The sequence below is a fragment of the Anguilla anguilla genome, chromosome 6 (assembly GCF_013347855.1).
Source record: "Anguilla anguilla isolate fAngAng1 chromosome 6, fAngAng1.pri, whole genome shotgun sequence".
Classification (NCBI taxonomy): domain Eukaryota; kingdom Metazoa; phylum Chordata; class Actinopteri; order Anguilliformes; family Anguillidae; genus Anguilla; species Anguilla anguilla.
Window position 1 is genome coordinate 28,991,208 of NC_049206.1, and position 288,358 is coordinate 29,279,565.

General features: G+C 39.9%; 5 protein-coding genes across 7 annotated transcripts; 2 read left to right on the plus strand and 3 right to left on the minus strand.

Annotated features, from left to right (window-relative positions):
* The first annotated feature begins 3,558 nt into the window (after window positions 1–3,558).
* Window positions 3,559–15,773, plus strand: LOC118229402 (fibroleukin). The gene is made up of 6 exons (XM_035421339.1): window positions 3,559–4,062; window positions 8,697–8,931; window positions 12,311–12,448; window positions 12,732–12,948; window positions 14,445–14,640; window positions 15,122–15,773. The coding sequence occupies exons 1-6, from the start codon at window positions 3,697–3,699 to the stop codon at window positions 15,266–15,268; spliced, it is 1,299 nt and encodes a 432-aa protein (XP_035277230.1). The 5' UTR covers window positions 3,559–3,696; the 3' UTR covers window positions 15,269–15,773.
* Window positions 15,774–18,829: 3,056 nt separating this feature from the next.
* Window positions 18,830–67,671, minus strand: snx9a (sorting nexin 9a). 2 transcript variants are annotated; one of them, XM_035422215.1, is made up of 19 exons: window positions 67,316–67,671; window positions 58,823–58,909; window positions 57,045–57,119; window positions 53,483–53,581; window positions 47,847–47,921; window positions 45,658–45,823; window positions 39,071–39,212; window positions 38,888–38,972; window positions 38,622–38,747; window positions 38,172–38,289; window positions 36,646–36,776; window positions 32,595–32,698; window positions 32,235–32,338; window positions 31,648–31,725; window positions 30,665–30,741; window positions 25,229–25,318; window positions 23,985–24,099; window positions 21,395–21,486; window positions 18,830–19,987 (listed from the first exon to the last, which is right to left on the minus strand). In XM_035422215.1, the coding sequence occupies exons 1-19, from the start codon at window positions 67,325–67,327 to the stop codon at window positions 19,940–19,942; spliced, it is 1,824 nt and encodes a 607-aa protein (XP_035278106.1). In that variant the 5' UTR covers window positions 67,328–67,671; the 3' UTR covers window positions 18,830–19,939. The 2 variants fall into 2 exon arrangements, with proteins under 2 accessions (XP_035278106.1, XP_035278107.1); XM_035422216.1 differs by lacking the exon at window positions 47,847–47,921 and having other exon boundaries at window positions 67,316–67,670.
* A 4,634-nt stretch (window positions 67,672–72,305) lies between these two features.
* On the minus strand, window positions 72,306–82,182 carry zgc:110269 (probable flap endonuclease 1 homolog). The gene is made up of 11 exons (XM_035423979.1): window positions 81,990–82,182; window positions 81,080–81,170; window positions 80,712–80,814; window positions 80,351–80,405; window positions 79,708–79,769; window positions 78,663–78,799; window positions 77,577–77,637; window positions 76,479–76,610; window positions 75,380–75,525; window positions 74,889–75,030; window positions 72,306–74,357 (listed from the first exon to the last, which is right to left on the minus strand). Exons 1-11 carry the CDS (start codon window positions 82,069–82,071, stop codon window positions 74,307–74,309), a joined length of 1,062 nt encoding a protein of 353 aa, XP_035279870.1. The 5' UTR covers window positions 82,072–82,182; the 3' UTR covers window positions 72,306–74,306.
* Window positions 82,183–87,523: 5,341 nt separating this feature from the next.
* Window positions 87,524–190,010, plus strand: rps6kc1 (ribosomal protein S6 kinase polypeptide 1). 2 transcript variants are annotated; one of them, XM_035422547.1, is made up of 16 exons: window positions 87,524–87,719; window positions 92,175–92,210; window positions 106,808–106,928; window positions 108,800–108,915; window positions 112,890–112,983; window positions 118,353–118,412; window positions 124,077–124,406; window positions 131,788–131,912; window positions 132,903–132,995; window positions 142,840–142,887; window positions 143,568–143,700; window positions 149,076–150,602; window positions 150,905–150,994; window positions 176,968–177,050; window positions 184,205–184,300; window positions 186,550–190,010. In XM_035422547.1, the coding sequence occupies exons 1-16, from the start codon at window positions 87,618–87,620 to the stop codon at window positions 186,649–186,651; spliced, it is 3,156 nt and encodes a 1,051-aa protein (XP_035278438.1). In that variant the 5' UTR covers window positions 87,524–87,617; the 3' UTR covers window positions 186,652–190,010. The 2 variants fall into 2 exon arrangements, with proteins under 2 accessions (XP_035278438.1, XP_035278439.1); XM_035422548.1 differs by lacking the exon at window positions 124,077–124,406.
* A 13,064-nt stretch (window positions 190,011–203,074) lies between these two features.
* LOC118229679 (protein Ycf2-like) lies at window positions 203,075–216,686 on the minus strand. The gene is made up of 3 exons (XM_035421878.1): window positions 216,662–216,686; window positions 216,282–216,437; window positions 203,075–203,781 (listed from the first exon to the last, which is right to left on the minus strand). The coding sequence occupies exons 1-3, from the start codon at window positions 216,684–216,686 to the stop codon at window positions 203,075–203,077; spliced, it is 888 nt and encodes a 295-aa protein (XP_035277769.1).
* Between the last annotated feature and the right edge of the window lie 71,672 nt (window positions 216,687–288,358).

The window sequence follows — 288,358 nt, forward strand, 5'->3', positions numbered from 1 at the left end:
AGTCCCCCCATTTTTCATAACGTTGTGTTTCTGATTAGTCAGGTGTGTTTAAATTACTTAAGTGCAGGTGTGAGAGAGCTTTCAGTATCTAGTCTCGATTCTAGGCTTTTGATTGCCTTTGGAGTCTGTTATTAATGTTTGTAAACATAAGGAATAGAGTTGTGCCAGTGAAAATCAGAGAAGCCATTATGAGGTTTTATTTTCTCCCAAGAGAAAAAAAATTGCCTTGAAAGTCAGAAAATCTGCCTAAAAAAGTTTTGGCAACAGGTTTTATGGACAGATGATACAAAGGTAAACCCTAGATTACCAGAGTGACAGAAAGGTGAAATTGTGGAGAAAGGACTACCCTTGACCTTCGGCATATTTCATCTGTTAAGTATGGTGGAGGCAGTGAGATGGCTTGGACTTGTATGGCTGCATCTGGAAACAGTTCAAGGGGCTTTATTGATGATGTAACTTGTGATAGCAACAGGGGTACTATATATAAAATGTGCAGTGGCGCTCACTGTATATGTAATATTCAGACTGGGGTAAAATACATATTTAAAGTATTTTAATTACTTTAAAATACTTACTTAGAAATTATTTGAAATTCAGCACTTACAAATACTGAGTATTTAAATTAAAAAGTGTATTTGAAAATACATTACAGGAAAAAAGAAGAAATACAGTAAAAGGCCACTAATTTAAAAAATATTGCATGGGTACAAATAAACTGGCAAGTAGCTTATCAACAAGTCTGAATTTGCCATCCCCCCATGCAAAGACATGTACGGGCATTTAGGCTACTATGTTAGAGGCAGCACATGGGTTGTTTAAAATTGCCAGCGTAGGCTACCCTTGCCCGTACTATTTGAAGAAGTATTTGGTTTCCCAGGAAAGTATTTATTTAAAGGAATGTATTTTTTAAATACTATTTGAGAATGTATTTGGTTTTTCATGAAAATAATTTAAATAAATCAAATACAAAGTATGTCATGTGTAAATGTATCTGAAAATACTTCAAATATGTATTTCACTACATTTTCAAATACAAATACATATTTGTATTTGACCCAGGTCTGGTAGCATTTCAAGTAACATTTGAAACAGTAAAAGAAAAAAGGTGGTATGAATGTGATGCTTATTTTTATTAAAATAACTTTTGGAAACCCTAATGGAATAAGTCAAACAAATTGTCTTCTGGGGTTATTGAATAAGCTGTACCTTTTGGAATACAATTTCCTGTTTACATTTTTCTGATCAAATGACACTGTGCAAGCTCAGAGGCTAATGAAAAATTCAAATGCAAAGAAGTTGCATTAATAATGAAGATATAATGCATTGGAAATCACAATACATATCATTAATGATTAATTGTGTATGTAAGGCCACACAACAGAAAAGTAAAAAAGAAATAGTGGAATATATTGTGATGCAGCAAGACATCACACTGGCTTGCTTGTTCAGCACTTCGTCCAGTGCCTTACATGTCTTGTGTCATTCCCTGAACTTGGAATCCAATTATGCTGGATTATAGAGGTAAGTTGTCTTTTGTGCAAAGCTCAGTCGAGCCACGGTTACACTGCTTTACACTGTCTGCTTACTACCGGCGAAGAGGAATGGCCCTGCATTTCCGACATGTTCCACCTCTTCAGGAATGGATTTTTTGAGCAAGGTAATTTTCAATCAGTTAGTTTTTCAGCAATGTAGCAGAAGTTGATTTCATTTGCAGTTACCGTTAGTCTCATCAGAGCCACGGTGGCAGAATTACGTGGCATTGAGATTCTGCTTTTGGCACCTTGTAGCATTAGGTTTTAGATACTTAAGGTGTATGTGGTGGGTTCTACCAAACCGAATTGCATTTCTCTCTGATTGGCGGCCAATAATGCAGTTACTGAATGTAAGTATAGGTACTAGAAACACACATCATAAAGAATGGTGCAAAAAGCAGGTGTATTTAATTGTAGTCCATCACCTGGGGTGGGGGTAGGGGGTTATGAGCCTGCAAATTTTTTATCATTGAGGCTCATGGGAAGTGTCTGGAACTAGTTACAATTTGGATCTTTCTAGAACATTCTTCGTTGTACTCGCTGTGAAACTTCATAAGCTGCTTGAAGGGGGCTGAAAAGAAGAGCATCGGGTGATAGTATTTTTGGATTGTGCTCTGAGGGCCACTTGTCCTCACCCTCGTGCTGCACATTATTCTCATTATTCTCACCCACAACCACGAGTGACTTACATACTGTAGCTTACATTTTTAACTGTGTTCTTATTTGTTTGTACACAATTCATTTCACAATATTGGAATAATTCAGGTGAAGTTCTCTGCTTAATTGTATGATGGCGATGCCCCAGGTGGGGAGCCTTCACGTAGACATTATTTGGCTGATTTTCTTATCCAGATGAATCCTGAACTTTGAAGACCATCCCTTACATGTTGGACTTACCCATTACACTACCCTACTGCCCAGTGCTTGTAGGCAACCTTGAGCAATTGGCCACAGGCGAGCACAACCATTTTGCGCATGGATTAGGCCTGCTTGATCTGAGTTCATCTTAATGACCAATTACCATGATTCCATTAGAGTGGGCCAACTGAGGTGCATGAGCTGACAGCTACTACATTGTGTAGGTGGGGGTCATGGCCTTATGATCTTCATGGGCTCTATAATAAGAATCCCATTAGAGGACACAAAACTTGTCCAGACTGCATAGCAACCCACCTGCACAGCATAGGTATATGTATTTATAAGACTAGCCTTTATTGCCTGAATGGCCTATTCTTATCATCGTGTACTCTTATCTTCTTTCACTTTGCTCAGCCTCTTCAGAAACATTTCGAGAATGTTTTCTACATTCGGTAAAAACTATCCACCATTCTATCGAGAAAAGAATAAAATACGAGCAACGCTATACTAGCAGGTGAGCATCTAAAGAAAGCTTCAATATTGTACTCCACACATAAATGCTCAGGATAAATTTGTAGAGAGGAAAAATAACCAATGATGGAGAGTATTACGCACTCTGCCCTATACAGTTTGGAGTTTCAAGTTGTGTGTGTTTCAAGCGAAAAGGACAAATTTGGTAAGAGAATTGGGGCGCACACAACCCTGTAACCCACTCCAAGAGGACTCTTTCAAGTAATATAAAACAAGAGTTGTTGACGCATATTAAAATATGCATGATGTACATATCACGTGATAAGGAAAGTCGGCATGTGATTGGTGGGTTGTTGAGTCAGCATTCTAGGACATTCCAAGTGGGCTGTTGATGCAAACCATGCATGTGCACCCAACCTCCTGTCCCTGTTGTCCTCCATAGTGGTCTTATTTTCAAATGAATGTGATCCTCATTCTTGAATCGCTGTAAATTGTGAGCAAATTGCTGTAAATGTTGAGTTCTATATGTTGTTTCTTATTTTTATCTGTTGAGACACACCAGCACACAATACTGTTTTAAAGTTTATACTGTTTTTTAACAAATGAACTAAATGAACTCCACTCCAGTATTTCCTGTATGTGTACTGCTGTTCATTTCAGCTGCTGGGAGCCACAGATTTAGAAGAATAAGAGGCCCTTGAATCAAGGCGATTGCATGATTTGGCGGCTCTTATAAAGCTATTCTGGAGATTGCGGACAAGATCCGACCCCCTGTGAGGTCCTGGCTGGTTGACCGCACGGCGGCACAGGGGTGGGCGGAGCCAGGTGAGGCAGGATGACATCGCCACTTCTGCGCCCCGCCCTCCTGTTGCTGGCGATTTGGATTGCCTGCCTGGCGGCGGACGAGAATGACACCGATCACCACGGCAACACGCATCGCATCGGCACCGGTGGGTCCGCCAACTGTGGCGAGTATAGCAACCAGGCCACGGCCGATGGGCAGTGCCACCTGGAGGCCACGCTGCCACAGCTGGGCGAGCAGCGCTGTCCGGACATGTTCCGCTGCACAGACGAGGTGTCCTATTGGCTGCACGAAAACGAGGAGAGGAAGCAGCAGATCCTGGCGCTGAAGGAGACCATTTCTGAGCTGCAGGAGGAGCTCAGGAACCACCGTCACCGTGTCAAAGTCCTGGAGCTGCAGGTGAGACAAGGGAGCGCTTGGATATGTGTCTTAATCCCCATCATTTTCTATCTTATTTTGTATCTAGTATTTTAACAGTGATCTTCCCACTCAGGCTTTGTTAATCGTGACACCGTGTGGTGGTATGAATGGGAGGTGATGTATCAAGTACACATATTCAGCAAGAAACTTTAAGTGGCCTGAATGTGGAACTGAAAATGAGTTGGGACACGAAAGATGGGTATTTCACATCCTTAAGACTTGATTTTTTTCCACTCAGCCGAGCTGCGCAATATATTTTTAACCCTGGTCCTGGATGACCAAATGGTATACTCGCCTTACCTGGTTTTTTGGGTCTAAATTGGCCATTTATTTTAAATGGCAACTTTATCAATTTTTTGTATATGAAACCCTTTTAAGTTCTTTCCAACAACCTGCATGCACTTACCCTGGAAGTACTGAGCCCTTTACATCAAATAGATATTTCATTAGATTTTCCAGGAACGATCCATTATTTCATTTTCTCCTCTGCCTCGTATTCCCAAACTGCAGCTTGTGCTTTTTGCATTGCTGAAGAGGAAATGACGAATAAAAATTGTTTTAGTTTATATACTTCTACTACTGTCTTCAAGGGATATACATATACTGTTACATTCATACTACAGGCTTCAAGGACAAAATATAAGAAATTAATATGGGTCAACTCCTTTAAGGCAAACATAACAACCCACAGACCCTCTGGCTCTCCAGGGCCAGGGTTAGCTAGCCCAATCAGGAAGGAAGCCCAACATAAAGGGAGATTTTCTATAAGAAGTCTTCTTATTTATCATTTTACTCAAGGGGTTTATTGTTTGTTTATTTCACCATTTAAAAACCAAAAACCAAGGTAACCGTGACATTGAACAGTAGCAACAATAATGGTATCCAAGACGCAGCGGCAGAGAAGCAGCAGGTCTCTCCTAATGCCTCAGTGACCCTGGGCTATAACAAGATTACCCCTGTAACCTCAACTTCCTCCACGTGGTTTCTTTACCATGCTTGCAAGCAGTAAGGCGCTGTACCATGATTCGAACACCCATTTGCCCTCCCTGGTCACAAAACCTGCAGTTACATTATCCCTCACTTCTATTTTTCTGACTGGTCTCACACGGGTGGCTTGTTTTTTTAAACTAGTGGGAAAATATAGTGTCATTTTCATGTTTTCCCAGAAAGACTCTGCCTGGATATCCACTGTTTTTTATCAGGAGTACTTAAACATCAGTCTTCACTGAACCAATACCAGAGAAGAAGCCTGACAGTTAGCTAGTTGCACGTCAAACAAGCTACATTAATGTTTCTATTGCAGGCCTTCAAGTGTATACAGGATAATAAAATGATAGTAGTCAGTAATGCCTGCCCGGCAGTATTAATACTTCAAGTTATTTTAGATGTAAGCCATTTAGAAGCTATTTGGATTTGAAAAGGTGATGTACGGAAGCCTTGAAAGGCAAGGTGAAAAGATTTTTTGTGGTAAAGGTCGCCCAAAAAAGTTGTACGTACGAGTTATTAACTCATGCACATTTTTTGGCCGACATTTACTGTAAAAACAAATTTCACCTTCCCTTAGAGGGCTTCCATACTAATATATTTTGGCTGGATTAAAAAAAAATTCTCATTAGTTACAGCATAAGTCATGTATGCATTAACGTTTACCAACAGAACTCCATATGTGAAAGTGTATTGTGGTACTCTCTAGGTTTGAGGAACATCTGATGTGTTTTGTTTTATCTGGAATAGAAAATACGGATTAATTTGAATCTTTTCGTCTGGATTGTCCTGAGCTCAGTGTCTTTCTTTAAGACAAAATATTGCTTTGGCAGTCAAGTTTTGTTTGCGCACTTTAAATTTCCAACAACGTTTTGTGGAATGAACTTATATTGCATATATGCATTTTCAAACAGCGTTCTGTATTGAGTATGATTCAAAGCACATTTATAGCACATTTTTGTCCTCAAAACTGAACGTTACACCAGATGGCGTGCACTGCAATAGGCCTGTGTAGCAGCCAATAATGTAATAACTACCGTTAATGTAATAACTGCCAATAACGTAATAATTTTTCCGTTCTTAATGTAATAAAAGCCGATAATATAATAACTGACCAATAATGTAATACATTTTCTCAACCAATAACGTAATAACTTTTTGCATATAATGTAATAAGTTATTACATTATTGGCTGGTTATTACATTATTAGCTGGGTTTTTAAATAAATCATAAAAAATGTAATAACAGGAGCCGATAATGTAATAATATACTTATATCGCTTTAAGTTTTATTTATTGGCTATAAAGTGTCACACTTCTATGACACTTACCCTTGCTTCCTCTTTCAAATAGCTGCTCAAAAACCTGACCACACACACACGCGCACACGCACACACAAACACCTACTCTCTCTCTAGGAATTATGACTATTTATTTGTTTGTGGTGCTTGGTACTCCTTAACTCCTTAACCATTTGAGTACCAAATGAAGTGCGAGCACATATGTTTGCAAACACAGACAATTACTCTTATGTCATATAATATGAAATCTATACCTCTTTGAAGATGCTTTGTCCACGAATACAAAGACCACCATTTCTTTTCATGAAAAATGTCATCTTTAATTAAATGTATTTAAATAACTTTTTCAAGCAAACTGTTTCAACCACACTATTATAGCTATTCAGCACTCTCTCTCTCTATGTATATATACCAAACCTGACTCCTGAAAGGTTACATGAAAATGTATTACCAAATCAGAATCCTTGCCCTATTGACATCCCTGGCTATTTGAATACAGTCATGACAAGCTCAACAAAGAGTCTAAAACCGAAGCAAATGATATCTATAGTTCATTCTTTTTTATTTTTGCCATTTTCTCCAATTTTAGTTGTTATACCAATTCTCTGTGTGTATCACAGTCCTGGTCGATGCGCTATCCTCTGTTGGTCTGGGGAGGGTGTAGACTACCACATGCCTCTGATACATGTAGAGTTGCCAATTGCTTCTTTTCACCTGACAGTGAGGCAGAGGTGGGAGTAAGTCACACTTGTGCAAGTCACAAGCAAGTCTCAAGTCTTAACCTTCAATTCTCAAGCAAGTCCCATGTCACTGTGTTTAGACTCAAGCAAGTCAAGTCGAGTCACCATGAAAGAAGTGCTTAAAACAAGAGAGAAAGGGACACAATGGCAAGCCATTTCATAAGAAAACTGCACCTGTTCGTGAGTTAGTTAGTTTCTACAACTAGGGATGGGCATGGTTCGGATTTTATCAATACCAATACCACTATTGATACTGCTTATCAATACCAATACTTATCAATACTCTTATCGATACTTCCTAATTTGGTGTGCAAAATACATGTTTTTAAAATAATTATCAGTACTACTTTTATATTAGTTTGGGCAAAAAATATTTAATAACGTAGTTCTGTTGATAAAATGAAACATATTATTTTCTGAGACAAAACATGATGCTGGGACCAATGGTATAGATAATGTAAATGTAATGTGTATCAAGAGAATGTTTAGTTCTTTAAAAAAAGGGACGGTAAACCATCCTTTATTATTATGATAAAACTGAAAGATGTGTTACCAAAGTTATCTTTGTAGGTCATGTTATATACTATATTTTACAGTTTAGAATTTTGCATTAAGAGGTTGAAAGTTGAGCACAAGGGATAATAGTGCCAGTTTGGTTGAATAAGTTATTTAAATACACTTGATTAAAGATTATATTTTTCATGGAAAGAAGTGGTGGTCTTTTTTATTTGAGAACACAGCATCTTCAAAGAGGTATAGATTTCATATTATACAACATAAGAGTAATTGTATGTGTTTGCAAACATGCGTGCTCTCACTTAATTTGGTACTCAAATGGCAAAGGAGTATAAGGCAGGGCTGCAGATAAGTCTAACCATCAAGTTACACAAACAATTAATTCCTAGAGAGAGAGAGAGAGTAGGTGTGCGTGTGTGTGTTTTCTCAGAGTTAGGACTAAGATTCAGGGGTCAGGATTGGCCTGGTTTTTGAGCAGCTATTTGAAAGAAGCAACAGTAAGGGTAGGCCTAAGTGTTATGGAAGTCTGACATTTGATAATAAATAAAACTTATACATAGTGATACAAATATAGTATTACGTTATCGGCTCCTATTATTACATTTTTAATGATTTTTATTAACCCAGCTAATAATGTAATAACCAGTCAATAATTTAATAACTTATTACATTATGTGCAAAAAGTTATTACGTTATTGGTTCAGAAATTTTATTACATTATTGGTAAGTTATTACATTATCGGCTTTTATTACATTAAGAACTGAAAAATTATTACGTTATTGGCAGTTATTACATTAATGGTAGTTATTACATTATTGGCTGCTACAGCCTGCCTTTTAAAAAATAGCTTATTTTCAGTAAGTGAGCTATTTAACAGATGTTTCAGTCTTCTGTACCGGGAATTGGTATCCTCCTATCTATGTAAGAAAATACTAAATATACATTACTGACGGCATGAAACATCTACGTAACTCCCTCACTGAAAATAAAAATATGAAAAAATCTAGTTCAAATTTGTGATTCAAGCTCAAATTCATGAAACAAGTTCAAATGAGTTTTTATGCGGGGCAGAATGAAGAGAAGAATGGGCTGAACTCATCTCTGGAGCAGCGCTTCCGGGAGCTGGAGAGACAGCACGCAGAGGCCAGCACGCTGCTGCACTTGCATGCCTCTCTCATCTACGACATGCAGACGCGGATACACAACCTGTCCGTGCTGGTGGAGAAGGTGCGCAAGAACCCTGGCTGCATGATCAACATCATCCGCAGCAGCCCCTTGATGAGCACCCAAGAGGCCCTCCACCCAGGTCGGTTGCCCCGGGAATGCTTCTGGAACATTCCATAACAGAAATCGCCAAAGCAGGGATCTCAAACCCCAGTGGCTATTGCCAGTGATGGTTAGAATTTAAAATACATGTATTTAAAAGACACATTTGCATGTACAGTATGCTCCATAATGTTTGGGACAAAGGACATATTTGTCTTGATTTGGCTCTGTGCTCCACAATTTTAGATTTTCAATCCAACAATTCACATGTGGTTGAATTGCACATTCTCAGCTTTTATTTAAGGAAATTTTTATCCATTCACCATTGAGAAATTACAGCACATTTTATACATTGCCCCCATCCCCCCATTTCTAGGCACTGTAATGTTTTGGACATATTAGTAAATGAAAGTAGTCATGTTTAGCACTTTGTTGCATGTCCTTTGCATGCCATGTCTGCTTGAAATCAGTGACCCACGGACATCACCAAGTGCTGAGTATTTTCTCTGGTGATGCTCTGCCAGGCCTGTACTGCTGCCATCTTTACTTCCTGCTTGTTTTGAGGGCTACTTGCCTTAAGTTTTCTCTTCAGCATATGAAACATATGTTCAATTGGATTGGGTGAATGGCATGACCAATCAAGAATTTTCCAGTTTTTGGCTTTGACAAACTCCTTTGTTGCTTTAGCTGTAAGTTTGGGATCATTTTCTTGTTGTAGGATGAAGCACCATCCAATGAGTTTGGAGGCATTTTCTTGAGCTCAAGCAGATAAGATGCTTCTGTACACTTCAGAATTAATTCTGCTTCTGCTATCAGCAGTTGTATCCTCAATGAAGACAAGTGAGCCAGTACCTGTGGCAGCCATACATGTTCAGACCAAAACACCCCCACCACCACGTTTGACAGATGAGCAGGGCGTGCTTTGGATCACGGGCGGTTCCTTTTAGTCTCCACAGTTTGCTTGACACCACTCTGGTACAAGTCAGTCTTGGTCTCATTTGTCCACAATACCTTTTTTCAGAACTCTGCAGGCTCTTTTGGGTATTTCTTAGAGATCTGTGACCTCACCATTCTGTTTTGGTGGCTATTTACTGTTTTTTATCTTACAGTGCATCATCTGTAGTTCTGTGTGTGAAGTTGTCTCTGGTCAGTAGTCACTGACACATTCATGCCTGCCCCCTGAAGTATGCTTATGATGTGTTGGTCAGGTGTTTGTGGGTCTTTCCTCATTAATTCTTCTGTCATCAACTGTAGAGGTCTTCTTTAGCCTAACTAGTGCTCTTTCTTCTTAAAGATGTTAAAAACAGTTAATTTAGGTAAGCCTGAAATTAGGTCTATGTCTCTATTTTTATTTATTTATTTATTTATTTATTTATTTATTTATTTATTTATTTATTTATTTATTTATTTATTTATTTATTTATTTATTATTTCCCCTTGTCGTAATGGCTTACTTGACTGTTACTGTCACAGATCTTATGTTGCCAAATGCCAATACCAGACTCCAAAGGCAACCAAAAACCTAGAATCAAGACAAAATACTAGAAGGCACTCTTATACCTACACTAAGGAAGCAACTGAACACACTGACTAATCAGAAACACCCATGAAGCCATTTGTAGCAAACATTATGGTGCCCTGAAATGAAGGGATTATGTATAAAAAGTGCTGTAATTTTTACATGCTGAAACCAAAATGGATACAAATGGCCTTTTACAGCTTGGAATCTGCACTTTAACCATATGTGCATTGTTTGGTTACAAATCTACAATTGTGGAGTACAAAGCAGATTCAGGAAGAAAAAAAAAATCTGTCTTTGTCCCAAACATTATTGTGCTCACTGTAATGTATGCATTTCACATGCAAATTGTTTGTTGCGTGAGTCTTTTTCATATGGCGCACGCCTCTTGAGGGAATTATTTCTTTGCATTTGTTAACAAAATTGATTTTTTTGCCTACCCTTGGCCGCAGTATCTTTTGTTCTTGGTGCAGTTCAGTACTCAAGTGCTAATTAGTTTAATGCAAAAATTGGTTAAAGTATCGAAACTCGTTGTTTACAAGGCCTAATTTGGCTGTAATTGAAATGATTACACAGTAATATGGAGCCCTTCAGGATAGGAGTTGGCTGGAATGTAAGCCTGTTGTAAGTCTAGTCATTCCATGGACTTGATATGATTGTTAATTTTGACTATTAAATACATGAGAGATTAGATCCTATGGAGATGATAGTCTAAGCAGAATAGGTTATATCACAATCTACTTTTTACTAAGTAGGCCTACTAGTTTTTCTTCACAAACATGGCTTCAAAAAATTCAGTAATATCCAAATTAACTCACCAAACTGTGAGGATAAGTTACAGTAGCATGTATTAGCAAGTCAAAATTAAGGAATTAAGTGAATGCAGCCCTATGTGTTTTTTGACATCCTATCCCAATATAATGTTTTTCCAAGGAGGTGCGTCTACACACCTTAGTTTGAACAATGTGTTGCCTCTGCTGCCGCTTGATACACACACATTGTTGACACACAGTAACAGAGCATTGTGGGTAATTGTTGTAATGTGACTCTTTACTGATATGTTCTTATGGTATTAAGAAAGTAGGTCAAGGCATACAACATGTTTTAAATGAATCTTCAATAACAAGACTGGCAGCCATTACATCATAGTAGCAGGACGGGTGAGTGCTGAGAGAACGCAGTTAAACATGGAATGGAATGCCCATGCCAGATGCAATGGCGAAACATGACCTGGAATAATGTTCACAACATCACAATGTTTTTTGCAAAATTAAGCAAATTGTACCAAGGCATTCAGTATCTGAATTTAAGAGTGTTCGAATCGCCAGAAAATAATATGAATCACACCACAAGGGGGAGATGGTCCTTTTCAAAATATATATTGTGTGTGTTCGCAGTGTGCTTCTAATAGGCATCTGCCTTGTAGGTTCATACAGTACTTTGTCCTGCCACAAGCTATTCGTAATGTTTCATGCATTAAGCAGAAAGAATTAACAGGAAATGCTTTCAAAACAGTACCCACCATAGATCCTTGCCAATTTAAAATTGTTGTATACACAGTCTACCTGATTCCCAATGGAGACCAACAGAGAGCCAGAGTGCATTGATTCAAACTGGGGTGTGAAACAGTTTTTCCCTTTCATTGCAATGAATGGAACATCATAAAACATTATTTTACAGCAATGGGCGGAAATATCTTTTGGATTTCAGCTCAGAAATAGAAAATACATACACAAAGCAAAACACAGCACAATCACACAGGAATCATGCAAAATAATAGCTCTTCATCTGGTTTTGCTCAGTGCTTTCCTGAGTAGTGGACTAATTGCCTTATGGCTGGTCAGACGTCAGAGTCAGATTTCTGAACAAGCTCATCTCTGACCATACTTGTGCCCTCCAGAGGTCCAGCATGTGAGAAACTGTCCCATCGACTGTGCCTCCATCTATTACAATGGGGTCCGCCGGTCAGGGCTCTACACCGTGGTGCCATCGCTGGGAGCCATGCCTGTAGAAGTCTTCTGCGACATGGAGACTGAAAGTAAGGTTCTGTTACTGCAGGAATCCCAGACTCCAGCTCTGCAGGCCTGTAGCATTTGCTGGTTGTTGTGTGTTCCGGCTCTCAAGTGATCATTTTAAGCCATAGGCTGGTTAAAGAAGTCCAGTTACCTTAATCTCTCTGGTCTGGAGGTGCACTTTAAGGATGTCTCCCTGCCGGTGGTCTCCTAAGTGCTTATGTAACCGCACTGCAGTTTTTTATTACATCACACAATGCGGAGGAACAAAGAGATCTGGCCTTCACGCGTGGCTCTATTTCCTGCCAGACGGTGGTTGGACCGTGATCCAGCGACGGCAGGACGGCACGGTCAACTTCGACCGCAGCTGGAGAGAGTACAAGGACGGCTTTGGGGACCTGCACACCGAGTTCTGGCTGGGCAACGACAACATTCATGAGCTGTCTAGGCAGGGGGACTACAGCCTGCGCATCGACCTGGAGGACTGGACCGGCAAGCACAAGCACGCCCTCTACGAGAGCTTCAGGTTAGAATCCCCGCTGTGCCAGCTAAGACCCACTTATTCTAGTTATGACACTTAATCCTATTGTCTAGTCTGCTTGACTCTAAATCCTACCTGTAGGGCCACAGCCTATGAGTTCATAGTTAAGTGATCTTACATGAAAAGAAAGGAATGAGACCAGACACAAAATACTTCATTCACCCCTGTGGGTATATGTGTTTGTCAATCACTATATCACCTTTAATCTGATGTTTTCTGATCCAGTTCAGTGAGACACTGAATGTGCTCAAAAAATGATGGTAAAGGTTGATGTTCTGAAAACACATCAATAAGAACTTACACGAACACATGGAGGGCCGTTTGTTTAAAAAAACTGAATGAACAATATGGAATACAATCACAGCAACAAAAAAACAAACAAAAAAAATGCAGAATTTTGTTGAATTAACATTGCAGAAAAGTCTTCTTTATCAGGAAATATAGCACTATCTATTGTGTGCATAATTTCGTACTTCTTTTTTGTGCACAATTCTGACTTCTATACCACATGGCATGCCATAGGTGCTGTGGGATTATTTCTGCACTCAAAAAGAGATAATTTGAATTACCATAATGAATTTCTGTTCCTGCATATCTAATGTCCTGTAGATTTTAATTTCAACCCCAATTTGGCACAGCTGATTCCACTAATTAACCGCTCAATGATGAGCCGTTGAATGAGGTGTGCTTTGTTAAGGTTGAAGTAAAAACCAAAAAGACAGTTGATCTGGGCTATAGAATCAGTTTGAGTTTCTTTGGAACAGGCCACTGTAGGAGTGACTGAAAGAACAACCAGCAAGCCAGAAACACATTTTAAGGTCTCTACAGTAAAGAAACAACAGTATCAGCAGGGAGAGAGAGTGTGTTTCCTGTATTCGTCTTTTTTTGACATAGTCGTCAGAAAGTCAATGCTGGGTCAGAATTCAGTGTGAACTTCCTCCTCCCCACATGAAAGAAAGCACACATGGCGGAAATGAAAGAGAACATTCTGCTCCGTTTATCTTTCGCTCCCTTCCACTGTCTGAATTTGTTATATATTTCTTGGGTACTGATCATGCCAATTAATGGTTAATCAAAGGTTATTTTAGGGAAATAGTTGTCACAGTTTGGATTCCTCTGTCAGAATTATTAACCCAATCATTTGTGGGATTTCATATTTCTCATACAGTCACACACATTTCTCATACAGTCACACAGTAAGCTGCAGCTTACAGCTGCAGATTGCAAATGTATGTTTTGTCCTGTCCTGTGACAGTGGCAGTGTTAGTAATGATCCAGCATGGGTGTTCTCAGCTGTTTAAAGGAGAAAAACTGGTTGGAGCAAAAACCATTAGGAACATGCACCCACCTCTGGCCTAACATTTGCTTATGTTCTTGGTGGACACCCACCTGAAGGCATGTCCAGTTTGCTCTTGGCGTGTCTGCTGCACCTGTTTCTCTGATGGTAACCCAGTCTCCCTGTGGGCTCTCTGATTGGGCAGCATCGAGGAGGAGGCCAACCACTACCGTCTCCATGTGAGCGGGTTCAGCGGCACTGTGGAGGACTCCTTCTGCTGGTACCACGACAAGCAGGACTTCAGCACCTCTGACATGGGCAACATCTGTGCCCAGATCTCACATGGCGGATGGTGGTACAACCAGTGCTTCTTTGCCAACCTCAATGGGGTGTACTACAAGGTACATTCTGTGGTACTGAGGCACCTCTTCCAATGTAGCCATATGCTCACATAGTAAGTGGTTCACAAAACATTATGACACATATTCACACCCTTTAAAATTGGTTGTGATATAAGTGTTTCATCTACAAAATTATGTGATTTACTAGGTATCTCAGTCCTAGAGGGCTGTGGTGTCTGTTGCTCAACTCGATGCGGTTGTGCATCAGCACTTACTTACATAATTTGTTTCATTGATTGGCTATAGTGCCCACACACCTTGCTTCCATAGCCTAAACCAGTGGCTGATTGAAAAGAAAGCACAGATGTAAATTTTTTTTTTTGAAAAAGGGAAAAACATTTCTGCTGAATCCTTAGAGGAAAAGGCTGACAGGGTAACAGGGTGACATTTGCACTGTTTGCAAACACAGTGAGTGAAAGCAGATGGGGTATTAACATGTTTTGTGTTAGTAACCCGCCCACCCCCTTTCCCCCTCCAACAGGGTGGTCGTTACTCTCCCAGAGGGCAGAGCCCACTGGGGCCAGATGGCATTGTGTGGTACACCTGGAAGGACTCGGACTATTACTCCCTGAAGAAGGTCAGCATGATGATTCGCCCACGCACTTTCCGCCCTCGCCTATCTCCATGACGACCTATGGGCACAGAATCTTGCCATTTCACTCTTCAGGTAGAAGGGGGTCGATGATGTAAGAGCCGTGGGAGGGGCTTCAGTGTGGCAGGGAAAGGTTGTCATTGAGCAGGTCTGAACTGACACTCCCAATGGTCAGTCAGCCAATCAGCTCATTTTGTGCTCATTTTTACTCCAGAAAAGAAAGCATACATACACACCAGAACGTGTGGGCCAAATGTACTATATACGGCATTGTCAAGGTCTCTCTTTGGTCTCCCGCTCACCATTCAAGTCACTCAACTTTCTGTTATATCAATTTTATCTGTGCAATTTAAAAAGTGGTGGCAAGGAAAATTGTATATTTGTGGTAATGAAAGTGCTATGTGCAATATTTTCTTTTTTTACTGGTCTAAATAGTGATTATGAATGGCAAAGAGCAAGTGGGTTAAAATCAAGAAGTACATCATAAAATATGCATTATGATATTGTAAAATCAAAGCAAGGCCAATCTTTTAAAACAAAATTACATGCTGTAACTGATTTTACATGTGCGTAAAGTATCCACAGAAATTACAGTTGTGATAACATCCATTTGTCCTTTCAGACAAGTATTACACAGATACAATTTTACAGGGATGGAAGGCCACTATGTTTTGTTATTCTGATAGTTTGAGGATCAAGGGTGAGATGGAGAGTGTATTAACACACTTACCTTAGCTACCAGAAGTTAAGCTATGTTCCCAGCTTTCCTTATTCCTATGGTCCAACATCTAGTATAAAGCCTTTCCAGAAGAATGGAGTTTGTTATAGCAGCAAAGTGTGGTAACAATGATGCAACACTGAACATGTGGACTGCTTTTTGGAGTGTTCTGCCATTGTTACATGGAGTTCTCCACATTACCTGGCTATTGCAGTTAGGACTTACACAGCGGATAGTGCTATGCAAGCGGCTTCCCATTCCCATGCAGACAACATCATTTGCGACCAGCCTGGCATTAACACTGAAATTTGATCATTAACACTTAAAGTACTGTATGTGCAGGGATAAGGGCACAACAGCCACAGGTTCAATTATGTTAAAACTGTTGAGTTAAATACTAACATTACAACAAGAGTATGCAATTATGTTAAACTGAACTCTCAGCAAAATGCACTCTACTCCACTCTTGCCAGAAGGGAATAAAGGGAAGGTAATCTATCCTAAGAAAATGGAAAAGGGACAAATCTTATAATAACAACAATAAATTTAAATCTGTGATAGGCCTTTAGGAGATTTAGACTGAGGCCGTCGGCTCAGAGAAGCTTGCTATTGCCTGAGATGGGAGCCCTACGCACATCTGATACAACACAGCAACAGTCCTTCTCCCCCAAGATACCCCCAGGGGCACTGGCCTCCTCTCTGCCGTACCCGCTTATCAGTTTGTGACAGAGGAGGGTGGAGAGATTTTTTTTTGTTGTTCGCTTCAACCTTACTGATGAGCCAGAGAATGTCCTGAGTGGTCAAAAGTATGTGGACACCTGACATCCAACATCATCTAAAATTATGGCCATTAATATGGAGTTGGTCCACCCTTTGCTGCTATCACAACCTCCACTCTCCTAGGAAGGCTTTATACTACTAGATATTGAAGCATTTTTGCAGGGATTTGCTTCAATACAGCCAGAAGAGCATTAGTGAGTTTGGACACTGATTGGGCGATTAGGCCTGGCTCACAGTTGGCTTTCCAATTGATCTGCAAGGTGTTGGATGAGGTTGAGGTCAGGACTCTGTTAAGGCCAGTCAAGTTCTTCCACACCAATCTCGCCAAAATATGTCTATATGGACCTCGCTGTGTACCTGGGGGCATTGTCATGATGAAACAGGAAAGGGCCCTCCCCAAACTGTTGCCACAAAGTAAACTATATTAAAATGGTAGAGGTGTGTGTGTGTGGCTTCCTTACAGGTTCTACACAAGTATAAACCATACAAGAAATATGATATGTGCAACTTGCATTACATATGAAATTCATACATGCGCATACAGTAAGTGCGATAATGCTTGGGACAAGGCCATATTTTTTTTTCTTGATTTGTACCATAATTTTAGATTTGTAACCAAGCAATTCACACATGGTTAAGGTGCAGCTTGTATTATCAGCTTGTATTAAAGGGTATTTTTATACATTTTAGTTTCACCATGTAGAAATTACAGCAGTTTTTATAAATAGTCCCCCCATTTCAGGGCGCCATAACACTTGGGACAAATGGGTTGACAGCTGTTTCTGATTAGTCAGGTGTGTTCAATTGCTTCTTTAGTTCAGGTATAAGAGAGCTTTCAGTGCCTAGTCTTGATTCTAGGCTTTTGGTTGCCTTTGGTGACCGTTATTGGCATTTTTCAGCACAAGGACCAGAGTTGAGCCCCTGAACCGAGCCCCTTACTGAGTTCACAAGTGCTCCATTTCTTCTTAATGGTGTTCCAAAATGTTTTTTGTAAGCCTAAGGTTTGGCCAATGTCTCTGACTGTTTTTTTCCCCTTATTTCCCAGTCTCATAATGGCTTCCTTAACTTTCATTGACACAACTCAGGTCCTTATGCTGACAAACACCAATAACAGACTCCAAAGGCTGAAATATGGGGGCTATGTATAAAAAGTGCTATTATTTTTACACAGTGAAGACAAATTAAAATACCCTTTAATAAAAGCTGAGAATCCTCACATATGAACTGTTAGATTACAAATCTAAATTACAAGAGAAAATATGACTTTATCCCAAATGTTATGGAGCTCACTGTACATATAATTTGACTCCTCTTACAGCTAATAAAACCAGCCGCACACTGTCCTCCTCGTCCTTTGGGTCTATATTACATCTTTTAGGTTCTGTTTTGGTTTAAGTTCAACCATGTTGGCGGTTTTTCCCACAAACCCAGATGACTATATCCTCCATTTATGTACCAATACCATGGCACAGAGCCAACATGAGTGAGAGACATTTTAAGATAGCATATGATGTTAGGGCTGGAAACATGCAAGTGGTTTGAGCAGGAAACTCGTGAAGAGTGAAGAACAAAACCCAAGTGGCCTGCAGGTGGAGACAAAGTTTCCAAGTCATTTTTCTTATTCTTCAAAAACAGGAAATGAGTGAAATATCACAAGGAAGCACCAGGGAAGGTTGATTTCCTGTTAGTGCCAGGAAGAGTGGATCATGAGGATAAACAAAATACAAGCATTTAAAAACTTCAACATTTGACCGAATAAAGCAAAGCAGAGCTTATAGGAGTTTGTTCTTTTAGAGCGCCGTTGACTTGGGCTGTGTGAATGAACAAGCAAGCAGAGTTGCACCTGAGCTCAGAGAAGGATAAATCACTCCTTTCTTCATCTGTGCTCTTCCCTGCTGGTCCTGCTCCCTGGAACAGGCAGCCTTTGATTATCAGCCAGAGCCTGGCTCATTCTCATTCTCTTCCACGTTCCTCCATCTTTCAGACAGAGGAATAATGGCAGGCTTGTGCATTGAAAATGTAACAGCGACAGCGTATGATGAACAGTCCATTTATACCATTCTGTGACTGCAAGAAACTGCTTCCGTTCAGCATCAAGGTTAGAGAGGCAGTACAAATCAGGATTTATTTATTGAACAGAAACCTGTCAAATATGTGACAAACTTGCAAACATTTGTATACTGTACAAGAAGTGTCAACAACCAAAGCACATGCATCTCAAAGAATAGATATTTATATATATATATATATATTTATATTTATATTTTTTCTTCAGGTGTTAGGAAAAGAATCAAAGTTCTAAAAAAATCAAAGATCAGAGAGTGCTTCCATGACGCTGTAATTTGTATTATAGTGACAAAGCATAATGAGCAGGAGGAACTATCTTCATAAATATCATGTTTGGAAATAGCCTGGGAAACAGATCACAATGACTCATCTTACATTCAGCACTAGTGGAAAGAAGGTCCAGCCCCAAAGTCTTGTGTCTCCAGACAGAATAAACCTCCCGAGGCTCTCTCTCAGAAGTACGGTACGAGACACTGATTAAAACTGTGCAAGCCAGAGGAAGCCAGCTGCTCTTCCTCAGTGTGCAAGGCACAGCGCCACTGAGGAAAGGTCACTTCCTGCTAATATGAAAGTGAGCAGAGGTGGGGCTGCAGTATTTATGACCCGCAAGGCACAAAGCTTTCTCTCTCCCTCACTTACCCCCCCACAACCAAGAGGTGTGACACCGTCAGGCCGAGCATGCAAACAGTGATAGAAAAAAAACCATTCTTCAAGATTCAAGCCTCAGATAAAAAGGAAAAGAAAAAAAAAAATCATACATGTTGCCTCATGGCTGCCCCAACTGTAGCTTCGGAGGAGAGGTGTAAAGAAAGGCCAACGCGGCTATGACGTGAAGTGTTCGACGCGCTGATTCTGGGACGCGTCCTAATGCCGTCTTCGCTGCGAGGTGACCGTCCTCGCTTCTGGGCAGTCGTGCGTTCACCTCCACTGTCGGAGGCCCCCGCCGGGAACTCGCGAGCGGCGTCGTTAGCATTATTGTCAGGTTTGCGGAAATACGTTTGTGTGTCGCGGGGTTTGACAGCAACATTGATAGATGCAGTGCAATGCTAAAGTCATCACATGCATATGTCGTCTGAAGGAAGAGGAAGAGGAGAGAGGAAATGCTTTGGGTTGGGAAATCTGCTTCTGTAGGGACTGCATCTCTACATTGTGACAAACTGGCTGTGGGCCTGCTTCAACTTCTCTGCAATCTATGGAGAGGAAAGCAGTACTTTAATAAAATGCATGAATAAAAGTAATAACAAATGAAGGTATGGTTTCATATACATATTCTAAAACACATCCGCTCCACACACCTCTAAAGGCATATAAAAACTCTTCCTAGCAGTCATGCGGGGAGCATCCTCTATAAGCTGTATCTTAAGCTAAAACTAATACATACTGTATATAACTAAGCTATAACTAAGCATTCTCTATAAGTTGTAACTTAAGCTAAAACTAATATATGTATAACTAAGCTATAGCTAAGTATTCTCTATAAGCTGTAACTTAAGTTAAAACTAATACATATATTACTAAGTAATAACCAAGCATCCTCTATAAGCTACAACTTAAACTATAACTAATACATGTATGCCAAGTAATGTTGCTTTTACAGATTTTTCCAAGAGGTATTTCCAGACATGACAGAGCACTGCTACTCATCTTAGTCAGATGAACAGTAATTTAAATGTTTAAATATAATTTAAATGACTTTTATAAATGCATTTGCATTTATGCATGCCATATATAGTACAGGTTGCTAGCCTAGTGTATACCTATGTTGAACCTGAAAAAGCAACATAGGCCTGATAGTCATTTATAGATCCATTTTTGTGGGAAAAAGTATTTTAGTACATGATGCCAGTCCAATCCATACCTGCCAGTAATGGCTCTGTGAAAATAAGGGAAATGTTTATTTTTTTTATGCATGTTTGCATTTAACATGAGCATTTGTGGCGGGGGGAGGGTGGTGGTTATTCTTGTAACGTATTACTAGAACATGAATAAAAGGGAAAATACAAATGACAAAGATACCATAAAGCTGCAGTTTCAATGATTTTTTAAAACGGTTCCAAAATACGAAACAATATTCATCCGTTTACATATATGTAACATTTAGGGGGCCAGGCAGGAGCGCTGGCAGGTATGCGCCATCATTAGGCAGTCTACAGGCGGACTCTTAGCGAGGATGAAAGCCAGGGCTGCCTGGCGACATTTGGAACGGCGCGTTTGACGGAAGCAGCCGGGTCTCAGGTCCGGCTCAGGAGAGCTTACCGCCGGCCTGAGCGTGGGGGTCAGGTGTGATGGAGGGGACGGGGCTGGCTTCCAGATCTGCTTAAGATGACACGCCTAATCAGCGCCAGCCCCCGGAGGGGAAGAGCGGCCGCCGCCGGGCCGGGGGAACTTAAGCGGCTGAGGACGCCGCCTCCGATACAACCCCGCTAGTCTGTCCGCCTGCGCTAATGCACTGCTAAAAAAAGGGAGGTGGACCAGTACGCTAAGCTACCCTTTCACTTCCACAGGCTTATACCTCCACACAGTGACGAGGTCTGCTCTCTTCCGGTGGGGCCTTTAAGTTTAAGAGGGTTATTGCTCGGTCATTGAGCTATTCTTACCGTTTCATAAAACTTCACCTGCTCCTCCAGGTACAGCTGCATGACCCTGTTGTAGTCATAGATACGGTTGCTGTGGAAGTGGTTCATCTCCGCTGTGGGGCACAGAACAACAGACTCAGGTTACATGCCTCAAAAGGTGACCGCTGGGATCTAACAACAGAAAACAGGCACCAGGAATTAATACTCAGGTGATAAATACTAAGGCTGAAAAGGCAGATGATGTTTACTGAGGTTAAAGCAATGCATCACTACCCAGGACAGTACATGGGTTACCTGGGGACTTCAACATGTAAGAGCGTTCTTAACAACCATAGTTTTATTAACCCTGCTCATCACAGAAAAAAACTTTTTAAAATAATACTACGAGTTTGAGTTCTGACTATGAGTTCACTAATTCTGGCTCACAGTAAAGAAACACTGAAATAATAACAGAACTATTAATACGCAATAAAATAAGCTGAAAAACATAAAGAGAACATAAAATATTCTAAGAAAGCATTGATAAACACAACATGATATATACAAAACCCAGCATAAACACTGCATGTTAAAAGACACAAAACACAGCACAGATAAATATATATAAAAAAGATTTTATGTATACATGTCGGTCCTTCTTAATGTAGGTTTTTAAAAGCCTAATGACAGCGGGTACAGATGCTGCTTCAAGGCGGTCTGCCCTGGCCTGTAAACATGAGTTTGTTGTTCTCCTCTGTGGGAGCATGCTGTGCAGACAGTGCTGTGGGTGCGTCATATCCTTCAGCAGCTGTACTGCGGCTTTTTCCCTCCTGTTCTGTAGAGAAGGGACTTCTGACTAGAGTAAGCTGCCTCTGGAGATTCATTTTTTTGTTGTTGCAATTTGTCAATACAAAATTCCATTCCTTCTGTCTTTCACTAGCTGAGATCACTTGATCACCCCCTATGATCTGTCTGCTGCAAGAACAGTGTTGTGGAATTGATGTTAAACCAGCTAATCTAGAGTTTACTCTGTTATTATAATAAGCTCAGTTGAGCTTATGCCGGCATTAGTTCAATAGCAGCGCAAGTATTAGTAATAGACAGTAATAATACAGTAAAAATATGAAAAATATGCCACTGATATTGTTTGCTTCGCAAATCATATTAGGACTAAGGCCTATGTGCTCTTGCATTATAGCTAAATAAATAGGCTATAGCCAATAAATCTTTTGAGACAGTCCTGTGTAAAATGTAAAATCTAACACAATGGCGTGAAATGAGCACAATTAAAATTAAAACAGACAGCAGCCAATCATAAAATAAAATGTATATCTCCCCAATTAAAATAAATGATGGTCTACAGGCTGAATAAAACTAAATAGGCATAGGCTTATAATGACTCTCATGAGTTTGTTTTTCCTTTGGAAGTGGACTTTCAAGGAGCAGAGTGCATCGATGTACTTTGCATTCAAGCCATTTCTGATCTTTGTATCGAATTGTCCGCAGACAGAAAACACTCTCTCTGCCTCCACTGATGTATCCCTGACCTTGGCAAGCATATGAAACAGCTGTTGCAGACAAAATTAAACCATATTTATTTTGTAAAATAAGAGCACTGGTGTAAGTTAATGAAAAATAAATGTTTTCCTGTTATTATATTTTTCGGGAAATGGGAAATAGTTTGGGCAGGAATGCCCGGGAACCTGTTTCGCGATGTTAGACCCTAGAACACAGGAACTTCTTGTGCACCCAAAATGTGAGGGGGAGGTTGTGGAGGGTTCCTGGAAAAATAAAGTCCTAGCTCCTCTGACCTTTTCCCATTAAGCAGCATATTACTGGATGCAGCCCACTCATTCCGCTGCTTGGCCTCCATCTCCATGGGTGTTGTGGATTGAGTTTGTTAGTCAGCAGCATTGCCTGGGACAGCCCCATGTTGTTGGCGTACCCCATATCCAGGGAGCTCTCAAAGACTGTTTTATGAGTGGATATACAGTATGAAAGAGGAATAAGCGTGAGGAGACCACCCCTCCTTGCAGAACACCACTCTGACCAGGGCCTGTATTTGCCATTGGCCATCACCCTCTGCCATTTATATAGGTGCATATCCAGGCAAGAAGCTCGATGCTGACCAGGCGTTGCAACAGCCTGCAATGATCCACTCGGTCACAACGCACTCAGAATACCAGTGTGCGTTGGTTGAGACTTTACGGAGATATACAGACAGACTTGGTTGAGACTTTACGGAGAGCTGGCGTACTTCGGTAGAAAGCACTTTTCGATGAAACCATGCATGAGACCTGTGGATGTTCATGAATAACTGTGTTCTATTTGGAAAGAGTTGTCAAATGTTTTGATGCTTTGAGCACCACAAACGTTGCCACCGTTGAGGTCCATTGCATCAGGTTGAGCTGCAGTAGATATCTAGAAAACTCGTCAAAACTCAGCGAAACCATCTGGATGGATAGCTAGCACGCCATTTTATACATTTTATAAAAAGGGACAATGGATAGTGAATGCTTATTATTTCTAGTTAATTGCATACCTGCAAAACTGCCTGGTTTTTAGGGAAAAAAATAAGAAATTTGAGCCAAAATAAGTAGAGCCAAGATCCCTGTGGTAATTTTTGGCCTACCTTGCAGTGCGTAGGACATGGTGCTAACCCGCTTGGCCATGGTCACCTTGTCCTGAGGGCTGATTTTGCTTGTGGCCACCAGCTTGTCTGCTTCCTTCACCTTCTCAATGCCTGCCTGGTGAACATGCGAGGCACACTCAGTTTGCTTTCATTGACTTTACATAAACAGTCTACACAGCAGAAGAAGCGTGTTTCCCAGTAACAGCACTGCAACCATGCAGACACGTCATTGTGGTTCTGCAAACATTAAACAATAGGAATGGGGGTGTAAACACTTTTAACCATGAACAGGTTTTAAAATGGTAAGTACTGAAGTACTTAATCTATACAGTTAGCTAGCATAAGTCATATCCATGGTGATTTGACTATCAAATGCACAGCAGGGCCAAAAGTATGTGGATACCTGACATCCAACATATCATCCAAAAGTTATGGCCATTGATATGGAGTTGGTCCACCCGTTGCTGCTTTAACAACATCCACTCTTCAGGGAAGGCTTTCCGCTAGATTTAGGAACATTGTTGCAAGGATTTGTTTCCATTCAGCCAGAAGAGCATTAGTGAGGTCGGGCACTGATTTGGCGATTAGGCCTGTTTGGCAGTTGGCTTTCCAATTGACTCCAAAGGTGTTGGACAGGGTTGAGGTCAGGGCCCTGTACAGGCCAGGGAAGTTATTCACACTGTTTGACAAAAAACATTTCTATATGAACCTCGCCTGGGGGCACTGTCATGCTGAAACAGGAAAGGGCCTACCCCAAACTGTCGGCAAAGCACAGAGTCATCTCAAATGTGACTGACTGCATGTTGCCTTCACTCGAACTAAGGGGTCTAGCCCAAACCTTGGAAAACAGCCACAGACCAAGGGTATCCAGATACTTTTAGTCATATAGTGTATGTTTAAATGAGGACTTGGATGTTTATTTGAGTGCCCCTTTACTAAGCACCCTATCTGGGACTCAAGCCCACAACCCTCTGAATCTGGCGAGCCACATGCTGCCTACAGTACATGAGCAGATCTGCAGGGTTGTTACTTTTACCAGGGGAAATCCAAGTACAGCTGTCCATGGTTAACACTGCTTACTGCAGCCTGGTTGGTGTACTCAACCTTGCCTCACACCAGGCTGCTGATCAATGAGAGACTGTGGACATCTATTCCACACTCAACCCGTTCGACGGGCCGCTGACTTGATGAGACAGGATGTTGTTCTCTGATTGGCTGGTGGAAGATGGATGGGTCGGTGGTACCTTATGGACTCCGATTGTGTCCGGGAAACAGCCCAGCAGGCCTTTGTACTCGTTGTTGGTCTCCATCAGGAAGTGCAGGTCTTTTCTTGGCTGCAGGAAGAGAGATAGGGTCACTGAGGGTGGCCTTACTGGGGGGGGGGGGGGGGGGGATTTGGAGAACTGAGTGCCAAATGGATTCTCGAATCATGGAAAATGTTTGATTTCTTTAAGTGGACTCTCACACCTGCATATTGTGACTGTGCTGTGTAGTATACTATACAGAATATCCGACAGCACTTCCCACAGCAAACACTTTTTTTAAATGAGAAAATGGGTACCACTCAGAGACTGTAAAAAATAGGTACCACTACTGAGGACCAGTTTCAGGGTATTTATCCCATTCATGATAAACAGCAAACTTCATGAGTATTGTTTGATACATCAATGTATTTGGAGCTCTTAATTAATAATTTCTGCGAAAGGTGTGCAATATACATTAAAACGAACCACGGGGGAAGGGTTTAGCCAGACAACAAACATGCACAGTCAATGCCCTTTATGAGGTGTATTTTAGTGTATTAATGCCCAGCATGTCCAAGCGATACTTTCCCCTGGACCCATGTCACAAATTAGCTTGGGTGCATTTGGAAAAAAATGAAAGCATCCACTCCTGGGAAAACCATCACAATAGGAAAAGGAAAACAATGGCACAAAGTCAGACAATTACAAAACTACACATGGAAAAATGGCAAAGATGAAATGAGAAGAATAAACAAAAGAATTATTTCTGAAAACAGACAATCCCTCCTCCCATGTAATGCACTGTGAAATTCAAACCCTGTGTAGAATGTTCATTAGTATTTGCTAAGTGCTCATTTAACCATCATAACTAAATATTCTTAAAGTTAATTAAGAAACACTGACTATATTGAAAATGGGTGATATTCTTTGAGAATTGAAAAAAAAACTATCCCATGGATTAAATGGAAAACTATGCTGAGAACAGATCTTTCTCCGTTCCCAAACTAATCAATATATTTCTTCTTCACCCATTACCACTACAGGATACATCATTGCCATACAGAAGGGATTCCCTAATTTGTTACCATGTGCTCCCAAATTCCTGTTTGGCAGATGTTTTTTTATTGAAACAGTCTGCGCCCACTCATTTTCAGCCTGCTAACAATAGAAAAACTCAAATGTCATATTCTTTATACGGTTACACACTGAGAATGCAAGACCAGTCCAGCTCTTTAACCTCAAAAACAAAACAGTAAAAATACAGCCTTTCCCTACTGCAGAACAGCCAGTCAGCCAGTACTGACCAAGCTGCCAAAGCCGGGCTGTGATTTTGAAGCTCACTTCCTTGTGAGAGACGTTTCTCGCAAGTGCCAGTGTGGTTGGCTCCAGTACAGGTGTTTCAGCCACTCGTTTCAATGTAAGTCAATGATAACAATACCGTCAAAATAAAAAGTCTGTCATTTTTTCCCTACAAGAAAATGGAACTTCAATAAGTTTTTTTTCATTGTCTAATGTTTCCCCATGTGCCAATCTGTTAAGTTATTGTGTTATTTGGACATGATTGTAATATTTTGTGGACCAAACAGGGACAGTTTGCATCACTGCATGTCAAGCGTTTAGTGGACGACTGGACTTCACGTCCATATTAGGGTCCCTGTTTTCCCTACTGATCAGTCTCTGGCTCCAATTCATACAACGTGGCGGCGCCCAGAAACTGCACTTCCCGGGCTTCAAAACACCTTTCACCAAGCCCATGGGGAGTCAATGGGTGATGTCATAGAGAATTGATCCACAGTGACTTGCTTTCTGCAGTCTATGGAACTGACCAACTGCAGTTAGTTCTGACTGGCTGATACTGGAGGACAAATAACATATAGCCAAGGCCACAGAAACAGTCTGTGAAGACAGCAATACAGCTCATTTTCCAACTCTCTTTAAACAACTAACACTCTGAACTGGGACAGAAGCTTACGCAATTCAGTCAAGACAATTAGGAGGTAAGTGTTTATGACTTTATATCCCGCATACTGTATGCCAGGGGCGCTCACTCTTTTTTTGGCTTGTGATCTACTTTTCCAATGGCCAGCACAACATGATCTACCACGGGGTGGCAGGGGGTCAGTTGGGTCCTCTCCGGAATCTACATCGGGGCAGGGAGTAAATTTCTCCCGTCAATTATTGGGACTGGACATTACAAGCCCATAGCTTGCTAACTACACTAGCATAAATAAATACCAAACTGAATGTACTATGCCCACACGCAAAAAATGAATTCTTGGACAGTGGTTGCATGCAATATTACTTAGTAGGTTAGGCCAAACTGATTAATTTGAAGATGCCACATATAGGTTAGGCTATGTAATTGCCTGCAACTACTGTCAATAATTTTACTTAGTAAATACAACTTTTTAGTAAATTTTATTATTTATATTTTTGAATCTACATAATAATAATATTGCTTGCAACCATTACCCAACATTTTCTATAGCCTATATCTAGTGGTGGGCAGACATACAAGCTTAACTAAATTTTCCAGTACTGTGTGTAGTGGTAACTATTTCCAAAATCAAGCAGAATTGTAGGCTACCTGTAGTGGCATAAAAGTAAAATCGTTAGACCAATATCCTATCTGGACAAAGAAAAATTTAAAACACCATTATTCATTGGATATTGAAAACGCAATTCCCTAACTAAAATAGACCTTAAAAATAAAATAGATTTATCATGTCACCACCACGATAGCCTGCGCCATTATATATATATAAAATGCATTGGCAAAGTTTGTAACAATCGCATAAAAATATAAGCCAAATTGCATACAAATCCGTGTTGACATAAAATCAAATTCGACCAGTATCATATCTGGACAAAATCCCAGCGTTAGATTTACATCATTATCTGTCGCATATTGAAAGCGAAATTCCATTCCTAAAATGGACCAGATTTATGATGTCACCAGGACTGCTCTGCCTCATATAAAATACATTGGCAAAGTTATCATGTTACTATCACATATATTGGAAATTTACGTGACCATACCACAAAAATTTTGAGTGCCCAATCTTGTCTATATCATAAATGGGCATGCAAAATGTAAAGTTCTCAAACAGCAGCAGATTGGTCACATTTTAATGTCAATCAAGTGTCTGTCAGGCAGAAGCCGCAGGGAAGAGGGATGAAAACAGTAACAATGCAAATTTTAACAGATGCATTTTTTAAAATGACGCGCGACTCACCAGCACAGCCTCGATTGACTGGTCAATCGCGATCGACATATTGGGCACCCCTGCTGTATGCAAACTGTACCTCTGGCTGTGAGCTCCGTGGCTCTAGCTGCTCTTATACAAGGCCATTGTGCACAAAATAAGTTCAGCTTTGAAAGCTTTCCTCAGACATAATTTGGAAACTTGGGAAAGATGGTCATGACAAGAAAAGAACTACTGGGAAGCAGGCCGTGAAGTCACAGCTTGTGCTGGCAGCAATCCTGTCATTAGATTAATGTGCTTTGTCTTTGCTAACTTTTAAGCCCAGGGATAGAACTCATAGTCATGAAACCGATGGGATAAAAAAAAACACATCACGTTACAATCTGAGCAGTCCGTGCTTACCTAGAAAATTCCTCCAAGCGAACGCTGCTTAGACATCAAAAAAATTCAAGTTTTAATTTTGAGGCTCTGTTCGCTCAGCTGCAAAACTGGTTCAGATATTCGACAGAACGGGATGAACAAAGCAAGGATTCCAGTTGCGTTACAAAGTCATAAACCAGCCACAGTTATCTGCACAGATTTTAAATGGTTTCCTCTTCCTTTAGGTTAACATTCAGACCTGAGCGTGGGGGTTTGAAGAATGCCTGGACTAAATTTAAACACTGAGGGATGGGAAGGATGGAGGGAAGGAAACACATGACAGAAGTGATAAGGTCACATCCAGCAAATGACTAAAAGTCACGAATAAAGACATCGGTTGTGAATTCAGGTCAAGCTGAAAAGGTGGATTCTAAACTTCCAAGCTTGGCAGATGGGACAGGAATCAAACTTGGGGTAGAAACATTTCTTCATAAGCTGTCTGCCTTTTTCCTCGTATAAAATCCTTTTGCAATTCCGATCTTTAACATACTGAATATGTTTTGTATACTGTTCAATATATCAATCTAGTTTCTCTGTAATGATTTCCAACATTCTTTCATAATCTCATGTTTTTCCTGCAGTGTTGTACCTTTTTCTATATTGTATGTAACAGGGAGAACAAATCACATATAAAACACAGCACTCTGTGTGTGTGTGTGTGCGTGTGTGTATGTGTTTTTTATTAAACAAATGTATTATATATTAAAAGAGAAACCTTTACCGGTAGCATAATTTTCCCAAATTCACAAACTTACTCTACTTTTTATTTTATGAACATTGCAGTGGCTCAGTGTAAATGGTTTTGAAATGTAAGCCAGGCAAACTAGATAGATTAATCTTAAAAATAAGGGGTTGGCTTGCAAGCCAAGTCTAACATTTCATTCAGATTCTAAAAAAACTAAGATTAAAATCAATCTAAATTAACCTAGGTTAAAATTATATGGCAGAGCAACTGTACGACCAGCTAGCTTGCTAACTGGCATGATTTTTCCAGTGTAGCTCTGAAACTGAATATGGTGAGGAATGTCTTAGGTTGCTTCTCTCACTTTACCCATTGTGGCTACTGTTATGGGCTACAAAGGGTAACAGGACAGGCTATACCGCAAGAACAGCTGGATTTCTTGTGCAGATAAAGAAAGGAACTGCATAAATTAAATGACTGCTCTCCCCGTCATTGCACTGTGAGGAACTGTCACCTATCAATCTAAAGTCAACATGAAGAGCAGTTGAAGTGGACTCTATAGAAATGATTTGTTAATCCAGATAATCCAGTTTTCTTGCGAACTACTTGACATCCACACAACAAAGCCCCCCCCCCCTTCCCCCCCAAAAAAAAAACAGCCTGGGCTTTGGAGTGACATCACTGTTCCTGTAGTATGGGGCAAAAAATAGTAGTCCTCAGAATTTATTTTTCCACCAATGAAAAGTATTCTGTTGGGTTAACTTGTGTACAATGCATTGTATGATTGTCATGAATGGTTTTAATTTTACACAGCCCCTGAAAAATAATTAAATAAATCGAATAACCTGAATGTAGCACAAAGAAAATCTGTAAACAGTACACCTGCAATCTACTAATTCCCTCACATGAGTCCCAGATCGCATTGAATGGTACCTTGTCGTTATCCTTTACAACTAAGTCCCCATTTTCATTTTCTTTCATAACACAAACTGCTGAGAACAAAGCTCAAGGCTCAGAGTACGCTAAACCATCAAATATGAACACTGGAGTGTTGGAGAGTGGATATCTGTTGTCCCATGATGCAAAGGGACTGAGGTGGCAGAAAGCAAGGGCGGTGATGAAGGGTACCTGCTCTGCAACCATCTGGGCGATTTCCTCGTATGTCTTTCCTGCCGCAGTGAGTGCATCAGTGAGCGTGGCCTCTCCTAGAGACATATGACACTCTGTAGAAATGCCTCACTCTTCTATGGTATGCAGTGGTGGCTATTTATGACTGCTTAACAAATGCAGTGGCAATGATCATTATGGGGATTCTCACTAGGACAACTGGAATCTAGGTCACCATCAATACCACTACAGTACGTTTCATACTTTTGTAATTCCAAAAATAAAATAAAGAAAATGAAAATGTGTGTATACACTACCCTCCAAACTATTCACACCCTTGATGAAGATGAACAAAAAAGGGAGCAAAAAATAAACAATACAGATGTGTTACATTGTATGTTAAAAAATGGAAAATTATGTAAATTTGTACTAATTGCTCTGAGAAAAAAGATTTAGCTTAAAATAAGTAATTTATTTCACAAAATGATTTGAGTCACAATGAAAAACCTCTGCATTAACAGGCTATTTGTTAAAGTTATTCTTAGACAGTGTTGCACTGGGGACTATACTGTGACCTCTCATGGCTTCCTGGCTCACTGGGGCATAAACAAAAAGTAGCACCCTTGTAAAAAAAAGTGTCATCCATCACCATGCAGAAGGGCAATGACCTCTCCGAAGAAGCAAAATAAAGGGTTGTTGACTGTCACACCTAACTAGATACCACTTTCATTTTGCCCTACCACACTATTATTGAGGGTAATAAAAATGAGCATAAATTACATGAAAATGTTATTTATTTTATATGTATTTTAAAATATTTTTTATCAAGAGCGTGAAGAATTTTGGAGAGCAATGCATATATGAAGATATGACTATATATTAATATACGTATAAATGACATCTTGACATATTTTAGTCAAGTTTTAATGACAAAAGCAACTAAAAAATAGGTTACCTATTTGTACATATTTCTACTGGAGTGTAAATGGAGGTGTCTACTGTACCTTGGTATCCACTGCTGTTGAATACTGAAGAAAGATTCTGAAATGCTTTTCCAATTCTCTGGTACTCCTTTGGCAATGCTACAAATAAAAGGACATAGTCTAAGGTACAGCGATTAACATGTTGTCATATCAACTCTACATGCCTACTTTTCAGGATGTCAACATCACATTTTATCCCCAAGGTTGCAATATGACATCTCTGCTTATGAAAGATGTTTATGGAAATGCTTGAGTTATCAGATGGAATAAAATGGTGGGTACTGTCATAGTGGAATGTTCCTCAGGAAAGTTTACTCTCCAGAGCATAAACAGAATATCTGACAAGAAGAACCCATGCAAGAACAAACTTAAATATAGCAGTTGACTCTGTGTCGCATTACAAAATTTGGCCATTTCCCCCAGTTTTCTCTGCCTGTTTACTGAGCAAAGCAGCATTAGCAGATGCCATAAACAAAATGCTCAGCTCTGCTGTTTTATTGACCAGACTTACCAGTTGTTAAGCAGCAGAGAGGAGGACCAGAATTCCCTGGTGAGTCTAAAGAATCTGTCGTATCATGCTAGGCAAAGGTGGGAGGTCAGATACTTACCACCAGTGCATCTCTTCCAGTGCTCCTGTCCCACATTCAGTAGGTCTTTCACTCCATCATCCATGGACTTGGTGAATCGGCTGAACATCTCACACTTCTGCTCCCTTCACAAGACAAAATCAATCCAGAGTTTCAAAACCAGACAAGGATTTTCAAACAATCATTCACTTCAGTATGCAAATTTCCACACTGCATTAAGTAATGTTGGCCAGGACTAAATAAACATGTGACAATGTCAGATGCCAGATGTGGTTTTAAAACATGCTAAAACTAACAGTGCCACTACATGCTATGACTTCATATTCCACAATTGTGTTTGGACTCCTTATCCATACTGATGTCAGCACTAGTGGAACTCACACTTCAACAAGGTCCAAATCAGGAGCCTCTGGCTCTATTGTGGTGAAGATCATCACTCGCACTGTCTCATCCGTCTCTGCTTTTCTCTTCCCCATCTTCCAGTCCTGCAAAAAGTGCCATAAAAAATGATACATCTGCCTTAACCCTCGCAATGGATATTTACGGAGGAGAGTTCTCTGATCTCCATTGATCTACTGGACTGAAGCCTGCTGTTTGATACCGTCTCCAACTTTTGAGGCTCAAAAGCACTCATCCCGTTGTGAACCATTGACAATTTCCAAGGCATTAGTTGTTTAAAGAGTAACTGTTGCATTCATGCACTACATTATTAAAAATAAGCCATAAAGATGCTTGATAAACCAATAAAATACCCAACAAGCAAGCTGATATGTATTAAGTCTCATTTCTCACCATATGTTCTCACAAGAACCATACAGTACATCCACCATAGTACTGAACAAGTGAAGATCACTGAAACTATAGCCTCAGGATTATACAGTGAGCTCCATAATGTTTGGAACAAAGACATATTTTCTCTTGATTTGGCTCTCTACTCCACAATTTTAGATTAGTAATCTAATTACGGTGCCCTGAAATGGGGGGCTATGTACAAAAAGTGCTGTCATTTCTACAAGGTGAAACCAAAGTGAATAAATACCCTTAAAGGAGTAACATGGTACTTAAATGTGACACTTGCCAGTTGTCTTTAGGCAACAACAAAACAAATGTACATAATTGTTTTATTATTCAGTCATTTAAATGCATTTTAAAACGTATTTTTCTAAGCCTAAATTTCTCACTATAAAAGTTCACCCAAACTGTCTGGGAGTGGTAATGAGAACTGTCAGTTAGCTATGATCGACAGACCATGCCCCGTTACCATAGCTACCCCCATGATATGCGCTCATCTTGGGAGACTGAATTTTCACAAGCTAGCTAACTTAGTATATCAAGTATCGATAGCTAAGGATGTTCACTTATATACAATAACAATTTTTGCTAGCTAGCTAGCCAAGTTAAGATAAAAGCACAACTATAACGTCCTTATGACAGCAAACTAGCTAGCTAACGTTATCGATAACATTACACTATGAAAGCAAACTACATAGCTAGCTAACGTTAGCTAGCTAGCTATAAATGAATATAACCAACCAGAGATAGTCTAATAGTCCTTAAAAGGCACTCTAATGAGTGAACCCAACTTTAGTCAAATATTTGCATTGTCTTGCCTGTAAGCCAGCGGCACAAACTATGGGTCACGAGTTATCCATGGGTCCCCAAATATGATTTAGAATTAGCTATCACAGCAATCTGACTGACAGTAGGGTAAAACGGAGCTTTGGAATGTCGCCAGCAGTGTATGCGCATGAGCTCGACAATACATTTCTCACAGAAAAGGTAGTTTGTTGCCTTTTTTTAAGTTCATTACAGTGGTTATAGAAGTGACAATAATTAAGTGGTGCTGTGCTGTTAACCTTTACTGATCACTGTACAAGGTTAATGTGAAGTAGCTAGCACAATCAGACAGCACTAACCCATAAAAATGTACTTTGAATGATACTCAATCGAATGGTAAATATGAAAAATATTCGATTATAGTCAGCGGCACCGAAATTTTCCTTCACACCCTCAATAAATGGCAAAAGTCCCAGCAGAAGATTGAATTAAACCTTTTAAAGTTATATATTTTCTGAAACGCTATCGATTCCACTTGGCCACAGTGAGTGAAAATAGGCGATCTGAGCGCATAGTTTCTATGTAAATTATGTCAGAAGGATTCAGCCTTGTTCTTTGCTACCTAAACTTCACAGCACACTTGTAGCAGGATGGTGTGTCCGATCAGATTTCTTTACGGGGCATGGAAATGGGAGTGGTTATCCTCGTGTGACACACTACGAGGAGAACATTCTCAACCGGCTGAAAATCGGACGATAAATTTAAAACGCATATTTCTCCAAAAATAAAGAACGGACATATTTAATACTTTACTCATCGTGTTTCTTCAATGCCTCTTAAAACCGAGAAAGTGTGAAAACCACCATGTTACTCCTTTAAATAAAAGTTGAGAATGTGCACTTCGACCACATGTGAATAGTTTGCTTACAAATCTAAAATTCCGGAGTACAAAGCCAAATCAAGAGGAAAAATAGTCTTTGTCTCAAACATTATGGAGGTCACTGCTCAGCGATAAGTCACAGTGGGTTTGTCACTGCATTGATTAAAGCACATCATGCAGCATTTGTCCTTCATTTATGAAGATGACCATCAGCATCATTATCCCATGGTTTGGGCAGTGTGGGTCCTCAGGTGGCTAAAGAAGCCTATCCTCACTAGGAAGAATTGGGCGCAGTGGGGGCAGGACAGAAGGGTTGTTGATTGAGAGAGGAGGCAGCAGTTGCACAGGCTTTTCTATGAGCACACTTGCCCTGTGCTGCTTTGTGTGCCCGCTTTTGTAGCTGTTGGCTCCCTTTAAAAATACTCTTTTCCAGGTTAGTGACCTTGGCTAAGTGACTCCCATGTAGCTGGGCCTATTTGCAAGTCTTGAAGAGAAGCCTTCAGAGTGTCTTTAAAGTGCTTATTCTGAACACCTTGGTGTCGTGCTCCGGTCTGTAGCTCACAATAGAAAATGGGCTTGGGAAGGCGCTCATCAGCCATTCTACAGACATGGCCTGCCCATCCGAGCTGAATTTTCCTTAGCATTGTGCAGATGCTTGGCATGTTTGAGGACTCAAGGACCTCAGTGTCAGGGACTCTGTCTTGCCAGCAGATTCTAAGGAGCTTGCGAAGACAACTGAGATGAAACCAATTAAGTTTCTTTTCAGGCCTCTGGTATGAAATCTCACTGGCATACAAGAGGATGATAGAGAGGACAATGGCTTAGTAGACTTTTATTTTGGCTTCTGTACTCACTACCCTCTAGTTCCAAACTGTTTGACAAAGTTTTCCAAAACTTTCCTTTGCGAGCATCAGTGCTGCCCAGTTAAGTGAATCTGCCACCGCCTCCAGCTTCTGCCTGTCGATGGCAATTACCAGGTCTTGGTGGGGCTTTACAGGAGCAGGGTGGAACATGACCTCAATCTTCTTTGTATTGATAGTAAGTCCAAAGTTGTTGCAGTATGCAGAGAACAGGTGCATGCTGGACTGCATGTCTGCCCCAGTAATCAATGCAATGCAGTTGTTCGCAAACAGGAAATCACGCAATCTCTCAAAACACGGACGTTGGTCTTGGCTTAGAACAGTCGCAGGTTGAGAAACTTGCCATCTGTTCTGTAGCGGATGTCTATGCCAGGGTCACTGTCCATCAGACAGCATGGCAGTGAATATGGTGCTGAAGACAGTAGGTGCCAGACCACAACCCTGCTTTTCACCATTTGTTACAGTGCAAGGGCTAGATGGCTCACCATTATCAAGAACATATGCTTGCATGCCATTTGCTCAAGATCTTCCAGCGCCCTTCCCGACAGACAGTGTCGAACGCTTTGGTCAGGTCAACAAAGGTGGGGAGCTGCCTAATTGCAAGCAGTGGCCCGTGTTTCCATAAAGCCACACTGACTTTCTGTGAGCAGCTGCCCCTGGCTCTATGTGGTGAGCCAGTTTAGGATGATTCAGCCAAAGGTTTTGCCAACAATTGAGAGAAGAGATATTCCTCTGTGATTGTCACACATGAAAGCAGTTCAGTGACAAACCCATCCACTTTCAGGATGTAACCAATAGTTTCAGGCTGACTGCACCAACTCACTGAAAACGGGCCTAAACGCTATAGGCACAGTTCGAGCTGGCGATTCAGACAAACTCTGAGACCCAGGGAAGCGGATGAATTGTGAGAGGTGTGTGTTTCACGAACTGCCCTCAGACAATCTGACCAACATCGAAGCTGGCATGTCCCTAATGTGCCCATCACTTCCACAGTATGCGTTGCCCTGATGGTTTGGTGTCAAGTGTCCTGAGATCTGACTGTCTAGGTTCTAGAATGAGTGGAACCATCTCTGTCAGGGGCAACCAAGTTGATGAATTGTTTGGGGGTGCAGTACATGACGTAGACAAGCGCTACCTTCTCGTCCTTGTAGGTGAGGAAGAGCTGGAAGACTTCGCTGTTGGAGACGATGGGGTGCCGGCACATCCGGGTCATCCAGCCCTGGAGACGCTCCATCCGCATTTTTATGAACTCCTCCTCAAAGCGTCCTGAAAGGCAGAGTCCCCATGAAAGACGGAATATATAGTACAGCCACATTACGAGTGCACTCAAGCATATTTCAGTTAACCACCTTATTTTTATATTACCATATGTGAAGCAGAATGGATTGATTATCTGCAGGGTATAACTGTAGGCATTGGATTTTTAGTATGCTTTTTGAAAGATAAGAAGAATAGCTTCAGACACTTAATTCAGAAGGATTTGTAAAAGATACTGCCTTTTCTGGAATGGAAGACAACTGAAGTAACTGTATGGCTAGAAGTATATTGAGAAACAGACCCAGCGTCTCAATGTGATTTCTCAGTATAAATAAAGATTTAAACTAAGTGGAAACAGTGAGACCTGGATCATTCTGAAGTTCCCTCTGGGAAAGACTATTCTATTCTATTCTCAGCAGGGAACCCAACTAGGATTGTCAGATTTACAATCTATCACTATGCACTAACATTCAATTCCAATCAGTTATTCAGGCCGGACATTTATATGGTCCAGTCAGAACCACAAACCGGACCTGTACAAATAATTTGAAAACTGGTCCAAACCAGGGGCATCTAGGAACCCTAACTGCAACTGTGGACCTGCACTACAGGAATTTGTGTTTTATTTTAAACCTCAGAATCAGCAACCAATTCAGACATGTGAGGAGTCAACCATGTAATCAATTGCTTTAATTGGTCAATTAACTTCTGAGCAACATGGGGGATAAGGTGATTCTGCAGCTGATCAGGACCAGGATAGAGAATCACTTGCTGAGTAACTTGAGAAAACCAGCAGACCCTATGGCTCTCCAGGACCAGGTCTGAGAGCCCCAGGCTTAGAGGCTCAGGCTGAGCCAGAGACTGGAAAAGATAGTACTCCAGACTGCCAGCAGAAACCATGAACAGTACAGGATTTTGATCAGTTGTTCATTGCCCTCTATATTTCTCACAGGGCATTTACATTTTTACCACTTTCTTCACCAAACTACTTACCCTCCAGAATTAGGGTAATGCTCTGGGGATCTAATTCTGATTATGCCTGTGCCAACTATGGCTGGGTGTTTCGAAATCGGTCATATCGTAACCCAAAGAAGGTTATGGTCAGGTGTGTATTCTCTTCCTCTTTGCGCAATAGCAGCTCCTCTTACCAATCAGGCATGCAAGCAAGCATGTGCTAATCTGCACACTCCTGAATTAGCAAAAGATTTTGCGTTGAAAACTCATCTTTAAAATTGTGACTGGGCATTCAAATAATAGATGGCAAAGAAATCAGTTATGATAAAATCTCTAATTACATGACAGAGAACGTAAAGGCAGATAAATAGAATAATACTAAGGTACAGAAAATACTTTATTGCAGGAAAGCTGTACTTAAGGTGAACAAGGATGTATTTATTATTTTACCTGTGACCTGTTTGTCTGGTAAAGAGGGGATGGGAATAGCCGATCCAAATTTGTCCAGAAGCCTTTCATAGAGCCAATCAAAGTGTTTGTATCTGTGATTGACAGGTCTGTTTGTGGTCTGGAAAACAATAACCTCAAGTTACCAAGAGCAACAGACAGGCAATACTGTAGTCCAGAACACAGAATTTAATCATTTAGGACAATCTGCATGCATAAATTCAAAATACAACTATTAACCAGGTTTTAAACTGAGGGAATATTCAAGGCATACTGCAATATGCCTTGAAACTTATAATATATAATATGACAATAATGTCATATACATAAGAAAAGGAGATAAAATCAAAATCTAAAGTCACTAGATACATTCATATGTTCATCATCAAGCACTATGCACACTAAAATATGTCATGGAATTTTTTTTTGAATATAGCATGAACAGGAACTTACATTGGGCGTGATTTGATATTCAATGTAACTCTTTAGGCCGTACATTTTGGTACCCTTCTTGGGATCTGCTACGATGCAATCCAATTGGGACTCAGGATACAGCCACACCGGGCCAACCTCTCCCATCTGGAATCATAAAGGACATTTCTCATTGGACCACAAAGGCTGTGAGCAATGGGAGTTCTAGTTCAATGACTAACTTCCCATAATGCCTAAATAAAACATCTTTGCCACTAAACAACTGCACAATAAATGGGTTTACTCACATAGATTGGAATCTTGTCTTTTCCCTTTGCTGGCTGTTTTGAAAGAAGATATAACTCTGGACCAGATTTGGAGAAGCCAGGGAACCTGCACATAAGTATAAGCATTGTTGATACTCAGAGATACAAGAGACCACAGCAAGAAGATCATGTGTGTAGCGTGTGGAGAAGGGTGGGAATTCTCACTTGTTTAGAGAGATTTTCATTGTAGATCCATGGGCCCCTCCCCGACCGCTGGCCCCGCCCTCCCCAGCCTCGGACTCGGCGTACCCCCCCGGTGACTTTGGATCATCCCACTCATCATCCCACTCATCGTCGTCTGCTGCACCTGAGTGAGACCACAACAGAAAACTGAGGCCCAGGGCCCAAAGCCGGCCTGACCAAAGCCTGCCAGCATTTAGACAGTCTTGCTGAATTTTTAAGCTTTCCTGGTAAGTGAGAAGCACTTGCATTTATCAATGAGAAGATTGATATTTTGACAAAGTCCATAAGCAGGTTTATCTACAGGGTTAGTGGTATACACATTGATGTAAAACTAACATTTAAGCAGTACCCTGTGCATTTTGAACTTAAAAAATGAAAAGAACAGAAAAAATGGGTAGTTATTGCTAAATGTCACGGTTAGTGAAATACCACCATTCCGCACACACATGCATATCACAACTCTTTGCAGAGAAAACCACCACTCAGCCGAATCGCAAGCAAGGAGGCTCATGCTCCAAGCATGATGTCAGAAACATGTGAACCTTGACTGATAGCTGAGGGTGCACTAGGCCTCGTAAAAACCATTGGTAATGTGTAGCTTGTGAGGAGGCTGCTATGTTTGGTACAAAACTCAGCCTGTCCTTTCACCATATACCAACCATCCTCCACCCACCTTCAGCCCAACAATCCTTTGACCACCCTTCAACCATGCTCTACCCACCCTCCAACTGCCCTCTGACGATCCTCTAACCATCCTCCACCAATCCTCTTACCATCCTTCAACCATCAATCAATCATCCTTCCATTCCAATATTCACTATGGTAGCTGGTGTAGGACTCTGTTGACATATCCCCATTCACAACAGTTTTCCCGGGACCAATCAAGTCTCTGAAGGTAAGAGCGGTTGTCTGGCAGTTGGAGGGTTGCCAGTTCGATCCCAGCCCTGGGTGTGTCAAAGTGTCCCTGAGCAAGACACCTAACCCCTAACTGCTCTGGTGAATGAGAGACATCAATTGTAAAGCGCTTTGGATAAAAGCGCTATATAAATGCAGTCCATTTACCATTTATGACACTTTGATCAGCCATTGAAACACACAGTGGACCAAACAGGTGGCTTTATGATTTGTTTTGTAGGGCTCATTTTTTTGTTCACATGAACACACACATTTGCATGCATATACATTGCTGTACATGCATTTCAAAACACTAATCGCACACTAAGCACTAAGAAAAAGTTATCTGTTATTATCGCACTCATGCCGAGTTAATAATCCATACTACATAATGCCAAATATCACAAAAGAGAAAAATGAGGTCAATTCAGGATATACCTGTATAATCAATTAAGCACGGATAGGGATATATGTCTTAAAAAAAGAATAAAGAGAAGAGTTATCACTTCATACAGAAATTTAACACATCACTTTTCCAATTTCCTAAACTGAAAGATAAGAACTGTGAAAGTCACAAAAGAGCACAAGAGAGAAATTTCCAACATAATGTACAAAAAAGCCTAAATTCATTTGGGCAGATGCTGGTTATAATGCACATGTAATAGGTAGAAGTCGAATAAGTAGAATGCAGAAACTTTATTTTCATTTGTTTGAATTTTGTCTCATACTGATTTAATCTGTTTCTAAGTACGCATCTTAAAAATAGCCGTACCATAACACTGTCACTTCAGAGAAGCAGAGGGAACATTTTCTAGCCCAGTGGTTCTCAACTCAGTCCTGGGAGACCCCTGTTTATGCTAGTTTTTGTTGCAACCACAATTGCAATCCCAAATGAAACTGTTCATTTTTCTTAATCACACTTTTTTTAATTTTTTAACAAACAAGAATTGAATAAGGGTCAATTACATGCCATGTCAATTTATGTGTCCGCAAGCAATACATTTTATCCAATTAAATATATTATTATATATAATGAATCTGTATAAATGTTACATTCTTTCAATCAAGTCTGTCTGATTTATTAAAATGTATTGCTATATTAAACAATGTAATTGTTTATGTTAAACATTTATCTTTTTGGTTCATCGATAACACTGTAAAAATGAACTAAAAAGATCATTTCTATAAAAATACTATATGGCACTATATGAAATTGACCAGGTCCTTCAGAAATGCATAATTTAGTTGTTTTGTAAAGATGTCATCCATTTTACTGAATGGCAGAATCAATGATTTTGTGAATTTTTGCAGATAGACTGATTATGTAATGTAAGATTTACATTTATAATTATTAATCATTAAGTCAAAACCTGCTTCCTTCCACATGTATGCTTGCTGCAGTCTGCTAATCTAAAAAGCCACCACCACCCCAGCTCCTCCCTTGTGTGTTTATCAGACTATCCCTTAAGGGTGGCAGGGTGGTGCAGAGGAAGGTTCCGGGTTCAAAACCGAGCTTAACATTTCTGTGTGAAGTTTCCTCCGGGTGCTCTGGTTCCCTCTCATGTCTAAAGACATGCTGTCTATCTATCCTGTATAATTAAAGGTTAATGATGGTCCTCATTGCTGCTGGATCTGTTCTGTGTTTACTGTACCCCTGTAGGAGGGGTTAGCGGCTGCTGTCCCTGCCTTGTCTATACGTGCTTGCATGGATCGTCAGGAAGGCTTCCAGAACAGAGCCATACCGCCAGACTTAACTGCATGATTCATAACTGACTGAAATGTATATAAAGTACCAAATTTGCAGCACAATTTTTTAAAAAGCCAAGAAGCCACTTATAAAAGCTTTAAAAATGGCTGCTATTACATTTTTAAATGCATTTCCGTCCATTTACCATTTTCAATTTTTTGACATTTTGAAAACTTAAAACATCACTGACCCACAATCACATTTAATGAAGAATAATCAGCCCATATTCATATTGTGCTTATTGTGCTATACTGAAAACGATTACATGAAAAGAGGTCTTTTTTTAACTGATCATGTTAAGGACTAAAGTGAATCAACAAACTCCTAATTGGTGAAAGAGTAGACACATGGTCACCTAACCATTTGGTAGATTACATTACATTACAGGCATTTGGCAGACACTCCTATCCAGAGTCCATATCCAAGTGTATAACCATAACCAGGAACAAGTGTGTCGAAAACCCGAGAGAGAAGTACCGGTCCAAGTGCAGGGAACAACCGCATAGTTTAGCTTGGACCCTGTAGGTTAATCTGATTAACACTAACACAAACAAGAACAGCAACAACGCAGTCTATGTAAAGAATACAAGCAGTAGTTAAGACGAGTGCATTAATTAAGTCAACTAAGAAACAGCTACCTAGTTACAACCCTAAGCTAACAGTCAATTTAGAGATTACAGGGAGGTAGGGAAGGATGGGGAGAGGTGCAGCCTGAAGAGGTGAGTCTTCTGTTGTCGATTGAAAGTGGTCAGGTAGATAATGAAGAATTCAGAAACAAAGCAAAGATAACAAGCCCAACCTGCACTCAAAATGTTTTCTTATTAAGATTAAGAAAAAAAAACAGGTGTTCAAAAATATTACAGCAAGAGATTACATGGCTGCAACAAAAACCAGAATACATAGCGGTCCTCCAGGACTGAGATCGAGAACCACTGAGTCTAGTCTACAAACTCCATAAGCTAAAAAGAATGAGTGACGAAGTCATACATACAGATCACAGCACAGCTCTGGCCAAATACAGCTGGCAATCTCCTACGATCAGATGACCCTGTTCTGTGTCACCTCGTATAAAAGCTTCATGCGCATTGAAAAACTGCCTTTTTTTCATACAATTCAACAAATTTAGATCCAACAACTGAATAATGCCCTACAGACCCAATATACAGAAGGTGATGACTTCATAATGAGGCTACGTGTGTGTGTGGGTGGATGAATACATGCTTATTTCAAGGTCTTTCCCAGGTGATCCAAATTCTACAGGATATGACAGAAATTGTTCTCTTTAACACTAGAAAGGCAGAACTATCTTCTGCTGCCAAGGCTGATCCAGCATTATAGCTTCAATTTCAGCATTCACAGCAATCTAATTTTTATAAAGATTATAAAACCATATGTCACAAAACTATTTTCCTTGAAATAAATAACACAGCTGCATCAATTTCAACATTTTTATTTATAAATTATAGCGGTTCTGATAAAGGCTAAGGGAAAATGTGTCAAGGCATATTACATGGCGCCCTGAGAAATGCGCACAACAAGGCAAAACACAAAATGGAAAAAGTAGTTAAAGAAATACAAAGCACAATTTTTAAAAAGTAATTTCTTCAGTCATGGTAAATTCAGCTCGCTTCTCCCTTTCCTTGCTCTCGCTAAACTGAATGCACTTTTACATAGCCTATGTACTGTCTTTCAATTCCACATTGAACACACAGCATTGGTTGGCTGTGTGAGCAGGAACTGCATAAAAATGGCATTGCATTCCATGCAATTGTCTTTAGCCAAAGTCACAGTTTCAGTGAAAAATTGAAAATATGTTGTAGGCGTTATCTCCACTGAGTTATAAACCTGTCATTTCTATAACTACAATGCCCATAATTATTTATCCCCACGCTGAAGTCAATCAGAGTAAATTCATCACAAGATTGCAATTATTTAATGTTGTGTGATTATATGTGCAAAATTTGTTTTGACAGTGCTTGATCAAGCAATTTGTATATCAATGTTTCGGTCATTCAGTTGCTGAATAGCGTGCTGGAGGGGAGAGAAACCCACTCACACATGGGTATCAGCACCTGTTACCTACTGTCTATTGGGGGGTCATATAAAGAAAATGGCACAAACTAACTGCATTTCTTTAATGAGCTGATATTTTAGAATTATAGTTATTTTAAGGCCAAATATTTAGGAAAAGTCATGAAAGGAGGGGTATATTGCACTTGCAATGCCTTTCTAGTGTTAATGTAACTACCATTTTATGCAGAAAACAGAGCAGTATAGGAATGGTTAAGAAATACTGACTCTAATGATAAATCCTATACACATGCCATTGATGGATATTAATGGCCACATTTGGTACAACCTGAATATTAAGAGCACAAAACAAACTGAAGTGCTATTAATGATAATTAAAAGACATCAGAGTCATGATATACCCATTAAATGCTTTAAAATTGATACATTACAAGGTTCTTGGCATCTGTCCACCAGTACCCACTTGACACGTAACTTTGAACTGGACTGGTCAGTTGAAACATCACGGCATATGTCGCTTTACTGCAGAGAACATTTACAGAATTGCCCCATTCTTTCACAGAAAAATAAGGTTAACAAGTGTGCTGTGTTTGATTTGGTAAAGTTTCCCCAAACCCAAATGGTTCATATAAACAAAAGCCAATTTCAGAGAATCATTGCGAAAACACTAAGGAAGCTATGAGCCACTGAAGTACCGCTCAAGTGAGAATCCAGAGCAGAATTCTTGCAGCTGTTCATACATTTCCACATAAAATTTTTTTTAAAAAGCTTTGGTCCAGATACACTAGTTAGTATGTATTACGTATTATTAATTATTTAACATCTGAAATGTATAAATGACGACCAACTCAAATGCTGCTAATGTAACAACCTGAAAGACTCCTACATAATATAAAATTTTAGTGAAAATACAATGACCATGCGGCATTCGGTCCGCCAGAGGTCTTCATGAGCGTCTATGGAGTCTCGTGCTCAGCTAGCCTTTCTATGTAAAACTCCTGAGACAAATCTACAAATCTGCGAACTAGGGGAAAGCTGAATATAGAAACACAGACTAACAGATAGAGTGGTTGCTGTTGTTACAGACAGGCTACAGTGCTGCCTCAAAACATGGTAGCAAAATGGTAGGTCTATTTTTAAAAACTGTAACTCCCATTGTATAGCTATAATGCCTTGTTTAAGACAATTACCAGTAATCAAACCTGTCTGTCTGCATTCTCCCTGCAAGATGTCAATAGCGTGAAATACACTGCCTTTCAACACAGCTTTCTTTTCTGAAATCTCACGCACAGGCACAAGCCAATGAAGATTATGGGTCTGGAGAAGCATTTTACTGCAAGAGAACCTGCCACAATGTGGCTCCCTCCCTCTGCTCTGGGCTCAGGCACTGGAAAATCTGAACAGGGCCAAATCTGGCATGGTAAACTCTGAACAGGGCTGAATCTTGTACTGGAAGCTGAACACAGCTGAATCTGGCACTGGAAACTCTGAATATGGTAGAATCTGGCAGAAGCCCCCTTTTCGCACATGACCTCATACCACAGGAGTGAGTGATCCTTCCTTCTGACTAAACTGAATAGGCCGTCTTTCCCTTACATTTATTGAGACACAGGACTATTATCCACAAAACAAAATACTTGTAATCTGGGCATAATTTCAAACTCAGGACTTAAGACACAATTCAGCACAGGCATTTTTACAAAGCTAACATACAACTTTAGCCCAAATATTAGCGCTTTATTTAAGGCCATTTTAAAATCACTGTATTTTTGCGTACGACTCTTTCCCACTCTATCTCCAGATGTGGGGTGGAATTTCTGATTTGTGTTCTGGAAATTTATGCAAACAAATGTCAAAAGTCTAAAGACCAAAAAGTGAAAAGTGGCCAGGCCCTTACCTGGACCCTGGTAGGCCTGAGGGTGACCTTGTGCTGAGGAGTTCCAGTTTCCTGGTGTTCCGGCCTTTCCGGTTTCTGTGCCCTCCGGCTTGGCCGCCCAGTTGTTGGCGGAGTTTCCCGCAGGGTCAGAGTTCCACGCAGACCAGGGGTCGTTTCCGTTGCTCGCCTGTAACAAAGCAACACTGGCTTTGTGAATACAATTATGACAGACCAGAGGGACTCCAAGAAATTAACTTTATTGGGAGAAAACAGAAACCACGCAATGATGTGACGTATTAGAATACAACATTCAGATTTCTGGAAATTAAAACAAAGCATATTTTACTAAATTGTTTCCTCAATATTGAAGCAATTCATCATGTAGTATTATGAAAACCTCTCATGTAAAAAAATTCAGCCTGTAGTTAGAACATTAGATGTGCTTTATCAGCAATGTCCCTTAAATATGTGCATTACTGGGAGTTCTGTTTTAATTAAATGAACGGCTATGGTGAAATGGAGAACAATGACTGTATTTCACCATGTCTTGCTACACCCTTTTACACTGTCCCTTCTTGCAACTTATTCACCAGAGATATGAAGCACAGGTTCATTAATACCTACCCGATAGTAAACAGAAAAGCAAACCACACCCCAATACCACTGGATTTTCTTTTTTTTTTTTTTTTGCTTGTGAAGACTTGTCATTAAGGAAAAAGGAAAATGTTTGCAATATTACAGTGGCCCAACTCACTCCATTGATATGTGGCCATTTTAAGTACTTTCAGCCCTAAAAGGCAAAGATGGCCAATCATCAAAACACTGTGAAAAGCATGACTGCAGAAAAGTATGCGGGGGTTGAATATCTTGAAGCTCTCAAGTCCTTGTCCTTTGAATGTCTGGTAGTGTGAAACAAGCTTAATGGCTCATCACATCAATACAGCCGGCCTTGAGGTTTGTAGAGAAATTTGTCCGCCTCCATAATTATGTTACACGTATGGGTATTTTTCATTGAGTGACTCACGGCTTTTAGGGCACAAAACAGATTGGCATTAAATCATAATACCAGATTCAGGTTCAGTAGAATTTAAAGGACCAAATTTTTCCCAATTGGGGAACCTATTAAAAAACGGAAATATTTCAGTCTATATTTGTACATATGACAAAGTTCATACAAACATCAGAATGCAAGTAGCGGTTGGTCTGATAAAAATGCAGAAGTGATGATTCACATCATCACAGTAAAACACAAAGTACATTTAGGAGGAAAATGTTTTTGCATTCACAACTTCCGTGCATATGGGACAGAGGATGACCATGCGAGGGGGGAAGGGGGGGCTCTTAAGCATAAGCTGCCATTGTCATTTCCAGGTCAGAGTCGGCTAAAGAAACCATCAGTGACTGGGCTACAAGCCCCAGCCTACACTCGTAACCAAAGCCTTTTCCTTAATCCAAAAACATGTCTTTTTGCTGAAACAAAGAAACCCAGACAGGTGATCAGGTAAGCAGAATAGCTATGGTGACAGCACAAAGATCGCTGTTAGTAGTACATAAACTACATTACAGCAGGTTGCATATTTTAAAATGTACAGTACATATTTATGATGCAGCATGTAGGCTTATAGATGTCCTGGGCTAAAATGTAACTCTATAGCACAGCACCAGTGGTACAGTACGCACATTTTCTTACATGCTGAAACACCAATGAAAACGTTATGATTGATTACAAAACAGGTAACAGCACTGGTCCGTAATCATAGACCATGAAAGCACTCAGCATTACCAGCATTTATGGATCAAGGTACACAGATGCCTTTATTCACACAAGGGTCACTATCAGATTTTTAAAAAATCACAAAGCTTAGCAGGCTCTTCAAAATATAACTAAAACAGAGCTATTCTTAAGTTTCATTTTCGGATAAACTGCATTGCTCAATCGGGTACTATACTCAAGCCTTCTCATTTAGAAATGGGTGGAATTTGATTGATAAATAGAAAAAACTGAATCAGTGTTGGTGGTGATGCTGGAGATCAGTGCAAAGTGATGCTAGATTAAGTTTGTGCAGTCAGAATCAGTCTGGGCAGCAACAGTGTGGGGGAAATAGGGTTTTTTTGAGGGGGGGGGGGGGGGGCGAGATCATGCTCGTCACAGGCAGAGCTGGGATGGGGCCCCATGCGTGGCTCCGCCCCCATGCTGCAGGCCAGGTTACCTCATCAGGGGATGTGAAGGAGGGGGCTGGGGTTTCGGGAGTATCCGGCTGAAAGGAACAGCCAGTTATATCCACCTTGGGAAAGAGAGGTGACATCATGAAGCACCTGTAGGCAAAGTGTTACCTTGGCAACACGTTGTAGGAAGGCTGATGTGACGCATCAGTGGTCAATTTCTGTTATTATAGCCAATAGCTATAAAAGCACTTGAATACACACATACAAATAACTAAACGTAATTTTCACACCAAGTCACATACAAAGCAACAAAGTCATTTTGAAACCATGTTGGCTTTTTTGGCATGCCATTCTGCAACAGACCTTGGTCAAATACATATTTAAAGTATTTCAATTACTTTAAAATGTTATTTAGAAATTATTTGAAATTCAGCATTTATAATACCAAGTATTTAAATTACAAAATGTATTTCAAAATACATTTAAGGAGCAGTTGCATGTGTTTGCAATTACTTTCAAATATGTCTTAAAAAACCTTTAAAATACTGAATTTTCAAATACAAAGTGTTTGATTTAATAGAATTATTTGAAACTACTTTCACAACATAAAGCCAGTGGTGCAAAATGCACAATTGTACCAAGCTGTTGAAAGATTTGAAAAGCACTGGATATGCGAGAACCTATCAGCTCTGAAAGTCAAGTGACTGCTGACGGCCCCAGTCCAATTGTACCGATTATCATTGTCAATTGGTAGTGAATATACAAATACGTACTTGTATTTGACCCAGGTCTGTACTGTAACCACCTACAATATTGCATAGCACTTTCTTTTTTTCCCCTTTCTCTTTCTTTTCTTTCTCTCTCACTCCCTCACCCACTTAACCAGCAAAGCTTTAGAGAAAGCAAACCAGCTGGAGGAACTGGAATCAGGATCCAAACTAATGTGCCAAAAACACTGAGGGAAAATACTAGATTTAAAACAAATTCTCCAGAAAACAATCTCCATGAAACTTGTGTGTGCTGGCATGAACTAGTGCCAGGACAAGGGCCAGAGTACATCAAAGCTAAGACTCACAATATACACAAAACAGGTGCAGTCTGGGGAAGAAAGTAGAATATAGATTTTATGTGATTCAACTGCTTGGAGGTTTGGGAGGTAGAGACACAATATTAGCTTCAGCCAGTTAAAAAAATCTACCGCTAGCACATATTTTTCATTTTTCAGCGCTCCAGTCAAATGCTTATTGTTTTTTTGTTCACTTCCCACCCTAATTTGGAATGTCAGGAGGATGAAAACACCCGTCATTCTCCTCCAGAACAACAGGCGTGGCCAGGCTGCCTCTTCCCACACCGCAGCCCACGGCCAAACTTGCACCCCTGACCCCTGATGACTGAACCCTCCCATCCCTGGGTGATGCAATTAGAAACTGTGTGTGGCCACAGTGGACACTGGCACCATCTCGATTCGATCAGAGACCGTGGGGCTTATTCATGCACCAAAACTTAACCTTCAAACCTTAACTGGGTAAGCGGCCTGCAGCTCTCTGATAAATGTTGACATTATTGCAACCCCTCGAATCTATACTCAAGGGAAAAACTGAATCACAGCACTTATGCTGTTACTTACGTTTAAAGGCTAACCAAATACAGTGACCGATTTTCTAATATGACATTGTAAAATAACTCCCACCAAGCATTTCGCCAACGTCTCATAGCCATCGTAGACAAAGATGTGTTAGGAGGTTGTGCAAAGGAAATATGGAAATGTCCATGTACACTCGCTTTCAAAGATAAAGCTTTATGGATAGGAACGCTATCACGTTGTGCCAAGGTTCTCGATTAACAAACAGTGGAATTCAAATGCAGAGGCAAACCATAGGACTTTGGAACAGACAAAATTGTTGACCAGTGTTACAGTAATCAAGCAGTCTCAGATTCATTGCGACAGCCATCTGCATATTTTCCATGTATATCTGTAATTGTCTGAGTGTGTGTGTGGGTGGTGGGGGGGTGTAAAATATAAAAGATGTAAAATAAATGTTATATGCATTGTTTCCTTTAAGGTAAGGGAAATGAAAGCATGCAAGAAAGCTTTCACGGTATTCAACACTGCACACTCATTGATATTATGACTTAGAGAGTGGATGGACTGAGTGGCCTAAGCCAAACACGCAGTTTAATCGCTGAGAAACTGACATATGATTTTCTCTAAAGAAAAAGCAAAAAGAGAAAACCGCATGTTGCAGACATCTTACACTACAGCTGTTTTCATTTCCACCTTCTGCAGCAATATGTGAGGCGAAAAACAGAAAACCTCAGACATCTGCTTCTGTTTTGCACTGATATCACGGTGGAAACGGCAGGGCTGAGTGAACACTGGGCCTAGACACCTGGGAAGTCGGCGGCCATGTTTCACTGTCGGGGAAAAGAGGAAGGCCTGCCACTACTGTGGCTGACACACACCAACTGCCGAGGCCTTGAATTTAAACCCCCTGCACATGCCAACTCCTCTGTCCTTGAATCAGAGTCTTTGTGCATACCAACTCCTGAATCCCTGAATCTGTGCCTTTGTATACACCCACTCCTTTGTGGCTGAATCTGATTCTTTGTGCACACAAACTCCTGAATCCATGAATCTGAGCCTTTCATTCATCAACTATAAGTGTAGCCAACTTTACTATATTCATGAGGCATCTTCCACAATCAAGACCAAGGGATATCCTCTGTCTTAGCAGTAACATACACAACAATATTCACTAAACATATATTTTTTAAAGAACTTTCTAGCTGCCGATTTCCCTTTTCTCTCAAATTTGGAATGCTTAACTTCAGGCCCGTGCCATCACAACAGCATCATCTGAAAAAGAAGGCTGGCATCCCCGTCCTCTGAAGGCTTTGCATCCTGCAGCTAATTATTTTCATTCTGCAGGCCTACAGATGAATAATGCAGCCACTGCACCAGAGGACTACATTTCTGACCGCCACAAGCTGAGCAGAAGCACCACACTTTCGTGATGAGGTGTGAAAACCGCTGCTGACGAGACACCCTTTCACTCCGGCCAACGATATGTGCAGTTACGAACAGCACTGTGGGGCTATCAGTCACAGCTGGTACAAATCTGATTCCAGGCCATAGGATGCATACCACATTTGAAAATGATCCTGTGTTTATAAAGCTAGCTGCCCTTTCTTTTTAAGCCAGACAAACAACACATAACACTTTCCGACAATTATTAGAATATTGCAGTCCCGATGCTGAAAAAACCACTCAAAGGGCTGGTAGAGAGCAAACAGGAATGTAAACACCACTTATACAGCAAACAAGACAGAGAAAGAAGAAGAGCATTCCCACACATCCTCAGGGGCAATGTTGACTGGATTATATAATTTAGAAATTAATCCTAGCAGACTTATAAAACACAATAAGAGCACTGTATTAATAAAAAATATTTCTGAAAATAAAAATAAATTTCACATTACTCTTATTGTCCTCTGAAGAAACATATTCTGGTTGTACATGTTTACATTTGAAAAACAGCAGACCCCCCACAGACAGCAATAATGAACAGTTTGGCCAAGACTGAATGAATGAGATCATCAGTTTGAGTCATGCTGACACTGGTCTCATTGAGCAGAAATCTACAATGGTTTTCCTGTATGGGAAACACCTCCTCATCAGTAGCTGTATGTTCCACAGATACAATGCAGCAGGTTCAAGAACAGAACCAGAACAGGCACAATTTTGGAAATTTGTGTAAGCTACAAATGTTACGACATAATTCACCAGTTTATTGTTTTAAGCAATTTATCGATGTCAGTATGCATCTGAGTTTACCAAATACATGCTAAATAAATAACGAAGTTTTCACCAATACATTTCATTAGCATTGCATTTTCATTATTTCTTATTCCACTGTAGACCAAATAAACATGGACAACACTGTAATCTGGGCTCAAAAACACTTCATTCCACAGTATGATTACATAATTGATGAGAAAATGCTTATGACAGTCCTGTATGTAGCGGGAAGAAACAATATAAGGCACAGTGCAAGAAAACGCATCATTATCACCTTTCAAAAATGAATAAACAAAATGACTGCACATATTATTTCAACTGAACATTCTATTTACAATGGAAAAGAACGGATACAATTAGCATAGAGCTACAACCATGTCAATTGCATTTGTGTGTTGGATTATTTCTTTTGCAGGTAGTCAAGGTGCAAGCTCGGGGTGATTGGCAGCCCCTCAGCCTTGCGACAAAAGATTACCATGAAAACAAAGTGCTGATCAGCGTTATTGCCCATGCTTTACAATTATATGCTGTAGACGGCTGAGTATCATCTACCAGTTAGTAGCCTAACTGCAGTCATATGGTAGGAAGATGATAAGCACATGTAAATCAGGGACTGAACCATGTGAAGCACGTGGTGAACTTTGAACAAAAAGACTGCTGATAAAAAGCAGGCTTTAAAACGACAAAGTAAAGAGCAAATGCTAATAGGGAAAGTCTATCAGAACCCATGCAGGACAGGGCTCATCAATGCTAGGAGGTAGCCTCGCCATTTTATTTCAGTCTACACAATAACTACATTCCTAATAGTGTCATGTGATGATTTAATTATCAACTCATACACTCTAGGGTCATTGAGTGCTATTGCAGTTGGAACACTATGGTTATATCTGAGCAAGAAATTTTACGTCAGAAAAACAGGCTTGTTTAAGAAACTAGGATTTTTAAAACAATTTACAATATATCTAAATAGGCTTTTTGTATCACTACCATGCATTGCCAGCAATAACAATAGCAATATACAGTAGCCCAATCTTTTAAAAATGTAAGCAGCTGGCTGACATGCTGGATGCTTACATTTGCCTATGCAGCTTAGTGACATATGGACTGCAAATGTGGAAATACAGGTCTCAAACTTGACTGGACTGGATCAAAATTATTTAGTTTAAGAAAATTATCCCAACCAAAAGCATAGCAAAATCTCAGAATTTATTGGGCCATGAAGGAAATCCATTCCCTCAACAACATCAACGCATTTAGATATCACTAATACACTGAACAACTTGTCCTGATAGATAGAACGTGCTGAGTGACAGCTGACTGAACTCACTGACGATGCAAATCACATGCAAAATTTCCATTATAGCTTACAGCAGCCAAACGAGTGCTTTACATGGGCAGGGAGGGAAACCAAGTAATAGCACAATTGTGTATAAAAGGCACTTTTAATGAATGCAAGTGAGAGGTTGCCTTGATTATATCTGCATTGCACTGTATTCCAGCATAACAGTGAAATGTCATGATATCTTCCAGGGAGATAAATTTCTATGTTTTTGTAGTTTTATTGGCTGGACTGCAACAGCGGGGCCAGCCCTGGAAACGCGAATGTCTGTGACTGAGTGACTGACTGAGTGATGAAGTTACTGTACACCATTGGTCGGCTGAGTTATGAAGTTACACCATTGGTCGGCTGGTCCAGCCATATACTAGGTTTTGACCCGGTCTTGTTAAACCTTGATTTAGCCGGTTAGGTCAAATGCCAACTCAATTCTCATTTGAAGTGAAGACCTGAATCAAAGTGCGAAAGGGAAGGTACAGGATTGTGTAGACTACCAGACACAGGAGGAGGATATCTGAAGAATGTCATGCATTGCGATGAGGTACCTGGTTGCTGGCTGCGGCGCTGGCCGTTGGTGGGGCAAAGGCATCAAAGAAGGACAGGTCTGGCACAGCGGCATTCCCAACTGCAGGGGAGGCGTTGAGCTGTGGAAAAAGAGTGAAGGCACTTCACTCCTCAGCTCTGTGCAGAACCTCACTCAGACCCAGAGAGAGGATGTAGCTCACAGCAGCGATACTCAATCCTGCAGCTGGAGAGCCACAGGTTCTACTGGTTTTCATTGTTATTCAACACATGACCAATTAACTCACCTCGCCTGGTTTCTTTGTTCTGAACTGGTGGTGAAATTTACAATGAAAACCAGAACAGGCAGATACTGTGGCTCTACAGGAGCAGGACTGAGAAAGAATCTCTGCCTTTGAGCTGGCTCAGAGCAACCCGAGTAAAAATGGGGTCTTCATGATGGTTCATTAAACCTTATGAAGTTTTTTAAAGCTTCAAAGGTCATCCAACAATGACAACACCTTCAAGCAATTTATTGCGGTAAAAAAAGTAGATTGTGATACAACCTATTCTGCTTAGACTATCATCTCCATATGATCTAATCTCTCATATATGAGAACAAGTGATTGTATTTTTCCGGGCACAACATTAGGTCATGGTGAATTCCATAATGATGTGCTGTTAGATTTTTTTATAGCTAGCGAAAATGAAACGTGCTCTTCCTCTGGCACAAAAAACTACATACGTAAAACAGGGCATGTACTCAGAATGAGAGGTGTTAATTAGACATAGGCTAGGGGGAAGCACAGTGTTACCATGAATTTAGTCTGTGATTCAAGCCTTGGTCTCTATCACATGCAAAACAGATCAGAACTACAGTGCCTGATTGGCTAGAGATAACAGAACCAACACAATTACGTGAAATGCAACAATCTTCATGCTACGATCTCTAAAATTCAAAACACACTGATGGAACACAGCTTAATGTAACGGTATTCTTATCTAAAACGAAAATGCAGTTTTGCTGCATCATAAATTTGCCATACCGATGAATAACAACAAATTTCCTCCTGCAAAGGATTCACGTCGAAACCATGCTGTCACCTTTGGGCTGGCGTCCAAGAAGGATTCCTCTCAGTAATAAAATATGTGTCATACTGGTATCAACCTATGTAACCGTTTGTTGGCTAGTGATCCACTGCACATTTCTACAGCTTGGACAATCAGTCACATGGCTTTTTTTTTTTTTTTTTTTTTTTACAAAGGAAAAAAACTACAAGAAGCATATGCTGTACTTAGTTTAAGGAAGAATTTTAAAGAAAACCTTAGGAGAAATTACAAAAGAAAATGTAAATCAAGGATTCAGACAGTAGGATGGTGACACAGGCGTTCCCTGTGAATAATGTCATCATAAAGATTTACACCTCTAGCAAATCTAATCAGTGCTCTTTGCCCTTAGCTTCAGGTGATACATTTAAAGTATTTCTATTTTCCCCAACAAAATTAGTTAGGCAGGAATTGAACTTAATGTAAAGTACAAAAAACAGTAAAAACTGCTAGACAAAGTTTACACTACAGTTCCACGCTTACGTTTATATCATTTTGATACCTCCTTTTGTAAATAAGACAAACCAAGGGCTTCCATTTGTCTAATTATTGGCGTTTCAAAGCAAATTTTGACATTACATAAAAGCATCTCTTGCAATCCCTTGATGTTGGACCTAAAATCCAACATCAGAAAAATCTATTTCTATTATATTTCACAAATTACAAATGTGAGTTACTAGCATATTTGTGATATTGCACATAATATTTCTAAAATGTGTAGAATTATACATAATTCAATATATTTCACTATATTGTTACAATACTGTTTATGCTTACAGCTGAAATTAGTGAAATATTAAAATATCCACTGTATATTTTAGCACGCTTTCCGTATGTATTGGATTACTTGTTGCGCCAGACAGTATCTCTATGCCCGTACCTAAGGGATTCATGGTTTCGAGCTCTAAGTGAGTGGTTAGCAGCACACACAGTTGTGAAAGAAAGCTAAAGGCTACAAGAAAGTTCCTCCAAAAACAGAGTGTCTGGATGGAGAGAGCACAGCATTCCTGTCTCATTAGTAAGCGGAAACTGTAAAATGGAAGGCAGCGTTTTGAATGAGACTAAATTGTTTATCAAGCCTGTCCTCTAGGTTCTGCAGCGAATTCACATCCCCTATTTAAAAGAAGTCTGGTTAGCAAAGGGCATGTTGCTTTCACATGTTGAACTTATTTTGGTCCTAGAGAAGGGACACACTGAGAAGGTATTTGAGCCTGTCAAATATACATTCAGATGGATGCACACACACATACATTTATAGAAAGAGAAAGACAGAGAAAGAGAAAGAGAGAGAAAGAGAGAGAGAGAGAAAGAGAGAGGCAGACAGACCAATTGGACCAAGGTAAACCAATGTGAGTGCAACGTATCACAAAATCAAGGACAGCCTGAAGGCCTGGAGTTTTGCTTCCAGGTCCAATCTGACAGAGATCCCCCTCCCTACCCCTCTCCCAACATGCCATGTCCAGCCTGTCACCCCTCCCATACCGCGATGAGTGGACCCTGCCATTTAATGCCACAAAAAATTAATCCCACCCCTAATCCCACCATCTGCACAGAACAAGCTTCAGAGTCCTGCCTGAAGACTGAGGTCCAATTGCACTGTGTGCACGATTATAGGCTAAGTCACTGTTCTTATTTGATTTTTGAGCGGGTTCAGACAATCATTTTCTTTTTCGGTCAACTCACTTTCATCATTAAAGGTTTTTACCATTTTAACTTTTTTGTTTATTAATTCAAAGACAGACAAAAGTAGACCTAGCCAATGGTCAGAGCTGGACCCGTACTAAGGAGGTTGTGGGTTAGAATCTCAGGAGGGAGCTTGAGGGCCTTCACTTAGATTACTGTAAAAACCTCATCTTAGAAGGGTGGAGTATCTGCAGTTGCACATGCATGAGAATATTAATAAATGACCATCTCTAGACAGTTTGACTTTCAGTTTCAGCCACAGTTATTTTACCCAAGAACAGGAACAAGAAAACAAAGTGATATTTTGGTCCCCTCTGGGGAAGTCTACACCCAGGATCACCAAAAACACCCACAGGACAGATTTGACTAGCAAAACTTCTCTGACAGTAAGGAACATTATGCCCAGCCAATCAACGTCTATGTTGGCGCTTTAATGGACAATGTCTTACAGTAAATTGTTCTGACACAGCTAACACTGGATTAGCAGCTACGCCACAGCAAACTGCTGCTGGTCTATTCATCTGAAGAGAAACAATGCTTAGTGCAGAGCTGATCATGCCAGTTTTTTTAGGATGCTAATTACATGTTATGAAGATGTAAGTACCAGAAGCCTATAGTTTTCTATTCACTAAAAGCTTTCATCACTATCCCCCTAAAACACAGTAATAACAATTATTATGTGAGGGTATCCAAAGCTAAATAGGCGGAACAGCTATCATTGGGTCAAATATGAGTGGCATGATAAAACAGGAAGGCATCCAAGTTTCAATCCTTTGTTGATATTTTCTGAGAACAATGGTAATTTGTCTGTCTTACCTCAATATAGTCTTCAGGAACCAGTCCTACGTCTCCCCTGGAGTTCTGAGCTTCTATCCAGCCTCCACCTATGTTCTGCAATGGGATTAAAGCTTGTGAGAAACACAATGGCCAGCATTGTTCAAACTAACTGACCTCCAATCATTCATGAGAATGAGGGAAACCCTGGATTTTAACACCTTTGGTAATGAGGCGATTCAGCTGATATTCTTAATAATTTACAATAAATCTGACACCATTCTTTCACAAGTGATGAAACAAAGGAGTATTCATTCATTCTCATATTGAATTTGAAAAAAATTCTTTCGTTTCCTCTTTTGTTTTATCATTTTTTTCGACCAAAGACATAGGGCCAGATTTACTGAAGGATTGCGACTGCTTTTCTTAAGAAAAATCAGTTGCAAAAAGGTCGCAATACCTACATGGAATTTACTAAACTGTTGCAAACGGTCAAATCGCTATTAGGATGTAATTTGTGGGAATTACATCACTCGACAGTTTCCCTTTTGATGTGTTCAGGCATATGAATACCCGGAGTGAACGTGCTAAAACAGGGTGGAGATTTTGTAAAATAGGCCAATTAAGCATTCAGTCTAAATGACTAAAGCATGCAGTTATTGAAACTCCCCTCTCTGTGTGCGAATTTTAGAACTCCTATAAGACGGGGATAATTGGTCTGCGCTGACAAAGCCTATAACTCACGCACAGGATACCAGAGAAAAGTGCACGCACATCCTCAGATCACTTCACATTGTGGGCGGCATGGGGTGGAGATGAACGAATGCATTGTATGATGCATAAGACTCTGGACTCGAGACAGGATTTAAAATTAGTTTCACTTCTACTTATCACTTCTAATCTATTTTCAGATATAATATGATATTATCTCTGTAAAGATGCAAAACTTCTATTGAAGTCATCAGCTAGAAGTCAGTATGAAAACACAGTTCTGAATTCAAACAACTTAAACAGTTGTTCTGCGTATGCATTCAGTAGGGTTTATATTGAATTGTGCATACAGTTTTACCTTGAGATGCACCGTGGCCTTCTCATATCACAAGTTAACCCCCACAATTTGCACATTTTGCTGGGAATTTTCCACCTGTTGTTCTATCGGTGCTAATACTGTTTCCTTAGTTGGACCATGTGTCTTTTGACCTCGTAGGGTTTTTCTTTGGTACACTGTCTAACATCATGCCATCTTTTCTTTGCGTCCTCTATTGTTCGTTTTGCTGTACCTAAATAATTCATTTTGTATGTGACGTCATTCTGAATTTTAGTCCTCCTCGTCCTCTCCCGCGTTGTATTCTTATGCTGTAATGATGTAGCTACCTCGTTGACCCTTAACTATATTTCCTGATCTGTAAATTTAAGTTTCTTTTCCATGTAGTTCCCATACTACTTGTGCCTGGTTGCTCCGTACCCATTTCTTAGTGCCTCGTAATCTTAGTGATGTGTAAGGGCATGTTTTATTTATTTGACTATATAAATAGAAACAGTCTTTGTAAATTGGCCATTAATGTGTTGATATCTGCAACCTTAACAGTGCCGTATTACAACAAAAGTTTTTGCCCTGGGACTGTTTCCTTAGTAAATTTGACCTATAGTTTTTGCATTTACTGAACAAAAACTTAATTCACATTGCCTTATTCTTGGTATTTAAAATAAACAAATCGTCAGATGTTAGTGATGGAAATACAACACTGTGAGCAGTCATGTGACTATTACACACTTCCGCCTGGAGCCAGGTTGGTGGAGTCACCTGGTTGGAGACTCACCTGGTTGGTGATGGTGATCGTCTCACCCTCTTTCACTGTTAGCTCATTATTTCCAGGTTCAGCAGTGAAGTCGTATAAAACCTGAGCCTAAACAGAGACAGACGGAGAGAGAGATGGTTACAAATGCTAATGCATACAAATACACAAACCCACATTAACAACACAGCACATTTAGAAAGCCACATACATTTATTTGTGTTTGTGTGTATGAATACATACAAACATACAAATACATTACAGTATAACATACATAGATATATATCTCAGCTTTTATTTAAGTGTATTTTTATAATTTTGGTTTCACAATGTAGAAATTACAGAACTTTTTATACATTCAGCCCCCCATTCAGGGCACTATAATGCTAGGCACAAATGTTTCACATTAGTCGTGTGTATTCAATTGCTTCCTTAGTGCAGGCATAAGACAGCTTTCAGTATCTAGTTTTGATTTGGCTTTTGATTGCCTTTGGAGTCCGTTATTGATGTTAGTCAACATGAGGACCAGAGTTATAGCAATGAAAGAATTACCAAAACTAACTGTTTCAAACATCATTAAGAAGAAAGAGAGAACTGGTAGGCTCAGTAATCTCAAAGGACCTGATAGGCCAAGATAGACCTCTACAGTTTATGACCAAAGAATTCTCACCATAACAAAGAAAAACACCTGCCCAACAGATTAGAAACGCTCTTCAGTAGGAAGGCGTGGGTGTGACTACTGCCTGCAGAACACGTCATGGACAAAACTACAGAGGCCACACTACATGATGCAAACTACTTGTTCACTACAAAAATATGATGCTTAGGTAACAGTTTGCTAAGAAGTACCTAAAAGAGCCTGCAGAGTTATGGAAAGATGTCTTGTGCACAGAATTGCCCAAGATCCAAAGCACCCCTTCTCATCTGTGAAACATGGTGGTGGAGGTGTTATGGCTTGGGCATGTATGGCTGCCACAGATATTGGCTCACTTGTCTTCATTGATGATGTACCTGTTGATAGCAGCATTTTATCTGCTCATGTTCAACCAAGTGCCTCCAAACTCATTTGACGGCACTTCATCCTACAGAAAGACAATGATCCCAAACATACTACCGAAGCAATAAAGGAGGAGGCAAAAACTGGAAAATTCTTGACTGGCTAAGTCAATCGCCTGATGAATAAAATTTAACATGCATTTCACATGGTGAATAGAAAACCTAAGGCAATTAGCCCCCGGAACAAGCAGGAGCTGAAGACGACTGCACTACAGGCCTGGCAGAGCATCACCAGAGAAGATACTCAGCATCTGGTGATGTTCATGGGTCACAGACTTCAAGCAGTCTTGCATGCAAAAGATATGTGACAAAGTACTAAACATGACTACCTTCATTTACATAACATTAATATGTCAGAAACATTATGATGTGCATAAAAATGCTGTGATTTCTACATGGTAAAATAAAATGTATGAAAATACACTTTAATAAAAGCTGTGAATCTGCCATTTAACCACATGTGAATTGACTACAAATCTAAAATTCCTGTTTGTATTCTCATTTCTCTACATGAGAGGGCAGAGAGATACCCTGGTGGAAATTCCAGCTTGGTCTTAACCTGGTTTTAAACTGGTATGAAGATTGTCAAGCTGGCAGCAATATGGGTCAGATAGCAACAATAGCAAGACCATGTCCAGCTGACAGATGATATCCAGCTAAAGCAGAAGCTAGTATCACCTAGACTCCATCTTAGGCTGCTTGCTGAAATTTCCACCAGGGTATCCTCCACTGAGTAAAGTTTACAGCTATTTAACCAACGAATACTGAACAAGCTGAACGAGTAGAGCCGGAATATTATCAAAACCAGAAATCTTATGTATATTCCAAACACGACGGCCGACCCCCATGAGATGTGCTGTATGTAAACTAGGGGTGGGACATTTTACAACATTCTCAGAGTTTTCCGTATGATTGGTCAAGTATGTTTTCTTTTTAAGGTGCCTAAAGCTTGTTGTACAGCAGCAGACTAACTTAAAGGCACCACAGGGCATTTTCTCCAGCTTTACTTCACAAAGAACACTGGGAAAGGAAGAAGTGAATAAGTACTAGACAGTAATCAATCTCCTTTCCAAAAATGATCAGGCTTTAGTAGACTGATAGGCTTCAGACATTGTCTGATCATGTTTTATTGAGTTATTCTGGGAGAACAAAGACATAAGGCTACCTTAGAGATCATGGCCTGAGATCGCAAAACCTTTAGCTTTAAGCCTATAGTTTCATAGTTTCTTGTGTGTACTGTACTCAAGTGGACAGAGGACAATAATGTTAAAGTATGAGTCTTAGTGGAAAATATATGCACTAAATGAAGTCAACCAACTCTTACACCTGACAGTGGTGTAAGAGGGTGAGAAGACCACAAATGTGTGATGCCCGCAGGAGAAAATGTCTCATGCACTATGTGCAATCTTATCTTATAAACTACACCTGCATAGACACCTTGCTTTGGCCTTCAAAGAGGAAATGAGTACAGCAAGACAGCCTATTGATGATTTGTAGTCCATCATATTCTGACATCAATGTGACATTTTTGTGAAGTAGGCTATTTTCAGGACTATAAGGCTACTGTACCTCTTGAAAAGTCAATGTGTTAATGCAAGGCTGATTAAGGCTAAAGATAGAAGCCAGACTGTTTAACCTTCATCAAGGCATTTGCTTTAATATTTATTAATCATATGGAAAACTCAAACATTATATTCAAGCAACTTTAAATGAAACAGTATTATTTTAGTTTAGGGCAAGAAAATAACAAATGGTAATAAATGGTTGACTGTATGTTTTATCTTTTATGTTTTTTCTTATAACAGTCATTGTTAATGAAACTCAGTTTTTCAGCTTTAAACTAAGTTTGCTTAGCAGACCAAACCTGGCACTAGTTAGCAAGCTTTAAATTAGCCAAGCCAAAATTAATATAAAATATATGCATGTACATATGCCCAAGTACCACAAAGTAAAGCTAATGTTTCCGTTGACTCCAAATAATTACATAAAATGAAACAAAATCTTAAAACCTTAAGATGATTCACTCACTGTGTAAACATGCTAATGACCAAGTCTAGGCCTACTTCTAGGATGCTAGTAAATTAAACAAACTATTGATAAAATATCGAAAACACATTTTAGTTATGTTACTGACATAACATTGACATTGACTGCCTATGTACCATATCTCACCTATAAATAATGATATATTACAACCAATGAGCTGGGTTCAGATACCAGCAGCATCTCCACTGCTTCCAATGGCTAACTGAAGAACAAAGCTCCAGACAGACACCCTCAATACAAGGCAGAGAGACATAATAACTTTAGGCTAGTGTGAATACACCACATACATAAAAAATTTTTTTATATTGGTTGCGTCTTTAGTTTTCATAAGACAAAACACATCCGATTTTCGGACTGGCCTATTTTTTCTTATACAGTAAAGAATCTTACTGGGATTACTGGTTTACTTAAGTAAATGGTCCAACCCCTCATTTGAATATCTGAATTAAAGGACAGGACAGCAGAAACAAACAGACCCCAGGGCTGCAGCAAACCAACCAAGCTCTCCATGTAAAACTACCCATCTCAGGCACTCAGAGCCTGCTGGCTGAGAAGACTGCAGCTCTGTGCCTGCCTGGCAGTGAGTGATGGCGGAAAGCGCTGGAACACTGCAGAGAGTGCAGGGAATAAAAATAGCTTTGTTCATTAGAAACTTGCCTTTACAGTCTCATTAACCAAATTTCTGCATTAGTTTTAATAACTGCCAGTACTGAAAATTAGCACCAAAAAGTAAAAGCATTTCAGTACTTTAGGCATCATCAGTAGAAATATTGTAAACCATTGAGAAAACAGTACAATCGGAATGCTACAGACATTGTTGTGACATGTGGCTTGTCCCTGATAGGCCTCCATTAAAAACCTAAACCTGTGTTCAGGGGAAACTACAGAGCCACAAGTCTTACTCAACAAAGTGCAAATAATAAACTGCAATCAGTACTTTCATGACATTTAACATTGCATCCCATAATGCATATTCATCAGTTGTCTGGCTACTTATTAAACACTTTTGGGAGATTGTACAAACAACTGGAGAGGGGAACCATATTCCTGGAGGGCAATATTTGTTATTCAATTTAATGAAAACTTCTGTTCTTACTGTTTTAACTATACCACAATGCCAATTCCATTGTAAGATTAGGACACAATAAAATATTTCATCGAGGGACATAAGACCAGCTTCACCTGTCAATCAAGAGCTTATCAATAAATGCAGCTAAAACGTCAGATCACATAAATGATTGGGCTAATTAAATAATAAAAATCTACAAACATAAATAGCTTGCACAAAACAACAAGGTTCCCCAGCCAGTACTGATATATAGTCTAGACATACCTTTAAAATACATTATCTGGCAGTGAGGATACAGAAATAGACTTATCTATCACATTGTCGCACTTAACCTCAATAGTCAGATAAAAAGCCGTGGCCTCATTCAATCAGAATTGGTTCTCACCTTCGGCCCTCAATTAAATGGAAGCATTCAAACGTTAATTTGCTCTTTATAAAGAACAAAAGGCGACACTGAATTGTGAAACGTTACGACCACGTCTAGCTAGAATCCAGGTCTGCATGTCAAAATACAATTTTAAAACTCATAATGAAAGTGTGGAAATATACAGGCCATCGTATACATTAGTAAAGCTGCCAGATTTGGCATATTAACAGAACAGATTGACAGAAAGTTTATGAGCATAAGTGTATACCTGGAGTCCTGGAGGTCCTGGAGTGATTTTACCAACAGTCCTTGAGTGTTTTGGAAATCAATTGCTAGATTAAGGACACCTGGAAAAAAGGGATGACTCAAGCTCCCAGCTAATGAACTGTTGATGGCTAGACACGGGTCTTTTTCTCCTTGATTTGGCTCTGTACTTCATGATTTCAGATTTGTAATTAAACAATTCACATGTGCTCATTCACAGCTTTTATTTAAGGGTATTTTTAAAAAATACATTTTGGTTTCACTAAGTAGAAATTACAATGCTTTTTATAAACAGTCCCCCCCTTTCAGGGCATCAATATGTTCAGGCAAATGGCATGACAGGTGTTTCTGACTAGTCACGTGTGCTAAATGAGTTCCTTACTGCAGGTATAAGAGAGATTTCAGTATCTAGTTTTGATTCCAGCCTTTTGAGTGCATTTGGAGTCTGTTATTGGTGTCTGTCAACATGAGGACCAGAGTTGTGCCAATGAAAGTCAAGGAAGCCATTATGAGGCTGAGACATAAGAAGAAAAAAATGTCAGAGACATAGGCCAAACCTTAGGCTAACCAAAATCAACAGTTTGGAACATCATGAAGAAGAAAGAGAGCACTGGTGAGCTCAGAAATCACAAAAAGCCTGGTACGCCAAGGAAGACTTGTTATGTTAGTGCATGTTAGTCAAACTTTGCAGGAGGAGATGTCTTAAGTGTTTTTTTATTCATTCAAAATGGCAGAAAATCTACCTGCCACACCTTTTTGTCAAAGTAACAAAGTTGCCCATTGTGAAGAGGTGCATCGACAGACTTTGGTTTCATCTCTCTAGGCCTAACAGGGCAAGAGTTATGCCCTTTAAATATTTTTATTTTCAACCAAGTGTTCAATCGGTGCCGAAAATCGCTCCTTCTATAAAGCATACAACCTGCGACCCTTGTGCAAAGTTTCCTAAAAAATTTATAATAGTAATAATAACTCCTACAAATACAATAGGGTTCCAGCACTTTGTGCTGGGACCCCTAATACTCACCACAGAAACAAGAGGGTTCCAGCACTTTGTGCTTAAATAAATAAATAAATAAAGGTCAAGAATTATGCAAGCTGAACTGAAATTTTGAACTGATGACAAAACTGCTGAAATGATGAGAAATGGACAGGTCAGGCAATTCTGTAGGAAAAAAAATAACAGCAGAAAAACAAATGTAATTTCCTCTTTCTCCCTGCACCTGATTCCACGCTTTATGAGTCACATGCAAGTCACCAACCAGAACAGTAAAGTAAAGCCTATGTCATGTCAGACATGTTTGTGCCAGAACTTAAGGCTGAGGCGCAAAGGTTATTTCAGCAACAGCAAAGCAAAACCGCCTCTGAAAAATACTCATGAACTGTACCCATCACACCCTGCTGAGAAACTCCCTGGACTATAACAATCGAAGATTCTATGAGGAAATAACCCGCAGAACACGTTTGGTTGGAAGTTCATTATGCAGCATATCCTTCAACATTGTAAGGATACTGTACTTAGCCCATTTAATTGAATCTCTTATCCAGAAGGACTTATAAGGTTGTCATGACATGCTCGTCATTCACATTCAACGGCACACATTTAAAGACGCTGACTTCATTGTAAACATTTGCATAATTAAAAAAATAGCCAAATGTGTACTTGCCACAGCTATAACAGGAGTATAAGCTTTAAAAGCTGCATTCTATGCATTCTTACCTGCCATATATGAAATGGAAAATAATTTTTAAAAGCCAGTGTTCCACCTACATTCTCCAGTTTTTATACTGCATTTTAATATAATAATAAGCCTTATTTATATAGCAACTTTCATAAATAAAATCTATCTCAAAGTGATTTTTATTCATTTAATTCCAAGTAGGCCTATTTGTATAATAAATGTAACAAAATATTCCACATTACATTAAGACATTAACACATCATATCTTAACATATTTTTTAAAGATGTTAAGACACCTCACTGTTTAATGGAAAAATAATCCCTTGGCAATAAGTTAGACTTTATATATTCTAATACAGTATCACTACACCCTCTCATTACCTTCCCTATCTGAAAGCTATCACGTTTGAAATATATCAGAGGATTTAGATCCTAATTTCATATTTTAATTCCAAGGATGTTTCACACAAAAAATCTCATGGTTTCCACAGGCAAAGCACAGCACTAATAAGACTCGTCAGACAGATTTCCCTCAAAAAACCAGCAGGCTCACATTCTGTTATGTATAGGAACGAATGAACAGCAGAGCTCATGTTGCCTCCTTTCTGTGAAAGTTGGCAGCAGTGGGAAAAGCATAGGTCATCTGAAAACATGGTCCAGCATTCAGAGCCACTTAATTAATGATTTTGCCGAGATTTAAAAAAAAAAAAAAAAACAAACAAACAAAAAAGCGAGCTGATATATAAAGCAGGACAATTTTTATAGGCTACCATGCATGAATCGCTTTATGAAAGTCAAGATTTAAACCAGACTTTCACTTCAAGCGAAATTCCAAAAGCGTTTAAGTATGTTTTAAACCACCAATCGCATCGAGGACTACACTACCACCCTCATCGACGATTATTTGTAGTGCTTTATCTGGCATTACTACAGTGATCCAGTTACGTTAATACAGGCCTACTGTACAAACCAGGCAGGGTTTACAGTGCTGTAATCATGTTGGAAACCACGTTCTCCGAAACACGCGAAAGAAGATTTGCTCACCTTGATAATTTGACCTAAAATAATGCCTTGCAGACTAGACGAATTCGCTTATGTTACGTAAAATAAGAAAGTGAAAACAATTCAAGACATTTAACGTTTAAGGCTAGGATGCGTTAAAGACAAAATAGCAATACAATAATTGTTTCCGAACATCAGCCCACCCTACTTTTAAACAACTTTTCTTGGCTTAGCAAAGTACATCTGAAGAAAATAACTAGCCTATTTAACCAAAAACAATCTGATCCGTTTTTTTAATCGAAAACACCAACTATGTTTGAAGTCATCCTAACTTAATATGGTTAACTGTGAAATTATTCTTCTTTAGCCTATACTTTATTAGCATTTGAAAGTAGGTAGCCTATAGTCTACATTCGCTATAGCCCCGTCAGAACAAAAGTACACATTCAAAAATAAATGTAAACGTCAGCACACAGCCTACCCAACAACCAGACATTTACGTTAAGTTAGTCATTCAGCAACAGTTGGTCCACTTCACTTGTCCTGTCTTTACCGACAACTCATGAAAGCTTTAAAACTACATTCATTTGTATTAAGAGCGCACACGTGGAGATTAAAAGAAATGTGTTATTCATTACATTCCTTAAACTTGTTGTGTTTCTTTAGCCTACTTTTTAGTCTGCTGAACGTCATGTTTACATGCACTACATTTCCCAGGATACATCAGGATGTGTGACCCCATTGGAAGGAGTGTAAAATGTCACAAGACACTTTTAATATTTCAAGAATTTTCATGTTTTACACGTACCTCTGTAGTGTTTTGCCATTTATGTGACAATAATCTAATCCACATGCCAATTTCAAAGAAAACCTTGCACAACATTCAAGAGTGTTTTGACAAAGCACACATTTAGCCTTAACAGTTCAGCATAGCCCGAAATTGTCTTCCTAGCTTCCCCCCAAATCAGCCGCATTAGACGAAATCCAAATGGATTAAGCAAACTTCCAAAGCAACTAGATAAAAGATATCCTACCTTGTTTGCCATTATTGTTGCATGTATTAATCATTTATTTAAAGAACAAAAAACGTGTTGTTTTTTTTTGTTTAACGATTCCTCAACCCGACATTTCTTCTCCGTGCACTGGGCGAAAACAAGGCAGTTCTTCTTAGGGAGTGCTTGCTAGACTAATTTTAATACATCACTAAATACAGATTGCCCTTTGACCCGAGAAAGCGAAAATTCATTTCGGATACTTCTGAACGAGGAACTTTCCAAGAGGCAGACATACACGATTTTTCGATCGAATAATTCGAGCTAACGAGTTAACTTGGTGTTGGTGCTGCTTTTCCCACACGAAGAGAACAAAACCGGAAAGATAGCCTACTGGACGCTCGCCAAGACATTTATGACAAGTTAGTTTGCTAACTGTCTGTAGATACAGTTTAACAGTTTCTCTTCCATATTATTATTATTATTATTCTGTTTCGACAGAACATAATAATAATAATAATAATAATAATAGCAACAACAATAAGCTAATAATAATAATAATAATAATAATGATACATTTGTGTAGCATTCACTAGCCTAATCTTTGAATCCTTGATTGTAGTTTAAGGAATTTAGAGAAGCTTCTGTGATGTGAGCTGCTGTAAAAAGAGATACATTTGAAGTTTCCAACCAAAGTAAAACAACATTCAGCAAATATGTAAATATGTTAAATAGAAAAGTTAATCATAAAAGTACAGGTGAAAATATTAATGTAAGATCTCTGTAAACAACATATATCTTAACACCTATTGGGTGACTGAGTAAAGTTGAGCCATATTTAGGGTACTAGCTGAATTATGTTGTAATGTATTGCGCAAAATGTCTGGGAATAATAGTAGTTTATTATCATAACTGCAATGTATATGACGGTATTTCAAATGGGTTTAATGCAACGCGTTTCAATGAAACTGTGTGAGGTGAAAGCGTTACTTATTCCCTTCTAAATTTGAATGTTACGCAGTACATGTGGGTTAGGTTGCCCTCTACTGGACAATATGGCACACTTAACAGTAATTGGTGAGAACGACAAAAACACATTTGCCGATCATGTGATATTAGACTGGTCCAAGTACAATGCACCCCGTGTGACATTGCAGTCACAGCATACAGCATCCCATCCCATATTTTTTACAGTCTCTGATCCCAACATTGCATTTGTGTGATACCCTTCTCTCTCTCTCTCTCTCTCTCTCGTTATCCTTGTGAAGGGAGGATGCGCAAAGTACTGAAAAAAAAAACTGAAAAATCTTGGAACTGTGCCGGCCATTAAAGTAAACTAAAGTCACTGTCATGTTTGTGGAACTAGATGAGATGATGTGTGTTAGGTGACTTGGTGTATTATTCTACTGGAAGTATCCATTTGAAATAGGGGAGACTGTAACCATAAAGGGACGCACTTGGTCAGCAACAATTCTTAGGAATGCTGTTGCGTTCAAATGATAATGTGTTCCAAGAAAGCATTCCCAGTGTAGCACAAACAAGTACGTAGCGTACATTACATGACAGTTCACTCAAATGTCTTCAGATAGAAAATCACGGTAGAGATCCAATGAATTGTAGCCAAACTCGGCGCGGCTATACGAGCCGAATTTAACCAATCAGCCCTCTCATCGTGTTGACCAATGCAACTACGGGGCGTGGTTTGCGCTACATTTTGTTGAACAATGTTGCAACTACGGGGCGTGGTTTGCGCTAAAGTGGCTTGGGAAGAAAATGAGGCTACTGGGTGTAGCTCGGCTAGTTTGCTGCACAATGCGATAAAATGAACATTTTGTAGCAGGTAACGCGATTGCCTATTATACAAACGGACGAGGCTCCGGTTAAAATCCCAACTCGGACTCAGGCAAATCTCTAACTCGTTCATTACACCCACACCATTACACCACCACCACCAGCCTGCATAGCCAGATCTATAGATTCATGCTGTTTATGTCAAATTCTGACCCTACCAGCTACATGTTAAATCAAGATTTGTTAGACCCGTCAACCTTTTTCCAATCTTCAGTCATCCTGTTTTGGTGATCATGTGCCCGCTGTAGCCTCATCTTCCTGTTCCTGGCTGAGCGCAGTGCCCTTCTGCACCCCATGTTATAAACAACTATTATTCGAGCATTTGTGGCCTTTCTGTTCGATTGAATGAGTTCGCCCATTCTTCCTTGACCTCTCTCATTAACAAGGTGTTTTTGGCCACAGAACTGTCACCCACTGGATGATTTTTGTTCTGCATAAACTCTTGCGACTGTAGTGTGTGAAAATCCCAGGAGGGCCGCTGTTTCTGAGATGCTGGAGCAATCACACCTGGCACCAACAATCATAACACTGTCAAAGTGATTTAGATCATGCTTAGATCACCCATTCTAATGTTTAGTCGACAGACAAATAAATCTCTGTGCCATGTCTGCATGCTTTATTTATAGTTTTGTAGCTGCATGATTCCCTGTTTGGTGGAGCAGGCTATTTGTGTTATTACGCAGGTATAACAAATAAAAAGTGTCTACTGAGTATATGTATAGGAATATGCGCACTCCGGAATTATTGGCTCCCTTTTTCAGTACAGGCCAAAAGTATTAGGCCACCTGTAGTTAAAAAAAAACCAAAACTTTTAACTCATCTTTTTGTGTTATTGTTGGTAAAAACACAAAAAAGTCTATACTTTAGTTTTATATTCATTACATTCATTTGGCAGATGTTTTTAAGCGATGTAAAATAAGTGATTTATTCAATAAGTATAAATTCAATAAGTTTATGCAATAAGTATAAAGACCTATTTTTTTGGAAGAATCCCCAAACTGGAATTTGACTTTTTTTTTTTGGGTGAAACTGGATTAGGAGTTAGCCTTTGTGTCTGATTGTTTGTTTTTCCCTGGCAAACTGCTTAGCAGTCCACGGTACAGAGGGAACATGCCAACCATGTACAGGTAGGCTCTGTTGGTGAGCTGTAATCAAACAATTCACATGTGGTGAAAGTGCACATTCTCGGGTTTCATTCAAGGGTATTTTTATACATTTTGGTTTTACCATGTAGAATTTATGGCATGTTTTTATAAATAGTAACCCCATTTTAGGGTGTCATAATGTTTACGACAAATGCCATCACAAGTGTTTCTGATTCGTCAGGTGTGTTCAACTGCTTCCATAGTGCTGGTATAAGAGATATTTCAGTATCAAGTTTTGATACTAGCCTTTTGATTGCCTTTGGAATCTGTTATTGACATTTGTCAACATGAGGACCAGAGTTGTGCCAATGAAAGTCAAGGAAGCCATTATCAGGCTGAGAAATGAGAAGAAAAAAACAAGTCAGAGACATAGGCCAAACCTTAAGCTAACCAAAATCAACTGTTTGGAACATTATTAAGAAGAAAGAGAGCAACGGTGAGCTCAGAAATCATAAAGAGCCCGTTTTCATTCATTGTTACAATTATTCCGAACCTCTGATACAAGCATACTGACAATGTGTGAATGTAATTGGGGTGCATGTACCTTGGTTTTAATTGTATCTGACTCGATTAAATTATGAATGTAACTGAAATGGCTAATGACTGCTGACATGTCAAAGCTGTTTGAAATAAAAATTCATAGTGCTAGGCTTAACATTTTTTGAATCAATGAGAGAAATCCAAGAACTTATATTTGGTGACTCTCTCCTACTCTAACACACTGACGATGTCTACTCTTAAGAATGGCCATGCTGATCATGTGCTGGACAGACGCTAAAGGTGCAGTATTTAAGTTTGTTCTAAGAACAGTGCTCTTATCTGTGTAGCCCTAGCCCCGCCTGCCCTGTTGGCTCTGACAGCGCTGTGAATGTGCAACATGAGGCACGGCAGACAGCTCTGCTGATTGGTTAGGATCCTGGTGCTGTGAAATCTGGACTGGCTGATTCCAGAGCATGGGTAGTCAGAGAGATTTGATTTAAAAAAAATAGATCTTTTAATTTATTGATTTCTGTTGGGAAGTGAAGGAAATTTAACCAAATATGAGCAAACACCTTTAACACCCACTTTTCCCAGACGTCAAAAGAACAGACGCAATTACCTTTGCCACAACGGCTACCAGCCATAAATCAGCTGCAGCTGGTCACATGCATAATTTCCCCTTCTCTCCTCCCAAATTTTTGCAGTGTAACATCAGAACCAAATCCTTTGTGAAATGTACTAATGTATATAAATAATTTGATTTAATTGATTTGACCTTTATAAGTAGAATCAGGTGTCTTAGTGCTGGGCTAAAATAAAAATCTGCACCCACACCAACTCTTTCGGATAAGACTGAACAGCCCTAATCTAAATTTAAACTGAACTAATCTGAAATTAGCAAGATAGCTAGCCATGCAGCTGGTTTAATGAAGCTACTTTATGTAGCCAAGTAGCAGCCAGCTGTAGGAATGAAACGAACATGGCTATGCAGCTGGCTACACCATGTTTTAGTTGGAGAAATAACATTACTGGTTACAAATTCAATTATGGGGCATGTCACCCCACAAGCGGTAATTTGGCGGGATAGCGTACCTGCCATCCCAGTAAGGACATATAGTGAAAAGTGAAAATATATTGAAAATAAGAATAGTAACAGTATAAATGCGAATACATCATTGTACACTCAAATGAAGTTAATCAAAGACTAAAAATAGGAATGAAAGTATTGTCACAGTTTTAGCACAGCACAGGACAGGCTTCAAGATAAATGAGAAAACATTCAATTCACAAATATCTGTCCTAAAATGTTAATTTAAACAAAACTGCACAGTTTGAACATGATATAGTAGGCACATGAAGTAGGCAGTATGCACATTCAGCACATGAATGAACAGTGTAAATGAATATTCCTTTGTACAATACCAAATATGCTGGTTGTGTAAGGCTGATGGAATATCAGAAACTTGGAAAGGATTAACCAGCTGATATCTTTTGCTTTCTTCTCTCATTGTCAGTGCGGATTAGTGAAAACATTCAACAAGTGACTTTATAAAGGGTCTTTGTGGCAAAACAAACATTTTTATTCTTGTAGGTAAAGCGTACACAGTTGTGAAGAAGTAATTACAAAGCAGAATTTTGGAATATAAAGAACTTTTTTGGATACATGGATTATACAGGAAATGATAATATCTTCTGAAGGTTTACATGATTTTTTCACTATCAAAATTATTTCAATCTACTCATTTGGTCACCATTCATTTGCCAGATGCTGTTATCATCTGGAGTTACTAATATAACTGTGACTCCCATCATAGTAAAAATCACAAGAACAGGGCAACAGAAACCAAATACCAAGTAACATCTATGGTACTTGCCTCTGACTGAAAAAGTTTGAAGATAATGCAGCTATAAATCTTAGGCTACAGACTTTGACAATAGCCTGTAAGAGCATGATAACTTAACAATCAACACAAAAGTAGCCATTTATTTTAAAACAATGAATTTAATCTTCATTTGGAATTATGATGTGCGCCTTTCACATCATTACTGTGCCACCTGCAGGCAAACAAGGAGCACTGCAGCTGAAGTGTATGCAGTATTCCAGTGCTCCTGCCTCCAGAAGCCACTGGCCACTCTCTAAACCAGTGGAGCACAATCAATCCCCAGGCCCCACTGTGCTAGCTGGTTTTTGTTACAGCCGATATTTTGCTCAATTAAGGTTGTTGGCGAATGTAGTTCAATAATTTTTCCTTAAATTTATTTTAAGTTCAAGCTTCACTCATTGACATGTGCTTTGTCTTTCAACTCTTCATTTTTCAGAAATGATTTAACATCAGTGACCAGGTGTCCTCACTTTCTGCAATTATTCCCCTACTGGTTTCACCTGGCAGTATATAATTTACTCTATTCAGTGTAATTTATGTTTTTATTTGTCATAAAGCACAATCAGTGCATTAGTGGATATGCCTGATTAAAAGGTCAGTTTTATTTGAAGACTTATTCTTCATGGCGTGCCTAGCTATTTTTGCCATCATGTGGCTATAAACGGGTAAATCCCTTAATAGACATAAACATTTCTAATTAAGAACAATTTGCAGCTTGATAGGATTCTGAGGTTGCATTACAGTTGAAAGGAAAACCAACACACACAGTGGGTCCCCAGGACTGGGTTTTCTCAAGAGACTCCACAGTACTACAGGACAGCTCGTGGAAAATGCAAGAGACATGTATCTCTCACTGATTACAACTGTTAGCCTGTAGGAACCTGATGTTTCATCACTGGTAAGGCAAATAATTCTGGCTAACTTGAAACCCATCCCAACCTTGGTGGGACTACTGTATATCTGAATTCACAAAACTGTGAAATAGTAATAAATAATAAAATATTAAAAAACCATCAAAATGATTTGATGTGATTTTATACATCGGAGTGGCCCAGAGCATTTTTCATGACTGAGTGGCAGTTGTCGCTACATAATTTGAAACCGTGTTGGTTATTAAGGTAATAACATAGAGTAGTCATTATGCTCATGATTGAACACTTACTTTTGTGTAAAACTAAAAATCTGGACATATTTGGTGGACATGAGCCTCCCATGTTAATGGGTAATAAAGCTAGAGATATTTGTAAAAAAAACTAGATATTAGCAAAGAGATTAAATAGATGATGACATCTATGTGAGTGAAAAAACATAAAGGAAAATGGTAAGAATTCAATGTCGTGTGACTGAGGACTGTGCTATCACATGGGAATTGTGTATTCTCAGATGGGCATGACTTGTGCTAACCAAAACCAAAGCAGGTCTACTATTTGGAGAATAACAGTAGGGCATTCAACCACCAGTATACTGTTGGCTCTCCCCAAAATGTGCCCCAGCTTTTAATGTAGCCCATCCACCCTTGGAGTTTTCTTCAGTGCTGGAGAAGGAGCTATGCTTGTCCACTCCTCAATGCCAGTGAAGCTCTGTACTAACTCAGCACATCAACAAGGCGTCTGTCTTCATCAGTCAAACAGCAGAAAAGTAGAAAAGGAGACAGTTCTCACTGCAGTATGGAGCTCACTGAGGCTTCGCCCTCTTCTCTCTGCTGGCCTCCACAACGTCTGGGGCCTGTTACCAGGGAAACAGACAATCATTTTTCCAAATATGAACGCTCAAGGATATTCTGCTGCTACCTGCAGTTCTACTCAGGTGCTTAAAAAAGAAACAACAAACTGGAGATAATAAAAGGAAATGTCTTTATTGACAAATCCTGTGCACTTTGCCAATACACTTCGGCTACAAGCATCCACCAAGGCAAATACAAATGCTTGGCCAGATTCACTGCTATCTTTGAACAAGCAGCTCCAACAGACATTTTATGCTATATGCAATTTCATCTCACAGTAGAGGTGTTTAGTGAGTTTTTTGAACACATTATTATGATCATAACATAATAAAATACCCACATCCCCTCACCCTCACCTATGTAGATATAAAAATTTGGACTATGTTCCTCATAGTAATGGAAGTATCAATCAGAGTAACAAGATCAATTTTATGTACTATAAAAGGAAAATGAGAATAATGAATTTTAGTCATAAGAATGAGATTAAACCTTTAAGCTAAGCAGATGCAAATGTTGAATTCCTCATTCCATACCTTTCTCTTCCGAGTCACCCGAAAGAAGTCCTTTATGTAGGTCTGTTTGCTCTTCTCTGCTCCGTTTGTCTCCTCTCTTTCTCTTCTCCTCTCCCTCAGAGTCTCATGGAACTTCTCCATCCGTCCTCTTACCCTCATCTCCCTGCAACAGAAAATGGAAAGCGTCCATATTAGCGTTTGTGTACATATACAGTTCCCACTGTCCTGACTGCAGTCAGAAGCTCATTCTACCACCGGGGGGGGACCCGAATTTGATGTCCTGGCACATGGGGGGAGGGTCAAAAACATTTCATGTTTTTACTCAGCTGAAAACAATTCTTAGAAACAGTGCATGCATCGTATTTAAACCACTACATGAGTTATTCCTACATCTGATAATAACAAGCGGGCTGCACTGTGTGACCATTTATCCAACCACACAGCTTTGCATACAGTAGAAAAACAATTCAAGTTTAAACTGAAAGTGATGTGATGACAGGAACAGGACCTACTTGACATGTCTCTTGTGGCACAGGAAGTTGACCAGCTCCTGCTCATCAGGCTCTTTCCAAACCAGATCTGGAGGACTTCCCCGAGGAGCCCGGAAGAACAGCTCACGGGCTTCTGTGTACCTCCAGCTCAGTGGGACAGGGTGTGTCTGACACGGGGAAGCATGGGTAAGATAAAACACTTCCACCCCAATTCAACATGAATACACAAATGTAATATAATACCAATACAAATATAATATGATAGAAGAGTGCACAAGGCAAGATCTATTTCAGACTTTCATACTTCAACGTCTGATTATAATTATGAAATTCAGTCAATCATTTATTAGATCTGACATTTTTGATGAGCTAAAACAGTAACATTTTTCACAGCTGCAGACTGTACATATCCTTAGTGAAATCATTTTAATGAGCAATGATATAGGACTGAACCAGCATTGGTTTATACACATGCTTTGAAAATGAAGCCCGACCAACCAGTTGTAGCAAAAACAGCATATATCATGTAGTGAACATATTCAATATATTTAATAAAAGTAATACTGGTAATATAAAATTGAATAAATACTAGGGTTGGAATGAATGCCCGATAACTGTATACCATCTTGAACTCAGTGGTTTATAAAGAATTATAATATCCATCAATGACTAAAAAAAAATAAAATGAAGTACAAAGCACATTTGTCTTAAGATGCGGGATGTGAATAACTACTTATGTATATATATGTATGTACATATGTTAATGGCTTTTCTTTTTTTTCAAGACTAGATACTAAAAGCTCCCTTATACCTGCACTGATAATTTAACACACCTGTGAAGCCATTTGTCCCATTATGATGCCCTGAAATGGGAGGGGGCTGTAATTTCTACATTGTGAAATCATATATACCCTTGTAACATACCCTGTATAAACATACCATTTAATAAAAGCTGAGAATCTGCACTTTAATCATATGTGAATTGTTTGATTACAATTCTAAAATTGTGGAGTACAAAGCCAAATCAAGAAGAAAATATGCCTTTGTTCCAAACATTATGGAACTCACTGTACGTATGTATATACAGTATGCATGTGAGCTCAGTGTTAGAACCGCTCACCTCTCTGTTGATGTGCAACACCACATCCTCTATGGTCTTATGCTGCTGGATCAGCTTCAGGGCCTTCTTTGGCCCAAGGCCCTGTATCTTCTCACAGTAGTCACACCCCAGCAAGATGCACAGGTCCACAAACTGCAGAGAAATCCAACCATGATACAGCAACAGAAAATGAGATAAAACAGTAGCAGGCTCCTCTATGCTTTTAAATTGTCATAACTTCAGAGAGAGAGGAAAAATGTTTTGAATGCCTCATACAGCTTTGTCGTGCAGTAAACACCACAGAGGGCCCTATGGTCTGATATTGAATCTTGACTGTACCACTGCCAACTGGGAGTGAGTTTCAGATGGCTGGGATGACAGCTTCATTTTGCTCACCAGTGGCTGTCGCTGGTCGATCGGATGCCCGCAAAGTCTGCCCCATAAGCTGTACATAAAGTTTTCCTCCAACTCAAGTCTGTGTGAGCCTGACTTCCTGACTGCAGTGTAATAAGAAACGGTGGCTGACATCACATGCTTCCGAGAAGAGCACACGACTGTCTGTGCTCTCCTGAATGAATAGCAGAGGTTGCAGCAATGAACATGAAACAATACAATTGGGCATTTCCAACTGGGGATAAAAGGGAGAGCAAAACCGTAAAAAAACACAAAATTCAAACAAAATAAATATACTTGTGTATCTTATTTTTTACTTATATTACAGATAAAACCCTAAATATTCACATAGGTAAGTTTCTTTCTTTAAGTTTAAATTCTTTGGAGGCTCGTCCTGTTTAGGCACTGCCCTAGAGCACTTATTGCCCCACTCATTGGTATTGAATCGAGACTGTCCCAGTGCTTTGCCCAATCGACAATGGAGGTTGTGATGAGTGTTGTGGCATAAATATGATGGCTCCAAACTGGGATAAAAAGGAGGAAACAAGGTAAAAACAGAGGAAACATTGTACTTGGCATTATACAGCCTGTGTGGCTTTGTGCATTATAGTATAAACTAACCATTGTTGCTGCTGATTAAAGAAGTGGTCAGATATATCAAATAAAAAGTCGGTAATTAATTTCCACTGCAAAAACAGAGAAGTGGGAGAATATGGAGGAACGAACCTGTTTGTATGTCAGCTGTAGAGCGTCCAGTGCCTTGGGCAGAGAGTATTCCATGACCTCACTGAAAGAGGAGGGGGATACAGACAGTGTCAGGAGGGGCAGGAGATTAATACACCCGAAAATGGTCTCACTCAGGCAATTTGAGCATCCTGTATCAGAACACTCCCACAACGTTCCCTTTAGAATTCAAACTGACACCCAACAATTCCCCAGAGTCCCCAGAACCAAAAATCAGAATTAAATAACGTGTGTCGTGTGAGATTCTGTAAAAGTAACATGGCTAATACCTACTCACCTCATTCTCTTTCAGAGAGAGCACAGTAACACACCTGTCTCTTCTCACCATCTTTCTCAGAGAGCACAGTGACAGACCTATCTCTCTCCTCACCATCTTTCAGAGAGCACAGTGACACCCCTGTCTTTCCTCACCACCTTTCTAAGAGAGCACAGTGACACATCTGTCTTTCCTCACTATCTTTCACAGAGAGCACAGTGACACACCTGTCTCTCCTCACCATCTTTCAGAGAGCACAGTGACACACCTGTCTCTCCTCATTCTTTCACAGAACATAGTGGCACACCTGTCTATCCTCACTCTTTCACAGAACACAGTGACACACCCACCTGTTTTTTCTCACCATCTTTCATAGAGAACAGTGACACACCTGTCTCTCCTCATTCTTTCACAGAACATAGTGGCACACCTGTCTATCCTCACTCTTTCACAGAACACAGTGACACACCCACCTGTTTTTTCTCACCATCTTTCATAGAGAACAGTGACACACCTGTCTCTCCTCAGTCTTTCACAGAAAGCACAGTCAGTGACCCACCGGTCTCACCTCACTCTCTTTCACAGAGCAGTGACACCTCTGTTGCTGTCAATCTCTCTCATAGATATCAGTGACACACTTGTCTCTCCTCAAACTTTCACAGAAAGCACAGTGACACACCTGTCACTCCTCATTCTGTTTCACAGAGCACAGTGACACCTCTGCTGCTGTCAATCTCTTTCACAGACAGCAAAGTGACATGCCCATCTCTCCTCATCTGGCCATTTATCATAAAGAGGACATCCCTCCTCACCTGTTCTTCTTGGCATTCAGCTGGCGGATGAGCAGGTCACTCCCGAACGCCATGGTGTCCATGTCCTCAGAGGCCACAGCATCCACCTTCCCGTCCTTCACCAGCTGGGCACAGTAGGCCTCTGCATCTCCAGGCGCCTGCCAGGGCAGAGCTTCATTTGATGACCCAATCAAGCATCTGCATTTACCCGAGTGATTACACACCGACCTCAGCACAAGCCCTGGCCTATTTTTCATGCATTTTTTTTCAGAAAATGGAATAGGTAGCCTGGGTGTGTATGTACACTGAGAAGGACAGAAGAACACATAATTATGAGAACAGCTCATTTAGAATGTATATGCTTGGCATTTACCTACAAACCTCAGTGACTAGGTCACCAGCACCCGGAGATTCATTCAGCGCTCCTTCAACAAAATATGACTAGAAGCAACAAATTCCATGTTCTAGCTTTATTTTTAGATAATACACAACATCTAAGAAAAATATGGAGTTTCCATAGTTGTAGCGTAGATCATACATTTAAAAAATCTCATGTGCAATTATACCCCCAAGCATGACCCACTAGACAACAGCGTGCATCTGGAAGTTAATAAAAATATTCTTTCAAATGCTTTCTCATCCCCATGCAACCAAAGATTACATACTGTACATTACAAGAAAACACACAGGAGTTGAATGATTGCATATTTAGGTATGTATACTACAGTGTGTCACAATGTTTTTGCATTATTTTTCAATGTAATATCAATGTTTCATAAACCATCATAAGGTAAATTTACATGCTTTATAATGAACAAAAACACTGTATTAATTTTCTGAGAAGTTTTGGATAGATTTTTGGAGCCCAAGATATCTTAGACCCCTATACTGATGAAAAAATTCTTTTTTGATTTGGCGTTGAGAAGAAAATAAGCAAGCTGCTCAAATCTGGAATTACAATGGCCTGGCTTTGAGCACCATGACGATTCCTGTGAAAACCCATATTATGTGCCTCAGAAAGCAGGGAAATAACAATTAACCTCAGGCTGCAAGCTTGGAGACTTACCTGAACGTAAGGCACACCCAGACACTGCAGGAGACTCTGGCAGTCCTGGATCCGAGTAGAAACTGTAGACCATTATATTACAGAATGATTCATTATTTCACCATTCGATTAAAATGTTTTTTTCATTCATTATTAGCCTCATAATAAAGAACATTCTATAAGAATAATAACAATACAAAAAGTTGTAAATACAGTGTAATATTCAAAGATTACAGGGTCTTAAAAGACAAAAATTGGCACTTTGGTTCATCAGAATGTATCTGCAACCCAGATCTCAAATATGGTGTCAATTATCATACATAAAACATAGAAATACAAAATTTGGGAAAATCTGAGATCTTCATATATCTGATATCTCATGTTAACATTTGTATTTTATTTTAATAATGAAGCAACACATAAAAGATGTCCTCTACAATACAACATTCAAAATTTACTACAAAACTTGCACCGCAATGATAATGATGACAAAGATGATTAGATGATAATTAACAATACTGTTTATGTTATTCCCGTTTTTTGAACTGCAGGTGCACAGGCACCTTGTGGTTTTTCCACATTTGTGTTTAATGCCACCACTTTAAAAAATGTCTTTAAAATAAAAATCAAACTGGTGTGGTAAAGGCTGCATAATCTCTCTCACCTGTGCTGGAGCAATAGGAGCTCGACCAGCCATTGGCTTTTGCTCTTCTCTCCAGCTTCAGGGAGAGAACATCAGCTGGTCAGTTTCCACCACATAGCATATCAGACTGCACGATAACAAGAGGTGTGTCACAGTTCCTTGCTCACAGTTCATTAAATGGCACTTGGGCTTGGGAAGGTGAAGTACCTTTGTCCTAAAAGGTACCACATATTTACGATTATATTATGGTAAGTTAGACCGCAGGAACATTTGGAAACCATCTCCTATGGAGCTCTCATCTGGAGTAAAGCTACAAGGACACCAGACGGGTGTTAAATGGGTTGGGTTGAGTAGGCATTTTAGTGCATTCCTCATCACTCACCACGCTCTTCTTCTGCTCGGGTGGATGCCCATCAAATATGAAGACGGGTTTGATATCATGCTCCAGAAAGCACAGTGTGCGAAAGAACAGGCCAGTGAGGGGGCTAGAACAGAAGGGCAAACCTGTAACTCCCCAAATGTCCAGTACAACCTTCTTTTTTATCATTTAATCAACAGAGAAAAGGAAAAGCAAGGCACTCTTCCCAGTATAGTTAAAATTCCCTTTTACATTTGCCACATCCATGTAGGAGATTAAGAAATATTCACAGCCAGTGGTTGTCTAATTTAAAATTTTTTAAAATCTACATATTTACATATAGGCTGACATGAAGAACTTGAATTCACCCTGCGTTAACACAAAAACCTCACCTCAGATTTACTCCATCGCGATTATGAAAACTTGAAATAGCAGTGCGAAACTGGTGAAGCACAATGGACGCATCCACAGCAACAGTTTTTCCTGAAAAAGACAGAGATTATTGTTAACGGACCCACACTGATAGATATCGCAAGTATTGAATGCTACATGTATTAAGGACCTCCTTTGTAAATAATCAATGTATTACCTCTGTTCGTTTTTTCAGCAGCCCACTAAATGAATGGACCACTGACTGGCTAAAATGTAATTTGCTATACTACTCAGAAGCCAATACTAAATCCTTCTGAATTGGGCAGTATAATAACTACCACTTTCAGTATAAAAAACTCAGTATTTAAAATCTTAACCAAACGAAAAAGATTAAAACCATAGCATCTGCCTTCACTGATTTTTGTGCACAATTATAAACATCAATGATTTGTATTGCACAGATTCATTAAAGTCCAATGCAATATTGACACAGCATGATACAGTATGACGGTGCACGTGATATACAACAGTCATAACTCAAAGAACAGAACATAAAAACAACATTCTCATGGGTCATATTCATTAGCTTCAATGTAAATTTAATTTCAATCCGTTGACAGAATATAGGCCACATGGTTTACTAGTAAAACTAGACAAAACTAGACAATCTTTCGACCAGTACTTAACATCATGGTTCATAGCAGAGGAATGCTATCGTTAACAAAAAGTATTTCAAATTAAGGTTTTCACTAATTTAATGGGAACATTAGCATTCTCATTTCTGACAACTATTTGTAGCTAATGCTTGCTAGCAGGTATTCACTAATCTAATGCTATCACCTGGTTTGCCGGCTCACTGACATCGAACTAGCTAGCGCTGACCAAAGACATCTTCCCAATGAATAGTTCAGTGCTCGATCACCAACTAACCTGTGTAGTCACTTATATCCTTGTAGGAGATGGCACTGGGTGCTTCCTGGCGAATTAAGTCAGCAAGTTTTGTTATACCCATTATAATTTTCCTTTTGATAAGCCAAAGTAAGAAAATGTTAATCAAAGCAGCCTTAATCTTATATTTCCGGATTGTTTACAATGGTTGAACTGTTCTTCTTCTACTAATAATTTCCGGTATTTTGCACGCTATAAGGCGTATTACTGCCCTCCACAGTCAGAAGTACATACTGCGTGCCATTTTATTCTTAGTACACTGAAGGCCAGGCCGGGGGAGTGCAAATATTTTAAGACTGCTCTTTTAATAAGTTGTCGACTCATTTCGCAAGAAGACAGATTTTTTTTTTTTTTTTTTTTAAAGAACTCCTAACTCTGACAATTCCCTCTACTAGTGTTCCCTTTCCTTGATGACGGTCTTGCATAAAAATATCACATGTATCACTGACGTAACCTATCATAAAGTTTGCCAATTATTCTGAGACAACCAGCCAAGCAACAGTAAGCAAAAAAAACAAAAAACAAAACAGTGAGTCCTTCTTGCCAAGTCCCATAAAAAAATTTGACCTATTAATGCTCTGTTAATGCTCTCTTGAACTGAAAAATATAGCCTACCCCTCTTCATCCCAGCTCTAATTTGAATGCTAAAACATTTCAGTTTTCCAAAAAGAACACTGAGCTCAATGATTTCCTTAGCAATAGTCTCATCAGCTATTTTGTCCCAACTTTATTATCCTCAACTTCTGAACTCCTCAGTACCGTTATAAACTTGACTTGGCATAACATTTTTCCCACTACATACAAACAGATGACAATCTCCTGGGCCTGTTCAGTGCAGGCTTTTGAAGACCCACCCTTGAAAGCCACCAAGGCAAGAATCAGAACAAATAAAAGTTTTAATTGGTTTGATGATGTCCTCAATCCACCATAAAGCTCATATAATTATCTAAGAAGCTATTTCCAGTTGTGCTATTTCAAAATAAAAGATTTATTTATTTTTATTTTTATTTTATTTTTTTACAGTTTACAAAGTTGGTCGACATACGTAAACACTTGTTTTCAGAAAAGATCTTGCATAAAACAAGTGATTCACAGAAAAAGCAATTACACAACAATTCACATGTAACTAGATGTGTAATCAGAACTATAAATCATGTGACTAGTACTGAATCTAAATATAAGACAAATGAATCAGTGAAGTTCAGTAAAAGGGGTATAAATGCATTCTGCAATGTCTGCAAAATGGTGAAAAGCAAAAGATTTTCATATTTAGGAAGATTTTCCAACCAGTGCTTCTCACCACACAGCAAGGGGAACAAAATAACCTTTAGGAACACCCATCTGTTTGGAAAGCCAGAACTCAGGATGCGCCTTTTGTCCTGAGGGGTGAACAATGGGGTGAACAAAAGGTTGGAATAAGGGGCATGTTCGGCATCGGATTGTATCAAAAAATGTCCTAAATGATGGAAAAATCAGTGCTGCATGAAGCAAGGCGGAAAACAACACAAAGTCAAGCAGGCACCTTGCTAGGCACAGCAGCAACCGTGCAGTAGCCGTTGGGAGCCTTCATCAACATGGCAGTGCATTTAAACAAACCAACGACAGCACTGGTCAGAGAGAGGTGTTTGTCATGACAGATCATGGATCATTTCACAATATTGCTACCTGTCTCGGCGTATTGAGAAATCAACTTGTGATAATGCAAGTGAATGTGATTTAGTTCATAGTTTCACTATGGCACAATGCAGGGTGCTTAGCTGAAGTTGTGTAGTTTTGTAAAGGATAAATATTGACAACCCAAACAATACAAGTAATGAAATAATATTAGTATTAAAAAAACCTTCTCTTGTTCTCCCCTCAAGATGTTCCCTGCTGCCTCCAAATCCACCGCGGCCATAAATTTCACTGCTAACTCCTCCATGTTGTTGTCTTCTTTGTTTGCGAAACTGTCCCAGTTCAATCTGCTCAGCCATTTCAGTCAGGCAAGCCAACTGCAGACTGATGTCCACCTGAACACACCCAAAGACTTCTGACCTAAACTGTGCCACAGCACCTTCACATGGCACCTCTGGGTCAGGTCTCCCCAAGACAGGTTTGCGTTCAAAAACTGATTACCAAAAATGTACAGTGCTATGAAAAGGTATTTGCCACTCATTTCCTCTATCATTGCATAATAAATTTAAATATGTGTTTTGTGTTTAGTAAGTATTTCTTTGTCGAACATTACATTTGGTCTAAAGATCTGAAACCATTCAATGTGACAAATAAGCAATAATCAAGAAAATCAAGAAGGAGGCAAATACTTTTTCACGACACTGTATATGTAAAGAAAGAGAAGTGCATGTGATGGTTTGTAGGAATTTATCTAGCTATGATGATGTAGCAATAGGTACCACTTCACTGCAGATGACCATGCCGCCTTCTTTTACACAAAGTTCGCTGACACCTGAAATTCTCTCAAAATGGAGTCCTTCAACATGAGAGACCACCCTCTCCCCTCCCCTTTCCTCTCTGAGGAGATTGTGGCAATTTTTTGGGTGTGCAGATTCTTCTGGTACCACGACTAGTGAATCCGCCCCTTCCCTACCACCTACTCAATCCGGCTCTTAGTCCAGGCACTTCCTGCCTCTGCCATTAGATCTCTGCAGTTCATCTAGAGTGCTGCTGCTCATCTGATCACTACACTTTTCATCTGCCTCCACTGGCTACTTATATCTGCATGCACCCAATTCAAAACCTTAGTGCTAGCCTATTGGGCAGCTAAAGGGACAGCTGCAAAATATCATCAGCCCATACACAGCTACCAGACCCCTCTGTTTTGACATTCTGCCACCCTCCCCCCCACCTCATTGTTTATGTACATTCAGACCACATCTCCTGTCTGTTCTGGCCCCCCAGTGGTGGAATGAGCTTCCCACTGTAGTTGGAACAGCAGAAACCATGCCCATATTTCAACATAGACTGAAGACTCTGTAGATTGCACCATAGCTCCCCTAACCCCTTAAGATACAGTGACCTTTCTTTTTCTCTTTCTGGTACTTTCTTTACAAAACAAATTATTTTTTGTTCGGTTATAATTCATTATTAATGGGCCTGTGTGCCTTCTTGGTGATATTGCTTATTGCTTTATTTTTTTTATTCCTGACCGTCTTATCTCCAGACAAGAGATTATAATGCAATATATTTGTATGTACTAATATATTAATGTGATGAAGTTTATAAGAGAAGATGAAAGAAACTGAATTGAAGGTAGCTGTATGTAAGGTAGAAATTCACAATTAGAAGGGCATCACTGTTGAACCTTACAGGACATGTAACATGAAAATAAAATATTTAGTCATAAGGGTACACCAGTTATACAAACTCTCTTATTTACTCTCATCTGGTCAAAGAGTTCTACTGCATCTGTACGAGGGAAGTGGAGTATAATTAACATACAGCATCCTATCCCTGTAGGAGGGCAGTCTGTTTGCGGTGGTGCTGGGAACTGCAGTTTTGGTAAGGTCAGACCTTATATGGTCAAATGTAAGGTAGTGTGGGAGATGTTCTCAGGATGGATTTAAAGGGAAGCTTGGACATACACAACAGTCTCCTGGTAGCATGTCATGTCATATGAGAATTTTGGATATATGTCAGTCAATAAAATGATTGCCTAGTAACATTGTTAAAGTAATCTATTCTTAATTATTGTTGACTCTCGTTCTGGTTGTGATAAAGTGTTCTTTCTGTTACAATGTATTCAAAGTATGTGGCTGGCTTATACACCAACCAGGGTGTGCACTGTTAGAACTAATCACTCATTTAGCCTCATAAATATGGTTTTGGAACAACACCACTCCTGGGTTACTCACTGGGGACTGACCATATTGATATGCAGCTGGGTGTACTGTTCGAGTCTCACTAGCCAGATGAAGTAAGCTTAAGATTAAATTGCTCTGGGATAGTTGTTGGTTTTGGTACCTGGATCTGCAGGTTTTACAGGTTAAGTCTCTTCATGGCACAAAACTGGTAATATTTCTGCATAAGCAATATGTTTACCTCCTAGGAAAGTAGGTCTTAGCGTCAGAGAACACTTAAATGAATGCCAGGCAGCATTGGATAGTCTCACTCTCTTGGGTGCAGGGTCTTGCTACCCATTGTTTCAAAAGGGGTACGCCCAAGACAATGCATGTATATGCAAAGCTGTATTCTCACATGAATCAGATAAACTTGTTTTCCTCCCTGTGACAACATTCAGACCCTGACAGCACAGCAATTATTGTCGGGGTTAGAATGTACTCAAAATTGCCATATTCAAGGGAACTTCAAGGCTATTTTCAAGGGAGGTCTATTTTCTTTCTCATTCTTATTACTGACCCAGAGATCCAGCTGTTTACCTTATCCTACTGTACAGATGTTAGTTTTTTAGGTTTGAGGTATGAATTTGTATGGAGTGCATTAAAATGCATTTGATAAAGAAGTAAATAAGTTGAGTTGTTGTTTCTGTTGGTCAAAATCTCTTGGTTGGTTTGTGTTATGTATATACATGTAAACATTATGCCATTTATTTGTCTTATTGAAAAATGAAAACATTATACCACAAAATAAGAAATCAGTATATTTGGGGTATCAAAATTTCAGGGATGACAAACAATGTGTTCTTCTGAAAATTAATTTTGTTAAATTGGAATAAAGATTCCCAACTATCAGTAAATCACTGGTATAGTGAAAATGAAATAATTATCCCTCTTGAGAGAGTATTTGCCCACCTGAGGGGGGATAACAGGGAGGGAAGTTGCTTCCAGACAATCGGGGCTCCTTTCAGGATTTCTTTACCAGGTGAGTTTAGAAACATATAATAAGCAGACAGACTATGATATGGTGGAGGTCATATGGCTTTTTGGCTTTTATATTTTCATATGGCATTTTTTATTTCGTTGTCTCCCCTCCTTTTATCCCTACCCCAAGTTTGTTTAAAAGTGTTTTGGTGTAGTCTGTCAAGTCAGTGTAGCTGAGTGTCTTCTCTATTGTAAAGTACCTGGTCTTCTATTACAGACGGAAAATCATGCAACTTACCACTCTCAGTATTGCCTATTCCTCTCTGAACATGAAAGCATTTAGAGCAGTCCAACCATTAGTCCATGAGTCCCTGTCAAAATAAGAGACACGTTTAGTAGGCCTGTGCTTGTCTAATGCAGAGAATGGAAAACAAAGTCTGTTACATAATAAAAAAATACATTTAATTAAGTGTACATTTTAGATATATTTTACTTTAATAAACCTATATTCTGAGAACATTTGAAGCATATCTATAAATAAATAGTTACTCCTTGAAAATGTTTTCATCAAATTAGCAATCTTCTAGGTTTAATGAAGATTAAGTTTTTCCTATTGACTTTAAATAGCTTCCAGTTTCTTTGCTTTTAACGTTGACGATTTGGCCTCACGTTAGTTAACCTTAATGTCAGACTGTCAGCGTTTTGTCTATGCTCTTAATTTGAAGTTTATCATGCTGGGAGTACAGGAACTAATTTTCCATTCTAGTACTGTGTAGTAGCTGCTCTAGATTCATTTAATACAGCTAGAATGATGCTAGCAAGATAGCTGGGTAATGGCTTTGCCGCACTCAGAATGATATCGCAGAGAGAAAGAGGGGAACTTGCTCGTTTTTATACTGTTACAGACCCTAAGAAACATCAGAAGGGATACACCGTTTACAAAGTCACAGCAAGGGTACGTATCGATTTCGCTAAATCCCTGTAGTGGTTGCGGGTAGGATATTGATATTAGCGAGCTAGCTAGCTAATATCAATATACTAGCTAGCTTGCTTTTCAGACAGTGTTGCTGTCTCGCTACCCGGCTCCCTTGCCATGTCACCACGGTGGCTAACAATCCGAAAGATTGTGACTTGCGAGCGATGTCGCTTTGATTTATTTTACACATGTCAGTTGCTTTCATGGTGAATATATGTAGATATAGCAGGTAGGATGTGGACATGGAGATGCTGTGGCTGTGAATATACCTGAAATGCTTGACTTGATTTTTTCAGCTAATGAATACAGTTCTTTCTAATCCCTACTCGCTAGCTAGCTGCCAAAAAATGTTGTGAAGCCTAACGTAGGATAAAGAAACTGAAACTCAGCTGGTGTATGCATTTAGCAAACTTTAGCCCAAATCACGAGTAGATAGTTCATTCCCTGGTTACGCAAAGGACATTTACAGAGAGAATCTCTTGTTACTAAACACCTTATATTTTTCTGCTGTGGTTGCAAATTACTGCGCATCAGTGCACATATATAACTTGTATAACTGTAATTTTGAGGGAGTCACCTTTGCGTTGGATTCTCAATTTCTGTAATTCGGAATCGCAAATGGAAGAGCAGACTGACTTGGTGAACTTAAATGACACGTTGAAGGCGTGACCATTTTATGGGAGTACTGAAGTTGTGTCTTTTCCCCCTTGAGGTTAGAGATCAAGGGAAATATTGGAACATGTTTGCCAAATAGAGAGACAACATGCATTCGATGCATGTTTCAGGCTTTTCCCCCAAAATGTATGGTTTTCGAGAAGAATTACCCTTATGAAAAAGTTCCATGGGACTTTTTCATAAGGGTTGAGAGAAGTTTGAGAATGAAATACACTGGACACAACTGCTGGGATGATTTCTAAAAAGAATGTATCAGGGAAGGTTATGTTGGGGAAATAACATCCTGGGCATGCATATTTTTTTTTTATTTTTACAAATTTTCCTTTCATAAGCTTTGGGTGTCATTTTGAACCTGTTTCTGCTGGTTAACCAGTATTCAGATGTGATTCATCAAATAGGCCTATATGTAACAGTGAAAATTCTGCTCCAGGTATTATATTATATTGTCACCCTAACATTTATATGGACCATACTGCTTCAGATGCCGACCTACTTACTGCAAATGAGGGATGCCTTGCTTTTATGTTTCAGGAGAGTCTTTTGAATTCAGTAATCTATTTTTCCTGTTTAGTGTTTTATGAATAACATTTTTTGTTGCATTAGTACCCAGAGTATCCCTCTCTTTATTTCTCAAAAGTTTTCTACAAAAATTATAAAAATATATTCTGTGGTATCTGTGGCAGATGACTAAACTGTCAAACTACTTTGATGCTATGAAGCTGACTCATTCACGGTTGTGATTGATGCAAAACCCTTTTCTGGTGAAAGAATTAAACTTTGGATCAACACACCATCCCATTATTCTTGCTTTTAATCCCTTTATTTAATGTGTCTACCCTGTTGTTGCTGATATTTAACTGTTCTCCAGCAGGCCGTAAGAACTATGATTTCACATTATGAGCTTCCAATAAGAAACCAAGCAAATAAAATCTCCATACTTTTATTTTATTATGATGCATGGAAGTCTTGACTGAACATACTGTATTATGTCACATTCCCCAAAAAAACATATTGAAAATATTGTACAAATGCCTGTTTAATTTGATCCAGTATTGGCATCTTCCATGGCAGTTGGACGAGGGACAATAAACACAGGGGATCTTATAGGCCTATGTAGGCCTATGTCTCGTTAATAAGGTTGTGAAGACATAATCATGAATCAGGCCTTTTTTAAATAGAGGTATGCAAAAAATGTGTGTTCACATGCTTAAAATGTGTTGCTGTGTTCTATGGAATTTAAAGCATTGGTAAAGTGAGCCAGATTTTTTATGGACCAATCCATGTGGGCAGGTGCCGACAGTACCATTGGCGGTGCTGGCTGGCTATGGCCCAGCCTTGATGTGACTCATTGCATTGGAGAGTCATGCCATATAATTACTTTCAAGAAGTGATTATGTGAAAGGTGCTCTTAATAATGGTTTACAGTGTGTTTATTCTACATTGTTTTAACCTCCCATTGATTATTTATATATTTGCAACGTCAAATTAAATGTAGGCTATTTAAATGGGATTAATTCATATTCCCATATAAGTGACTGTATAATGTCAAAATGAAACAAATTATTCTGTCTACAGGAATGGGCTATATTAACAATAAAAACCTGAAAATGACCTCATTGATAGGTGTCAATAAAGTACACTTAAATTGGGCCATGTGCATTCCATTTTTTGACAGATCACACTATTAAAGACTACATACAGTATGTTGATTTTAAATCCAGTTGTCTTCAAGCGCATGATTGCAGAATAAATATTGCTGACTTCGCAAACTTCTTACTACTGAAATGGCAGATTATGTCTCTAGATTAGTCGCACTGTCATGAAGACCAAGGAACTGCCTGTGGAGCTTCAAGATGAAGTTGTTAGTGGCTGTGAAGCTAGAGAAGGTTAAAAAAAGATTTGCCAAGTTATTTGAGAAGCACATTTAAGTTATTTTTGTAACAAAATGGAAAACATGTGGTATGATCAAGGTTAGACTGTCCTGCAAAACTGAACAGAATGAGAAGGGCAGTTGTTAGAGAAGTGGCTAAAAAGCCAGGTACAACAGTTGCAGAACTCATTGAAATGAAATGGAGGAAGTTCAACAATCTCTTCAGGACTTGATTTGTCAAGAACAGATTTGTTCTTTCAGTGACATGTGACACATGGTATAGCCTCTGTGTTTAGAGTGAAAATTCATGTTCCAACAGGACAGTGACTTAGAGCACATGACAAAAACTTCAAAGGAATGGCTTAAAGGCATGAAGGTCAGTCTTTTGCAATGGCCCAACCAAAGCCCAGAATTAAAATCCCATAAAAGCCATTGGTCCATTGGTTTGTCTGTGACATGTCTGGAAAAGTAATGTCTAGATTTCCATGAAATTTGCCAAGAGCTAATCCTCTAGTGCTACCCTTAGGCAAAACATATCTCCAAAAGTAATGACTGGATTTCCAAGACACTTGCTGTGTGCACATTCATGCAAGGAGAGGTTGTTGTGCCTTGGTGGAGGTCTGCATTGTACTGAGTGCATTCTTTCTAGCTGAATCATCAATTTATTAAAAATCTAGAATTTTAGACCAATATGTAAAGACTAAGGAATGACTCACCAATTTTGTTAGCTGTATCAGGCATTTCTATGTGCTGAAGTTTGCTTGTAATAGTTTTATTGTGTTCTGGTCGTCTCTCGGTATTTGCCAGCGTAGGCTGATTCCCGATTATTCCTTCATGCAGTATCTAAACCAGATTTATGAAACATTTTAATGTGATCTGTGGTTTTTATATTGTCTATTGCAATCCAGAACTAGAAAACAACTGATTTTGAATTGTGTTTGTGGGTTTGTTGACAAGGCCTGGTGGGTTTTTGCAGAAGGTTGGAAGTTGGTAAAAATAAAGCTTTTTTAAAATATTTTTTTTTCATGATGATGTCTTTTTGACAATGTGGACTTCCCCACATTCGATTTACTGTATACAATTGTTTTTATAATTTTTTTTCTTTCAAATTTCTATTTTTGGCACTGCTATCATACTACCTATCATATTACTGCCCTCACTGTTTCACTGTTTACAAACATTTTAAGTATTCATAAGCTAAGTTCACACTTGCCAACCCTCTGCTTTCAATGACAAATAAGTATTTCCTGTAATATCAGTTTATGTGCCGGACAATGTGTATATTCTTCATGTCTGTGTCTTATAATGTGATGGAAGGCTATTGTTTGTCGTCCTGATTTCTCTGTTAATGTGGTGTCAGGCCAATGCTGCACTGCCCACTCACAGTATAAACAGTGCCTCAGTGTGAGGCACCCTTGCATTCTGGGACAGTGGCCATCCCATGCATGATGTGTGTGTCTGTGTGTCTGTGTGTGTGTGTAAGAGCCGTCCCCCGTGGTGTCAGTTCTGCCTTGGATCAGGCATTTGTTTTTTTGTACGTATAATGTCGTCATTGTCAGTAGCTTCCAGAAAGAAGAGCTACTCTCATTATAGAATGATTTCAAGAGAACCCAGGAGCTTGCTTGCCATTTAAATAGTTTTTAAAGGTGTCTGTGCGTGTGTGTGCATGCGTGCGCTCATTTTTTGCATACTCACATGCTTTTTTTGTGTGTATTTTTGTTTTTTGTGTGCGTGTGCAAGTGTCTTTCGGAATACAACAGCAAGGATGTACAAGCAAATGTGTGTGTACGAGTGTGCTTAAAATGTGTGAGTTGGAGTTTTTTGGGGTCAGAGGGTGAGGCAACAGCTGCTGAGCTCATTTTTTCCTACTTTTGTTCCCTCTCCTCCAGATAATCTCCAGGAAGAACCCAGAGGACGTTCAAGAGGTAACCCTGCCCCTCCCCTGCCCCTGCTGGCAGGTTATCAGAAACTCCTGTGAACACCTAAAATAACCTTTCAACATCTAAAACTGGCCCAACTGAAAACATACTCGTGCTGAAATAATATCAAAAACCCCGAAAATGAATAACCCTTTTAAAAGTATTTATGTGGAATAAAATCGATCAGCAGACACTAGGTTTTGTGATACTTTGGAAGAATATCATTTAGAATTCATTTACGATATAACAAGTTAGAATACTGGGAATAAGTGAAAACACGATTTAAAATATTGACTCTGCAGATATGGGGAAATCAATTGTACTTTTTATATGTTCCAATTATCTTACCATTTTTTTCCATTTGCAATTCCCAGTCATAATTGTAGGCCCGTCCCTCCGCTGCAAAGTGCAGGGAGTTGATACCAGACTGTAGGTTTTTACCACCTGATCACAGGCATTATAATAAGCACACACCAGATTGGTCTGTATGGTAGGCTGTTTGCTTTGTAAAAGCTTACCTGGCTGTTACAACAACTCAGTTCATGATCAGTTACGTAGTTGCGTTTTCATGAATAAAGCCCCATGCTTCATAATCTTAGGTCTCACGTTACCGTTGGAAATGTCCTTTATCATTTATTTGATTAACATTTGTATGCACAGAAAAAACTACGTACGCACATTACAGGGCGTTTTCATCTACTGTTACAAGTATTCCGCACATCTGTTGCAGTCATACCAACTATGTGGACTGGATGTAACATTGGACTGAATGTATTTTGGTTTTACTTGTGTCGATTAGGTTATGAATGTGAGTGAAATGGCTAATGGCTACTGACATGTCAAAGCACTTTGAAGTAAAAATTCATAGTGCTAGACTAAATAGGCTATATTCTGAGTAAATGTGCAAAATCTAGAAACTTTTACATTGATGCTGATTTTTTTATTTTTTGCTCAATTTTTCCTGTAGTTTAATTAGGTGGCTTGAAAAAAACACTTAACACAACTTGAGAGTGCTTTCCAAAACATTGCTTTTAAAAATGGCACTGTACTGTACATGGCTTAATTTCAGACAAGATAGGTTTGATAGCTTGGTCAGATGGGTTTGTGAGGATTCACGCATCCTCGTCAACTACCTCAACTGTTATCTACTGTTATCTGTTATCTACTGTTATCACACTTATAATAGCAGGGATATTCAAACCTGGTTCTACAGTGCTAAAGATGATTCTGAATTTCATTCCACCTGAGCTTTATTTATTATTAAGTGTCTCGGTCTGAATACTCATTGACTGAATTGTGAAATGCTCAGTACCTTCAGCTCTTTCAGGTCAATTGAATTCATTAGGCCTGAAAATGAATCCAGTTGTATCGATTGAAGTTCAGTTGGACAAAAACCAGGACTCTGAACTGTTAGCAATGAGCAATACATTTGCACTGGTGAACAGAAGTGCTGTATTTGGTCTTACATTTTACTTTGATTTTCTGGCTGGTTTAACCTTCACAGTGTTTAATGCCAGATCAATCTGAGATTTCAACACAAGGTGGCGCCATAGCTCATGTATTGGAGGTTCATTCGGGCTGTGCGTTGAGATAAGCTGAATGAGATATTGCTATGATTATTATCAGCGCTCAATCTGGAATTTCAATGTTTTTAAGATAAGCACTGACTTGAAAGTGTTGAAAGGGCAGTGCCCCTTCATTTGGTAATTGGCCTTGATTGGGTGTACTGACCTTTTTTTTCCTGGAATTTTTTCATGCCTTCCCACAGAAATAACTTCTGTGACCACGAACCTGCACGCCTTACAATCATGAAAGGGATAGTTTATCTTCTGTGACTTTAAAAATATTTTTATATATTTTAAATATGATTTATATACTTCACTTTTAGAGTTTGTCTGTGATCGGTCTATTTTTTGTGTATGATGAATGATATTTTAGATATTTAGAGAAGTTTCCGATGTCAATATATTTATAAAACTAAATATCACTTTTTGTATTATGTTGCTACTTCTTTCCTTGAGCGCAGGAGCTCCTGTAAATGGTCATAATTCATATACAACTTATTACAGCCGCACAATAAATCCCAAAACTTGGGTCATTTTGTGTTTCTTCTTCTGCGTATTAATTTTCCTGCCTCGGCTATTTGCAATTCTCCCCTGTGGCCAATATCCATTTCAACCAAAACCAGCACGCTTGAGCCAGTCCCAACATCTGTTCATTCTTCATTGTTGCCAGTTGCAGGACACGCAGGTTAATGTATTTTTTACATAAGGACGTGCACATGTGATGCTATTCCAGCCAATCAAATATGTTAAAACATGTTCTGGCTGGTACTACCCTCCATGTTTGATTCAGTTATTAGATGTTGCCTGCTTGCTAACTAATAATAAGTCAAAGTCACTGCTGCTTATACAGACGTATACTTAAAAAAATGTAGCAACACAAATGCAAACTACAACCGAGTTTTCACGTTCATGGAAGATAGATGAGTGCAGAAGTGAACTCGAAGGAAAATGTTTTAGTTTTACCGTAACAAAATAAATGAACTCGCTTGCTTTATTATTAAGCAGAGATCTTGAGTCTAGAGAGCTTCTGAGCGTGTTTAGCTTTGATTGTGTGTGTAGGTTGGAAAAATGATGAATTAAAAATAAATAATAAGAGGTTCAGCTAACTATGATTTGGCTACTTTCTGAGCATCACATTTGAATGTAATTTACAGCATCAGTGGTGCAAAAAATAATCTCCTCATTGGTGCATTTATGTTGCATCATCATATCGGCCCATTATATCACCCATAATTTTGGGTCTTAACTGATACCTGGCTTGAAGTTCTTTTCAAGCTTTTATTAGTTAGTACTGATATGACCCCGATACTATTGTACATCAGGAATGATATTGCTCCTTCTGCTCATATTAATAATCATGGTAGTATTAAAGAAATAGCTCTCTTCAAATGGCATGTTTATGTGAATTAACATTCTATTGAATGCAAAACATGGCGACTCTGCCCTGTTCCATGTTCTTATCCATCTGGATAGCTGATAGCGCTCAGATCTCATGCTTTTGGAGCGAGTCTAAGACAATGAGGACCAAAGCAGGCACAAGTTCATTGAATAAATATATGAAAACAAAGGAAGCAGTGTTTTGGTATACATCTTGTCATGTTTCTGTGAGACATACAGGAGAAAGTTTTGTTGTAACTTCCATTATTTCAATTTTTTAACAGATCCATCAAGTTTTTGCTCGAAAACATTTAAAGGACATCCTACATGGTAGAACATTTGTTCTACATTGTCTTATTAGCATTTGGTAGTAATTACAGAGTATACGTAGGCAATACATCTCTTCATGGATACAGAAGGAACAAAAGAGTGAAATTTCTGGAAAAAACATAACATTCAGCAAAACTGGTCATGTCAACAAAGTAGCTATGTAGATTTCCTTTTTTGTTCTTTGGGGAGATTAACTGATTTGTTTTGTGGATCTAAACTCTTCAGCTGATATAAAATGGATGATTGTTCCGTGCCATATGCCCTGTACTCCAGTTTGGTACATTTGTATTTTTGTGCTTAGAAACTCTTTTGAGATTTAAACTTTCTGCAATGGAGCTAAAGTTATCCTAATGAATACCAGTGTTACGATTTTTTTCCTTTTTATATAACAGCTTTCTTTGATGCCAGTTACCACTGATCTGGGTCTATAACAATCAATAAAACTTTGGGTGTCGAAGTGCCAATTACTATTAAGGATAAAATAACCAAAATAACCTTTTTGGATGATGAAAAGCTTTTGGCTGAGGAAAAGCTGGAATTGTATTCCAGGGTTCCTTAACGATTGATCGAGTTAAGCTTCTGGGGAATCGTGGGATATAAAAATTTTTTATAGGAGGGTCATACTGTGGACACTGTAACCAAACGGACTGAAATTGAAAGATCAGCACTTTTAAGAGGGGCCGGGTGACTTAGGTGATGGCCAGCTCTGCATTTCATTTTTATGAATGGTCCTTATGAAGGATGTGAAAGTGCAGTCTTCAGGGGTCTAGAACTCTGCTGTGGTAGAGTGGACCTAAAACCTTATTCACTGTCCACATGCTCATTACGAGCCGTGACGTCGGCGGTTCGAGTCCAACCGCGCGACCTTTGTCGCACATCTCTCCCTCCCTCTCTTCCCTCTTCTTCCTGTCTATCTACACTGTCCTGTACTATAAAGCTTAAAAGCCCCCCCCCCCCCTTAAAAAAAAACCTTATTAATCCGGGGCAGTGAAACTGGGTCTGGAATCAAAAGCCGCGTTTCCACCGCAGGAACTTTACCCCAGAACTAGGAACCTTTTGAGGAACTCAGTGCGTTTCCACCGCAGGAACTAGGGTCTAAATGTTAGTTCCTGGGGCTTTATTTTATCCCCCAAAAAGTTCCTGCTCGGGGGGTAGTACTTTCCAAAAGTACAGGAACCTTTTGGGTGGAGCTTGCAGCGCTGAACATTTCTGATTGGTCGAGTACTCGCAGCATTTTTTTGTATTTATTTTCAACCGCCATGTTTGAAAATATGCAGCCGCAAACCAATTTATTTTTATAATAACTTCAAATCAAACTTGTATGTTATGCAGCGCAGTAGCCTAGTTTTGGTTATAGCCTGCCAACGTCTTGGAATTATAACGTATGCTCTTCTGTTCTTTTCTTGCTTTAGTATTCGTTTTATAAAATGCTAAGCATTCGTGCTGGGACAGCATATTACGTAGGCTACCAAAACATTCAAACAGATTAATTCGGTTGTTGAATATTTTCTTCCGGATTTTCTTTGTTAGCCCGTTGTAATTGACTCAAAATGTTTGATACAGTTATGTGAGGTATGCTGTAGTTCTGCGTAATTAACATTGGTGATACAGTAAAAGCAAACTGGAAATCACCTTCCGCACTTTTTGTCAGGGTAAAATAACAGGTTAATTCTAGTAATCGTCCCTTTAGCTTTTTCAGACTGCCGTAATTTTACTCCATTTTACTGCCATTCTTCAATTCCACGAAAAGACCAGGAAGACTATGGACTAATTTATGGTGCATGGTTCGCATCTGGAGGGCACACTTCGCTGCTCGGCTAGCAGTAACTTCGAAGGAAAGCAAACGGTGGCTGTACCACTACTAATTTAAATTTTCACGCAAGTCCGAGTTTTCGTTCTATTGTCTATTGTCATTTTGCGATTAGCCTATATGGAATTGACGATGAGAAAGTAATCAAACAGCAAATTGTTTACAACGTGTGCATGTTTTCTGCTGTTGTTGCCAGTTATATTGGAAATGTGAATGCATTCTGTCGCTTCGGATGTCAAGACATGAAAGCGAATGTTCGCATAAAAACATAATGAATGTGTTTGAGAGGATATATAAAAAACAGTTACAATCTGACTATTGGCCTGTTATATACTATTTGTTGCATAACAACGGTCCAAGTTCAACTACCAACAACATTTTTGCTTGACAACGGTAAAATATGCCCAAACGGCCGCAGAAGAATATTTCAATTCCAGGTGATTAAATCGATAAAAATCAATAAATACAAAAGTAACCATATACAGTCATTGTTGGTAGCCCGTTGTATATAAGTGGAATAAACCCCTCCGGGCTGTCCCGGTTATTAGAAAATAATGTAGGCTACTTCGGTGGTAGTATGGGGTTACAGAAGAAATCATAGGACAGAAGGACGGACGACAACGTCGCTTTTTCATACGTCAGTGGGCTAATTTGCCTAATCTTCGCGGGACTTTAGACCGCGGTGGAAACGCAGACAACCATGGGCTGAAGGAACCTTTTAGTTCCTTGAAAAGTAGTTCCTGGGACTAAAAGTTCCGGGTAATTTTGGTGGAAACGCGGCTAAAGAAGACCTGAAAGGGGCTGCAGGGTGGCTCATTCGGTTAAGTCACCGTTCCAGTGCACGGATGAGCCCCACGGTCCGGGATCAAATCCCAAACTTGCCAGTGGAAACTGTGGCCGGTAGCCCTGCATGGCGATGCATACTTGGTGGTAGAGTCGCCCAGGATCCACAGATCATTACTCTCCAGTGACCCCTGCTGGGTGCTCCAGCACCTGCAGGTCAGGCCGTTAAAGCTGCACATGAAGGGTCTTCCTCAGGCCATCTCTGTGCAAGTCTGGCTGCTGCACAGGGGATGTGTCTGTCAGCATTCATTTAACACGCACCATCTTGCTGTGTAGGTCACATAGTGCTGCAGTTGTATTTGGATATATAAGGATTATTGTTAAGTCCAGATCAGAACTTTCTTTAACAGCTATATATGAGCTGTTTTCAGTAGAACTATCTTTTAATTCTGCATCTCAGAGACCGTAACATCCATCAGCAGGTGATCTAAAACTCTGTACACGTTATACCGAATTTCTACTATAATTATTCCGAAGTGCTTTTGTCAGATGCGTCAGATGCATCGCTCGTTAACGTTGTCAGAATGGAAGACAAAAGCCATGGATGCGGGAGCGCAGCCCTCCGCGTGCCGCGCGGAGTTTGCTGGACGCCGGCGAGAGGTCCGCCTCCTCGGGACCGCGCGGGGATTACGCGGCGCGGCGGAGCCGTCAGGTGCACCGATTCGCAGGGGGGGGCCCGCGGGAGCAGATGTTCCAAACCGTACCTGCGCACGTCTCCCATGCTTTAATTACTGCTCTTAACACGAGGGCGAGGGAGAGGCCTTTGAGCGGTTCAGGGTGAGGTCATGGATGGGCCAATTACATGCGCGTTTGCACACAGATGGTGACAGGGCGCTGGCTCCGAGCCCATGTGGATATGAAGGGGGGGGGGGGGGGGGGGGGGGGGGGGGGGGGGGGGGGTATGGTGGGGGGTGCGGTCTGGGCTGCATCCAACGTGAGGAAAACATTGCAAACCGTTTTCATAAACAACAACTGGCCGTTCAGCGCAGCATCGTTTCGGAGCGCCGTTACCATAGCTGCTGGCAGCGTGATTCTGTACAGCGTGGCACCAGTTCCTGAACGTGCGAACTGCTGCTTAAGGTTACGCCCGTGGTTACAACGCAACAACCCACGGCACGCCCACAAAACGGCAGCAAGCATCTCGGCTGACCTGCGATGATGTTAAGGTTTGAGAAGATTTCAATAAGAATGTTTTATGGTGAGAACAGGCCATTCAAAGCTCTGAATTTCATCTCCTGTCAAGAGAGCATCCAGTGCTGCATCATGCTGGACTAAGACGATCCAAGAGATTCTGCTTCTATTACCTGACCTGGCAAAGTGTCCTATGCATTGACAACTTTAAAAAAGAAATTAATTAAGTAAATGAAATGAGTTCTTGACATCAGCACAGAATTTACCTTGTACTTCTGTCCAACTATATCCAACTGTTCTGTTGACAGAATTCTCTCTTTTTGTTTTGTACTTTGCTTTATTAATTCCGTTTACAAATATTTTAATCTATTTTGAATCCCTCCCTCCTGCTACTCAGCCTGAGGAGAATATGTGTCTTCAGTCTGTTCTTGAATTTTTAAAAATTCGTACCTGGCACCAGTTTAGTTACGCGCCTTTGTATTTTTTCATGTTGGATTGCACGACTGGTCACAGGATGATAAATCCGCTCGGTGTTCGTATTTTATCCAGTCAGCTTTGTAGTTGGTTAATGGAGCACACATGGGCAATGGCATTATTAAACCTCCCTAGTTTACTGGCTCATGGTGACTGTACACATGTGCAGTACTCTTGATTGCCACGTGTTTCTATCCTATGTGTTCCACGGCCACTTCAATACCACTGAACTTTCAGGAGGAGGTATAAACTCTTGAGAAGCACTCATGAGCCTTGTAGTACTCTGGTCTAAACCCTCGGCTTTTTACACTGGTTTGAAGCGCTTGTGCTGTTTTTGTAGTCCTAATATTAAATAAAAGATGAATATCAATATTACATGCTAAAAATGTGGGGGGGAAAGCTCCTGTTGTAGGCGGGCATGGTGCCCGGGGTGCTTTGAGGCCCCGGTCGAGACGGGTAACGGCGCCCGGGCCGCCGTGGCAGCCTGAGAGCCGTTTCGCCGGCTGCAGCCGTCACGCCCAGACGGATGGATCCCCAGGCTCTATCTGACAGCCGCCTTTCCCCCATTTCCTCAGCGTTGCCGCGACGCTGGTTATTAAATACGATTCCGTTCTCCTGAGGAGTGTACTTCAGAGCCAGGATCAATGGTTTCCTCTTTTTAAGGAGCATCGGTTAATTAGCATTAATTATTCATGATAATCTATGAGTCCACATGGCACTAATTACAGTTTGATCAATTACCAGAGCCATGTGAATGCCTGCAAATGAGTGACTAAGTAATAATTTAAGATGACAGTTAATCTTAAATATTGTTAGTTTAACAACATAAAAACACTTGATTGTTGATATTCATTTTAACTGAGAATGAGTCTCATATTGCGAAGTTATTTTTTTACTAACAGTTAATTATTGTGTCTTCTGCTGTTGGTTCACTGCTTGGATTCTATTTCAGCATGTGTCAATGTGGGCATGCGGTTAAATATAAATACTGAAGTCTTTCATCTGTGCTGGGCACATGAATGGTTGGTGAAAAAGGTTTCACTGTGGTATGATATAGGAAAAAATGAGCATCGGTGTGCATAACAGTTTAGAATTAAGCCAAGCCACATTTAAAAGAGTCTTCTTGGAATTAGTCCTCCTGCACTTCCATGACGACTTTTTTAAATGTGGCTTTTGTTCTAACAAATTATCCTGTCCTTATTTCTAGACTGTTATGCACACCGATGCTCATTTGTTCCCATATCAGACCACAGTAAAAACTTTTTCACCCATCATTCATATGCAGATCTGTGGTTGTAACTCAGATCAGTAAACAATTGGGATAATTAAATAATTAAGAGAAGAAGTAGCCACGAAATCATGAAACGGGACCTTATGTTTCCAACACTGGGGCCCAGGAAGAAGTTTTCTTGTGTGCTGTGTATCTCCACCACTGGGATACCTTGAGCACTGGAGAAAGTCATTCAGCATTAAGGTTTTGACCTGAAATGTCTGTTAAATATGTTAAATGGGATCTGTCTTGGAGCAGAAGTAAGCATGACTGTCTGTAGAGACGTGTTCATTTGAGGTAAGCCACATGCCCAACCAGAAAGCTTAGGCATGGCTGTTCAGGGACTGATAAAAGATTTGCATGAGATTATGGCTTCATCCCCGGCTAATATTTGCGCAGCCCTGTCAAATTTATGAATTGTATTTTTCAAATGGCTAATAACTTCTTCCCTCCCTTCGGAGGAGAAAAGGAGAGATGCAGGATTTAGCCAGTCAAATGGGTAGTTTACAAGGCTCCGACTGAAGTAAGCTGCAACCGTATTGTGATGATTGGCTATGAGCTTGTAGGCCTTGGCCACTTCATGGACATTAAGACTTTAATCCCTTGTGATTACCCACACCTGACCACTGATATCAACACTCTAGAACTTTGGCCTTTGCGGCTTGCCACCAGTCACAAACATATAATAAGCACCTCTTATAACACATTACAGCACCTCAGGCTGGAACCAAGCTAAACGGAAATGAAAGGCCTTTGTTTATGGAGGTTTTTTTGGCAACTGTGAGTTGCAGTTGCTCAGACCCCTCGGCTATGGTGCTCATTTTCCTGGATGTTCAATACGGGTTTTGCACGTTAATGAAATGAGACGTTGCTAATTCTGAGTGAAGCCAGCTGTTACAGGTTGAAATAATAGACGGTGCGCTACCGTTGTACCCTTGAGCAAGGCACTTAACCTGCACTGCTTCAGTACATATCCAGCTGTACAAGTTTGTGTTGTGCAAATTTGTGAGCTTGGCAAGTCACCCTTGGTAAGGGCATCTATTAACTGAATAAATTGAAAAAGGAGAACATCACACTGACATGGTTATTTGTAAGTGTAATAATAATTCTGTACAGTTATACTGTAAGGGGAAAAAAATTCTGAAAAAGCAGGGGTTTCAAGAAAAGCATACAAATGGACCCCCCACAGGGTCCCTTACTCCACAGTTCCATGCACCCCACATATTGCATTCCACTCACAGCACCATCCTGCCCCAGCTCAAAAGCCATGGTAAACCCGTTCTCCATTTAGATACCCACCCCTGCTCATGCACATGACACCAACAAAGACATAAGCACTCATAAAAGCACAAAGTCTGTAGGAACCCTATTGTTTTTGATAGAATTTTTACTGTTCTTGTTTTTCCAGGTCAAAAAGTGATTTTGCGGAAAAAACTACATGGTACAAACACCAAATTTAGAGGGTGGTTGGTTAAAGGTGCAGCTGCCTCAGACACAATTATGACCCATGTCCACCATGGGGAGGCGCTATAACTGAAGCAAACGCGTTTAGGCTCATAACTCTGTAACTGCATGTCCGATTGTAAATCCCCCCCCCCGCGCCCCGATGGGCACCGTGGAAAACACAAATAAACACATGCGTCAAAACCCCATCTGTAAATTTATACTGCGAATAAGTGCCCATCGGAGAAACTACGCAATGGAACATAGCAATGGAGCCATATTTACATTATTCCAGGGCTGTGATAACAAAATGAGTAATGATAACATCCAAGTAGATGAGGAAAGCTTTCGTTTGTTTTTTAACACCCAAGTAAGCTTTTGCAAAACAGATAGCTGATTTGGGTTATTTCCTTGTACAGAACATGTTGGGTTATCATAAACCAGCTTGTTGGGTTATCTTATCCATTTAACCCAGCTTGTAGGGTTGAGCATTTAACTCAAGCACTGGGTCATTTCAACTTCTGTTGAGTTAATTTAACCCAACAATCTGTTGTACAGTTTAAATGTAAACCCAGTGTGCTGGGTTAATTAAACTACTATTGGGTAAAAAGGTTTTTGCTGTCTTAACCCACCCCATCCCTCTGAAATACACTCACTCACACACACGTGTACACACAAAAGGCAAAATATTGTTTCAGTTTTATATAGTATTTTACAAGTGTGCTAGCACGTTTGGGGTTGCTCTCAAGACCTATTTTTTTGTGAGAGCCATGCGAGGCTGTAAGGATAAGTTTCAGTTTTCACTGCAGGAACCAACCCACCAACCAAAAACAACAAAGAAAATATTTATCCCATGTCATCATTGGCCACACTTAAACAGGTCTTCTGCTAGAAGTACACAGATAAATGAAACACAAATTGTGCCTCTTGATAACCAGTACATAAGACCCACTGTTCTCAGTTTTTACCGATTTTCACTGAAAAACACCCAGATATTTTTGGGTCTGTTTAAACTGATCGGTTTAAACTGATTTCCACCCGGATTTTATGTTTCCACGCATTAAATAAGTTGTTCCCGTTTGTGTGATGTTATGTAAACGGTGTCCTCTTATGGTGAAATTGACCCTTTGTCAAGCCCCTCCCAAGTCCTGTGCTCTGTCAGTGTTGTGAATTCTGTGAAACTTTCGCTTCAGAAAGCAAGCTTCCATAGAAAACCCATTTAGAGGACCCGTCAGTGATACACTTGTATTTGTATGGACTTCATCAGATTGAACACAGACCACTTGTTAATCAAGTAACTCCTGGGTATGTTACATTGTACTGCATTTAATTAATTTCATGGTAATCTCATTGCTATGCAATGTCGGAATACCTGATACTGCCTTCGCTTTGTTCTACATGGAAAACTCATTTGAATTTCCAATATTCAAGCAATCATAACTTCTGCCCCTTTTGAGGTAGAGACTTCAATCCTTCCTCCCAAGACATCTCTCCTGATTGACAGCTCACATCCTTAGGAGACATAACGTCCACCTTTTTCAGTTTTCCGCCATTTCGAATTTGTTGACATATCAACATGGAACTTGCAACAATTTGTCAGGAGACTGACCTCTAAAAAGTTACTATAAAGCAAGTAGATACTCCAAAATGCATGGCCACAGTCCAGGCTTATAGGTCAAAAATTGTAAGACCTAGAGCTGCCAAACATGATACTATGTATCCTTTCATCACCCACCACTCAGGTTATTGATAACTCTTGATCTGTTTAGTCTAGAAGGGAAATGTTAATTATAGGGCAGATTTTTTCTGGAGATTCCTTAGGTCAAGCTGCAACAGATGTTGCCAAGTGTTTTCGTTTGCACCTGACTAGATTTTCCGCCATTTTAAATTTTTTCTTTTAAACAATGTCTCCTCCTAGACTATTTGAGCAGTTGTTGTTTAATATACTCTCTGGCCAAAGCTCCTTTAAATTTGGTGTGCATTACATAAAACAGGTAAACATTCATATGAACGTTTAACCGTCTGTCATAAAGTGCAAACATGCAGCAAGGCTTGCTGCCATAGTTGAAATTCCAGCAGTACACTGGAGACCTGAGATACCATGGGTGTACTTCATGAACAGAGCTATGTAAAATAAGTAAGATTGACTTAGCAATATAGTAGAAGGGGTGATGTTGACAGGGCAGGGGGGTGTGGCTAGACCAAAGATGGTGGGGGCACATTGGCAGAGTCTGTCTTAACCAGGGTGATAGTCCTTGGTAAGAAGCTGTAGAGGTGATGGGACGTTTTAGTTTTGATGAACTGGTTCTGTCAGCCAGAGGTAAGCTTTTTAAAGTGTGCAAGGTTGGCCAAAATCTTTCCTGCCCTCTTCTTTACTCTGGCATCATGCTGTTCTTTGAAGGGCAGCTGACAGCCAATCACCCACTCAGCGGTATGGATAATCCTTTGGAGTTTGGCCTTGGAGTGGGAGAAGGTGGAGGGGAACCGGACTGTGATGGATTATGTGTGTGATGCTTTCAATAATTGGAACTGGTCGAATTGAGCCAGTACCGGCTGTGGAACGTCCTTTGTTGGGCTTTCCTGATTAGACAGCGGATGTTCTCTGTCTCATTCCATTATAAGAGTTGGTGACGTTAGTCCCTAAAAGTTAAAATGACTCAACTGAATTTACAACTGAACGCTCAATCTTCAGGAGGTGAAGTAAAGCGGGTTCTTCCAAAAGTTGGTTCTCATCTCTACAGTTTTAAGTGCGTTCAGTTGTTAGCAGAGCGCAATGATGTGAGAGTCTACCTTCCACCTGCACATGGACTCATCATTATTGGAGGTGAGGCCCACTTAGGTGATGTCATCTTCAAACTTGACGGACGAGTGGCAGGAGCCACAGTCATTGGTGCAGAGGGAGTAGCGCAGAGGGGAGAGCCCACAACCTCGCTCTGTGCTCACAGTGAGGTGGTCGACATGTAGGAGCCCAGCCACGCAAACTCCTTCCTATCTTTCAGGAAGTAATGAATCCAGTCACCAACAGTGGAATGAAGACATTTAGCTGGGAAAGTTTACCATGGAGTTATGGTGTAGGAAGCGGAACTGAAGTCAACAAACAGGATCTTGGTATAGGAGCCAGGGGTGTCCAAGTGTTCTTGGACAAAGTGAAGGCTCATGTTGGCTTGTAGGCAAATTGAAGGAGATCTGGAAGAGGGTCAGTAATGCCATTCAGAAAGGACAGTACCAGCTCCAGGTGCTCAAAGGTCTTCATTTTAATGGAGGTCAGTGCCACTGGCCTGTAGTCAATGAGCAGGTAGTCTTATCATTATTGGGCATGTGCATGATGATGGAGGATGCTGGTCAACACAGGAGCCAGCTGGTGCATGCGGTGTTGGAATGACACTGGAGACACACCATTTGGCCCTGCCGCGTTTCTGATGTCTTGTTTATTACTGTTGTTGTTGTTGTTGTTGTTGTTGTTGTTCTTGTTCTTGTTGTTGTTGTTGTTACTAGAAGTTGAAGGAATTGCTCTAGTGGTATCTATGCCGTGGTTTTGAAAGATGGTCTTCAATATTGTCCGTCATAGCCTCACTCAGATGCAGAAAAGCTCCACCATCACTTAATTAGATCACAGGATCCAATAGGCTGCCACCTGGTGTATGGGTGTAGCTTGGCTAGTTTGCTAGTGAAGCACAGTAAAGGTGCGGTAAAGTGAAGGTCTTGTAGTAGGTTACCATGACAACACCTTCTGGTGCAGCCCTCAAATAAAAAAATAACAACGTTGCCATTGGCCAGTTAGTTAATTTAAGCTAAGTTAGACACTAAGGTGTAAATATCCAATGTTGAATCCAAGTTTCTGTTTCCTGCCTTTGAGAACAAAGGACTTTTGATATTTAGAGCTATCTGTTTCTCACATTATTGTTCAGTTACACCGCAAACTCAAAAAGACTGGTGTTAATTGCTGACTGTCTTGTTGCAACTGCTTGGATACCAAATTAAACTTTGTTGACTTCCCAACAGCATCAGAAACAGTGCCTCATCTTTCCTTCCATTGTGCTCTCCTTTTGTCATTTAGTGCTTACTAATGGAATGGAAAAGAGAATTCTTGAAGCCCACTGTGTTTTCTATAGCCCCACCTGGCTCAGACATACTAAAATATAGGCCTAGTGCTGGAGGCTATTGCATGAAGAAACTGAACACACCCATACACACACCAACACCCATCCTGAGGGAGGAAGCAGTGACCTCACTGCTGATGGCATGACACCTGGCAGCAGCTCAGACGATTCAACCCAGCCAGCGCTGTGCTATGAAGTGTAAGCACACCCCCACCAACCTTTTCTCCCTCCCTCCCTCCCTCCCTCCTCTTCACCTCCAGATCACCGTGTGGAAGAGGTACAGTGACTTCCGGAAGCTTCACCGCGACCTCTGGCAAATCCACCGCAACCTCTACCGCCAGTCAGAGCTCTTCCCCCCCTTTGCCAAGGCCAAAGTTTTCGGTAAAGGTTTGATAGGATGTGGTTTCTGAAAACAGCGAGAGGGAGGTTGGGTCAAAATCGGCCTCTGTGAGCAGACATGGAACTAGCCGTCTGTTTAGGGCCAGCCAGGGCTGAGAGGCGTGTAACACAGTGGTTCCCAATCTGCGCCGAGACTCGCCAGTGGATCACACAAAGGGTTGCTAGACGGCTAGTATTTTTAAAGACTTGTATATGTATATAATACACTTTCACATTGATATTCACAGTGGAAAAGTTAAGTAATGCACTTGGTACATACACTTCTCTAGTTGCTGCTTACACACAGTTGTGTTGACATATGAAAAAACACAAAATCATTTATTTGCACATTTCAACATACTATATGTTACATTTTACATTTTAATAAGAGTTGGTCATAGACAAGGCATTTGCTCATTATGTGGCTCATGGTCTAAGAAAGCTTTGTAACCCCTGGTCTACAAACTTCATTGATCTAGTAATGCATATATTATTGCCTGTTTTAATAAGTAAGCAGAAGACTTTGTAGTGGTGCTATTTATATGAAACATCCACAATGCTGGCAGAATACATTATTTGCTCTTGCTTTGATGTGAAAACAAAAATCTTAATGGTATCTTCAAAGAGAAAATCTTTTTTCCGTAGCAAAAATGCAGTCAGCCATCTTAAAGTAAGGTCAAGCAGGGCACATTCAGTACAAATTAACAAATAAGAAAGAAGGGGAAACTTAACTTGCACCTTAACTGAAAAGTCATGCACCTAAGAGATTCAATGTGTTCTAAATCACATCAGATTAATTGTGACCACTGACCTGCATGATGGCATGCTCACACTTTATCATTTGCCTTATGCTGATGGTTAACGCATACCATCCATTATTCATGCTATCTTCACAACATTAATTGTGATGACAAACATGACACTTAGGTACTGTTGGTGTAACTGCATAAAAATGCATACCAGGGAGCTTTAGCCTGCTTCAGTATGTAAATCAGTTCCTGTTAGCCTTTTAAGGGGATGGCAAAATCAGATAAAGCAACAGCATTACTGCCACAGTTGAATACTTGGACAAGTATGCTGTTTAGTGTAGTGAGAGAACTTTATCTGGTGCATTTGAGTATGTCTTAATGATTGTAAGATGTTTGGTCATGTGAAATAACCAAACATCATCACTCGATATCACTGGCTTTCTCAAAACAAAAGCAATTGTTTTTCAGATAATAATTTGTCCTGGTTACCCACAACTTCTTAAGATTAATTTAGACTTACTTTTCCTTCCCTCTTTCCTCCATTGTAGTTTTGTGCTAAATCTCTTGGAAATAATTTTATTTATTGTCCCAGAATTAATTAATACAGTCTCAGTATTATTCTTGTGAAGTCAGTGCCTCCTTTTATGGCAAAATCTGGAATATATTTTCATACACTGACCATTGATAATGTAATGCCAAATAATGGTTAATGATGACCTGCTAATTTTGTATGCGTACTTATTTCCTGTTGACCTTGGAACATATTTAATAGCATACAATCAACTTTACTCATTGAATTGAAAAAGATAAATTAGTAGTTAGCAGCAAGTTTCAACTGCAGTACACATTTTAAATGGACCCTGGCAAACCTGTGGAACCAAACGGGATTTCTTAATTGCATTGATGACTGAAACATTCATAATTTAAAGATTTGATTTAGGTTTTAGAATTTGAATATTTTGTCTGTTGAACCTTAGCACTTTGCTACTATTTTCCTAACCCTGTGGAACCAGTCAGATGTTTCAGTCTGCGTTGCAGTGTAGGTAAATTCTGTTCTTCTTGAAGAATCTTTAAAGGCCAGCTGTTAGAGGTGCTTGACCACAGCACTCACGTCGTCCCCTGCAGGTCGTTTCGACGAATCGGTGATTGAGGAGAGGCGCCAGTGCTCCGAGGACCTGCTGCAGTTCTCTGCCAACATTCCTGCCCTCTACAGCAGCCAGCACATAGAAGACTTCTTCAAGGTACCGTTGCCACCAGTGCCTTGAGAGGCACACCAAACCCTGATTGGTCGGGCTTTGGTCGTATCCATGACATCCAGATCAGATGTATGGCATGTAAATGTAAGAACCATGTGCCGCTTTTGGTAAGGATTCTTGGTCAGCTAAGCGATGGACGGTGATGAACACCACGAGTCCCCCATGTTTGATTGATTGATAATGACTGATTGATGGATGGATGGATGTTTATCACTCCTTTCTGCATGAACATTAAATTATGTCTCTTGGTTTCCATGCAGTATACATCCAGTATCATTTATAGATGCAATATGCTATAATAACATTGCAAAAACAAACAGTATAATTGCAATTAGAATCATAGCCTGTTAGTCTGTTCATAATACTTAAAAATCTTAAAGAATGCTACTTGATCTATAATTAATTACCTGGTACACATCTCTGGCTCTGGTTAAAAAGGGGTATTGCGCTTAGAAGAGTAGCCATTCTGTTATTTTGTAAATGACTTAAGTGCAATAATCCTAACGGCTGAGGTTTGCATTTGAACCAAGCGTGTTAGTACCAATTAAGACCATTTCCATTTGTGAATTTGAATTAAGAAGAAAAAATCGAACTGTTCAACAGCTGTTAATCAACTTGTCATATGAATGGCAGGTTTTGTTCTAAAGTGATCAGATTTATGAAATTGCTGCACTTGTGCGAATACCTCCTGGTAGGTGTTTACAAAGTTGCCCAGAAACTTTCACAATATTACTTTTCTCTGATTTATTTTGTTTTCTTGGGTCAGAGCTGCTTTTTAAAAGGGAGATTAAGGAATTAGTGTTTTTTAGTTGAGTATGTTACCAGATTACACATAAAATAAAAACCAATTTTTTGTATGATTAAAATCTGTGTTTTCTGAGTGAACACCCACACCTCATGTCACAGTGAAAATAGAAGTCACTGAATGTGGTGCAACAACATAATTCATGTTAAGCATTTCACTTTTTAATGTATTTTAATGTACTGGTGTTGCAGTTAAAATAATAGGAAATGTTAATATGTGCATTTTTGGAATAAATAGAATTAATCTCCACTGTGGCATAGTACTACAAAAAGCTCTCCTCCCATGTAGAATGTAAATAAATACAAAAAACACCTGTAAACATAATCAATACTGCTGTGGTCTACTTTTTATTCAATAGCTCAATCGTTTTCTAAATATCTATCAAGTTAAATGTGTTATTACCACATTGATATAATTAAGCCCAACTTGCTCCTAGTGAGCCAGTAGATAAGAATGTGTTAAAGCTCATGGTTGGATAACTGTGTTTTGATAACACTAGCATACACTTAATTTGTAATAATAAGTAAACGCAATAAACATAGGTTTTTGCTTTTCAGATATGAGATGCATAAAACATGTGGAAATTCTAGTTAGTGTCCATACTTGCTAGAAGCATGTAAGAGTAATCAAGAGGGCAAAACTAGAAGCATCTCTGGAGATGTAGATGTTCTCTCGGTATATTATGTGATATTTATGCTCTTTTTGCAATTTAGATAAATTTAAAAAATGAATAAATGATGAGGTGGGCATATTTATAACCCCTGTGGGCTTAACTGGTATGCCAGGTACCAACAGCAATAATTAATTTATCGGGTGACAGTTCACAGAAAAAGTTGCTCAGAAAGCAAGTAGTTTAGCTTCCTGATGCCCTCATAGGCTGAATTGCCTCATTGCATCGCAGCTATGTATTGGTGCTCCGGATGCTGCGTCTTGCAGAAAAGTTACACTCTCTGTAAGGGAAGAAAACTTTTCAGCTGTGCATTTCCGTGCAGTGCTTGTTGACGTCACGTTGCGTTTGCGGGCTCTTGCATGCTAAAGCTTCGTGGAATAAAAACCGAGACAGATGGCCAGGAAATGGGATGTGAATCGGTGAGGCGTAATTAGACCAGGAACTGCGCCGGTGGTTAAGTCCGCCCTTTATCCACTCGCATAATGGCGGGCCAGTCTCAGAACCCAGGCCGTGTCACACTTCCACAAAATCCCACACGCTTCTAAGTATTCGGCCGCTTTTGTCTGTGTCTCACAGCTTGTTTGGTCGACGATGCCTATTTTATGCCGCTGCCTTCGCTGAGCTAACGCAGTTGCTTCATGCGATACGGGTTACTTTCAGAATGAAAGCTGGCGGGGGCATCACTCGGCAGCACACTGCTTCTGCCGGGCTTGGGGGGGGGGGTATAAGACTGGCAAGCAAGGCCAGCCGTGGGAAGGCCCTGCCTGTTTCCCGCTCGGGGTGGATGAAAAGGGGCTGCCCTTCATTAGGGATCGCACGCAGCCCGCCCGCCCTCCCGCCCTCCCGCCCCACGTCGCCCGTATCAGGGTCACGGGGAGCAGGCCGCCTCATTAATATGTACATCTGGCAAATTCTCCCGGAATCAGTCTGCCGGGACCGACCCCTCGCCCCACAGGGGCACGGGTGACGTCGCGCCCCCCCCTCTCCGAAACGATCCCGCCGAAGGGAACGTGGCCCGATGAAAGGATGGGAAACGTAGGCTGCGTTGTGTCCCGAGTGCTGTCGCCGCTACCGAGGTTGTGTATTCTTTCGCTTACGCCACCAATTTCGGCACAGAAGCTCCCGTGCTGCAAAGCGTAGTCCTGCTATTAGAAACCACTTGATAACAATGGTGCGGAGACATGGGTACGCTGATAACAATCAGTGTTTATGTTACATTTAATTGCAGGGTTCAGTTATTTTCACATTAAATAGTAAAAAAAATAAATAAATGTATTGCCTCCCTGTTCCCGTGTCTGCACTACGGTGTGTTACTGTTTTTACTTTATGTTGCGGTACATGACCGCGTGAGTTCTCCTCAATGGAAGATTTCTTTTCTATGTAATACGGTGAATGAAGAGCAGATGGGCTTCTGTCCCTGAAAGGCATCGCCGGCTTCACAGAGCATCTGTTCTGTTCTGTGGAGATCCATTTACGGAAGATGTACAAATCCGGCATGCGCTGAGCGTGTAAACCATGTCAGTTTTGCGTGCCTCTTGTCGATTGTCCTGAAAAGGGCTGTCCATCCCTCAGTGTTGTTGGACATTGGTAGTGAACAACGGAACCGAGTTCATTGTGTGAGGCTTATCCTTATTACTGTAATTCTTATGAAGCAATTATGCACGTTACAGTGCAAGTGCGATAGTAACTGTGCACAAGGATAATAAGCACAAGTGACAGGCTGAGGGAAGGGAGGTGGGATTCAGCATGTACGACCCAGCTAATGACATATTCCTTCTGTTGCGGGAGGGGTGGAATTGATGTATCGGTTGTGTATTGGTTCTGTTACAGGGTGGAGAGGTGGGGTTGATGTATTGGTTCTTTTATAGGGTGGGGAGGTGGGATTGATGTATTGGTTTTATTACAGGGTGGAGAGGTGGGGTTGATGTATTGGTTTTATTACAGGGTGGAGAGGTGGGGTTGATGTATTGGTTTTATTACAGGGTGGAGAGGTGGCATCAGTGTGTTTGTTCTGTTACAGGGTGGAGAGGTGGGATTGATGTTTTGGTTGTGTTACAGGGTGGAGAGGTGGGATTGATGTATTGGTTCTGTTACAGGGTGGAGAGGTGGGATTGATGTATTGGTTTTATTACAGGGTGGAGAGGTGGGGTTGATGTATTGGTTCTGTTACAGGGTGGAGAGGTGGGATTGATGTATTGGTTCTGTTACAGGGTGGAGAGGTGGGATTGATGTATTGGTTTTATTACAGAGTGGAGAGGTGGGATTGATGTATTGGTTCTGTTACAGGGTGGAGAGGTGGGATTTATTTATTGGTTCTTTTACAGGGTGGAGAGGTGGGATTGATTTATTGGTTGTGTTACAGGGTGGAAAGGGGGTGGGATTGATGTATTGGTTCTGTTACAGGGTGGAGAGGTGGGATTGATGTATTGGTTCTTTTACAGGGTGGAGAGGTGAGGTGGGATTGATTTATTGGTTCTTTTACAGGGTGGAGAGGTCCATAACGGTTCTGAGCTCATCGGGCCTGCAGAGCCCATCTGGGATTTCCTTGCTGACAACCTTTCAGACTGCAGCTCTGAAGGTAGGCCTGGTGATTCTCAGCTGCTTTCTGGTACAATGCATTCCCACTCACATCACACCTTCACCACACCCTCCTGTCATTCCATAACCACACCCCCTTACTCACCTTTACCACACCCTCCTGTCATTCCATAACCACTCCCCCTCACTCACATTTACCACTACCTCCTGTCATTCCATAACCACACCCCCTCACTCATCTTTAAAACTCCCTCCTGTCATTCCATAACCACACCCCCTCACTCACATTTACCACTCCCTCCTGTCATTCCATAATCACACCCCCTCACATCACACCTTGAGCATGCACTCCTGTCATTCCATAACCACACCCCCTCACTCACATTTACCACTCCCTCCTGCCATTCCATAACCACACGTCACACATCTTTACTACATCTTTACTAACCACACCCCTCACTCATCTTTACAACTCCCTCCCGTCGTTCTAGAACCACATTCCCTCACATAATTTCTGTATCTCTTCCTCTTGTCATTCCATAACCATATCCTCTCATATCAGATCTTTACTACTTTGTTTTCAGTCTGCGACTGCATGCACAGACGTAGGGGAGTAATGCTGGGGGGCAGGGACCTTTTCAGACACCTTTGGGTTTTTGTGGTGTAATATCTGCCTGAGTTTCATTAGCCTGTCAAATCAGCCTGAGTTCATTGGCCTGAAATGTCACACAAATTCTGGGCAGTTGCATGCGGGGCCTACAGTGTAGTGATCCGTACAAACACGCTAATAAATTGTCCTTAACTGCCTTCAGTAAGCGGTGCCCTGGTTGCCTGAGTCCGCCTGCATTGCAGGCAAACCTCGGGCAACGTGCTGGATTGTTTCTGGACACTGTATTCGAGATTGAGCATCTGGAAATGAGAATATCAGTCACTCTAACAAAATGCATTGCACAGCATCAAGCATAATTCTTGTATTTACTTGACTGGCCAGCAGAGGCCCCCCTAGTATTATGTACCAATTTAACCCATGGCTACTTTATAACAAATGCAGTCTGTCTGATGTGCAGAATGCATTTTCCATACAACTGGAGTTTCATGTATGAGGTGTATATTTTATTTATGAGATGTTAATAGCTCACAAAAACAGATGAAGTGAGCCCTTTAATTTGATTTAATGAGGTGTCCGTAGGTTTTAATGTGCTCGTAACTGTCAGTATATTGTTTATGAAGCACAAGATGCATTGCTTATCCTCTCATCACAATAAGTAGCTCAGAAATAAGGCCAGTTAGTTAATTAAATACTATACACCTCTTCAAATGGTATTTAAAATTCTAGAAATTCTCGTTCAGTTTATGTTCTGTCCTACCCCATAATGTGTTTATGCACTGCGATTCTCAGTCTGGGGAACACGTCCCTATGTGCTGCCAGTGTGTGGATGTAAATATTGTTTTGATTTTCAGACTGGAGTAAAGGCTTATTTTAGCAAATACAGTTTTTTTATTGATAGTTGTACATTCTGTTTAAACGTAAACATATGTAAACACGTATCACTACTTCAGTCAAACAGTCCCAGACATGGCATGCAATTGGACAAAGCTGGCGGATATCGTAGTCAGAATTGACACGCTATTGGCTAGAGCCAAATGGTTGGTTCATGGGAGTGGTCTTAGTCATGACTGACTGACTTATCAGGCATGCATCAAATTGAAGTGTATGTAGATGTTGTTGCAAGGCTGTATCCACTCCACTGTTAGTAGAGCATTGTGGGTATGTTTAATGTGAATTCTTCCTTAGTGCAAATGTTTGTAACGTTTCACTCGGAAGGAAAATTAGAACCATACTTCTCAGGTTGAGACTCTTGGTTTTCCCTGGTACGGTGTTGTCATTTTGTTTCATGCGTTCTAATTAGGTGTTATTGAAAATGTTTGCAATTAGCCCTTTTTACAATGTTACAGTGTTTAACAAACTCCTTTCACCAAACTTGAATTACACATGCAGAAACAAATTCAGATTTGCATTTCTGTGTGTGGGGCTTCATGCACGTGTCTAATTGTAGTTCAAGCATCTAGTGACATGGACAATTTAAGAGCTGTACCCCAATGATTTCAGAACACACGGCAACATCAGTAAGGGTGTTGGGGGTCTCCAACTGGTCCCAGGAAGCTGCAGAGTTGTTGCTTTTCAAATTTCTTAAAAAATGTTTTATTTCAGAAACCTATTTAGACCTAATTAACCAGATGAGATAAGTTAACTGTATTATTCATTGCTTTGCAAATTGATCGATTAAGTGCAGAGACTATGGTCCTCCAGGACCGTGGTAGTGGACCCCTGCTCTATAGGGTGATATACACAGCATTCTGATTTGTACAAAGTGTAAAAATGATGAAATGTGTTATGATGAGGAGACTTGGGAGCTCAAGGAGGGACAATATGAGCTTTTCATATTGTGCAAATTCTGTACAGGTTTTCTTTATCAGTGAATTTGTTTCCTGTTGTCATACATTATATCTTACATGAATTACACACAAGCTGTCTGGATAAGATGCCATTCTGGAACCCAATGGCAATTTAGAAAATAACAATTTATTGAATAAAAAATAAAAACTAAAAAGCTGAAAGTGAGGACCCACAACATGTTGCACTGTGAGGTAGAATTCTTTTCCCCTGTAGTCACAAATGTGTTTCCCTGTACAGTGCTGTGACAAATTACTTTCCCCTTTCCTGATTTTATTTATTATTGCATATTTGTCACAGTGGTTTCAGATCTTTAGACAAATGTTAATATTAGACAAAGGGACTGAGTAAACACAAAACACATTTTAAAAATTATTTAATTTATTTAACAAAGTTGTCAAGCACCCATATTACCCATGTGAAAAAATAATTACCCCCAATCAACCAATTAACATAATTTAATTGATAATTAGATTCAGCTGATTGAACACAGCCAGTCTTGATTGCAGCCAACACTGTTGAATCTAAACCTTACTCATGTGACCATCAGAGTGAAATAGTCACCACAAAGTTTCTACAAGCACTCTATTCCACGATCAAAGGAAATTCCTGAAGAGATGAAAAAACGTATCAGTCTGGAAAGGGTTACAAAGCCATTCCTTAGGCTTTGGGGCTCTATCGAACCACAGTGAGAGCCGTTATCTTCAAATGGCGAAGACTTGGAGCAGTGGTGAATCTTCCCAGGTGTGGCCGGCCTACCAGGATTTCTCCCAAGGGCACAGCAACAACTCATCCAGAAGTCACAGAAGATCCCCGAAGAACATCTAAAGCCTCTCTAGCCTAAGGTCAGGGTTCATGTCTCCACAATAAGAAAGAGACTTGACAAAAATGGATTCATGGCAGGTGTAGCAAGGCTGAAACACCTGCTAACCAAGAGAAACAACTCATCACGTCTCCCATTAGCAAAAAAGCACCTGGATGATCCCCATGCCGCCTTTTGGGAAAATGTTCTATAGACAGGTGAGTCAAAAGCGGAACCTTTTGGACAACACTGGTCCCATTATGTCTGGTGTAAAGAAAATACAGAATTTCCCAGTAAGAACATCATACCAACAGTCAAACATGGTGGACCTGGATAACTTGCCATTATTGAAGGAACCATGCATTCTGCTCTGTACCAGAAAATTTCTGCTAAAGGTGGTGCAACCATTAATAAGTTTTAAGGGACAATTACATTTTCACGTGGGTAATATGGGTGTTTGATAACTTTTTTCATTAAATAAATGATATATTAATTTAAAAAATGTGTTTTGTGTTTACTCAGGTTCCGTTTCTCTAATAATACATTTTGTCTAAAGATTTGAAATCATTCAAATGTGTGACAAATGTGCAATAATAGAGGAGATCGGGAAGGGGAAAAATACTTTTTCACGGCAGTTTGTCATACTCTTGGTTTGCTAACACTACATCTAGTGTGTTCATGGGACCTCTGTGGTTTATATGTGTGAGTGACTGAGGTTAGGTTAACAGGAAAGGCACTTTAAAAATTCAGTCTTAAAAAATTCAAGCATGTTAAACTACCACCCTGTTTTTGTTACTTACATTTCCTGTTTATTTATTCTTTTTGAACATAGATTAACCAGGAGGCTTTGTGTGTTGAAGTCCGTGGTCTGTTTTGAAAGGGGGCAATCGTGGTTTGGTAGCAGTGCGAGAGGTGGGGGGGTCGGGGTGATTTTTCTCCGACAGCTGTGACCCAGAAATAAGGGCCATGTCATCTCCCTACGCCAGCCAGTCCCTGTCCCAGTGCTACATTGTTCTCATAGAGCCATTGTTGCAAAGGCGGATCTGAGGACTTCTCTTTGGCTTCCACTGGAGGGCAATGTTGACAGAACTTAGCTGAACACCTCAGCCCAGTCAAACTCGCAACACAGGCCTGTAAGATTGCCCCTACTCCCGAGGAAGGCGCACACATGCCACATGAATCGTCAGAAGTGACTGGGAAGAGCTGGTTTAAAAAAAAAAAAAAGTGTTTAAAAAAAAAAGAAAGGGATTGTTTTCTCTTGGTTTAATTCTGTTTGAAAATGACAGTTTTTATGTTTTTATTTGCTCTTTAGATTTAAAGGTGACTAAAAAAAGGCTAATTGCTGCAAAAAGAAAATAAGTAGTGTGTTTTCTGCGTTTATGATCCACCAAGTGACAGACTCCGTTACTTGATTTACTTAATTATGGACTCAGTAACTCCCCCCCACCCCCGTCTGCATTACAAGTGGCTGAGCAATGTGTAATCACATTTAACATGTTTTGTGGTCATAAAGTTTAAAAGAATGTGTTCATTTCATTTTTTCGCAGCCATACTGCACAGACCAGGTACAGTCCAATTAAGCACTCAGGAGCTGCTCTGCCATATTGGGTTCTGCTGCTGATTACAGGTTTCCCGTGTTTCGGTGTCACGTTTGTAAATGAACATTAGAGGAACGGCAACTGTGTGCACAACAAGCAATTAAGATGTTCAAAGTAATTAACCAAAAGTGAGTTTGACGCTGTGTGATTCATTTGGGGGGAGACTAAATATGTAAGTAAATAAAAATACATTTCGATTTGAAAACAAGGCTGCGGGGAGTACGATAACATTAGTTCCTGAAGGTAATTATCGGTTGAAATGCGATGGAACCTTGTGTTGCTTCCGTGCGTGTACCTTTTGTAATGCGATACTGATTTTCAAGCGCAGAAATGCAAAAAAAAAAAAAAAGTTCTGGCTGCCTTTATTTCCTTTATAAGCCTGTATATTCTTCAATATATTTGTCTGCTTTAAAGTTCATCAGAGATTGATTTTTATTTTCCAGTTGAAAATGATTGTAAATCATTTAATGTTCATTTCTTTGTATAAAACCATGGAAAACTGAAAGACACTTAACACTAATACAGATTACTCTCTCTGCTTTGTCTTCTTGCAGTTCATAAAGATATTGGTGGTGTGGATGATTTGACAGCTGCTAGTCAGTCAGAGTATGGTGGTAAGTGTAATTTTTCGGAGTTATTTTATCAGTGTTCTTATCAGCGTATTGAATGTTTTCAACAATATCAAGCATCGTTCATGGTGTCAGTGGTGCCAATGATTAGTTTATTTTATGCTTTGTACATATCCCTCACACAAAGTGTAGAATTAAACATTTGCAATAATTACTGTAGTGGCATGGTTTTCCTACTGCTTGCTTTTTATAATCTGTAATAATTTTGCCAGACTATCAGTCTTTTCACTGCAAGGTTGATTTATTCCCTCAATAACTTGCTTAGACAAATATTCCTCTGAAATCCATTATTGTATTGACTCTGTCACTTCATTATACTGTTCTGTACATAATTCATTACGGGTCTGCTTTAATATATGAAGTCCTGTTCTGATTGTTGACCTGCACTTTAATGCAGTAACATGCATAAATTATGTACGCCATGAGCTTGCATTAATTGAGGCGCGACCCAGTGGTCTGTGTGTTTAATGGATGGAGGGGCTGGGACGGAGCGTTAAACTGAAGCACGAGCGCGTAAGGGGGACATTAATATCAATCCAGTCCACACTTTCAGGAAGTTTAGAAAATGCTGCGAGTGGCGTTTCTTTCATGACAGAGATGCTATTTTTAGTTTAAAAAAAAGAAAAGAAAAAACTTGCTAGCATGGCAACAACATTAAGGGACTAATACTTACCTGCGGCAAAATGTCGTTGTAAGACAGCTGCTATTTGGAAGTCAGTCATTAGCTACTTAATATATTTGTTTTGCTTGAAGTACAAATTTTTTCTGTGGAAGTTTTAAGGAATATGCTATATTTTCAGTAATTATTAATTTACAGTTAAGAAATACAGTCAGTCTGGTTTGCAATTGTATCAAATGAAAAAAAGTCCGTTTCACTTCAGTGTTATTTTTGGCTGACCAAAGAAATGTTCTTTAAGATCATTAACAGTCAGATATTGCAACATTTTTTTAACAATGCCTCATTGTATTCTTTGACCAGCAAAAATAGCTAATTTAATAATACTGTACAAGTAGGCAGCTACAAATAATTGGAGCTAATATCAAATATAATTTAGAGTAAAACGATCAAAATCTGATATCACATGATTGTTGACCTCATAAATGTTTTTTTACAAACTTGTTTCCTGTTTTCTGAAATTGGCAGAGTGATTAAAGTGATTGTGGTTATTGTGGTAAATACAATTATCACAGTTATTTCAACATGATTTCTTGGTAGGCTATTTCAGCATATTTTATATCACAGTACCCTGGTTGGTTCATCTATGTCAGTCAAATTGTCTGCCAGTTTGGGTAATGATAGCCATGATCATTTATTATGTTTCAAGAAGCATTACTTAGGTCTCACAATAAGAACTGTTCAACAGATTAATCATTTTTCTAGAAATGGACTGAAAAAAATGAATGCTGTACTAATATCATATAGAGAACTTAAAGAAATGATAATGCTAATAAATTAGGCGTTTCTTATTTTATTAATCAATGATTATATTACTGTCCTCAAATGTTCATAAGTTTCAGGAAATCATTTTACAGCGAAGGCTTTAACACCTGTCTTGTCCTCACCATGGCGTCACTGCTTTACCTGGTCTGAGACGTTGTCTTTTTATCGATATTTTTTCAGTCTCCAGTCAGGACCTCCCAGGTTCATAGTGTTTCTATGGCATTACAGGAACTTGTTTCTATTGAACTGTGTTTGGAAGGCTTTGGTCTCTGTGGTGAGGAACTGCCTTTCCGCCTATTCCTGTGTCCTTGCTCAGCCCGCAGTGTTACGCAGGTCACTCTCATCCAGGGATCCCAAACCCCAGTCCTGGACACTGCAGTGTCGGCAGGTTTTTGTGATTTCCTTTCAGTCGGCAGCCAGTTTAGGCCTTGGAAACGAGGTGTGTGGACTCGAGCGCTAAAACACTGAGAACCAACAGACCTTGCAGCCTTCCGAGGATTTACGTTTGAGATTCCTGTCTTAATCCCAGCCACTACCTGCGATTGACTGGGCGCAAGATGCAAGGACATTTTTCAGCTCAGCCAGAACTCGCTAAATTGTTTTAAATTCGAGACGAGCAAGAGAACAACAACTTGATACACCTTTTAAAATGTAACATGTCCACATGCAGGGAAATTACAACACCACCTAACGGACTTTCATTATTATGCCAAATTTCTTAGTTCTGAACCGTGCCTTGGACATTTGACGCCGGTGGCCGAAGCGTCTTTGGGAAACGCGCTGTGCGTGGGACCCGTCCTCCAGTTAAACTCCTTACGTAAAGGAAGGAGGAGCGGAGGGGACAATCCCATCAGAACGCAGCGCAGTTCAGGGGATTATAAGGAATGATGAGCGGAATGGTTTATCTGCCCCCTTTCCTCAAAGTCCCATTAATACCCCGGGGCATGAGCACACCTGTCCCGAAGGCCGGCCGGCCCTTTTCCGTAATCTCTTCAGTCCGCTTCTCACGGCAAGGACGCCCACACTGCGCAAGAATGCCAAAGATCCCTCGCACCGTACGCTGACGGAACTGGGTTAAATAATAATAAATCGTCCTTCATCTTCGTTGGTACACTGCTTTAAACAAGATTCCCTCCAAATCTGAAAATATTTTTCATTCTGATTAGTTTATAATCTGCCAGTCTTAATCCACTGTTTACAGACATCTGTATGAATACTGGAGATTATATTAAGATGTAGAATATTGTGGAGTAATATATGTGTACTTGTTCCTCCAAATAGAATGTGAGAAGTCCAGGTCCTTATTAATATGAAATTGCAACTTTAGTCTGTTCATGTTATTTATAATACTATGATATTAGTCATAGTATAATTCAAATATAAATCCAAGCCTTCATATATGAGATCCCTTTTGTCTAAATAAAAAATAATAATAAATATGCCTTTATTATATATGATATATATATATAATATATATTATATTTATTATATATGTGATATGAACAATTGCCACAATATGTGTGTGAATGTATTGTAAAATAATTCAATAATTAAATAATAATAACTCATTATATCCGAGATGTAATGCTTTTTTTAGCCAGTCAAAATACATTTAACAGCTGGGGCCTACAGTGGCGTAGCCCATGGAGTGCTTTCCACATGCTCATTGCGGGCCGCGACGTCGGCGGTTCGAGTCCGACCACCGACCATTGTCACATGTCTCTCCCTCTCCTCCTAGTTCTTCCTGTCTCTCTACACTGTTCTTTCTAATAAAGTTGAAAAATCCCAAAAACATATAAAATAAATAAATAAATTTAACAGCCTGTGCTATTTTGAATCGCATTTAGGATCAATTTGAAATGCTCAACTGGATAAGCGCTCTCCAAAATTCAGATAAAAGTTTTGTCGTATCAGTTGAAAGATTCCCTGTCTTGGCTAACTTTGTCATTGCAATTGACTCAGGGCTTAACTTAATTATCATTAAATTGTGTGGGACACCTTGCCATCCAAACACAATTTGAATAATGCTTTATGAGCAAAATTGAAGCTAGTTAGGGAACTCAATATTCTCCTGAAAGCTGTGCAATGTACTGTAGCAATGTTGTCATGACTGCAAATAGTATTTTCTCTTATTCTGCCAGGCATATATACCATTAATGCTGTGTATCCTGTATACTGCGCAAACAATGCTTTAATGGAATTGTAGTTTCTGGCTGCTAAACTGGCCTAGCTAGCTAGGTTTAACTATTTTGAACGGGGGTTCTTGGGCTTGGGCCAACTGAGCTATCGTTAGCAACCGATAAACCATTACCATTAGGGCTTGGGCCAACTGAGCTAGCATTAGCAACAAGTAAAACACAACCTCCCTCCTCCCATTTAAACTTAATAGTTTCTATTTATTATGTCTCTTTGCCTTGTAATGAAGGCATCCATGCTCTATGGGGTAGTGGCAGGTAAAGGTCAGGAGCTGGAGCTAGGTTCTTTAGTTGGCCATTGGGAGCAGTAAATATGGTACTGATATCTGAGCCCAGCTGACCGGTTTTAATCATTTTATTATTTTAAGATGAGAAATGTTTACGCAATGTTTTCAGTGTTAGTAACCTAGCTCTAATATGCTGAAATATCATAAAAATGTATTTTCATATTTTATCGGTAGTTTTTAATTAACTTTCATCATAGCGGTAGTGGCAGTCATTAGAATGTTCGTTAGCGAATGAATGCTGTTATGGTTTCAAGCTTTTGTTTCATAATTGGGGTTACGAATAACATTAGGTTTACTTCTGTGGTACTTGGGCATATGTACAACTCCTGCATGTCAGCTGAAGGTCTTCTCTAATAGTTCTTAGTTAAAGCAAAGTGGCCAAAGTGTTTTTTTTTGTTGTAAATTGCACTCTGCCAATAAGGGCTTTCCAGCTTCAGCAGTGACAGGTTGCTGTAGCAATCGTCTTTGACGATTGGCATACTGTCCAAACGGGTGGCAGCCTCTCTGAGTAGCTCAGAAATTGACTTCTCGCTCCCACACATCCTCAAGTAACACAGGTTATCTCCGATCATGTTATATGTTTATCGGTATTTGGTGTGCTGTTGCTTTGGCCTGAATGTGTGATCACCCACTGATCTTTTCTGACCCCAGCCCACTCATGTTGACTGACAGGTGACCTTAACATGAAATATAAGTGTCATGAAATGGAAAAAAGAGCTACTTGGGAATGCACTATTGGAAAAGCACTAGTCTAAAACTAGTCTTTTTCCATTTTGAAATAAAACCTGTTATTGTGAAATAAAAATGAAATTGAATGTTGTAATATTGTTGCAGAAATGAGTGATTAAATAATATTATAATAATTAATTGAGTCTTATTTAATTGTTGAATTATTTCACAATTTATCAATTAATTTATTAATATTGCTACATTTATTTATATGATTATTTTCATCATAATAGCATTTATTTAATTTAGACAAAAACGGAATTCCATATTCATGTACCTACAGTGGCTGTTAGAATGAGAGGGCTTGCCGAGTAGTGTTGCAGCTATATCCTGTTGTGAGTAGTGTATCTATTTATTTATCGTAATCTGCACTGTAATGGCCAATTCATGTCAAAAAGTCTTCAGCCAATGAGATGGTTGTAGAAAACGTCCAGAAGAAATTTGGTTCAGAGTGATCCACAAAGCTTTACAATGTCTTCCAACCTGCTGTGACCTCTGAGATTGAATAAGTGAAATCCTAGAGTAGAAACCTAACCGGCTCCTAGCTGGTTCTTATGAAAACAGCCGTTTAAAATGATTCATTTGATTTTCAACATTTGATGTGGACTCTGGTTTTTTATGAATATTAACATGCCGTTTTTGTCTTTTCTGCTGTCACCTGAGTCTGGGGACAGCAGTGGAGTTTAGAGTGATTGACCTGCCCACTTTCTGGCACATAAGTAATGTTTTATAACCAACTGAATAACTACGAGACACAGGGAAATGGTTGAGTTGTGAGAGGAAGGCTGCGCCATGTACATCACACTTCCGTGGACCACTCCCTGAGAATCTGGCCAGTGTCTGAGCTGGTGCATTACTGCCGTGCCCATCGCTGCTACAGTACATGCTGTTCCCGAACGCTAAAGCACGTGTGTGTGGAGATCAGACCACGGGGCTTCCCGCTCTTATCTGACCTGTACTGTAATTTGCCCGGGTCCCCCGCCTCTTTCTCTCCCAGGGCTCTCCAGTGACAGCGATCTGATCTCACTGCTGGTAGACGGTGACTCCCTGGCCGACTTGGACGATGGGATGGCCTCGGGCGGCGAATCGCCCAACAGGCCCGCGGGAGGCCGCAGCCCCTCCCCCCAGGCCCGGGCCCTGGACCCGGCGGCCAGCAGGGCGGCGCTCTTTGGAGGCGGCCTGAAGCCCCGGGTGGGGAAGAGAGATTACCTGGAGAGGGCGAGCGAGCAGATCAAGCTGGCAGTGCAGAGAGAGGAGGAGCAGGACTACGGAGCGGCCTTCTGCTTCTACAGGAGTGGAGTGGATCTGCTACTACAGGGAGTGCAAGGTACAGGAAATGCTGTGAGCTGGTGTTCAAGAGAAAGCAAACAAATCAATACAGTATAGACCATGTAGTTCAGAGCAGTTTGTTCGGGCTACAGTGCATCACATTAGCAAATGTCATACAACCACTTAATAAACAGACATGATGGTAATAATCTATAGTACAGGTGCAGTAAATACAGTGCAGTTATAAGAATACAACAGCATGTGGGAATGCCAGTTTAGATCCATGCTCCATCTGAAGGCACTTTTTATTGCCCTGTTTACAAGGCAGGGCACCTTGGTCTTGGTGTCACTTGCATTTCAAAACATGAAAATGATGGAACTAAATCTGACTAATGACTTAAAATCAGCAGGGCGGCATGAAGAGTGTCGGGAAATGGTTTTTTTTGGAGGATTGCAAGTTCTAGGGCTGGAAAAGTACAACAGTTATTTTGGAAATAATATACGATGAAGATGAGTCATTTTGAAAGCTCATTTATGATCAAAAAGTATAATATAACTAAAGGTAATATCACTAGACAGACGGCCTTTACACAGATTTATCTATAACATCCAAAAGGAAAACCACATATAGAAAGAGAAAAAGAAAAGTTATCTGAAGGGGGTCAGGGGAGCCAATGTGCAATCTGAATAGGTGCCAGATGCCTAGAGGTAGCAGAATGAAGGGGTCTGGTAAGAGTGTAGAGTCTGCTCATCTTTTGAAGATATACCACAGCTGTCGATTTAACTGCATGATAGGCTAGCACCAAGGTTTTGAATTTGATGCTAGCCAATATGGGTAGCCAGTGGAGGGAGATTAAAAGGGGAGTGACATGGCTGAATCTGGGGAGGTCGTAGATGAGCGGCGGCACACTGGATGAGCTGCAGAGGTCTGATGGCAGAGGCAGGGAGGCCAGGAATGAGGGAATGGCAGTAGTCCAGGCGGGCGATTACCAGAGCCTGAGATGAGTTGAGTACAGTAGGTGTTGAGGAAGGGGCAGATTCTCATGGAAGAATCCGCACATCCGACATACTGCCATTATGTTCTCAGAGTGGAACAGTTCCTTGTCAAGTACCACAGATTCCTGGCAGTTGAAGAGGTTGGCACTGTGGGTAAAGGATCCAGAAGGTGGGAGGAGCTTAAGTGTAGTATTGTGGTTAGAGAACCGGGCTTGTACTAATACTACTCTGGTGAGATGCAAGGAGACTTGTTCCCAGGGTAAAGAAATGGCTAACACGCTTGAGGTGAACTTGCTCCAATTTGGCTGCGTTCGGTCTTCTTGCTGAGATTGTCGTAAAAGCAAGGCATCTCTTCCTTCCCGATGGATTTTGGCCAGCCTGTTGGAGTTGGTCTGATATCCCCTGGCAACCGCACTCTCCTCCTTTCTGTCTGGCTCAGATCTGAGATGGTCCTGCTGGGCTGGGGAAGGGCAGGCACCTGTTAGCCTGAGTCCATTAGCACGTTAGCCTGTTAGCCTGTTAGCCTGAGGTTCCTGCAGACCCTGTCACCCATCAGATCTGTGGGCATAGCCAGCCAGAACCAGGGAGGATTTTTTCCTGATCAGACAGTAAATGTGTGTGTTTATCTTAAATGTTTTAATTGGTGCAGAGGACTTAAGTATGTCATAACAACTTGAAGAGGTTTGACAGCTAATAGCAGGAGAGAATGTTCAGCAATAAAGCTAAATGCCTGTGGCACCAGATGCATTTAGGTTCAGAAAACCAGTATTTTCTCAAAGTTAGGATATAATTAAAAACCATCTTGTTTTTCAACTTGAGATATGTTTGGTCTGAAACTAAATAATTATAATGATACTTTTTAAAAAGTGATTTCCATTACATTATGTTTAAAGAGCTTTTCAAATAGTATAACATTATTGTACAATGAATAATGAAATTAATAAAATAGATATGTAAATATAATACAATATACACCGATCAGCCACAACATTAAAACCACCTGCCTAATATTGTGTAGGTCCCCCTCGTGCTGCCAAAACAGCTCTGATCTGTCGAGAGTTTTTAAAATCATGTGGAAATAATTCACTCTCTAACAGTATCTTAGCTTTTTATAGCCCTGTAGCAACTAATAGTGTAATAAACTACCAATAGTGTAATAACTCCCAATAATGTAATCCATGTCAAATTTGTTATGTAATAAAAACCAATAATGTAATAAGTAGTAGTATTAGTAGTGTACTTTATTGATCCCCGGGGGGGAATTTGCACTGTTGCAGCATCAAAGACAACAAAGTAACACAATCAGATACAAATTTACAGTAGATACAAAATATCAGATACAAATATACAGTAGATACAAATATATACACCAAATATACCAGAGGACACCTTCAGAGGTGGAGTCCATGCCTCGACGGGTCAGAGCTGTTTTGGCGGCACGAGGGGGACCTACACAATATTAGGTAGGTGGTTTTAATGTTGTGGCTGATCTGTGTTTAAATGAAAGGGTAGCCAAAGGGAAATATTTTTGATATCTTTGGTATGGTTTCTGAGGGTAATTTTTATGAATGGACAAGAAATGGACTTCAGGCTTAAACTGAGCCAGCTGCTTATCTGAAAATGCAACAAACTTTATAACAATGTGTAACTACCTGTAGTGGAGCTACTGTTGCCGTGTATCTGAAAAATTGGTTACATTGGTAAGTAGTTTGCAGCGTATGCAGTTACAGATTTTCATTCTGGTGCATGCAAGACACGGCTGAAGTATTTTGAAACGTCTGAAAAGTTTGTTAACGGTAAAGGCTGCATTTTTTTGTCATTAAATGTGGAGGACAGGACTTTTTTTGGTTATATTGAATCTACCTCCCTCTCCTGCCAGAGGACTTCTGTCACCTTGGCAGGGAGAGGGCTGCCTCTGGGCAAAGTCAGCCGGGCAGTGTGTTGGACGAGGAAGTGAGTGAGGAATTAATGACTGGCCTCCCTCAGGCACCGCAGTTAAACCCTCGTTTGCATTGTTAATTATCTTCCTCTACAAACAAACAAAGGATTTGTGAACAGTGCGTTGATTTCTGATTGCTTTTAGAGTTGCTGTATGGAGCTAAAAGTTTGTCACGCTGGAAGTTTTCTGGGGGCAGAAACTAGAGCTACTCCATAATCTTTAGCTTAGCATATATTTTTTGTAGAACAAAACACTTTCATTCAGCTTCTGAGAGGTTGGACATAATAGTAAATCAAATGTGAAGTTGATTATTAATGTATGATGATAAACATGAAATTACAGATTGTCTGTGGTGTCCCACAACAAAGAATGAGCCGTTGTCGTGAGCAAGATTGCAGATTATTTTTATATTTAAAATTTTTTTTAATGTAGTATTTCTCTACCAGTCTCTACCAGTAATTTTGGAGGCACACAAAAAATCAATATGAAAATCTCCATGGCTAAATAAGAGGACAATTATGTATTTTATAAAGAAACCGAATCCTTTTAAACAGAGATGCAAATGACTGGACACCAAATGCTTAAGGAACGCTGCTTCTGATGTACCACTGAATGTGGGATTGTGAGGGAAAAATAATGCATCAAAATGCACACTTTGTAAATAACCACTTACATGTTACGTGAAGCATTATCGTACAAATAATCATTCACTGGCGGGCGAGGGAGGGAGGGGGGTGGAGTCGGGTGTGGGGGTGTTGTAATTACAGTCCTCGAAGCATAGTTTTCATATAAAATGCATTAGTTTGGCTTGACACATTAATTACCTGTTTCTGCAGATGTTTTTTCCTGTATTGTTGTGCACACGGTTTAGGGAATAATTACAGGAAAGTGAGATGAAAATAAAATAAGTGGGAGGTTTCTTGTGGCCGTACCTTCATCCATGCAGATCGGTAAGCACTGCAGCTGTAGATTAGCAAATGGAGGCAAACGAGTGTGGACCCAGCCATCAAGGTTGGCATTAAGACCTGCTTTTCTCGCTTTCTCTGTCTCTCCCTCTGTCCCTCTCTCTCTCTCTCTCTCTCCCCTCTCTATTTTTTTCTTTTTCCATTTTCCAGAAGGGAGAAGTGCTTTGTTTATTACAGCCTCACATCTCCAGTTCTTTTTTTTGGGGGGGTAATTTACATGAGCTTCGCTTTCCATTTAAACATTGCAAAGTAGCATCATCAGGCAGATAGAGAAATAAGGCACGATACATTTCAACGGAGAATGTGTTTTTTTTTGTTTGTTTGTTTGTTTGTTTGTTTTCATGCTTTTGTTTCCAGCGAATAATAGGAGCTCAGTGAAAGAACGCCGTGTCGGGGGGATTTTGTTGCCGCAAATTACCGTTATTTATTTATTTTTTTAAAAGGATCTTAATTATAGCTCAGACGAGCGGCTCTTTGTTTTTCCCAGCCTCTCTCGGACGATGAACACTTCACTGTCTCTGTAATGCTCTTCACAAAAGGGAACAGATTGTGCCTTTTAGCCCTTTTTAGCCCTGGAGTTGGAAGAGAGAACCCTCCTATTATTATTATTTATTTTTTTATTTTTAGGTGTTTGAAAGAGGCAGGGACGTTACTCCCGCTGAGAGTGATGGCTCTCAGGTGCGGTTGCCGGGCAGAGATCCGAGGCTCGGTCGGGAGCGTCGGCCCCGCAGGTCTCGGTCGCGCCCCCCACCTGGATCCCGCCCTCCTCGCCCTGCGAGCCGCCCGCCCCTCCCGCCGACGCGCGGAACCGGCCGTCCGCGCCTGCTCAAGACAATGCGGTCGCAGGACGACCCCCCGCTGGCCGCTCAGCGTGGCGTCCGCGCGCTCTGATGTGCCAGACAGCTCCTGACGGCGGGGGGACGTTCGCCGCGTTCGCTGCGCGCAAACGGCGCCGGCGCTCAAACCCTGCCAGATCCGGCCCGACCGCCTCGCTCCACCTGCCTCGGGCCCCTCCCTCCGCCACCTGACCGCGTGTCACTCTCATTAAGAGTGGCGGTCAAGACTGCGCATGGTCTGGACCAGTGTCCGTGGGTGGCATGCCATCGGTGCAGAAGGGCAATTTGGGATTGGAGTTCAATGAAGATGAATAGTCTGAATACAGGTTTAGACTCCGGATTGTTCCTTTTGAGAACTAACTTCAGACCTGTCCCAGCTTTTGTGATTTAATCAACCATATTTAAAAAAAATTGTATTACACTAATACTAAATAAAAATGAATCACTAAAACATTTAACTTAGCTGCTGCCGTGTAGTAGGTATAGACTGAATGTTCAGAAGAATGTTTCTTTTAATTAAAGGCTAATTTTTTCAGTGCAGGTAGCATCCAAGGGAACTTTGGACTTGATTATGAAGGTTTAGGATTTTTGGCTGTTTTATAAAGACAGAAAATCATTTCTATGTTTAGTCTCCCCTTCTTGGAGCTGTTGTGTTAGGCAGGGACGCAGTGTGCTTCGTTTTTTTCCTTTTGGTGGGAATGATTTTTATTTGCATGCCAGATGCCATTAATTTTTATACTCTTCCGCAGCTTTGTGAGCGCAACCTGGCTGTGTGCGCCTTGGAATCCTGGAGATATGTGCGACCCTAAAAAAAAAGATTTCATTTGTTCAGTCGTCAGAATGAATTTCTAGGGAAGTTTGGCCAAGCTACTTCAAACTGGTCTCTGTGCATGCCGAAATGAAGAAACGCTGAGTCCAGCAGTGGACTCGTTCCCCGAGTCCTCCTTGGCTGGGAGTCTTGGTGTAATATCGGCCTGATACTTTTATCTCTGCATCACAAGAGGGCCCCTAATCACGGTATCCTTTCCCATATTGTGAGCCACTAATGTCGCTCTAAGCCTTATCAAACACCCCGCGCTCATTTGCAAACAAATGCGATGGAATTAAGATTTCACAGTTGAGCCTTATCGGCTGGTTTTGTATCGCCTCAAATCTTCACAGCATATTGCCTCTTGCCTTTTGCCGTTTTGACGGGTTGGCTTGCGCGAACCGCAGAACTCTGCCAATCCGGCCTAAATTCACTGGAGCTGTCTGTGCAGAGAGCCATATTTGCCAGCCTCCAGTGAGCGCACACACACACGCCACACGCACAACAGCTATGCAATCACCAGTCTGTGATCTGCTTACGGTACAATGGCTGGTACAATGAACCTCCGTGTTCACGGTTTATGGAATTGAAAAATAAAAATCTCAGCCCGCGGTTCAAACCTCCTCTAAAGATGTGGATTATTGGCGCAGTTTTGTCCCCTTTGCGACTTCCCGCGCGCTTTTGTCAGGACGGCGGCGGACGTCGGGGAAAGCCGGGGATTTGAGTCTCCAGACGCAGGGGAAGGGACAATGTTGCCGATTTCTAAGCTCAGCCCCGGTCTCACATCCGCAAGCCAGCGAAGGTGCTTTAGAAACGTGCTAATCGTGCTAATCTTAGCGTTTCCCGCTGGCCCTGCCCGGCCCAAAGCAGCTCACTCCGTCTTGCACTTTGAACCTCCACCAAGCCACACGCAGTCGCACGGGGAGGCAGCTCCTCTGAAGACAAAAGGCACATTATTTGCGAGCTCGCGGTCAGTCTCCTAGCTAAACTCCACCAAGCCAGGTGGCAAAGTGTATTCCAGGCCATCCCTGCCAGACATCGATACTTCGCGTTTATGCCTTGATGGGGGGAAAAAAAAAAAAAGTGGATTAAGGGATCCAAAATGCGCCAATTGTGTAAGTAAGAGGATCATTATCTTATCATTGTTCCACCCTCTGCTGCGCTCCAAGTTCCTGGGACCAGCTGCGCAGGCCTCTGCATGGGGAGAACTTCGGGGAGGGGGGGGCCCCCGGTCCGCCGTCGAGCTCAGAAGCGCTTACGCTCACCAACCACGGTCTCTGCGGCCCTGTTCTCTCCTTCTCCTCCTCCTCTTGCGGTGTTGTCCAGCTCCCTCTTTTATGTGTTTATCTCTGCGGACACAAAAGGCCTCGCATAATTCCTCTTCCCTCCGCCGCCCCCCTCGCCAAGGAAACGGTAGCGTGGCTCCCGGTCGGCGTTAGCCTCCTGCAGCCGGTCTCCTTTCTTAACCGCGCTGCAGTGCCTGCGGGCTCTCTCCCCGCAAAAACGTATTTTTCATTTGTTTATTCATCTATCAGGGACTGTAACAATGAAAATATTCATGACAATCATGGGGGTGCATTGTGCCCGTGGTTGGCCACCGGGCTACTTTTCATTGGTACACGCAGTACAACGTTGCACAAGAAAACACAAGATGTTACAAAACAATTTATAAATGGATAAATCAGTATATGGAAGCACATGTGCATTAGGCTTCATTATTAGACTGTGAAAGACCATTTATTTTGTATGTGGTTTTGGCATTTTTGTTCTAACCGTTTCTCACAGGTATGTTTTGGCTTACTGCAGAAGGTGCTCTCCCTGAGCCGGTCCGTGCCGAGGCCGGGGGAGGTCACGCGGGTTGCACGACTGACAGGCTCTCGTGCGTTTGTGCGCAGGTGAACCCAGCCCCACCAGGAGGGAGGCGGTGAAGAAGAAGACGGCCGAGTACCTGATGCGGGCCGAGCAGATATCCAGCCAGTACCTGAAGGACGCGCTGGAGAAGGGGCCGATGGAGACCGTGGTCAGTCTGCCTCTGTTTGAACTCGCTTAGCTATGTGTTTAACTACAGATGCAGAATGTTCAGTAGCATACCGTATTTTAGAAACGTATAAATAAAGTTAAGTATAAACGTTTAAATGAAGTGTTCAATTTCGCTGTCTTCCATATGTTGAGCTTACTATAAATTAGATTTTATGCGTGGATAAACAGAATCTCAGCTGATAGGTATATCATACCCATGAATCAAGTGTGAAGTGAATGAATCAAGTGTGGGTCGTGTTATATATTATATGATATGTTTACAAATTAATTTGTGCAGAGGTTAACTGTAGCTTCTGGTTGGCCGCAAATATATGGCGGTTACCGCGGGGAAGCAAGACTCCGGCTTGTGCCTTGTGGCAAAACACTGAATGTCAGTGAGATAAACATTAAGAAGCATTCGACACTACCGTGTTTGTAACTCATTCTTATTCTCTGCGGACTCTTAGCTGCCAGGAGTACCCTGTAAACCACTTATAAACAATGACAGAACAGAGCAGAACAATACAGAATAGGTGGGTGCTGTACCTGATTAAACACAGTTACACAGTGGAGTTGTAGTTATATATGACAGTTATAGTTGTTAGATTTGTCCCGTGAATCTATTATCAAGTTGAGCCACGGCTCTTCCTCCAAGAAGCACCCCTAGAGGAAGACGAAAGGGAGCAGTTACCCGCGTCTAAGCTGAAAGCTTACAACAAAGACTAAACAGGTGGAAACGAGCCAGAAAAAAATGTGTAACAACAGAATAAAGGTGAACACGGCACAGAAAGGGCCTGACCTTAACATCCCCCCCGCTTGTGATTTAAACGGCGAATCCGCCGCGCTCGTCTTTCGCCGTTCCTTTCTTTCTTTATTTATTTATTTATATACCTATCCGCTTCCTTCGGTGGCCTTTACGCCGCATCGGGCGTACGGCGTCCTTCAAGTGGCTGGTGATTGATGTTTAATCTTTTGATGTCCCCCCCGGCAGACCCAGGGCTCGCAGGGTTCAGGGCCCTCCCGGAGCCAGAGGGGCCCCGCCGCGGAGCTGGAGACCTTCAGGGTCCTCGGTGTGATCGACAAGGTAACTCTTGAGCGCCTCTTGGAGAGTTCAGTTGGCGGATCAGCCCCCACGCGCCGGGCGGGCTGTCCTTTGAAGCGGCGGATCTTTGGGATATGAAACAAAAGGCAGAAGCGATTGAAATGCGTCCGTCATCCGGGGAGGGCGAGGTTGGCTGGTGTGGTAAGGGGTTGGGGCAGGGCGCCCTCGGGGGGGGGGGGGGAAAAATAGAAGAAAGGAAGTCTTTAATCTGAGCGCATCTTGTAAGGTCATGCAAAGTTTGTGGGGTGGGGAAAAAGGTCAAGCCAAAGGTTGTGATGATTTATTTATCAATTTAGCCGTATGAGTCTTCAGAAAGGGCAAATAAATTACTGCTCCTTGTGCCTCATAATACACACTAGCCAGATTCTTAGTTGAGTGTGAGTAATGATACAGAAAGAGTATTCGTAACAGTTTGACCCATTTGTAATATACAGGAAAAAAATATACATTTAAAAATTTTTTTATACATTTGAATTAAAATGTTGAAGGTATTCCTCCTCTTGTAACAATACTCTCCAAGTTTTCTGCCATCGATTTATGCTAAGGGAAAGGTCAAGGTTAACATATGCAGAAAAGAATCACAGATATTTGGGGTAAAAAAGATGCGAACATGCATCACATTCTGCAACTCTTATACCAGAATTCTGTGGAAGAAATGAAATGTTCTTCATTTTTCTGCTATGTGATTTGTAGTGTCACTGCATTTTGAAATGAGTCTGATACAGTAAGTCAGTTCAGCTACCCTTCCATTCAGAGAAATAGCCATTTGCTAATTTGGTGAAAATGTATATGAAGTGCTACAATACTGAAGGGCATTTGACACACAGGAGTATTTCGTAATGATGTATTCGTGCCCCATGTGACCCATGCCTGAACTCATGGTTATGTTGTCATTGGTTTAAAAACGGCAATACCACAGGTTGTTACTCATCTGAGACCCGTGGGCAGTTATAAAACAGGATGTTTCGTTTTTTTCAATCTTGGAAAGCTTACTGCCAGAATCATATATAAAATAACCTTGAGACCTTATTTGTTTATGACTACCTGGATTATCAGTGGTCGTACAACTCACACTACCGTTTTATTTCTTGCAGAGAGGTGAAGTGTTTGTTTTAATTCATCTGAACTGTGAAGTTGTCACAGTGTTGTTCACATAATTTCATTTACCATTAAATGTATCATAAATTCCTCACAGCCTTTGATAATGAAAAGCTAGAGACACAGCAGTCATTTTCATGACATATTTAGAAATAAAAGCCATCGAAAACGTTTTTAAAAAGTTTGGCCTTTGTTATGTATCCATTCATTTTCCAGTAAGTAAAAAAAAAAAAAAACACCTGCCCGTAATGGTTCGGTTGAAGGTTTTAAAAAAAATATATTATCTGTTGACTTTCTCATGGGACACAGCTGCTGGTTACCTTACCGTGAGACACTTTCCTATCAAAGCCGTCCCAACTAAATATTATTTCAGCAGAGGTCGACTACAAAAACACTTCCCCCACCAGATAAACCCATTTGTATTTCATATAAACAGGCTGGCTCACGGCCGTCCCCCTCCGTTTGAAATCTAACGGGATATAAACAGTGTGCCGATATGCCGGGCAGCCACGCCGGCCGCGGAAGGGGAGAAGGCCCTGGGCGGTTTTTTTTTCTTTTTTTTTTTTTTTCTCGGCGAGGGATGCATCGAGCGTCTCGGCGGGAGCCCCCCGTCCGCAGCCTCCCTGACAGTGATGGTCTCCGAGCGACCCGGACGGCAGGGGTTGGCGGGACCGTGGAGAGGGTCACCGGGTTTCCTTCTGGTGGCCGCCTGGTAGCTGCCCCCAGGCCTCGCCGCTCGCCGTCTGCTGGCTTTCTGCAGGACTCCTTCAGTCTGTTCACCCCGCTGCTCTGATGCATATGCGCTGAAAGGTAGCTGCTGCCACTTTGGCTGGTGGGCAGATGGCCGACCTTCAGGCATCCACTGGCCGAAATGGCGCTAATTTCCGAACTTTTTTTTTTTTCTGCCTGAATGTTTCGTTGAAAACTCAGTAGTGCAGAAGAAAGTCTTCTGCTTAGAGAGCGAGAGCGAGAGTGGGAGGGAGAGGGAGAGCTGTTAGTGGAGGAAATTAACCAGTGGCTCCCTGTTTCCGTTCTCGTTGGTGGGCTCGAGTCCAAAGGACTGAAGTACCAGGCTAATGCCCCATTGGACCTGCGGGGGAAGTGGGACACAGGCTGGACTGCTGGTTTCTGATAAGAGGAAACCTGCTACAAACAGGCACAGCGCAAGCAAACACAGACTATCACTGCGCTTTCACATGCTGTTTGATGTTCAGAGACACAAGAAGATGCTTAATAAATGCTTCTATAGTAACAGATAATGTGGTCATATCTTAAATGTAATTTTGTATTCCAGTGATACTGACTTGCATGATATGATGATAGATAAGTAATTGTATCATAAGCATTGTGGAACGTCATTTCCTAGTTGCCAGTATACAGATAATATCCGTATGTACGAGGTCCTTTAGGTTCAGGTCTGTCATAATAGTATGATCAGCAGCTGCTAAGAGGTCATCCTGACAAATGAAAAATGTTACAGCCTCAGCCTTAAAAAAAAAGAAGCAAAACAGCATTGTGTCCACGTGCTTGATCATAGTCCACATCATAGTGTGTGTAAGAACACAATACCCTAAAAAGTTCAGTTTTTTTTGCTTGTGGATCCATGTTCCTCTGGAAAACATACTATTTTCAGCACTTTGCTGAAATTCCATGGTAGACAATGTACAAGATCAAGTACAGCTTTCCAGGTTCATTGGTTGACTGATATTCGGTCTCATCCACACTCTGGAAATGGGTAGAATAGGTCAGCAACGTGTCAGAATTGTATTCCAGGTTGAAGGTTATAAACCAGTGAAAAGCATGTCACCTTTGTTACAAATCTTTAAGGTCTTATTTACACAATTAAAGTGAAAATATAATGATAAAATTATGGATGTGACGCTAAGAATGGTTCTATATTCAAGGAGATGAAATAGTTTTGTCTCTATTTGGTTTATTATTCACATTCTTGAAATGGTGACCTGCAATGATTCATAATTGAGATGAGTGACAGATCTGTCATTTGGAAATGAAAAAGCGCAATAGGGCAGCTTTTTCAAGTTGTATCAAATGTATGTTATCTCCATAGGAATGCATAATTAACCTACCACCTTTATTCTTTAATTAGCATACTATTCATCACATTCATATTGTCAGCAGGAGGCAGTTTTTTGGCCAGTTTCTTCTCAGCCAAATATGCAGTGGTAATCTACTGGCATTTGTCATCTATTGGCATTGGGGAGTCTTTGTTTACCATTCAAAGTTGCTGATAGATTGTGATGTATTTATTTTTTAGAGACATACATTACTTGAGAAACCATCTTATCACACTGGTAAAATATGTTTGATGCATACTTGAGGTTATTATTATTGAATTGAACCATTTAAACTAAATACAAACTTTCCTCCGTGTGTTTAATTGGTCTTGGCACAATTAGAGACAGGCAGGCACCTTGCTTGAGTGCTTTAAGTAGCAACAAGGGATTTCCCATTAAGGTATTGATTGGCAGTCGTTTAGTCATATAATAGTGGATAAATAGCCTCCTGTGCTTTTCAGCAGTTGGCTGACAAATAGTCTGTAAACTAGCTACTCTAAGCATCTATTCAGTGATTTTGATTTTGTAGCTTGATCGATAACAATGGTGATGTGTTTGACTAATTCATATATACAGATGGGTGACAAATTAAAGGAAAAACTTGAACAAATGAGTGGAGAAACATAACAAATGCATATGCTTCCATACAGGTGTACTGCATGATGCATTTAAGCAATTAACATCCTATTATGCTCTGTGGCATGCATGAAAATGCTGAGCAGGCCCAGTTGATCTCGATTTTTTATCAAGATGGCAAGAGGAAAAGATCTAAGTGACTTTGAAAGAGGATTCATTATTGGGACATGGATGGCAGGAGCTTCAGTCACAAAGACTGCTCACTGGCTATTGTTTCAATAGGAACAGTAACGAAATCTATGGGAAATAAATAAGTAAATAGGGTCTGAAATTGTGGTCGAAAGCACACGTTCAATTACTGTGATGCTCGTGCATTAGTGTGATATGTAAGGAAAAACAGAACAACAACTCTTCCTTAGGTGACTGAGAATGTCAGTGCCGTACGTGATCAGACTGTCAGAAAGAACAGTCCATCGACAACTACACGGAGAGGGATATTATAGTAGGGTTGCCATGCATAAACGCTTCATTACAAAGACATTTGAGAGTTCAGTGGTGCATCACTGGTCTACTGCGATGTGGAAAAAAGTGACATGGTCAGATGAGTCATCCTTCACCATATTCTCGACAAGTGGGCGAATGCATGTGTGGCATACACCAAGAGAACGGTACAGGCCTGAACGCTTGTCCCCTACAGTGAGGCAATCTGGTGGCTTTGTTATGCTGTGGGGGGAATTTTCCTGGCATGGTTTGGGTCCACTTGTCCCCTTAGAGGGAAGGGTCACTGTAAATCAGTACAAAGTTTTTCTGAGTGGTCACCTTTATCCTATGAAGAAACATTTTTATCCTGATGAGAGTGGTCTCTTCCAGGATGACAATGCCCCATCCACAGGGCACAAGGGGTCACTGAATGGTTTGATGGGTTTGAAAATGATGTGAATCATATGCTGTGGCCTTCAGAGTCACCAGATCTAAGCCCAATTGAACACCTACAGGAGATTTTGGAGCAAAGTTTTAGCGCTCTTCACCACCACCATCATCAGGCAATATTTTAGGAAGGATTCTGCGACATCCCTCCATTAGAGTTCCTTGTAGAATCTATGCCAAGGCACATTGAAGATGTTCTGGTTGCTCGTGGTGGCCCAACACCTTACTAAGACACTTTATGTTGGATTTTCCTTTAATTTGTCACCCCTCTGTGCGGTTTTGTCTGCCTATTTATTATAAGCATTAGTACACACATTACTCATATTTGTAAAAATAAGCACCAGGCATTCATCTTGACGGGGTACTTCATATGTACCTTGTGACATTTTTAAAAACTGCTTTTATTATGACTTTGAGGGACTTGCTGAAAATGTGGAAATGCAATGCCTACTTAGGCTGGTGTGGTTTAACTTTTAAAAAAATATATTTGAATAGTGAATTAATTAATTATGGAAAAGCAGTATGTATGTAGATAGATATGTATGTATGTTTATATGTATGTAAGTAAATGATGTGTGATCCTTTGTAGGATTAAGGACTATGATCCTGGAACTTAATAATATGGATTTTGGCTCTGAAAGAATGGGTTGCAATGCATATCAGCATGTTACTTGCGAATTGAGGAAGGGGGGGAATGAAAGTAGAATATTTAAAGCTGTGCCTTTATTGTCAGTACCGCTTGCCCTAAACTTGCCCATGCACTTAAAGGTCCTGGATTGTGGTTATCTTCCCCAGAAGTGAGAATTTGTCTTAGTATTTCTTAGTAAGGTTTTAACTCAGTTTTATCCATTGAAATGAACCCTAGTTGATTATTGTGACCCCTGCAGATAAGGACAGGATGGACATGTATTCTGCACTCTTCAATATCCCTAAGACACGGTGAACCATTCCTCATTGCTAAGATAAAGCAGGTTGTCCCATGCGGTAACATTTCCAGGAAACTACGAAAGCAAGCAGCATAAGCTAGGCTTTACTGTTGTATAGTTCAACCTGCAGATCATTCAATGTAAAATTACTGCGTAACACCAAGCTGCAGTACACTAACATTAGACTCAACAGCAGTCTCAAAATCCAGACATTACTTCCAAATAAAGAAAGGTTTGATTCCACATATCTAAGCTTGAAAGCTATTTAATTATCGCAAACAGTAGGCCTACTTACTGATTCACCACACGTCTGTTCTGCGGCAACCGGGAGTGTCGCTAGCAGCAACAGTTGGGAGGGAGGTGAAAGGAGGGAAGGCACTGCACCATGCATCGGCGCTAGCTTTTTTAGCAAAGCCACATTGTTTTTGTCGGTAGTTTCTTGTGTAAATAGGCACCTTAAATATTAACTGCTGGGGTTATTTTCAATATTGCAGTGCCCGTGGACCTTCAGAAGAGAAACCCAGAAAATTTCTTGAGTCTCTTCTTTTTTTGTAAAAGAAAAAAAGCTTATTGGTTTTTCTGCATCCAGAGAAGGTGCAATGTTTAGCATGCCCACAAAAAAGTGGCAAGAGCATCATTTACATACAAGTTGAAAAGATTTCACTGGTCTTAACTTTTAGTGACATACATTATACATTTAGCCATGGGGGAAAGCAAGCCTATCTCAGCACAGGCTTTTCTGTTTTTTTTTTTTTTTTGCAAGAATCATTTAAAAATATTTTTTTAATATAAAAAAAAATTAAATGACACATCAGTAAATAATTAACAAATTTCAGTTTCCTTGACCTTTAAGTCTTGCAAGCATAGAAGAGAGCCAGAGTAAATGCTCAGTGACATTGTAAATAAGATGTCTGGAAATATTTCAGATTTTGCTACCAAATTGAGCCAGTGACTTCATTATTAGCTACAGACAAAATAGCATATTTATCACTTTTTTTAATCACAAAATGTTGTGCTTTATGTGTTGTATTTTTGTTGTGATAGAGTATCACCAATGAGAATGTTCCAATTTTGTGTTCAATAAAGCTACTCTCGCTATTGAACCAAAAAAAAAAAAAAATCCATCAATGTAAAGTATTTAATAGGACATTGAACCCTGGACTGAAAATTGTGGTCACCTGATCTACAGTTGCTTGCCTTTTTATTAATGAATGAATGAATGAATTCATTCATTCATTCATTATTAGACAGACATCACAATGCTGGAACCTGCTCTTTGCCTGCTCCTGCCTTTTGTTGATGTTGTCTTTCCCTCAGAGTTTCTTGTTGACATCACCTTAGGCACCATTGCTTGTGAAACATAGACAGTTTGTGCTGTCTTGCTTGCTGAAGGTCTTGCCGTACTGTCTCCCCATGCAGCCAAGCCAACCCAACCATAATTATAGGCAGCCAGTTCTGTCCAGCATTTTTGTGCATTACCCGATGCATGTTTGGAAGTTATCCACTTGAATAACGTGTGAGGCACACCTATCTGTAGCCTGTCCTTTTTGTCCATTACCTTTATGTCTGTAAAGCATCTTTGTGACATATTCAGGGCCGAAGCAGTCGACGAAAATGCACCTCGATGGAGGGAGCAGGCTGATGCTAGCATTAGAGATGATCAAAAACGCGATTACGATCAAAACGTTGTTTTTGCGATTAACACACACATACGCCTGCGCACACGCACGCAGACGAGGTGGAGCGGTTTACGATGGGGCCGATGACATTGGGAGAGCGGCCGCTGCTCGTTTTCCCTCCGGAGCCAGGGGAGCGGGGGGCCGATCGCGGGGGCCCCATGTGTTGCCTCTCCGGAAAGTGGCAGAAAAAGACGTGGCGCCCGTCCCACTCTGGATGATTAAGAACATTTCCTGAGACGCTCCCAGGTACGGCCAAGCTGCCGGCGGACCGAGTCCAGCGCGGCGTCAGACCGCTGGGCGGGCGGGCGGGCGAGGCGGGCGAGCCGAGCCGAGTCGCGCGGCGTGTCAAACAAACTGCCGCTTTCTCCTTAAACTTCCTCCTTGCCGATGCGTGGCAGATAGTGAAAGGAGAATGTCAAACAGATGGAGGGCCCTCGCTGGCCTGATGTTTGCGTTTTAATTATATTAAGGCCAGACCCGCTTGGCTCCGCGATGAATGTTCATCCAGGGCCCAATTTATAATCATTTAGCCAGCACCTGTTTCGGAGAAGCTGGGGTCAGGGACCAGACGGGGAAAAAAACATGCGGGAAAAAAAACATGCAAAAAAAAAAAAAACAAAGTCACATATGTTCTGTACTGCAGTGTCTCCTCTTTAAATGCAAGAGGAGTGAATGTGAGAATATGTGTTATATTAGAACATTGCTTTAAGAGGTGTGCACAGTTTATAAGAATCTGAGTTTAGAGATGTGTATGTAATCTATGAGTTTGGTGATGTAAGAGATGTGTATATAATAATCAATGCTTTTAGTGCCTTAAGGTGTGTGCTGAATGTAAGAATCTGTGAGATGAATGTTCAGAGGAATGCATATGAATTTCTGTGAGGTCAGTGCTTGAGGAGAGCTATCCTCTTATGCTTGGCTTTGGTCATCGGAATCTCAGCCTGTCTGATGATGGACATTATTATCCCTTTTTAACTGATAGGAAATCTACATTGTATTGTATTCACAACTGTCTTTTGATTTTGGCAATGGCCTTGCCATTTCGATGTGATATACTCTGCAGACATGAAGACTGGTTTGCCTGTTTCTCTTCTGGAACAAACTGCTCTTAGAATTTAGCTGTAAATGAATTGTATTCTATTATTTCTGCTTTATTTATCCAAGAAAAACCCACTGAGATCCATATCTCTTTTGGGGAAGCGAGTAAAAAGAACAGCGTGCACTAATACACCTACACAAGAATACAAAAGACAGTATTACAATCGATAAGACAGTTAAACAATGACATTTAAATAAATCATGCAAATGTTGGGTTGTAATATGTGAACAAAAGTGCATGTGTTACAAAAGGTTTTAGTAATCGGGTAAAAGTAATTGCTATAATTTTCCTTGCATTTTTGAGTGTTGAAAGTAAAGAGGAGTTTCGGAAATGGTGTTTGAAAGCAGGTTGTGGTCAGGCAATCACCCTATGAGACTGTTATTAAAAAAAAAAAAAAAAAAAATGTCAGTAAATTTTCCTCACTGGGAAGTCTTGGTACATCTGCGTGTGCCTATTGTGGTCTCCAAGATTCAAGAATTAGAATTTTGAGTCCATAATTACAGGTGAGAAGATTTCGCTCATCCAACTAATAAATGGTTGCTATGGAAACATGAATTGAATTTCGCAACTGTTTTGATCTGGCCTGTGTAGTCTTTACTCACTGACATTCAATGTTTTCTTTTTTTTTTTTTTTTTTAAACAAAAAAGTTAAGGCTCTCTGTTCTCATCTGCTGTTGAATGTGGGCTTAAGTGTTTTTTGGTGGACTGCCACAGTGTAGTAGCTGGTAGAAAGGTCAGGCTCTGCACTTGTCTGTTTGAAGGGAGGCCACTCTGCAGGGTCCTGGGGCAGGGGTACCAGGGGAGGGGAGCATTCCTGTCCCAGCTGCCCAAACCGACAGCCCAAGGAGGCGTAGAGTCGCTGGCCTGGATTCCCTCTCTGGGCTCGCCTTGCTGCTGGGCTGGCGGGTCACAGGTGGCAGGTCCTCTGGTGTAAAAGAGCTGGGGCTTCCAGCCACCTGGTCTTAACAGTGAGAAAGGCTACTGCCGGCTCTCTTTACTGTTGTTTCTGCGTCGTCTCAAGTGTCATCTGACACTTGCCAGGGTGTGGTAAAGATTTGTGAGGTTTAATTTAGTTCATTTTGTCTGAGGGGCCTCTCCTGTTACTTCGCGGGAGAGAGCAGCCTGTGGGTGTGCGCGCGTGCATGCGTGCGTGCGTGCGTGCGTGCTTGTGTGCGTGCAGTGCTTGAGTTTTAGTATGCATGCGTACAATCTTTAATCGCTGCTGAATAAGGAGGTGTTGAGGTCAACTGATCTTTGCATAATTTAAAAAATTTTTTTTACCTCTAGAACGATGTAGTACACAATTTATCTGTATGCCTCTTGGATTCTCACAATCAATGTTGTTTTATCCCTTTTCCTAAAAATTTAGGAAAGGGTCCGTAATTAAAATAATTTTTTTGTGTCGTGTACAGTTGTGCCTTTCACATTGAGAACTTTTATTTTCAGGTCATGCTGGTTTTGGATAAAAGAACACACGAGACATTCATTCTTAAAGTAAGTTATGCATTTTCTTATGATAATAATGAAAATGAATGATCTTGCTACTGCATTAATGCTCCGTTGTTTCATTTGTAAATTATGTATATCCATACATTTATTGTTTAAAATGCATAAATTACATATCAACTATATGCGTTAATATGAGTAAAATTAATAAAGTCTATCATCAAGTACATATTATTGTACAGTACAGGCTCTCATTTATATTTATGCTTTTTCCCCTTCCATTTTCAAGAGCTGTTTTAAACATTAAAAAAAGAAACCAAGGCCTTTTCTGACCTTGAGTCTTCCTTTCCTTAAACTACGAGATTCTTTTTTTCTTTCCTTTTTCGAACAAGGTCTTTGTGGCAGAAAGGTCGCTGGAAATAACAGCGAGTTGCCATCCTGATGACTTAGTTTGAGAAATTCTCTAATAAAAACATTGACCCATGTAATTGATTTTAATGGCAGCTCTGTGCCATCTTCCGCGTGCTGGATGCCGGCCAGATGCCATCAGCGCGCCCCCCGGGGGACCTGTGTGGGGGGGGGGGGTGAGGGGGGAGGGGGGCCCGCAGATGAGTGCCTCTCTCTGAAGTGGAGAGTAACAAGAATAGATTAGTTTGGTTGATAAACACAGAGCGCAGCATGCTCCAAAGGCGACCGAGGGTACGACTGACCTTTTTGTTCTCTGTCAGGGGCTGAGGAAAAGCAGCGAGTGTGGCAGGAACAAAAAGACCATCGTCCCCCACCGCGTGCCCAACATGGTGCATCTGCACAAGTACATCGTCTCCGAGGACTCCATTTTCCTCCTGCTGCAGCACGCCGAAGGTACGCCCAACGTTTAAAGCCCTTCTATTATTTCATTATTATTTTGTTTTTTTTGTCGCGTTTTCTTTTTTCTTTTTTCTTTTTTTGTTGCCGTTGTTAACACCCGTTATTTTCGTCCCTTTTGTCCAGGTTTGGTTTTTAGCCGTAGGGGTTTCGGCTACACCTCTGTCGCCGTGAAAGGAGGGGGCAGCAGGGTGGTGGAGAAGGGAAAAGGCCTGATTTGAGGGAGGGAGTGGAGGGGGGTGGCTTTTATTTACTTGACGCTCTCCTGAGACTTTCAGAGTCTTGGCAGCTTTTAGCCGAAGGGAAGCGCGGTCTGCCGGCTAACGCAAGCCGCACAGCCTTGTTTTAAGTGTTTCCCACTGTTTGTTTCTTTTGTTGGCCGCCCGGCCTTCTGCGGCTCGTGGCAGGGTGAATGAGAGGCACTTAAGTCCACACTGAGCGAATGAAGGTGGAAGTCAGCGTGAGCGCTGCTAAGAGGAGCGCGGGCAGGACTACATACGTCCGCTAAATGCACAATCAGGAGCCGCGGGGACGGAGCTGTTCGACATACAGTATGAGAAAATAACCATTATACGCCGTGAAAGAACACGAACTCTCGTATACTTGCCAATTTCACTTTTTGTTCGCGCTAGCATTCTGTTTAACAGCGATTTTAACAACAATTAAAGCTCTGAGGAAGGCTGTCGACGTAAACGTTAGCCTGAATAAATGCCTTGTTTGTAAAGACCAACCGTGGGGGAATGTAGCCTTTGTGGTATTTAATGCTCTTTGTTTTCTCCTATGCATCTGTGGTAGTTTACTGAGAAAATAATTGACATTCCTTGTTATTTCAATTTTATTTCATTTTTTTTTTTGCATAAGGCCCATATTTCTCCTTTGGTTTTTTCCCGTTCCCTGTGACAACGCACATGCACACACATACACACACAAAAATAACCATTCATTGCCTGCAATCACCCCTGTGTTTTTGGTAGAGTGCTGACGTTCATGTGCTCTGCTTCGAATTACACGAAGCCAGTTGCCGCTCCTTATTGCACCACAGTTGACAAGTTGGGTTTGCACAGACATGAGTCTGAGGAAGGAACGTTATCTGCGGCATGACTGGCATACTTGCAGGCTTTGATTGCGCTGTTGTGCAATGGTTGTTGTCATCTAATTCCGAATGAAGCCGACACAATTGTGTGTCATCCTGCAGGACTGCTGGCCACTGGCATGGTCCGGTTTCAATACCCTGTGTGGTCTGTCTAGCACTAGAACAGTGCCTTAACAGGATGAGCCACCCAACAGCCCCTTCTGATATTCTTAAACCAAACATGACCCTTGTGTTCATATTTGTGGTTGCCTGAGCCTAAATGGGAGGAAATGGTGCACAAACATTTTGGAGGAATGAGTGCATAAGCTAAACTAGTTTCCCAAGACAATCAATTCTAGAGAAAAATAATTAAGTCACTCAACATTTGTGTCCATATTTACGATCCAAACAGAATTTGTCCATAATAAAAATGCTCCTTCAAATTAACTCAATGTGGTTGATTTGCCATGGCTGTATCATAGCTTAAATGATGTCTAAGGATAATAAAGAAGTCTTATGAATTACTGAAAAGTATGATATATGTTTTAACCGATAAATCATTGCGCTGGACTTGAGTATTTAATAAGTTTCTCGAGCCTGATGCATAAATGTCAGGTATGAACTGATGTGTGCATGAAGTGATGCGTAAAGAGATGCCCAGTGTTTATCTTACAAATGAGCGCTCCTGAGTCATGTGGAAATTAGCGCCTGGACAAACTTTACAGTCCAACACCCTCCCCAACTGTTTATCCGGTGAGTGCTTCAGCGCGCCGTCGGATAATCGGCGTACGCCGCCTGGCCTGCCAGTCCCCCGGGAGCCTCGTTTCAGGCGCGAGGAACCGGGCCGCGTTTCCCCAAGCGCCGGGAGAGCGGAGCGAGCGACCGCGTAATCGCTCTCGTTTTAACGCTCGGGCGGCCGGGCCCCCGCGACCGCGGCGGCGGCGCTCCCCGGCCCTCTCCCGGAGAGAGAGGCGCAGGCGTGCGGCGAGACGCGCTCCGCTCTCCTCATTCTGCTCCGGTCCTCTTCCCTGCCCGCCCTTGGGCCGGCCAGATGTTTGCGGGCTCGTGTCACAGGTCATTATTCCCCACAGTGGTTGACGACGCAGGTCGTTAGCGGGCAGTGGCGCGCACGGCCCCCATATTTTATGCTCGGCGAGAGGGCGCGTACATCAGCCGCCTAATTAGACGGCGGGTGTTTCGCCCGATAAGACTCCTCGCGAACAACACCTGCCCCGGGACTGTCTGGCAAGTCTTCTGGAAGACATCTTCAGGCCCTCCCTCTCGAGTCAGAGCTGCTAAGCGGGTGACTGTACGTCAGTTAAGCTGCAGTCTGCAAGGCCAGGAGGAAGAAAGTGTTGAGGAATGGACACTGGGCACACTGCAAGTGCAGTATACTGCGCATTCCATCTGCCAGGGACACTGGCTGTTCTTCTAGGTTTCTTTCCCTGAATTACCAGTAAAGCTGAAACTCCCAGCCACAAATTCTGTAACTAAAAATGGACTGAAATTATTACTTATTTCTAAGTGTAAGGAAATTATTTTGGATGATAAAGGTGTCAGATAGTGTTGGATATATGAATACGCACACATGCGCGCGCGCACACACACACACACACATGCTGTGTATATGGACAGTAATGCATTTGAGCTCTGGAGTAAAGCTTCACGGAAGTTATTAAACAAACTAAGCTTTGTATCGACCTGGGTGACTTTCGGAATGCAGCATTTTCTAAATTACTCAGTTACCGTGCCGTCATTATCGAGGTAGTGCCGGGCCAATTCATTTCAAAGCACACCAGATGTGCTCCCGCAATTATTCAGGCTAGAACTGGTGCTCCGGCTCCTGGTCTTAGAAATAGAACTGTCTTCCATTTGATTTCCTGGCTGACCTTTTCTCTCTCGCTTTTCCCATGACTTTATACTGAGCATGCTCCTTCGATCAGCAAACTTCCACGCTGGATCTGCCAGCTTTCTGTGTGGATGGTATTTTTTTATTTTTGGTTTTAATTTTGCTGTTTTCTCCTCCCCTAGAATTCAATGTCTGTTCTAATGTAGGAGTGTAGTAATTCTGTGAAATGACATGACTACTGTGTATTATGAGATGGAATTATGAGTTTTTCAGTATTCTGTAATTCAGCTTTAAATATATGATTATGATTTTGACATGTTATGTACTGTATATAATATATGTTTAAAAGAGTCAACTTTAAATCAATTTAGTCAACTTTAACGTACCCCTCCAGATTTATTTGACAACCTATTCTATACTAATTAATAATTTGTTTAATATGGTTTTTCCACCAAAAAATGTTTCATGAACTACTGAAAATAGTTAGCATCTGTACAACTTTACCTTCATTGAGAATGGCAGAATCAATGAATATGCAAATTGGCAATGCTTGCTGCTGTGGTCTTGGGGTTATAGTAGGCATGCAGCATGCGGATTCTTTGCGAAACCCATCAACTTTTGCATGAGGTTTTGGAGGCAGTCATCTGTAAACTGTGCGCTACAATGACAGATTCCCTCTATGCTGTCAGGCACATCCGCGTGATGTTTATAAACAAATTCCACGTAGCGAGGGTTACGCTGTCACGTCTAACTCTGTCCTTTTTATGTCGATTAAGGTTGCAGTTGGCAATGGAGCCTAGAAAGGGTAGATGCGGTGTGCCAGTCCACCCCTTCTAGGCTCCATTATAAACGGATTCCACCATTTTTGTTTTAGAATGGGCTCCTTACGTTATGAGTGGAACAAAGTTCCTACCTCAGGATTGCATCCTAAATCTGCACTGTCTGCTATGTTCAACACAACTGTCACAACAGTGTCACTAACTAGTCAGCTTTCTGTGTGCTAAGGTTTCAGTTTACCACATTGCACTTCGCTAATTGTCATGTCTTTACATAGTGAATCATGATTTTGCTCGTGCGTGCACTTTTCCGACAGCGATTTCAGGGAAAGATGGAGAACTTCTCCATATTACAGTAGAAGAAAGTGAAAAATGTGTTTTGGTGACAAGTTCAGCTCAAAAATCAATCTATATAGTGAAAGTCATGCTTCCAAGAGAAGTTAACCATTAAAAAATACATGTTTTGGAGTAGAGTGGGTCTTTAAAGGGATGCATCCAAACGCAAATACTCGATATTTGTATATTCACAGATGCACATTGCGTTCTTTATTTTTTACAGATGGAATAGACTGCATGTGGGGTTCATCTAAAATCAGCTAGTTTGAGAGGAACTGCACAATAAAACAAAAGAACTGTAATTATGGTGTGCAGTAAGACATGCATTTTTGTCATGTCATGCTACACATTGACAGATGCATTTATTAATTAAATGTGCTAGCAGCAGTTTAACTTTAGCTGGCTTGTCAGAACCTGCTTTCACGCCTGATCACCTTTCAGTGTCCCCTCACTGACACTGTATCATATGCTTGCTATGCTATAGCAAGAACCATCTATAGCTTGCTGTGAACCTTCAGTTCACCCTGTTTATGCTTGTAGATTTAACTTGGCCTCCAATTTGTAATGTTTTTGTTTTTGAGAATAGAAACAGCATAGCATTGAAAGCTATAAATTGGCTATTGTTATACTGCGTCTTATTTGGCTATGCTGTTTCTTTAAAAACTGTGAAGCTAGAGTGATGCAACCAAGTAACCATTCCAATAAATAATTAAAATCAAAATTTGTGTAATTTGACTGCACTTTCAAAACTATGAACATTTCCAGACAACCCTCATTCCCAATGTGTTTATACTATACTCTTGTGTTGAGCCATCCGCATTGAGCACAAACATAATTTGTGAGAGGGAAAGCATGAGGCTTGCAGTTGTAGCTACCATGCTTGGCTAGCTAGCTAACAGTGGTCTGCTATCTAGCTAGCAACGGCCCTATTGTTTTTTTCCTGACTGTTAGCAACGGACAGCAAATAAGAATTAGTTGAGCTTGTTAGAGATTGGACAAAGCTGCTTGTTCTCACAGCACCTGTCTGCCTCATGTGGTTAGAGCTAGCTACATGTAGTTGTATATAAAATTTAGTTGTATTGACCTTCCAGGTTATTGTTTTTTGTAAAGTACAGCCTTTGAAAGAAATATAGTCTGTTATATTTCATGATGTATTAGAATTAAATGATCAGTTTGGTATTTTAAAGAACGGTTGCAATGCCAATGTACATTAGGCTAGAAAACTGTGATTTTCTTTTGTTTACACAGCTTTTAGTTCCAGTTGAAGCATACTTGCTGCTTGTATGTAGTGTAGGACACAGGCTGTTCTAATGCTTTCTCTCTCGCTCATTGGCAATAGGCGGGAAGCTTTGGTCCCATGTCAGTAAGTTCCTGAACCACAGCCCCGAGGAGAGCTTCGACATCCCATTCATCCAGAAGTCTCACACAACGGTAGTTCGTGAGGCCGAGAGGGCGGAGCCCCGGGCCAGCGGGGCCAGTTGCAGCGGCAGCAGCGTGGAGAGCGCCGCCCTGCTGGCCCTTCCCCTGAAGAGCAGCCTGACGCCCAGCTCCCAGGACGAAAGCAGCACACAGGACGAGGAAGCCGCCGATGGCCCCTGTGGGCCCCCGCCTGAATCAGGGGCCACGTCCTCTGAGGAAGAGTGCACTGAGAGCTACCTGACGCTCTGCATCGAGTACGAGCAGGAGAAGCTGGAAACTGAGCCTCTGGGGGACGAGGGACCCCTGCTGAGGGCGGCACCCGAGGCCCCACCCTCTTCCAGATCCCGGTCGTTGCTCAGCAACGACAGTCTTTGCTCCCCCATCGCCGCCCAGGAGCTCCGGTTCTTTACTGAGCCTGACCTGGACCCAGCTGAGGTGTTCAGCCCCGCCCAAATTGCTTCGCCAGACTCGCTGGACCAGTCCAAGAGGACGCCCATGGAGTTCTTTCGCATCGACAGCAAGGACAGCACCAGCGAGCTCCTTTGCCCGGAGGCAGCCTGCGAAAAGGCAAAGGCTGACCCCTCCAAGCATCCCTTCCTTGCCGCCCCCACCGAGCTGGACCCGGACCCGGACCCAGACCCGGATGACGAGGGGAACGCGGCGGACCCCTGGGGCCCGGACAGCGACTGGGTCTCCCACGAGTCGGTGCCCGTCATCTCCTTCAAGGAGGCCCTGGTCACTGAGGATGAGGGCCGGCCGCCAGACCTGCTGGTCAACCTGCCGGGCATCGTGGCGGACGCGCTGCTGTCTGAGGAGCTGGGCCGGGAAGCGCTGGCGAGCGAGGCCGAGGCCTCCCCGGAGTTAGGCAGGCCGGATGTTCTGCAGCGGCACCGGGGCGTGGTGGAGGAGGAAGACACCCGAGCCCTTTTGCCCCTGGGTGACGAAGACCTCGCCTCTGCTCCCGAAGGTGCTTCTGACCCGGACGACGAAGACGTTCTTGAGGCACTGGGCTACTCGGCGAAGAGCGAGCGCTGCCTGACGTTGGTCCCGGAGGACACGTTCACGCAGGAGCTCCCATCTTTGCCTCCTCGTACGGCCTCGGACGCGTCGTCACAGAGCGGCGCGTTCCCCAGCTCTGGAGAGCTCTCGGCAAGGTCGCAACCTCTTTCGCGCTCCGGCCCAGAGGCGGACCTGTCGGGCCTCCGGCTCGTCCCCCACCGGGAAGCGGCGGAGACCGCGGCTGGGGAGGAGCACAAGGTGGACAGAGACGTATCGCAGCTCTTCAAGGACCTGGACAAACGATTGCTCATAGCTTCCCAGGCCCATATACCTGAAGAATACGTCCGGCGCTGGGCGGTGGAGATCATTTTAGCGCTTGATGCTCTCCACCAAGAGGGAATTATCTGCCGGGATCTGAACCCCAACAATATCTTGCTCAACGACAGAGGTCAGGGTCTATTCCTGCTTTTTCTTTCATTTTTTTGGAGCCAAATGCATTTCCTTTTCTATTAGCTTCTGCTTCCAATTATCTGAGTAGATGTTTTATCCCATAATTAGTATCTTCATTTCCTTTTATTATCAACGCGGCAGATTCACCGGCAGTAATAGCTTCTAGTACTTAATGATGCCATTATTCTTAATGAGACTGTTTTTAGTTACAAAGGAATAATTACAGTCAGTTTCTGCTGGAAAGCAGAAGGGGGGAGGCTGGTGAAGGTGTTTTGATTTCTCCTGTTGTTTTGTTTTCAGGACACATTCAGCTGACGTACTTCTGCAGTTGGAGTGAGGTTGAAGACTCCTGCAACAGAGAGGCCATTGCTGGAATGTTCTGCGCTCCAGGTTAGAATGTGCCACCGAGATGGTGTGCCAGAAATCTTTTTTTATGTTAATACTCTTTTGCTCTTTGCCCACAACAAGTTCAGCTCGCCTGCTTTTTTCATTTCACTGCATCGCTTGGCTTTGTCACGGCGCCATTTCTTTTGTCTTCAATCAATTTCTTTTCGACAATCTGTTTTGTGTATTTAAGTAGTGGGTGAGATGGCGGCTTTCATGCAGGTTTTTTGTTTGGTTAAAGTGGGTTTTTCCCCCTCCCTCTGTTTTCATATTGACCCATTGTAATCTCTTCGCATTCATACTTTCTAAACCTTGATTTTACAATTGCAACAGGAACACATATACAGTCTAACTCAGCACACAGCCAGCTGAAGAAAGTTGTGAATGACATTCCGTTATTACGAATTGTAAAGAAAAAAACCGTCCAGCCGTAAGTAGGTCATCATGCCTCACAATGGCTTCATTTACAAAGAATGGGCAATATCAGCTTGGCATAGCAAAGCATGCCACCCTACGTTGATTAAACTGTGCATCCTCCAACCAGACTGTTCTCCTCTGTGATGGTGATGGTGATTTTGATACTATATTCCACAGCTTTACAGTCTCCCTGCCAGCACTGCATGTCTCACAATCTAGTAGAAGTGTCAGATAACAAGAAAAACATGGCTGATCCAATATAGATACTCTCAAAGCTGCCATGTATTAAAATTTGTATGGAAACCAACATATTCTATTCATATGCTAAAAGGTGTGCATTCAGTACAGTGTTTTTTATTGTAACTTTGTAATTAATCTCAGTTTCAGTTATAGCGCTAGAGAATCTCTTGGCAACTGCTCTGCCTCATAATGTGCTCAGCCATTTTGTTTTGCTTCTGCACTTTCCCACAATTCACCAAGTGCAGTTGTGTTACCATGACAATTCTCACCTGCTTTTAGGATTCTAAATCAAGTGAGAGCTGAAAACATTTTTTTCAATTGCCTGTTGTCTAATAGGCCATTGTAAATTTAAATAATGGGTAATGCTTGGAAACTGAATTTTATATGCTCATTTTTTTAATCACAGCAAGCTTAATTAGCCTGTAGTTCTCATTGTATAAATGTGTCTTCTTCTTCCAGAACACCAGCAATATTTGCTGTAATGGTGCAATATACCTAACCACAAATTTTATGCAGTGGCTATTTTTTTAAAAACAATTAAATCATGGGACCTTGCCAGTTGCCAGAACAGATACTGTTGTTCTCATTGAATGAATGTCCTTCTTTGTACGGAAAACCAGCAGTATTTTTCGTAATGGAGCGATGAACCATACTGCACCATAGCTATATCAAACCCTGCATCCGAAGCATCAAGGTAAAACAAAGGGGCTCTAACTGTTCCACTCCTGGACGTGCCGTTTTCGGGAATATCCATTGGTTATTCAGCAGGTGGTCATTCGTAACTGGCTTCTTGTGGTAAGAAAAAAAGAAAAATATACTCATAACTATTATATTCTCAGTTTTACTACTTTAAAAAAATAAAGGCATCTAAAGGCCTATCGCTTATCTTGGTTTTTCTATGTAATTAGCTTCAGTTGCTTTTCTGAACTGTAGTTTAAATAGTATTGTACTGCTAGTTCTTTACATTTTTAACACACGGTAGATCTGCTGGGCTTTGTTCTTATGCTGCTGTATTCATGTGACTGAGAGAGACTTTGTTCCGCATAAAAACTGAGACGCTGTGGAAAAGGCAACACATATAGCCTAAACGGATCCTCGCATGGAAGAAAGTTTCGGAGGTGTGATCAGTCAGGTGTGATCTTGGGCACTCAGCGCTGTGGTAAGCGCGTGCCAGTGGAGGGGGACCAGTTAGTACAAAGGAAGCACGGCACTTGAATTTCAGCAGCTGATGCCATTTTGAACTCCGGGAGCCTGCCAGCATCTTCATTTGCATTTAGGCCGTCCTCTGAACCCCGTGGCTCGCTGTTGCCAAAACGAGCCCAAACATTAGACAAAACCGACGGTTAGAAATCGCATCTCTGAATTGCGTGTGAAATGAGCAAGAAAGCCTGAAACGGGGGCTCGGTGAGCGAAGTGCTCCAGCCAACAAAGAGCTAGCCACCAGCGCGGCGCTCGGCTGCGGCGTCCAGTCCTCTCCCTGCTGGAAACGCGCCTTACGCCCACGCCGCGCTGACCGTGGATCGAACCGCGCCGCAGTCCAAAGCAGTCTGTGTCGCAGGGAAGTTTGGCTAGCACCTTTCTTAAACTCTATGCCGTACAGGCTGCGTAACACTGTTGTAAGCATTGTGTGCTGTCTGTCATAATCAGCCATACAGCTTGTAAAATTGTAAGATTTATCACATACATGACATGTAATATACTGTCTACACATTTTATGGTAGGTGTTATTTCATGCTAGCAGCGGTTTTGTGCAAGTTTTATGGCTTTACTGAAATTTTAGTTGTAGCCTAATTTTGGGATTCAGTCAGTGGCATCCTGACTGATTGCATGGTATCGACTTGACCAGAAATGTATGGGTAACTCTATGCAGTGTGACCATCATGGATGTAATTTTTACTGATTAATGAGGAAATACAGATTTTCATAACATAAACAAGACCCTGTGGTCCTGAATGTTTGATTTTATTACTAAACATTTTCTACTGCTTTCAGCTATGAAACAGTGCAAAAGCTCTGGACGTGTGTGCATATGTGTGTGTGGCATTAGAGCATAATAGGCTTATCTCGAGAGTATGGGCTTCAATAGAGGCCATGGACTGCAATGGCGCATCAGTCATTGGGGTGTAGTCATTCACTGCTAGGGAAGTAGCACAATGTAATGAGAGTTATTTTGTTGATTCCCTTACACAGTGGGATGCAGAAAGCTAATGTGCATGTTCCTGTGTTGACTTTCCTTCCCCCAGTTCTTGTGGCTTGAGTGTGAATCTGGCTTTGTCTTTGTGAAGATTTGTACACCGAGTGAAAACGCAGTCGCGTGAGCCTGTGAGTAGGGTCAGCTGTTTTTCCAAAGCAGTTTTCTCTTGGTATTTTGTCCCAGGACACCCCCCAGTGTCACTGCTACTCATTTTCAGACTGCAGACTATACTGTAGCTCAGCTAGCGTAGAGTGGAGTTGGAGGAAGACCTGTGTATGTGGCCTTGTATGTGTATGTGGTGTGCAGTATACAGGCGTCCTGATTGGCCAGTGGGGACTAGAGAGCGATGAAACGCAGACCCCTAACTGACTGAACACTCCCATACCACGAGTGACGCGATTCCCATTTGCATATTGCCCAATGGAACTTTCAGCGTCAGCACTTGGTCTGGATTCCGAAGCCACAAGGCTCATCCGTGCTCCCTGGCATGGTGCCTCAACCTTAGCCATCCCGCTGCTCTGAAACCCCTCTTTGACAACTTCCCTAAGTTTATCAACTTTTGGGAAATGGCTTATCTGTTGACTTTGTGTCAACTGACTTGGCCAGTTGCTTAATATTTCCTGTATGCGCATAACCTGTATGTTGCACATACTCTACTTCTTCCTAAGCTGTTTTGTGGGGGGCGATTGCCATTGGTTACGGCATATTGATCGCTGAGAAATCCCCATCATTTGGGGTTATCCATCTTTTTTTTTTTTGGTTGCGCTCAGAAACACATCTGTCAAATGGTGGATAGCATCTATCCACCGTTCAAAGCCTTTGTATGCCCTGACAGATGATTCCCCCTTGTTATACTCCATACAGCAAGACCATAGTTGATGTTTTTTTTTATTATAAATGTCTGTTTTTTGTGTGTATGGATAAATTGCTAACTTTGCAGTATATATTGAATCCGCCTGTGTGCAGTGATGGATACTGGTGCAATCCGTTGCTCAAAGACTTTTTGTGACTGTCCGTCCATATTTACTTTCCTTCCTTTAAATGTGTTTGGGGAAAAAAGAACTTTAATGAGGGTCACGACGAAGCACTGATTTTATCATTCCTAAAGTGATTGTGCTAATCCAGTGCCTATAGGACTCCCCTTGGATATCGATCATAAAGTTGAAATCCCAGTACATCACATACTTCAAAACAACTTGTGACACCTAAATGTGAGATAATGGCCGCATGTGTCTGATCAAAGTATGTTAGCAAGTCTAAACAAAAGAGAATGATTATACCTTTATATTTTTTGCTCTCTGTTGTGTTTCTGTGCTGGAGTTGCCATTTCGGCTCTTTGCCTCAGTCTCTGGATGTTACTCATGGCATCGACAGGGCTGGGTGTGCGTTCTTCAGCGCGCCCGGCGGTCTGCGGGGCTGCTAACGGGTCTGTGGCGGACGCCGCTGCTGGGAATTCGCTTACAGGCCGTAGCTGTTGTGAGACACGCACTCCGCTCTCACACGTTCCTATCACACAAGACACTCTGGTCTCACACCCGCAGCCTTCCAGCATCGCCTTCTCCCGCTCGCCCATATGCAGCCAGCCAGTGTAGAAAATGGCAGAGAGCCCTTGCCAAAGCAGAGATCGCACACACTCTTTCTTCCTGTGTGAACTATGGATTTCCTGTCATCAGTTACATTTTGAAACATAAAAAAGCTCTGGTGGTGGTTCAACACTGCTGTGACAGAACCTCCAATGTAAAGCATAAAGTACAACGCATCAGCTCTTCTCTAATTGTTTGAGGTTAATAAACTATGCAGCATGTTCACAGCTTATGTAAGGACAGTGGATGTCAAGTAGAAGCAAGTAAGAAGGTTTTGGGTTTCATAGTGAATGTTGATGTATTTTTCTCACACCGATTCATGTGCAGTTTAGCCTGGTTAGCAATGTATAATTAACCAAATGAAACGTTACCTTGGAATATTCACATTTTAAGTGGGAAAGACTAAATTCAGAAATGCAAAAGTGAAAGATGCTCTTATTTATGCATGTTATCGTAATACTGCTCTCTGGACCTCACAGATGAATATGGTGAACCGGTTTCTATATGTGACTGCTTTATTGAGGGGGTAATTACTGACCCATCTCTTTCTGTCGGAACCTGTGGAAGATTACACAGAGCTTTCAGTAACCTGATGTGATGGAGAAAAGCATAGGTCATCTCTCGGATTGTGCAGTTTTGACTTGGATTTTCCAAAACTCATTTGTGCGGCTTTTTCATTTTGTCTATAATTTTGAAAGAATCTTAAAAGTACAGTAATGTCCACTTTTCCCCAATTTTACTAAAATAGTTGATGTCAAGGCAGGGAGAGAAGGCCGTGGGCAATCATCTAAAGAAGCACTTTGGGGATTGGATGCAGTTATGAAAGTGTGCAGGGAACACATTGAGAGATTCTTCCACTTATTTATGAAGCTAGCAGGTTAAAGGGGATTGCTTCAACAGGCCTCTGCCCCGTCCTACGCCTCTTTTAATAAGTTGAAAGCATGATTTCTGCAAGTCCAATCCAAATACTTAAGCCTTAAAGCAGGCTGGCAATGCAATGCCGTTTAATGAAAAAGGGGGGGAAATAATCAAAACATATGTCAGTCAGATAATGACATTAAGGGCACCAGGGGGTCTTCTTTGGACAAATTGAACCCTTGAAAACGGTTGGCTTTCACGTACCTAGCATTTATGAATCTACTTTGTGAATCTGTCTATGTGGTGAATGCCAGGTTCACCTATCCAGACACATTCCGTGCAGTCTGTCTCCCAATTCTGCAGAAAGATGACCCAAAATAATGTCACGTAATGTCATGTTGACAGGAATGCAGCCATTTTTGTAGAAGCTGCTCTACGCGCACTTGGCGGTTAAGTTATCCGCCGTATTGTTTGTCCTTTCCTTTCCGTTTGACGCTTCCATAAAATGCAATTACTGCAAATTTGAGGATCTCTCCTTAAAGTGTTTGCTTTGAAACACTAATGATATTGACTCTGGCCCAAAATAAATCAAGTGACATTTGATGCCACGACTGTAAATCGGTGGATCTTAACGAGCTGACCTTTTAATCAATTCCCTTGCAAGATTTGCTCTATCCGTGCCTTCATTGTGTAGTTAGTCGTCTTTGACTGCTGAAAAGTGATTAAAAAGTGCTGTGTCCATGTTGAGGAAATGGATTAGGAGAGAAGAAATCCTTTACCGTGCATCAGAAAGTAGTCACTGCATTTGTTTCTTCCATGTTCCTCGGTTAAGTGCAGCATTGATCACCAAGATTTGCTTGACTGGCAAAGGTATTTTTTTCCTCACCCTCCGTCTCTACTTGTAAGAGTAGTTTGCCGCTGGTGGTTTGTGGTAATCTGCTTTACAGATTGGCACTGTTTCTGACAAACGATTTCCAACTGAGGGAATCACGGCTTCTTGGTTATTCCTCATCCTGTTAGCTGAATTGTAACGATGGAGCGCTATAGGCATGTGTATTTCTTTTCTTCTTAAGAGGGATGAAACTAATTATTTGTTTAGAACATTCTGTAAAACATTTTACACAACCAAAATTTTTAAATGCAGCAGCACATTTTAGTTTAATTAACTCTAAAAAAAATAAATAACATAAAAAAAAACTTCACACTCCTATACGTGTAGAAATTCATATTGTGTTGGTTTCTGTGTCCATAGTTTATGCTTTTCCTGATTAAGTAATTTATATTTTGTTTTTAAATCCAGTGACACTGAGAGCTGTGAATTAGTTCTACATCTTCAATAATGCCAGGAGCTGATGAAGAGTACTGTGTTTAATATAATTCACCACGTCCCCCCCCACCCCCCTTTGGTGTAAAATACAGTACCACAAAATCTCCAGCAGGTGGAGTCATGTGCTGTCATGATGCAGCGACAACCCAGTCTGTTTCCTGTTTCCAAGTGCTTCATTCTCTGCGCATTCCTCTTGAAATGTTTCATTTACATCATCTACAGCGAACTGTGGAGTTTGTTAAAAGCTGGAAGTATAAATGTGGAAAAAGGTGTGGTGGCCTTTATGTGTAAATAGATTAAGGGCAATGTATTATCAGTAGTATAAACACGTTGTATAAACACACATATTTTGAATGGAAAAAGGTTGCATGTTTTAGAAATGGGAAAAAACAAAATATGTTTTGCCACTTAAAACTCAGCTCAGTGACACACACACACACCTGTCTTATTTGATCTTCAGTGAAAATATCAGGTTCCACGTTTTAAATTTATGAATAATCTTGGTAAAAGATACCGACCATACTATAGGAAAGACTTCCAGTCTGAATGCATTGAAAGAAAAGTGTGAATAATAACAGAAATTTAAAAATAACTATCATGTGTATACGACCCCATCTTTAAACTGCTGACATTTGGTTTCACCCATTTTTCTGTTCCACCTACTAGTCCAACCTCTGACTTTGATCTAGTTGAAATGATATCCTCTTCCCTAGCCAGCACTGCTATTAAAAAGTATCTAGTGTCTAGCTACAAGTTTTCTTTCTTTGTAAATTATTTTATGGCAGTTGGTGAACAGTGCAGGATGTACTATAAGCATGGTGGAATTTAAGCAAACTCATGTGCAGTTTTTAACTTCACACCATCAAATGTGAATGGTTGCGTATTTCAGTTGGTCAGTGTTCATATGTTTTCCTGTTTGTAGAGCTCTGCAGAATTTTGTAATGTACACATTGGGTTTCATTTGTGAAGATCATTTGGCAAACATGACCCATTTTGATATGTGGAAGACGTACTGAACCTTTTTTAAATATGGAAAATGTCATGTGATGCTGTTCATGACTGCTAAAATTGACCTGTCAAACACACAAGGCAGGATTTGATTATAAAACATATTATTATTATTATTATTATTATTATTATTATTAGTGCAACTACTACTAAAACTATTATTCTGAAATAATATTAGGAATGGCATATGGAAATATTTGGAAATTGCTGTTAAGCTTGACTTTTGAAGAACCAGAGAAAAGACTTTTGATTTGGACTGTGCACACATGCCCAGAAGGTCATTATTTATCATGTTGGTCTTTGCCCCAGAAGAGTTATTGGTGACGTCACTAAATCCCTGTCTGAATTTACCTTTCACTGTGTGTGATACTTTAGAATCAATATGAAATTTTATGAAATTATTTCTGATTTCTCCTTTGTAATTGTAACAGATATCAAACCATTAAAACGATTATCTTAATTATGCCATGTAAATAAATGTCAAATTTTTATTAATCGGTTTTATGTAAGTGTATCACGTTATTTAATGGCATGTGTTTCTGTTAGTGTTGGATGGATACACACAGCACACATACAGGATAGGCTTACATTTTTTCCTTGTTAAATATTTGAAACATTAAGTACTATGTCCTCCTTACTATTATCATTTGTTTAAAAACGGGTCGTCATGTGATTTCCTAATTTGCGGTCCTTGATGCCTTTTTTGTGGGTGCTTCAGGTTGCCTGTGCGTACGGCTCTCATTCCTGATGCCGCGCGCGTGTGTGTACAGGTCTGATTATAACTGAGTTCTGGAGTGGCGCTTCACACGCTGTTCCATATTGTAAGCGGAAAGCCAAACAAAGAAAGGCCGCCACTATCACTGCAGTCAGGCGTGCTGGCAGAAAGGGACGAGCAATAAACAGCCCGTTCCAAATCTGGAGGTAAACACTTCAAACTGTGTCTGCTGAGCAAACTTTCCTTTTGTTTATTTTCGTTTAGAGGTCTTTGCGAACATAGCAGCACAGCACAAGTTTCACATTGAAGTTCTCCTGAAATCTTGGAATGACTCAAATTTAATGTAACACTGGAAGAACCACGTGTCAACTGAACATGTATTTGTGCTTTCTGAATAATTTGGCATGTTTGTTTTAGACTGCTCATAATTGTTAGGTTTTTGGTTTTTTTGTGCCACTTGATGTAGCTGGCTAGCTAGCCTATGTACCAAACAATACACCATTTAATTGTACGGAAAAGTTAATTAATCTTGCTAGGTATAGCTTTTGCAATGGTTTGTTTAATTTTGTTGTTCAATTCTTCTTTACAAACATTTTGTAAATGACACTGCAGGAAACCTGTGAACGCTGACAATTGGAATTAAAAAAATGTAAATGTTTTCATTGTACTGTAAGGTAAAGTGTTCTGCCTTCTAAATGGTCATGTTTTGCCTCTGATGTTAGAGGTGACCTGAAATTTTTAGGTGTAGGTACAGTCTGCCATGACAACCTGGAGCCATTGCAGATTTATTTAAAGGGGAGTGGACAGCCCACTCTCCTTTCATGTTTTTATTCTATTCATATGGAGGAAAGCAGAGAGGGTTACAGATAGAGTTTGGTTCACAGTGTGGAAAGGCCCATGGCAGTGGATCGAACCCCAAACTGCATTCAGGGATTTGTATATGGCTTGTGAGTTGGTTGCCCTACCGACAGTGCCATGCACTGTGTCGCCTTCTGATGGAGTTTTGTTTTTTCATTTCCATTGAGTTACCTGACCCCTGATTCACTTTGGAAATGTCAAAGATGAAATTGCAGTTGTCCATGTGAAATCTGAAAATGCGCTAACCATGACAAAAGAGTCCAAATGATTTTTCTACATTTGTTGACCATAATCTTTTTTGCAGTGTCTCACAGGAACATGGGTATGCTTTGTGGTTGTGTTGGTCAATGGAAAGCATGTGAACAAAAACATTCTGACTTATTAGTCTACACTGTCACAGTGAACCTGCCTACTAGCACTTGCCACATACAGTATCAATTGGAAAAGTGAGCTAGCTAAGCTGATATCCAAAGTGCATTTAAGGAAATCCCAACAAACCCAAAAGGTTGAAGTGTTGAACTAAACCTGGATTTAGGAAGCACAATGCATGTAAGCACTTGTCCTTTTTGCCTCATGTAATCATAGGTTTCAACCAGCATACATTATATTATCAGGAGGATGGGCATGATGGAAAATTCAGGAAGTGACATCACATGAAACCAATGAGCTCACAAGAAGATTAGGAAGACTAGAGAGCATCTTTTTTCCCCTCTGAACCATAATGTCCTCAAGTGTGATGTGCAGCCTTGACTGGACTTTGCAGAGGGAAATTTTTTTACCAGATTAGTTTCCACAGTGTCGCCAAAATTATTGGCTGCCTTCACCACCCCACCCCATCCCCAGGAATAAAAAAAGAGTAATACATTTTTTTTTCCAAAAAAACATTCCCCACCTGTTCTGATCTTTGTATTATCAACAGCCCATCTCCTTATCTCTCTCCGTTTTAACGCCCTCCTGTATTTTTCAAGGAAAAAAGTGCTGCAACAGCTTCATTTCTGATGACAGATTTATGAACTCGGGCCAAAAGCTAGCAGGGTGCCAGTTGCAGTGGGTCTATAAATACAGAAGGGATGAAACAACATGTTTTCAACAAAAGGGGCTTGGAAACTAAGACACGCTGGAATGACAAGATTATAGTTTTGCTTTTTTCATTGTTTACCCAAACTGCCATTCGAGAACCGTTCAAACTGCGTCAGTGGCTTCTGCTGCTCTATACCAGTCAGGATTGTGAAGTGGCATTTTATTTATTTGTGACACTGTATATGGAAATTTATTTCATCCCGCTCGTCAACTGTCCTCCTGTGATGCAACTTAATGCAGGGCTCTTTCCTTTCGTCTTTTGGGTGCGAGATGCTGAATACTTTGTCTGAACAAGGCCTTGGCTAGGGAAGTACATTGCATTGAGTTGAATTACATTTCCCAAATTTCCCGGTTCCCATTTTGTACTACAGTGTTTCTGCAGATTACATTATTGTAGTAAGCCCTTTGCTGTAGTAATGTTTGTTCTGCCTTGAATACTTTCCTTCACTATATAATTTGCCATTCTAAACAATATAATAGTTGTTTTCAGTCTGTCTATTTATCTTCTGTTTCTGGCTGCTGGCTGCCATTGGCTTTATGGTTTAAGAAAAAATGCAGCCAAAAATCTATCTTTATTTAATATGTTGGTCCTCACTTTAAGAATAGTTTATATCTCTCATTTCTGTAGTGTCACATATATTTTAACTCACAACCAAGAAAAATCCAGAGCTGCACCCTTTCCACCATTGTAAAGAATGGATCCAGAAAAATGTAGAGGCTGTAGTTTAGATGAAGCAAAAACAAGACTCCAAATCTTCAGTTATATCTTAAATATTGTGCCTGCAAACATATACTAAAATTTACTTGCCACCATTACAGTATATAGAAATTCAAAAAACACCTCTGTTAAAATAAATGATTAGAAGCAAAGTTATATGAGAATGATACCATCGCTTCAGATGGTCTTTATTGCTGGTAAGACGGAACGTAACAAATTATTGGGTGGAGTTCTCCATAAAAACACCTTCTGCCGCCTCAGAACAGAAACATAGCCTATCCCTTGGATAAGTGCACTAACATACAGTCATTTTCTATTCAGATTCAGGTTAACCATTGAGAGTAAGCGGGGATTCATGAGATCTGGAGTTCAATAAGCAGGGATGGGATTTTTCCTTTTTTTCCAGATTTATCTGGAAATACAATATTTTCAGACCCTAAATGTCTCTGAGGCCACTAGTGTTTGGCTTTATTGCTGAACATTCTGTCCTGCTTCCTCACTTGTTAAACCTGAGCGATCTTTCCGAGCCATGGTGACAGCGCCCAGGCACAGACAGTGTTATGCGTCAGTGACTGTGAAAGGTTCTTCCCCTGGGAGTGGAGATTCAGCAGGCCTCTTTCCCACCCATTTACTACATATATATATAATATATATATGTATATATACACTCACCGGCCACATTAGGTGACAGGAGTGGCACCCGGTGTGGTCTTCTGCTGCTGTAGCCCATCTGCTTCAAGGTTTGACGTGGTGTGCGTTCAGAGATGCTCTTCTGCATACCTCGGTTGTAACGAGTGCTTATTTGAGTTACTGTTGCCTTTCTATCAGCTCAAACCAGTCTGGCCATTCTCCTCTGACCTCTGCCATAAACAAGGCATTTTCGCCCAGAGAACTGCTGCTCACTGGATATTTTTTCTTTTTCGGACCATTCTCTGTAAAACCTAGAAATGGCTGTGCGTGAAAATCCCAGTAGTTTCTGAAATACTCAAACCAGCCGGTCTAGCACCAACAACCATGCCACGTTCAAAAAAATCACCTTTCTTCCCCATTCTGATGCTTGGTTTGAACTTTAGCAGATCATCTTGTCCATGTCTACATGCCTAAGTGCATTTAGTTGCTGCCACGTGATTGGCTGATTAGATATTTGCGTTAACGGGTGCAGTTTGCAGTTGAACAGGTGGACCTAATGAAGTGGCCGGTGAGTGTATATACACACTATATGACCAAATATATCTAGACACTTCTTGGTCTAGGGCTTTTTTCATGGTTTGGGCTTGGCCCCATACTGCACCTTTAAAGGCTTACTATGCTGAATTTTTACCTAGAAAATATTATTAAATAACTATACTATACTACATCTATGTTGCACTGGCAGTCTCTGTCTTTACGTACTTTTGCGGAATTTGTGCACCTTTACCTGTATTTGTTATTCTAAAATGTGTTTGGGACGTTTCTGGGCGTGGCACTCTTTTCTGTGTGGGGAGGCGTGGGTGTGGCTACGGATATGGTGGTTTGGGATCAGATTTCAGGGGAAGCAACAACAATACAGCGAGTCTCATTCATGAGCTAGCATTAACTTTGGAATTGCTTTTCCTTGGTGGCGTCAGCTGAAGTTCACCAAGGTACGGTGGCCGGCAAGGGCAAACGCGCTACAACGGCCCAAAACATTTCCATTAGGAGAAACGTGCTACAGCTTCAGAAACGATGCCAATTCAAAAACACATACAATCCAAAAAAATCCAATAGAAATACAACGGAAACGTGCTCCAAATGAAAAAACGTGCTGCAGAAAGCCAAAACAAATACATTAACAGCAAACACGCTGCAAATACAGAAACGATGCTAAATCAAAAACACACAAACTCCGAAAACAGATGCAACAGAAAAACGATGCATATCCAGTCAACACAACGGAAGTTCTGCAGAAGAGAAAAAAAGAGATAAAAAAGAATAAATAGAGAGCCTACATAAAAAGGTAGCCTACGTATTCTTTTTTACATTTGGCCTTAGTCTTTTACAATATTATAAAAGAGCAACAGATTTACGTACCTAGCGTTGGCATGATAGAGACTTTGACTTCTACAAGAGGTTGCTAGCGACAACATTGTGTGCCAGATTTTGCATTTAACTCTAGCTAACGTTAATATTTTAAACGTAAATAATCATGTATGTCACTACAATGAAACTTTGATTGAAACTCACTTTTGAATTCTTTTCAACTGGGAATTACTGTCTTTTCATCAGTATAGGGGGTTGGATATCTAGGTCTATCGTAGACCTCTTCCAATCTGAATAAAATGCTTTTTTGTCTTACAAAGCATTTAAATATGTCCATTTGTCAACAGAGCCTCGTTATAAATGTTATAATAGGAACAAATGAAATTGGAACACACACACCTAAATATGCAATCATACACTCCTGTACTTCAGTAAAACACCTTTATTCTTTATGTACTCTGCATTATTTAATCAGTTGTTGTATTCCCAGGGATGACATTTCTCTGTGGTTTGTTTCACAAATGCTGCTATTTACAATCAGTTAAAGGGAAATGTTACATTCATCTAGCACATATCTGCACACAGTTTTGAATAAATACTTTCTATGTCCATGGAGACACTCATACCCCATAGTCCAACCTATGTACAATAAAAAGATAATATTCTACCATCAGAAAAATGCTGGCAATGTTCTAGCTTCTTGGCTAGCTCTGAGCATTATTAGCAAAGGCTAACAGTTGTCGATTGTGTCCAATGCAAATATAACAATATATGAAATATGGCAAAGGCAAAGGTAGACTGGGACAAAATAATGTATATAATTGAAATATTTCAAACAGTAGTGCTTACATATTGAGGAGGACATGTAATACTGTAATACTTACATATGCTTCACCATGTTCATACACATGGTCCTCAAATCAATGCTGTTGGGCTCAAAGTAGCCTCCCTCATTCTCACTCACTGCCCATATTCATATCAGCTAGGTGAGTATACTCCTTAGCCATGTTGAGAAGTTCTCAAGATGAATTATAGTTAATTTGTTTTGTTATATAGGTACGGGAAAATGGGCCAAGGAGAACTACAGCCACGTTGAGAAAATGTGCTGAACAAAATGGAGAAAGTAGTTAAAGAAATATTAAGTGCAACATTTAAAAAATAAATTTCTTCAGTCATGATGATGAATTCTTGCTTTCGCCTTGCTCCTGCTATTTCAATTGAGCTTTTACATATGTACTGTCTCTCTTCTCTAACACATCAATTCCACCGGGAATGCACATCTTTGGTTGTTCGTGTGAGCAGGGACCGCAGACAAATCAATTGCATTTCACGCAGTTGTCTTTATCCTTATTGCAACTGCATTTGCTGGCCTGGCACTGTGTATTCTTCCCAGGAGTGATGGGTGTGCAGCGATTGTGGCTGCTTTGGCAGCTGCTGCTTCTGTCTTCAACTTCATGTAACTTTCACGTAGCTTGCCTGCCCGGTCCATGATGTAGTCATTAGTAATTCCTCTGGTCCCATTCGCATGCATGATTTTGCCGTCCTGTAGTCTATTCAGAGTTCATCCAAAGTTACCATTTCAGTGAAAAACTGAAAGCATGTCGGAGGCATAATGTCCACAAAGTTATAAACCCATAATTTCTATGACTACAATTCCTATAATTATTGATCCCTGCACTGAAGTCAATAATCGAAGTAGATCTTCATCGAACGATTGCAGTGAATTCATTTTGTGTGACTGTATGTGTGGAATTAGTTTTGATAGCGCTTGACCCAGCAACTCGTGTCAAAGGGTCGGTAATTCGATTGCTGAATAGCGTGCTGGAGGAGAGAGCAACCCATTCACACCTGGGTATCAGCACCTGTTACCTATTGTCTGGCAGGGGGGTTTTGTGAAGAAAATGGCACAAAATGCCTGTATTTCTTTAACGAGTCAATTCTAACAACGCAGTTATTTTAAACACAGCTATTTAGAGTTTATATAGTCATGGAAGGAGAAGGGCATTTTCATTTGCAGTGTTGGAGTGATTCGCATTTTAAAGTCCAAACGCCCAATGGCTTTGGTTCTGGCCTTTCTAGCGTTAGAATGCCCAAAAATGGTGGCTCTCCGAAGCTCTGTATTTGGCATTGTTGTCATGTAGCATGTACTAATGAAGCTAGAACATAGAGTGTGTTGCTTCTTCTCATAATTTGGCTGCAGGAGCACTGAATGTCTGAGTTGAGCAATCCCCGGACGCCGGCATCGTGGCCCCTAGCTGGCGTGCATGAAGGAGTTCATTTAACAGAACGTTGTTAGAAATGGCTTTTATAAAATAAAACAAGGTTACTCAGTGTCCGTTTTTATTTGACTTATTTCTAAAGTTTGCTTTCGTACAACAATGTTCTTCGTTGCTTGGTTTGGTCTTTGATAGAGCGCCTTTGATAGAGCATCACCATTGTTGACAGGGGCCATTAAACAACTTTCCAACAATTGACAAGAATGGGAATCTTGGTCCAGTGCATTCCAGAATCTGTATACACTGTCACGCTTAGTTTCTCTTAGCATTTGGCAATATTAAGATACATATGCCTATATAAACAACACTGTCAGCTACATTTAGGTTGACAGTTATCATCAAATACTGCCAACAAATCACTAAAACAAAGCACCAAAAATGGAGGAAATCACAGAAATGGCAAAAAAGCTGGACCAAAGAGGCATATTTACTGTGCAACTGTACGCAACAACTAATACATATTCTATAACAATACTTCTGACAGACTGGTAGTTTTTACTCGGCAGAATTTCATATATGCCTCGAAATTGGTGTAATGATTTTGTCAGTGTTACTAGTTAACTTGCTGACGTGTCCTGTGAGGGACACTGAAAACAGTACGATGACACTGGCTGCTTGGCTGGCTGCCTGCCACAGAGAAGATCTCTTTACTTCCAGGGCTAATAGTGTATTATAAGGGAGATTATAAAGTTAACAAATAAATAAATGAAATATACACACCTGAAATTCATGTATATTTTTAAAGGCCAAAGTGAGTATTTATGCAAGTGATTTGCTGTAATATGCAGTCACAGCATTTGGTGCCTTTAAGATTAGATTGAAAGTTTTAAAGCTCCATTTGAAAATGTTTGTGATTTTAACACAAAACTTTAACTGGGTTTTTGTTATCCATAGACTTCCATTCACTCATATCCTAATCAAATGTTTCAAAAGATGCTGTAGTTGGCAGTCATTGTCAGAGCAAAAGACATTTCTCAAGGTAAGAAAATTGATTAAAAAATTTTTTCAAGCAAAATGATTCACTTCAAAGCAGGAGATACAAAAACTGCATATGTTGATTCTGCATGTATTTGTTAACTATTACGTTCGTAGGATAAGTGTGTTGTCATGTATTTTTCATATTATTATTTCAAATTAAGACAAGCTTGCTATCACCCTTCTATGTTAAGCATTCAGGGTATGAAAAATGGCTGGTCACATAGCGCTCTCCCTATATGGACCATTTTACAAGCATCAGACCTTAACAGCTCCACAGCTTCTGAAATTACACTCCTAGGAAATTGAGCTTTCCCTGTTTTTTAAAATAAAGTTTCACTCATTTTAGTAATGGCTCTGTGAGAAGCATGCGCGGACAGTAATGAGTCAGGACTTTGCCCTCGGGTGGCGAAAGTTGCCTGCGCCTTTGCGTGAAACCCTGAAGTTCTGCTGTTGTTCTCGCGCAACTGATAAAATCACCTGTTTTCTTTGCGAAACAATGCCTCTTGGTGTCTTTTGGGGAAGTACTTTGTTCCTTTTAGGGGAAGAGCGATGCTTCCCTTCATTACTTAAAGCCATTTTTCTTAAGAGACAGGGGAACTCCTTCACTCGAGAAAGGGGAAGAACAGGGGCAATCATTAGCAGACCTGAACGAATCACTTCACGTCAAAGGTGTAAAAACACCGTGCTCGTTTCCCTCTTTTTTCCCAATGGTGCCTTTGATGGATGGAGAGAAATAGAGCAGCAGCGTGTTTGTTCTGCACAAACGCCTTGCGTGCCGGTTAATGCCCCCTCCCCTCCCCCAGACAAGGGCAGCTGCGCTGTTGGTGCTTTCCAAGGTGCGTGGACAGGCCTGGTATTATGAGTTGGACTGGCAAGACATTGCCCGTGGGGGTTGCTCGGTTTCTGTTCCTGCAAGTCTCTCCGCAGTGCCCTGATGGTTTTGATGAGGCAGAAAATTAAGCCACCAGTTATTTTATCTTTTTCTTGGTGGTGGTGGTTTCACCCTGAAGCCCTTCAAAGAATAAACTCCTTTGTGATGGCAACCGACCTTGCTGAAAGAGACATATGCATATCTGCTTTAACCCAAGGCAGGGGGAAATAAAACGGCACGTGCACACACACAGGTATCACAAGTCGGTCTAATGATTATATCCAAGATAAGGCTGTCACAACATGCGTCAGATACCCCTTGAAGAACAGTAGCTCTTTTTTCCCCCCTTCCCGTAGCAGTCTGCTGCATTGGGGGGGTGAAATAACAGTGTTCTGCCCTTTGGATTGTCTTGTAACCTTGGCTGGGAAAGAGCCACGGCCCCCCCCCGGGGTGAAGGACTTCATACCCGATTTCCAGTCAGCTGGACTGCCCTGCGTTAGCCACGCGCCGCGCTGCCCCGGAGCCGCCAATCAAGGACTCGGGGGCCATTGTCTCTTCACTCTAACCCCCACCCACCGCGCTCCTCTGGAAACAAAGAGGAAAGACATTAAACACAAAAAAAGCAACGGGGGCCATCTGGTGGCCCCAGGAGCCTTCGGAGCTGACCTCCCTGTCACTCTCGCTGTCCATCCCGTCTCCCTAAACGGGTGTGCTAGGCCGGGGCGCGTCGGTGCTCTTCGGCGGGGGTAAAGGGGGAAGCCGGGGGAAGCGCCTCCTTTCACCTTGAGAACATTCCAGCCGAGCCCCAGAGACCTGCTAGATCCACGGCTCGACTTGTACCTCTAAAAAAACCAAATGAAACAAGTGTGGTGGCAGGGGGTGGTGTTTGTTTTCGTACAAGGAGAAAACCCTGCGAGGAATTGTCCTTCCTAAGTAACTGTGGCCTGGCTTCAAGCGCTTTCTGTTAAATTTATTAAGAGCAACAAAGGGTAAAGCAAAGGGAAAGCTACAAATCAGTGGTTTGGGGCTTGGGTGGGGGGGGTGGTATGTTAGCCTTCTTTATTTTTATTTTCTCCTTTCGCTTTTTTTGTATTTTCAAGGGCATTAATATGTACAACGTTTTCTTTTTTTTTTTTCAAGAAGTCTGGGCAGGTCACGCAGATGGTGGCTATGGTAGAGTTTCCAGCCCCCCTCCCCTGCGTGAGCGTTTTCCCGCAATTTGACTACATTTTATCATGCAAATGATTCATTTACAAGACTGCCACTTTATTCCTTGCCACTGTGGTCTGCGCTTGTTTGTGTGGGGAAGGAGTTCATGCCAAAAAATATTCATTTGGGTAACTGCATTTGCCGTTAAAAAGTCGTTTTGAGAGGCAGTAGGCTCCCATCCTGTTTGAAGTTGTCAGTAGAAGGCAAATGCAGGTGGAGATGTGAGATTGATCTGATAGAAATGGATGAAAGTCTGAGCATTTGCTTTTTCACTACATTATCCCTTCCTACAAAAAGCCACTCCCACTCCTGACAGACACAGGAGTGTGTCAGTGTTTACCTTGGAGATTTACAAGAGTCAACAGTGACTTTATGAAGCCCATATGTCACACTATTTATATACAACATGTATTTGTAGTTATAAGTAGCTCAAGTATGGATCAAAGGGTGTCCTACTGCTGTGCAGTAGAATTGAATGTGTTTATAATAGGTATGTGAGCACTGAGGGACTTGATGTAAAAGCAGTATTAATGTGTAAACTTTCCAGGAGCTAGGATATTGAACTTGACATTGTGGCAAACTCAAAACTGTAATGATATAGAGTGATGTGAACAGGGTACGCTCAAAGTCAAAGAGATATGACCTTGTGCCTGTGTGAGCGTGCGGGGGCAGGTAGCGTTGTGCCCGGTGTCGGTGAGCATGCGACCAGGCCTTTCAGGGTTTTGCGGTCATGTCAGGCAGAATCTTGTGCCATGCGCGGTCGCGTCGGTCAGAATGGCAGTGTTCGCGTGGTAGCGCGGTCTTGTGGCATGTGCGCGGTCATGTCATGAGGACATTTTTGTGCTCGAGTGGTTGTGTTGTGTGGAGTGTCACGGTGTACAAGCATTCCTCATTAGTGCCACCGTGCGCCCAGCATTGACGTCTTAATAATAGGAAGCCGGTGTCTACTAATGAGCCCTCCCCAGGTACACTCAAACTGCCCTCACATAGTGCTATAAGCAGGGCAAGTCAATATGTCTGTAGCAGAACAGTTAGTATAGTTGTGAGGTGATCATTATTCGGAAAAATTGTCATGGGTGCTAAAATGAGGAGGTCTGTCAGCTCTGGTCTTGGAGGGCCGCAGTGCCTGCAGGGCTGTATAACTCTCGTCTGTCTGTATAGATCGGCCAAATGTGACATGAAGGGATCGCCGAACGGTGATTGTTTCGTCCAGAGGGAAGAGGGGGGATGGGGGGGGGGTACGGTGTTGGATTTCTCATGAACAATGCTTGGGGACCAAAAGTCTGAGGACCCTACCAAGTCCTGGTTGTTTTCATTATTTATGAAGGAATAATGCAAATATGATACTCCAGTAGCACGTCTTATTCAAGAATACATTATTGAGAACAGTTACAAATGCAAATTTTAACACATTTTCAAAACTTTTGCATGAAATGATAAACTATGTTGATACCTATTGTCACACTGTGTGTTCTTAAAGCTCAATTTGCAAATATCTGGGTTATCAACAACTAAAACTATTTCTTGAATGAATCATTTTATTGTGTAAGAATAATGTCGTGTCACATGTATTATTGAATAAGAAGTATAAAGAGAGTGTCATAATTGTATTGGCCGTTGATAAATAATGGAAGCAATCAGTGTTGGTAGTGTCCTCAGACTTTTGGTCCCCATGCACTGTATGTTTTCTAACAAATTTGACTTTTTGGAGTGCTCTACAAATGAATTTAATGTGTGTAAAGTGATCCATTTTTTATATGTATACACATATAAACATTGAATTAATCATTTTCATGACTCAAAACTAGTAGTAACTTATAAGTTTATAGAGAATTTAACAGGTGTACCATTTTGTTGACAAAGGTTCGTAGGTAGCACCAGTTGTATACTTTTGCTTGCTTTCGTTTGTGATAACGTTATTAGCAATAGGTAGTATTTAGCTTCTAACTAGACTAGTTATTATACGCAGTGCTGTCATTGTACCGAATGGGAGTGAATTTTACGGGGGAGCGCACTTTCCAGTTAAATTGTTTCCTAAAAGAAATCAATGCAGAACAGCACCGTTGCAAAGTCACAAGCCATGATCCTAAGCGTAAGCCCACTCAGCCAATAGTTAATATTTTAATGATTAGTAACTGCAGTCACTTGCTATTTTTTGCTCACAGTGACATTTTGGAGTGGATCTCAGATCTAAATTTATTTATTTATTTATTCGTTTTAATAGTTCACCTTTTTTTAATAGTCAGAAAAATTGGCTGTAGGAGTACAGATCCCCAATCCCCATTGAGGATTGCCGATCCCTCGATATATCGACGATTGGCACAACCCTAATACAACCCCCGTTTTGCAGGACTACTCATCCCCAGTCCTAGAAGGCAGTAGCGTCTCCTCAGCTTATCGACCCTTTCTAGTCTTATTCATCTTCATGGGAATCGTCCAGCCTATTTGCTATGTAAAAGGAGCCTGGAAGCCTGTTGGATGGTGGCCATTGAAGTGTGGGAGTGGTGGTGCATGCAGAACAGACCGTTCTTAATAGCAGGGAGCACCCAGGCCCATGGCTATATACAGTATCTGGGGGTGGGTGTTATACAGGTTAAGTTCCCTAATCGTGGTGCACACGGTTGTTAGAACTCAATACATTATTGTTCTCCTTCACCTTTTCCAGTATCGCTTTGTCAATAAAGTAATAAACAACCAAGTCTGTGTGCAGTGTGTGTCAGTCTGCAAGGTCATCATGTGACTATATTATTAAAAATGGGGAACTGTCTTAAATATACACAGACGAATTACATTGTGACCAATATATTTTTCACATGTGTATTTCACATGATATTTCCTTCAGGATATTTCCTGATATTATTGAGGAAGTTTGGTTTGGAGAGAAGTAAATACATGTTCAAATAACACTTGGACCTACTAATAGTTGTTTCTGTCAGAACCTCTGTTTCAATCTCTCTCATCTGTAGAACAGGTAAATTGTCAATTGCATAGTACTTGATGGATCACAGTTTAGAAGACACTGAAATGTTGTGAGCATGATCTTTGTAGCTGCCCTTTCAACTATGTGCTGCTTCCTGTAAACTTGCCTATTACTCATCACTTACATCTTCTACCTCTTCGTACCTCGACGGCTGGCCGTGACTGATTCTTTGGCAGGTGTTGCCGTAATTATCTAAACGACTCCAATTTCCCAGAAAGGGAAGCTGATTACCACTAATTTCCCTGGGAGAGGTCGAACCAGGCGGTGGAGTGAATCTCCGCATCCCGTTGATATTGCGGTACAAGTGTTTTTTTTTTTCTTTTTTTTTTTCCACATGAGTAGGTGAAGATGGAACATCTCAAATAGAGCTCTCTCATTGATCGAACGTTCCCAATTGTAATTGATGATTATGGTTACTTTCTTTGTTGTTCCTTTTCCACTTGAAGTGGGGAGGTTACTGTAAGCCTGAGGTAGAATCAGGTTTTGCGTGTCCTCATTTGCCTCTGAAGACTTTTGTATTTTTGCACAACATAAAATTTGTGCTGTCTGTGTACAGTCTGATTCCACTGACAGAATTTGCATTTCTTCTTGGAGCTAAAAATTTTGTAATCAGAGAGAAATTAAAAAATATGGTTCTGTCTTATAGCAAACTGTATTGTAGTACAGTGTTGTGTCATGTCCTGTAATGTATGCTGGAGTAGTGAACGTGTAGTATATTTGTGTATTTCACGAGTTTATATTGTATACAGTGCATACACAGTACAGTATTAGGCCACCTGTAGTTTTTTTTAGGTAGAAAAGAATTCAGTTAATATCTGCTCATTTATTGAATAGCAAACCAAAGTAAAAACTTGTTAAAATTTCTACGTACAGTACTTCTACTTAAAAAAATAATCACAGATATGACTTTCCTTCCTCTCTGGGCTTTAACACTGGAAAGGCCAGAGCTGACACCATTGGGCGTTTGGACTTTAAAATGAAAATTGCTCCAAATACAATACCCTCCTCCGTCCACAACTTTTTCTAAATAGCTGTGTTTAAAATAACTGTGTTGTTCGAATTATTTAAAAAAATCAACTTATTAAAGAAATACAGGCATTTGTGCCATTTTCTTCACAAAACCCCCCTGCCAGACAATCGGTAATAGGTGCTGATACCCAGGTGTGAATGGGTTGCTCTCTCCTCAAGCACACTATTCACCAACTGAATGACCAATACGTTGATACTGAACGCTGGGTCAAGCGGCATCGAAACTAATTTTGCACATACAACCACAAAATAAATTCACTACAGTCACTTGATGAAGAGGATTTACTGTGATTATTAACTTCAGCGTGGTTATAAATAATTGTGGGCATTGGAGTCATAGAATATTGAATTAAATATTGCTCTTTGTATTTATTTGACTACTTTCTCCATTTTGTGTTTTTCTTGTTTTGCACATTGCACTTTTCTCAATGAGACTGTAATACACCTTGGCGCATTTTCCCTCACCTATACAACAAAATCGATAAAATTTAGAAATAAAAATATTGAAATTGATACAGTTGTGTCCTTTATGTTGACATAACATAATGGTTCATAATATTTATGAAATGAGTTCACTGTGAGTGCTGTAATTGATGCTGTAATTCTGGATGAGACATGTAAGGCTTGGTAGTTTAAGTTAGTAAAAGAATGTGGCCTTTCTAGTATTGGAAATCCACATGGCCTTTCGTGGCTTATGATTTCCAGGTGCAGTGTTCAGTACACACTCAGAAGGTTACAGCTAATGGGCAGTAATGTTACCAGGTGAAGACCAGAAAGATCAAGAGGCAGAAGACAAATATCTTCTGTTGTCTAGCAAGAAAAACCATCGTAAAACTGCACCACAACTACATGAAGAACTCAGTGCAAATCGAGAGAAACCAGTTCCCCTGACTGTAGTGAAACGGCAACTACAATCTACTGGTCTAAAGGGTTGTGTATCCGCAAAAAAGCCCTTGCTATGTGCTGTTAACAAGAAGAAAAGACTCCAGTGGGCCAAGCACCATCAACACTGGACTAAAAAGATTGGGAAAAGGCAGATGCACATCCTTTTATAACATCATTCTTACCTTCTTATTCTAGTACATTTTTGTGGACATGAAGATTAGATTTAATTTTAATGTAAATGCACGTTTCTCTTCTTACTGATTATGCGATTTCCCACAATGCATTGCTTTCTCTACTACCTGCAACAGTGCCAAAATCACGCATTGCAGTCTGGGAAAGTAAAGCAGTGGGGAAAAGGAAATAATGGATCGCTGCCAATCTTGTGTAAAAGATGATGAGTGTTGATATCATCTTTGCAATGTAAATGGCTAAATACATCCAGCACGACATGGAACCCTGCATTGCACTTCAGAACCTTCAGCCTCTCTGGTGTTGAAGGGCAGGAATGAAACGGTTCTCATGTCTATGAATAAAAATAATCTAAATGTCCAGAAAAGCAATTTAGTGTATCTCATGATTTTGTCACACATTTATATTGTGGGTCAATGAAAAAATGATGAAAATGTGAATTTTTTAAATGCACTTTTCATTTAAGTGTATGCTCTGAGCTGTGTCCATACAGCAGCAATGAAATTACAAAGGTAGGTTTCCAAAAGATGCAGCACTCATCTTTGTTGTATGCCGCAAACTGTCCAGGCGCACCGAGATAAAAGCAGTAACATATGAGAGTGTATGAGTGTGAGGGGGTTTATATAGAGAGGGGTTTAATTATATTTTCAGGTTTAATTACTTTGCAAATTAAATTTTTATTCTTATCAAAATTATTTTGTGACGTCTTAAGGTTTTGCTGTCTTGCCAAGGACAGCCATGTTGTCATTGATTTTTTCTTTTCTACATTTTTGTTTCCTGACTTAACCATTGCAGTCTTTTTTCCCATTAGGTTGTCAAGTGAAGTAGTTTGCTACATCTTCCTATGGTCCGACTCTCTTGGTAGATACCTGTATATAGATCTAGCCTCTCTTCGGATTAGAAACATGTATGATTAAATACTAGTGTGAAAACTTGCTTGAAGTTGCAAGTGAACTAGCTGCCTAATAAGTACCATGTGTACTTGTTAGCCCCAGTTTGTATTTGCTTGTTTTAATATTGATGTTCTTATTGAAATAAGGGCACTATAAATATAAATAATTAACACTTGTAAAGGGTTTTTGATTCTAGAATTGTGTCCTTGCTATATGAATTTCACTAGGCGTCTGAATTTCATTGTAGAGTTGAACATCTGTGTGTCCTTTCACCTGAATCAAAAGGAAAAGAGAACAGAATTGTTTCATGTTTTCTACAGTCCTCACTGTAATTTCAACTTGAAATTAGCTATCGTTTTTCCTAAGCTATACAATATTTGTGTAACTCATATTTGTGTAATGCTTCATAATTAGACTTCATAGGATATCAAGGCAGAAGTATGGACAATTTAGCAACTTGCAAGCAGTCAGACAGCTTGTTGCAGGGAGTGGACATTGATGTTTGTACCTGACAGAAATGCTGTGAAGAAGTATTTCAGTCAGTTACAAGAATCAATGTGTACTCTTCTCCCCAAGTTTTAATGCTGCTTACAAGAAGTTGCTAAGTGGTCCATAATTGGTTTCACTTGAGGGTAGGACAAGTAGGTAAGTTTCTTACATTGCAGGCGAGTCCAAACTCACTAGTCTGTCAAACGAGTGAGATTTCTTCAGCAGTGATTTAAGAGGTTTGTATAAAATGCGATGTGAAGATAAAAATAAGTCTTCCTTAAAAAAAAAATATGTGGGAGTTGAGTTAAGGTTGTTGAGAGACACCTGCGTAATTCAATCACAAAACAAGTTCCCACTGCAATAGGCAAGTGAACCTTAGGTACAAAATCCTGACACTTATGAATACTGCTATTGGTTAGCGAAACATCATCATGCATTATTCCAGACTGTTCTCTCTTCTTTTTGTAATTAGCAGTGAATTCACATCATATCTTCTTCCCCCCACCTCCATCAAAGAATTAAGAAGTGAAATTACTGCTAATTACAAAAATGAGAGCAGTCCTTTTAAGAGGAATGGAGAAAAGGGAGGGAGGATGAGTGTGGGATGTGGTATCCAGCTAGTTAACTTCCTAAATTGTTAAATGTCATCTTCATATTGTTTAAATTGTAAATTGCCTAAGTTTAATTTCAACAGTGAAAACCTGATGTATGAATTGTTAATCCAAATAAATATATACATTTTTTTTGCATATGCTGCCTCTTGAATATCCTGCTGCTGCTTTTAAATTTGTTGAGATAGTTGGGTCAACACTCACTCGAGGTTGTTCCCTCAATGTAGCCTAGATTATTAATGTACAAATGCATTTTGTTGTTGTGTGAGTAGTATTATTGCTGGAATTACAACTCATTGGACAAGATTGTACCAGACATGCTGTGAATGTAATAGGAAACTGGTTAAGAACAGGGCTAGTAACATTCCAGCTGGGCTACTGGAAATTTTTGGCTGCCAGCCTGACTGGATAGTGCCAGACAGCCTTAAGAGCCACCCCTGGTTGCATCCAACTAAGTTGCCCAATAGGTTGAGTGTGGACCCATCTTAAAAGGCCCCCTGGTGTCTACTGACCTAATGAAAGGTCATTTGAGTAACATTCACATTCTCTCTCTTCTCATTTTTCTTCATTTAGAAGTTGGAAGCATATGTGAGGAGACCACTGCCTGTGATTGGTGGAGTTTGGGTGCCATCCTGTTTGAACTGCTCACGGGGAAGGTAAGGAGAGGTTTCAAATAAGACCATGTCTGCTCCAGTGCTTATTCCACATATCCAATCCAATAGGCTCTCACTCTGTCAGCCAATCATGGTGGAGGATCGGTAAAGCTCTCTCCCCCATGATTGGCAGATAAATGTGAATGGACATCCCAATTTACTAATGGCGTGAGTGCAAAAGGTGGCTAATGCATCCACAAAGTGCTAAAGGTGGCTAATGCATTGCTGAAATGAAGGAAATGCTGTCGCTTTCTGAAACAGCCCCCTTTAGTGGGCAGCTTCACTTTTCTTTCTATTGGAGTTGCAGCCTTTTTCTAATTTGCTATGAGGTTGCAACATTTCATCAGGCGATTTTTGATTCTGGTTGTGGCTGGATTTTTGTTCAGCATCTCTTTCAGTGACTGTCAGCCAATGCCAGCTTCCATTGCTACTACTTGCACATTCATAACAAAAAACTGGATAATTTAAAATAATTAATCTCTTTCTCAGATTTTTCAGTTTTCTGTTATTTTTGGTGCAAATAACATTTAAAATGACAATGAGCAGATTGTCACGCCAAAAAGGGAGGTCACATTGTTTCCCTCCTCTTTTTTTGAACCTTTATGTCACTTAAACATCAGTACCATTACAAGCTGCGTGCAAATTCTCTCATTTATGAATGAACGTGATCAAAATATGCAATTGCAATTACACTTTAAAGCAAAACTGTAAAAGTTAAATACAACAAAGTGGGAATCGATTTTCCTAAAAAAAAAATAGGTTAATTTCAAATAAACAGGATAGTTCTGGCAGCGAAAGTGGAACGAAGGTTGAAAGTCACCCGGCAAGTTGAGTGGCAAGGGTGTAGAAGACTGAGGGGATGCGCGTCTTGGCTTCCCGCGCCGGCTTGGCACTTTCCAGTTGTGCCAAGGTGTCCCTGCGCCAGCCCTCTCTGCCCCCTCCTCCATCTGGTGGAGCCAAGGGGTCTAGGGGAAGGGCCGGATCTCTAGGTTATTTCAGCCAGGCATGGGATTCCTGGATGAAAGACAGAAGTCCAGCACTGAAGTCCCTTGTTTTGGGACCAAGGAGGTGCAGCTTTACCTCTGACAGTGCATGACTCAGTGCATGAATAACAAGGTCAGATGGAGAGTCAATGTGAGTGTATTTAATTTTTATACCCAGTTGTTAAAGCTGATTCAGCAGGAACATTATTATTAATTACTAATTACTATTCGTAAGTGACTTACTAGGTATTATTTGCAATTTTTTTCTCAAAAAGTAAAGGAGAAAGGAAGGAACAGCCCGTGATCTAAAGCATACCACGGTATCTGTGAAATATGGAGGAAGTAGTGTCATGGCTTGGGCATGTATGGCTTCTTCTGGAACAGGCTCACTCATCTTTATTGATGATGTCACAGAGGATGGTGGCAGTAGGATGAATTCAGAAGTGTACAGACAGATTTTGTAAAAAGAAATTCCTTCAAAATTATTGCCCAGCGCTTCATCCGGCAGCAAGACAATGACTCGAAACACACTGTCTACACAGCCAAAGCATTCATGAGTGGGAAAAAAGCGGAAGGTTTTGGACGGGCCAGTTCGGTTCCCTGATTTGAATCAAAACGAACACGCATTTCACTTGCTGAAGAGTGTATGAGCGTATCCAGCTCTACAATCAGTAGACAACATGTGGACTGTGATATTCCAGCTACGGCGTCAGTTGTCGATTGAAATGATCCAGTTGTGAGTGTAATGATGCAAGGCTTGACTATCGGCTGGATGAAATGGGAACGTTGTGTGGGAAGTTCTAGGTCATTTTTTATTTCTCCCAGAAGAGTAATTAGTTATATGTCTTGGTGTTTGTCACAGAGGTCACAAGTGTCACTGGTTTCATGATTTTTGTCTCTCTCTTTTTTTTTCTTTCTTTGGCAGTGCTGTGTTTTTCCCGTTTTAGTGCTTTTTGTGATTTTTCAACAATTTTCTATTGTACCTATAACACAAGCTGCAGTCAGTTGCTACAGGTGCTCCATCAGATAATCAATAACCTCACAATATAGGCTACAACACGCACCAGGGCGGCAGTGTGGTGTAATGGGTAACAAACTGGTCATGTTCGATTCCCGGGTAGGACACTGCTGTTGTATCCTTGAGCCAAGGTACTTAACCTGCATTGCTTCAGTATATATCCAGCTTCATAAATGGATGTAAAAATTGTGTAAGTCGCTCTGGATAAGTGCGTCCGCTAAATGCCTGTAATCTAATCTAATCTACCACATGTTACTTTAAAGAAATAAAAACAAACAAACAGTAACCATGTTTTTTATTTGTTAATGCAATTTGAGCATGTTGTGGTTCTAAGAATGTTCTGTTAAAGGCAAAAAGCACTCTCTTTCCGTGATGGACAAAAGCAACTAAATGCAACAGCTTGTCAATGTATTTATTCTTTTTTTTTTTTAAACTTGCGGCAACAGTCCACTGATTTTTTTGAAACTTCAAACACTTGTTACAGTCAGCAGTCTTTTCCCACTGCTGATCATGAGATCTTTTGGTTCATTTAATCTTTTTTAACATTCTGTGATTTCTGCTTCTTCTTTCAGTTTTCCGTGATTTTTTAACAACTTTGCCGTGATTGCTCTGTGACTTTAGCCAATATTTTCCATTAGAAACACCCAGCCTTAATTATTGCATGGCTGCTTAACCATCAGTTTGATGATTTTGGACCGTTGAAATAGTGTTATTCTTGTTTCAACGATTCCCTCGGCGCATCTTTGATGCCTATTCTTGTGTCTCTGTCTTGCTTGAGCCTTGATTTGCCCCTGCTCTTTAGAGACAGAGAAATTTCATGCAAAAATTGACCCTCCTTAATTGCATTAACCTTAGTAAATTCAATGGAATTCAATACATAATCAGCCAGTTATTTGTGCATATGCCTTAAGGAGAGAAGCGCACCCTATGATGATGTAGATCATGTAGATACAGCACTTCCATCCCCGTGCACCCGTTTGTTATCTGCACCTGAAACTAGTCACAAATGACTTGGTGGCCCCAAATGTTTGGTGACATCAATGAGTTGCAGACTTGATGCAGTTATTGCATTTAAGGGCTATGCAACCAAATATTACGCTTTAGTGCTTTGATTTACTTTTATGTTCATCCGTTAATTTTGCACAGCTGTAAAATTGGGGGACCAACACCAGTACAACTGTTACTTGTAACGTACAGGGCTGTGAGAAAGTATTTGCTCCCTTCCGGATTTTTGTTTGTTATTCAATAAATGGACGTATATTAACTGAATTCTTCTCTACCTAAGGTTTAAAAAAAAAAAAAAACATGTGGCCTAATACATTTAGCCTGTACTGTTTATACATACACACACACACACACACACAGTACATGCAGGATTGGAGAAATTATTAATCCATATGGTAGCTCATCTGGGCTATGCCATCATTGCTGCTATATTATTTTTAGTATCCGTCCAGATCTTTATGTGTAATGAGCCTTCCAAATATCCCTTTAACCATGTGGTAAGAACATGCATTATGAGCTCCTTCTGCAGCCCAGACTTTGCCAGTGTTTATGAAGATGCATTCCCAGCATCATAAGATGAGCCACCCTGCCTGGAGCAGTCTTAAGTACTAGTGGGACTCCAGCCATTTTCTCAAAAGCATGTGTAATAGTCCAGGTACATGATCTAATGGATCTACTTGCCCAGTTTCATGTGAAACAAATGTATTTTGAAGTTCATGTGTTTAGAGTAACTTTAGGATACCATCTGGCCTAGTGACCAACTGCCATTCTGTAAATAATAAACATGCTCTGCATTTTATTATTTTCCCTGATTATGGGGTCTGCCACCCAAACACCTTTCACAAGTTTAGCTGTAACATGTTTAGGGTAATTAGAAAGGATAGTGTTCAGTACAGTATGTTATATATTTGCGTGAGTTTTTGTTTTCTCAACATTTTCATTATGGACAGTTGTGTCTTAACATGGTGGAAAGTCACAGTTTTCTCTAGACTCCTTCCAGATAAAGTTAAAGCAATTCACAAGTATTTGAATATATGTAATAACAGAGCCAGGAGGTAAAATATTGCTGTGGAATTTGTGAGTGTGTAATCTGATGATACATGTAACTATAGTCACACTAAATAAGTAACAGACCTGCAGGAAAGAAATGTATTTATTATGCGCATGCACATTTAAATGGGAAATGAAGATTCGTACATTGAGTAACATTTCGCTACACACGGTTTGTTAGTCGACCAAAGATGGGCACGTGTCAAAGGGTCTTAAATATGAGAGTTATATTATCAAATTTAATAGTCAGCTAATTATTTATAATTACCGGTGCTTTTTTAATCATTTAATTTTTAGGATTACCAGTGGAACTTTTATAGCTGTTAGCTCCTAAATCGCTATATTCTAACAGCTATTCAATTTGCAGTAAATGCAACTGTATGCATTTAATGAGTAAATAGATTGGGAGCAGTGTTCCTGAATTATGTGCAATGAAATGAGTAAAAATGAATGTTGATAACCTCCGGTTGATGTTTTACTTATGTGTACAATAGGCATGCCAGGCATGTGTTCACTTTTTGCTCTTCAGATTTCTCTGCCTGTTAACATTGTGGGAAAATATTGTGATTCGGACATCTGATGTGTAAGAAAAGGATAAGAAAATAGCAGCATCATAAATGCTGTAGATGTGTGTGTGTGTGTGCGTGTGTGTGTATGTGTGTATATGTGTATATGTGTGTAAGGATTTTCCTTAGTAATTCAGCAGCATCTTGCTCCCAATTGAGTCTTATTTTATATGTAATCTCCGGAGTGTCATCACTGTGCTACTGGCTTGCTGAGACCCGGGCAGACTGGGGTTTGTGTCCAAGGCCTGCAGGCTGGCCTGTCAGCTGTCACTGTGCTAACACAGCTTGTCGCTGCCCTCAGCGGCTGTCCTAGACCACCGCTCCTCAAACACTCTTTAAGGCAAAGCGTTTATCAGCTGTGCCGGGCTAGGTTCACAACCAGGTCTTCTTTTTGTTCTAATAAAACGCCCTGAAGTAGGGTTTTCCTGTTTTTTCTTTTCTTTTCCTTTTTCTCTTCTTTTTCTGCTAAGATCCTGTCTGTTTGTGTGAAGGTGTGAGTAAATGGCTAGGATCATACAGACTGCTTTTCTGCCTGGTATGTTAACAGAGGTGTCATGTCTGATGACTGCTGAACATGTGAGGTACAAATTTTGTTGTGCTTCAGATTGACAGAGGCATCATTTACCTTAAATAGAAGCATAAATCAAACTACATAATAATAATAATAATAATAATAATAATAATAATATAATAAAATTTACTTCTATACTTCCTTTTGTGCAGGTGCCCTGCAACATAGGTCAGTTGTGACATTTCAAATGAAACAACCAAATTAATAATAAATAAAACAAAATGAGAGGCTGAGAGGGAGCTGCATAGTTTTGTCATTTTCGCTGCAGGTAGGCAGAAGTGATATTTTGGCAAAAAATATATTTAAAAACTATTTAAAAAAAACTATTAAAAAAAAAAATTAACTACTATTTATTTTCAGGTGGTTGCACCTGCAGGTGCTGCTGTGCTGTCCGTGCCCTCTGTACCCCATGTTAGGAGCTGTGCAGTGCCCTCCGTACCCCATGTTAGGAGCTGTGCAGTGCCCTCTGTGCCCCATGTTAGGAGCTGTGCAGTGCCCTCTGTGCCCCATGTTAGAAGCTGTGCAGTGCCCTCTGTGCCCCATGTTAGGAGCTGTGCAGTGCCCTCCTTGCCCCATGTCAGGAGCTGTGCAGTGCCCTCTGTGCCCCATGTTAGGAGCTCTGCAGTGCCCTCTGTACCCCATGTTAGGAGCTGTGCAGTGCCCTCTGTGCCCCATGTTAGGAGCTGTGCAGTGCCCTCCTTGCCCCATGTCAGGAGCTGTGCAGTGCCCTTTGTGCCCCATGTTAGGAGCTCTGCAGTGCCCTCTGTGCCCCATGTTAGGAGCTGTGCAGTGCCCTCCATACCCCATGTTAGGAGCTCTGCAGTGCCCTCCGTGCCCCATGTTAGGAGATCTGCAGTGCCCTCTGTGCCCCATGTTAGGAGCTCTGCAGTGCCCTCTGTGCCCCATGTTAGGAGCTGTACAGTGCCCTCCGTGCCCCATGTTAGGAGATCTGCAGTGCCCTCTGTGCCCCATGTTAGGAGCTCTGCAGTGCCCTCTGTGCCCCATGTTAGGAGCTCTGCAGTGCCCTCTCTGTCCCATGTTAGGAGCTGTGCAGTGCCCTCTGTGCCCCATGTTAGGAGCTGTGCAGTGCCCTCCGTGCCCCATGTTAGGAGCTGTGCAGTGCCCTCCATGTCCCATGTTAGGAGCTCTGCAGTGCCCTCTGTGCCCCATGTTAGGAGCTCTGCAGTGCCCTCTGTGCCCCATGTTAGGAGCTGTGCAGTGCAGGCACATGCAGGCTGAAACACTGGAGCTGCAGGGCGACTCTGGAAACCCTGGCTAAGATAAACCCACTCCGCACATGGCCAACGCTAATTGAGTCTTTGTCTGTGTCTCTCATTCATACTCATTGAATGAGACTCTCATTCATCGTCTGCAAATAGCGACCAGGCGGTCTCTGCAGCTACAGGGCCCAGCCCGGATTTGTGGCAGTCACTTCTACCAACCAGGCTGCTTGAGAGCCCGCCTAATGTCTTTTCCTGAGGAAGTCTGGTGCGCAGAAAAACACAAATGTGCAAAAAAACCAAACACCTACAGCAGCAAAGGCCTATTTGCTGCTGTTGGATTACTTGGCCTTGGGTAGAGAGTGCTTCTTTAGGGAAAGCACAGATATGTTTGCAGAGAGCAATATGGTTGATGTTTGCACACATCCCTGAATACAGTATGTCGTATATAGGACTGCTAGGGTGCTTACTTGTGCTAATGATGATGAACAGGCATGCACGTCCAATTTTACAAACAGTTGGCATTCATCATCTGATACACCTGGGACGTGCAAAAAAATTGAATGTGCATGTTTCATGAATCCCATGTTAGTTTTTTTTTGTTGAAACTTACAGTAAGTTTACAAAAGTAAGAAGAATTTTAGGACGGTTTTGTGAATGAGGACCATGGTGAGGATGTGTTTGATGGTGGTCTTGCTTTGCATAGCCGTCAACAGATTCTGTTCCTCTGTGTCGCTCTTCCAGTCCCTCTGCCAGTGTCATCCAGCCGGAATCAGCCGGCACACATCGCTCAACCTGCCTGACTTCCTGTCCGAAGAAGCGAAATCCTTGTTGCAGCAGGTAGGTGGAACGCACGCCCCTGCACTCGTCTTCGTTCTTCTCCCTTTTTCTTTGACAAAATGTTTCTCCATTACGGTCAATAAGTGCACCCAGATGACATGAATGACAACGGCAAACATTGAGACAAGCACCGTATGGGACCTCAACAGGTTTACTGGACAATGTGTAGATTATGTAATTATCCATGTGCGCATTAATCTGAATTTGCCCTTTAAAGTTGCTGCTTACCAGCATATATTTCATTCTTCTATGCCATTTAGATTGCCTAACCAGTTCCTAGCATTTCCAGTAGCTTTGGGTGAGTCAGTCAAAGGAAATAAGTCACTAACATGAATGAGACTATAAACCGGGACTGTTGACTCTCAAGACTGTGATCCAGGATTGAGGAGTTTTCCGCTCAAACTGGAGACTGAAAGGACAGACATTTTTACGTAAGCATTCCAAGCATGTCTATAAAAGCAAACAGCACTGTGAATGGATTTTGGTCATTTCAACTTTGAAGTCCCAGAGGAGCAGGCATTCAGGTAATGAAAAGTGTTTCTTTAATGAGAGAAAGATTTGCTTGTTGAAAGGAAGGTATGTCATTAATTGGATGTGTGTTACTCAAAAGCGCTGTCATGAAAACAGCTTCCTAATGAAGGAGTAGGACAGATATTTTAATAAACTGGTTTTCTGCGTCTGGCATTTCAAGCTGTATTTCAAGGCAGGTGAATCAAGAAAGGCTAGGAAGCTGAATCTCAGTGTTGGAGATCACCATGGCAAATTTTGCATGCTACTTATAGTTGTAGTAATCACTCATTAAAAGTGCTTTGCCACATATTTGGAGTTTACACTCTCTAATTGAACATCATTTGAATATTGAAGACCCTGTTTTCATAGTCAAGGTGCGATTCTAAAACACAAATGTTTCTTTAAGAAAAATAAATTACCTGCAGGGGGTTTGGCTAAATTATTATGGCTGATTGACAGCTTCCACACAAATTTGTGGCCACATGCACATTTATGGCACCTCAAACAAGCCTCCAAATGTCATCAAGACAGATAACTACATTTAGGAAGCAGGTGTCAATTAGGCAAGGTGCCTAAATTAATTTACGATATATAATATAATTTATAATATATGTATTAAAGTGACTATAAAGGTAAATCCGTAAATGGCTTCAGACTGCATTGTTTTGGGTTACTATGGTGTGTATTAAGCATCAGTGACAGTACGAGAAATCAGTTGCATTGCTATAAGCATTTACATCAGTTCCTATGTGCAGATTGAATGGGTGAAGTTCATTGTATTACCGGGCTCTGAGCTGTTGGATCCAGGTCCTTCATGATGTCATGAATGCATGATGCTGCCTATGAATAGTGCAGAACATTCACCTTGAAGGTTTTTGTTTGTGCCAAAGCATGCACTGGAAAATGTTCTCTAATATTGAGAATTAGACTATTGCTAATCATTTCCCTTTATGAGGTAGGCTACAGCAAGCTATATGTAGGGGCTCATATTTTCCCGTTTTGCTGAAATCGCAGACTGAATCTGGAATCTGGGTTAAAAGGTGGGATTTCCACACAAATCTTTCTGTAAATTTTGCTAATTGCATTTGGTGCTGTTGAGCATCGGGGATACCATTTGTGTATGTCCTGTGTGTGTTTGTTTAGCCATGTGTGTGTTTGTTTACTTGTGGGAGGGACCATTTTGGACGAGTTCAGTCGGGAGGTGGGGTGACGGGGTGCTCCCGACCACGCCCATACGATCCTGAGATTTTTTCAATATGGATTTTATGCCTGATATGAAACGAGTGTTATAACAGTTAATGACATTACTTATATATATTTTGTGGATGTGTAGTGGAAACATCCCTCTGTGATACTTTATGATACTTTCAACTATTTCTGCCACTTTAATATATTATAAATATATTACTTTATCATCTGTCACATGTTTACAGTTTTGTTATTACATTGTATTATTACAATTACTGTTTTATAATTATTTTCTATGAATGATTGTTTGTCGACTGTTTTGCTTTTTAATTTATTAGGCTGTGTAAGCACCATAACACATAATCTCCCATTCGACTACATTTCAGTGATGCACTTGTGATGCGAGCACCTCAGATGGGCATTTCATGAAAGCTGGCAGTTTTACATAGTTTAGGAAACCCATATTTGTATGGGTTATAGGGATAAAAATTCCAGTCTTTCTCTTTGACATTATAATGAAACAATTTGATGTGTTTCTGTGTCATTCATAGCTTCTGCAGTTCAATCCCCTGGAGAGACTTGGGGCGGGGGGAGCAGGAGTGGAGGACATTAAATCCCACCCGTTCTTCGTCAGAGTCAACTGGCCCAAATAGTCAGAGGACGCCTGGGTTTCTGTAACTGAAGAGGCAGCCCCAGCGGACCACACAGGGTATGAGGGTCTTCCTGGGTCACTGTGACAGCGGAAAGGTGTATCAGTACCAACCAAGTGGAGCTCCTTACACAGGCGAACCAACAACACTTCACAGACTGTCCACTGGGAACAGCTCTCCACACCATCAGTAAATTGATCAGAACTGATATTGAAATTGCACCTTCCTGTGACATTGTTGTTTTCCTTGTAAATCACAAGCCGTGATCAATAAACATACATATACACTCATAATGAGCTATTAAGATAACAGTGAACCAGAGCCAGACCTCTCTAAGTACATTCATGGTGTTTTTTGTCCCTTTTTTGTTTTGCAAGCATTCATTCTTGATCATTTGATGTGATGATTTTTTTCCCAGTTGCAAGATAAGTCTGTTTGTTGAGATGGTTTACAAAGATGTGCACCAATGAATTGTCTTCATGTAACTTTTCCTAAAATTGGGAGACAAGAAAAAATTGACATTATTGACACCTGTATACACCTTTACCTTGATCAGCACTATGCATATACAGTACACCTTTACCACATACATGCACATACACCTTTCACACCTACATGCACTCAGACCTTAATAGCTCTATGCATATATGCTTTAACATAAACATTAAGGTACATATATGCAGTTCATGAACCCCTTTAACACCTGTTTGCACATATGCCTTTCACACCTGTATATGCCTACACCTTTACCATCTGTATGCCTGCAAATTTCACATCTGTTTGCACATACACCTTTCACACCTGTATATGCCTACAATTTTAACTTTTGTATGTCTATGACTTAAGTGCAATATTAGGTTTAAATGGACTGTAGTGAAGTTGTGTGTCAATATTTCTCTGATTTACCAGGACAGACACATTTACTTGCATTTATAGATGATGAGTTTTCAGACAAACACTAGTAGACACATTATTGAGTTGTTATCCACTCCATATTAGTGGGGAACAATTGTACATTCATCTCACGTTGAGCAAGATGTATACATGTTGTCAAAGCAGGTGGGAGCAGCATGCATATTAGTTTCACCCGGAGAATTTAGACCTGCTCCTTTGGCACTTCTAACCTCGTTTCGTGTGTGGTAACAGATATGCAAGCTGTGATGTGCTTTATCCTAGCAGTAACAAATCTCAGCATGTCCTTTTCTTAGAAATATAATTCCTTTGGTGAATATCAAAAGGAATTATTAAGGCTGTATAATGAAGAAAGAAAGCTAGCAGGCTTCAGTTCGATTGTCAATATGAAGGCTGCAGTTCAGTGGAATTTGACTGAATAGACCTGCTATGGAGGTCCAGCATTCATTCACCGGATTTTCTTTTCAAACCTTGGCTGTTCCTGGGGTCTTTCACTGGCATGTGTAACATTGATATGTGTGTACCATGCATTGCAAATAAACAAATGCTACATGGCACACTTGGAAATCAGTTCTAAAATAGCCAGATATTTATATTTATCCACTGGGGAAAAAATTCTGGAACTGAAACTGGCTCCATGTGGAGGAGCGTCCTCTGTAAAATGTCTGGCTGTTAGCTGCTGATGTAATTGCCATTTTGACATTGGCAGTAATTAAATAAGGTGATTATTTAGCTGTTTCTTTAATCTGACCGTGCTAGGCGGAGGTGTGCATTTAAACCCTCTGGTGGGTGTGTGGATGTTCGGTGGTGCGCTGGGCTACCAAGATGCAAAATGATGCAAATTAATGCAATGAGTTTACCTTGGACCTAATTCTGACTAACTGAGAACTGAATAGAAATTTGAGTGAAGGCAATATTTCAGATGAGTGGCAGTCTGTTCAGCATTTCATTATTGTTGTTATTTTATTTTGTTTTAGACCCCTCAGAGAACAATGGCAAAAGTACAGCATCTGTGACAGACAGGTCTGTCTGCAAGACATGATTGGGCTGCATTTAGCTAGCGCATCTTGTTATAATCGGCAGAGATAGTAGATGTCTCAGATTTTATTAAAGCATTGTTAACGATCTTTTCTTTAATATGATATGAAAAATGTGTAACGTATAGTACTGCATCACACTCTTTCAGGGGAGGAAAATTGCTCGATTTGGCAGATTGTGTTGTGCAGTCGCTGTACACCTGTGCCTAGTTACTGTCCTCCATTTTGGTTCCATAGCCTACAGATACTGTGGGCTGATCCCTGGCCAGTGGGCACTTCTATTTCAAATGAAAAATGTCAACTATTTCTGTTGTTTCAAAGTTGTGAAAAGATTAAAATGTTATGAAAGAAGCTGTAAGACCGGTTTTTATAGTGTATATTTTACAATTATTTTGGTAGTGTGACAAAATACAAATATTTGTGAGCTCATATCATTATAACAGACTGTATGAACAGAATATGTTGTGTATGGTAAAATCAATAACTATACCTGCACTTCAGAACAGAAATAGTCAACTCTTAGATATTTATGTATATTTATGAAAGATATTTAAAAACATAGTTGACCAAATATAAGTGATAGGATAGTGTCCTTGTGCCAATATTTACATTTATTGAAGACTGATTGCAGACATTGCAGAAAAAAACTGCATGCCATTTGGTGCATATATTGTGGTTGAAAGAGGTCTAAATACTGACGTGTAGTAATTGCGTTTTAAATGTTTTTTTTCTTTTCTCAAGGTTTTGAACTTTCTGAGTCCTCTTCAGCTGAAATTAGGGTTATGAAAAGTTGTGTGTAGAATAAAGACCCTTTAATGAACTAAATGAAACAAACCGAGCATTGAGTGTGATTTAAAAATGTTATGAAAAGAACGTATCACAAAAGAGGTGTGTGTGTGTGTGTGCTTGTGTGTGCTTGTGTGCGTGTGTATCTATGTGTGTATGCGTATGTGTGTGCGTGCGAGTGTGTCTGTGTGTGTGTGAGTGGGAGAGAGAGAGAGAGATTATCCTTGAAAATAATTTAAGTAAAAATTTGAATTTATAGCATTATACAAAAGTCATGTTTGATAAAAATGAATACATTGTTGGGCTCAGTTTTCTGTAGGATTCCGCTTGTATTGGAAACCTCTGTGTTCTCCTACAATGTCAACCCTGTCACTTTAGTTATGTGTCTTTCCAGTGGTATAGAACAAGAGATTGCATATGTGCATATGATTCATTGTTTGATTGTAAGCTTAAAGCCACATCTACTGTGAGCACGACAGAACATACAGGGCGAAACATTTCAGTGTTGTGTGGGAAAACCTCTGCAAACACACAGTGCTTTTCTATGCATTTGATGAGCATGCTGTGTATTTGTGAGCAATTTTACAGGATCAAAATGATGAATAAAATGTGTGTCAATTTTCTGGAGCCGAGGGTACCCAGCATTGATTTTTTCTTTTCTGTGTCCATTTATACATTGTGATTAATGCTGCCAGGCTGATTCAAACCCACATCGCCAAAAAAAAGAGAAAAAAGTAAAAGCTGGTTTTTCTGAATTATGGTCCTCTACCTTGTTTGAGAGTCGCTGCTATATTGTAGTTATGAAATATGAAGTGCACGTCATTCACTCAATTTGGGGAGTGAATGGCGTGACCTCAGACATGGATAAGTGCATTTTGTTATATATACTCTGTATCCGTGTACAGTGCTTCAGTTCACTCCAGTTCACCAGTCACAGAAGAAAAAGGTATATGTGAATAACAACTGAACAATTCCAGTGATGAACAGTTGTGAGTCTGTATCCATGGCTTGTTTAGTATCCATTTCATAGTTATTCTCACTATGTATGAATCTGTAATGCAGCGTTTCTCAATCCTGGGCTGTATGTTCCAAACAGAATGTGCCAGGTTTTTTTGCAATGGGGGAAAAAAACGGTACACAAACTTTTCCTGTAGAGGCAACCACATAGACTGGTAATGTGTGGTGCTCTACATTTTGGTCCCTGGTATTGTAATTTACAAAGGCATTCTTTTTCCACAAAGTGTAAATTGGGCCTCACTATTGTGTGACTCGGGCTGCAGGTTGAGAAACACATATGTCTTGTCTACATTTCAATAAATTTATCAATGAGCAATGATGGGAACTGTTAGTCCTTTTCTTTTTTAACTGAGCTGGTGAGTGTGCGGTCAGGCAGACGGCTGCAGACCCCAAGTGTGGTCATGTGACAGGAAGCGCGGTGGTCCTGCTCTTGTGCGGGGTGGGGGGTGGGGGGGAGGGTCTGCCAGGTGGCCTCAGGGACTGTGCTGACGCTAAACGCAGTTGACAGCGGCACTTTGGAGTATCATCGTTCCCTCAGTTCAGGGGGAGGCGTGCTCTGGCCTCTGATGCTGTGTACTTCAGGCAGCACTGGGCCAACGATAGCCCCCCCTCCCCTCCCCTCCCCACCCCCTCCCCCGAAGCCAGCCACCCATTGGCTCCTGTCAGCAGCCTCGGCCTGCACTGATGCATGGCGTGCAAATCTCTTGTAACGTGCAGCCAGAGGCCCGGAGCCCCCTTGGCCTGCTGTTGAGAAGGCCCCTGTGATTCTTCAGGATCTTGAGGGGTTTTATACTGTAGCTGCCTACTGTTGATGTCATTTTATGCATTAAGTCCGTAATGGCATACATGTGAACTTTTCCTGTGCTCCTGACGGCAAAGGTGGAGGCTTTTCATTTCCTCTCTGAACTAAATAATGAGAAGTCTTAGCAACTCGGCTGTAGGCACTTCACGAAGCTGACACAGGTAAACCCTCATTTAGTAACTTGTAAGGGTTTTGAGCGCCAATAATGATGTCATGGGTCTTGGGGGATATTTCCTATAATTGGTGTGAAAGTACCCTACCTGAGGCAGGTCTCCCTTGCGGGGTCCTGTAAGGGTTGTCAGCCTAGTTCAGTGAGCACGACCATTTGATCCATCAGTCAAATGAACCATGTCATTCGGTTGCAAAGTGGCCTGCTTTTATCACCAGTTGACTGCAGTTTGAACATTAGTAAGTAGATTTAATGCCTTGTTAATTTGGTTAATAAAAACAATTTTCCTGAAAATATTGTTCATGATGTTTTTATTTGATAAATGGTTTTAAATGGCTAGTGAAGCCATGCCATTTCCTCATAGGAAAACTATGAAGCAATTAAAACATCCACTCCTCTAAAAAAATCTAATTTCTAAGTATTTAATACTGACTACTTAAGACTTCCTAGTACTCTTGCAGCTCTAGTGATATTGAAATTTAGGTGTTTCTTTTTTCTTTGCTTGGTGAGCTATTAAATGCATTCAGCTAATAGAAGGATGTCTAACTGATGTTACTCCAACATAAAAGTCCCAGGAAATATGAAAGGTGAGGAAATGTAAATTTGTTCCATTTACATACATTTAATTGGTTGTGTACCTTTTGAAATTCATGCATTGTATTAATGATGGCCTGCTATAATATGTTCACTGAGTTCAGTCATTTCCCTTTTAAAAGACAAGGCACATGAGAAAGGACTGCAAACAGGAGACTTGGTCAGATTGTAGTGATCCATTTTCATAAAACATAGATGATGTTCTTTTTAGTGTGCCTTCTGCTATGTGAAGGTGGCAGAATATCTGGACTGAAAACCCCATATTCTGGGTGCATGGATACCAACTACCATCCAGAAAGAAAGTAACACTCAGCATCTGCACAGCCATTTATCTCACCAAGTTTGTTAGGGCTATTTTGTGGGGCAGATAAACAGAAAGTTGTTGCACCAAAAACAGCATGCTGACTGTATTCATGGCCCTCCACATGCTATGGACTGCGTGCTACTATGTGAGCCTGACATGCAGTATAGACCAATAATATACAATACACTATAATCATTTTATATAACTTACATCATGCAAACCTACCAGGATGCTGTACTAGAAGATTAAAATTAGAGACTGCTAAAAGTACTAGCTGAGAGAACAGGTACATGAGAACAGTTAGATCTCTGAGCTAAAGCACAAGCTCTTCAGTCAGGGCTGGAGTTTGAGATCTCTGAGCTAAAGCACAAGCTTTTCAGTCAGGGTTACAGTTTGATATCTCTGAGCTAAAGCACAGGCTCTTCAGTCAGGGTTACAGTTTGATATCTCTGAGCTAAAGCACAGGCTCTTCAGTCAGGGCTACAGTTTGATATCTCTGAGCTAAAGCACAAGCTCTTCAGTCAGGGTTACAGTTTGATATCTCTGAGCTAAAGCACAAGCTCTTCAGTCAGGGTTACAGTTTGATATCTCTGAGCTAAAGCACAAGCTTTTCAGTCAGGGCTGGAGTTTGAGATCTCTGAGCTAAAGCACAAGCTCTTCAGTCAGGACTGGATTTTGAGATCTCTGGGCTAAAGGACAAGCTCTTCAGTCAGGACTGGAGTTTGAGATCTCTGAGCTAAAGCCCAAGCTCTTCAGTCAGGGCTAGAGTTTGAGATCTCTGAGCCTGAGCTATAGCCCTAGCTCTCAGCATGGTGGCATGCCCCATGGCTCTACTGTAGTCAGTCAGGTGCCTGTGATCTGCCTGTGCCATCTGTGCATGAAGTTTAGCCCTTCCATACATGGCGTGTACTGCTTTGCTTATGAACTGCACAATGTAATGAATAAATGGTTGGCAGTGCTTTGCTGAATGTGTGTTCAGTAATGCGACACCTACAAATACAATATGGCATTTCCATTTGCGGGGGGGAGGAGTAAAAGTATGACATTACCATTAATTTAAAAGTGGCATATGAATTTCAGCCAGTTTCGCCTATAGTTCTTAGGAAGATAAAAATCTACATTCGTTGGATTGCAGAGAAAGGGATTACCACATCATAAGTGCTTTGACTGTAGTCTTGGAAGAAATGACATGAGTTTTTGAATTTCAGAAAACTCAATGTGGAAGAATTATTTCACCTGTGGTATGACTAAAAGGTTACAAGAGAAAGTACTTTGCATTGACGCAACGTTTCTCTTGAAGTCAAGCGTGATGACACTGAATTCTGTCTCCAGTTGGCGTGCTGATTAGAGCTGCAGATGGGCTTATTAATAAATCTGACTCCTGTTGAGGACCATTGAGGTTGAGGAAGGGTTTCCACTCCACAGCTGTATCTCACACAAGTGACCTGTCAATCACAGGGGATTCTGACATTAATCTCTTCATTACTCTAATTGCATCTACAGGTCACCTGCTCAAGATGTGTTCGTGGATTGAGAAGCACAGATTGAGGGCATAATACAAAGTGGTGTTACACATCTGTTAATCATTCTGAAAACTAACGGTAATGTCTTGGACTGTAGTAATTATCTGCCCCATTTGCTTGTATAGTATTAGTCCAGGAAAGACTCGATTTTCATTGAATTTTTTTGTAACATATCCATTTCAAAATCCATGAGTGGCTGCAAATTATTTACCCATTCCTTGAAAGTTTCCTTTGAACAGAACTGCATTCCACATAATTTCATATACCTGCACAAATCAGCTTTTGATTCTTGTTTGACATACCGTCTTAGTACTGCAATAAGAAAGGATTAGAATATAAACAGCCTTGATCCCCCTCTCTACTTTGACAGTTCCATTTGTGTTTGGGAAATCCTGGGTTTTGCCTTAGAGTCATTAACAAAAATACATAATTAAGCAAACATAAACACACGCATTTGTGGTTATCAATAAAATATACTGTCACTGTTTTTCTGATGACACAATTCTCTTTTGTGAATTCATCTAGTTTCCATGGGTTTTATAATGTTATCATGATTACCTGTAATACCATCTGAACCACCTTACTTTGATATTTGGGTTTAATTTAGGTAATTCATAAAATGATAAATATAACACCTGCTCCTCTTTGGGCTAAGCCTGACATGATGCACTGCTATTTCATGAATCATGGGGGAAAAGTGTACTTTTGTGCAAATGGGTAGAAATGTGGCTAATTATATTGCAGTATGTTTATCATTTAAGATTCATGCACAGATTTTCATGCACTCATTTTTGATTCATGCACAGATTTGCAAGCCTTTATTACATTACAGACTGAAAGTGGAAACTGGAAGTAATGTACAGCACTAGAAAACATGAGTTGTCACTTAATGACACACCTCTCCTTTGAGTGGCACTAGTTCTCCTGTAGTACTTTGTGGCCTGCAGCGTGGAAACTACGTAGTCGCAGGCTAATGGACGAGTGTATTGGACAAGTCCAAGTACTACAGATGCAGAGCTCCTTGTGATGGAGGCACAGCAATGAAAGGCACATTTCCTCATTGAGGCTATAAAAGGACAAAAAGTGTCTGTTGCATTCCCCAAATAATGTGGATATTTCCTACTAATGTTCACTGTTGAAACATTAAGTTCTCAGAATTTTGAGTTTCTTTTACACTCCTTTCTTTTGCAAGACTGAATAGTCATAATCCATATGAACAAGATTCTTGGCAGCCAGTGTTTCATGAATACTGTTCACCTCAAAAACACTTTAGAAACTGTCCATTACTTTCCAAGAGCTTGCACACTTTTATAATGCAAAAATAACATACATGTCCCATAATTATGTAGACATTAAACGTACATTGAAATTTCAGTGATGGTCCGAGCGCATCTTCACAAACCTTGGAATGGGAATGGTGATATGCTAACATATATTTAATGAATAATCCAGATTGCCCTGACCTTTAGCTTCTCACAACTGCATCTATGATCAGAAATCCCAACCTCCACCCCCCCCATTTGTGATCTTTACTTATAGCAAGGGTGCACAACTCCGGTCCTGGGGGGCTGGTGTGAATGCTGGTTTTTGTTCTAACCAATTACCTTAGTTTTTGACTGCTCTATAATCTAGGCTGGTTAACTCCTGGACTTGAGCACAGTAAACTCTTTAGGATACGCTAGCAGCGTGCAGCTGTAGCTGGTGCTTGTGCAATTTCCAGATCAAGGTATGATTGAGCTAATTGAATAATTAAGAAGAGAAGTTGGCACAAAATCCTGAAACGGGTCGGCCTTTGTTGTGCACCCCTGACTTATAGGAACTTCATGGAGGTCCCCGGTGTGCCTTTTAACCTGGGTTGGGGTCCTGGATCAAAACCAGTTTAAAATCCCTGCTCTACAATTTATAATCCTGCTATATTTTAACCTTGCGTATCAACTAAAGTGATTGGAAGAACAATCCAGGAAAAAATACTGCAGGGTTGCCATTATAAGAATGGATGATTTCCTTTTAAAAATCAATCTCTCCCCTGGCTCAGCAAATGATCTGTTCCCCAAACAGGAGCCTAGCGCCAAACAGCATGCTAGTCGCTGTGAAGGACTGTCATGATGTTAGCAGTCTAGCGGGCAGATGAAGGGCTCTCATGATCCGAACAATGTGGAGAGGTCGAGCTCAAGAGCACAACTGGATCCTGAGGCAGGTGTCACACAAGCAACGTTGTTCACTACCTCTTTCTAGAAACTTGTGATTCATCTAGCCTCCCCATCCCCCCACCCTTCTCCCTCTTGCACACAACCATGCAACTGTATGACCTCTACATCATAATACTCATGGTTAGGTTTTTTTGTTTTTGTTTTGGCTCAAATGTCCTACATACATCTATAGCCTAGGGATAGGGTAGTTCTGTAGTAGTAATAATAATAAAAAAAACTTTCCCATTGTCTCCAGCCACTTTCAGTGGCATAATGAAGACACACAAAGGCCCATTTTGTTTCCTTCCTCTCTTTGAAGGCATATTTTTAGGCTAGTGATGGATGTTTGACAGCTTGGCAGTAGGGAAGACAGTGGGGTCAAAGGAATCATAGAGTGGATGGACAGGTGCCCTCCCCCTCTTCTCCCGAAAAACCAGGTGTGCCCCAGCGAGGCAGTCTTTCAGTGGCAGCTGATGTGGTGATGCTGACTAAGCCCATTGTGGCCCCTTACCTAGAAGCCCCTTCTTTCTTTGGCAAGAAAGGAGACAGCCTTCCTCAGTGAAGCCAAGGCATTTCCAGTGAAGCTCACGTTGCAAAGGTCACGTTGCAGTGTTGCAATGAACATCTAGCATTCAACCCAGTTTACTCAGAAACAATACTGATTTTGTCTAAGACATATTTGGACACAAAACACATATATGTTACTTCAGGTAAAAAAATATATGTTATATTCACGGTTTGTTCAATCAGCTGAGGAAAAAACATACTCCATGCAGTTATATGTAAATTAGAGTTGACAGACAAATTTTGAAGTCTTATCCATAGTATTGTTATAATGTATAAAATGGCAGCAAACATGTTCATTTTTGAAATTATGTTATATATGCATTAAATATTTGATTTGTCAACATTGTATTTCTGGTTTATCTTTTTTTTTCTCATTCAGAAAATGCAGAAAAGTTTTATTCATATTTTAAATTTAATATCTGATAGCTGCAGCTTAGTATGATTATATTTCTAAAAGGGCAAAATAAAAACTTTTCTGTGGCCTTCCATTGTCCATTGAAGATATCTAGGAAAGATTTGTACATGTTTTTATTTTTCTCTGAGCGCTTTATCTGAAACTCATTTAAGGTATCTGAAATTGAATTTGAGATATTACATCTCCTGGTGCTTTGTATTGCTGATGGAGATCTTAAACTGTTGAGAGACATCTTGAAATATTTACAGATAGTAGAAATGCTCAGAATGGATCAAAATAGAATGAAATAGAATGGAAGTGGAACATAGAGTATACATAGGTTTATTTACTTGAAAACTAATTTAAGTGAGAGTACTGTAAGAGCAATCAAAAGGCAAAAAGATGGGAAAATAAGAAAGGATTCATAGGCAGTTGTTAAAGTGCCACAGCAAAGCAAATGGACTTGCGCTTTTCACTGCTGACAAATTATCAATACAGTATACGTATACATTTTGGCTTGGACAAAATTTTATGACATCACTGGAGATTCACAGCGCTTTGCTTGAAAAAGGGGTTCCTGCACACTGCTTTACTAGCTGGTGCAGTTCCATATGTGGGTTCACTTCTGACAAAATGCATTCAGCGGTATTGTGAGTATTTGGCAATATGAAATTTCCAGGCTCACCCAATTCTGTCTTATACAGTGTTGAACAATGGCTGAAAAAGGTATGCCTGAAAATCAAATTTAACGCTGATGGCCAGTTCACCAAATAACATAAAATAACATTTATTTGTATGAGATTTTGATTGAATTCTGGGAAAAGACTCCTTGTAGACATATTATATTGCTGTAATACTGTGTATGCTACATTTCATAGCAATAAGAATGTACATTTCTAAAGGAAAAAAAATGTAAGATTATGATTTTTGTGTGTATTATATTGTTGGCCTGTTCTTTTACAGTATGCAATATTTAATCTTCTTTAGATAATTCTTCATAGATGTTGCAGACCTATTTGCAGGAAAATTAGCAGTGTATAGTACCTTCAGTTATTATATCTCCATTGAAAGTTATGTATCCAGAAATAATGACTATGTTACAAGTAATTCACTCATTTTATATTTTATGTCCCTTTTATAATGTGTTGTTTAGACTTAGGAAATCCAGGCAGGCCTTGAGCAACCGACACTAGGCAATAGCCGGCCGGGTAGTTTCAGCTGTCTGAACTGTTTTTTCTCTCTTGTGATAAATCCACCTTCTAAAGCCCGCATTTGTCCTCCTCTCATCCTAATGTGCTCCTAGCCACAGCCAAGATGTCAACAGCAGGGAATGTGTCCCCTCCCCCCTCACTGCTGAGAGCAGGGCTTGACTTTGAGGCACAGTCCTTGGTTCCAGCGCCATTATATCACTTCTCCTCCTTCCTCCGCTTCAGTTCCAGGTGCCCCGGGCATCTGACGCCTTTTAAGAGCCCGTCCCCTAAAAACGCGGGATTAATTTGCGTTCCTCCGAGGGTCCTCCCCCCCACATTTTTGGCATGGAGGAAGTGCCGTAACAGCTTGCCGGAATAAGGTGACATTTCCGAGCGTGCAAAGTAGCGGGCGGAAGTCTTGCGGGAGCCTGGGAGTTCCTCAAAGCCCGGCACCTTTTGACTTTGCTTGGAGTAAAACAGATGCTAACAGCCTTAGTTATGGTGTAGATGGCGGCTCTGGCACCAGCCGGCGAAGCTCTCTTAATGAAGGGGATTGTCTGAGCTGCTGAGCGGGGGCTTGAGACGATGTCCTTCGGAAATGAGATGGCTGACAAGGCCAGTTATTTTTAATGGGGGGGCTTAGGGGCTGACATTGGGCGGGTTAATGACTGATTCGAATGTTTGTGCTGCTTTGACGTTAAGTGGGACACACAGAGGCACAGATTAGTTTGTCGAGCAAGTGAGTAGCTAAACAGACAAGGGAACCAGTTCTGGGTATACAGACAAAGCTCAAGGTGAAGGCTGAACAACAGAGAGTTGGCAGGCCTGGTTTGTTTTATTTGGATCAAAGTTGTCTCCTTTCTTCTGTGCATGGTGACTTAAGTACAAATATAGTCAGCATGTAAGAAAGGTTTTCACCCTGTCAGATTTGTTTGGCTGTGATAAGATTGATGCCTGCACACATACATTCTCCAGGAATATACTCCCTAGAGACATTGGAATCCAAGGGCTAAATTCAATTTAATCACAAAGCTTTTTATCTGTGTCTATGATACAACACGCTTAGCTGCTGGAACAGTAATTTCCATTAATGCCAAACACAGGGTCGCGACCTCTCTCTATGTATTGTGCTGTTGTGCAGGGATTCTGAGGGCGAAAAGCTACACCTCCAGCACTCCATTTCCCACAAGGCTTTGTGAAAGAATCTGGCCAACAAACTGGATTCTGATATGTCAGGCCAAACACATGGTTTTCAACTTTTTTAATAACTTTAACGGGTTCAGTTTTACAATAAAATACAATATGTGAATATATATTTTTTTTCTGCTGCATTTTAATTATTTGAATTAGAGATTGCACATTCAGTCACTCAGCCACTCTTCATTCCTGGGGGGAATGGAATAACGTTTAAAAAAAAGTTATCAACTTGCTGCTGATCAAACATTGACAGTTTATGATGGTTAGCTTGCACTCATTTATAACATAAATACAACTAGATAGGCTAGCTCAAAACAGAAAAGTTCTAAAAAAGTTGTAATACAACTTCTGACACTATATATTATTTATAGCTTTATTAGCAAGCCAGGCCCGACTACTTCAGGCTAGCAGCCATAGCTACTGCTTCCATGCCGTTTTCACTGGATGTCTGCAAGACCTGTCTAGAATAAGAGTGAACAATGTTCACAGGATAATCCATTTAATGACTAGTGCCCCCACAAGTGAAAAGGAGAAAGTACCCCCTGACAGGCTCTGCTGACATGGCAATGCATGCTGCTTGGTCACAGTAGCCAGAGAAGCTAGAACTAAATACACTTGTATTAATGTTTATTTTGTCAACTTAAATCTTACATGCATATTCTAAGGGTACCTCTTTTAAAATCACATTCTTCTTCTTTTTGGGTGCACTAATATATAGGTAACTAATTAAAGTAGTGAAATGGTGATTCATGGTGGTAAAATGGCACCCCCTAGCCCCTAGTAACGCATGCCCCTGATAGTTGTGGACAGCTGGCCGAAGCCTTCGTTCCACAATCACAAGCACCTTCACGAGCAGCTTTCCTGTGGGAAACACTGCATTATTTTCTATTGTGATGTACATCAACAAGGTTTGTTGTTTCAGCGACCGGGCTCTCTCAGGCTTCAGATTTGGCTGGAGCTGGTCGGGCCGTAAAGACATCAGGCTTAGGCGGGCTCGGTCCTCATTTCTAGCCTGATGCAGACATCTAAGCCATGCTCTCTGTGGCCGTTGCTGCTTGTACGCACAACTTTTCATTTTAAATATGCTCTTTAGGTAGTTAAGTAGTTCTGGTTAGTTGAGTCTTGGAAAATCTTAAGGTAAAAAATAGTATTTCAGGGATGGAGGGCTTCATAGTAATTCAGGCCTCTGAAAATGGGGCACAGCTCTGCCAATGGAGTGCAGATTAAAGAGCAGTCGTACTTGGATGAACACATTTTAGTGGCATGTGATAGCCTTGCCTTATTGGTCAGAAGATGCTGCAGTAATGGGGCAGGCTTGCAATTCAACTGTGCTAATTGGGAAATAAAGAAAATTGGGGGGTTACTATTGTTAAAAATGGTTCTTGTATGTGGTTGACCCAGAGACCTCTTCACAAAGGCTTAGCAGAGAAGAAATCAAATGCTGTCATCACATTCTGCCCAGGCGATTCCGTGTGAAGAAATTTGCCAATGCCATCCAAGATATCCATATTACGTCATCTTCAAAATATGAATGACTCTTCCCAGGCTATGGCAAATGAAACACTGTGATAAAAGTAATTAAGGTGCTATTGAGGTTTCAGGTGCTAATTCCGTTACAATCAAGTAGTCAGCAAAAATGTTTTGACTCTGTTTTCTAATGAGGCCACTGCCTTGTGGACTGAACACAACCTTGTTAGATTGTTCATTGTGGCCTGCAATTTGTGTGATTGTTCTCCCCTTGTTTAAGTTCCTGGAGTTAAAGTTGACCGTATGGAGCATCCAACACTGTTGAAGGTGAAAGAGTGGTGTTTGCACCGAACAGAGGCATTATTCATTTTTGCTGTCTCAGGTGACTGCTGCAGTAACGTCTCTATGTATCATACATTCTTGGTCATTAATCAGTTTGCAACTGAAACACAATTTTCTCTCTTTTATCCAAAGTCAACAGTGGATGGAACTAATTTGCATATAAGGGATATTTTCTATGCAGCACTGTAGGTTACCCATTTCAGCCTGCAGCATCAATACAAGTAGTGTAGGCAAAGTTTAAAATATTACTGATGGAATATTGATCAAAATCATATATTCTTACTATTTGTCAGTACAATATATTGTTTGACACATTTTCTGTACACATCCATGGGGTAGACAGTAGACAGTCCATTTTAAAATTTCCACTAGAATGAAAAATGAACAAGAATGAATACAAATGACAGCTATACCCTTTTCCGCTGTCATGGCAAAATCAGCGCGTCTCTGCCTGGTTTTACATTATAATTTGAAGACTTTGGCTCCGTTGCACATCCAGTTCTGGCCTGGTTACAAACAGGCCGGGGGCAGGGTTAGTAAACAGCAGTGTGTGCCAAAGCTGTTGGGAAGATGAAAATGTTTTGAAAACAGGTTTTGGATGATATTTCATGATGTGTATTTAGCTGCTGGAACAATGCAGTCCACTCTATATTCTTTGTTTATTCTTATACATCTTTCATTTTTGTCCTCTCCAACAATATCACTGACTGACAACAGATACTTTAACTTCACATATATTTCAGATTTAAAGGACTCTATACTTCTATATTACGCTAACAAGCATTTATGCAGCATATAATGTGTTTTAGTGTATGTTTTCCAATTACTGTACATGAACCATACTACAGTGCTTGTGAAACCAATGTTTGAGAATTTTACAAATTTATGTTTTTCCACCAATGGTAACAATAGTGTGTGGCACATTTGCAAATTCCTGTGACTTTCTATGTTATAGCATACTAAAACAAGAAAAAAGCAGTTGAGCCTTGTCAGATGCAATGGGTTTGCATCCTACCTGAGCTCAGCTCAGCATGGTTGTCTCAATTCCTATGTTCCAATCAGTAGTTTGTCCTAAACATCAGTTCACATTATTGATTATAGATTCATCTGTTTTTCTTCACAGACTCAGGTAAGTTCAGCAATTGCTGAAATTAAATTGAAAAAGACTGCCTTAATACAGTACTGAAAGATAAATGCATACTGAATCCAGGCCATTGTCTCTGTGTCTCACAATTTATGTTTTCTATTTGTTGGAAAAATGTGTCCTAAGGTGAGAAGGATTCAATCGGCAGACAATGTCTGCACAGCTCAGCCAGTGGACTGTAGGGTGAAAAGTTGTATCTGGCTGCCCTTATTTCAGAGTACATGCTTATTAGTGAGCATGTTGTGGTATTGACTGAGGGCTTTAGTGTGACCGAACAACTACTACTGGCAATTCCAAATGGGAAACTGTGGAATAAAGAACAATGGGGATCAAAAGAAATCAATAAAACAAATGTTTTTAAAAACACATAGAAATGATCTGTGCTTCTTAATATCTGAAATATCTGAAATTTAAAATGCAACAGCTATTCTGCTTAAGGATGTATCCCATTCTTAGACTGTATACTCACAATATACAAAGCATCAAATATTCCAGGTAAATAAGGAACATACGCCAACCTGAAAGGTTTTAATGAAAGTTCAATCCTGAGCTATAGTAATTAGTATCAGTTCAACCGTTCTAGGTATTCTATTTATGATTTTACTCTGTGCTGGTAGCCAATGAAAATTCGACTTTTATCTTCTCTTCCAATCTGGAAGCATCTCTGCTCTTGTGCCATGCCACTGAACTGGATGCACTGTGCTGTACCTATGCTCCCCACTGCCACCTGACCTGAGAAAGGCCATCTGTGGTAGGGAGCCAGGGGACAGCTTGTAACTGGATGTTTGCAGCTCAAGTCCTTGGGCCATCTGCTTCATCCTCCTGTTGGAAAGGAAGTGCCTCAGAGCTTCTGTCTGCCTCAGAGCCGCTTCCTTCTACCTCAGAGCTTCTGTCTGCCTTAGAGCCACTTCTGTCTGCCTCAGAGCCACTTCTGTCTGCCTCAGAGCCGCTTCTGTCTGCCTCAGAGCCACTTCTGTCTGCCTCAGAGCCGCTTCTGTCTGCCTCAGAGCCGCTTCTCTCTGCCTCAGAGCCACTTCTGTCTGCCTCAGAGCCACTTCTCTCTGTCTCAGAGCTTCTGTCTGCCTCAGGGCCACTTCTGTCTGCCTCATAGCTGCTTCCCTCTGCCTCAGAGCCACTTCTGTCTGCCTCAGAGCCACTTCCCTCTGCCTCAGAGCCACTTCTGTCTGCCTCAGAGCCGCTTCCCTCTGCCTCAGAGCCGCTTCCCTCTGCCTCAGAGCTACTTCCTTCTACCTCAGAGCTACTTCCTTCTACCTCAGAGCCACTTTCTTCTGCTTCAGAGCCACTTCTGTCTGCCTCAGAGCCACTTCCCTCTGCCTCAGAGCCACTTCCTTCTACCTCAGAGCCACTTTCTTCTGCTTCAGAGCCACTTCTGTCTGCCTCAGAGCCGCTTCTGTCTGCCTCAGAGCCACTTCCCTCTGCCTCAGAGCCACTTCCTTCTACCTCAGAGCCGCTTCTGTCTGCCTCAGAGCCACTTCCTTCTACCTCAGGGTCACTTCACTTAACCTCACATACAATGGATGATCAGAGGATTATGCTGATGTATGACAGCAGAAATGCTTCTATTTCTCAAGAAAATACTTAGCTTGGTAAGTATATTTGGTGCCCTAAAATGGGGGAAGTATGTATAAGAAGGACTATAATTCCTACAAGGTTCAACTGATGTGGACGTAAATACCCTCAAATTGGAGGTGTCTGCACTTTAACCTAATATTCACAATTAATTTAACTAATTTCTAATTCAATGTGCTGGAGTACCAAGCCAAAACAAAATTTGTGCCATTGTCCAAATACTTACGGGCTGCGTTGTAGATAGAGCTCAATATATCAGCATATTTTTCCTGTAAAAAAGTTTTGGTATCTGAATCAGTTGGTATGCATCTCTACTAACTGCATTTAATCACTGACACCTTAGTTAAAATAGTTACTTTTCTTTTCTTTCTTTTGGTACACATTTTTCAAAGCAGATTTTGTACGGGTGACCAAATATAGCAATGTGGGGCATTTCTTGTTAATTTTAAAGCACATGCAAACTTCCGTAATAGCTCACTATTTACGATCATCTGGGATTTATCAACACATGCAAAGCATTTGGGAAATTTGATATTACTGACATGAAATAGGAGCACAGCCATTTCAGACAAACAAATATATGAACAAATCTACAATGGTGTGACAAAGACAGCACAGTGGCATGCTGGGACTTTCTTTCCACAACCTGCATTTACAGGCCTTTTCTAGCCATGCTGGTCTTAGGAAATGGATACACTTCTAGTTCCATGTGGTACACACGCAGTAAGCTGGGAAACCTGGAACCAGCAGTCTGTCTTCTCCTCTGCTATTCTATTCCTGCTCTGGGAAGGAGGGAATGGGATGGCTTCCCAGTCCTTGGGAGTCCTCACGAGATTTCCTTCAGAAAGGATCTTTGAAGGATTAACTGAGTTACCTGGATTCCCATTCAAAGGTCTAGGCTACACAAGAACTGTGTCATGTGTCTGGGTGAATATGTATATGTATTTTTCTATTGCCATGCCAATTGCTGTTCTCAGGCTTCTGAATCTGGCAATGTTTTCTCTTACAGTCTGCAAAGTACGAGATATTTACCAGGTAGATATGTAGTAAGAACAGCACATAATTGGGTAATTACCACGAGTAAAAAAAGGTAAATATTGATGAACTAAAACTGAAATACTTAGTTACTTGAATTAAAAGGTAATACATTTCTATCTTATACAAACCAAATGAAATGAAATGAAATGATGAAATGAAATGATGTTCTTTATTGTCCACAAGGGAAATTCTTTTTGCTCAGATCAGTATACTACATACAGACAATAAATAAATAAATAAATAAATAACACCAAATGTAGTTTTCCAGAACATGGCAATTGCTCTGAAGTAATTATCAAATAAATACATAAATCCATAATGTATATTATAAGTTATACTGTATATTAATAATCCATAATGTTATAACTGAAACTACGTCATTAAAAAATGAACTATAATATAAGAATATTATAAAAATAAATATATGTAATTTTGAAACCATAGCTGTAATAACTGTATTACATAAAATATTCAGAATATACCAAAAGTCACAGCACAGGTATTGATTTTAAAAATGGGGTGGGTAATGCAGGATAAATTATTTAGTCTTTTAAAAGAATTAGATATTTTGGTGTAGAAAGGAAACATACTTTTATCCTGAGTCTTCAGCTGCATCATTTTATTTAGTTCTTTAGTTTAGACATGATGCATCATCCTTCTACCGATCAATATTTTAACAAGAATTTTATATCTGCTGATCAAAATAAAGTATCATCAGGCATCACTCGGCCTGAAGTCTCACTGCCTTCTGCTGGAAGTGGGTCTTTTGGTTTTAGTTGTATTTCATCTAACATGTGACATCTAACAGAAACATTGATCCTAGAAAACCGCCTGATCCTGATCTTTATTCCCAAGTCTCCTTTAGCTGTCTGGATATCTAACTGCAGAATCTTGCTCCCTGCATGTTAAACTGTCCCCAATGATTCAAAAGCAGCCTATGGGCACCCCCTGTTAAAAGGTGGTGACCCTTCCAACTTCAATAATTTCCATCCTTGTCATGAAATTTCGATTCTTGTGAAACTTGTGGGATCCTTGGTAAATACTCAGATCTTATATGATAATAATATACAAAGCAAAATCCTAATATGATTATAATATACATAATATAGTCTGTTTTCATGTTTAGTCATAGTACAATTACTAAATTACATTGTCCAAGCCCTTGATAACAAATGATACTGTGTGGCCCTATTTATTGACCTTTCTAAGGCCTTTGATGCAGTTACGGTAAACTAAATTAAAGATTACAGGACAATGGCTTTGGGTCTGCAGAATCCAACTGGTTTTCCAATGAACTAATCAAACTCTGTGTTTATGTAGAAGAACATACAGTAGGCCCCCCTTTTTGGAAATTATGAAACAGGTCCCTCAAGGCTCCATCCTGGGTCCAGTATTGTTTACAATTTCTATCAACTGTCTTGCAAAGTTTTATATCAGGGTGTGAATAATTGTTATTTGTTAAATTATTTTTTCCCTGAGCAATTGTATTAGTATAATATAATTTTTTTGTTTTTGCAAGAAAAAGCACTGATCAACAGCTCCTATTGGATGACATCTCTAGCAAATGACATGTTCTCATAAACCACTGATGTGATTCCTTTGAAGTAGCACACAAGTATAAACTTCATAAAATCTGAAGTATGCATTGCAACAAATGCACTCATTTTTGACATTATGGGCAGTCATGGTGAGTAACATGTTTTACTTTGAAATACCATTGTGAAAATCATAACTGTAGAATATAAAATTGTTGTTACTGCAGCATCTGGTATGAAAGCAGATGCAGATTAGATTGCAGGCAGAATATCAAAATTTTACCATGCATAAGACCAATTCAGAGACCAGGTATAAAACCAACTAACACTCAGAGATGACCTCAGACAATATTAAGACTACAGGAAGCATACCCAAAGTAAGCAAAACCAATAACAAAAATACAAGTCTGTGACTAACCCATTACCCTGCTGAATGACCCATAGCAAAAGAATTCAATCAGTGGGCACTTTATTAGCTCATTAACGCAAATAGCCTGCTCCTCAAAACAGCAAATCATGTGGCTCCAACTCACTATATAAAGCATGCAGACATGAAGAGCTTTAGTCGTTGTTCGACTTAACTTTAGAATGGGAAAAATGCATGATCTAAGTCACTTTGACCGTGGTACAGTCTGATTGTTGGTGCCATACTTGGTAGTTCCAGCATCTCAGAAACAGCTGCCCTCCTTTGATTTACACACACTACAGTCTCTAGAGTTAGTTCAGATAATGTAGATAAGGCCACAAATGCTCAAATAACAGCTGTCTACAACAGTGGTGTGCAGAAGGGCATCTCTGAATGTACAACGCATCAAACGTTGAAGCAAATGGGCTAGGACAACAGAAGTCTGCACTGGAAGACAACAGAAGATGAGGCTACAGTGGGTACGTAATCAGCAAAACTGGACTGTTTAAGATTGTAAGACTGTCACCTGGTATGATGAATCTGCTGTGACATGCAGATGACTGGGCCAGAATTTGGCAGAGACAGCATGAATCCATGGATCCATCCTGCCTTGTATGAACAGTGCAGGATGTTGGTGGTGTAACAGTGTTCAGAAAGTTTTTTTGGCACCTATTAGGCCTCTTAATACCAACTTAGCATCATTTCAATGCCACAGCATACCTAAGCATTGTTGCTGAGCTTATTCAAATGGATACTTCCAGCAGGATAATGCACCATGCCACAAAGCATGCATCATCCTAAGCTGGCTCCAAGGACAGTTTACTCCAATGGCCTGCACAGTCCCTCAATCTCAATCCAACAGAGCACAGTTAGGATCAGGCGTAATGGGAGGTTCGCAGCCTGAATGTGTGGCTGAAAAATCTGCAGGAACTGCAAGATGCTATGGAGTCAGCGTGGTTCAAAAGGAATTTTTCTAGTACCTTGTGGAATCCAAGCCATGAAGAATTCAGGCTGGAGCCAAAAGAGGGTCCTACCTGGTACTCGATAGGTGTACTGCACCTAATAAAGTGGCCCTAAGTATACAACTAACAGGCCTAGAGATCTCAGTTTTACTCAAGAAAATGTAAGACAATGTTATAATCTCTGATGCTGACCAGACATTAGCCAGGGAACAAACAGAACCACCTCAATGCTTTAAAGATAATTGGTGCCTACGTGACTAATTGAAACAATGTCATAGGTAACTTACCAAACAGTCTTCAGAAGTAAAGGCAGCCAAAAGATGTTTTCTCTCATGTTGAAGTTACACTCCCCCCCCCCCCCCCCCTTCTTTACCGCTTCAACTCATTTTCAGAAAGTACCTCTGGCACTCAGTAGTACCCATTATCCTTTTCCATTATTGTCTGCAATTTACTACTTATTGTCACGGTTAATAGGACCTGGTAAGTCACTAATGGTGGTACACAACCTGCATGCTATGCCATCATCAGTACCCTGTCCTGTGCAAAAAGACACATTAAATTGCCTTAAAACACATAGATTAGTACTAGGATAAAGCACCTTATTACAGGTTATTTGTTGCTGTAAGTTCCTTGCATGGGTGACCTCAATTTGCCTGAGCGGACTCCCTTTCTCAACGATGCCTTGTGTTTTTAGGAATACATATATGCTTTTTTTCTCTCTCCCTGCATAGCCATACAATTTGAACTATCCAGAGAATGTGTTGACGGCTTTAATAACATCCAATTTTGACGCACTTCACATCCATTAGTGCCAATTACCTTACCTGAGTTTGCATTAGTGTTAATACAGCATTCTTGCAGATTGGAGATAATGAAAATGATATGCCAGTTATGGCCTGAAATGAATCAATTTTCAGAGCTCCTGATAGGAAACATGTTTTACTCATTTTTTTCTGTAAAAATATTGTGTGTGGAGACAAAAAAAAAAAAAAAAACCAAAGGAATAAAAGGTACTTATTCCCACTATTATGATTCTTATGCCTGTCAAGAACAGTAACAAGGCTTTTAGGTCGTTTGCACACACAATACACCAATACAAATTTGCTGAAACTAGCTGGTAAATGTTGTGCAGGTGTTCTCTGTTCCTGACGTGGGTTAAATTGTCTTGATGTGGGCAGGAAGCGCTGACATTTATGACGGTCAATGCTTGGCCTATGTCTTCTTTCAATATTTTGTTAATTCTGGACCTGATTTATGATGCCCAGACATTTGACAGTTAAGCTCATTTGGGAAATAGGAAAAGGAAGGAGGAGAAGGGAGGGGTGGGCTTTGAGGGGCAGTCATTGTCTCACTTTTTCCCCTGTCACATGGTCAGGATCAGGACACACTTCTGACCTTTTTGGTGCTCTTTGGGAGAGTCCGGCGAAACGGCACACACAGCTCCGGATCTTCCTGTAGGCTTTGCGGCGTTGACCGCTCATTAACTCCCTCTTCCTGTCCCATGCAGCTGTGCAGCCTGCGTCTGCCTACAGCTGCTAAGGCATCCTTTCGGGCTACCCACAATACATTCTACCAGACTACATGTGCATGTTCGCACAGCACGGGTTGCCACAGGACCGACTTGGGTAGTGTCAGTAGCCAAAGCTACAAAAAATCTCTATAGCTACACAGAAAGTGTTAAGTGTTAAATCAATACTTTCTTATTAATCTGTAAAAATTGCTATGGATTGCAAACAAGTGATCTAAGAAGAGAGAACATGTAAGATTTGAATGCACTGTATCAGAGCTGCACACTACATTAGTAGGGCATATTAAATCTGATAGTATATTAAATCACTTTGAATTGTGTTGCATTTTGACAAAGAATTGAATAGACTGAAAAAACAAGTATTGAGTCAAACTTTGTAGTGCATCAATAGAGCCCTCTATGCCACAGGAAGTATATTGCAATACTTATATTTAAACATGTGCTGTTGCCACAGAAGCAAATGCTATGGAACAATACATTTAACATACCATGTTGGGTATGAATACTCAACATCAGTGATTACAATAGAAAAAAGCAAATGGCAATATTTTTGGGGGCAAGTAAATTTAATCTCTAAAGCTGTGTTGAATATGAGCATCGTCAAGCTTTCAGTTCCTAGACAAAATAAATCTGTCTTTTGAATTGACCATTTACACAAAGTGATAATGTTCTACATCTTTCTGCACAGAAAGTACATCTGAAACTCTGAATATTTTTTAATATAATTGTAGAGTTGTCTAGAACAAGTGCCCATGCAAATATGAAAAATACATTTTATTTCCATAAATGTATTAACCCCGTGAAGCAGGTGGGAATCGACATAATTTGAAGCACAAACCAGAGGGAAGGACTGCACAGCCCACACAAAAAAACTTTTAATGTACTGCACTGTGTGTATCTGGACATCAATGAGTGCCATGTACCATAAATACATAGATAAAAAATATTTAATAAAAATTAATAACCATAAATAGGTCTTAGTCCATACAACAATGCTGTCATTTCTATTTCAACACAGCACACTATCATTGGAAAAGTGTGTGTGTGAGTAAATAACTGTAATTTAATAACAGTAATTGTAATAACAGTAATAACAACTGTAAGTGCAAACATTTTTGTTGAAGGTAGATGCAATAATATAACTGCAGAGAACTATTATATGTCAAAATGTAAAAGCTAAGGTCTCAGCAAAGGCATTTGCTGTAAGTGCCTTTAGAGCCTTTCAAGCTATCTTTGTGGACCACAGTATTATTGATGGACTCATGCAGTTTAGCATATTGTTAATGGAGTTTCTCTGCATCCATACCTCTTAATGCTCCATGTAGGAAGTCTGGGTCTGTGCACCTCAGAGTTTGTCACATTTAACAGCCCGACATGTTATTGTACTTCTGCATGAGCTGTTTGCCAAAATCCCAGGAGATGAGAGAAATAACTGAACCCTATGATGGATTTTAATTTATTATTGTTTTTCTCCTCAATTTGAGATTAAATCAAACGTACTTACCATGTAAGGAATTTTTCCACACAGTATGAAATGAATACCGAAAACTCTAAAACATTAAACAATTTCTAAAACACTTTCATGAGATTCCAGTTCAGATTTGTGATTAGTTACAGCCTCAAGTACATACATCCTAACGGAGCAGAAGGGGGAAATTATTATAATTAAGGAGAGCGATAGATCACTTAGCCTTTGTAAAAGTTATAAAAAAAACCTTTAGCACTTCTCAGATACTGTAGCATTTAAAAGGCTTTTTTAAAAGTCTAGATCAATGTAATATCATGTGATCCAATTAATTTTGTTACATGTTGATTATCTCTAGAGGTTTAAGAAGTGATTGTACTGTTGTAGCATAACAGTTTTTTGTTAAAAGGATCATTTAAACATTCATCTCAATTATACTCCAACCTCCATTGAAACTTTCTCTACCTTTTTAGTTTCCCCCTTTAGTGTAAATAGCCTACCACTTGGGGGTTTCCATTTTCATCGGAAGGCTTTTAATGTCTTGTTTCTTTGAAATGTACGGTATAAGAACAAGATTTATACGATAAGGATTTCTTTAAAAAAAAAAAAAAAATGTTGCTCACTTTTGGAAGACCCAAATTGAATATAGTATAAGAAATTCAACAGCTAAGAGATTACTGTATTAAGAAATTAAAGTATTTGTTTTCAATATTCTGTGGTGATTTCCCTCTGAATCACATTGGCTACTGAGGATAATTCAGTGTCTGTTGAGGCATTATTATTGTCATAATCATGCGATGAATATGTACATTAGAAGGCCGTTGAATCCACACACTTCAAAACGTTAATGTGGGAACAACATGAGCCACATGGGCAAATGAAGCCAGTGAAGAGAGTAATCAAATAAAGCACGTTTCCCAGAACGCAAACGCGGCACGACCCTCTTAACAAGAGCGGTCGCTATGCAGGCCCTCTGAGAGCATGCTAGGTTTTTGAAGTAGAAAAAAAGAAGTACCTATTGGACAGTAAACAACTGTGGACAGACAACGATCTGGGATTTCAACACATTTGTCCTCCAGTGGTCCAGATAACTGCAGTCTTACTGTTCAGGTGCCGAACAGCCTTACATGACCGAACCCTGGCATTGCACAAATGAGCAGGCCTCAGTTAATCTTTCTGTGAGTTTGAGCTTTTTTTCCCCTCTGAGTTAACACACTGGAACTGGAGCAGTGTAAGAGTCCAGATGGGAATGCAGGGAGCTGGAGTGATGGATAGAGTAACTGTGCACGTAAAATAAACACTAAATCATCTTATACTGATACTTTGACATTATTAAACCATATGGCAGCCAAATAATTCAGTCATTCTGTTATGTAATTTTGTACTTTTTTCCTCAAACAGATCTCTTTTTGCACCAAATCGACATTGAGATTTAAACAGGTATCTTGGTCACGGAGAGAATGTAGGGATAATGATTCTATTGCAAGGAAAATGCAAATTGAGCCCAATACACTTATCACCTGTAATTAACAAGACCAGGTAGCACTGTGGGCTTGTTAGTGTTCTGCCAAGTTTCCTGTAATTAATTTTGGCTCATTGTCTACAAAGCACCAACCAGGTGACATGAGTCATCATGTCCATACTTTGGAGGCCCCACTTGATAGCACAATCTTGCATTTTGCTTCATTTTATACCACAGTCCACATCAATGGTGCTGCTAACCGAAAAGGTCTTTGAAGAGGGGCCCATATAAATACAAGTATACCTTTCCAGTGTCTTATAGCCAGAAACACCAATTCAAAACTAGTCCAAGATATAAAACAAGATTGAGCGGTGATTAAAGTGTGATGATTGGCATATCAATTGACAAACTGCACAGACCTTGAGCAGTTTCATCTTATAATCACTGATGTGAATTGAATTTTAAAAATATACAACAATTAGGAAAAACACAAGATACTATCAAAGCCATGCATTTACTTACTGATGCCTTAGCTATTTACCTTGCAAGCTAACATAAATTATGAACCTGTATTATGTACTTTAAGAAGATATTGTATCACCTCTATTCCAAACAAAGGAGCTGTTTTTCCCCAATTTCCACCAAGAGATGCCTCAATAATGTTGTATTAACTAGGTAGATTGCTAATTAAAATTTGTAAATCTTTTTTTATGTTGTCAGTCAGCCACTTTATTTAGTGATCGCATCTGCATATGTGATGTCATCTATTTATTCATATAATGCTTTCATTCACATTTGTTCATTTATGCAGTTTTTTTAGTAGTTTAAATATTTCAGTTTAAAAATGTGAAATCCATCCAGGCCAAATGACTATTCTGTTGAAGGTAGGTGCAGCAGTGTAACTGCAGAAAAATGTCAAAGTCTAAAAGCTATGCTCTCAAAGTCAAAATTTCTCTTTACAAATGAGATTTTTAAACTATATTCAATTTAATATTATTTTGTCCTTTATGTAGTAAATGCTGCGTATACATGTGTTTTTGCAGATATAAGAATTAAGTGAAAAAAATACCTGTTCAGCTGTTGAGTGAAACGAAATATTGAGACATTAATGTTAATGTTCAAGACATCCATGCTGTCAGACCCTGCATTGCTCTCATGATATTCAAATTTGCTGTAGAAAAGTAAAAATGCAAATGATAATATTTGTAAAATCAGGGGTTATTAATACAGGTTTTAGGCACAACTGTACAATGTGTCAGGATTAATAATAGCATTGTGTGGCCAGTATGCACAGCCATTCACAATGTGTCTTCACTTCAAATTTCTTACATGCTGGAAGATGTTAAACTGTTGAGATGAAAACTGCATTCTTGGTGTGACTGTGTTTTTTTCCCCAACTGCACTGAAATCCCCAAAACAACCTCCTGATCTGTATTTTTGAAAATGGGGAATTAAAAATTATGTTTGAACAGACATAAGTGGGTTTTTATATTTCAGCCTGCACATTTTATATTATTCTGCAGTTCATAAGTGATTTTCTTTTCAAAGGATTTCTTTGCTGAGGAAGACATTAATTTTGTTGTAAAGGACACAATGCAGAGTCTCACTAGACTTATGCTAATTCAGTTAAATTCATTGTTTTGTTGCAAACACAAAAGTAGTTTCGGCCTAGAGGGATGACAACTTAGAACCTAAAACACTAATGACAAAAACTTGTATTTAAATATGCTAAGAATCATTCTAGATTCCTGCCTGGGGGTTGGAGCAATTGGCTTTAGTCAATGCTTCTACAAAAAAATAAAGCCAAAAGCATGCACCCAACAGGAATTCCACCAAACGTTTGGACGCTCCATAAAAGACCCATGATTTCTGATTGTCTCTCCTCCTTTTATATTCATTTTAAAATCTTCATTCACAGAGTCCACCAGCAGCTGGTTGCCCACCACTGGTGGGCCAAGTAGCTGCTCTCCAAGATTATTGTTCCAAATTTCCATGGGAAGCTTATGTGTGGCCTCCTAAGCCTGGAGGTTCTGAGCTGGTGGCTGACAGTTTGAGCTGTTTGCTGTTGTGTCTGCTCTGTTTTTATGTCAGTGGCAGGAGAAGGGTCTGTGCTTTGGTCTGTGAGCCCTCCCAATGATGCCCCACTCCATCTGCAGGTGAACTCCAGGGGCTGAAGCGTGATGCACCTTCATTCACTATAGTTGAGCAGCAACAGGGGAGAGGTAAGGAGAAACTTGTTGAAACTGTCAAATCCTTTTCTCCGCACCCCATTATTCCTGTGTCATGGAGACAAGGACCTCAAACTCCCAGACCACTCATGGACGTTCATCTGATTGCCTTTAAATCAGCAGCTGACTTAGATCTTGGAAACAAGGTGCATGGACGTTTTAGCCAATCAATGACTTAAATTAAGAACTTGAGTGCTGATATACAGCAAAAACCAACAGACATTATGGCCTCCAGGAAATGAGCTAATACGGATGAAAGAATACATGTAAGAAATCTTAAAACAATCTGTTTCCTATATATATATATATATATATATATATATATATAAATTTCCCATTTGCCATTTGCCAGCGAGCTTAAGTTAACAGGCTAATGATTGAAACCACTCTCATAAAAAAAAAACTATTCATTTATTTACATTTTAATTATGCTGCTGATTACTTACACCTATGTAAAATGGGAATTAGTCCTTAATAATAAGTGCTTAGGCTTGAAATGCTCCATAGATTATCATCAGGCGAACATTATGGGGTTTGGCACGCATTTATGTAGTCTTCACACGGTACCATTCCAAATATGTAAAACACAAAACAGAACAGTTGTTGTGCTTAAACGCTGCTCTGATCTGCTCTTTAACAGGGGGGGCTTTTTTTCTGGAGTCCGTGTGCAGGGCTTCAGGCCTAAAGCTGCATCTGCACCCACCAACCAGTAAGGGTCAGAAATCCCTTTGAGGACTTATTTAGAGTAAACCTTGCAACCTTTTGTCTTCGGCTACTACAATCTACTTACTGTGCCAGTCTGAGGCAGATGCATAAGCGCGCTGGCCTTGTAGCAGACGGGCAGAGAGCTGGCACTCGCGTTAATCTCTAATCTGGAGATTTATTCTTCCATATCTGTAAATGGACCAATCTGTGAGTATTTCAGAACACATTTATCCAAAATATGTTATTAAGGCTTCACGAAGACGGACTTGCAGATGGCTACATAATGCACAATCACTCAGACAAGATAACTGATTTTATTGCGGGCGCCCATCGCCTCCTGGAACTTTACCTCTCCGCAGCGTTGGCCGGAAGCCCCTGCCAGCATCATTTGTTATTGAGGGGGAACTGGAAAAAAAAGGATCGCAGCATTTTTCCATGGCAACCAGGACATACGGAGGTTACCTGTGTGTTTGTCAACAAGAGCAAATAAAGATGATTTTAAACTCGCCTGGAGAGTGACAGTCAAAGGCGATCAAATTTGTCCTCAATTAAAGCAGACATAAAAATTCAGCGGCAACAAAAACCACTTCCATGTAGAATCAATAAGCATTTTCCCGACGTGAATTCTGAACAAGACAGATCTGAATCTTGCATGATGAAGACATAATGTGTCATAATAATTAGGGACGCAGACAAAAGGATGACTGATCAGCATGCAAATTTATGCAGCTCCAGTGTTTCAGATGAGGCAGATTTCTACCTCTTTTTTTGCTCAATTCATCTTCATTGCTAATCATTTGAGGGCTGCCAAATGTTCGCTGACACTAATGTATTACAGGTCAAGAGAGGCAGGTCTTCACCTATTACCCCCAAAACAATGTGCTTCCATCCCATTCCCACTTCAACCTTCCCAGCAATTACTGCCAGATGCAATCACTAGCCTTGAATAGAAGCAACTGGGGCTTGTTTGTGGCTTGGATTCATTATAAAAAAAGGGGGGCGAAGAAAGGAATAAATTACTTAATTGCAAAAAAAAAAAAAAAAATTCACCAGCCAGGAGATGGGCAGTATATGGCTCACTGTGTGAATGGGAGGTAGAGTACTCCTGGAACCGGGGCTTGTGGGATAGCAGAAGTATGGCCATACACAAGATCTGGGTGTCTTCCAAAACAGATGGCTCTGCATGCCACCCATTCTTGTCTTTGTCAGCCATCGCTGGTCTTTTGTTCCTCTCCGCTTTGATGCAAAGTCCACAAAAGAGAGCCCGGGAAAAAAAGGGGAGATCTTTTATTGCGGTGTTGGGTTGCGATCCTAATATTTCCCTGTTTTTAAATGCATTGTGTCTGTGCGGCAGATGCATTGAGGGTGCCACTTCCGGCTGCCCCTTGCTCTCAAGGACAGGAGGAGCAGGGCTGTTTTAATGCTCCACTAATGGGGCAGGACCCATTCAACAAGCTTACCGACAGAGGACACGTTCAGCTCCATCTCAAAGGGAATCTGTCTAATCCATTGTGAAGCCATGAGAAAACCAATAACTATAAAGCGTCATGCTAAAGCATGTGCTATGCACTAATGTGTTGAATATTTACATATTTTATTTGCCATATAATATTTAATGTGCTATATACTACCATGCATCTGAAGTATTTCTTTTTGCTGAAAGCATGAAACATGATGTCGGAAAACATACTTCACTTAATTTGCACCTGTAGGCATCCAGAAATAATCAATAATTCACAATAATTCAATAAATTCCAACTATCAAACAGAACAGCAAACACTGAATACTTGAAAATGTGCTCATCTTGCTGCTGAATTTCAGTGTGTTTGTATGCTTTATTTACATTATGCTGTCTGCATGTCATAATTATGCACTCACTGGGTTTAATGCTCACTGATGTAATATGCAATGTACGATGTGATAGTATTGTTACTGTGACCATTAGCGCATTCAGAAGTGCATATTGTACACTTAACAACAGCATTTGTGTCACAGGAAAAATAACCTGAGTACATCAATACCAATCACTTTACATTATTTTTACGTAAATGACAAAATTGAATAATTGTAAAGAAGGAAAAGTCAATGACAGTGTTGAAATATTATTGGACCACAATACGTGCAGCGATAAAAACTGTTCAAATTTAAAACATGCAAAAAGATGAAAAATACAAAGGTTCCACTAAACTAAAATCTCACTAATATATCCAATAAAGGAATCATTACAAAACCTTAAAGGAGATTTAAACTTGCTGCTAAGCGTTACTATTAATACATGACAGATTTAATATTACAATGACGCCTCTATTGTTTAAGACATGTGGGCCAATGTTTTGACTTGCTGTGCTAAAGCCAACTCTCTATTCTGAATCTTCACACTTGATGTCACATTTTCAGCCACTTTCACTCAATTTCCCCTTTGAGCTCACGGTAAACACTTATTAAGGGTGACAAATAACGGGCGATGGCAAATGGGCCGCGTGATTTTTGTGAGACGATATCCGACCTCACGCTGAGAGCATCGAGTGGGTTGGAGGTGAGTGGCCGATTCTGGAATGCTGCGCACATCTTGATAACACAACTGGAGCATGTGCAGTACAACTTAATTAATAATACATGCCACAACAGTGTATAAAAGTACACACACGTATACATTTTGTACACATACAAAAACAGCAAAGACAAAACAGTACAGGCATGTCTATTCTGGTTTCAGCAGCATGGAAATACAACTAGCCGAACCAGGGCAGTAACTAAGTGCAAACACAACTATCAGCTGTGAATGTTCATGGCTTAATCAGAGCTCTACCTCTCAAGGTTCCCAAAACAAGTCTAAATCTGAATCTCTGATATCTGATGATATCACTGAATCCAAAGTTGTGGTGTTACAGGGTGATTTGGTGTTACAGATGAGAAAATTAGCCTTCTCTTATAACTAGATGCTTGCTAGCTAGTTGTGTTAACTAGTTGATTACCATCAGATTGTCCTTTCCTCTTCTCCTGAAAAAACTTGCCCATGGAGAATGATGGAAAATGTACATGTGTCTGAAAAACTAATATAAGTTATATGATCTGAGCTATGGCAGGAAGATTCATTACAGTGTAGAAATGAACATGAAGAATATTTTGGGTTTATCAAATTAGCATTTGCTTTTGAATTATTTAACAAATAAATGAATAATTGAATTTAATGCAAAGCAAGAAATTGCATACAGCAAGAGAATGGAATTGCAAACATACATGTGTCATCTTCGTTTTTCGATTTGCATTTGTTTTTGAGGTTGAGAAGGAATATGTTTCCACAATTTCTCTGTTGCATCTTACAAATGTTTTCATTTAGGATAAAGTAAAGAACAACACTTTCATTCGATTGGAAACCTGTAATGAAGAATGCATTATTAAAATGACTGGTTGTACATTCTGTTGCTTGTGATAAGTGGTTGCTACTGGACCTTCAGACTATTTTCTCCTCTGGAACACAGCAAATTGTATTATGTTGAATGTGATTGATCGAAGCAGCAAGGAATAAATAATAATAATTTACTGCTGGGAATAAATGGACCTGGCCACTAGAACTCTAGCTTTATCAAGACAGACAAAAGGGCTCTCTCTGAATTTTCCACCTGACAATTATTGACTTGAATTATTGAATTATCTGGATTGCTGATAGGAGGTAACCTACACACCAATAACCACAGCTTAGCAGGTCTTCTCCCCTGCATTACTATGTAAGGATTCCACACTGGAGATTGTATTGTGGGTAACATCAATGTTTACAGTAACCATTAAAGCTACTTTAAGGGAGGTGAAATGGGACATATAAATTACATGTTATGTCAGATCAGTTCAAGGTTCTATCCGTTCAATGAGGACTCCTTTTTTATCTAGACTTCCATGTAAATAGCTCAGTCAGGAAAGTTTTTGAAAGATGTGAACATGACTGGGAGTGACTTTAAAAACCTTGTCTTTTGTGCATGTAATTATTTTGCTCCATTCAAACCAGGTAACATTTCATCAAAGATTTCAACAAGCCACAGTTTAATCATAAAAGTAAGGAAAGATAAAAATGAGAACACAGCTTGCAGTCATATAATGGGCTCTTATTTCCTCAACAATGTCTTTGATCTTTCAATAAAGGGATATAATAAGAGAAATGAAAATGGGCTGTTTCGGCTCTTTGCCTGCGATGCTTAAATGAAACATCAAAAACTTTTAGCCATTTCAAAACTTTTATTTGCATGCTAGATATTTCCTGAAATTAATCTAAGGCACGAATGTTGGCAGCGCAAGTAAAATATCCATTAGCTCCTGTTTTCTTCCTTATGCAAGGCTGAACCACCCAGCACGTTCTCTCTTCTTATGAACCGAGTGATAAAAATACATTCGAGACCTCTCCAATATACAGGTACGGCAAAGTGTCATGAGAAAAACCCTAGAAAACAAACAGCAGATACAAAAGCGCAGTCCTGCCCACAAGAAAGGTCCATTAAAGTAATCTTATAAAATCAGCAGTGAGCAGGAGCGGCGTGGGAGAGGTGAAGTGTGGAGGCGTCTGTGTTTCCTGTGAACTCATTGTGGGCAGTGTGTCTCACACGGCTCATTTCGGTTCCTCCAGCCACTCATCTCCTCCTCTCGGTAAACACTGGAGGGCCCTCAGAAAAGGGAGCCACCGGGAAATGGAGAATAAGCCAGTCTTGTGGAAGGTCCTCACAGAGTGCAAGACAAGAGGGGCCAGTCTGGAGACTGAGGAAGGGGGGAAGGGGGGGGGATGTGTGTGAGGGGAGCTGCCACAATGGAAGAAGCAGGAGCGTGTGAGGAGGCCCCCTAATAGAGGGTGCATAGGGGTAAGCCGGAGGAGCCGTTCCGGCTCAGGGGGTCCTTGAGGGCCCTGCGTTCCATCGCGGGTGCCACTCCAGAGCCATGGTGCTCATTTGCATTTGTTTGTGAGTCATCCAAACCTCCTCCACCTCCCCCCCTTTTGTGTCTCCCCGTCTTCAATGTGTCCAAGACCTGCAAGGTGGCGTCTCGAAGGGCTTTTGTATTTGCGGTGCACTCTGCGATTCCGTGCTGAGGACGGACGCGTTAAGCTCAAAGGTGCTGAGTGTGTGGAGTGGAGCTCATTGTCAGGCGCATATATGACTAGGTCTTTGTGCTGATGGAGTGGACAGTGAGGGTAGCAATAAGATGGGAAAAACGAGATGCTTGAAACTGAATTGAACAAAAAACAGTAAAAATGCAGAAAGTGGAAAAAATAATGTACACTAGCCTCCAAAAGGCTACTATTTTCCAAATACTTTAGGCAGACTAACTTGTTTATTGTAATTAAAATCAGAAAAACGAGGCTGAAACCACATCACATAGGTAAATGCTCAAAATGGTCAGGTGGAAATTTGTTTATCTTTATTTAAAAAACTTTATTTGTTTCACTCCTGCCCAGACAATGAAGATGAATGAGAAAGATGTGCGTTGGCACACTTGGTACATTTGGAACACTTCCTAGCCCTGGATTCAATTAATATTCATCCTGAACTTTGACTTTTAAAGAAATTTGGTGGTTTGCTGGCTTTACAAAATAGGCATGTGTTTGCACATTTGCACATAACTAACATGGTTTGGTTATTATTATTATCTTATTTTATTATTTTTTTACTTTGCTTCAATGGAGGTCAGAATGATTTTGTACTTGCTTGTTCATAGCTTATACCAGCTCTATAAGGATTTAATCGTACTGAGTACAAACTAGCTGTACTAGCCAAGAAAAAGAAATATTGCTACTTCAAACAAATGTTCAGTTATGGTCAGTGGCACCAAAAACTACTGCCACACACTTGATAAATAGCAAACTTCCACATATAGAGTTCATTCATAAAGTCATATATCCTGAGCTCCATACAAAGGCATATTCTTTTTTACATTTAGCTACGTACTCCACAATTTTTGATTTGTAATCAAATAATTCACATGTGGTTAAAGTGCATATTCTCAGCTTTTATTTAACCATATTTTTATACACTTTTGTTTCACCATATACAAATTACCGCAGTTCTGTATAATTTATAGTCTCCCCATTCCAGGCCACTATAATGTTTAGGACCTACTTAATGTTATGTAAATTAAAGTAGTTATGTGCTTTGTTGCATATACTTTCATGCAATGTGTGCTTAAATATATATCACCAGGTACTGAGTATCTTCTCTGGTAATCTACCAGGCCTGTACTGCAGCTCCTGCTTGTTTTGTAGGCTAGTTGCCTTAAGTTTTAACAAGATTCAGTTGGGTCAATGATTTGGCCAGTCAAGAATTTCCCCATTTTTGGCTTTGTTGCTTTAGTAGTATGTTTGGGATCATTACCTTGCTGTAGGATAAAGCAACACCCGATGAGTTTTGAGGCATTTGCTTGAACTCAAGCAGATAAGATGTTTCTGTACACATCAAATAAGGTGCTTATGTAAACATCACAATTCATTCTACTGCTGCTGCTATCAGCAGTTACATAATCAGTGAAAACAAGTGAGCCAGTGCATGTAGCATCCATACACTCGCAAACCATAATACCCCTGTCACAATGTTTCACAGATAAGGGGAGTTCTTTGGATCTTGGGCAGTTCCCTTTGACCTCCAGACTTTGCTCTTGCCATCACTCTGATGCAAGTGAATCTTGGTCTCATCTGTCCACAAGACCTTTTTCCAGAACTCTGCAGACTCTTTTAGGTACTTCTTAGCAACTCTAACCTGGCCATCCTGTTTTATGGATAACTGGCCATTTGTATCATGCATTGTAGCCTCTGTAGTTCTGATTTTTAAGTCTTCTCTGTGCAGTAGTCACTGACAAATCCACACCTGCCTCCTGAACAGTGTTTCTTATCTGTTGAACAGGTGTCTTCATTATGGTGAGAATTCTTTGGTCAACAACAGTAGAAGTCGTCCTTAGCCTCCCAGGCCCTTTGTGATTACTGAGCTCAGCAAGTTAACCTGGTATTGTAATTACAATATGTATATTATTTCACATAAATAATATTTTTGTTTACTCTCTCTATCTAGGTACTCTATATGACCAAAAGTATCTGGACATCCCTTGGTCTGGGACTGTTTTTCATTATTTGAGCTAGGGCCCTTAGTTTCAGTGAAGGCAAATCTTAATGCAATGAAATTCTAAACAATTCTGTGCTTCCAACTTTGTGGCACGAGTTTGGGGAAGGCCCTTACCTGTTACAGAATGACAATGCCCCCCGGGCACATGGAAAGGTCCATATAGAAATGGTTTTCTTGAAATCAGTGTGGACTTGACTTGCCTTAACAGAGTACTGACCTCAACCTCATACAACACCTTCGGGATCAATTGGAAAACCAACTGCGCGCCAGGCCTAATCACCCAATCAGTGCCTGACCTCACTAATGCTCTTCTGGCTGAATGGAAAAAAATCCCTGCAGCAATGCTCTAACATCTAGTATAAAGCCTTCCCAGAAGAGTGGAGGTTGTTATAGAAGCAAAGGGTAGACCCACTCCATATAAATGGCCATAATTTTGGATGAGATATTGGATGTCCACATACTTTTGGCCATGCAGTATATATTGGAATTTCATTGTGTATCAAAATTAAGGGATACATATTAATCCAAGGGGTAGACTATTACTTAGAAAATGTTAAATACTTTTGTGATTTACCTTTGATTAAATCTAAATATATTGTACTCAATGTAATAAAATAAAATAACTAATGTAAGTAGAAAAAAAATATCCTTACGTGCTTTTTATTGAAAACAAATGGCAATACAATAAAATGAAGTACACTCCTAAGTCCAAAGATAACTTTTGGAGTGAATCTGAGTTTGTTGCCATTGCGAGGAAATTCAGAACAGAATTAGAACCTGTTGTGAGCTGGTAGGCCATCATCATGTTGCATAATTAGCATGCATCCACACTCTGACATTTGCTACTATTTAACATGTACTATTTGCAGTTTTCTGTTTGTTGTAGTTAACCCAGTTATATGCATGTCTTCTTAATGAAAAATGTTTTAAACAGCTTTCACAGGCTTAAATGTGACCTCTCTTTATGAACCCAAGCACACGGTTCTTTGGTGCCGCGGCTCACGGGATGAGGTCATATGCTCACAGGCGACTTCAGCTTCCTGATGTGCAGTCGCGGGCCTGTGCTTAGAGACCAATTATTTACAGTCTGAAATGAGAACTGTCTTGTCATACAGGCAAAGATGGGGGAGGTGGGGCCGTGTTCCAACAGCCGGGGAGGGGTGAGCTGAAGGGTTTCTGAATATATTTTACATAGCGCCCTGTTGAATGTAATTGAATCATTCAAGAGCCATCATTGGAGTAATCATTCTAGCTGATGTTAATGGTGAAGGACGGTGACACTCAGGGTGCTCTGTGAGCGGATATCCAACATAGGGCCCAGAGGCACCGAGTTCTTTATCTTTCGGTGCACACGGGGTCGGAATGGGCTCTCCCCTCAGTCACCAGCCTCTAGAGTTCACCACAAGGAAAAGGGTTTGGTTTCATTAGGAGCCCTTCTAATGAATTTGCTATTACATAAGGTTATATGCCTGCAGCCACTGTTGTGTGATTAGGTCGTTCTTCTGTAGGGGAGTTTGAGCTACAAGTAGGAAACAGCTTCACGGTCTTTGCTTCAAGCAGTGATGAGGGAACATTCAGACTCTTTGTTTCAAATGGTATCTTGGAATGCAGGACATATAGGTAATTCTAATGGAACAGGACATACTGTCATTTAAAACATGTTCTAAACCTTTTTTCGTTTCTAAGGTCAGGTTAAAAAATTCTACCCACTGGTTACCAAGAAGCCCCACTGGCCCAATATGCCCCATCACTGCTATTTAATTTATAGATTTATCAACATAATTTAAAATGATTTTAGTTTTTGTAAATACATCTGATTATTACTGAGTGTAGTCCATTAATTTTTAAGTACATGTCCATGTTTTGAAAATCCATGGCAAAAATAGCTAAATGCTTTCGTATTATTTTTTAAACCCAATTTGCTGTATTAAATGACAAGGAACACAAATTGTTAATATATGAAATGTACACAGTGAAATTGATTTAATTATTTTAATTGTATTTTTATTGGTGATATAAACCTATGTACTGTAGCCTTGGGTGTGACTCACAACTGCATGGTGTCTCACTCTGAGACATTACCTTAAACACTGGACATAGACTAGATTAGCCTGTTTCTGTCCCTAAATATTCTACTTGTATTTTAGTTTGCTGGAGATACAAATCAAAATGCATTTGGACCAAAAAATTTCTGTTAATTCAGTATGCATTCAAGTTGAAACCTTTGGTTGTCAAGAAATCAGCCTGGATCCTGGTTTTAAGTGGTAGAAATGAAAGCTCAAAATGTGTTCTTGCACCCCGACAACAACAGAAGTGCTGCTGGTTTAGCTCGATGTCAACGCCAGCAAGCCAGCAGAAATTGACAGAAAGTCAGCAGGTCCTCGCTGCAGTGAAGAGTGGACCAAAAATGACATTTAATGCACCAGTGCTGGGCTGAGAATCCACAGCTCAATGTGTCGTCAGCCATCCTGACCTCTCCTGGCTATTAGGGCAAAACTGGCCCGCTTTGGAAAAGGCCAATCACTGCTCAAATCATAGTGGAGTTCATGCATAGCCCTGAATCTTTCTCACATGCATGTTTCCCCTGTATCTTTTCTTGCTCAATAAAGAAGCAGTGCTGCGAGTTGCCAAGTCTAATTTGTGGAAAGAGTGGCTTGTAATTCTATGGAAAAGGAATAGAATGTGGTTCCATTGTTTGCACAATTAACCTATTTGAACCAAACTCCAGAGATATTCTATGAAATATTTAGGATTTATCAGTAATCTGAATGCTATGTTACACATACTTATATGCATGGAAACATATATACATTTACAATTGTCTTTGAAGTATTTTTGAGTGTTAGTTACATGCTTTAATCTGCCCAGCATGTGACACATAAAAACATTTAAAAAATCTATTGAAAAAAAAAAAAAAAATGTTCCCACTAATTGAACACAAATATGTGTGTGTGTGTGTGTGTGTATCTCAGTTGTTCACTTCAGGGCTCACTTGCTGTCCTGTGGAAACAATGGTGAGGTCCATGTTCTGCCAGACCCCCCTCCACATTCATTAGTAGTCAGAGCGAGTGTGGTTGCCTACAGCAAACTCTTCAAGGTGAGGAAGGGACGAGGGTCGCTGCAAGCCACCCCAAAGCCAGTGTCACTCACAAAGGATTGGCTACAACACCATGGAAAGAAGACAAAACGGCCATGTAATTTGGATTGTGTATGGATTGTGTCTCAATATTAATGTGGACTCCCATTCATTCATTATTTTTGTGTTTGTTTTTGGTGGAACTATAAATAAATTGTGGTTTCTCCCCAGCTAGCAAGGACTGTTTCAGGACCACTGGGGAACATTTCGGTCAGATTCTCATTTTATTGTTAGATAAATATGGTTGCATGATGAAAGTCTTCCCCTAATGTTTTGTTTCTTTGCATTTCTTGTTCCAAAAAACAGTCATTCTGTCTTTCAAGATCTGAAATGTCCCATACGCATTTACAGGTATCATCCTTTGATAATTTTCACTTAGTTATAAATAAAGATCATGAAGGTTATGTGTACACAACGTATTCACAATGAGTTGAAATGCCAGATATTTAAACATGATTGCCAAATTCCTTCATAATATTGAAATAAATGGCCATACACAGTTAAAAAACTGAACAAAATTCTAAAAATGTTTCTACAATCTTCTTTGTGACATAAAAATAATATTCAAGGCAGCCAGGAAACAACACTGATGTATCTATTGGGAACATTTATCTTAACTTTCTGGGAACATTCTGGGAACCAAAATTGCTAGCTGTGTGTAATAATTACAGGTGTTTTTATTTGACCCCATAACCTTTTGGCTAACGTACAATATCACAGCAACATTACACAACAAGCTCTAGAAAGGCAACTGTATTGTGACTGCCTGCCTTCATTTACAGTTAAATGCAAAAAACAAAAAACACGCTTTTTGTTGATTTGGCACTGCAATTCAGCACAGTGGATTTGAAATAAGACATTCTAAACCCCATTTTAGAGGAGCCAAAGTAATCGGACAAGTTAATGTAAATTTAAACTCATCACATTTAGTATTTCTATGCAGATTTTTTGTATTCAATGACTGCCTGAAGTCTTAAGCCGCGTTTCCACCGCAGGAACTTTACCCCGGAACTAGGAACCTTTTGAGGAACTCAGTGCGTTTTGACCGCAGGAACTAGGGTCTAAATTTAGTTCCGGGGGCTTTATTTTACCCCCAAAAAAGTTCCTGCTCGGGGGGTAGCACTTTCCAAAAGTACCGGAACCTTTGGGGTGGGGCGCAAGCGCAGAAAATTTCTGATTGGTCGACTACTTGCAGTGTTTTATTTCAACCGCCATGTTTAAAAATATGCAGCCGCAAACCGATTTATTTTCATAATAACTTCAAATCAAACTTGTATGTTATGCGGCGCAGTAGCCTAATTTTGGTTATAGCCTGCCAACGTCTTGGAATTATAACGTGTGCTCTTCTGTTCTTTTCTTGCTTTAGTATTCGTTTTATAAAATGCTAAGCATTCGTGCTGGGACAGCATATTACGTACCAAAACATTCAAACGGATTAATTCGGTTGCTGAATATTTTCTTCTGGATTTTCTTTGTTAGCCCGTTGTAATTGACTCAAAACGTTTGATACAGTTATGTGAGGTAGGCTATGCGGTAGTTCTGCGTAATTCACATTGGTGATACAGTAAAAGCAAACTGGAAATCACTTTCCGCACTTTTTGTCAGGGTAAAATAACAGGTTAATTATAGTAATCGTCCCTTTAGCTTTTTCAGACTGCCGTAATTTTACTCTGCCATTCTTCAATTCCACAAAAAGACCAGGAAGACTATGGACTAATTTATGGTGCATGGTTCGCAACTGGAGGGCACACTTCACTGCTCGGCTAGCAGTAACTTCGAAGGAAAGCAAACGGTGGCTGTACCACTGCTAATTTAAATTTTCACGCAAGTCCGAGTTTTCGTTCTATTCTTGTCATTTTGCGATTAGCCTATATGGAATTGACGATGAGAAAGTAATCAAACAGCAAATTGTTTACAACGTGTGCATGTTTTCTGCTGTTGTTGCCAGTTATATTGGAAATGTGAATGCATTCCGTGGCCTCGGATGTCAAGACATGAAAGTGAATGTTCGCATAAAAACATAATGAATGTGTTTGAGAGGATATATAAAACAGTTACAATCTGACTATTGGCCTGTTATGTCCTATTTGTTGCATAACAACGGTCCAAATTCAACTACCAACGACAGTTTTGCTTGACAACGGTAAAATATGCACAAACGGCTGCAGAAGAATATTTCAATTCCAGGTGATTAAATCGATAAAAATCAATAAATACAAAAGTAACCATATATAGTCATTGTTGGTAACCCGTTGTATATAAGTGGAATAAACCCCTCCGGGCTGTCCCGGTTATTAGAAAATAATGTAGGCTACTTCGGTGGTAGTATGGGGTTACAGAAGAAATCATAGGACAGATGGACCGATGACAACGTCGCTTTTTCATACGTCAGTGGGCTAATTTGCCTAATCTTCGCGGGACTTTAGACCGCGGTGGAAACGCAGACAACAATGGGCTGAAGGAACCTTTTAGTTCCTTGAAAAGTAGTTCCTGGGACTAAACGCGGGTACTTTTGGTGGAAACGCGGCTTTAGACGCATAGATATTATCAGACACTGGGTATTTTCTCTGGTGATGCTCTGCCAGGCCTATACTACAGCCATCATCAGTTCCTGTTCATGTCTGGGGTTTTTTGCTTTCAGTCTTGTCTTCAGCAAGTGAAACGCATTTTCACGCAGTTGGATCCATGACAAGTAATAGACTTGGCTAATCAAGAATATTGACATTTTTATTGACACATTTTGACACTGAAAAATTCCTTGGTTGCTTTAGAAGTATGTATTGGGTCACTGTCCTGCTGCAAGGTGAAGCGCCATCCATTGAGCTTTGAGGCAGTTGGTTATGTCTGAGCAGATAAGGGCTGGCGTCCAATCCGTGAAATGTTCTGCCCTCACAAAATTCACTTGCAATCTTCCCTCTGGAGAATCCACATCAAAAGAACATAGGTAAACATTAAATCTGATGAGGAGGAGCGAGGGAGGGAGCAGAATTATTTTTATTGAATCACATTTGCACTTGGAAGTTAAATACTGCATATAGTAGGCTATAGAAGAACATTGGCAAATGAGTTTGTTCAAAACTTTACAGTAAATTGCATAAAGCAGAAAGCTACAATCAATATCTTGATGTCTATTCTGGCAAAATATGATCAACTTATGAATAAACAGTACATACTATACACCCTTAAAATACCTCATAGCTTAAGTAGGAATTGGGAAGAATACACTAAAATGTATGCGTCAAAATACCACCCAATCAATTATATTAATAAACTAAAATCAAAACAGTGGGTGCATAGATTGCTTTGCAGATGGCACAGAAGTATAAAACATAAAACAAGGCAAGCAACCCATATTAAATATGAAATCCAAGCAAAATGTACTTGAAATATTGCCCATTCCCGCTTATAAGCTTGCACTGGCTCGTTTTCTGGCTATTAGCAAATCTGCAATGAGCTTATTATATAACTAGCCGATGTTAGCAATCCTGAAATAAAGTTTCAAAGAGATTTTATCAAACCACTAAATTAATGTTATTTCCTAATATATGCAACATTTCAGTTATGCAATAAAAAAAACTTTTAAAATATATTTTTACACTTTTATGCCGCTTTCTCAATTTTTCATTTTTTATTTGGGGAGATACATTAGGGCAGGACTCCTCAACATCTGGCCCGCAGGCCATATTAGGTCCGTGACAATCAAACTGGTGGCCTGTTGCCAGCATGTAGGCGACGTAACAATGTGTACATTGGCTAAATGTAGCTATCAATCTAAACTGAAAGACAGCCTACTGTCACTGTTGGACCATTGAAAAGAAATAAATAAGTAAGTAAGTTTTGCTTGCATAAAAAAGCACAATAAGGTGATGGCAAAAACACACTTAATCTTTAATTCTAACTGAACTAACTAGTTTTTCTTTATTTTACCGGACCATGCTGACTTGACCGTTATGCTGTCAACCTGTAGCCATCTGCAACAAAAGATTGTTAACTTGATCACCACTTACAATCAACTTGTTACCACAATCCATAAACGTATAGCTGCACAAGAGAATACAATCGTGGCATTTATACATGCTTTCTGGAACCTAGCAAAAACTAAAAAAACCTTTTCTCAGATGCTGCATTGTTAAACACATGTGCAATTGATACGATGGAAGAAATTTTAAGTCAGGAAGACGAAAGAAAACGGTCATGGAAATACCTTTTTCTGACAAGAGTGCCGGGAGGAGGGTAGAATTTTGGCAGAGGACTGCCTCTTCACTCAGCTCTCCAAACTAAATAAACAAGATTCCATGTCACTGGTCATTGACTTGTCATGTGACAGGAGTGACATGGAGCAGCTATCTGTCTTTGTGAGTTTTTTTGATGGGATTTGTTTGGTCCCCTTATATGGGCGCAGGACTGGCAAACTCATTTTTAACAAACTGACCCAGTTCTCGGAAAAAATGGCTTAGAAGACATGGACAAAGTTGTGTGAGTCATCACTGAGGGAACTCTGTCCATGGTTGGGCAGGCTAGCTGCTGTTAGCCCTGTGCTAATGGCATTTCACTGCATCTTTCACAAATCAGTGCTATGCGCCAAAACGTGTGGAAAAATGATAGACACCATAGATACAGTGATGAGTCTTGTAAACTTCATTTGCCAAAGTTATGGTTTGCAGCATCGCCTGTTAAGAGCCCTGCTGGAATAAATATCAGTGGAACAATACAACTTACAACTGCATAACAATGTGCGCTGGCTGAAAAAGAACCGAGTGCTGGTGAGTGTGTGTGAACTACAAGATGAACATTGTTCTTCTTCAGGTAGCCTACAGATCTAAGGCTCACACCTTTCAGAAATTTCCAAATGACTGCAAGGAATGTTATTTGCATATTTTTTTGAGTGACATTATATCTCACCTAAATCACCTTAATTTGCAATTGCAAGGGGTAAGAACCATATCGTTACTGACATGGATAAGGCAGTTGAAGCTTTCTGTGTAAAGCTGGCCCATTTGAATGAGATCTACATGGAAGAAAGCTTCACTTTCCACAATGGTGGCAGCATTGCAAGAACAGCAAAATCCAAAGGATCCACTGATCATGGTGAGACTGACAGAGAATTTCAAGGAGAGGTTTGAGAGCTTTAACCTCTCAGGTGAAATCCTGTTTCTATGGCAGCCATTCGCTGTTCCTGCAGATGGCCAAGGACTGCTGAGGCCAAAAGGTCAGCACTCAAGGAAAAGTAATTGGAGACCCTCTGCTTTAGGGATTAAATTGAAACTTCTGAAGGAGGAAGTTTGGGATTACAGTAAAGCATTATGGACAATTTCACTGCCCAAAGTCTGCAGTTTTGTGGACTTGTCCAAGTGGGTCGAGGGACTGATTTCATGTACTACACATGCATTTCTAATGGTTTGGACTGTACTCAATAAGGGCAATACCCAATTTCCGGTTTCAAAAGGGATTCCTCCTAGAAGAAGTTGTGAGTGGAAGTGCAGGAGGGCAGAACATTTAATAGACTGGACTACAGCCACAATGTTTCTACACCTAAAAATTCACAATGCTGCTGCCATCAGCAGTCCCATCATCAGGGAAGACATCAGTGAGTCAGTTCCAGTGGCAGACATACAGGACCAAGCCATAACACTACCTCCACTATGTTTCACTCATGGATGGGGATTGGTCTTTCCATCACTTTGGTCCAGATTAATACTTGTCACTCCTGTCCATAAGAATGTTATGTAGTCTTTAAAGCACTTTTTTGCAAACTCTAAACCTCCCCCCCCCTCTGCTCTTGATGCTTACCAGTGGTTTGCATCTTGCAGTAAACCCTACAAGATAATGCTGGTACAGTCTTCTCTTTATTTTCGTCTTTGACACATCTATGCCTACATCATGGAGTGGTCTTGATCTGTTTGACAGTTGAAAAGAGATTTTTCTTCAGAATTGAATGTATTCTTCGGTCATCCACTACAGTGGTTTCCTGTGGTCTACCAAGTTGTTTACTGAACTCACCAGTGCATTCTTGCTTTCTAACAATGAATCAAACAGATGATTTTGACTCACCAAATGGTTTGGCTAGGTCTGTGATCAACTTAATCTGATTTTTCAGCCACATGATGGCCTGTATTACTACCATTGATACTTATTTGGTCCTGTTGCTGTGAGACAACAGCAACAGACTCAATTTTCTGGCATCAATGTCACACGGCGCATGGGTGCAGTCAATGGCACAGTGCGTGGACACACTGGGCGTACAATGTTGGTATTTTCGTGACCAGAGGCGAGGAGCGCACAGCTCAAAGCACATGGTGCAGATGGAAAATGGGCTGGATTATATTGAATATATTTATCAGTGGGTTGAAGCTGGATTCACTCATAGCCAATAAAATGACCTCTTTTCATTCCCTTTAAGAGCAGGGCACAAAGCGCCCTGGAGTACTGTCAATTTCCGTGGTCTACCACCGCTGTCTGCACATCTATTTTTTTATTGATATCACTAAAAATATATGGGAGAAAGCAGGGAAATAACTAACAGTTTTCATATTTAGCTCAATTATGAACATATTACTTGAGATGGTAATCCTATGGCTATGATTAAACATCACAAAGAATTTCTGGGACATACCATTCACTAGCAATCTGACCAAAAGTACTGAGAGTGAAATGTTATATTTAACCCTGAGGTTGGTGTAAAAACGATGCATGGGGTACAACTGTATTAAGTATTAATAGGTTTAAAAGTTAACACAAAGAAAGGCAAGTCAATAAAATTCCATGTTGTATTGAAATTATCTTTTGATTACATTTATATGTTTTTTTGTGGCCTACCTACATCAGTGACCATACATATCACAAGACCATACATTACTCTCTGGTTCCCGTCTAATGTCTGTTCGATTCAAACAAATGTATCAGTCGATGTCACATGTCACCACGTAGCCTAAAGTTAAAGTTGCATGAAATATATGAACAAAGATCTGGTGTGAGTTGAACAAATCCAATCAATTGGTTAATTAATAGTCTACACACAACAGGCTAACAACGCCACTTGATTTAACCTCGCAGGGAGGGTGTCTGCACCTTTGCCGGACTAGCAGTCCCAGCAAGCTAGCATGCTAAATGAAAACTACGCAGTCTGTTAGTCACAAAAAATACTGTTTATGATTACATACATTTCTATTCCTTGACATACGTACAATACAGTAGCTGAAAAGCACTTCTGGTAAAAAAAAAAAAAAATTATTTGCATATGGCCAATACAGACATTTGGCAATATCTCCTGAAATATTTAGTTAACTCTTCCACTGTTCTTTGGTAATTGTTGAGATGGTAATTATTTGTGTTGAACCTGAAATATGTGTTTGTGTTGAACCTGCATCTACCTAAATATTCTATGTTACATTTTACCCTGTGTTAGGTTTCGATCCACTCTCCCCTAAATATGTGTGCTGTCACTGTAATAATACATTTCTTTCACAAGGTAATGTCTAAAATCACAAACTAAGTATACTTTATCATTTGCTGTGTTTTAGTCCAATTGTTTTAGGCTATATAGGATATATTGGGACAAATTCATGTGTGACTACATGAAAATCACAAATAGGAGGTAATTGAGTCACCAATTGAGTTTATTTATAAATGCCATCAATTACTGAATATTGATAATCGCAATTAGGACTGTGCAGAGCATAGCCTAGCCTACTATTTTCAATTTTGTAGCCTACAGTGAGTCTGCATCTTTTCATGTGATGAAATGAGCTTCACTTTCTGGTGTATAAATAGAGAGGGACCAGAGTATAGTATTTTACTCCGAAAAAGCTTTGATGACAAGTACACTCCAATGCTATTACGTTATCCACTGGCACGGAAACATTGATATAAGCTTAGATACAATATTATAGCAAACTAACATGATGCACTATAAAGCCTATTCAAGCTAAATATTACAGATTGTCCAAATAGAACTCCTACTTCAACATAACTTTTCATGCGTTAGTCAACACACTTTCATTTTTTTTCCATATTGGAGCCAGCTATTGCAGACATCAATGTAATTGAGCTAGAAATAGATTTCTTACCTATAACTAGCTAGGTATACAAGAGTGAATGTATATTCCAAGTCTATGCCATCTATGCACAAGTACTGTAGTGCGAAAAGTTGACGCTGCAGGCATTACAGGTACAGGATCCGACCGTCTCTAAAGTTGTGCCGCAGATTACCTGGATGTTAATGGAGTGGACCCCCTTTTGATTCACACAAGAGAGGTAGAAGGTGTGTGCAACTGTACGTGTGCTGATGCTACCACCAAAACCCTGGGAAATCTACATTTGCTCAGTCAAATTGTTTTTCAATATGAACTGGCGATTGGGTGATGAAGGAAATACAGTGCACACATTGGCTAGATTTGAACAAACTGCATGACTAGCTGATTGCTCTGGGCTGCGTTTCCGAGTTTCGATGTACCTTAACGTTTTATGAAGGCTCCTGAGGTATACCTTTCAAAGGGAAACCACTTTTTTACGAGTGTTTCCCAGACTATACCTTAACAGTTGCCTTAATGGACACCTCAAAGGTACATCGTAAGTTGGAGCTGGCCTTCACTGTGGTGCTGAAAAGTTTATCAATCGATGCCAAGCAAATCGATTGTCTAACTTGTAAAGGCTTGTGAATGACGTTTTAATATAACAAGTGTTGTCATAATCATGTTACATCAATCTAATATTGCAGAAGAGGAAGCTATGCCTAATAGAGATCATCTGCTAATCTCTTTAAGACTCAGTTAAGACGAGACCTTGTGATAGTTTCAATAAATACGTACATATAGGCTACAAAGGATAAAATAAAAAGCATCAATCGGGACATATAAGCCATAGTCTGGGACTTCGTGGAAGCCCAGGGAAAAGGATATAGGCTACATATGGGTGAATTATTTTGTTCTTATTGAAACAAAGGTCTAATGTTAATTTGTTTTTGTCACACAATATATGGGCAACTGTAGCAGCATATCCACTGATTCCCGCGAACTTTTCTCTGCAATGCAAAAATGATCGTAGATGAAAGGCAAAAGCGCGTCTGTGGAAATTGATCATGATGAATTCTCTACCGGGTGCCTTACGAATAGGTCTACCTGTTAAAGTGATTTGCTCATCCACCTTAGTTTGCTGTTGGATAATCTTAAGTTTAACCAAGAATATCATAATTGGGTTGTTTACCGAAAATCGTAAAACAACATGGTAAGAAAAATGTTCCGTAATGTTGATATTTACCCAGTGCTATTTTGTTTTATATAGGAGGTGTGAGCTAAAGGAAGGGGATGTAGATCATTTGGCTATGTTTGTTCATTATGAGCCACCGTACCTGTATGTGTGTTTATGGCTAGGCCAATCAACGTGCTCTAGTTCGGTCATGCAAGTAGACTCACTCAACGTTGGCTTTGCACACACAGGTTTATATTCTTAATAAACCGGCTGTTTGTTCCAAGTCAGTGTGATCATTGACTCACACACAAACGAACTAATTTCTACAGGGTACGCAGTCGGAAAAGCCATATCCTCAGTTAGCGCCACTATGTATAAATTTAAAAAACTTTTTTTTTCTTTTCACAAATTGGATTAGTATCATGGATAGGCCCTATACTTAATTACCATCATGATGGGGATAGACAGGTAAAACAACAACATTCTCATGACGTGCTATGCACAGAAACGTTGATTGGATAATTACTTTTTGTAAAGTTAATATTAAACTGTCATTTTCCCATGCAGATGTGCTACTAGATGCGCACTGTAGTACAACTGTCGATTTGAAAAGCAAAATGTTGGCATAAGGCAAAACTGTGACAGGATTAGCAGAGCGCAGCGCTAAGGGACAGCTTACGAGTGCCTCAGACCACCCTTTTAAAGGTATACCTTTCATAAGGTATACCTTAGCTGAGGAGACGCTGGGGAACAGCTCAAGACCTAAAGGAAGACCTTAAGGTATACCTTACGACGCACGTAGCGCTAAGGAGACTCTGGGAAACGCAGCCCTGAACACTCTGACTCACGACGGCAACCAAGTTCATGGTATGCCGGACAGAAAGGCAAGGGCTATTGTTTCTTTCAGCAACTGTGTGTGCACAGGAACCCGTTGTGTTGCCCTCAATGTCACCTGCAACTATTTCACAGACCTCTTGCAGCACTGCACAGGATAATAAACATCATGGTGAACACATAAATGAACGACAGTCACATAATTACAAGGAAATGATCGGTCATATTCAAGTTGCGTTTATTGTCATTCTTCTCATTCTAGATGAGTGTAAGAAAAAATGGAATGTAGTACCCCAGGAACGACAATGTAGTATGAGAACAGCCATAAACAACAAACAAAAATTAATTATAAAAAAGAAGAAAAAAGGACAACAAACATAATAAACAAAATAAATGCAAAGCATGCATTTTCCTGCTTATGGGATTTATATCAAATACCAATTGAACAGCATATGATCCAAGAAAACAACTGATTGGCTTTTAAATAGGCTATGATCATGCACACATTGCATGGGATATACACCGCAACTTGTGCTGTAGACCTGGTCTGACCAGGCAAGCAGCATGGGTGAGAATTTCAGACTAAGTTCACACCAAAATTGCAATGAGCTGCACCAACTTTTCAGTGTGCTGCTCAATCTTGACTACCACACTCCAAACAGCAGCTCTCCTCCTCCTCATTTGCAATGACCAAATGGCTCAGGTGTATCAAAATCAATGGCTAAAATTCCAATTTGACAGTGAGATGGTCTGCAGTATGACAATCGCCGAGTGCCAAATGTAAGAATCAACTCCAGACCTTTAGCTAGCTTTCTTGTGAATGAACTAATGATGCAAATACACACAACTGGGCATGAAACATTACTTTTGCTCCCCTTAAAATGAGGGCTATGTATAAAAAGAGCTGTAATTCCTACACAGATCACCTGATATAGATTTAAGTTCCCTTGAATTAAAGCTGTCAGTCTGCACTTCAAACTAATATTCATTGTTTTATTTTAAATCCAGTGTGCTGGAGTACATAACCAAATAAACAAAAATAGTCTCACTGTACCAATACTTTTGCATTTAACTGAATTTAATCACAAATATTTTTTAAACATATTGGAAATGTGCAAATGTACGGGAATTTGTACAAGATAAAAAATCTGGGTTTTGGATGAGGTCCTGGTATTTGTTTAGTGACCACATTACTGGATCTCATTCAAAACCCAGATATAGCAAAATGTTTAGTTGAAGATTTCTCTTAGTTGAATACTCTTATCTGAAGGTTTAATTCCTGGTAAATTGCTGAAAAGAAAAGACGAGCACAAAAGGAGAAATAGTGGACCGCAAGCCGCACTGCCCCTAATTACAACTGGGACAGTGAATTAAAAGCCTTAAGAACTCATATTTTAAATAACCCATTTACAGACATTTAAACAACAAATGGACATGGTATTACTTATTAGGATTATCATTATTGCCATGTTCCTTCAAGGCTTTTAATTAAATTCCTTTTTGTGCAAGGCAAGGGACATGTCACAACAGCTTATCTGTAGTACTTATTTCCCATAAAAAGCACTCAGCTTGCCTGGGTCCACTTTCCAATGAGCAATTACATAGTATTTCTGAGACCTTGAGAATTACATCTAAGATCCATTATGTTTTTTAAAAAAAAGATTTATTTATTTATTTTTAAACCCAATAAAGTGTTATATATGCTCAGCCAAAGCCTCCCATTTCCTCACTCCCTGTCTTTTAGCCATCCTAAGGCTGATGATTCCGATTAAAAATAATCAATATTTTGTTCAGGTACTATTTGAGTAAGGTTAATGTTTAATCACATCAATATAAAAAACAATACATCTCCGTCATTGTCATTTATATTGTAAAGATTACATACAACCTTTATTACCAAGTTTTTCCCTGGCTCAAAATAGTACTTCAGTGGTGACTGCATGAGTGACTGCGGCTGGTTCAGCTTTACTGCCACCATCAGCGTGTAGAGTTCTTCAGAGAGACCACTACAATGCATTGAGATTTTGGCTAAAAAATGAAAGGCGTGACAAAAAAAAAAAAAAAAAAAACGGGAACAATTTTAATATGGAGGGTTGCATTTTGTAATTGCCAGAATTGGGGGGGGGGGATGTAACCTATATATATTTAAGGATTAGCAATTTGTAAGGGGTCCTTCTACAGGAATAGTTGTATTTGGAACTGCAATGTCTTGATAGGCATTTCATTTTTGTCACTGAAAACTTAGGGTGCAATATTAATTAACCATTTAACTTAATGATTCCACACAAATGCCATCTTCATGTATTTAAATTATTTTTATATATTCACTCAATGAATGCTGGAACCGTCCCTTTCATCATTGGTGTTACTTGTACTTTAACATTAAAGGTTTTTCAGAATTTTATTTTATTTCAAACTGCACATATAGGCAAAACATTGTAACCTAATTATAATACAGTAGAATCCACTTAAATGCATAATGGAATATTGCATAATTTTGGTATTTTCATTGAATTGCCAAATCCCAAACCATTTCTCATTCATTCCATTGCAAAGAGTTCACATAATTGCACAAACCATTACCACAAATTTTGGATATTTTCATGGAATTGTGTCCAATCATGTCACTTAATGATCTACAAATATGCTGTATGTGAAAAGACGGCAGATGTGGCATAAATAAACGGACATTTTGCCCAATAAAGACACAAAACGGCTAAGATTTATGAAGGTAGGTGGTCACATTGATAGGAAACACCTGAGGGGCACACATAGTCATTGGCACTGTGTCTGCTGTCTCACTCTTTCATGCAAGTCAGCAGATTCTACTGTAATTAATCTACCACGTCTGAGACTGCACATAAACTTGAAAGCAGTCAAAACTTGATATCATTCATGACCAAACCATTTCTAATGGTTTAACAGGTGTTTTTCTTTCACCTGTTAAACAATCATGTTTTAGGTGGCTTAAAAAAACACCTGAGACATTTTTATAAATAGGCCCACCCAAGACATTTCAATGCAGTAAAAGTCCTGAAGTTGAATGACTCATTACTGCAAATATTCCATAGTCTGTATATACATTTTCTATCTATTATTATGCACATTATATTATGCCTTACAAAACTGCATGCAAAATGTGTTCTGCAAAGTTTTTTGCCATTGAATTTTAATTAAAAAATAATTAATATAGTTTCAACAATGATGAGCATTTTTTAGACTATATTAATTAATAATGTATTAATAATGTATCAAATTAATAATGTAAACATTTCTAATATTTTGAATTACCCCACATACTGACACAGTTAAATGTATTTAACAATATTAATGTTGCTTAAATAAATATATCAGTTTGTGGTTAAGGGCAGAACTTTACTTCGTCTAAAGAAATGTATGTGAGCTCTGTCAGAGAGTAAAATGTAACATAATGTTCTAAATTGGTATGGATAAGACAGCTCAATACCAACCTGTGCAGGAAAAAAAACCCATCTTTTCACCTGACTCATGAACACTGAACTCCCCAGCGAAACACCGCTGTCTGCATTTATTACACCAGAGGGAGAAAAGTGTTTATTGATTTCCTCTCAAGCCAGAACATGAGAATATTGACCCCAGGTTGTTGTGGGAATGAAGTGGCCGAGGTGTGAACGTATTCCCAACCTTTCACGTTATTTCAATCACCAGCCATTGTACCAGCTGAAGTCTGAAACACACTTGAGATATATCACAGATATTTTATATGCTGCGACTTCTGTTTTAGGTTCCATTTATGACGTACAGGTATTCCGCTGAGTACGTTTTTCTTTTCAAACATTGAAGAGAGTGAGCTATTTCATGTGATTGTGACTGATATTTTTTTCATTAGATACTTTCTCTTGAAAAGAAGGGCACAGTTCATATTGTTTTCTTGTTACAAATCAAAACATTTGTGATTTTCAAAATATTTTGATGTGAGGTGAAATCTGATGGTGCTAAAGCCGTCCGGTGCTTTTCTCCCCATAGTCTACCAGACCTGCTGAAGTGGGTCTCACATTTAAATCGAGATCATTTCACCAAATACAAACCATTTTACCTATGAAGCTGCATCCTGTCCCTTTGGGCACAGTGGGAGTTGCACAATGAACAGCTATGATATCACCATTATCAATAATCATCCGTCAAATAACACCATAGACAGTAATACAACTCTGCCATTATCCCTAATTATTCCTCCACAACAGGGATGAGTCCTTATCTTTCAGCTCCTTTTAAAAGTTTTCTTCGCCATTTCGGTAAATATTGAAGATGGGCCTTGATAAAAGCACCAACATTAATAAAAATGTAAAACACAACCACGTAACACCCAATTGGGCTTCTTTCTTTTATACGCAGAAATTATATTTGTAACAGATCCTTTGTGTGTGATAATGAGGGCTCTTTTTTCTGGCAGTGAAGAATACAGTACTTATTTCCATCTCGCCTGTGTGGAGATTGCATTAATAATTGTTCTTTATGTAGCGCTGAACGTCAGTACAAAACACACATATGTTTCCAAGTGCGAGTGTTGACATTTTGATGGTGAGGAGACACTCTGGAGCATTTCTCGGTAACTGTATTCAAGTGGGGCCTGAGGGTCTCTCTCTTTTGTGAAGAATCATTAGAACGAAGGCCATTTGGGACATGATAACACCTCTGCCGCACTTTCTCCTAACAACTTTTTTTTTTGCGCTTGAAGTCTTTGGTTCACGCTTTTGTGCCAGTTAGCCGTTTCATTTAATTGTGCTGAAACAAAATAATGGACGGTGACGTCCTTTGGATGAACAAGTTGTGGTTCTGCAGATGGTGAGTTTTGATTCATGACTCATTGTTTCTCATTGTTTATTTGTATACAGTGCAATTGATAGTGAAGGGGGCCTGTATACACCAGTCAAACTGATGAACTGATGAAGATAATAAAAATCCGGCAGCAGTTTAGAGGTGTTTTTTTATCATTCATGTGAAAAAAGAAATTACTACTTCAGTACTTGTTACAAAGCTTAGATTTGCTATGACCCTTTCTCTCTACCAAAAAAGATTATACTTTTAGTACATATGTGTTATATTTGTGTTACATTGGCAGCAGCCGCATCACTTTTTACTTTTGTACAACTTTAGAGTACTTAGTTGCACTTAAGAGTACACTTAAGAAGACACTTTTTTTTTTTTTTTTTTTTACAAACAAAGTATATTTCAGTATTTTAATTGAATGGGTGATTTGTAGGAATCAGAAATCCACTTTTAATACAATTTATCAGTTTATCGCTACTGTATTAAAAATATACTGGTCAGATAATATGTGGATGGGTTTCTATTTTATGCTTAATTTAGTATTTGTGTTATGATAGCATTGTACTTCATGAGCACTTCTAACATGTAGTAGAGAAGTGTTTTCATAGTGTAGTAATATCACAATCTATACTATACCTGTATGTTAAAAGTGCACTTGAAGTATACTGCTACCATAACACAAATACTATATAAAGCCTAATAGAAATCCATCCATCTATAATCTCACTCGTTTTGTCCTCATCGGGGTTGTGGGGGGCTTGAGTCTATCCCAGCATGCATTGGGCAAGAGGCAGGAATACACCCTGGACTGGTCACCCATTCATCACAGGGCACACATGGTCATGGTGGGAACCTGGGATCTTATTGCTGTGAGGCAACAGTGCTATATATATTATATACACACACAGTACTTACTTACAGTATATACATATACTTACAATGGAATACATGAAACCATGATTGATGACTAAAGACAAAATAACAATACAAACTAATTATTAGAACAATACAATCAAACATAGCAACAGTGGATAGCCTTTATCCGGAATAGGTGTTAGAAAAGTATAATAGTAGTACACTTTCTAGGGATGGAAACAAATTGCTAATAGTATACTTGCTGAAAGTATTCTTTAATTTTATTCATTGCAAGTGTACTTTAGTATTCTTTTTGAAACTATACTTTAAATATGATTAAATAAAATCATATTTAAAGTACACTTTCAAAAAGGATATTAAAGCACACTTACAAGTAATGAAATTGAAGTATACTTTCAGTAAGTATACGAAAAGCATCATTTCTCAGGATTAAAATAAAGTGGAAGTATGCTACAATGCACTTTTAGGTAAGTGAAGTTAAAGTGTACTTTCAGAAAATACACTAGTAGCATGCTATCCAAGGATGAAAATAAAGTATACTTTTTATAAGTGCACTAAAATATCACTATAAGTATATGTGATTTAGTATACGTTCATGAAGTACACTAAAGTACAACTTAAAGCAAAGTATACTTTCTATAAGTATACTAAAATATCACTTTAAGTATATGCAATTTAATATACATATTTTAAGTACACTGAAGTACAAATTAATTACATATATTTGGAAGCATTACTTTATTTGGAAGTACATTTTAAGCATACTTTAAATTAAGTAAAAAAACTACACTTGTACACTTGAAGCATTTTTTGTATACCTAAATTATATTTTATAATTATACTATTTTTTGCCTGGTCATTCTTTTCTTATTCTCAGAACCCAGAAAGACAAAAATCTGAATTAAAGCCGCAAGCGGCGTTGGGAAGGGTCCAAGCATTGGCACTATCGCACCCCCTATGGAGCAATTTTAAAATGGTTTTGCCCTAATGATCACATACCTTCACCTAACATATATACTGAATAGCATGATGCTTGTATAAAATATTGATGACTTATGACCAATTTTGTGCTAAGAGACGCTGTCAGATGACTTAGTTGCGTCGCCATGGATGTGTCCCGGCCTCTTGCCGTAAAGGCCTTTACTATGTCGTAACACTTAGATGGCATGTTGTAACACTTAGATGGCCCGGCGTGTATGTAGGGCTGCAGCGCCTCCGGCGTCAGACTAGTGTTGTCACGATACCAAAATTTTGACTTTGATACCGATACCAGGTTTAGTATCACGATACTCGATACTGAAACGATACTGATTCGATACTCGTTACCTAACGATACTGAAATTACCTTAATAGATCAGAAACGTAATGTCCACAAGGGTTGACCTCATTTTCGAATTCACGGTTTATTAACAATCTGGTTTATTAACAACCTTTAAGTTGAAGCCTGTTCAACATATTAATAAGCATAGGCCTATAGTGTTACAACAATAAACAATAGAAAAATATATTAAATATATTTCAAAAATTAAACAATTGTAAACTAAATCATATTTAAACAGGTCTTTCACTTTTAAATAGATCTAAAAACAGCATATTTTTATAACAATACAGCATCTTCCTATAATAAAATATTTCCAAATTAGAACACCTATTGCTACTGAAGTGAACTGAGTCGAAGCTTTCGCTGTATCAACGATGTTGAATAAACAAGCGCATGTCACCTGACTTGGCTACCTAAGTTGCTACTGCCATCTAGCGAAGATTCTGACAAATTACACCTTTCATGCTCTCAATCAGTAATGCGGGAGACACATTTCCCTGGCTTTCACATTTGACACAAAACTGTTGAACGTCAATTAAAAATTCTAATACCAAAGCGTTTCTTTTTTTTAAGTACCGAAAAAGTGCTGAAGTTTCGGTGTACTGTGCAACACTACGTCAGACACATATTCCAATCCAAAAACAAAACAAAAAACAAAATATCAACTTGCCATCCCTGCAACCTGCGTGCTGCGCGCAGAGTCCCGTACTTATTTCGACATTGGCAGCATAAATTGCATCTTTTGTTTATATTCAATATTAGTAATTGCAGCGAGAAACTGCAGCTGTAGACACAAGAAAGTTTGTTAAATTATGGTAGCAATGGAACGAACTGAAATATTTTGAGCAGTAATATTTGTATCTGTGTTCAGTAGATAGAGACAGAGACAGTAAATCAAGTCCTATCCGCTTCTGTTTTGCTCCAGAAAACTGTCAGATAGATATGTCAGCAAAGATATGGCTTAGCTATGCCCAGAAGTCCTCAATAATAATAGTATTTTCCAAGAAATTATGAAAAATCGTTGAAAACGTTTCTTTATGTGCAGCGTCTTTTTTAGCTACTGCTAACCCAGAGTGAATGCTATGATAAGAAGTTTTTCGGTTACGCTGACCGATAAAACGCTATTCCAAAAGCAAAATCAGACATGTAATACATCGCTAGAAAGCTTGTACTCTCTCCTACTGAATAAATGAATTGTCAATCAAGCCAAATTGCACTAAAAAGGGCGACAACGCCGCAAGCAACAGGTGTGGTATTATGCACAGCTATCTTTGAAGTTAGCCTACCCAGGTATCACAAATGCACGTATATTCACAAACGGATTGTCCAAGACAATATATGACCACTCAGTCTCAAAAGGGACATCTCTACGTGTAAAACCAATGGAAAGATTGGTTTATTTCGTTATTCAGTGAGCAGCGTTTTCACTGCTGTATTGGCATATTTTAGGGCTAATGTCGGGTTTATCTTGTTGCTACGGAATATGATTTCTCTCAGCATAATAACGGATTCAAAAACTAAACAAACTCACCCGATATTGTCTTCAAATGGATCCATGCCAAAGAAAAGTAATGATTCATCTTCTCAAAAAGCTTTTACTAACAAACTTTTAGTAGCAAAAAACTAAATATCAACTCGTCATCCCTGCTACCTGCGTACTGCACTTAGAGTACTGTATTATTTATTTAGACATTGGCAGACTACAGCATAAATTGCGTCTTTTGTTTATATTCAATATTCGTAATTGCAGCGAGAAACTGCAGCTGTAGACAAAAGATAGTTTGTTATGTTATGGTAGCAACAGAACGAAGCGGACTATGTATTACCGTCATTGTTTTATTATACCAGCCTGTTCTCACGCGTTTGCACAGAAACTCAAATACTATCAATAAAATGGTTTAGCTATTTAACAGCATAATGATAGATTCAAAGACTAAACGAACTCACCCAATACTGTCTTCAAATGGATCCATGCCAAAGAAAAGTAATTATTCATCTTCTCAAAAAGCTTTTACTAACAAACTTTTAGTAGCCTAGCATGCACTCTGGCTGGCACTATCTTCCATTGCTTCCCCGACGTTCAGACCCTCCCCTCACTGATAAAAACTAGACCCTACGGTGTCGGATTACTTGCGTCACCATGGATGTCTTCTAGTCGCTTGCCGTAAAGAAGTTTACTAGATGTCGTAACACTTTAGATGTGGAGCTGCAGCTCTTCTGCACCCCAACTAATAAAAAAGTCCAAATGGCGGGAAAACAATATGGCGGACATAGGTGGCCAAATTTAGTTGGTCTACAACTTATGGTTGCTGAGCCTCAGACATTTTAGCGGACAAAGCTTCCACGCCCCAACTAATAAGTCAAAATGGTGGGCAAACAATATGGCGGACATAGGTGGTCCCAATAGCAAAGCTGTAGAGCATGTTCAGATGCATAGGTCGATTAAGTTTTATGCTGATCTGACTTATGGTGTGGGAGCTATGGCCTTTTACACTTGACCATTTGTTATAGCGCCACCATCTGGCCGACATAGGTGATTTGTAGTGCCTGAGTAGTGGGGGGCCATAGGAACCCACCTACCAAATTTGGTTGCTCTAGGACTTATAGTTGCTGAGCCTCAGACACTTTTAGCAGAGAAAAAAAATAAAATAAAAAATAAAAATAATAATAATAATAATAATAATAATAATAATAATAATCCTAACAGATACAACAGGGTTCCACCAGCTTCACTGCTTGGACCCCTAATAATAATCCTAACAGATACAATAGGGTTCCACCAGCTTCGTTGCTTGGACCCCTAATGAAAGTACACAGGCCTGATGTGGGAAAACTCTAGAATTGACAGATTGGATGGATAGAGACAGGAAGCTCAGTTTTGAATGATCAATTCTTTTCAATTCTTGTTAATTTATCTGGTTAATGTCAATAAAAATGTTGATATCAATGGTAATTTCATTTATTGAATTTCATTGACGGATATACGTTACCATGTTGTGAAAGAACTGTTTTACAACATAGATTTAACATGTTTTTGTAAGTTTTCAAGCACCTTGGTATTTGTGCTGTGATACTAGAAAATTACCAAAACACCAAAGCCCTTAGTTTTGAATGGGTGTCTTTACACTGCACTCAAAATAACAGTGGAACAAGCTACTAATGATAGCTGGATATAAATGATACCCACAAGCTCACTTCTATAAATAAAGCCACAGTGTATAATAGTGAAGCATATTACAATTGCAGCTTCCGACATGACTGAAACTCCTTCCAACAATAATTATAACAAGAAAAGATTAAATTTGTCAGTGTTGGGGAGTAGTTTAACTACATGTAATTACACTAGTTTTGATTACATTTTGCAAGAGTTTGCTGGTAGTTCAACTGTATTCTGCATTGAGGTGTAGTTACTGTAACTACAGAAACTACCAACTGGTTTTTATCTGTAAAATTTTCTTTCCAAGCTCCTTTGACCTCTCTCTTTTCTCCCTCTAATTTTGGTTGGTGAGAAGCACTCCACTCCACCATAGTTTGTAACGGTTTATTGCTAATAGCCAGATATTGCTGGTTCTCTCCACTGAGCAATATAGTAGTAGTTCTCCCTGTGTGAAAATGAAGGAATTGGTCACATGATTGTCATGTCAATTATTTTTTTAAAGTACTTTGAACTACATATTTGTAAACACAACAGACTAATTGTTTGTATGTCGGTAGAGAGTAGGGCTAGCTAACATTAATTTAGAAACATGGAGTTTGCAGGTAACGTTAGTAGCCTAGTAAAAAAAAAGTTAAACAGTTGAAACGCCACAGCGGTCAACTGTTGTAACTTCTTTTTTTTAAATCATGAAATGCATATGGCTCCCTGTTTGTGACTTTTGCTAAACATATGCATTGAACATTCTGATAGAATTTTGATATAATTTTAAGGTCAATATTGCATAAGGGAATAAAGTTATAAACACCTACTTAGTTAAATGTCCATGAACTGCTTTGCAATAAGAAGACATTCTTTAATGGCGTCATTTGCTCATGCTTTTAAACAAGCATGAAACCACCCAGACCCACTGCACACCTGTACAAAGTGTCATGAGTAAAACTTGGCTAACTATATAGCTAGCTAGCTATGGCATGTCCTCACCTCTGTAACATTATTTGTTGTCATCCGTGTGTCCATACATCTGTATTGGTGGTACGCGCTAACTAGGTTAACTAAAGTAGGCGAAACGCGAACATGTTAGGGTTAGCTAAAGTAATGTTAGGCGATAAAGCTGTGCTTAAAAATCTCATACCGTTGTGATTGGTGGTGATTTTGGGAGATGCACCTGCGCATGCATCCTACTAAATGAAGCACCACCTGTGCATGTGTCCCACAAAACGTCCCTCTCAGGTCGTCTGTGAGTGAGTGACCACAGTTTGCCATGCATAGCCCACGGCGGCAGTTCCTGCACGCTGTGGGAAAAAGGTAGCCCAGTAAGTACAAGCCCAAATATAGATGGAATGTAGACATCTAGGTTGACATGTTTCAAAGGAAATCTAGGTTGACATGTTTCGACATAAAGGACTAGGTTAGCTAAATTCAACTCCCATTCAGCTCAGGTTTTACTTCCATATAGCCTGCCTATATCCTAGCTGACTAGAAAATTATCACAACCAAATCTAGCCAGTTAACCAGACGTCTAGCAGGTATGACATACAGTAATACAGTTTGGTGAAAGACTGGATATATTTGGTTGAAATGTGATAGTTTTCTAACCAGCTAGAACATAGGCAGCTATATCGGGGTAAAACATGAGCGAAATAATGGTAAATAAAGCAAACCTAGTGCATTTATTTCAAAACATCTGTCAAACTATTTACATCCTTTCAGAGCTTTACCTTTTGTATTTGGTCTTATGCTAACTGGGAGTACGAAAAAATAGTCATATGTAGTCATGAAACAATACTATGTGGAGTTTTCATGTGAAATGATAGAGAATGGATTTCAGGAATATAAATTTTTAAAGTTCCCAGAAGAATTATACAGTTGCAAAAGCAATAGTTTTAAAATAATTGGCGATTATTAGTTAGAAAATAAGCTTGCATAACGAATTAGAGATTTGCATGAGCTTTATGCCTAGTGCACATTTAGCCGGGCTTTTGTAGTTGCAGACCAATTTTCAAGGTCTTAAGAGAATCCCAAAAAAAATCCCCAGTCTTTGCTTGATTGGTGCGCGCGACTGTGACCAACAGTCTTTTAACGTGACATGGCCAGAGACTCACCCGATCAACTTTACCACAACAGAATAGAAAAGGAAAAGAGCTGGGTGAAGATAGTTGGGACCATTCAAGTACCTGATGAGTAGCCTAGAATGTTTAGCTTTTTACTAGCTAGCTAGCTAGTGTACCCTTTTTGATTGTGAGAGCAGAATGTTTAGCTTGCTCCTGCGTTTTCCATTTTTGTTGTGCAGGTGAAAATTCTCGGATGTTGATGGGCTGCACATGTTCTTGCGAGAAGAAAAAGAAGGAAAAAACACTAAATCCCCCTAGTTTGGGGCTTTATCATGCAGACGTGTGAAGTTTGTGAATTCTGTCAGTTGACAAGAGGTCAGAAGATACAGAAATGAATGTTTTTAAGGGCTGTGAGTCTGTGGTAATTGTGGTTATTTCTGTAGGAAACCCTGAAAATGGCAACACTCTCAGTGCAGTGTAGGAATGGGGCATGCTGCCCTGCCAAGGCATAACTTGGCAGGATAGTATACCTGCCATCTAAATTTTGCAGAGTTACACTTTTAAGAGTAGTTTCCCCAACACTGAAAATTGCGAGGAAAAAGTGCAAACAGTGGAATATTTGTATCACCCTGAATCTAAAGTTTCCTGCTAATACTGCTAATATAACATTTTAAACACCAAATTTAACTAGCGTTGTGCAAGTTCACACTTCACAAGAGCAAGCTCAAAGTTCAGTTCACACAGATTAAAATGAACTAGTTCACGTTCATAGTTCACAATTTTGAATTTTGAACTAAGTTCACAGTCCCAAAAAATTAACTAGTTCACGTTCATTTCTTCTGTTTTTTAAATTCTATTCTGTTCTTTTTCAGTAGAACCTCCTCCTACCCATCCACCCCAAGCCCCCAATCATTGCCACTGCCCACTTCCCAAACTAAATGAATTACTGTATACTACTATAGAATCAACTTTTAAAAGCCAAGAAAAAACAATGTGAGTATATGTTTTACCACTTAAACAATATGTCATATTATGCAGAAAGTGAAAAAAGAGGTGCAGTAAAGGTATACTGTATATGCAATAGAAATTTTATTAAGCCTGCATGAACCAAATTATGCAGAAGTTCAAAAACATTCAATAGATTCATATGCTTCCAAGCGAGCTGGTACAGGCTCCACCACTGGCTTCATTACAGTCGCTAGCTGAAAGATGTGCTATGATCAATCCTATAGTCAATCAATCCTATAGTGGGACTTTTGCCATTTATTATTAAGGTTTTATTGAAGGAAATTTTTGGCGCCGTTGACCGTAATCGAATGCTTTCATTTTTATAGTTTGACTGACTAAGTACCATTAAAAAGCTAATTTTATGGGTTAGTGCTATTGGCTTATGCTACCTATATCATATAAACCTCATACGGGGATCAGTAAAAGCTAACAACACACTAGCACTTACTTCTTGTTAATTTTATCACCACTGCTGTGACGTGAAAGTTGGAAACTACGTTTTCTATGAGAAATGTTATATATATGTCTATGCTGCTTACGGCACCCGACGAGGATTTACGGCAACTGGCATGCCAGCATGGCTAGTGAAAACGGCTCTAATTTTAGTAACGCAGCTACAAGTACTGCTGAAGCCAGTTCATATGAATATTTGAAAGACTTTTATGAACAAATGTATATAAGTCTATGGTAAGCAGTGCGTGAGCGTCGTTAACTCTCGCGAGAGCGTTGTTAACTCTCACGAGAGTTAACGACACTCACGTTCATGTTCATTAGTTGCAAAAGGATACGTTCAGTTCACCGTTCAGCAGAAATATGAGCACATTCAATGAACGCCACTCTTTTAGCACGTTCATGCACAACACTGATAATAATAATAATAATAATAATAATAATAAAACATGCCAGTATAATGACTCTGTATTGCTGTGAAGGTGCAATATTGTGTGGGTTTTCATGAATTTCTGCCTGAATGACTATTCATATGCTTTATACGTGTCATGAACCATGTCTTTAAACGATAGCCATTGTCCTCTAACAGCCACCCCTGCAGGGGGGATCCCCCTGGAATACAGCAGGAATGACAGAGTTGGTCAAAAGAGTCATCTCTTGATCCAGGATAATTTGCAAATATGCATGTAACCTTACACATAGCATTGCAAATCACATGGATGTTGATAGAGTGGGCTCCCTTACAGTTCACATATAGGAGCTTACAATAGACCAGGCTCATCAACTTTACCAGAATCGACACAATCGTTCTGAATCTGAAGGGAAAAGCTAGCCTACCTCCACCAGAAAGCCCAAGGAAGAACCCATACCTGCAGCAGGTAAGATGTTTTCCCTTACCTGGTCACTGCAGCCTATTTATAGGCTGTCATTACAATTGTGTTTCTAGCCAGCCAACCAGGTAACTAAATGATTGCCCACCAATGCACCCAACCAGCTAGCCCTGCTACAATCTACCACTGGATTTTGTATCGTCATCCTGATGATAAAACAAACTAACTCCAGGGTCTAAATATAGCAGAAATCATGCTGCTGAAATCAGGCAGAAATTTCCAGAGCCCCTGACTCTCCCCACTGTTGACGCTGGCAGGTGGTGGATATTAGTTTTATGGGTTGTTCTTTGCAGTGGGACCATCCCTGGAAGACACAGGGGACACAAGAGTTGGGTTAGCCACTATGCTTGGTGCTGCTTGTGCCAAAGTCTCAGTTGCATTCCAGAGATTCCTTTTTCCTCCATGGAGTCCTCTACTGGTGCTAAGTCTTTGTCATTGGCACTCGGAAGGGAAGGATCAGAAGTAAGGTTGGAGGAGACTAATTTTGACATAGTTCTGTGCACATTTTTACCTGCTGTAGGTTGTCAAATTGTGCAACTATTTGCATAGGTCCTCCATTTTCTGGTGCTGTCAGTACCCTGTTTCACTAGCCTAAGGTTTCAGTTGCTGCAAGAAGAAGATTTTGGTAAAAGTTAAATAAAACCCATATCCAAGAGGCAGGAAACACTCACCCCTCCAATCTTTACCCTTACTTGTGGACTGAGACTCAACAACTTTGAAGCAGACTGATTTCTCACCGGGACGGTGGGACTTGAGCCAAGGACAGCCCCTTCTGAACCGTGGCTTGGCAGGACAGAGGGTATCAGTTTCTCCATCGCTGACAAGTGATTTGGGCATCTGGTAAGCTGGAGGTCGGCTGGGCCTGTGGGACTATACGTTCATTGTCACAATTACGTGCAAAGTATCCTGGCTTCCCACACCTCCTACAGCAGATGGGTTGTATCGCCTATGAGAGTTTTGCAATACTAACAACTTGTGACAGTTGATTAATTTGCTCCTGCTGCTGTTTTAGCATTTGTCTCAATTCTGACATTTCATATCTTTGCACCACACCAAGCATAACCTGTGACCTCCCCTGAACCCTATACTGCCTGCTACACACCAAATGACTAGAATAACACCATATCTTTGCTTCACTGGGCATACCTTCCCATTCCCATCTGATGTCTTCACCCTGGACATCTAATAGAGTGTACTGTGGATGGTGATGGACAGTCATTAACATGTTTAACAAATTGGTCCCTTGATAAAATGGTGGAATTAGGTATTCTATTAGGGCCACTAATATTACTTTCTCCTTGAATGGCGACAGTGCATGTGAGTATTCTTCTAGGGATTCACCTTCAATCTGTTTTCTAGAAAACTATTGTTCTTGTCCACATCATATCACAAGCACAAAGATAACGTGAAACCTGGCTCGAAGTAATGCTGCTTAAAATGTGTTTGGCATTCCTTAAACTATAGCTCGGTAGTTAGCTGGCCATTTAGCTAATGCTATTTATCCATACCTACTTTCCTTTAGCAAACAAAAATGATCAAGCAACATCCAGCCAGGACATTTTTAAGACATTGAGTATGAACGATTGAAGGAGTAAGTAAAAATTTTTAGCAGCATTAGAGCAAATGAATGTTTTATTATTTTTTTTTACCTATTGCAATGATATAAAGTAATGTATTCAAATGTAAGTTGTCAAAGATAGCTCCAAGATTTGACTATAATGTTGAGGTATGGCAATTTTCATACATTGCTATGCCCCTATAAGGCATTATAAACATGTCCTAATGAGATCCTGATTATGGCTAGTCTGATTATGTATTTGTTACTTAGACTAAGGATTATAGCTACAAAATGGAAGTAGCCCACTGAAAAATATAAAGCTATCATAATGAAAGGTTTCCAATCAATTAATTATAAAAAATTTTAACATCAGTTTCATGTCATTTCCCTATGTTATGGGGTCTGCAACCTTGTCCTTTCACTTGATATGACCCATGACTCTGCCAACCTGGCTGTCTGGAGTACCAGACAAGCATCCCCTGCAGTTGACCATTCATTATGATGGCTGCACAATAAACATGTTGAGTATGTTGTTGGTCTCCACACTCAGACCCTCTTTGCTTGAGGGCCATTTTCTATGTGACAAACCCAGGTCTCGCACAATGGAGCCCACTTCATTCGGACATTGTTGATGAAGTGCTGGCGTGATTTTGGTGAATTTCTTTGGGAGGAGAAACAAAACAATTGTCCTTGTGTGGGTAGTAAAGCTTATCATTGATTGATTTGATTTCAAGTGTGGAAAACTTCTGGAAAACCCAAATAGTTTAGATATTTCTTCCAACTGATGAGATATTAAAATAACATTGAGTTGGGTTCACTTTTTGTTGTTGTAAGAGGTTTAGCAATATTTATTTCAATTTCATATACCAATACTATACTTAGGACTTAAACCTATACTTTTTTATTTATTGTCTTAAAGAATTATGCAAAAAGTACCTGTGTGTAGCACTGGCTAATATGAAAATATTTAGAAAGCAAGAACATTTACATACGGAGCTTGGACTTCAGTTCAAATGGCATAACACTGTCTATTTTGTTAGAAAGCCCAAATATACTGTGTAGTGCTGGCACAAATTATGGAAATGTTGCATTTATGAACAGATTTAGAAAATTAATGTAATATTTTGCAACCATTTATGTTTTTGGCATAATACATGAAATATAACATTTGTTTAAACATGTTGTAATCATTAAACGTTCCCGTAAGTATTAGTGCTTAAGTCCATAAGTATACATGCTTGAGCAGTCCAATGTACCTTATTGTTGGAAATTTTATAATCAGCTTGAACATGCATTACTGATGGTCACATAATGTCATTCCCACTTTTGGTGAAGAATATTTCTGTTCTGTTTCGTATTACTGTTCCGAATACAAAGAAAGGAAAGTTTTAAGAGTACTAGACTTCTTTAAGTACAGTGTTCCCATAATGAGTCCCAGTACTGTATTTGTGTATATTGTATCTATATCTGCACCAAGAGTATTAATGTACTGTTAAAATACCATTTCTGTACTCCCGTAGAAGTTAGAAATTTTCCAGGACGTAAACCTTGATGAGAAATTTACATTGACACTAAAGTTAACAATAAAAAACTTTATTTTATATGCATTATTGGTGTTTTTCAATTAATCAAAAGAAGGTCCTTGGAAAACTTCACTCGGTTTATATAGACAGTTTTATAGTGGCCCTGAAGGGCAATGCTTCTTCTCCCAGAAAAACAGCTCCATGCACAGAACTGCCTACACGCTCTGTAAAACAGCTCCATGCACAGAACTGCCTACACGCTCTGAAAAACAGCTCCATGCACAGAACTGCCTACACGCTCTGAAAAACAGCTCCATGCACAGAACTGCCTACACGCTCTGAAAAACAGCTCCATGCACAGAACTGCCTACACGCTCTGTAAAACAGCCCCATGCACAGAACTGCCTACACGCTCTGAAAAACAGCTCCATGCACAGAACTGCCTACACGCTCTGAAAAACAGCTCCATGCACAGAACTGCCTACACGCTCTGTAAAACATCTCCATGCACAGAACTGCCTGCTCCAGGCACACAACAGCCTATGTGCTCTGAAAACTGCCTGAAGCACTCTGAGAGATAGCTAGGGGTTTATGAGTAGGGAATTAATGAGTAGGGAACTGCCTACTCATTAATTACTTTGTCAGTTGTACCAATTAGCAAACCAGCTCAGTTTCATATTGTAGCTAGCTACCATTGGGTAGCTAAATTACTGATATTACATTTGCTAACACTTGCTAACTATTCAGATTGGTGGGACCTGTAAAGGCCAGATGAATAGCTATTAAACTTCTATTAGACAAATACTAATTACAAACCTTTTTTAGTTTATACAGCTAACAGTAAAAAGACTAATTATCTAACTGAGTGGTGCAAGTGGCTCTGTGTAAGAGTGTTTGCTAAATGTTTAAAATGTACTGTACCTAATTTAACTAACGAGTGCTAGTCACTATTTCATCGCTTCATGTTAGAAGACTACCCTACTAGCCAAGCTGCTTGGAATTGATGTAGCTATAATTTTCATTAGAATAATTTTAATATTTGCGATATTTCTATAATTTGTATATATCAGCTACACTCAATCATTGAATTTAATTTAGATAAAGGAGCCTTGTTACTTCTATAAACTCAGACCTGCACAGTTTTGATATGGGCATTATTTCCATAACATGGGATGCACTGCAGTGCCTGTTTGTACTGGAACTTGGTATCATTTTTTGGGAAGACATTCCAGCAGATAATAACACTGATACTTATTAAAAAACAATAACAAAAAAACAAAAACTTGATTTTAAAAAATCAATGAGCACAAACGGTCATGCAAAGGACTACATGAATAAAGTTCATGTTCTGTTTAAGATTGGTGAAGATTACACAAAAACAGCTGTCCATCAGAAGCTTAGGTGCTTAAAGTGCTTCAGGATTATGTCTATATTTGCAGAACAATGTAGCTGATTTGGTTTTGCATTGCCATCATGTAAGGTTATGGCATACATGGCACTGTTGAAGTTAGTGTGACTTAGCTTAGCATGCCATTTTCTCAAAATCTGAAAATATTTTATATTTAGATTTTTTGTTTTATGATTTCTGAACATTTTGACCATCTTATTTATTTATTAGCATTTTCACTATATGGAGATTTTAGAGAAGTATGAATAAAAATATATGTTCAGTCCATGGAAATTGTGCAGTAATATTGGTAGGACATGTGAATGCTTTCAAAAACTGAACAATTATGGCCTTGAGAGCCTTTGAAAATGTAACAAATGGCAATTGGATGCAAAGGAAGATCGGAGAGGACAGATGTGCTCTAATGTGTTTTGGAATTGGCTCAACGGCCTGGGTGCACCCACAGAGACACACTTGAAAACAAAGGTAAGGGGATATGGTCAGCCCACAACATGATGCTGTTATAATCAGTGTGCTGATTACAATGGATGAAATGGTGTAAAAAGGCTATGGATAGAAGAAGCAATGTGTAACAAAGAGAGTAACCCTTCTGAGTAACCAGTAACTCTCCAGTAAGTGTGTGTGTGTGTGTGTGCGTGTGTGTGTGTGTGTGTGTGTGTGTGTGTGTGTACATATGCATGTGTGTGTGTCAGTGTCTGTTGTGTGTGTGTGTGTGTGTGTGTATGTATGTGTGTGTGAATGGAGCCAAGGAGAAAAAAGAAAACATTGATCAAACCTATTATGTTGCCAATTCCTCACACTGGGTTTTTCTCCCCTCATATCCTAGCTGATAATAGGGAGACCCAAATGACTGTCAGGCACAACAACAGGAGCACTCCTCAAACAAAAGACCAACACAATCATTATACTGTCCTTCATTAGCTCCCATGCATTTTAATGTAATTGATGTTGTAGGTTGACACATCAGACATGAATATCCCAGGCAGTCTCCTCTACTTGTATTGGGGGGGGGGGGGGATCTTACTTTCAGTAATGACAAATTCACACCTTGGAAGAAAAAAAAAAAAAACACCGCAATAATATGCATCTCGTCGCTTGTTTGAGGATTCTGCCCCTCAGAAATACCACTTCGCTTCACACATTAGCTGGTTACAAAGAAAGAAAGCTAATGTATCATCTAATTGGGCAAGCCACTGCATCTGATTTCTCTCAATCAGACTATTAGTTTGGTAATTACCCATCTGCCTCGGGTGGAGAATGGCAAGCTGAACACCCAGCTAATAACTCACTCAAGGGCTCTCCAGCACGACAAGACCAGCCTGGTGTTGGGGGATGCAGCCTCAAACTATTTCAGCACGGAGGTGAAAACACAGCCTAGCATGAGTTTGCCAACTTGCCAAATTGAGTTTATGCAATTATTTACTTTAACACAGAACATAATTCTGAGCACCCCCTCCCCCTCTCCCCCACCCCACTCACCTGTACTGCAGTATTGTAGGCACTGAATAGAAACACACGAGAATAATGGGCAGGATTACGTTCCAAAATCTGTAGTTAGTGTTTTTCAGAACAAACCTCAAAATTTGAGAATTGAGAATTGTATTTATATCTGACATATTTTTGAAGAAGTTATTTACATGGGGTTGCTATTTGCTGTGTTGTTTTTTAATTGTTAAACAAAAGATGCCTGTAACTGCTTTTGAAAAACATGTTAATAATAATGCATATGCAAATCAAAACAATCATACAATATTGGACTTGAACATTCTCATTAAATCTTTTGATTTCTAAAGATTTCTAATGAAAATTATACTATCTGTACATAGTACAGCTTGAGCTCACAAATAGCTGGTGTTCTTATTTTGGAACACAGAAAGCTAGAGTCACCATTCAAAGATAATGAACACCATGAATGAAAGATTCAGGCAGTTTATGACAGTATGGAGATATTCATACATGTACCAGGGGATTCTGAGCTGTATATTCATTTCTTTTCCTTGGAAAATGGGTACGATGCTTTGTCTCTAACTACTAATTTGAGTAATTGCTCTTTTCTGTTTTTCCAAAGCTGCATCTGGTGGTCTCTTTAAAGATTATTCTTGTAGTATTAAGATTAATCTGGCTGTGAACCAGGTAAAAATAGTTTTATTCCTTTATTATGTTCGAAGTTAATTACCGCCAGTGAATGCTATACAGATGAAAAATTAGTGGGATAAGAGTGTCATGACTTAATTGCAAATGGAAATAGTATTCACTGTTGGGGTCATCACATTTCACACCATATGCATAATTATTTGTGTGTTTCTTTTGGATTGGTGGGTATCAGATAATGTTATTCAAAATCATGATGATAGATAGATGATATTTTGTAAAAAAAAATTGCATCTGGCAATGGAGTAATATAAGATTATACATTGAGAAATTTGTTCAGATATAATTTGTGAATATATACACATTGCCAGACAATATATTCTTGCAGTTTTTACAAATCTTTGGAGAAAAAGATTTCAGTCCTGAAACAAGATACTGTGTACTATTCACTGTTCATTATTTATTGTCACAATAGCTCAGCTGTATTGTAATTCGACTATGGTAATGGGAACAATGTTTCAGATATAGTCAAGTCCCTATAACTGCATATCAGATACTTGCTTAGTGAGTTTATTGCATTGCATTCAGGTGTTAATACTACAGTCTTCACTGTTGGTGCTTTCTTAAATATATTTAAATATATTTTACAGTACATGATATAATGGGAAAGAAAAGGTCTACAAGTCAATCTCTTTGAAATCCCTCTTTTTCAGTACTATATGCCCACTTATACCCAGTAGTTATTTTTATATAATTAACAAGTACATATCTGAATGCAGGATAGAACCTTATTGTTGTGCATTGAACAAAATACTTAACCTGAGGTGCTTCAGGGATTTTTCAGCTGTTGGAACTAGTAACTTGTGGTAAATGGTAAATGGACTGCATTTATATAGCGCTTTTATCCAAAGCGCATTACAATTGATCCCTCTCATTCACCAGAGAAGTTAGGAGTTAGGTGTCTTGCTCAGGGACACTTCGACACGCGCCCAGGGCTGGGATCGAACCGGCAACCCTCCGACTGCCACACAAACGCTCTTACCTCCTGAGCTATGTCGCCCCTCATATGTGAAGCGTATGCTACAGGACACAGGTCACCATTGCTAAAGATATTCTCCTAAATTAATAAAGAAATGACACTGAAAGAACTGCCACCCGCACATCAATTTTGTATTGCTATCGCTAAAAAATGTAAACTATTCCTCTAATACTCCATTTGTTTGACAAGGTAATGTCTAAAATGGCAAACGAAACTTGTACCAAGTGCTTAATCAATGCTTCACATTGGCCTATGGCTTTACCTAACAATTTTGCGTGCAACTGTTTTCTGTATTTTTAAAAGGAAATCCAATTTTTTTTGAGTGTGTGGTAGGGTAATATAATGAATATACCACCATATACTGAAAAGTCGATAAAGAAACTAGTTTATTTGTATATTATGTGACTAAATAGACAATGACAAATATTTAACCCAGCAACATGCATTGATATTATACTCAAACATTTTTAATAATGAAGCATTCAGTCATGCATTTAGACAAATTTATGTGTGAATAAACAAAAATCACAAAATATAAGTTCATCCATTTACCAAAGTTGTGTTTATTCATAAACACAAGAATATTGATTATCATAATAAGAACTGTGCAAAGCTCTGCCAAGCCTACTATTTACAGTTCTGTTGCCTACAGTGAGTAGTCTACATCTTTTCAAGTGATGAAATTTCCTTCTTTCAAACTAATGAATGAATCTCATTTTAACATTTGTTTGCAGCTAGATTTGAGATCAAATGTCCTGATTATATGAGGGGCTTATCCCCAAATAAGCCCCTGATAGGTCTATAATTAGAGGCATTATCTTACTTCTAAAAAGGTGATGCATTTCATAATATTTAATGACAAGTAGATCAAGTGGAGAAGTAGCTATTACATTGTCCACTGGCATTGAAACATTGATGTGAGATTAGATACAGTAACATAACATGCTTCTGTCCCAATAGTCACGCTGTGCCATCAATAAGTAACTAGGTAACTCGTACAATAAGAGTGAATGCCAGACTAGTATGAATTGAAGCCAATTCAAGACATATGTCAGACTGTCCAAGGAAACACAGCCACTTCAGCAATGCTTTTAATGTGTAAATTTAAAAAATCTTTTGTTTGCCATATAGTAGTTAGCTTGCTAGAGCAGATGTCAATGTAAGTGAGTTCAAGACACATTTCTTACCATATCAAACTAGCAAGGTATACAAGAGTGAATATACAGATGGGTGAAAATGAAAGGAAAAACCAACATAAAGTAAGGTGTTAAGTCTCTGGAACTCTACTGGAGGGACTGAACACCATTCTTCCAAAACATATTCCCTCATTTGATGTTTTGATGATGGTGGTGAAGAGCGCTGTCTAACACATCAGTCCAATTTGGGTTAAGATCTGGTGACTGCAAAGGCCATAGCACATGATTCGCATCATTTTCTAACATTTTCAAAGGTGATCACTGAGAATTTGTAGTGACCCTTCCCTCTACCATACCAAGCCAGAAAAAATGCCCCCCACAGCATAAGAGGGCCCCCAGATCTCCTCGATGTCAGGGTCAAGGCCTGTACTGTTCTCTTGGTGTATGCCACGCATGCACTTTTCCACTGTTTCGAGAATATGGTGAAGAATGACTCTTCTGACCCTATCATTTTTTCCAGACCTCAGTAGACCAGTGGCTATGGTTTTAGTACCTATGAACTCTCAAATGTGCATTTATTTTTGTAATGAGGGGTCTATGCACTGCAACCCTACTATAGTATCCCTCTCTATGTAGTTGTTAATGGACTGTTCTTGCTGACACAGTCTAATAACGTCCTGCATTGACATTCGGTTTTGCACTTTTGACCACAATTTCTGACTCCAATTACTGTACACATAAATCTAAATGCCGATGCAACTTTAGTCACTGTTCCTATTGACACACAAGCCAGTTGTGCAGTCTTTGTGACTGAAGCTCCTGCAATCCGTGCCTGAATAATGAAGTCACTTAGATATTTTCCTCTTACCATCCACAATTGATCCACAATTGAGGTCAACTGGGCCTGCTCAGAATTTCTATACCTGCCACAGAGCATGATAGAATGTCAATTGCTTAATTGTATCATGCAGTACACTTATATGAAAGCATCTGCATTTGTTATGTTTCTCCACTCATTTATTCAGGTTTTTACTTTAATTTGTCTGCATATGCCAAGTTTATTTTCACCTTGCACAAGTGTTGTACATATGCGCATAGTTGATGCTGCAGACAAAAAAGGAACAGGACCTGACTGTCTTGATACTTTCCTCAGGTGTCACCAGGTAATTTGCATCAAAGATTACCTGAATGTTAATGGAGTGGACCCCCTTTCGATTCAAATAGGTGACTGGTTGGCTAGAAGGTGCATACAAGTGCACGTGTCTGCAATTGATGGCACCCAAAACCCTGGGAAAATTCACATTTGCTCAGACATTCTTGTTTAATTCTGAGTTGGTGATCGGGTGATGAAGGATACATAATGTACTCACTGGTGTATTGGACTAGTCTTGGAAAAACTCCATGAATTGCCGAACTCACGGTGCTCTGGCTCATGGTAGCCACCAAACTGATGATACACTGGAATGAACCAGTGGCCAGAAATGTAAGGACTGCTGTTACTTTGAGCGCAACTGGGAGAGCTCAGGAAGCTGTTGTGTTGCCCTCAATGTCAGCTGCAACTATCCCACAAACTTCCTGCAGCACAGCACGGGATAGATACAGCTTTTTTCAGCACTCTTCCTCAGTCAGGTCACAGAAGGTATGTAAAACGCTTAAAAATCCTGGTTTTATACCTTCTGCACTTTCAGTAAGCAATTATGTACTCCATTATACCTAATATAAATAAAGAATAGTCATCCACATAGACATATGACCAACCAACAAAGAAATCAAGGAAATATAAAAGAGCTTTTTCCGTTTTACCAAACAGGCTAATCTTCCTCCTGAGCGATTTGTCAGATCTTCCTTGAATCATCTCTGCAAATAACCTCCTTAATTTGAAGGAGCATCATGCACAAATCACTTAATCATAGCCAATTTTATATTAGGACTGATACTGATACATATGTAGGTATAACCAACTTAATTAGTCAATTGTTAACCTTTTTATGAAGAAAATTTTCTTGGAAATATTCAGGTGAATGGAGCATCATGGCGCACACATTCATTTCAACTACAGGCACATAATTTAAATGAAAAGATTGTTCACATTCAAGTTTCCTTTATGGTCATTCTTCTCATTTCAGATGGGTGTAAGACAAAGAATGGAAAACAGTACCCCCGGGACCATAGTGCAGTATAAGAACAGCCATAAACTATTAAAAACAGAAGGAAATACAGGAATTAAAATGATAAAAAAGACAATGAACAATATATGCAAAGTATACACATTTCCTGCCTGTAGGATTTATATCAAAGTGGATTATATCAAATTGGACAGCATATGATCCATGAAAGCCATTGATTGGATTTATTAGGCTGTGATCATGCACACATTGCGTGGGAACGCCCCGAAATGAGCAATCTGCTCTACGCTGGGTAGTGATTTACGCCATAGACCTGGCCTGAGCATGTGAGTGGCGAAGGCACAAAATGCAGATCAGATAATTGCAATGAGCTGCACCAGAATTGTAGTCCGGTGCTCAATCTTCATTGACACACCCCAACTGTGACTCTCCTCCCACCTTGGCACACAGGGAGTCAGGCAATTACCGAACGGTTCAGGCACATCAAAATCCATGACAAAAATACAATTTCGCCAGTGTGATGGCTTGCAATACACCATGCGCAGGCCCAAAATATTTGCTTCTAGAGAGATCCAAGAATGTGGTTACTGTTATGCTGCGATATAAAGCATTTAAAAAATAGTTTTAATGGATAAAGTAATTAATTATTTTATTTATTTTTTTGCTGTCAATTATCACTGTGAACCTTGCAATTGAGATTATGGAGATGCAGTATCTTGGTTAGGAAAACTGCTTTTTGCTTCCCACAAATTTCCTGAAGAATCCATGCGGAATTCTGGCAGGGCAGGAATTAAATTATGAATTATTTTTTCCAACCAACAATATTTCTATTTAAAATGTAAAAAACAGCATGTTGCTACAAATGCTATACAGATATTCATAATTTAAATACCCCTTTATTTAGAATATAAATGACATCAGCCAGGAGTGTCCTTATTCATCAAAATGCAAATTAGAGGATTTTATAGTATAAATTCCACAGTCACATCAGTTCAGCAGAGGAAAACAATATGCAATTATTTAAATCTTCATTTTTTCCTTACAAGTGTCCATTTGCTGCAAATGGTAGGGAGAGAATAAGAGGTGGACTTCACCCAAGTGAGCCTCTTGAACAGGCAATACAAATGCATCCATGTCCATAATCCCTTCTCGAAGGGTTTTAGCGATGGTCTCTCAATTATGCCCACTTGTTTTCTCTTAAGTTGCAGCAAGCACACATACACACTGAGCACCACATTGTTAGATAGCATTATTTACCATGACCACTGCTCACATGCTTCCCATATCTGTAATGTACATTCACTAAAGTGCAATTCAAGCAGCTTAATTCTCTCGATAAAATCTCTCTATGCCATCAATGCGGCACAAATGTTTAGAGATAATCAAGTTCTGCATGGCTTTTGGTGTTAGTCCTGGACTAACAATTCAATTAATTAGTAATAATAATACATCAGTCATGCCTAAAATAATCAGATAACTTAGTTGACACTTTGCCCTCCCCCTTCCTCCCTTTTGTTGTGATACATCAGTGGTCACTTTCTACCCTAGGCTGTGACAGGCAGCTGTATTGCGCTGCCAATGATGTACGCATCTTACCCTTGGAGTATTGGGATTCCCTCCAAATCTGACAGGTTTGGAATAAAGAAAATTATTTATTTATCATAGAGAAATAGATATTTTCCATTGTCTTCATATTTTCATTTTCATTTAAATAGAAATTGCAGATGTGTCTTGAGCATTTCAGTGTTTCCTTGTTGAAGCTTGAGGACCAGGCTGCGCTCACTGAAGCTGTGAGTTATTTAAGGTCCTATTCAGGTTTGTTTAGTCACTATGGTGAGGTGGTCTGGCTTCATACAAGCTGAATAAAGTGCAAGCCTGGCTTGGGGTTTTCTGTCTGTAATCCAACACAGGAATTGAGGAGAATGTGAGCAGAACCATGGGTGTAGTGGTGGCAGTGTGGTGCAATGCACCAACAGTGATCACACCAAAGGTATAGGAGGTATAAGGAAGGGTCTGGACTTAAATATGAGCTAATTAATTCACTCACTGTGTAGGTGTGCTTTTTGAAGCAACTTCGCTAACTTTTCAAAAAGCCATCAGACAAAGCTATGTTACAAGCTATCTATTTTATCTTATCACACACATTCTAAAGTGCTGCATGTTCAGTGCTTTGCTGGACTCACAGGCCATGGCCTGTATTCAATCAACATTTGTCATTAACTTTTATTTACAGGTAAATGCAAGCATTATAGTTTGTCTTTACAAACTCAGTTTGGCAACATAGTTTTAGAACTCCCCAAACTGCGTTTCTCAAGAAAAGAACTCATTCTTGTTGTTAATCAAATTTATTGACAAACGTTTATTGAATCCCATTCTACATGCATACTCTGTAACACAAAGAGGCACAGCTTAGCTTTTTATAAATTATCTGATACACATGACACAGTATTAAAAGTATTCTGTTATAAAATATTTCTTCAATAGTATTTCATCGGAAGCAGAACTCAATCCCAACCCTGCTACTGGTGAGCCACATGATTGTTACTCAACTCTTAGGATGTGTCCCATTACTTTTCATTGCTCACCTCCTTTCCTCCACTCCCCTACTACCACTTGTGTCCTACCTGGAAGTATGTGGAAGAAAGGAGGGGAGGAGACGAGTTTGAAGCTGATTTGCCAATACAGTTCTGTGCGCTTCACTCATTTCCTCCAAGTATCCTTCATTTTTTGAGTATTGGGATGCACCCTAAGTAGATTAATTTAACCACTTTATTGCACAGGCTTACTCATCTCACCTGGTTTCTTGGGTCGAAATTGGTTGATGACCCTGTGACTCCCCAGGACCAGAGATTGGAACCCCTGCCCTACTATAGTTGATGTGATCTGGTCGGCTCTCAGTTTTAAGTCTACCACAGAATAGATTATTTAACTGGATTTAATCTCGTACTTCAGTGAAATGTTGGATTCGCTTGTTCATAACTTTTGCTTACAAATAGATATAATTGGTTTTTTTTCTTCACATTAATAAGTCATGTTCAGCAATCACCAAATGAAATTATTGCTCTTTTACACTATCCATGTTTAATACTACTGTATATACAGAGTACTCATTTATTATAAGAAATACACTTCTAATTTTTGCCATGGTTGTTCATCCTCCAATTAGACAATGCCTCAAGCATTGATACTGATTTTATTAAAAAGCAAAATTGATGTATGTTTGCATCCAGCTCATCCAAATGAGTTTAATTTTATTGACCTCAAGGCATTATTTTGTAAGATACCATTAAGATGCCAGTCATGTTTCTTCAGACTAGCCAAATACATCCCATTATATACTTGATATATTTAAATTATCGATTGCTTTGGTGTGCTCTGTATACATAATGGTAGAAAATGATTTCTCTTGTCATTTTTAGTTTCATTGCAGTTGGGTGACAGGCTAAAAGAACTGATGATGTTAACCTGACTAAGCCACAGAGTAAACTTACATGACAATGCACAGTGTAACACATAAAAAATACACCAACACTGAGCCTGTAAAGCAGCATACAGTATAGTGTGAACATGAAAAGTACATGTTGCTAATTAGTCAATCAGTACAAGTGCTAATTGCTAATAGGCCAGTAAATGAAGGAAACAATAACTAATAACTTTGACAAATTGAGAATAGGTGTGTGTAATTCTATTATTCGTGGTTCATTTCATGATGCTATAGATATATGGAAGAATATTACAGCAGTTGGTATGAAGTCTTGACCCTATGCTGTCAATCTCATGTATACAAAAACAATTTAACCTAGACCTAAAGGAATGGCCTCAGACTCTCTCGGCAGTCCTCATCTTATTACGTGCAATGCGTTTTCTGAAGGCCTTGGCATGACCGTTGCCGTGTAAGAAACTCATCGAACTAATGCATGTGAAATGTGCATAATCATTATATGAAATATAGGCTGTGTTCCGTCTGACTCATTAGGCAGCATTTTAACGAAATAATAGAACTTGTACTATTAAGTCATATACGTTGTTCAGAGTAAACACTATTTCAACTGCTAATAGTATAATTAGCCTAACATTTAAAAATGTTTTTGGGATAAATTAACTTTGCACTGCTGTAGATTTGAGGGAGGGTCTTATCTTGAAGAGATTAAAAGCGGGCAAAACAGAGGCTCTTGAGTGTCTTGGTCAGAGGGCGCTTGCCACAGTAGCAGATTGGCCCTGTAGTCTGGAAATAACATGTTCAGGTCAGGACTATGTCATTATCTGACTATGACAAAATGTTCACAGTGACAGGACAGAATTGATTTGTCCCACCAAGGGTACGGTACATTTAAATTAGACAGGGGTCTTCAGGTTACCGTTGCATGAGCTCCTCCCAGTGATGCAACAAGCACACACAGACCACTAGTTGTCATCAGTCAGAGCTGAACCTCTCCAGTAATCCATAGTATTGCGTAGGCTCTGCAGTATGGGTAGTACTCACTGGCCCGTGGGTGAGTGCATGAGAGAAGGGTTGATGCTCCAGCTGCAGTATAGATATTAGCGACACTACAGTGACACATGGGGCACAATTCCTAATACACACTTGGGGAGAACAAAATTTAATAAATAACTAATAATTATTTTAAAAGTCAGTGCCTAGCTGTATAAATCTCAATAAAACCATACAAATGTAAGGCCATATGACTGTGGGAGCTGTGGTTAGTTGTGGCAGCTAAGAAAATAATTAAATACTTTTTAAAATAAGTTTTGAACCTGCCATAAAAAAAATAGCTTTACATACTTTTCACCTACGATTTTACAAAGGTCTGTAGTTGATCAAAAAAAAAAAAAAAAAAAAAAAGGCTAGTACATCCAAAATCTGGATTATAGGAATATATTTAAATATATTTAAACAAGTAAAACTGAATTAAAGGTAAGATGAAAAATGAATCTCTTCTTGTTATCTAATCTCTGTTCTTGTTTACTAAAAATGTCACACATATGCCCTGTGTTCTCCTAAGGAAGTTGAAAGGAGCATTAGAATTACTGTAGGTTCTTTTCTCTTAATATCTGGGACTCACTGAGAATGAAATCAAAGAAAAAGAGAGAAAAAAATTAATTTAATTTTTAGACCTTGGGCACTTGTAGTTGTTCTCTGGAGTACTTCATAATTTAACAATATTGTCATTTAATGTGAGAGCTTGAAGAAAATAATAAAAAATAAATAAAGAAAAGAAACCCTTGTACAAAGATTTATATGAACACACCCAGCATACACTGTGGTCATTGTAAGGCAGCTTTATAAATATTTGGTTCACCCAACCAAATACAGTAATTTCCCTGGGTTTAATTGTCTGATTGAAGAGCAATGTGTAGATCCTCTTCACTAATTGATACATTTCCCCAACAGGAACAATCATAGTTTGAAATGCAACAGTCCTGAGTGTGATCTATTGCACCAGCCCATATGCATATTCAGTAAAGACACTCTTCTTAGAATACTTGACCTTCAAAGAGGACCGCATAATAAAGATTACAGGGTTTTCAAGCTGGATGTAGGATATTGTTTCATCCATTCAAGGCAGATTTCCCAGCACGCAGAGGATGTCGCTACAAGCCGCTAAATTTTTTTTTAAATGGTAGTGCTAATATATACAGTAAGAAGGGCTAAGGCACCAGATCCCTTGACTTAATCTGGGGCTTTGAAGGTATCTTCCACAAGCATTTGAGAGATGACTGTTTAGAACATTTGAATTATGTTTGCTTATTATATTAATCTGTTGGCATGCAGATTCCAGTACAATAAGGCACAAGTCGAGGATTACTGAAATCTGACCAATGCTGATGTGGCCCTTCTCAAAAAAGCCGGCGGTTTCTAACGAGATGTTTTCCCCCCATCCATCATTGCCATCGTCGTCACAGTCCACAATGCCATGGCTTGAGGAGGCAAAATGCAAAAATCATCTTCCGCTCTGAAATAATAATGCCCCGGCTCAAAGTATCCCTGTCACCAGCCAGTGTAATCAGAACTCAAAATGCAGTGTAAATAGACTCAGAAAAAAATCCCAAAGCCTTTTAGAGCTGCTCTGTTCTGAGAAATTCAGCTGAAAAAGGGAAAAAAAATCACCTGCCCTAATCAGTGTTTTTAGCTCAAAGTAACCCAGGCTCTTCCTGTGAATCCAAGGTATGTCTCAAATGTGTTTTGACTGCCCACAACATTTTCTGGAACATTATGGTCTTCTCAAAGCCATAATGAATGCTATGTAATCATGATTACTGTGGCTGAAAGTAATCAACTTTCTTTTTTATGACAAAAGTTGCACAGTTGGATTTGAACAGTCTGGCAATGTTTTGTATTTTCCACACTATGTTGCAAAGGTCCTCAGTCATTCAGACTGCAATGTACTTTGTCTCTAAGTTTTAGTAATGGATTTACACAGCAACACTATGTAATATTATCTTCCTCTTGACATAAACAAACAGTAGAAAAAGCAAATGGCATATAAGAAATGCAAATTTTCCAAACATTTGTTTACGGTTCATTGTCTGAGACCAATCCCCATTGGTAATGACACAAAGTACTCACAGTATGCTATTCATAGGCCACCTCTGATAAAATAATACCTATAAAATAAAGTTACGAACAAACAAAAGCTAAGCGACAGAAAAATACAGAAAATACATTCTCATTTTTTGTAACACCTGCTCATACTGTATCTCTTTCACAAAGTTAAGAATAAACTGCACCTGATGAATTTTAGATTGAATATGGGCCATTGTACTTTGTATGAGGCATAATTATTTGTCATGAATTAGTTCTATAATTCTCTCTCTAGGACATATTAGTGACTTTGATAGGTCTTATTCTGTTATTATGTAACTCTTGCACAGGTATTATTATGCATAATGCTTCAGTGGGTAATTTTAGACAGTCTTTGTGCTGAACAATGGTCAAATGTACCACTAAGGCCAGTTTAGTTACCCCAAGCAAATTACTAACTAGACAGAAGCCCCTTGTTCGCTTTGTTTCATGTCACTTTCTCCTTCTCCATCTCCCATTATATGTTTGCTCTGAACGCTTGCTAATGTGTCCTCAGACTAAACAACAATGTGCCTGTGCATTAAGATCTTGCAAAGCATTACACAGGCCTCCTTGAACAACGAGGAAGAATGGCCGATGGGCTAATGAGCATCTCTAGGAAATCAGATCATTGTGAGCTGCAGCTTGATATTCAAAATCCACAGCTGTAAAATAATAAAATCACTTTAACAATCATTGAGTTCCGCTTGAGAACTATAAGCACGTCCATTTGTTCTAAGTGATCATGTCATACTTGCAAATCTTGTGCTTGGGTTTGGTGCATAAAAAGGCCTGGGTCACAGAGGGAAAAATGCACATGAGGACAATAAGGTCTCAGGAGAAGAGATACTTAATCATTGTCTAATTAACAAAACAAAGCCATGTGAACTCAACCTGAAGATGTTCATTAATGATATATGGGTAAAAATGCATGCATTTAAATGTGGAATATGGCAGTTTTTTTTTCTTTTGGATTGTCTTAAATTGTTTTTATTGGTCACATTAACGGGATAACCTTCTGTAATAATTCATAAGGCACTGCTTTAATAAAATTGATGGGTACATGCAATAATGAATATGTCAAACCTTTGTACTCCAAAATAAATTAATTAAAGTGTGGCCATAGTATTAATAGTTTCTTATGTCAACTTCTACATTTAATAATCAATTACTGTGCAAGATTTACAGTTTAGTGTTTCTCCTATTAAAATTAGGGAGGCAGATTGTCTGAGCTTGCTGCACATTCTTAAAACTGAGGCAGCCAATAAATGAGTCAAATTGCTCAGCAAGCAGAAGGAATGTTGTTTTATAGAGCTTGTTTATGAGCTTCTTCTGTTTCAGCAGTACAGAAGTTGATTTTTAATGAACAAACTGAGCAATTTAACGACAATGGGCCTCATTCACAAAACTTTTCTTAAATTATTCTCACTTTTGTTCTTGAAAATGCTAATGATACATGTACAGACCTTTATTTTTGTGTATATCCCAGATGTATGAGATGATGAATGCTAGCTGTTTGTGAATTTTAATCCTGTTCATATGATTAGCATAAGGAAATAGCCATGAATAAATACAGATGAGAAAAAAAAATGAAGAATGCTGAAATGTTTTTTGAAATATGATCATACACATGTTTCGTGAATGAGGCCCAATGTGTTTCAGGCTTGTAACGATTTAGATTAATGCATTACTGGATGAAATAAACGGAACATGGGTGCATAATTTAGCTATATATACTAATCTCAGATCCCGGATGGTCAGATCTTTAGAGATTTTAAGACACTTGTCTTACCGTCTGGTAACAGCCCTTACTGTAGCAAGGATAGGCATACCAGGGAAGTGCCAGCTCATAGACATTCGTCACATTCTCAAAGGGCAGCAACTTGTGTAACGTATTTCATGCAAGCAATTGTGTTATAGTTTTCCTTTGAATCTCTGTAATAATGCTAGACCTGCATTGATGTGATTAGTTGAATGTACTGGTTATGTCCTGAAAGTAGGAGGGTTTATTGCAATAAACTATTCTGTGCTGCATTGAAATACGCAAATATAACACTTTTGACAGACTTACATGGGGACACGGTCTAGAATGGACTGCACACTCACCTGAATTTTAAATTGTGTTATACTGTGTAATACTGGCTGATAACCTCCTATTTTGTATGGACTGTACCTCTTTGCCATTTACAAAGAAACAAACACCTCGACCATTTTGATAATTTATTAACAGATGCATTTTGGGAGTAATTTTGTATTTTGTGGCATGATAGATTTTTTTTGCCCATCCCTGAATGCAATTCACAGGATTGCTTCAATATTTATTTATATATTTATTGTAGTATATATTTATAGTATATAGCATTCATTTTCTTTTGGCAGGCTGGCTAGCATTATATTATTATACCCTATATTATCATTAGACTTCATGGTAATCTTGAGCAATTGCCTATGTGAGAATCCCTCCTTGTATTCAAGGGTCATTGGAAAAAATGTGTTCTGCTAAATAGCCGTTTTCCCATTTGAAAGATGGATTCTAGCTACTTCTTTTTGAAGTGGTGGTTTGTCACATGCGGGTTAGTTGCAGCTCAGCAAACAATGTGGACAGAGCACCGGTGGGGAAGAGGAACAAATGCAACAAATACTCGTAGTTCCTACAGAGAAAAATAAGAAAACAGTTAAGGAATGGAGGAAGATTTGCATTATTATAGCAAGGATTCATTAATGACACTTAATATACACAAGGATCTTCTTTTCTGGGAAACAGCTCATTTCTGTGTTGCTTAGGACTCTGTGTTAAACATCCTTTTGAGATAGAAAACAATGAGCCTTTCAAATGTCGCTTGGAGAATGCTTATGAAAAACAATTACTTGCAGAAAACCATTTAATAGGACAGGACGTGTTGCTTCACAGGGAATGGAGACACTAGAACAAGTCTTGGAGCTGCTCATTCAAGTAGTCATCCTAATTATTTCAAATGGACACCTGGGAAAGGTTCTGATGCAGGGCCATCACTGTTGTTCTGGAGATTTTGGGTTTCAGTCCAAGCCAAGAGTCCTTAATCCACTGAGCAAATTTTTAAAGAGAGAAGAGTCCCTTTGTGTGTTGCTGACAATGACACTTGCCAAGTCCCAAGACAGCCACCTGAAGCTACTTCTCCTTTCCATTTACCTGACACTAGAGAAGAGAAACCCAGCAGTACAGAAATGGCACCGGAGACTATGTAAATCCACATACTTACTGTAAATGGATGAGCATGTAAGCTGTTATAACAATGTCTGCTACATGTGACTGTTACAACCTGGTCTAGGGTCAGACTGTATCAGGATAAATGATATGGGAAATGGGTAAGGGAAACATACCGCAAACCAACCAGTAACTCCGGACCCTATCTGCCTATCCAAATCTGTCTGAATGCTGGCTAGTCTTCGAAGGTTACTGGGCATGGGGCGGCTTTGAACACTGAACTTCGGACAGTTAGCTGATAGTTGGAAACTAAAAGCCTGAATAGCGTACCCCCTATGGAGTGTCCACCCAGAGTAGCTTCAAAAACAATAAAGGAAAAAATAACAAAGCAAAATAATAAACTTATGTCCCGATGGAAATTTTTTTAGTCCAGCTGGGAACAGGTAACCGGAGCACTATACGGTGTGCAGAGGGCAAAACGTGAGTTGAGGTCAAGCGTACGATCAAACACGAAATCCAATCAGTAAACAAAGCAGATGGGCTAAGACAGAATCGGAAACAAATATGTGAGCGAATGGTCAGAAACACAAAATCACAGGGCAAACAAACTAGAAGGGCTAAAGAAAGAATCTGAGTCGATGGGAACGAGTCAGTGGTCATATATGAGATCTAATGAGCAAACAAACCAGAAGGGCTAGGGAGGAATCAGAGTCAAACAAAGATAGCGTCAAATACGCAAAGTCAAGTGAGGCAATCACTAAACACAACTCACCAACCACGAGTTCGAAGAGCTAGTCTCCGCTGGTAGGCAGCAAACGGCGGCTTTTTCAAGCCGAGCAACCGGATATGGAAATGACCAATTAGATGACACCCAGAAAGAAGAAACACACACAACAGTGACAAATGTACACACAAACTTACAACTGGGGTCATAACAGTGACATACTTTATAAAATCAGTTATGAAGAACAGTAGATATACACAAAGCATCGCAATATTGAATAAAAGCAACAACATCACCATCAATAACAATGTTTATGCACACACTATTTTTTGTGAACACTTGGGTGGCTTGAACATACCTTGAAGGTCATTCCCTATGTCAGCAAGGGGATGCCATGTGGAGTTTTTATTTGTGCAGCTGATGGCCTACCAAAGAGAAGAACCAAAGAGCTGGGGATGTTCATTTTTATTTATCCATCCATTGTCTAACAAGCTTATTCCTGGTGAGGCTCACAGGGGTCACCTATCCCAGCATGCATTGGACAAGAGGCAAGAACACACCCTGGACAAGTCTCCAATCCATTGCAGGGCACACACACCATTCACTTACAGTTTACCTAACTTTGGTCTTTGTCTTTGGACTGCGGGAGGAAACTGGAGTACCCGGAGGAAAACCTCACGGACTTGGGAAGAACATGCAAACTCCACACAGAAATGCAGATATACCGACTGAGACGTTAGTCATCTTTCGTATCTTAAATGCCTCCCTATGTTTCACAAACATTTGTTCCGATTCTGTCTTTTGGCAGCTTGAGATCAGTGCAGTCCAGGACTACCACTGTCATAAACAGGAGGAAAAAAAATAAAATAAATCCCTTTCAGAAAAATTATTGTGTCAGTCATAGGATGTTTATCAAATGTGCCATTGGCTTTTGTTACAATAACAAATTGTCTTGTGACATATTTCTTTAGTTCACTTTTTTATAAATTAAGATTAAAACAAAATAAAATTATTGTATTGTAGCATACTCCACAGGTAATATTTTGAGCTTTATGTTATACTATTCAGGGAAGGTGAACCACATACTGTTTTTTGTTTTCTGCTATCCAGTAGTTGTTCACCAAGAAATATTTACAGAACAAAGAAAATTTACTACCAGCAAAACTAACCTCAGGGCGTAGATGTATCAAGGTAACCTATTTTCATTGGCAAGGTTGAAGCAATGTAGTATTTGTGTTACGGTTTCATTGGTTGCCATAAAAATGATATCACAACTATAAGACTGCTGTTGAAGGGTGGGGTGACTAAACGAGTAAGTTATGGTAAACTGCAGTCATTATGCGCTGTAACCAAGTTGGAAATGTGGATATACATTTTCAGTGGAAGTAGCTTGCATGAAACTATATAAAACTGTTATATATTCATTTTTCTGGTTGATAATAAATACAAATTTATCCTACTTGAGAGCGAGGAATTGTAATCTCTTTTCTTTTTGAAAAATGAGTAACCCTAAAATTCCAGCAGTATATTGTTGTGGTGTGATGAGTAATGACCCCAGGCTGAGCAGCAGTGTTTTACTGCGGGCCATAAAAATAATTTATGAGGAAATCGAGATGGTTAGAACTGAATTGAGGTGACACAGACACACACACAGGCTGTACAGTAATTATGCTGTGAAGGAAATTAGTTTGTTCATTTGTAAAGGACAGGAATAATTAAGGCACGAGGAGTGAGGCAGTTGTTTAACTGCAGTTAAGCAGCAGGGTAAGGAAGGCAAGCTCATGCACCTTACACCTTAACGGCGGAGATCGGAGCCGATTGAGCACAGGCGCGTGAAACGGACTCTTGAGTTCGATGGTCCTGAACGCTAAGGCTCTTGGGTGACGGAGAGACGAGAGTCTGCGCGTGGAACCGGTCACGCTGAAGGGCAAACGGACCCTGCAAGGTTTTTTTCCATTTCAATGGGTTTTTTATGTCAGCAAAAATTAGGGAGGTTTTTCTTTTTTTGCAAAATAGTTTTTGTTAAGGTCAGGAAACCCTAACAAATGGCTGGGAATATGAGAAGGCAATGTCCTTGGCTGGACTTTTTTTTAACCCCTGCTACAAAGTGGAAACTTTTAGTGTTTCTCTGAATTACATTTTCATTTAAATTTTTCCTCCAGCAGTGTCTACACAAAATAAATAGCATAAGTGGCACGTAGAAGCAGCACAGCATGACGGCTGTGTGTTTCTAATAGTTCCTGCTTCCTGTCTCTTTCAGCTTTTCTCCAGTGGGTTTTCTAGTAGGCTATATTTGTTATTCAGTCGTATTTTGCTTCAGTAAGATATAACTTGTGTACATTAAGTGTAAATTAAGAAGCAATTTTGTAATTGATATTGCTTTTTATTTTTATATTTTGTCACAAAATCGCTTACAAGATTACCACTTCTTATCAGAAGGTTATGTGGACACCCATTCAAAATCGAAAGCAGCTTTAACTTAATATTAATATGCAGTGCATCAGAATGCTCTGAAATTTTAAATTAAGTGTCGCATTTGGATCATGAATTACAATATTAGATTTACTTCAGTAAAAATGATACTTTTCCCTTAGAAAAATTATACATGTAATGCATTACAATTGCAGACAATATTTTCAGCCTTTATATTCATCTAAATACAATGAAGTTGCAGCAACACAAAGTACAGTAAATGAGGAAAAGCACATCCAGTGAGTTTCATAATCGATATGTAATTTTATGCAGTTAAAATAGTACATTTTCTGCTCTGTGTTTGAGATGTAACGCTTAACAGTTTCTCAAGTGCCAATTATGCCTTCTGCTTCTTTTAGAGTACTGGGGCCTCATTTATAAAATCATCTTGGAATTAAACCTAAATGTGAGCGTGTGATCTTTAAACAATTTATAAAATGTCCATATGCACTAATAAATGTTCCTAAATCCTTCCTATGCATGATCTGCTTATGAATCACAAACCATCCTAAAATTGTGCGCACATGACCAAATGTATTAATGCCCCCCCCCCACTGAATGGCCTGAAATATCCTTACATGGTCGTGTTTTCTGCTATATACTCCCTGCAAAGCCATTGTCACATGTGTTACGACCTGATCTATGGTCAGACCGTAACAGGGTGAATGATAAGGGAAATTAGTGGCGAATAGGTAAGGGAAACATTCTGCAAACCGACCATTAACCCCGGTCCCTATCTGCCGAATCAAATCTAACTGATAGCTGGCTAGTCTTCGAAGGGTAATGGATAGTCTGAAACCAAAAGTATGACTAACGTACTCCCAATGGAGTGTTAAATCTTTACCCAGAATATTTCCAAAAAAATAGAGAAAAATAACAAAGCACAACTAGAAAGGTTACAATTCCTGAAGGAATTATATGGGCTTGCTTCAAATTCCAACTGGCACTGTCCTCAAGTGAAACCTTAATGCATTTCAATGAGGGCGCATAACTCAGAAGAAGCATGAAACCGTCCAGACCCACGGCGCACCGTAGCTTTACATATACAGCTGGGGATCAACAAGTAGTGATTATGTTCGAGGGATTAGTCATATCCTAAAAGTGTCATGAGTAAAACTTGGCTAACTATATAGCTAGCTAGCTATGGCATTTCCTCACCTCTGTAACATTATTTGTTGTCCTCCGTGTGTCCATACATCGGTGGTGGAGCGTCCGTGTGTCCATACATCTGTATTGGTGGTTGTAGCTGTGTGTTATTAGCTTCTACTCATGCATGTAGGATAGCATCCGTACGCAGGTTGTAGCTGTGTGTCCGTAGCTCCTGCTCATGCGTGCAGGATAGCATCCGTACGCACTAACTAGGTTAACTAAAGTAGGTGAAACGCTAACATGTTAAGGTTAGCTAAAGTAACGTTAGGCGATAAAGCTGTGCTTAAAAATGTCATGCCGTTGGAAGTGCGTCCTACTAAACGTCCGTGTTGAACGAAGTGAAAAAAGAGACTGGCTCGCGAGGCTAGTGAGTGAGTGACCACCTGCGCATGCATCCTACTAAACGTCCCACTAAACGTCCATATTGACCCTCTATAGAGTGACCACAAAAAAAGTTGAATATTTCAAAAATCTGAATACAAGCAACAATGTCTGGAACTAGCCGGTCATTTTGGAGCAAAAAGTTTGAATGTAGTGCAAAAACTGTAGGACTGGTAAGAGCTAGAAAAATTGGGTGGAAAGTGCAGATAATAAGAAATATGAAAGATATCAGAAGCAAGCCCACTAATAACAATCTTGTGTCCTGATGGAACGATTTGCAGTCCAGCTGGAAACACACTAACTAACCAGAGCACTACACGGCAAGCAGAGGGCAAAACGAGAGTCGAGGTCGAGAACAAGCAAATGGTAAAACACAAAATCCAAAGAGAGTAAGTGAGAATCGATTTGAATACAAGACCGAATGGTTTTGTAGAAGGGCTAAGGCAAGAATCAGAGTCGAAGGGAGCAAGTCAGTGGTCATACACAAGATCTAAGCAACAAAACCAGAAGGGCTAGTTGGGAATCGGAATCAAACAATAATAGGATCAAATACATGAAGTCAAAGTAAGCAATCACTATACAAAACACACCAAGCACAAGTTCGAAGAGCTAGTCTCCACTGGTGAGTGGCAAGTGGTGGCTTTTTCAAGCTGAGTAACTAGCCAATCAGTTGACAAATCGGAAAGATGAAACACACAGACAAATGTAAACACAAACTTACGATAATACATTATATAAAATGAATATACATTTCACATCATTCCTTTTCTTTATTGCTTGATAGGTTACAGTTCACCAAAAAATAAAAAAATAAAAATGTTTCTACCTACCTTTATTACTTAACTTTTAACCACCAAATTTTAACAACAATGGTTAGAATTTGGTGGATAAAATTGTATTTTAAATATTTCAGATTTTGATAAAACTTCATAGTTTAGTTTTTGTATGACCACAAATATAATGCATTCACAGAAACAGCATCAGTATTGTAACTAGATTACTAACTACCTGTACATGGACATTTTGAATGAACTAGCTATCCTGCAAGTTAATGAGCATTTTTACATGAACATGGATTTTCACGCACTGCAGTCTCTAGAGTTAACAGAGAATGGTGCAATAAACAAAAACATCCAGTGAGCAGCAGTTCTGTGGCCAAAAACAGTTGTTAGTGAGAGATGTCAAAGGAGACTGGACAGACTTGTTCAAGCAAACAGAACGGCCACAAATGTCTGGAACTAGCCGGTCATTTTGGAGCAAAAAGTTTGAATGTAGTGCAAAAACTGTAGGACTGGTAAGAGCTAGAAAAATTGGGTGGAAAGTGCAGATAATAAGAAATATGAAAGATATCAGAAGCAAGCCCACTAATAACAATCTTGTGTCCTGATGGAACGATTTGCAGTCCAGCTGGAAACACACTAACTAACCAGAGCACTACACGGCAAGCAGAGGGCAAAACGAGAGTCGAGGTCGAGAACAAGCAAATGGTAAAACACAAAATCCAAAGAGAGTAAGTGAGAATCGATTTGAATACAAGACCGAATGGTTTTGTAGAAGGGCTAAGGCAAGAATCAGAGTCGAAGGGAGCAAGTCAGTGGTCATACACAAGATCTAAGCAACAAAACCAGAAGGGCTAGTTGGGAATCGGAATCAAACAATAATAGGATCAAATACATGAAGTCAAAGTAAGCAATCACTATACAAAACACACCAAGCACAAGTTCGAAGAGCTAGTCTCCACTGGTGAGTGGCAAGTGGTGGCTTTTTCAAGCTGAGTAACTAGCCAATCAGTTGACAAATCGGAAAGATGAAACACACAGACAAATGTAAACACAAACTTACGATAATACATTATATAAAATGAATATACATTTCACATCATTCCTTTTCTTTATTGCTTGATAGGTTACAGTTCACCAAAAAATAAAAAAATAAAAATGTTTCTACCTACCTTTATTACTTAACTTTTAACCACCAAATTTTAACAACAATGGTTAGAATTTGGTGGATAAAATTGTATTTTAAATATTTCAGATTTTGATAAAACTTCATAGTTTAGTTTTTGTATGACCACAAATATAATGCATTCACAGAAACAGCATCAGTATTGTAACTAGATTACTAACTACCTGTACATGGACATTTTGAATGAACTAGCTATCCTGCAAGTTAATGAGCATTTTTACATGAACATGGATTTTCACGCACTGCAGTCTCTAGAGTTAACAGAGAATGGTGCAATAAACAAAAACATCCAGTGAGCAGCAGTTCTGTGGCCAAAAACAGTTGTTAGTGAGAGATGTCAAAGGAGACTGGACAGACTTGTTCAAGCAAACAGAACGGCCACAAATGTTCAAATAATGGCTGTTTACAGCAGTGGTGTGCAGAAGGGTATCTCTGAACGCACAATGCATTGAGCCTTGAAGCTGATGAGCTACAGGGACATGCTGAGTCCCATGCTGGGTTCCTCTCCTGTCAGCTAAGAACAGGAAGATGAGGCTGCAGTGGACAAGTGATCACAAAACTGGATGAAGATTGTAAAGATTTTGCATGGTCTGACAAATCTTAATTTCTGTTGTGGCATGCAGATGGTAGGGTCAGAATTTGACATAAACAGTATGAATCCATGGATCCATCCTGCCTTGTATCAAAGGTGCAGGCTGGTGGTGGTGGTGAATGTTTTTTTTGGCACACATTAGGCCCCTTAATACGAAAAGAGCATCATTTGAATGCCGCAGCATCCCTTTTTGTCCACGGTGTGCTCTTTTTCAATTTGAAACTTCCAGCAGGATAGTGCAACATGTCACAAAGCACACGTCATCTCAAGCTGGTTACACAAACATGACAATGACTTCAGTTTACTCCAATGGCCTGCAAAATCCACAGATCTCAATCCAATAGAGCACCTTTGGGATGAGGTGGAACGCAAGGTCCACAGCATGAATGTGTGTCTGAAAAATCTGCAGGAGCTGTGTCATGATATTGAGTCAGCGTGGACTAAAATCCCTAAGGAATTTTTCCAGCACCTTTTTGAATCCATGCTGTGAAGAATTAAAAGTGTTTTGGAGTCAGAAGGGGGTCGTACCCAGTACTATATCGGTGTACCTAATAAAGTGGCCGGTGAGTGTATGTTGATGAAGATTAAACCAACACATATTTACTTGAGTCAAAATTAAACTCAAGAGTCTTGTGCCTAGTGTTTTTCGGGAATTCATCATCTGTTATCATTTCTCATGAACTCAATTTTCATATGCAAAAAATTATGCAAACATAAAATATGGGAAATAACGATACAATGTGTGGATGGAGGGAAATTAATAATGCTTATTTAAACTCCCCTATAAAGTGTCATGACACTTTTTTGTTTTACATTTCTGAAACAATTCCTATCACTAAAAAGATCTAGCGGGAAGACAAAATTATTTCCTAATGCATTGCTTCTCTTGAAGTTTGGATGTGTTCTTCAGAAATTATGGAAATGATAAAAAATGCTAGACCTACCTTACAGTATACTGTATCAGAAGGCCAAAACATTGACATACTTTTAATAAAAGAAGTGATTTATTGTCACAATTGAAATAAGAAAATAATGCCAAATGCAGAGAGATTTTACATATAATGTAAGCACTTCTTATATAGATCCAAGACACAATAACCAGAACTGGCCCCTCTCTAGTTTTGAATTCATCTTGTTTGTTTGCTACTAAATGATGTATTTCCCCTGATTCAGGGGTCAGGGCCTTTTTGGAGTGACACTTCTGCAATATTTTATTTAGCCGTTGTGTGGTGCTGGGTTCCTCCGGGCAGTGGATGCCTCCAGGCAAGCTGTGGGCCCTCTCGAAAAGCAGAGGACCAGGGCGGAAACACCTCCAGTGCTTTGGAACTACCAAGCAACGGTCAGCTCACACAGCATATGCAGCTGTCCAGGGGCAGCACTCCACTTCCTTATACACAGGAAAACAGTCTTGAATCTGTCAGATTGTTTACATTCGCAAGACCTGGAAGTCCCAAGTTATTCATGTATTCATTCATTAGTATCACGGGATTCCTCCTGCGTCTTCTGCCCTATAGTTATTTTGTATGGTTTCTTTCTCAGCCTTTTCTCACTCATTTCACTGACCCAAGAACTTTAAATGTTATTAAGAAGTGAAAAAGCAGTTATATCAGTTTGTTTATGAAAGTGATGTTTGTGATGTGATTATCTTGAATGGAAGACTTTTTTACTGCAGTTGCTTGGTTCTCTCCCTTGCCTTAAACATTGGTGACGAGCAAAATTATCTGGGGAAGATTCTGTCTCTTAAAGGCACGTACATTCACATAACACTCCTTATAATGAACAATTCAATACAAACACACTGCATAAACAATTAACTGTTTTAAATGACTCACAAAAGGAAAGTATTACACAATACAAAATCCAAGAGTACGCTGAATATTTCTGTACTTAAATGCCCGTACCATCCAATGGGAAGTGCATATAACGTGGAAGTACATACAGGTTCACGTGTTTAATTCACATATATGTACATGGCAATTCCTGTGCAAGTTTAAACTAGTACTGTACATAGTTATATGGATCAAATTATTCAGACTGAAAAACAGAAAATCTGGAATTTCATGACTGCATATGATGGCAAATGTAGCACTCACATTAATTGTACCGAAAAGAATGTCATGGTGTTTTTGCTCTATTGTACACAACTCAATCTTATTTTTCTTGCACATCCTTCATTTTTGGTTGCTGTTTTCTTTTTTCTTTTTTTCCCTGCTGGTGTTTATGTGGAACCAATCTGTCATTGTCTTATCCTGCACTTTTGCTCACAGCTCTGGCCCCAGTGAGGTTTATGAGCAAAACCTTTAAGACCCCAATTTTTGTCTTTGCATGACACACATCCTGAGTGATTTTCTTTATTTTTTTGTCTTTTGAAAGACTGTGATTAACTTGGGAGCAGCTGCATCCTTTCTTGAGGACTGGACACGGTGACAGGGTGTGTGGTGTCAAGCTGCTAACAATGAAAACACTGCTCCCCTGTGTTGGAAGAGCGGCAGTTAGGCTTGGATCATGTCCAGCAAGGAAGGTCCAGTTCAAATGCTGAAAACTATTTCCATGTCAACGCCATGTCCTTTGGAAGCTGTAAAAAAAGGGTTGCTCACCCTGAGATATCACAACCACCCTCAAAATGACCGAATTTGAGCCATTGCGAAGAAGTGCAGAAAGAAATCTGTTGTGTTCCCAGAGAAGTGCAATTCTTTAGAAAATACTGCCGTTCACCTTAGTGTAATTTAATTATTTAACTCATATAAATAGTTGTGCGAAAATGTTTTTCAGTATAGTATGGTGACGTTTAGTGGGCTTTTTCTGGTTAAAAAGTAAAGGAATTTCTGTGTGTTCATTTTTTGAACTGATTTTATATTTTGTATTAAATACTGTGCTATTGGTCAGAATAACTGTTCAGTAATTTTTTATTGGATAACTTGTGTTACTACAGACTTGATGACGACATAATTAAATTTAAATATTGCACAAAAGACATTTCTCAGCGTGAATATGATTACTGTGATGCTAAGTTACTTCAATACTGTCCTGTTTCTCAATGTGTGTGATATTAAAAGAAGCATATCTGTCATATCAAGCAAATGTCAGCAAACCATTTCCTGTAATTTACTGCTTTCCTGTACCAGACACTCCTTGCTCAGCTGAAGAACATCTATGAATCAGAGGGCATAGTGCCTAACTCCATTTTCTTTAGCCTGAATTTGGAAGAAAGAGAATGGACATTAAGCGGGCCCAGAAGACTGCTTCTCATGTCTGCAGTTTTTCCTGGATTTGTTAAGTGCCAACATTTCCACCAATAATGGATCACTTTTTAGAGAATAACACTTGTTATAACATTTCTGGAAGAAGCTCTACTGGGGAAACTAAGCTCAAATTTATATGTGATATGTAATAAATGCACCCTTTATGGTTTTGGAAAAAAAATGGGGGGAATATGTGAATATCAGAGTTTGCGCTTATACCGTTTATCAAAAACTCATACCGTGCATTCTTACTTTCTGAGAGCTACTCGTCTGAATTAGCACAGCGTTCCTGAAACCCAGGAAAACTGGAGCTTTTAAGCCTGCTTCAACTATCCTTTTGTTGTCCTGCTCGTGTTTACACATGTTTACATCCGAAATCAACCAGGATTATGCTGCTGTGTAAACAGCCGCATTTGCTGAATCAGTGCGTACCAGACACTGCGTCTTTACCTGCGCTAAGGAGCACTGACATAAAAACCGCTCTCAATAACAACAACAAAATAAAAAATAGCAGGGAGACAATGCTGTCGCATACCTTGTGCTATCTCTATTACATTAAGTGGGGGAGCCTATTAAAATGTAATTAATGTACATGATGCTGGCCACTCTAACCAAGGCAGGGCTGTGACTGATTTATTAAATGGGTCATGGTGAAAACAAAGGCTAATCACTTTGGAGTGCGAGATGCACATCATCACAATGTGATCCAAATTAAAGTGCAGACAAAACACCTTTAGCGTTTTCCATCTGCTGAAGGGCATGCAAAATAACGCTGTCAAAGGTTAATATGCAATACTGCTGTATCATCCAGAACTTTATGTCTCTCTCAAATATGAAAAGGATCGTTTTTAACAAAGCATAACTCCATCTTGTTGGCTACATATGCAATGCATTTTCTACTAACTTCTTTGCTGCCACATCACTGTTGAGCATGGGTACCCACAGAGGTAAAAATCTGAACTGCAAAGGTGAAAAAAAGTTTTAACCTAAGGTGTGGTTGCATGTTTTTGGCTGGACCGCAACAGCGGGGCCAGCCATACAAACGCGACTGTCTGTGACTGAGTGACTGAGTGAGTGATGAAGTTAAAAGTAAAAGCTGGTCCTTGAAAACGGTATTGCTTGCCACAATCAAAATGTGACAAAAATAATAGTGACTAACATTAATTTTTATACAAGCTGATGAACAGATTTTCAGGGAAGACAGACCACACACGATTCCCCTTTTTTCCTCAGGCACACTGTCATACTGTATTGCTCCTCTTCCTTTTTCTAAAGACTTTGTACTGCTTTGCATCACAACTTTAAGCCAAAGGCACAGAGTTCTAAAAACCTTTTAAAGACATCCTTTCTTTCCCTGCTGAGAATTGAGTGCTTTTATAGTAAGAAAAACATAAATGCTGAAACGTGCACCTTATTTCTACACTGTTCTTTGTGAAAAACTACCTCTTCATCTGTTATCGGAAGGCTGGGATCTAAGCAGCAGTGTACCCTTACTAATGAATCATCAGATATGTCTTGTAGGCTCAGATGCTACCACCTATAATCTGTGGACAGTACATGTAATGTAGCTACAGATAGCATTTATTTTTGTACTAAATTTCTTGTACCAATTTTCTATTTCAGTTTCATTTGTAAGAATATAGATTCAGAAGAGACAGAGTTCAGTCATTGCATATAGTATGAGTGTGTAGCTGCAACACATGGCAGAAATATGTTTTGATACGATTGAGTGTGTGACACACGACAGTAAAAGGTTCTGATATGGTTGAGTGTGGCACACAACAGTAACAGGTTCTGATATGGTTGCGTGTGACAGATGACAGTAACAGGTTCTGATATGGTTGAGTATGACTCACCACAGAAACACGTTCAATATAGTAATATGTTGAATAGTCAAAGTCATAGTCACAGCACGGCTTGGCTCAAAGCTTCCCTTTTTTCGGTATGCTAATGTGTGTCAGTCTTTTACATAGCAGCATCACAAAGTGCATCAGCGCTCCAGTGAAGCTGGCTCCTCTCTGTTTCATTTGTAGTCTGGACGGATGCAGGGATGTGGACCGGGAGGGGAGGAGGGGTCTCGTAGGTGCCGGCCTGGGTCTGGCACTTGGTGGAGACAGTGAATGCCAGACCGTGTGGTGAAGGGTCAGCCAGAGGAGAGTGGCAAGGTGGGTGGATGGATGGATGTCCAAGGAGGGGCTGCCTGTTCATGTTAACCACTGTTGTCCACATGTGGTCCACATTCAGTCCATGTGCCGTCCACATATGGTCCACATTTACAGAAGCCATCTCTTTTTGAAGCACTGTCTATATTCTGATGAGACTTTATGGATGTCTACATTATACACCTCAATAAAAGCTGTGGAAGATTTTTTAATTTAATTAACATTTTTTTTGCAATTGTTGAATAATCAGGGATTGTGCTACTGTATTCTATGAATTCACTATGGTTTTAGATTGTATGTTATGATCATTTTATTCACCATTTGAGCTTTTATGCCCAGGTTCAGTGAAGACCATAATCCATCACAGGCATGTCAAATCTATGCAAACAAGATGAGTTTCATTACCCTCTCTATCAAGTTATTAAATGTAATTTAATCATACTATCACAAATCTTGCTTTTAGCATCACTGACTTCACGTTTGTCAAGAAAGCACAGATTATTCACGTAAAGTCAGGGTTTTCCCTAGGTTTTCAGAGGGCTTAGGCGCTCTGAACTATATTTTGGAACAGCGTTTTTTTTTTTTTTTTTTAATATATGAAAAAACGCTTTGACCAGCGGTTTTCATCAGAAAAAGACTTTACGTGTGTACACAGACTAACTTTGTTTAGCTACCAAGCCACGTTAGATACCAACATTAGTTCAATCGTTATGTAACGTCAACTAACTAGCATCGCTGGCTAACGTTGTCATAAAATTTTTCCCGTCTGTGAAAACTGGATTACTTGTTTACATTTTTTACAGATGTGGCTAATGGTTAAATCGTTTCCGTCGCAGCACTTTCGACACAAGAAAAATTGGAAGCGCTATCCTAAAATTTCTTCTTACCATGAAGAGTGCCTGACCCGCAACCGTAGTAATGTGTTAACACGGTGGCACAATTATATCAAGAAATACCATCGTTGGGAAAAAAACGCTGTATTCTGTAAGTGCATTTAACCTACCATGCATAAAAACAAAAACCCTCGTCAATCACCCACTTCTATTTATAATGCCATCATACCGCGGAGTGTTTAAAACCATAAAGACACCTCTCCGTTTTTTTGTCAGCGCATCACCGTTGTTTTTACATTCATTCTGATATGTCGCCTAAATGCCTTTTTACATTCATTCGACTTAAGGCGCCCCGCAAAATCACTTAGGCTCTGCGCCTATGCCTTTCTATGGTAGGGAAAACCCTGAAAGTTATTTAGCATGCCAAACCTTACACCGGATATTGTTCAGCATTCAGTGAGTTGTACTCAATTATTCATTTTAGTATTCAGAATTTAGGTATTTATTTTTGAAAGATTATTGTTGAAGCCATGGTAAAAAAAAATGTATTTCTGAATTTCAGTGAAATGGAAGATTTACTACAATTGTCCTACTCTTACTCGACACAATTTTTGTTTTGGCTCTGTACTCCAGTACATTTGCTCCAATTTAGGGAAGCAAAAGTGGGATTTAATCTGAAATAAAGTATTCATATTGCATATTTGGTTGCAAATTCTTTGAATTCAATGACTCATAGAAGCTGGGTATCTTGGTGATGCTCTGCCAGCCTATACTGGAGCCATCTTTAGTTCCTGTTTGTTTCTGGGGTGTTTTGCCTTGGTCTTCAGACTGGTCTTCAGCAAGTGAAAAAACATATTCAACTGGATTCAGGACGGATGACTGACTCGGCCATTCAAGAACATTCCACTTTTTGGCTTGAAAAACTCTTTGGTTTCTTTATCAGTGTGTTTGGTTTGTCAGGCTGCCATTTGTCCATTGTCCACTACGTTTTGTGGCATTTGGTGGAGAAGAGAAGATATATTTGTCACTTCAGAAATCATCGTTGTACTTGTACTTCATAGCACACTCTAACCTGGCCGCTCTGTTCTTGAGGCCTACCAGTGGTTTGAATCTTGCAATGAACCCTCTTAGGTTATGCCTGTGCGGTCTTCTCTTTGTGGTACACACAGCGTTGCATACATCAGGGAGAGTGTTCTTGATCTGTTCAGCAGTTGAAAAGGGGTCATCCACGACCATGGTCTACCAGGTCATTTGCTATTTCTGAGCTCACCAGTGCGTTCTTGCTTCCTAACTATTTATCAAACATATTTCGACAATGTTTTGACTATGTCTGATCCATTTATTTTGATTTTTTCAGCCTCATGTTGACCTTACTTACTGGCACTGACACTCCAAATGCAAATTCCACACCTAGAATCAACTGTAGACCTTTTGTTTCTCGTGCATGAACTAGTGATGCACAGACACACACCCTTGGCCAAGAAACATCTGAGCAGTCCATTGTCCAATTTCATTTTCTCCCCTAAAATGGAGTGACTATGAATAAAAAAGGCTATAATTCCTTCATGGATCATCAGACAACAAAAGAGTACATACTATAGAGCAAATGACTGATTGAATACACATTTAGATATGTGTACCACAGGGTGTCACAGTGTTTTCGCATTATTTTTCAATGTGATATCAATGTTTCATCTTAAACCATCATAAAGGTTTAAAGATATCTTAGACAGCTATACTGATAAAATGATAATTAAACATTTTTCCCACTTGAAAATGATGCAAAAGTGAGTTTCATGAGACAAAACAATTGATCTGTAGTGAAATATAAGATTATGTTATGATTTACAGCAATGTTCAGTTTAGACATTTTGGATATTTGGAGACACTGGGACGCCAGGGAATACTGCTTACTTTTTGCTTCATAGATCTTGAGTAGTTCCACATATTGCCCCCAGGCAAGCATCGATATGACTACTGTCCACAGAAGGCTTCATAAACAGTACTACAAAGGCTACACTGCAAGATGCCACAAAAAAGGACAGGTTACAGTTTGCTAAGAGCCTGCAGAGTTCTAGAAAAAGGTCTTGTGGACAGATGAGACCAAGATTTAATTGAATCAGTGTGATGATAAGTGCAAAGTGTGGAGATCAAAGGAACTGCCCAAGATACAAAGTCCCCCCCCCCCCCCGCCATCTATGAAACATAGTGGTGGGGGTGTTATGGTTTGGGCATGTATGACTGCCACTAGTACTGGATCCCTTGGCTTCATAGATGATGTAACTGCTGATAGCAGCAGCAGAATTAATTCTGAGATGTACAGAAACATCTGCTTAAGTTCAAGCACAAACCTCAGAACTTGGACAGCGCTTCATCCTACAGTAAAACAATGATTCCAAACATGTAGTTGAAGCAAAAAATGAGTTTTACTGAGCCAAAAATATGTGTAAAAAGTTAATTAATTTCTACATGGTGGAAAATGTTTCAAAATACCCTTAAATAAAAACTTAAAATCTTTAACCACATGTGAATTATTTGATTACAAATCTAAAACAGTGAAGTACAGAGCCAAATTATGAAAAAAATGTCTTTGTCCCAAATGTTATGGAGGGCACTACGTATATATATATATATATATATATATATATATATATATATATATATATATATACATACACAAACACTGCCGATGTTCAAGGCTTTATTAAAGAAAGACTAAATGAAAACCTGTACGTCCTATATCTTGTCAATGCTCAGACATAAACATGATGTATTGGCTATCTTGTGGATGTGCCCTTGTCAAGCATCGCATCTGAATATGTTGACGAATTGAAGGAGTGGTGGATAAGGTGAAGAATTCAGGTGATGGGAGCGTGACAGTGATGTAGCACACACTCGCACGGCAGTGCTTGCGAGACAGCTGTTTGCTGATTCCATGTAAGCATGTGATGCAAGGAGGCCAGTTTCCAGGGTGTCAAATAAGCAGGGGCTATAAAGACTCTGTAATATAATGGGGTCAGATTAAATGTACATTGTTCACAGTACTATTTACAGGTGGCTTCATATTACATTTCCTCAATAACTTGAAGTTTTTCCTCTTCTTGCAAGTTTAGGTCATGTGTGTTAAAAATATTTTTTTCACCCTGTCGGTGTTGCTGCTGACTGGAATTCAACACTCTGAGCTTCTTGAGTGGATATGTTACCTACTCCACAAACCCAATATTCCTTGATTGTATCTACAATTTAGTCTTCTAATTTTTGAATGACAGATGAACTATCCAGCCCTTTTTGGCATTACTGATTATCATGACCAATTATAGATTGTCTTGAAATGTTTTTTCATTTTCAGGCCCAGGAAATGCCTTAAAAAGATTCTTAGTTTTCTTCCTTGACCTTGGCCTTCCCTTTCTACTGCTGAAGCCCACAAGCCAAAGACCGGGCTCCAAAACTTTGTGCCATGTGGGCCACTGAAGCCAGACCATGTCAGGGTAACCTCTTGGCTGTGTGACATTTGCTTTTTAGAAGTGACACGTCCAAGGCCTTTTCAAATTAGCAACATGAAGCTTTGGTGCACCCACTTACAGCTGAGCAGAAGCCAAAGCAAGGACTCTAGGAATATCAGTCACATGGAACGGCGCTCTGGTGCGTGGCAGAAATAAATCACAGGGCTTGTATAAACTATCAGCGGGTCGGGAAGTTTATGAACTTTGAGTTACATTGAGCCATAAATCACTGCAATGGGCTTCAGCAGAGGGAAGAGGGGAGTCTTCTTGCTCTCGCCTCAATCCATTCAACGAGATACAACTGGTCTCCACAATGTTTTAAAAAAAATGATGTCAAGAGTTGATAATGCAGGGGGCTGACAGAACTACAGGAAAGAAGCAGCCGGGTTTCAGAAAGGGGGGCATGTTCACCAGCCCTCCTTGTAACAGAGAGGTAGGAGGTTGTGGGGGTCAGTTTCCACAAAGAATCAATTGGTTTTCTCTTGTCTGAGCAGTGGCCCCTGCATTCTCTCCCAGTGTGATTTAGTGCTCTCCCCCACAGCGAGTCTGACAACAGCCTTAATTAGGCCCACTGCCGGCTTTGCTCCTCAGCTCTCTGGAAGAATCCGCTGCTGAGGCTCTTCCAAGGAGGGGGCCAGCTGCCCAGAGGAGCCCAGTGGAGCACAGAGGACCACCTTCACCAAGTTGTCCTCACAGA

Excerpts from the sequence above, each read along its gene's own strand:
- LOC118229402 (XM_035421339.1), top strand. The coding sequence starts at position 3,697 with ATGACATCGCCACTTCTGCGCCCCGCCCTCCTGTTGCTGGCGATTTGG. Across the intron at positions 4,063-8,696 it reads TCAAAGTCCTGGAGCTGCAG|AATGAAGAGAAGAATGGGCT; the intron begins GTGAGACAAGGG and ends TATGCGGGGCAG. Across the intron at positions 12,449-12,731 it reads CTGCGACATGGAGACTGAAA|ACGGTGGTTGGACCGTGATC; the intron begins GTAAGGTTCTGT and ends ATTTCCTGCCAG.
- snx9a (XM_035422215.1), bottom strand. Across the intron at positions 38,748-38,887 it reads AAGACAAGATTCCAATCTAT|ATGGGAGAGGTTGGCCCGGT; the intron begins GTGAGTAAACCC and ends TTATGATTCCAG. Across the intron at positions 19,988-21,394 it reads AGGTGAAGTTTTATGAAACG|ATTGCAGAGAAGTTGAAGCA; the intron begins GTAAGAATAGCT and ends TCCTCTCCATAG.
- zgc:110269 (XM_035423979.1), bottom strand. The coding sequence starts at position 82,071 with ATGGGTATAACAAAACTTGCTGACTTAATTCGCCAGGAAGCACCCAGT. Across the intron at positions 78,800-79,707 it reads TGGGTGTGCCTTACGTTCAG|GCGCCTGGAGATGCAGAGGC; the intron begins GTAAGTCTCCAA and ends CTGCCCTGGCAG. Across the intron at positions 76,611-77,576 it reads TACAGCTGACATACAAACAG|TTTGTGGACCTGTGCATCTT; the intron begins GTTCGTTCCTCC and ends ATTTCTCTGCAG.
- rps6kc1 (XM_035422547.1), top strand. The coding sequence starts at position 87,618 with ATGATATCGCAGAGAGAAAGAGGGGAACTTGCTCGTTTTTATACTGTT. Across the intron at positions 92,211-106,807 it reads ACCCAGAGGACGTTCAAGAG|ATCACCGTGTGGAAGAGGTA; the intron begins GTAACCCTGCCC and ends CTTCACCTCCAG. Across the intron at positions 132,996-142,839 it reads TCCTCGGTGTGATCGACAAG|GTCATGCTGGTTTTGGATAA; the intron begins GTAACTCTTGAG and ends TTTTATTTTCAG.
- LOC118229679 (XM_035421878.1), bottom strand. The coding sequence starts at position 216,686 with ATGGAGCTGAACGTGTCCTCTGTCG. Across the intron at positions 216,438-216,661 it reads GCTGAACGTGTCCTCTGTCG|CGGAGAGGAACAAAAGACCA; the intron begins GTAAGCTTGTTG and ends TTTGCATCAAAG. Across the intron at positions 203,782-216,281 it reads CTCTACCTCCCATTCACACA|AAGGAAGTGGCTCTGAGGCA; the intron begins GTGAGCCATATA and ends ACCCTGAGGTAG.